A 288,358-nucleotide genomic window follows, 5' to 3' on the forward strand; every position below is an offset into this window, starting at 1 on the left:
TGCATACCTCTTGTATCATAACCTGTCTGTTTATTTCTCATATTTTATAAATATATATAGCTATCAAAAATAAACTATATGTGTCTTTTATTGGCTAACCATGTTTCCGTCCAGTATGTTAAACCTTAGGCGCACACACAGCACACAATAATGTTTTCGTTTAATATCATGCTCCTATCAGTATCGGAAAAATGATGATGGTGTTGATGGAGTGTGTTTAAACGGTGTTGAGCAGGTGGGGTTTGTGTCGTGTAACGGGACACAGGACGCGGGGGTGAGCGGCACATCTTGCGCTTGTGTGCGTCACAGAGGACGTGGTAGGATAGCTGGAGCGCGCGCGCCCGCCCGCCCGAAGAGCAATAAACAGCATTTCATCGACATCGCTCGATATACGCCATGCAAATAATACGAGAAAATGAAACGGGACTGGAACGTGAGACATTTGTCGTGTATCTGACCTCCTAATGCTTCCTATAAATATATAAATAACAAGGATTGGGACGTTGCAAACACAGGCGCAAGGTAAGAAAAAATATTTTTATAAGCTAACTGTTTTGATTTTATGAAACGTTTAGATAAATGTGTATCGATGCGCTCGAATGTTTTTGTCGCGCGTCCTTGCGCAAATTCGCGTGACGGAGCGCAGTAGCATCTTTTCGGCGCGCGGCGTATGATGGAAAGGCAGCGGCATGCCGAGAAACGCAATGAGTTTAGGAAGCATTTGCATTTTGTTATTCGTCGCCTGTGTGTCTGGATGCCAAACCAACGATTATGGACGCAGCAAAAACCTTTCACGCTCCGTTCAATGCGATCACGTAAAAGGATTTAACCCAGGATGATGCATCTATTGTCACATAATGTCGACATATGTGACTGCAAATTCAGTATTAAGAAAGAGAAAAATCATTTTATTTAATGCATGGCTTATGTGCATTCAAGTTGCATGGCCTATGCTGTGCTTTATGAGAGAAAATATCAGATGGAGCCCAAATACAGCTTATATTAACATTACGCATTACATTAAAGGCAGTATAAACAGCAAATGCAATTGATTCATAGAACAGATCTGAATTCCTTCAGAGCTTCAGTGACTCCACAATCCATAGACACATGAGATGTTTGGACGTTTACATGTTGAAACCTTACAGGCCACCCCTGGGACATAAAAAGCCTTACATTTGAAATAAATAAATATATATGTTTTTTTAATCTAAATAAAATAAAATACAAGTTACATTAGTGTGTGTTCTTCTGTAGTTTTTGTAATTCCTGAACCAAACTGCTGATGTTTAAGAGATTACATATATCCTGTAGTAATCTTTCATCACTATAAATAGTTTTTCACATCAGTGAATGAAAAGGCTGCGATGACGTACATTAAACCCACTGTTTGTCAGCTGGTTACTAAGGTAACTGAACTGACAGAAAAAATGATATGTCTATAATCCCACCCATCCAACATTAGATGTCGGTTTTATAGCCCAGCCGCTTTACAGTACATGCCCCCGAGGTCTGTTACCACAGTAACTCCCAGACTTCCAAAAAAGACGCACAACAGAGACCCCGGAGTCACACAGGGAGACACATGGAGAGTCTTTGATACATGCTTAGGTGTTCAAAGGCCTGATGTATCTACTGACATCACGCAAGCTGTTACAAACCAGCAGAGACCACTTTGATGCCGTGTGAAAAAGATGAACGTTATGTAGCCAAGTAATACTTGATCAAATGCAATACACCAAGAGAGGCACAGTCATTTTACTACTGTAAAAGTGGCACCTAAAACCAGGTTAAGCGTGGTAAGCATGGTAAAATTGGTGTAATGCATGAGTAGTGCATTGGCTTGAGACAACAGTGAGATGGTAATGCACCAATGTTAAAAAACTAAATTCATTAATGTTAATAATCGGAGTAAAACATCTGTAAAATAAGAAAACCTATAGGCTGTGTTTATTGCATTTATCTACACTTGATATTGAGTTTTCATTAGTTTTAGAAAATCATTTAAAGTTGTGTTTAAAAGGACAATGCAATAAAATGTTGATAAATGCAATCTTCATCAACAGTGCCATTAAATGGGACTCATTTTATCTGAATGTAGAGACAGAATTATTATTATTCATTATTAATGATTCATTCAATTATTCATAAAGCAATGAACTTTACATTCCTGTATCTAGTGGTTTATTTACAATGAAAAAAAATGGTGGTGTACTACATGCAATGTTGTTTTGTGTCTGCAGAGAGGACAAAATGTACAACCAGAAAGCCCACCTTGTCCAACTATTTATCATCATCTGGCATTTATCATTCATAAATCCATCCTAAAGCTGTCAGACAGCGTGTCACATATTCCCTCACGCCCCTATCCTTTTTATTCAGCGGATGGGATTCGCTAAACCTGTCTATAAATAAAAGTAAAATGGTGGAATATGAAATGCTTGACATACTGTATTTGAAAGGACAGTCTGTAGGAAGTCTGTTCATTACTGGTGATTCACAAGCACCGCCTAATTTTCCTTTGGGGTTGTTGTAGATGTGCGCCCCACGGAGGATTTTTAAGCTCTTAAACACTGACAGGTGTTAATCACATCGGTCTGTGTAACATGATCCATCATCTGAAAATTAGTCATAAACCTCTGCTGAGCGAGTCAGGAAGTGACCACCGTGTCTGAATGCTGCAAGAAATCCGTGCCAGAAATATCCGGTGCGATCTTGCTTCCCACAGGAGGCCGAGTCCATCGGCTGCTTCGCAGCAAGATAAATGAGTCATTAATAGATGACCTTGATGCTGATGGCAAAAAATACCATCCTTTACAAGGCACACAGGCTCATATATACAGTATACAAACGCACACATATGGAATATGCTGACTCTATACTCTTGGAGATTAATTCTGTGTGTGACAAAGAACAATGTAAGACAACCTTGTTGCCAGTGGTGCAATGTGGTATATACTTTATATATCAATGTCAAGAACTCGTCCGGGTTTTATTTCACACAAAAAAAACAGTAAAGTATTAATAAAATATAATAGTATTTATAGGCACAGTTGGTAATTTTTGCCACTAGAGGTCGACATACAAAAGCAAAATCGCAGCTTGATGACGGTATGAAGAAGCGTGGAAGGATGGGAAGTATGGATGCATCAAAATTTCGTCCAGCGAAAATCTTTGCTGAAAACGGTGTTCTTGTTTTTTGTCCGAACGAAGAAAACAACTGAAAATATAAAGCGAAAATGTGCCACTATCCCAGCGCAACACAGTAAAGAGCGATCGTGACAGCTGTGTGTGCAAATACTTAAAGGACAAGTTCGGTATTTTACACTTCAAGCCCTGTTTTCAGATTGTTTGTGATGAAATAGAATGGTTTTGACTGAAATTTGGACATTTGATCCTGGTCCGAATTTTCGGGTGTTTGTTCTATCACCTCCCACCTCTAAAATGGCTGTATAGGTGCACTGAAACAATCCTTCCTAAAATGCATTAAAGCCGCTCTATGCAATTCGGCGTTTTTGTCAAACAGCGACCCCTAGAGTGCTGTCTTTTAGCTCAGGCCAACGAGTAAAAACCTGACCGAGTGGGACTCTTGTCCGGTTCCTAACGCAGTCAGATTCTCTTTTCCTTTTCCTACTCACTTCTGAACACGCTTTCTTAACTTTTAAATCGTTTAACCTCACGTCTCAAATTCGCGCGTGCAGTTGTTGTTATAGGCTTGATCGACTTCATGCAGCGCTGCAAGAACCGACAGCCGGATGACGCCAAAGTGCCATCTCGGATCATTCTCGCGCTACTTTGACGTCATCCGGCGGTCGGTTCTTGCAGCGCCACACAAAGTCGAACAAGCCTAACGTGTGTGACATCGTTGCCGTAAAGCAAGTCGTGATTCTCGCGAGATTTGTTGGGGCGGTTCTCTCAAGCTTGCATTGTTGGTTTTGGTAGCGGCGTCCTCCCCGAGCTTCAACAGGAGGATGATTCGCCTTACTATGACTTTGTTTACCACTGAAATAACTTTGAAGCTGTTATATTAAGGTAAAATAACTGCATAGTGTGTCTTTAAACTTTCGTTTACAAAGACGTGAAACTCACCGAGTGGTCAGGGGTGTTCACTGATATGCTCACACAAAAATCGCTGCAAAAGATGCTTTTCAACAGGTGTTTTAGCATTCGTTGTAAACTTGTGTACCTATTTTTCCAAACGCCTCACAGCCGTATATTCTTCCGTTGAGAGCTTGAATAATAGACACTCCATCCCAGTTGGTGGCAATAATCCGCCTTTGCCAATTGCAAGAATACAAACAACGTTCCAGGCGCGGAGTAACCTCACAGCCGTACCTTACAGCACATCTAATACAAGTCAATGGGGTTGGACAAAAACTACGATAAAACTTGTTGGAAAGCATCTTTTGCAGCGATTTTTGTGTGAGCATATCAGTGAACACCCCTGACCACCCCTGACGTCTTTGTAAAACGAAAGTTTAATGCATTTTAGGAAGGATTGTTTCAGTGCACCTATACAGCCATTGTAAAGGTGGGAGGTGATACAACAAACACCCGAAAATTCTCGGGGCAGCCGCATATGTCAAAATTTCAGTCAAAATTGTTCTATTTCATCATAAACAATCTGAAAACAGAGCTTTAAAGGCAGAGTCCACAATGTTTGAAAGCCAATGGTGATATTTGAAATCACCTAAACAAACACGCCCCTACCCCAATAGAATCTGGACCTTCTGTTGATAGACCCGCCCTACACATACGCAACCCGGCAAGGATGTCGGTTAGTAGACACGCTCCTTACTGCTGATTGGCTACAAGTGTGTTTTGGAAGTTGGCCCGTCTCCTTTTCCAAAGCGTTTTCCAAACATCGTGGACTCCGCCTTTAAGTGTAAAATACCAAACTTGTCCTTTAAAATGATACACATGATGCTCCACTGCCAGTGTTTGGGCTTTAATGTGATCATGTGTGCATTGACTTGAGCCAGTTTTAAAACGCAACAGGCTATCAAATATAGTTGTTAATGTTAATTAGGTCTGTCAGTAACGGATGTTTTCAGTAACTCTGTTATGTGGAAGGTGATGATGTCACTGAAGCTCATTTTAATCCGGTTGACATAAGGCTCGCTGTCATGCTGTGTCTTGCCTGTTGTTTTCATTGATTAAAATGATTGTGTAACCTTAATTAAATGTACGTTTAACACTAATGAGTTTCTGCATTACTTTACTTTTAATATTTGCACATAATAGTTTTAAATTTGATTCCGTTCCATAGAACTAAATTAATTTTTTTATTTTTGGTTTTATTTTCATCCAATTTTAGTGTGTTACTTTCAAACATGTTTGATTATTTTATCGGTTTGTAATAATTGTTTTTTTTTTTGTAATTATTGGTTTATAGTTCAAATTAGATTCATTAAATTAATTAATCTAAAAAGTCACTAATACTTATTTTTTTAAAGGTGCCATTTTATAAGACTTTTTTAAGATGTAAAATAAATCTTTGGTGTCCCCAGAGTACACATGTGAAGTCTCAAAATACCCCACAGATCATTTATTATAACATGTTAAAATTTCCACTTTGAAGGTGTGAGCAAAATATGTAGTTTTTAAAGGAGTAGTCCACTTTAAAGATGAGGTCTTTTGACTTTTTATAGCAGGAAAAAAAAAAATGGTAAGTCAATGGGCCCAATCTTTAAGGGGGTCGCACACCGGCCGCGCAGCTCAGCGTCGTGCCGCGACGAGTCGCGTCTAGGACAACTCGGAGGTATCGTAAACCAGAAGTGCACATTAAATAGCGTGAGCTTCTTCGGATGCCGTCTACTTCAAAATGCAAAATGCATATACGTTAGCAGCCAATGTTAATTGTTAAAGGAATAGTCTACTCATTTTCAATATTAAAATATGTTATTACCTTAACTAAGAATTGTTGATACATCCCTCTATCATCTGTGTGCATGCACGTAAGCGTTGGAGCACGCTGCGACGCTTCGATAGCATTTAGCTTAGCCCCATTCATTCAATGCTACCATTTAGAGATAAAGTTAGAAGTGACCAAACACATCAACGTTTTTCCTATTTAAGACGAGTAGTTATACGAGCAAGTTTGGTGATACAAAATAAAACGTAGCGCTTTTCTAAGCGGATTTAAAAGAGGAACTATATTTTATGGCGTAATAGCACTTTTGGGAGTACTTCGACTCGCCTGAAAAGTCCGCTCCCCTTTTCACTCTCATAATGGAGTCGAAGTACTCCCAAAAGTGCTATTACGCCATAAAATATAGTTCCTCTTTTAAATCCGCTTAGAAAAGCGCAGATTAAGGGGCGGTATTATTGTAATAAGATTCGCTTTCTACATCACAACAGGAGTGAAATCTGAATTAGCTAATTTTTCACATGCTTGCAGAGAATGGTTTACCAAAGCAAAGTTTTTGGGTTGTTCTTTTTCATGTTTTCTAGGTTGATAGAAGCACAATATAGCACTTAAATATGGAAAAAGTCAGATTTTCATGATATGTCATTTAAGTCATTTTCAGCCTATAGTGCATCCAGAATGAATCGAATTTCGGCTCAAAATTTACATTTTGGTGCACCACTAATGGGAAGTGTAGTCCTTCCTTTCACTGCTGACTGGAAATCAATCTGATGGGACTCACAAATCATGTTAATGGATGATGTAATTAAATAAATGTTTTAAAATCATTATAAGTAAACAGATTGGCTTGATAGAAACAACAATGAAGTGGCGTGCTATACGCTATACTACTTCTGCATGTGGCGCTGCAGAGATCAATCGATCCATGGCATCTCGCGAGAGCGACTCAATAGTACTGGTTTTGGATCACAATGATGTCATACGCTCATTAGTCTGCGCACTGCTGCATGAAGTCGAACACGTCTATGATTTCTAAAAATTTACACTAATCAACATTTGAAGTGGATCAAAAAAGTTCATCAAAGTTGTCCTAAGACAAGAATGGGTATCTTTTATAAAAGGTTTCTATCCACTTCAAAAAAGTTGATTAGATTCATACTGGACACTGTGAAATTATTCATGCTGGAAATGTATGCACGTGTATGAGATGTGAACCGTTCTGTGCCTTTCTGTTTTTCAGATCTCAGGGAAAAATTGAGTGTTAATCGCCAGATACCCCGACAAACCCAAGCAGGATGCCAGAGCAGAGCAACGATTACCGGGTGGTGGTGTTTGGAGCAGGGGGCGTGGGCAAAAGCTCCCTGGTTCTGCGCTTCGTAAAGGGCACTTTCAGGGACACCTACATCCCGACCGTGGAGGACACCTACCGGCAGGTGATCAGCTGCGACAAGAGCGTATGCACTCTGGAGATCACCGACACCACCGGCAGCCACCAGTTCCCCGCTATGCAGCGTCTGTCCATTTCCAAGGGTCACGCCTTCATCCTGGTCTACTCCATCACCAGCAGGCAGTCGTTGGAGGAGCTCAAGCCCATCTACCAGCAGGTGTTGGCCATCAAAGGCAACGTGGAGAACATCCCCATCATGCTGGTGGGCAACAAGAGCGACGAGAGTCAGCGAGAGGTGGACACCAAGGAGGGCGAAGCTCAGGCGAACATCTGGAAGTGCGCGTTCATGGAAACGTCAGCCAAGACCAACACCAACGTCAAGGAGCTTTTTCAGGAGCTGCTGAACCTGGACAAGAAGCGCGACATGAGCCTGAACATGCGCTCCAGCAAGCAGAGACGCGCCGACAAGCTGAAGGCCAAGTGCAGCGTGATGTAGGAGGCCGAACTCCGCGTCACCCGATGTGCGACAGACTCCTCGAATATTTGTACATAAGTCCCTCACCTTAACTCTTCACTCCTCTCAGTCTTAATCAGGTATCCTTTAGTGCGCATCCGAACCCCTCGACCGTCTCCTTTACGTATGTTTTGGCTCCTGTAGTGACTCTATGTACAAGACTATACGAGCTGACACATGAAGCAGGGAGGATGGATGTCCCACGAGTATCACACACACACACACACACTCTCTCTACTGCATATTATTGACTTCAAGACAGACCAAATCATCAATGAGGCCATTTTTACGTAAGGCTGTGTCTTTAATGGGACAGTGTCGAAATGCAGATGTCTTGAACTGCTCATCCAAAGATGGGAAAGGCCCGAACGCAGCGGCGACACTATCTGCTCTTCCAAATTACATACTATAGCGGCACAAAAACCTATTATGAATTAGAAAATAATTCGGGACGGAGGACATTCTTAGTTAACCGGCTTGCCAGTGATTAACCTGGAGTTAAGTGCATAATGCATGTCTGACGATATAAAACTACCTTCATATTAAATGTGATTATGATCTTTTCATCCAGAACAGAGCTATATCTTATTAAAGCACAGTGAATAAGTCCTAAATGTGATTATTTATAAAGGTCATTATTTTTTTGTGACGGGGGCGGGGCTTGGGGGAAAGGGCCGTGTGTCGCTGTTTTGTTTTACTGTTTTTCAAGTGTTGATGGCACTGGAAAACCTTAATATATGCATTTCATCATCTAACCGAGAAACATGTATCCTGTATGTGAAATCTATGTGTATGATCAGCACTAATGAAATCCCCTGTACAGACCCTGTTTTTCTGTCGGTGTCTATATTTCCTCTGATGATTTAATGCCATTTGCTTTAGCAATACATGATATAAAAGCACTTTTAGAGAACCTTGAGCACATTCGAAACACAGAGCGTGAACCTTTACGACAGCACTCTGCGTTTACAACTTTACTGCAGATAACAGTGTTTATTCAATAATAAATATTATGTGAGGGACCAGAAAAATAAAGAAGCACAAATGTAATGTAAAACAACGACTGGCTTGTTTTTTATGTGTGCCTTTAGATGTAGGCGAGCACGAGGACTCGTACCGTAAGGTTTTTGGTTATTTTTACAAACTTATAAATATGCTCATATTAAATGAATAGTTTACCTAAATAGGAAAATGTGACTTCCTTTTTTCACATGAACGTCAACAGTCAACTAAAGGTCTACTTCTGTTGGTCATTATAATGATGGAAATGGATGGTCATTGATGAAGAGGAATGTATCTGAAGACAGGACATCTGGTGTAACATCTGTTCAGTGGGTCATCTCTAAAGAGATCAAAGAGAAAGAAACTCAATTAAAGTGCACCTATTTCATTGATAAAAACAGCGTTATTTGGTATAATACAATGTGTTTGTGTGGTTTATGGTAAAAAAAACACATTATTTTCCGCATACCGTACATTTTTGTAGCTCCAGATTTCACTCTCTACTTCAAACGCACGATTTGAAAAGCTCTGTGTCCCAAATTGGATGCCTGAATACATCTGATGTCAGCTGGAAATGTGACGCTCCTTACCATGTTTGAAAGATGTGGTTACTAACAGGAGTTAACTTACGGGCTGTGAGTCTAAGCGGGAGGAATTATGATAATGTCGGTCTTTACTACATCACCAATCCAAGGAAGTAAACTGTTGCCTACAATCTGTGTGTTTGTTGTAGTCCAAGAAAAGAGATTTACGTTGGAGACGACAACTCGCATCATCGTTTATTTTGGGGTTTCTACCTTTTGCATATCGTTAACATGTACTAATACACACTTACACACCAAAGGAAAATTATAGTTGTGAATCGGACCATTGGGGCTCTTTGAAGGATAGTTGTGTGTGCATTGTGGTGTACAAATAACAAGGTCATATGAGACACAGCCATCTTTTAACCGTATACATCCTGGGAACTATATTCTCAGAAGGCGAAGCACTGCTACTTGGGCCGACAGATTAGTGCAACTCTGGCCCTGTCCCAAATGGCACACTCCGGACTTTTGGTCCGCCTCAGAGTCCACACTTTGATGACATCATAGAGTGCAGACTTTAGGGACCCTTGATGCGAGTCCACGTGGGTGCACAGGAGTCGTGTTTTGGGACAGACTCAAGCGTCACCCCGGAAATAGGAAGAGAAGTTGCCCGTCAGTGTGAACTCCTCCCTTCCGTCGCCAGATTGGTCTGATTGCTCCTTTGCAAGGACTTCTAGGTATAATTGTATATACTGTATATATACACTCACGTAAAGGATTGTTAGGAACACATGTTCAATTTCTCATTAATGCAATTATCTAATCAACCAATCACATGGCAGTTGCTTCAATGCATTTGGGGTGTGGTCCTGGTCAAGACAATCTCCTGAACTCCAAACTGAATGTCAGAATGGGAAAGAAAGGTGATTTAAGAAATTTTGAGTGTGGCATGGTTGTTGGTGCCAGACGGGCCGGTCTGAGTATTTCACAATCTGCTCAGGATTTCCACACAAAACCATTTCTTGCCACTCATCTCCACTACAAATAGGAAAAAGAGGCTACAATTTGCACAAGCTCACCAAAATTGGACAGTTGAAGACTGGAAAAAATGTTGGCTGGTCTGATGAGTCTCGATTTCTGTTGAGACATTCAGATGGTAGAGCCAGAATTTGGTGTAAACAGAACGAGAACATGGACCCATCATGCCTTGTTACCACTGTGCAAGCTGGTGGTGGTGGTGTAATGGTGTGGGGGATGTTTTCTTGGCACACTTTAGGCCCCTTAGTGCCAATTGGTCATCATTTAAATGCCACGGCCTACCTGAGCATTGTTTCTGACCATGTCCATATCTTTATGACCACCATGTACTCATCCTCTGATGGCTACTTCCAGCAGGATAATGCACCATGTCACAAAGCTCGAATCATTTTAAATTGGTTTCTTGAACATGACAATAAGTTCACTGTACTAAAATGGCCCCCACAGTCACCAGATCTCAACCCAATAGAGCATGTGGTGGAATGGGAGCTTTGTGTCCTGGATGTGCATCCCATAAATCTCCATCAACTGCAAGATGCTATCCTATCAATATGGGCCAACATTTCTAAAGAATGCTTTCAGCACCTTGTTGAATCAATGCCATGTAGAATTAAGGCAGTTCTGAAGGCGAAAGGGGGTCAAACACAGTAATAGTATGGTGTTCCTAATAATCCTTTAGGTGAGTGTACTATAATCCTGTTTGTCAAGGTAAAAATGTCCGTGTACTGCCCTCTGATGGTGAAGAGAGGAATGAAGCACATTTGAAGTAGAAATTAATGACTAATGAATGATCCAAAAAGGGTAACTGAACAAGTCATCTTGTGTATTTATAAGTCTTGACATTTAATGATTTAATGAATTAATGCACCATAGTTCAAATAAAGCAGAATAAAGGTTGTTTCCTGTACTGTTTTAATGTTCCTGTTTGTCAAAATGCCTGAATAAACAATTTACTCACTCAATTTTTAAATTGTGCTATTTTAAGGAGGATGACAGAAAACCATTGAAAAAAACTTGTTGTCTATGACCTTTAATATGATCCGGTGGAAATTTGTGTCATATTTCAAATAGGCTATAGTTTTTAAAGGATCACTCCAAGATTTAATGGTTAATTCCAGTTTAGATCTAATTTTTGATAATTAAATACAGTGCTTTTATTTCTTTTTCAAATTCAAAGTTTATTGCCTGTGAACGTTTTCTCTTTTGTATTATTGCTTTTCTATAAATAATAATGTAGCCTACCTTCTGAGTCATTGAAATAAATGTTGTTATGAATATAAAAACATAGTGAAGTATTCACTAGTTTCCTGTGCAACCCTGCCATTATTGATTTATGGTTTGTGTAGTTACATCATGATTTGCATAATAATATGATATTTTAAACCTTGTTTTACATAACAAATTTCTTAATGAAACAATGATCTTTATGTTCTTTATGATCAACAATCTATCAGTTCAACATTTTAGGGAAGTTTTCAAAGTGGTGTTAAACAAGTTCAGATTGTGGAAAAAAATGATTCATTCAATTTACTCAATCTTTTTTAAGGTAAGTGGTTGCAATCAATTTATTTAAGCTACATTTAAACAAAAAAGGCCAAACAAAACAAAAAACTTTTGTTTAAATCTAGCTTAAATAAATTGATTGCAACCACTTACCTTAAAAAAATTGTAAATTGAATGAATCATTTTTTTCAGTGTAAATAAATGAACAGACTAATGCATATGATTGTTTATGCATATGATATTGTGTATACAGTATAGGCTAAGAGAACTACAAATGATATCACACTTGTTTACTAGGGACAGTTTAGGTCAAAGATGTCATGGGAAGCCCCGTCCTCAATGGTCCCGCCAGTCTGTGAACAAAGTGCAGTTACTTTGCAAGTATTACTTGTAGATTTGCCATTAAATGATAAATATTACATTGATGTCTACTAGTGTGGTATTATTGTATTCACCTGTTTACCAAACAGCTATTGTACACATGTGATGATATATGTGATGATATAATCATAGTTTGTAGGTTAGGTTTCAGAAACATCTTTAAAAGTAATCAGCGATCTTGGTAATTAAAGTATATGATTTGCGAGCACACATTTGTTTGCTTACCGTGCAAAGCTCTGTCCTTTAGAAATTTGAGTAAAGGTCAGGACCTTTCAACCTTTATTACACTCACACCAAGTGGTCATTTCCAAGGAACAGAGACTCCTTTATTTCCGTGCATAAGTTTTCACATAAAAAATAAATTAACATAGATGATAAAATAATATCATGTATACTATTCAAATGTTTCAATAATGGTAAACTTATCAAAAGTATATGAATAATTGTAGCTATAGGAATTATGTTGCGATTAAAGGCATAAAAAAAGAAAACATTTATGTAATCATCTTCAATAGAGTACAATAAAAAAAATAGATATTTTGTACCATTTTTTATTTTATGAAGGTCGTACCCTGGGATGAATTTTTTTTTTTTTTGAATGGGGCTGTTTTTAACACAATGGTAGGATTGAATATATTTTTGTATCACATCCTTCCTGTAAACCCAACTAAAAAATCTAGAAGCATTTTGAGAAAACTTGTTTAATTCTCTCTCCCGTGAGATCCGAAAACCGCAGTCCTGTAGTTGCTATGTTTGTTTTTCCACAGTAAGAGAGTCAGTTCAGCAGAATGGACTGAAGCACAAGAGCTCAAGGTGCAGCACATGAACCCCATGGGCTCTACAAGCTGGAATTCAAACTATACATCTGTGAATGCAATTATCAGCAAACAGCACTTACTATAACAAACACTCAACTGTGCAGAAAACCTGTGTGATGTAAGAGGTTTTACTTTATAACTATTAGAGGGAAATTTTTTGTTAATTGGTCAGAATCAAGCACAGTATAATTGTTATAATCTATAATATTGACCTAAATAAAAGTGTACAGGAAGTACCTCATAAAGTTGGTTGCATGGGAAAATAGCCAAAGTGTGCAGAGCTGTAATGTAGGCAAAGGACATTTGATTTTTGATTTGTTTAACACTGTTGGTCATTACATAGTTTCAACCACAGGCCGCCCACAGTCAGTTTGCCATCTGTCTGATGCATATTGCACACCAAACTGGAAAAGACTTTCTCAGTCTAGTAGGTTTATGCTAAGGGCACACAGGTTATTATTGTACTGTGCTTTCTGTATATTTGATCAGGGAATGTTTTTTCATTTACATTTAGGCTACACATCTGCAAGATACTTTTTTCCCAAAGTGACTCACTGGTGAAAACTAAAACTGCTGTAAAACATAATTATATAAAGTAGTAAACAATGATTTATTTTTATTACTTTCTAATTATAGCAAACCCCAACTTAGTTGTGTTTGGTGTGTGCGTGGCTTTAATCTCAGTTTGGACTGCGGTGAAAGGTGTGATGTGTGAAGAGTCAGACTGCAGATGACGTCAGAGACGCTGTATAAAAGCAGCAGAGACTGAAGACACACACAGACACATTCAGATCCTCAGACATTAAACATGCTGTGGACTCTGTTGTTCAGCTGTGGCTTCTGCTTGCACACTCTTCTGGTTTCTGCTCAAGGAATATCCAGAGGTGAGTCCATATGAGATGCATTCACTTTCATTATTCACACATTAAGAGTTTATACAACGTCAGCTTTTACTTTTTCATGACTTTTCCTGTCACAAATAACTTTGAGCATAAAATGAGAAAATATTATTAAAACATTGTGTTGTCCTTAACTTAACACATCTCTGTGTTATTTTTGTTTTAACACATCTTGTGAGGTCCCTTTTATTTATTTAAACATGAAATGACAAATAATGTGTTAAAAAGGATAACACAAAACAATTAACACATCCTTTCTTACAGTTTAGCATTTATATTACAAACTTTACACATTTGAATATTGTGACTACACTGTAAAAAGTAAAGTTTTTAAAGTTTTTTTTAAAAAATTAAGTTTTTGTATTACTTCAATTGAAAACGCCTAAACGGTTTTTCACCTTAAATTTTATACTTAAAGTGAGAAAATTTAAGTTTATACATTTTTTACCAATTGAAGTTTTTTAAGTAAAGCAGCTTTCACTTTTTACAGTGTAAAATTGTGTGCAAATTAGATTATGCTATAAAAAAATTGTCATGACTTTTGTAACATGTTTTTCCAGGTCTAAAAATCACACATTAACATAACTTTAATAAATTATATAATTATAATTTATTTATAGCTTTATCTCTGGATTTAAAGCTAGGATATGCATATATACTTACACTGTAAAAAATTCCTGTAGAAATTACAGTATTACTGGGTATTACTGGGAACTAGCTGCCAGTAACTTACTGTAGATTTTACATTTATGTTATTTACACTGAAAAAAATGATTAATTGAATTTAATCAATTTTTTTAAGGTAAGTGGTTGCAATCAATTTATTTAAGCTACATTTAAACAAAAGTTTTATATTTTATTTTACGTTACTAATCTTTTTTGTTTAAATGTAGCTTAAATAAATTGATTGCAACCACTTACCTTAAAAAATTGATTAAATTCAATGAATCATTTTTTTTAGTGTACTGGCAACAGTTTGTTCAATGTTAAATGAGCATTAAACATTTTCAGTCTTTATCTTCTACAGTAAGTTACTGGCCACCAGCTGCATATTTACAGCTAATTTTTTACAGTGAGGGCTGTTGAAAGCTTTATTCTGATTGGTTGATAAATGTTCCACAAGTATGCATTATTTTACAATAAACGCAAACCTGACCTGCAAATGTCTTAAAATAACCACCAGAGCAATGTCTGCACTGTAAAAATTCTTTGCTGCCTTAAATTTTTGTTGAATCAACACAGATTTACCAGTCATGTCAACTCATCTGTAGTTATAACAACTCAGCTCTAGTCAACATAAAAAAATTAAAATTTAAGGCAGCAAACAATTTTTTACAGTGTGGTAACAGTGGCATAAGCAGAATAATTGACTTTGAATTTTTATTTTAAAATAATATATTTGAAAATATAATCTGCTTTGCATCATGCTGCATTACTTGGGTGTGCATTATTTACGAATAATTCAATGGTCCATCGTCAATTATTCCTTACATAAAACATTGTGTACTACTTCAAATTAAGTTACTATTCATTAAGTACTAAGTATTATGCTGTATTGCAATGTTTTTGATCTTCTTAGATGACCCTTTAATAGTCTGTAAAACCCTTTTTTGCTGTAAAGAACAGGAAGACTCTTCAGATGTTTAAGGTTCTTTATGGAACCATTCAGCAGAAAATAGTTCTTCGATGGCATCGCAAAGCACCTTTTTTTAGATTCTAGAAGAATATTATTGGTTCTCCAAAAACATTTAAATTGAAGCTTTCATACCTTTAATAGTGTGTAGAATGTTTTTCACTACAAAGAAAATGTTGTAAAACAGAAAGGTTGTATGGATGTTAAAGGGCTATACTGCAAAACAGATTTCAAACTTCTATTTTCAGAGCAATTGCAGGATAAAGATCAACATATTTAGTGGCCCACCAGGCAAGATTAATAACTGATAAGTTGAATTTATGCCTGGTATGCGTATGGAAAACATTGATATCGCTAATGGATTGAGCACATTTCCTTTCTGTTTATTCAAGCCCCCCTCCAGGGAGAGAGACCTCTGACAGAAGCCCCATTAGCTTTATGTTCTGGATTGTTCTTTTGCTTAAATGTAATACAATCATTAACAAAAACTTACTCAACATTAATTCAAAGGAAATAAAAAGTCTAGGGTCCATTTAAGTGTTGCTGATCCAGTGCTCTGTGGTTAAAAAAACAAGCTCATAAATCACACCAGAAACAGTTTACCCCCTCTGCTGTCATAAAAGCATGTGTACCCAAGAGATGAAGCTGAATGAAATATTATATCTTGATGTTGTTTTCATGTTTAAATACAGGAATTAAGTATTAGTTGTAGTCTGGGTAGAACCTCATGCACAATCACTCAGTATTTATAATGAACTCAGACTTCATAAATATAAATAAAGTGCCTGTTGCATGACTGTAACACAGATCATAAATGTCAGGTGCTGAAAATGATCCAGAGGAACTGCTGGGAAAAACATTATAGTTTGAGCTTCATACACATTTATAATGGAATTTCCCTGTTGTTCTTGCTTATGTAGTTTACTGTTAATGCACTCTTAAAGGGATAGTTCACCCCAAAATAAAAAAATCTGTCATGTTGTATCAAGCCTCTTATTTTTCTGTGAAACAGAGAGGTTTAGTAGAATCTCCAGTTTGCTTATTTTCATACAATAAAAGCAAAAGCATGCTTTCATAGTCATTGTATGAAAAATCACATTTCCGAAATCTGCTAAAGTTCACAGTTCTTATTTACCAAATGATGAATACATGATGCAACATTTCTATATATGTGCTTTACATATAGATCAAGATTACGAAATGCTCCTTTTAACTAAATTCTTCTTTACAACAGATGGGGAGATTATCAAACAGATTAAAAGCACAAACCAAGAGCTTTCTGAAATCAAAGAGTTACTAAAGCAACAGGTAATGCAACACACCGAATAATAAATGCTATAAACATTTTCTGTGGTATTGAAACATTTGAAACATTGAATAACCCTCTTAAAAAGAAAGGTACAAAAGCTTTCACAGTACCCTGGGACAGTACGGTACTAATATGTACCATTTAGGTGCCAATATGTACCTTTGAGGTACTAACATAAATTGTGACTGGGACAGTAACCTTTTAAAAAGTCCATTTAGTTACAGACGTGTTTACATTTGGTACCAATATGTACCTTTGGGGTATTAACATAAATTGTCACTGGGACCGTAACCTTTTAAAAAGTCCATTTAGTTACAGACGTGTTTACATTTGGTATCAATATGTACCTTTGACGTATTAACATAAATTGTCACGGGGACCGTAACCTTTTAAAAGGTCCATTTAGGTACAAACATGTATACATTTGGTACCAATATGTACCTTTGAGGTATTAACATAAATTGTGACTGGGAGAGTAACCTTTTAAAAAGTCCATTTAGTTACAGACGTGTATACATTTGGTACCAATATGTACCTTTGAGGTATTAACATAAATTGTGACTGGGACAGTAACCTTTTAAAAAGTCAATTTAGTTACAGACGTGTTTACATTTGGTACCAATATGTACCTTTGAGGTGTTGGGACTGTAACCTTTTAAAAAGTCCATTTAGTTATACATTTGGTACTAATATGTACATTTGGTACCAATATGTACCTTTGAGGTACTAACATAAATTGTCACTAGGACAGTAACCTTTTAAAAAGTCAATTTAGTTACAGACATGTTTACATTTGGTACCAATATGTACCTTTGAGGTACTAACATAAATTGTCACTGGGACTGTAACCTTTTAAAAAGTCCATTTAGTTATACATTTGGTACTAATATGTACATTTGGTACCAATATGTACCTTTGAGGTACTAACATAAATTGTCACTGGGACCGTAACCTTTTAAAAGCTCCATTTAGGTACAAACATGTATACATTTGGTACCAATATGTACCTTTGAGGTATTAACATAAATTATCACTTGGACTGTAACCTTTTAAAAAGTCCATTTAGTTACAGACGTGTTTACATTTGGTACCAATATGTACCTTTGAGGTATTAACATAAATTGTCACTTGGACCGTAACCTTTTAAAAAGTCCATTTAGTTACAGACGTGTTTACATTTGGTACCAATATGTACCTTTGAGGTACTAACATAAATTGTCACTGGGACCGTAACCTTTTAAAAAGTCCATTTAGTTATACATTTGGTACTAATATGTACATTTGGTACCAATATGTACCTTTGAGGTACTAACATAAATTGTCACTGGGACTGTAACCTTTTAAAAAGTCCATTTAGTTATACATTTGGTACTAATATGTACATTTGGTACCAATATGTACCTTTGAGGTACTAACATAAATTGTCACTGGGACCGTAACCTTTTAAAAAGTCCATTTAGTTATACATTTGGTACTAATATGTACATTTGGTACCAATATGTACCTTTGAGGTACTAACATAAATTGTCACTGGGACTGTAACCTTTTAAAAAGTCCATTTAGTTATACATTTGGTACTAATATGTACATTTGGTACCAATATGTACCTTTGAGGTACTAACATAAATTGTCACTGGGACTGTAACCTTTTAAAAAGTCCATTTAGTTATACATTTGGTACTAATATGTACATTTGGTACCAATATGTACCTTTGAGGTACTAACATAAATTGTCACTGGGACCGTAACCTTTTAAAAGCTCCATTTAGGTACAAACATGTATACATTTGGTACCAATATGTACCTTTGAGGTATTAACATAAATTGTCACTTGGACCGTAACCTTTTAAAAAGTCCATTTAGTTACAGACGTGTTTACATTTGGTACCAATATGTACCTTTGAGGTATTAACATAAATTGTCACTGGGACCGTAACCTTTTAAAAAGTCCATTTAGTTACAGACGTGTTTACATTTGGTACCAATATGTACCTTTGAGGTACTAACATAAATTGTCACTGGGACCGTAACCTTTTAAAAAGTCCATTTAGTTATACATTTGGTACTAATATGTACATTTGGTACCAATATGTACCTTTGAGGTACTAACATAAATTGTCACTTGGACCGTAACCTTTTAAAAAGTCCATTTAGTTATACATTTGGTACTAATATGTACATTTGGTACCAATATGTACCTTTGAGGTACTAACATAAATTGTCACTGGGACTGTAACCTTTTAAAAAGTCCATTTAGTTATACATTTGGTACTAATATGTACATTTGGTACCAATATGTACCTTTGAGGTACTAACATAAATTGTCACTGGGACCGTAACCTTTTAAAAGCTCCATTTAGGTACAAACATGTATACGTTTGGTACCAATATGTACCTTTGAGGTATTAACATAAATTGTCACTTGGACCGTAACCTTTTAAAAAGTCCATTTAGTTACAGACGTGTTTACATTTGGTACCAATATGTACCTTTGAGGTACTAACATAAATTGTCACTGGGACCGTAACCTTTTAAAAAGTCCATTTAGTTATACATTTGGTACTAATATGTACATTTGGTACCAATATGTACCTTTGAGGTACTAACATAAATTGTCACTGGGACCGTAACCTTTTAAAAAGTCCATTTAGTTATACATTTGGTACTAATATGTACATTTGGTACCAATATGTACCTTTGAGGTATTAACATAAATTGTCACTTGGACCGTAACCTTTTAAAAAGTCCATTTAGTTACAGACGTGTTTACATTTGGTACCAATATGTACCTTTGAGGTATTAACATAAATTGTCACTTGGACCGTAACCTTTTAAAAAGTCCATTTAGTTACAGACGTGTTTACATTTGGTACCAATATGTACCTTTGAGGTACTAACATAAATTGTCACTGGGACCGTAACCTTTTAAAAAGTCCATTTAGTTACAGACGTGTTTACATTTGGTACCAACATGTACCTTTGAGGTACTAACATAAATTGTGACTGGGACCGTAACCTTTTAAAAAGTCCATTTAGTTACAGACGTGTTTACATTTGGTACCAATATGTACCTTTGAGGTACTAACATAAATTGTGACTGGGACCATAACCTTTTAAAAAGTCAATTTAGTTACAGACGTGTTTACATTTGGTACCAATATGTACCTTTGAGGTACTAACATAAATTGTGACTGGGACCATAACCTTTTAAAAAGTCAATTTAGTTACAGACGTGTTTACATTTGGTACCAATATGTACCTTTGAGGTACTAACATAAATTGTCACTGGGACCGTAACCTTTTAAAAAGTCCATTTAGTTACAGACGTGTTTACATTTGGTACCAATATGTACCTTTGAGGTACTAACATAAATTGTCACTGGGACCGTAACCTTTTAAAAAGTCTATTTAGTTACAGACGTGTTTACATTTGGTACCAACATGTACCTTTGAGGTACTAACATAAATTGTGACTGGGACCGTAACCTTTTAAAAAGTCCATTTAGTTACAGACGTGTTTACATTTGGTACCAATATGTACCTTTGAGGTACTAACATAAATTGTGACTGGGACCATAACCTTTTAAAAAGTCAATTTAGTTACAGACGTGTTTACATTTGGTACCAATATGTACCTTTGAGGTACTAACATAAATTGTCACTGGGACCGTAACCTTTTAAAAAGTCCATTTAGTTACAGACGTGTTTACATTTGGTACCAATATGTACCTTTGAGGTACTAACATAAATTGTGACTGGGACCGTAACCTTTTAAAAAGTCCATTTAGTTACAGACGTGTTTACATTTGGTACCAATATGTACCTTTGAGGTACTAACATAAATTGTGACTGGGACCGTAACCTTTTAAAAAGTCCATTTAGTTACAGACGTGTTTACATTTGGTACCAACATGTACCTTTGAGGTACTAACATAAATTGTCACTGGGACCGTAACCTTTTAAAAAGTCCATTTAGTTACAGACGTGTTTACATTTGGTACCAATATGTACCTTTGAGGTACTAACATAAATTGTCACTGGGACCGTAACCTTTTAAAAAGTCCATTTAGTTACAGACGTGTTTACATTTGGTACCAACATGTACCTTTGAGGTACTAACATAAATTGTCACTGGGACCGTAACCTTTTAAAAAGTCCATTTAGTTACAGACGTGTTTACATTTGGTACCAATATGTACCTTTGAGGTACTAACATAAATTGTGACTGGGACCGTAACCTTTTAAAAAGTCCATTTAGTTACAGACGTGTTTACATTTGGTACCAACATGTACCTTTGAGGTACTAACATAAATTGTCACTGGGACCGTAACCTTTTAAAAAGTCCATTTAGTTACAGACGTGTTTACATTTGGTACCAATATGTACCTTTGAGGTACTAACATAAATTGTCACTGGGACCGTAACCTTTTAAAAAGTCCATTTAGTTACAGACGTGTTTACATTTGGTACCAATATGTACATTTGAGGTATTAACATAAATTGTCACTGGGACAGTAATCTTTTAAAAGGTCCATTTAGGTACAGACACATATACATTTGGTGCCAATATGTACCTTTGATATACTAATATAAATTGTCACTGGGACAGTAATCTTTTAAAAGGTCCATTTAGTTACAGACATCTATACATTTGGTACCAATGTGTACCTTTGAGGTACTAATATAAGTTACCACTGGGGCAGTACCCTTTAAAAGGCCAATTTAGGTACAGCCATGTATACATTTGGTGCCAAATCTACCTCTGATATACTAATATAAGTTGTCACTGGGACAGTACCCTTTAAAACAGTGGTGACAAACCCTGTTCCTGGAGATCTACCGTGTGTCTCAATCAGCTCCCTTGTTCAGTAGTCAGGGCACTGATCAGGGAGTCAGCCATTTTAAGGGCTGTCTCAATCGCAAAATCCGTTCAGTGCACTGGAACGGTCGTTCCCTAAAAATTCCCACAATGCAACGCAAAAACCAGTGAGCATCGATGTTCCCTATGTTCCCTAACCGGAAATCACGTGACCTTTTCTGAAGCTCGCCAACCGAACATCACGTGATCCAACTCAATAAACTTTATGAAATGTTACAGAACTTTTATAAAGACAAATGTTTGTTTTAATTGTAAATATAAACACACATTGCTACACAGTAAGGGACCACAATCTACTCAATATTTAAAATAATAATATTTATTTAAAATTGTAAATATATTTATTACATGAAAAATGTAATTATATGCCTCCAATTTTATGCACAGATATGTAAGAGAATAATGACAGCATTTTTCACAACGTACTGTTTTTAAAATTAAGTCTGAGAGATGTTGGTTTTGCCGGTTGTTAATGAGTAACAGCTGTGAGTGATTACAATGCGCTTAAGCAGCCACGTGACAGAAAAATAAGTGAACATTGTCCCAATGTGAAGTGAGCTAGGGTCCTTACCAGTGCCCGAACCTGTGTACACGATATACTGATTCACGACCTCGGGAGCTAGGGAACGAATTGAGGCTATGTTTACACGTGGGCGGTTATTTTCATAAACGGACATTTCAACCTCTCCATTTAGTTACAGACGTGTTTACATTTGGTACCAATATGTACCTTTGAGGTACTAACATAAATTGTCACTGGGACCGTAACCTTTTAAAAAGTCCATTTAGTTATACATTTGGTACTAATATGTACATTTGGTACCAATATGTACCTTTGAGGTACTAACATAAATTGTCACTGGGACCGTAACCTTTTAAAAAGTCCATTTAGTTATACATTTGGTACTAATATGTACATTTGGTACCAATATGTACCTTTGAGGTACTAACATAAATTGTCACTGGGACTGTAACCTTTTAAAAAGTCCATTTAGTTATACATTTGGTACTAATATGTACATTTGGTACCAATATGTACCTTTGGTACCAATATGTACCTTTGAGGTACTAACATAAATTGTCACTGGGACCGTAACCTTTTAAAAGGTCCATTTAGGTACAAACATGTATACATTTGGTACCAATATGTACCTTTGAGGTACTAACACAAATTGTAACTGGGACCGTAACCTTTTAAAAAGTCCATTTAGTTACAGACGTGTTTACATTTGGTACCAATATGTACCTTTGGTACCAATATGTACCTTTGAGGTACTAACATAAATTGTCACTGGGACCGTAACCTTTTAAAAGCTCCATTTAGGTACAAACATGTATACATTTGGTACCAATATGTACCTTTGAGGTACTAACATAAATTGTCACTGGGACCGTAACCTTTTAAAAAGTCCATTTAGTTATACATTTGGTACTAATATGTACATTTGGTACCAATATGTACCTTTGAGGTACTAACATAAATTGTCACTGGGACCGTAACCTTTTAAAAAGTCCATTTAGTTATACATTTGGTACTAATATGTACATTTGGTACCAATATGTACCTTTGAGGTACTAACATAAATTGTCACTGGGACCGTAACCTTTTAAAAAGTCCATTTAGTTATACATTTGGTACTAATATGTACATTTGGTACCAATATGTACCTTTGAGGTACTAACATAAATTGTCACTGGGACCGTAACCTTTTAAAAAGTCCATTTAGTTATACATTTGGTACTAATATGTACATTTGGTACCAATATGTACCTTTGAGGTACTAACATAAATTGTCACTTGGACCGTAACCTTTTAAAAAGTCCATTTAGTTACAGACGTGTTTACATTTGGTACCAATATGTACATTTGAGGTACTAACACAAATTGTCACTTGGACCGTAACCTTTTTAAAAGTTCATTTAGTTACAGACGTGTTTACATTTGGTACCAACATGTACCTTTGAGGTACTAACATAAATTGTGACTGGGACCGTAACCTTTTAAAAAGTCAATTTAGTTACAGACGTGTTTACATTTGGTACCAATATGTACCTTTGAGGTACTAACATAAATTGTGACTGGGACCATAACCTTTTAAATAGTCAATTTAGTTACAGACGTGTTTACATTTTGTACCAATATGTACCTTTGAGGTACTAACATAAATTGTGACTGGGACCATAACCTTTTAAAAAGTCAATTTAGTTACAGACGTGTTTACATTTGGTACCAATATGTACCTTTGAGGTACTAACATAAATTGTAACTGGGAACGTAACCTTTTAAAAAGTCCATTTAGTTACAGACGTGTTTACATTTGGTACCAATATGTACCTTTGAGGTACTAACATAAATTGTAACTGGGACAGTAACCTTTTAAAAAGTCCATTTAGTTACAGACATGTTTACATTTGGTACCAATATGTACCTTTGAGGTACTAACACCAATTGTAACTGGGACCGTAACCTTTTAAAAAGTCCATTTAGTTACAGACGTGTTTACATTTGGTACCAACATGTACCTTTGAGGTACTAACATAAATTGTCACTGGGACCGTAACCTTTTAAAAAGTCCATTTAGTTACAGACGTGTTTACATTTGGTACCAATATGTACCTTTGAGGTACTAACATAAATTGTCACTGGGACCATAACCTTTTAAATAGTCAATTTAGTTACAGACGTGTTTACATTTTGTACCAATATGTACCTTTGAGGTACTAACATAAATTGTGACTGGGACCATAACCTTTTAAAAAGTCAATTTAGTTACAGACGTGTTTACATTTGGTACCAATATGTACCTTTGAGGTACTAACATAAATTGTCACTGGGACCGTAACCTTTTAAAAAGTCCATTTAGTTACAGACGTGTTTACATTTGGTACCAATATGTACCTTTGAGGTACTAACATAAATTGTCACTGGGACCGTAACCTTTTAAAAAGTCCATTTAGTTACAGACGTGTTTACATTTGGTACCAATATGTACCTTTGAGGTACTAACATAAATTGTGACTGGGACCGTAACCTTTTAAAAAGTCCATTTAGTTACAGACGTGTTTACATTTGGTACCAACATGTACCTTTGAGGTACTAACATAAATTGTCACTGGGACCGTAACCTTTTAAAAAGTCCATTTAGTTACAGACGTGTTTACATTTGGTACCAATATGTACCTTTGATATACTAATATAAATTGTCACTGGGACAGTAATCTTTTAAAAGGTCCATTTAGTTACAGACATCTATACATTTGGTACCAATGTGTACCTTTGAGGTACTAATATAAGTTACCACTGGGGCAGTACCCTTTAAAAGGCCAATTTAGGTACAGCCATGTATACATTTGGTGCCAAATCTACCTCTGATATACTAATATAAGTTGTCACTGGGACAGTACCCTTTAAAACAGTGGTGACAAACCCTGTTCCTGGAGATCTACCGTGTGTCTCAATCAGCTCCCTTGTTCAGTAGTCAGGGCACTGATCAGGGAGTCAGCCATTTTAAGGGCTGTCTCAATCGCAAAATCCGTTCAGTGCACTGGAACGGTCGCTCCCTAAAAATTCCCACAATGCAACGCAAAAACCAGTGAGCATCGATGTTCCCTATGTTCCCTAACCGGAAATCACGTGACCTTTTCTGAAGCTCGCCAACCGAACATCACGTGATCCAACTCAATAAACTTTATGAAATGTTACAGAACTTTTATAAAGACAAATGTTTGTTTTAATTGTAAATATAAACACACATTGCTACACAGTAAGGGACCACAATCTACTCAATATTTAAAATAATAATATTTATTTAAAATTGTAAATATATTTATTACATGAAAAATGTAATTATATGCCTCCAATTTTATGCACAGATATGTAAGAGAATAATGACAGCATTTTTCACAACGTACTGTTTTTAAAATTAAGTCTGAGAGATGTTGGTTTTGCCGGTTGTTAATGAGTAACAGCTGTGAGTGATTACAATGCGCTTAAGCAGCCACGTGACAGAAAAATAAGTGAACATTGTCCCAATGTGAAGTGAGCTAGGGTCCTTACCAGTGCCCGAACCTGTGTACACGATATACTGATTCACGACCTCGGGAGCTAGGGAACGAATTGAGGCTATGTTTACACGTGGGCGGTTATTTTCATAAACGGACATTTCAACCTCTCCATTTAGTTACAGACGTGTTTACATTTGGTACCAATATGTACCTTTGAGGTACTAACATAAATTGTCACTGGGACCGTAACCTTTTAAAAAGTCCATTTAGTTATACATTTGGTACTAATATGTACATTTGGTACCAATATGTACCTTTGAGGTACTAACATAAATTGTCACTGGGACCGTAACCTTTTAAAAAGTCCATTTAGTTATACATTTGGTACTAATATGTACATTTGGTACCAATATGTACCTTTGAGGTACTAACATAAATTGTCACTGGGACTGTAACCTTTTAAAAAGTCCATTTAGTTATACATTTGGTACTAATATGTACATTTGGTACCAATATGTACCTTTGGTACCAATATGTACCTTTGAGGTACTAACATAAATTGTCACTGGGACCGTAACCTTTTAAAAGCTCCATTTAGGTACAAACATGTATACATTTGGTACCAATATGTACCTTTGAGGTATTAACATAAATTGTCACTTGGACCGTAACCTTTTAAAAAGTCCATTTAGTTACAGACGTGTTTACATTTGGTACCAATATGTACCTTTGGTACCAATATGTACCTTTGAGGTACTAACATAAATTGTCACTGGGACCGTAACCTTTTAAAAAGTCCATTTAGTTATACATTTGGTACTAATATGTACATTTGGTACCAATATGTACCTTTGAGGTACTAACATAAATTGTCACTGGGACCGTAACCTTTTAAAAAGTCCATTTAGTTATACATTTGGTACTAATATGTACATTTGGTACCAATATGTACCTTTGAGGTACTAACATAAATTGTCACTGGGACCGTAACCTTTTAAAAAGTCCATTTAGTTATACATTTGGTACTAATATGTACATTTGGTACCAATATGTACCTTTGAGGTACTAACATAAATTGTCACTGGGACCGTAACCTTTTAAAAAGTCCATTTAGTTATACATTTGGTACTAATATGTACATTTGGTACCAATATGTACCTTTGAGGTACTAACATAAATTGTCACTGGGACCGTAACCTTTTAAAAAGTCCATTTAGTTATACATTTGGTACTAATATGTACATTTGGTACCAATATGTACCTTTGAGGTATTAACATAAATTGTCACTTGGACCGTAACCTTTTAAAAAGTCCATTTAGTTACAGACGTGTTTACATTTGGTACCAATATGTACCTTTGAGGTACTAACATAAATTGTGACTGGGACCGTAACCTTTTAAAAAGTCCATTTAGTTACAGACGTGTTTACATTTGGTACCAACATGTACCTTTGAGGTACTAACATAAATTGTCACTGGGACCGTAACCTTTTAAAAAGTCCATTTAGTTACAGACGTGTTTACATTTGGTACCAATATGTACCTTTGATATACTAATATAAATTGTCACTGGGACAGTAATCTTTTAAAAGGTCCATTTAGTTACAGACATCTATACATTTGGTACCAATGTGTACCTTTGAGGTACTAATATAAGTTACCACTGGGGCAGTACCCTTTAAAAGGCCAATTTAGGTACAGCCATGTATACATTTGGTGCCAAATCTACCTCTGATATACTAATATAAGTTGTCACTGGGACAGTACCCTTTAAAACAGTGGTGACAAACCCTGTTCCTGGAGATCTACCGTGTGTCTCAATCAGCTCCCTTGTTCAGTAGTCAGGGCACTGATCAGGGAGTCAGCCATTTTAAGGGCTGTCTCAATCGCAAAATCCGTTCAGTGCACTGGAACGGTCGCTCCCTAAAAATTCCCACAATGCAACGCAAAAACCAGTGAGCATCGATGTTCCCTATGTTCCCTAACCGGAAATCACGTGACCTTTTCTGAAGCTCGCCAACCGAACATCACGTGATCCAACTCAATAAACTTTATGAAATGTTACAGAACTTTTATAAAGACAAATGTTTGTTTTAATTGTAAATATAAACACACATTGCTACACAGTAAGGGACCACAATCTACTCAATATTTAAAATAATAATATTTATTTAAAATTGTAAATATATTTATTACATGAAAAATGTAATTATATGCCTCCAATTTTATGCACAGATATGTAAGAGAATAATGACAGCATTTTTCACAACGTACTGTTTTTAAAATTAAGTCTGAGAGATGTTGGTTTTGCCGGTTGTTAATGAGTAACAGCTGTGAGTGATTACAATGCGCTTAAGCAGCCACGTGACAGAAAAATAAGTGAACATTGTCCCAATGTGAAGTGAGCTAGGGTCCTTACCAGTGCCCGAACCTGTGTACACGATATACTGATTCACGACCTCGGGAGCTAGGGAACGAATTGAGGCTATGTTTACACGTGGGCGGTTATTTTCATAAACGGACATTTCAACCTCTCCGGCCTCAAAAACAATACCGTGCACACATGTCAGTTTACAGAAAAGTGTTCACCCACACGTACCTGCGCATATATGCCGCCAAGAGACGCTCAAGCCCACGTACGCCAATCACCGGCAGCGCTGGTGGTGACGCGAACTGGTTCTTCATGTTGGAGGGAGGAGTTGTTGCAGTAGGTGATCGATGACGTCAAAGTACCGCGAGAGCGAGTTGAGGAATCATACGTAGAGGTCTAATTTCGAATCTCTCTCGCGGTACTTTGACATCATCCATTTGTCGGTTCTTGCAGCGCCGCATGAAGTCAAACACGCGCAAGATTGCTGACCTCCGAGCACTCATCTCTGCTCCTCGACATAATGGAGCAGCTGTATTTGCAAATACAAGCACACGAAACGAGTTTGCACGAACATAAATGTGATCTTGGAAGCATTCAGAGTAGCAGTCACATGTAAACATGGGTCGCACTTTTGACGTAGGTGCGAGCTCTGGCGCATACTCTGTGACGTTGCCTGCTTAAACATCCGTTTGTCTCACTTTACATGCAACCGTGCAACCGAAGATTTTGAAGATCTCCACTCTGGCCGGAGTTTTTAGAAACAATCGGTTTCAGAGGCGAGTTCTCCGTTTGCGTGTAAACGAGGGGCACAAACGAAGGTAAATCTCTCAGTTTTTAAAAATAACCATGTACGTGTAAACAGAGCCTGAGACACACGGCTACTGTCCTGCAGAGTTCAGCTTCAACCCCAATCAAACACACCTGAACCTGGCAATCAAGCATTTCAGGGCTACCTAAAAATTTGAGTCAGGTGTGTTGAAGCTGGTTTGAAACTAAAATATGCAGGAGGGTAGATTTCCAAGAACAGGGTAGGTCACCCCTGCTTTAAAAGGCCCATTTAAGTACAGACCTGAGACAAGAGACATACAAAGATATAGGCTACATTTTTGAAAGGGTACTGCCCCAGTGACAGCATTTGTACCTTTTTTGTACCATATTTCTATTGTACATGTTAAAAATCAAAGCATTAATGGCCTAAAAACATGATATTAGTCCAGATACTACTAAAAATTTGTTTACAAATGGCTGACAACATCTAGGCCTGATTTCGCTTAGCTAATTTAAGATGTCTTTTATAAAAATGCTTAAGAAAAAGACATTACTGGTGTGTATCTTGAGACAAATCAATGGCACTGGCATATTTTAACATCAGTCAGTGCAAGTTATTTTCAGTTGAGACAGCATAAACATGGGTTTTAGTCTACGACTAGCCTTAAGCCATTTCTGTGAAATCGGGGGTTAATGTTTTAAAATAAATTTAAGGTTGAAATATTTATAGCAAGCATGGAGGAGAGCCGTAGTCTTTTATCATTTTATCTTCTTTAAAAACTATTAAACTCTAATTCTTCCTATAGATACAAGAAATAGTTTTTCTGAAGAACACTGGTATGGAGGGTGAAGCCTGTGGTGAGGAATTCTATGCTTAACCTCATATCATATTCATAAAGAAGACTTTATCATCTTATTTGGGAATTTTTTGTCATGTTCCCCTGCAGGTATGCGGCCGGTAGAACCACAGAATGCATGCAATCCCAACCCCTGTCACCCTGGTGTTGAATGCATTATAACACCCGGTGGATTTAGGTGCGGCACGTGTCCAGATGGCATGACTGGAACTGGATCTAAATGTACAGATGTTGATGAGGTGAGACGGCTGCATGCGCGTCATTAGCGTTTATATGGGATTTGAACTGTTGGAAATTCAACATTACACATATTCCTTATTAGTAAACACTATTTCAAATTTGTAACATCTGTCTCTATGGTTGAATTGTTGTTGTGTGTAGTGTGCTGTAACACCGTGTCACATGGGTGTGAGATGCATAAACACATCGCCTGGTTTCCGCTGTGGCCCATGTCCTGCTGGTTACATGGGACCCCAGGTACAGGGGGTAGGGCTCGCCTATGCATCTGCCAACAAACAGGTATTGTTTTTGTATGCAAATCTTTCAATGCCCACAGACAATGGATAAAATTGTTAAAATGGTTATTCATATGTGCAGGTCTGCTCTGACATTAATGAGTGTGAGAACTCAAATGGAGGTTGTGTGGAGAACTCCAACTGCATCAACACACCCGTGAGTAACCCATTATGGTATACACAGTATTGTGCAAAAGTCTTAGGCCACCACCATCAGCTTTTGGTTTTAGTAAAGATGTAATGGTCATGGGCTGCGCCCAAAACTGCCTACTTCCATACTATATAGTAGGCGAAAAGCAGTAGGCGAGGCTAGTAGTATGTCTGAATTCATAGTATTCGAAAAAGGGTAGGCGAATTGTACCCGGACGACCTACTACTTCTGGCAAGATCCCGAAGTGTTAATTTGATGGAGACTCTGCTATCCCATCATCCCCCAGAAGAGGAGAAGAAGAAGGGGTAGGGACGTTGTTTTATTAAAAATGCCCGAAAGCTGTAACTCGGCACTATTCAAATGCAATACATCATTCGTCATTCCAGTTAATGACTAACTTATTGTTATGACGACGTATGTCACATGATGAATCAACATGGTGGATGTAGTACATCAGAATTCATTCATGTTATCCATATTTGAAGAGTTTGGTTCCAAAACGCAATAAATCCATTTTGACAAATTTCAGTAAAAACGTATTTTCTATACCAAGAAAGTGACAAGATGAAAACCACTATTTTCTGTTACAAACTTTCACATAGCATCTTTAGGTTATAAAAACATTAAAAAATCAAATCCATAACTTGATTTTCAAAGATTTATTATAAAAACGAATTATTTTTTCCACAAAATGTGTCAAAATGCTAGAAATCTATTCAATCAAATGTGCATTCATCTTTGCCATTTTATATTAATTTAGTTGAAAAGTTGTACACACTGATTAAAAAATAAGCATTAATGGCATTAATAAAAACACTTACTTTGTCATATTAAGAACACTGTCATTGATGCGGTTAACTTGACGTCGTCGCTTAGCATTTTTCACAGCGATCACCTGTAAAATGTTTTGGTTCTGCTCGATTTTCGTTGACTTTGAGTAAAATAATGTAAAGTTATTCATAAGATCCTCTGGGGTCAATGTGTTAGCATGATGCTGTCGGGAGAACAAGCACCCGTCTCCCGAGTGCCTCTCGCGAAAATTTTTAGATGTTGATGGCTTACGTTTCTTTCCCGTCACAGAAAAACATCACAGGTTTATCAAGGCAATTAAAGTATTATTTTATTTTGTTTGTTGATCACCAAGTACAAAGTAGATGAGGAGAACTAGGACTCTGTGTACTCAGCGAGCCGCCATTGTTTGTTTACATTGCGTGAATGGTGCGCTGTAATATCTGGAGCGGATTTATTGCGTTCTGTAAAAAAGAAGGAGTGGCGTTTATCGCATTTTGGGAAAAAAGAGAGAAAAGATGACAGAATAACACGGTGGATATTGGATTTTGCGTAAAATTAAGAATTTACTTTTAACTACTGACCTGAAAAAATATTGATTTTTCAAAAATGCCGTTTATCGGGTTTTGGAACCAAACTCTTCATTTATACTATATAGTACATATTGTTTTAACAGGCGATGAGTAGGCACTTCATCTAATTCAGTACCTACTATCATAGTATGCAATTTCGGACACAGCCCAAGACTTTTGCACTATATTCTTCTTATACATGCTCATATATACATACATATAGAATAGATAGATAGACAGACAAACTGATAGATATAATCATACAAATTCTAACTTGTAAAACAATGTGTGTTTACATCAGGGCTCTTTCCGCTGTGGTCGCTGTAAACCTGGTTTTATTGGGGATCAGGTAAGTGGCTGTAAACCAGAGCGTGCTTGTGGCAACGGACAGGCAAACCCCTGCCACGCCAGCGCAGAATGCGTCGTTCACCGCGATGGACAGATCGAATGTGTGGTAGGTCGATAAGAATCAGCTGATTTACACATGCAAACTACTACAGTATATGGGTTTGATTAATACAGCTGAGCTGCTCTGTTTCAGTGTGGAGTTGGATGGGCTGGGAATGGATACTTGTGTGGAGCAGACACTGATATCGATGGCTTTCCCGATGAAAAGTTAAACTGTGCAGAGAGAAACTGTGCAAAGGTATAAGGAAATAAACATCTTAATCATCAAAAATGTAGCAAACATCATAGAACAAACCTTAATGACGTTTAAAAAATGGTTTTGTAGGACAACTGTCTCACCGTTCCAAACTCTGGTCAAGAGGACGCAGACAGAGACAACATTGGTGATGCATGTGATGATGATGCAGATGGAGATGGGTTCCTGAACACAGAGGTCTGCACAGGATCTGTTCATTTATTAATTTTGCTACTAAATTTTGGTGAAAAATGTTTAAAAATATTAACAATCCCAGAAAACAGTAGCAGTCATTTCACCGTCTAGGGTAACTTTATATAGTTCAGCTATAAGTAACCCACTTCATTCCAGCTATTGAGTAACCTACAGTATTCATGTATTTTTTAGCTATGGTTAGACGTATAAAATTATCTCTGACAGCCCAAACTTTACCCTGTTTTAGCCTAGACGCCTTGGCTGTGTTTGGATGCTATTATACGTCTTTAAACACAAGGTTGCTTGCTGGGATACCTTCATGGTAAAATGAAATCTGTGTTCACCACTTCACATACTGCTGTTTTCTCTGGTAGGACAATTGTGTCCTCGTCCCCAATGTGAATCAGAAGAATATTGACCAGGATGATTACGGAGACGCTTGCGATAACTGCCGTCTGGTCAAAAACAACGACCAGAAGGACACTGACGGTGATGGGGATGGTGATGAATGTGATGATGATATTGATGGGGATGGTAAGATTTTAATATTCCTCTATTGAATATTATTATGTGTTTTGCACTGATTCAGAGAACTTGGGTTTGCTTCCCAGGAATCAAAAACGATAAGGACAACTGCAAAAAGGTACCAAACCGTGACCAGAAAGATCGAGATGGTGATAATGTTGGTGATGCTTGCGACAGTTGTCCTTATATCCGGAACCCTGATCAGGTCAGAATAACACTCTACACTCTTTAAATGAAGTTCTCCTACTACATGCATCATAATAATTGTTCTCTGGGTCACAGATGGATGTGGACAATGATTTGATCGGCGATCCTTGTGACACCAACAAAGACAGGTACTTATCACAAATCTTCAGCTGATGACTGTCACATTTCTGATTAAAATGTCTGAACGCATGTTGGGTTTCTGTCCTTAGTGATGGAGATGGTCATCAGGATTCTCGAGACAACTGTCCAGCGGTTATCAACAGTTCCCAGCTGGACACAGACAAGGACGGAATAGGGGATGAATGTGATGAGGATGATGACAACGATGGCATTCCTGACCTTCTTCCACCTGGTCCAGACAACTGCCGTCTGGTCCCGAACCCTCTACAGGAGGACTTTGATGGTCAGGATTTTATACTTAGAAACCTTTCTTAACACAAACAGATGGCACTGTTGTTGACCAGCATGTGTGGTGTTTTAGAGGTTGATCTCTGACATAAAATGCTGATGTCTCAATTATTAATTATTTGAACCAACAACACTTTCCTGGTGAAGATGGACTTATATACCAGCTTTGATCTTCAGCTTTGTCATCTGTCTAATCCCAATTGTCTGGATATTTTTTTGCCTATTCATTGGCAGGTGACGGAATTGGCAATGTTTGTGAGAACGACTTTGACAATGACACATATAGCGATGTCATTGACGTTTGCCCTGAGAATGCCGAGGTCACTCTCACTGACTTTAGAACTTATCAGACTGTGGTTCTGGATCCAGAAGGCGATGCACAAATTGATCCAAACTGGGTTGTGCTCAATCAGGTCAGCCTTTCTAAAAGAGTATGTTTGGTTTCCCTCAAAGTCTACATAACCTGAAGCAATATGTATCATTTTCAACAGGGAAGAGAGATTGTTCAGACCATGAACAGTGACCCTGGGCTGGCTGTGGGTAAGATACTACATCACAGGTAAACATTGTGCTAACCAGAGAAGATTTCAAGCTCATTGCTTTCTGGTTATTCTCAAAGGCTACACCGCATTCAATGGCGTGGACTTTGAAGGGACATTTCATGTGAATACTGAGACGGATGATGACTATGCAGGCTTCATCTTTGGCTATCAGGACAGCTCCAGTTTCTATGTGGTGATGTGGAAGCAGGTGGAACAGATCTATTGGCAAGCCAATCCTTTCCGGGCCGTGGCTGAGCCTGGAATCCAGTTGAAGGTGTGATCTGCATTTGTTTATTGCTCCCTTAAATCCCACTAAAGGTTTAAAATATGGTAGCAGGTTTCTAGCTGGTCCAGACTGGTCATTATTTGGTCTGAGATGCAGCAATAAACCATACAGCTACAGGTGTTAGTTGACCGTACTATCCAATATATGTGTTTAAACAGGTTTTTTCTACAAGGTCCCAAAACACAACTACCGGCTTATGCTGTTCTTTAGCAGACAATGCAATGTCAGTGTCTTTACTTTGTTGGTAGGCCGTAAAATCTAATACGGGTCCCGGAGAGAACCTCCGCAACTCACTCTGGCACACAGGAGACTCAACCGACCAGGTGAAACTTTTGTGGAAAGATGCCAGAAATGTTGGCTGGAAGGATAAGACCTCCTACCGTTGGTTTCTGCAGCACAGACCCCAGGAAGGCTACATAAGGTATAACCAAAATGACATTGTTGCATCCACAAATCACTCTTTTGTTCCTTAGAAGAGTATTGTCAAGTAATTGCTCTCTGTGTCATGCAGAGTTCGGTTCTATGAAGGCACACAGATGGTGGCAGACACGGGAATTATCATTGACACAACCATGAGGGGTGGTAGACTGGGAGTTTTCTGCTTCTCACAGGAGAACATCATCTGGGCCAACCTGCGCTACAGATGCAATGGTCAGTTCTTCTGATGAATCCACCAATACCATATACTATGCATGATTTATTTGATAGCAAATATCTAAGGTTAATCCTGTTATATAAATATTCGTTATACAATTCAATCAATGGTTAAAGTCAAAGGTCTTTTATTACTCCAGTTGCTTCTTAGTGATCCAGGATACAGCTATAGTTGTAAGTTGGCACAAGGATTAGCATCTGACTGGCACTGGAACAGCAGACCTCAGAGAAAAGACAGACAAACAGACTTACAGCAGTATAACAGTTGACACTGTGATGTAACAATTACATCTGTTTTCATGGGAAGTGCCCCCAGTTAAAGGATTTGAATCGTACAACCAAAGGACTGAGTGTATGCAATTCTAAGGAGTTGGGTCTTTAATATAGATGAAATGACAGTGTGTCTGCCTCCCGGACAATGCTGGAAAAACTATTCCAAAGTTTGGGTGCTAGAAAGGAAAATGAACGCGCTTGATTTTGAAATTCTAGGTTTTATCAGCTGGCCAGACTTTTGTGATTGTGGTGAATGTGAAGGACCATAATGTAATATAAGTTTGCCCAGGTAATGCAGAGCTAAATCATTCATTAGCAACATTTTAAAGTTATTACAATGTTTAATAGGTAACTAATCCAGGTTGACAGAAACGGGCTAATGTGGTTGTACTTTTTTTTCTTGTGAGATCTCTGGTTGCTGCATTTTGGACAAGCTGAAGTGTCTGTATTAAACCTGCAGGACAGCCACCCATTAGGGAATTGCAATGATCTAGTCTAGATGTCATGAAAGCATTAATTAACTTTGCATTATACCACGGGTTTGTTGAATGCTGCATTCTGATTGGCTGAGAAATGTTCTATGGGTGTTGATTATTTTTCTGTAAACCGCACACCTAACTTTTCAAATGTCTTAAAAATAGGCACCAGAGCAATGTTTGTGGTAACCGTGGTATAAGCGGAATAATTGACTCCGGTCCTTTGAATTATTTGAAAATAATGCACCTGCGGTTTTTGATATCAGCTTTGAATTCTTTAATTTTGCTGAGATGTTGTGTTTCAACAGGCCTTGAAGAAATATACAGCTAAGTATCATCAACATAGCAGTGAAAACTAACTCTATGCATCTTGATTTTAGCTCCAAGAGATAGCAAGCACAGAATAAAAAGCAGAGGTCCAAACACTGAGCCCTGTGGCACTCCGTACTGTACTCATGATCAGTTTGACACCTCTTTACAGTTACAAATTAGATTTGGTCAGATAAATACGATGTAAACCATGCCAATGCATTGCCGCTATTGCCAGCATAATTTTCAATCGTATTCAGGAGAATGCTGTGGTCAGTGTTTTCAACTCAGTTCACTCAGTCATTTGTCAGATTATAAAAGTAAAATTGGCTGCTAACAGCATTTTTATGTGAACATTAACAAAAAATCTTCAACATAAGTCTGATCTTGATCACAGCTGACTACAAGCAATGTTCAATGAACAATATTCAATTAATATTAACTCAGTTTCCTGTTGTTTTTGTTTTACAGATACCATTCCTGAGGACTTTGAAGCATTCCGATCCCAGCAAATCCAGCTTTTTTAAACTCAGACTTAACAATTTTATAGTTATATAAACTTTTTTATACCAGATAAATGAAAAGTTGTATATTTCTGTTATTTTTATCATTACGTTTTTTCATCCTTTTTTATAATCTGATTGAAGTGTCATTCCAAGAGTGCCTACATTTACTTGGATTTACTGGGACTTTACTGTTTATAGCACTCAGCTGTATTTTCACACACTCGTACCACAGCTTGTCTGACCAGAAATTGAAAACCCATGCTGGAGGTGAAGTAGAAAGTAATGGAATATTACATTTGCTTCATTTGGCTGAAATACTAGCAAATTGTTTGGCAAAATGATAAGCTTGATGCACAGGCTTCTTTGGTTTCCTTTTTGGCTTATAATCAGAACAACATTGTTGCTAATGTGATCAGAATTTTTTCCTGTTTCCCCAAACAGACTCACAAACACCCTAATTTAAATATATTTATGTATTTTAAAAACACGTACAGAAATACAGGTTACAAAATATAAATGATATAACAAGAAGGCTCTGATATATGCAGCTGAGACATCATGCACATCCATATTTAGCATATTTTCTGATGAAAGAAAAAGGACCAGCAAAACGACAAAGACGAAATCAGCTCCTTCTACAATACGTTACCACAGAAGAGACACAGAAAGAGATGACCACATCAGCACAGCGACTACAAAACGGGGTATCTTTATAGAACCAACCCAATAAAAGCTCTAGACAACCACAAATTATATGTCCTAATATACCATTAATTCCAATAAAGAGCGAGCATTGCTTGTGCTCTCGACATAAAAATCGTACGCGTATTCTGTATTCTAACGCTTTCACAAAACGTTTATTTTCACATCCTCTTTTAATGCTTATTAAACCTGCTTTAAGTGAAATGAAGGTTGACAAAAGAAATAAAATATATATATTCTTTACAGAAAGAAATCGATGTAGATGGCACTTAGTTTACGCTTACACTATACGTTATGGGGAATGGCTGTTATTTTTGTTAGGCTATGCCCTATGGGTCACTATCATTATGTTTATTAAGAAATACATCCCAGTTAAACAACTACATCCTTATTAGTCTTAATGGTGAGGGGTGAGGACATGGTAACCATGGTAACTAACTGCTCAACAGTTCTATTAAGGCTTAAAGGGAAAGTTACGCTAAAGGGGTTTGCTTTAATACAAATAATTTGGACATGAATTAACAATTCCAACATACACATAAGTGCCGTATTAAAACCGTTCCAGTAAAACGTCCCAACCAGTTTGGCTGCATGCTGCTATGTTAGCAAGATGCTAAGCATCTATAACAGAGTATTTGACCAAGAAACACATGCGATCTGCCCAACTCCTAATGTTTAACATGGTAAAGCAACAAACAGACTGAGCCCTTTTTTCAGTTTGCATTGGGAAGTCGCACATACACTTCCGAAATTGTTTTCCCTCTGAATTATCAGTGCAATGCAGAAAACAGTTCACAAAGGATACCTTCACGATACATCGGGGCAAAATGCATGTACAGCGTTGAACAGTCGGCATTCTCAGAAGGTTAAACAGTCCAAGTTTCATGAGCAAAGATTTTTTTAAGAGATGCACATAGGTCAGTTTGAAAGCTGCCGTATCTTGGAGATTTCTGACAGGATTTCAGATGGAAACTAGATGTAAGCAGAAAAATGACCCAACTGAAGATATCAAACATGCTACAATCGTGATGAACAGAACAAAATGCTACCATGACCAAAAAACAACAACAAATCAATCCGAAATAAACAGTAGTGCTTTGGTCAAGCAAGCAGGTCATTTGGTGTAATGCGCTCATCATAACATGGAGCCCCATAAATACATTCTGTTTCTAAACATGATCAGAGACGCGGATATCAGTGAGAAAACAGTAAAATGACACCACTAGCATTAAATAATACATGCACCGTGTCTTGGGGGTCTATATTGTTTCATCTGCAGTGAATCTTTTTACTGGAATCAGCCAAGCTAATGAAGACCTCATACCAAAAAGCTAACAAAGACCTTGTTCAAAAGGTATTTTCTCATTTTGACATGCAGTCATCATATTCCAGCGATATGCTTTATGTACACTATATTCAAGATGAATGGTTGAGAAACACATAAACAACTGAAGAAAGACTATAAGATTATGAAAAATATAAACTAAAGTGAGTCTGTTAGTTACAGTATATCCACAATCTGACCAGTGCCTAATGTCTTGGCCCAAACTTTGTACACAAATTGTATTCAACGAAATCTTACAGATTGTTTGTTGGTTAATGCCTTTAGTTTGCATAGATTCACAAATTTGACTTCGCAATTTTTTGCAGCAATATTTCGAAGAACCCAGATTAACCTTTATGATCCCAAATCTATCTTTGATTAAACCTAATCAAAATGACTAAAATTTGATCAAGTAACATTGTGATTAATTTTAGAAAAGGGCTAAACATTGCCAGGCTATTCATCTCCAGTGGCACCATTTTTTAAAGATACACTTAAATACAGTACAGTCAGGTTCATAATCTGAGACCACCTCAAATTCTTTTCTATTTTAATAAAACATTTTTTGTTAAAGAGTATACAAATTTAAATCAGAAGTTAATGGGAAAATTAACATTTGATATGTCACCCTTAATGACAGCAAAGGGATAGTTTGCCCCCAAAAATGTTTGATAATTCGGTCATCATTTACTTACACTGCAAAACTTAGTATTTTTGTCTTTTTTTATTAGAAATATAAAAAAATTCTTAAATCAAGATGTATTTTCTTAATGAGCAAAATGACCCAAGAAAACAAGTCCAGTTTTTAGAGAGAAAAAATTAAGGGAATTTGTCCTTGAAACAAGCAAAAATATCTGCCAATGGGGTGAAATATTTTTTGCTTGAATTAAGTGTTTAAGAAAAAGAAATCTTATTTCAAGATTTTTTTTCTCAACCCATTGGCAGATATTTTCGCCTGTTTCAAGCACAAACTCGCCTAAATTTTATATTTTTTGTTTAAAAACCAAACTTAATCTCCCGCGTCACCCCGCTGATCAAGAAAAAAAGTATCATAATTTAAGAATTTTTAGATATTTCTACTAAAAAAATACTAAGTAAGAAAGTCATTTTTTTTTGCAGTGTACACTAGTATTTTTGTCTGGTTTTCAGTACAAATATCCAAAAATTAAAAAATTAAAATATAAAGATGTATTTTCTTGATTAGCAAAATGACCCGAGAAAACATGTCTAGCTCCCAGACAAAATCATAAAATTTAAGTGAGTTTGTGCTCTATTTAAGTGAACAGGCAAAAAATCTGCCAACCATTTTCTTAAACACCTTAAAGAAAAATTTTATAAACATTTTCTTACCTCATTGGCAGATTGTTTTTGCTTGTTTTAAGCACAAATTCACTTAAATTGAATATTTGTTTGTCCAAAAACTACACCCACCCTCCCAGGTCATTTTGCTTATCAAGAAAATAAATTGTGATTTAGGAGTTTTTAGATATTTGTACTGAAAACAAGAAAAAAAAAACACTAAGTAAGAAAGTCATTTTCTGCAAAGTACCCTCTACACTGCAAAAAATGATTTTCAAGAAACAATCTCCCAGCACTTTTGTCTTGCTCTCAGCAAAAATATCTAAAAAATCCCAAATGAAGATGCCCCCTCTTGATGGGCAAAACGACCCATGAAAACAAGTCCCGCTTTTAGACCAAAAATATCAAATGTAAGTGACCTTGTGCACAAAACAAGCAAAAAATCTGCCAATGGGGTAAGCCAATTTTTCTTGAATTTTTCTTGAATTTAGTGTTTAGGAAAAATGTTCAAGATTTTTTTGCTTACCCCATTGGCAGATTCTTTTGCTTGTTTTATGCACAAAATCACTTAAATTTCATATTTTTAGTCTAAAAACTAGACTTATTTTCTTGGGACGTTTTGCTCAGCAAGACAAAGCATCCCAATCTAAGACTCTTTTCATACTTTCACTGAAAACCAGACAAAAACACCAAGAAAATGTTTTCCCGAAAACCACTTCTTGCAGTGTAGTTGATCAAACCTGCAATTTTGTTGTTCTGCCGAACACAACAGAAGATATTTTGAAAAATGTTTGTAATCAAAAAGTTTTGGAGCACCATTGAATTTTTATAGTACAGTAGAAAATGTATAGGAGTCAAAAAAACATTAAAAAAATAAATAAAATTGGGGTGAACTATCCCTTTAAGCAGGCATAGACTCCACAAGTTTGTGATAAACCTGATAATGTTTATCTCATACTGTTCCAAAAATCATCTTGTGTGCTTCAATGGTAGCAAGGAAATCTGACCTTTTGTTACAATGGTCGTTCATTTTCATGTGATCTCAGACTTTTGCACCAGACTGTACACCATAATGCTGAATTACAAATGAGTGATTCCTTAATACCTTTCGTATAGCACACAAAAAAATAAAATATAATTTGATCAATGTGCAACAGGGCTCGAACATACCCTTAAAAAAATAATAAACACAAAACTTCCCATAACAGCACAGAGAATAAGGAGCATTACTCTCCCCAAGCCATTAGATTGACATTATCTTCACAACAGAATCTCAAGTTGACGTTTGGCAGTACAAATACAAACCATACAGAATACCGAACAAAATGGCATAGTCAAAACAAGAATACCACAGCCGAACTAGAAACAGACACGAGAGAAAATCGTTTCCGAGACGTTAGAAAAACACATTGACGGTTAAAAACAGCATTTTGTTTTTATATAAGGCAAAATCAGGTCCTCTCACAGTGAAGTGTTTAGCAGGTTACTGCAGCAGCTCTTGGGTCACATTTACCGACCACCTGTGAAGCGAACAATACAGCGATAACAGCGAACAAAACTTCAACATATGCGAAAGATACAAGATGTCCCACGTACACAAAACCTCCAGAGACTGCTGTCGTTCTCTATGGAATCACTGGCGAATATTAGAATATACAAACAAGAATAATAACAGATCATCGTGTTTGAATGTTATAAAATGCTAGCAAAATGAAATATTATGGAAGCCATTTTGTTAAAGCAAATTTTAACTCTTCCACTACATGTTGAGCAACCTCCCTTAAACCCTTGATACACAATCTGGGGGAGTAGTGCTCCTTAACATTACATAAACATGAATAAAAATAATCATAATACAAAATATGAATAAATATGTCGACTTAACACATACACAACTCATTATTAAAGGACATATGGCATAATTATGTAAACATTAAAAACAGATATTTTGGCGTATCACAAATTTATACCAAAGACGATTTTACTGAAAACAAACATTAACAAATAAAACAACACTTAAATGTTATGACCCATCAAATAAAAGCTATGTTCCTCCAAAAATAGACAAAATAATTAACAAACACTAGACAACGAAATGCAAAACAAAACGATGACTACAAAAAGAGAGTGGATGGTGGACAGTATTGCGCATTGGAAACTATCCAGTGTGGATACAGCAATTCCACCTCCACTCACCCCCCAAACCCCCACCATCAGCCTCCGGTCACGAGCGCTTCGCCAGCATGCCGTCGTGTGGGTGGTTGGGGGGACGGCCACTGACCAGATGGTGAACAGAGAGGCCATGCAGCTGAATGTCTTGCTTAAAATGGCATTCAAAGATTCACAGTCGATCCATGCGGAACGTGTCCTCAGTGGCCGGGTCGGCGAGAACCATGTCCGGGTCGTTGAGCATATGCAGTCCGTCCAGTGTCAGGGGGTCTATCTTCAACTCATCCAATGGGAACTGTGAGTCTGCGTCAAAGCTGACATCACCAACGCTGGCCAATGAGCTGCTGAGTTCCTTGGAGAGACTTGGCGGAGACTCTCCCGTCACTAAAGTGAAACACAGCAATTTGTGCGAGTTAGCAAATTAGTTGACTTGATACGGCAACTACTAAATGGGATGACATTTACATTTATGCATTTGGCAAACACTTTCATCTAAAGCCCCTAAAAGGGCATAAGTGCAAAAGTAATATAGACTCACCTAAAGAATTATTAGGAACACCTGTTCAATTTCTCATTAATCTCGCAATTATCTAATCAAACAATCACATGGCAGTTGCTTCAATGCATTTAGAGGTGTGGTCCTGCTCAAGACAATCTCCTGAACTCCAAACTGATTGTCAGAATGGGAAAGAAAGGAGATTTAAGCAATTTTGAGCGTGGCATGGTTGTTGGTGCCAGACGGGCCGTTCTGAGTATTTCACAATCTGCTCAGTTACTGGGATTTTCACGCACAACCATTTCTAGGATTTACAAAGAATGGTGTGAAAAGGGAAAAACATCCAGTATGCGGCAGTCCTGTGGGCGAAAATGCCATGTTGATGCTAGAGGTCAGAGGAGAATGAGCCGACTGATTCAAGCAGAAGGTTACAAACGAGGTATGCAGCAAAGCATTTGTGAAGCCACAACACGCACAACCTTGAAGTGGATGCGCTACAACAGCAGAAGACCCCACCAGGTACCACTCATCTCACTACAAATAGGAAAAAGAGGCTACAATTTGTACAAGCTCACCAAAATTGGACAGTTGAAGGCTGGAAAAATGCTACCTAGTTTGATGAGTCTCGATTTCTGTTGAGACATTCAGATGATAGAGTCAGAATTTGGCGTAAACAGAATGAGAACATGGATCCATCATGCATTGTTACCACTGTGCAGGCTGGTGGTGGTGGTTTAAGGGTGTGGGGGATGTTTTCTTGGCACACTTTAGGCCCCTTAGTGCCAATTGGGCATCGTTTAAATGCCACGGCCTACCTGAGCATTGTTTCTGACCATGTCCATCCCTTTATGACCACCATGTACTCATCCTCTGATGGCTACTTCCAGCAGGATAATACACCATGTCATAAACATCGAATTATTTCAAGTTGGTTTCTTGAACATGACAATGAGTTCACTGTACTGAAATGGCCCCCTCAGTCACCAGATCTCAACCCAACAGAACATCTTTGGGATGTGGTGGAACGGGAGCTTCGTGCCCTGGATGTGCGTCCCACAAATCTCCATCAACTGCAAGATGCTATCCTATCAATATGGGCCAACATTTCTAAAGAATGCTTCCAGCATCTTGTTGAATCAATGCCATGTAAAAGTAAGGCAGTTCTGAAGGCAAAAGAGTGTCAAACACTGTATTAGTATGGTGTTCCTAATAATCCTTTAGGGGAGTGTACATGTTTATAAGTATGTGTGTTCCCTGCTAAACAAACCCATAACCTTTGCATCAGTGATTGATTGGTGTGTTGAGGCATTTCTCTTTTTTCTCAAGTTGTATTAGGTCAGACAATCAAAGTATTTTCTGATCAAGTACGCAGTCTAATCCACATAAACACAACAGCAACATATTTGTATGTAGAGACAGTCAAATAACATGATGGTTTTGTACCTCTCGGAAAGTTCTTGTTGAACTGGAATGCATGATACCTGTGAGGATGATGTTGGGAATGTTGCCATGGCTACTGTAGCTCAGCTGCTGTGAGTCCGACTGACTGCTGTGGGTTCCAGTTAAGCCCATCATGGCTGCCTGCGTGTAGTTCAGTGTCGAACAGTGACTGGAGCTGCCTGGATTTTCCATCATATTCATATTGAACTGCTCCAACTGCAACACCAATATTACAAAGTTAAACACACACGCGTTTGTACAGCTATCTTTGTGAGGACATTCATACGACATTCATAATGCAATCCCTACCCCCTTACTCTAATCCCAAACAGTGCCTAACCCTTATCCTAACCCCAACCCTAACCCCAGCAGTACTTATCTTTATTGTAGTTTTTTAAGCAATGTGAAAGGTTTAAAGAGACAATTTTGTTAAGATGTTAATGTGATGATTTTAACAAACAGATATTCTTATTGTACACAATAAGGAAAGGTAAATGGTGTACATTTATGTCTTAACATAGAATAGAGTAAAACATACATTTTTATTTAACTACTAAAACTGAAATGAAGCCAGGATTTCCCTACACACTACCTTTACAAAGTGGTTCAAATGTCTGTAGCCTACCTGGTTAGAGAGGGCAGTGGTCTGCCTGGATGACAGCTGCTGATCATAGAACGAATCTCCAAAGATGCTGCCAACACCAGGCATGTGTTGTGAGGACACAACCAGACCCACCATGAGACAATAAAGAACATTTACGAAATCATAAATAAGAGAAATGATCCTGATAACACACTTTGACATTACACTGGTTCATTTAAAGGAATAGTCTACTCATTTTCAATATTAAAATATGTTATTACCTTAACTAAGAATTGTTGATACATCCCTCTATCATCTTAGTGCGTGCACGTAAGCGCTGGAGCGCGCTGCTACACTTCGATAGCATTTAGCTTAGCCTCATTCATTCAATGGTACCATTTAGAGATAAAGTTAGAAGTGACCAAACACATCAACGTTTTTCCTATTTAAGACGAGTAGTTATACGAGCAAGTTTGGTGGTACAAAATAAAACGTAGCGCTTTTCTAAGCGGATTTAAAAGAGTAACTATATTTTATGGCGTAATAGCACTTTTGGGAGTACTTCGACTCGCCTGAAAAGTCCGCTCCCCTTCTCACTCTCATAATGGGAGAGGGAGGGTGTTACTGCGCCGAGTCGAAGTACTCCCAAAAGTGCTATTACGCCATAAAATATAGTTCCTCTTTTAAATCCGCTTAGAAAAGCGCTACGTTTTATTTTGTACCAGCAAACTTGCTCGTATAACTACTCGTCTTAAATAGGAAAAACGTTGATGTGTTTGGTCACTTCTAACTTTATCTCTAAATGGTATCATTGAATGAATGGGGCTAAGCTAAATGCTATCACGCTTACGTGCACGCACACAGATGATAGAGGGATGTATCAACAATTCTTAGTTAAGGTAATAACATATTTTAATATTGAAAATGAGTAGACTATTCCTTTGACAAATAAATTTTTGCAAAGTGACACACACTAGTCGAGAACATGACATTTCTGAGCGAAATTATCACACCTGCATATACAAAAATCCAGGGCCTCGTTTATCAAGCGTGCGTACGAACAGAAGTGTGCGTAAAGTGTGCGTAGGAACAGTTTTACGCAAAGTGTGGAATTTATCAAATTGTACTTATACGTAGAAATGTGTGTAAATGTACGTACACCTCGGAGTATGCATACGCAGAACATCTAGTGGTAGAATAGCGATACTACACAGGACCGTCGTTAAAAGAACACTTTGTCTATTTATTATCCACCCCCAGGTGTTAAAAATGATTACTGTTAATAAAGTAACTGCAAATCAGTGTTGAAGTTAATTAATTAAATTAGTGTCTAACCCTATATAAGAAAGCTCCGTCAATGCTTGACACAGTGCAATGGCTTATCTTGCGTTATTGGAAGACTTGGCAAATCATCCATTCGGCCGGGAGCACGTTTTTAAAGACGGCGCCAATGATGCTGGTGATATGCGGCTGTCCAAGGTGGAAAGTTCTGTCATTGTCTGTCCTCCTACAGTTGCACTGATTTCGCGTCGGTGTGCTGTGACGCATTTTTGGGGCTGATAATTTAATGCCAAACCACTTTTTTATTTCTGGAAGTGTTCTCTCCTCATACCCAACGGAATTAAACTTACTGGTAACACATTTCTTTTGTTAGTCATTCCTCCTGCACTACGTGAACCAAACAGGATGTGTTATTAGGATTTATTACACGGCTCTCTGGAATGCTTGATTCTGATTGGTCAGCTGAGACATTTGCAGGTTCGTTCTTTTCAAATAATAACTGCTCCAAAGTAATAACGCATAGCCGGTACTACTTGTATGTTTAAAATCCCTCCCTCGAGACAAACACTGGACAACCACAATTAACAATGGAAAATTTCAACATTAATTTTACGGAAAAAACAAAACATTTAAACAGTGGATAGATTTGGACAATTCAAATGGCTCCCGAAAAAACGAAAATTGAACTACGAAGAACAAACAACGACAAGACACAGAGAGCTTACTGAGACTGAACTTGACAAAATAGAGCATGACAGCTACGAAGTCAACACACAAAAAAATACAGAATCGGCAATAAAACTTCTTAAAGACTGGCTAAAAGAGAAAAAAATGGAGACAGACAAGTATGAAGCAGAGGATGTTAATAAGGTATTACGACCATTTTATGCATCTGTGCAAAGTTTCGCGGAAGGATAAAAATGTTAATTTAAAACAAATATGCCAATAAAATGTTTCAAATTCATATTCATGTCCAGTTTTTTCCTTATGTGGCAAGTAGCCGTGTAATAAGCGGCTCCGCTTCGCGTCGGGTCCTGATCACACTGTCGGGGCTTATTTCGCGATAACTACCGGCTGCCTCTACATTATCCCTTTCTTAACCTCATCCACCAGTAACTCAATTTCTGTGTCTGTAAAGTTCCTCTTTTACGCTCTCTTTGCCATTATTGCGATGAGGGAAAAAGCACAACCGCGTGACTTATAACAGGAGGTGTTGTCACCATATCTGGTTCATTAGAGGCGTTTCGGAATGCAAATGACCATGAGCGTGCACGAGCATGGTGCTTAAGAACAAGTGGGATTTATCATCAATGACTGATGTGCGTACGAACCCCGTGCGCACGTTTGATAAATCACGATGATTTTGTACTTACGCACATACTAAATTTCATTCGTAGGTAAAAATATAGAACATATTCTACGCAATGTTCATAAATGAGGCCCCTGCAACTTATCATAACAACAAAAAAGCCAACAAATAAGAACAATTTAGAAAACAATGACTAAATGATTAATATATTCATTTTTGTATTAACAGAAATAAATTAAATCTAATGTTCATTTATATACTTACTCATTTAATTGTTGTAAAATCAATTGTTTATAATATTTGAATAGCTCAGATGCAAAACCCTCTAAGTGCGTCTGACAAGTTTTCTGGTAAATGAGTTTTTTTTTCAGGCTCTTATGTTTAGGTCAAGTAATTTCACTTTAATGGCAATGTAACTGTGCGTTTACACCAGACGCGGTAGGACGCCAAAAAGTTAGATGTTTAAATGTTTTGAGTTTACTCACTTAATTCGTGCTTGAAATTCTAATCATTCAAGACATTCACGCAGAAATTCGCATCATGGGAGGGGCTTCTGCGACTCCGGTCACTTCCTGTAATCACGCTCCTGATTGGTTAACGTGGTGTGAATATCAACCAATGTTCTGATTTTTCAACCCGCGCGTTTCCCGCGGCAACGCTCAATTCGTGCATTCTGCGCCGCAGGATGCCTTTTTGGAGTCTTTGCATTGACTTAACATGTAAATCACTTGCGCTTGCCGCCTCTTCCGGGTCTGGTGTGAATGCACAGTTAAGGTTATTAGTCAGTATTTAAATGCCTTATTTTCCACAAATATCACTTTAGACATTTCTTTGATTTTGACTGTCTTTCGCTGCAAAACCCTCTAAGTACATGCAAAAATCTCTTCACTGCCCTTTCTGAATAAAGGTAATAAGATAAACAAATTCTGTCAATATCCTAATATTTTCGATAAACCTCTTTTAACCAAGTAAAAACCTCTTGCACGTGTGCCATCATTCATCCAATTCTTCCTCCATGCACTTCAAGGACTTTTCTGAAAAGTCATTGTGGCAGATTCTGCCAACAAAGCACATTTACATTTGGGCATTTAGCAGATGCTTTTGTCCAAAGCGACTTAGGAAGAAAGATTAGGAAACAATAAAAGCGATGTGTCATAGGGAGGCAATAGTACAAAAGGTTCTTATAAGAAGATACAACTTTTTTCATTGTTTCTAAACAATACCTGTTTGAGAGAAAAGAAAGTGTTAGTTTAGGTCTTAAAGATACAATGTCCCCAAGTGACAGACTCTCACAGTTTGGTTTAGGGAGAAATAGAGGTCACTGGCCGGCACACTGAATCCTTTACAAGAACCAGAGTCCCGCCCGACCAGTGGGCTTAACAAATCGATACCCACAGAGCGTCATCAAAAACCGGTTGAGTAAGGTGAGACTGAGACAGAGATGAGACTGTGTCAGCCAACTCCCTGATGCCTGTCTGGGCTTCATACTACTCCCTTACTTGACACTGGGAGTGCCTCATATGTCTTGAAAAGTGAAACCTGTGGCTCTTTGATCGCCCCCTGGTGGCTGGCTCCAGTACAAGTCATAAACCCCACCCTCTTCATTCAAACGAATGGGACTCTGCTCTAACCAAAAAATTATTTACACTTCCAATCAAAATTTCCGAAAGATGGTTTTGGTCTTTTTAAGTAGTTGTTATTACGCTGATATATGTTCAATTGTTCATTTTGGTGTTTAGTTTCATTTTAGCTAGTAATTTAATGTTATAGAAATGGGGTGTGTTGTTATGATTGGCATGGTTGAATTGGGCGCCCGAGCATTTGGGTGGAAGTTTGATACCACGGCTCCACGGACGATTCCTTCTGCCCATGCCTTGGCTCCAAACTGACGTTTTTACGTAACATGGCGGCGACCATGGCCGGACATTTTTAGCTTCAATTCAATACAATGGAAGGACGTGACTTCGCGTCGTCAATCTTTTTTCATAGTCTATGCTCGACAGCCTCAGGAGGAGAGCCGAGCAAGAAATAACATTATGCAATACTTAAATACTTTATAGTCGTGCGTAAGCTCTACGCCGTATGTTATCCGTAGCCTGTGCGTAGCTCTGCGTAGCCTGACGTTCACCTCGCAAATTTTTTAACAGCGCGTCAGTTCTACGCGGACCGCAAGCGCTGTGATTGGTGCACCAGAACCCCTCCCGTCAGGTAAAAAAAACTGCGTCATAGGTATTTCCATTTGCGAAGGTGAAAACAAAGATGAGCCAAGCTGAGGAGCGATTTAACTCAAACTGCAACAAAAGTCGCTGTTTATTTAATTCCATCATTGCTGGTCTTCTCAAATCATGCACAACAAGTTGCTGTTTCTTCTTTGTTTGTGGGTTAACTTGCCAAGCTTCTTGTTCTTTGACGATCGTGATGCTACTGTGGTTACACGCGTGGATATTGCCTACCAGCGGTTTGCGTATGTGTTTCACGTCAACAACGATGCAAAAGTATTAATGAAAACCGACGTGGAACCTATGCCATCGTGGCTACGCTGTAGGACCTGCGCACAACTATAAAGAGCCCTTTAGCCTTAATCTTTACTCTGTGTTTGGGAATTAACAGCCAGATATTGGGTTTATTCATCTTGTTTTAGAGTTATGGCCTCGTTTACTGGACTTTTTTAAACAAAAAAATGGCCTGATTAAGCAGATTTGAAGAGAAAGTATTTGATGAACATATAGTATGCGCCGAGCACTTTCTGTCAATATCATTAGTCCCTTTCACACATAAAGTCTTTACTGGTAATTTACTGGTAAATTGCAGTTAAGAGATCATGTGTGAACAGAACCTTTCCAGTAAATCAGTGCTCCCAATTTACCAGTAAGACAGGTTGTAAGATTACCAGTAATTTACCGGTAAGCGCTATGTGTGAACGAAAATTATAGGATTACCGGCATTTAGAACGGACGACGTCAGACCGTGCTGACAGCTTCGGGCCAATCATAGCGTTTTAATACAAATAACGCGTTTACCCCCGCACTGTTTACGGACGTTTCCACACACATGCTGCTTGAAAGTTGAGCACACCTGAAGTTTACGTCCAAATTTCTTCACCAAAGTTGTTTAAAACAGCTTACCGCCGAATTGCCGACGTCCTTAGCACGCCCTCTGTGAAGCCTAACGTGCAAACAGTAGTTAAAAACGCATTTTCGGTTTGACGTCGTCTCATTCAATGTTGTTTGGTCATGAGCAACTTCGCGACTGTTTACCACAGACGTGAAAACAGCAAAATACGGACCGTGAATATGAATACAAAACACTGAGCTCGCCACGTGCTACAGGTACTTCCGCTTTCTCAACGAATTTACCGGTATTTTGATACTGATGTCGTGATGTGTGAATGATGTCTACTGGTAAAATAACGGAACGCCACTGCGTGTGTGAACAGCACATTTTTGTATTTACTGGTAAATTCATTCTGGTAAATTCATGGTAATTTGCCAGAATTACTGTGTGAAAGAGGCTAGTATCTCATTTTTGACGGAGGTGGCTTTTAGAGACTTTTGCATCTGAGCTTTTCATTTACTTTCTGCATTTAATATATTTTCTGTAATTAAAAAAATATATTTTTTGTTTGTCCCTATGTTCTCTCATTTAGTTAAAAACATAATATGATGAAAAAATGCCACGTTGTGGTATCTAATTTGAAATTAGCATATGAAGTAAAACTACAAAAAGGTGGAAAATGTCAATTTCACTAGCTCTGTTAATGGTTTGAAAAGATTTATGTATTTTTTATTGACTTTCAGATATTTAAAATCTTACAGGATTAAAGTCAGCAGATACCTAAAAATGACATTTAAAATTTGTTCAATTAAAATGAGAATTTAATAGAAAAATGTTTTTGGAAAAAATTACTTTTATTTCTTTTGTCATCTACCTGCAATTCTGGAATAAACCATATAGCAAGAGTTTTTTTCATAAAGTTTCGCATTAAATAATATGTTAGACAACAGTAGACAATAAGGTGGCAATAAACACACGAAACAACACACAATATAAATCAGCGAATGAAACAGTAGTAATGTAAGTCTTACTTGTGGTGAGCCTCCGGGTGAGAAGCCCTGATTGGACACTGGAGATGTGGGTGATTGATTGGCTGAAGAGCCGGTCTGACTGCGGTACTGTTGAGTGAACTAACAGAGTTATGTAACAGATCTCATTCAGGTCAAAGAGACATATCTTCAACAGTGCCTGATATCAGCATTTAAAAAATGAACTATTGCAGAAACATGACATTCTTGCATGTATACGAGTAGATGAATGAAAATTACAAGGCTTACAAAACAAGAGATGAACAAAATATTTTCATGTGTGCATAAGTAAAACTTACAGAGTTGGCGGTTCCGCTCGTGACCGTCTGTGATTGGCTGTCGAGAGAGTTTTGGGTGGTGTTGGGTGTGGAGCTTACAGTGAGAGGTGGGAGTCGTATGAGACGGATGTTTTGCGGGAGCGTGTGTGGCTGTTTCTGCAGATCGTTCAGTAAACTCAAGAGTGAGTATTGAGATAACTGCTGCTCTAATGTCAGGCTGTCCATCGCCATCGGCTACGAATACAAAAGAGTGAAGGAATGGCACTTTTAATATCCATCAAACGCCTAATTTGCTAAACAAATATAATAAGCTTGAGGCTGGCTTACCTGTGCGATGGGTATTTGAGATGACACCGCAGGTTGGAGTGTGGGAGTGGGTTGCTGCTGTTGGTTGATATTGGGCGAGGGTCCAGTGTGCTGGGCGGGAGGGTTGGGAGGAACGTGACTGGCTGCGCTGATGCCCAAATGTGTCAGGTTGGTTGTCAGGTTATTGGTAGTGCTGGGACTGGATGTGGGGAAGGTAATGGGATCATCTGGATCCAGCGGGGTGGGAAGAGGGGGTGGAAACTGGATGTTTGTCAGATCGGGTAAAGAGCCACCTGTGCTGTGAGCCGCTGGCATCAGAGAGCTGTTCATTTCTTGATCAGGAGATGGAAATATGCTGAAAATATTCAAAAGATGACAAATGTTATAAAAAAATAAAGATTCATCAAAGCAACTTTTCGGCATATCTAACTACTCACTTAATTCCAGGAACATCATGTGACTCTGAGTGTAGAGATCCTTTTGGCTCATCTTTCTCCATCTCTGTTTCGGGGTCTTCTGTGTCTGGAGGGGTGAGCAACAGCACTGGAGGGACAGAGAGAGATTAACAGAGAGATGAATGCTGTTGCTGTAGCAAAAGTGGTAAAGCATGAAGCTAGCGATGCCAAAAGTCAGGAGGTCAATACCCACTGTTTGCACAGATAAAAGCTCAAATCTGACAATTGCATACATTTAAATCATTTTTGAAATGTCAAATGAAAAACAAGCACCTTAAGACCTCCAGTCTGTGAAAACCTATAAAATCACCATGCGTAATGTAAATAATATATCTTAATATCTTTAATATTGACAGAGAACGGTCATGTCAAAGATTGAAATTAATGTGAAATCAATGATTGAAATCAAAATATGATGCTCCTAATCTCATTATAGGGGCGGCACAGTGGCTCAGTGGGTAGCTCAAGTGTGGAGTTTGGATGTTTTCCCAGTGTGTGTAGATTAACAGGTTTTTGCGATGAATATGGTAAATGGACTGCATTTATAGACCAATGGCCATGCAAAGCGCTTTACAATTTGCCTCACATTCGCCCATTCACTCACACATTCATACACCGACGGCGGTGTCAGCCATGCAAGGCGCCATCCAGCTCGTCGGGAGCAGCTGGGGTTAGGTGTCTTGCTCAAGGGCACCTCGACACTTGGTCAGGTGGAGCCGGAGAACCACCGACTTTCCGATTTGCAGAAAACCTACATGAACCTATATGAACCACTGAGCCACTTAATGCTTGAATGGCATTAGGAATAAATAAATACGTCTCATTATTACAAAGGGTATAAATCTGGTGCTTGCCTATGCAACATTGACCTCAAGAATGCTACTGTGTTGTGAGCAATTGCCAGGTCATTGCTACTTTACGCCGTTTCTAAGGCTATGTTTACATTAATGCGTTTATCCTTTAAAACGCGTTACTTTTGCTACGTTTACGCCTTTCATCTACACTACATCACCGTTTTCGACCCACATAAACGGATTCGTTCGCAAACGTTGCAGACCCTGTTTTAGTTTGAGAACTCAGACGTTGCTCTAAGTGTAAATAAACGTAGACAGAGTCTTATGTAAACGAACAGCTGATGTTAACGTGACAGTGCATCATTTTCAAAGTAAAAATTTATTTAGTCAGGTAAATGGAGGTATGCAACGGAGGTTTTGCCAAAAATAGTAAACATCTACCAACCAGCTATTATAAACCCTATATCGGATTGTTTTAACATGTATCCTTATAGATAATGCCTGTTTTATATTTATGTTTGAGTATTGTTGGGTTTGAATATTGTAATGTGTTTATGTTTTGTTTAAATTAAGTTAGCTTATTACGAAAGATAGACTGTAATTTTAAACGCCATATAGGGTGTTGTAAAGGCCAATATGAAGTGAGAATTGTAATGCATCAGACATTATTTTCGAGTTTAATTTAAGTTTTGTTTTCTACTTTAAAATGAATTTCGTTTCAGATAATTTGTCTCTTAATTTTAATCGATGTTTTGTTGATACGTTTTGTGAATATAAATTAATAAAAACAATAAACTCAACGTCATTAATATTTAATGCTCGTTTAGCCGCTTGCGCTTTTAGCTATTTCTGTGTTGCTTGCGGAGGACACGCACGGACCTCGCACACTTTTAAAAATTAATCCAATAAGCATTTCTGTAGGCTAAAGCAATACTTCACCTCTTACTATGTTTGATTGAAGTTTGCATTTGCTGAAATTTATTTTTGCTTCAAGTTCGTTTAGTTCTGTTCACTTGAATGCTTTCTTTTTAAATCATAAAGACCTTTCTGTTTAGTTATAAAATCAAAATTAACCTATTAATCATATTAATATGTTGTAGGGGGGGAGCTAGAACAATATAAGACTTTCCCAAACACATTTTTATAAGTCCAAAAATAGTGTCTGTTGTAGTTGCCAGCAGAGGACCCAGGTATGAATTTTGTCAATATCGCACACCCCTAGGCTGCATAAATGCGCAAAGGTAAGTTATTATTAGAGTAATAAGTTATTTAACACTTTATGCGCATGCCCAGTTACGTGATTGGTCATGTTTCATGCGTTTATGGTGGTGTATAGTGTGGATGAAGATTCTTTTTAAAATGCCAGTATAAACGAGGATCGTTTTCATTTTAAAATGCCGTTTTAAAACACAAATGCTCTAATTTATACAGTGCGTTGTGAATGTGTTAGCATTTAGCCTAGCCCCATTCATTTCTTAGGATCCAAACAGGGATGAATTTAGAAGCCACCAAACACTTCCATGTTTTCCATATTTAAAGACTGTTACATGAGTAGTTACACGAGTAAGTATGGTGGCATTTTTTAAAGCAGATAGGTTGTTTGCGGCACTTCGACCTCGGCGCGCATTAACATCATCACTCCTGACTATTCCCCCTCTCACTCATTTTTTATCTACTTAAAAAATCGCCACGTTTTATTTTGTGCCACCATACCTACTCGTGTACTTACTCATGTAACAGTCTTTAAATAGAGAAAACATGCAAGTGTTTGCTGACTTATAAATTCATGCCTGTTTGGATCCTAAGGAATGAATGGGGCTAGGCTAAATGCTAACACATTCACAATGCGCTATACAACGATTAAGTGCACAAATTGAATAAAGATAGGTATGTAAAATGAATCTAAGTTAAGGTAAGAACATAGTAAAATATTGAAAAACAGTGGTGTTTTCTTTTAAATTCGTATTTATTCTTGACTAACCATGCATAAGAATTATTACACTCAGTCCAAATCCCCAGATTTAATATTAGTTCAGTGTGTTTTGTTAGAAAGAAATGCTTGTATGCATCAATAATCAAAATCTTTCTTATGTGTTAAAGAAACACATTTATTCATGCAAGATGTTGTGTGACTTCTTTAAAAAAAATTAAGCAAATCTGTTGAGTTCTTTGTTATAGTTTTTCTTTCTTTTCAATTTGTTTCCCTGCTGTTCTACATCTCTTAAATAATATATTTGGCAGTAGACCTTGTTTTCTAAGTACAGATGTAACAAACTAAAACCTTTTCAGAAAACACATCTCAATGTTATTATTAGGAAGTATTCTGATGAGTGTAATGCCCTTCGCAATGGCAAAAATGTACAGCTATAATACAACATGTTTTAGTGAACATTTTGTTTAAAGCTACATTTAAGCAGAGACAATGAATGGGTTTTTATGGAGGTGCTGACAGGGCCCCCTCACAAAGTTGCTTAGGGCCCCCAGAAGGCCAGAATCGACTCTGCTTACAGGAGAATGTAGGATGTAGCAAAGGAGATGCACTGGATTTTGTTGCAATGCGCATGCGTCGAACGTCAAAATAAGGCAATGCTTTGCAAGGCTGTGCATTCGATCGTGGGGGTATGATCATGTACCCTTAAAAAAAAAACACACTACTCTCCCGGCTTTGTACATTCTTAAATGACAAACCACCCAAATTCTTACATGTTTTAACTCCTTTTGACTGCAGTTCCTGAGATCCACCGACAAAAGTGTCCTGTGGAGTCACAGCACTCTGGTGTAGAGCTGAGTCAGAGTTTGTCCTGCAGGACAACCAGAAAATATTGCAACAGAAATGAAGGCAACATTCATGAGAAAATTATGTTCATTGATTATAGTCTATAAGGAACATCATTTCACCTCCTCCAGCTTGTGTCAGGGGGTGGAGACAGATATACTGAGCCATATGGGCAGCTGTCAATGTAACTAGGAATTAAGAAAAATTTGTCACATGAAAGTCAACATTAACAAAACGTCGACAAATCAACCAAGTTAAAGCTGTGTCGGGTAAAGGTGAAGGATATCTGACGTCCATGCTTGTCCACAGAGAGAGGCCTGCGATGCGGAGAAGCGATGCGATTTCTGTCGCGGTACACGCGGTCCACCAGGCCGTGATGTCGGGTTGTCCGACTGGTGTCCAGAACTGTCGTCTGAAAAATAATCTGATATGTTTAAGAGATATTTTTGCTCGTAACCCAGTCACAATTGTATTGCAGCCTTGCTAGGCAAATAAAAGCATACTATAGCTTCACGCAGAAGATGGACTGGCAGCATGAAAGCTTTATGCAATGGGATCCGACCTAAACATCATTAAGTGTCTTAAATGAAGAGCAATGATAACAGAGGAATGGCTCTTGAGCAAATGCACATTTTTAATGACTTCATGAACACCATGATTTGCTGGATACAGGGGACTTTATTGAATAATAAAATTATGACATTTTGGAATAGACTCTATTTCAGTTTATAATCCATAACAATTATTACTACGATCCTCTGCCTGTATTTTCTTATTTTTTCAGTTGCTTGGGATGTTTAGGAAGGAAACCTTTGACCAGTAGGTGTGTAGCCCTCAGTAGAGGACTTCACGGGTCACGGGTTAGATCCGAAAAACCAGAGATCCGACCTGAGACCCAAACGGGTCTAAAAGTTTCACGCGGCATCGGCTCTTGGGTAATTTTTAAACGGACCCGAACTATCTAATTTTCATTGAGACAGACCTGTCAATCAATTTTGCATGCGCATTTAAGTGGTCATCATCAAATAAAGTAAAATAAATGGAGGCAAATTGAATGCGACACTACTGGGTTTCTTTCTGTCTGACTAGTGTGTGCAGGGATGCAGACTGCCCACAAGTCGGTGCCATTTACATTTGGGTCCCTTTGGGTAAAAAAAAATTGCCACTGGTTTGGGTCGGACTCGGGTCTAATTTTCTCGGGGTTGTCTCGGGTTGGGCCTTTTAAAACAGTGGTTCTCAAACTTTTTCAGCGTGCGGCCCCCTTTGTGTACGGCGCATTCCTTTGCGGGCCCCCCAAAGAAAATTTATGACAAAAAACTCAAAAACTAAAACTCAACTTTTAATTAAACAAAACATATTGAATGATACAAAGTACTGCTGTTGGTTTGTAGCCTTATTTTTTAGGTTTAATTCCACAGAATTCATGATAAATTAATTTATTTTATAAAATGTTATAAAGCTGGGGCCCCCCTGGCACCATCTTGCGGCCCCCAGTTTGAGAACCACTGTTTTAAAAAAAACTTATGCATGTTGGGTTCAAGTAAAAAGCGATTCAGGTCTTTTTGGGTCGGGTATATTAGATTGGACCCGAAAAGACATCTAGCCCCCAGACAATAGCAACACCTTAGAGGAGGGGCCAAATCTAAATGTTGGGTTTACAAACAGTAACTGAAAATCTAACATAGTGCACCTTTAATAAAAAGATATTAAGCAACAGATGCAAGTCACATTATTTCACTTTTATCAGAAGTTAACTTTCAACAAAGAGAGGCACATTTTAAATGATTTCACTAGTTTGTTCAAATAATATAGGATGTTGCTTTTTGGATTCCAATGGTGTCAAGCACAAATAAAACATGCTTCCTTGGGAATGTTGTTTTAAATGTATTCATAGATGTAGTAGACAATAGTAAAAATAACAATCAAAAGCCATTTCCATAATAACTTCATCTCGCAGATAGTGACTTCATTTTGGAGGGAAACAATAGCATTACCAGTAACTTTTAAACTATTACAATGTGGCAAAATAGGTAAATTATTCTTACATTTATGTTCAAATATCTCATTCTCTTAGTTCATCCAGGAAATGTCTTCTTTGCTATGTAAATAATCAAGATATTTTAATAATATTTAGGTTCCTGAACATGAATAGAGGATAATTCTGAAAATCTGTTATAACCTTTTCAAGGGGACATTTCACGAGACTTTTTTAAGATGTAAAATAAATCGTTGGTGTCCCCAGAGTACATATGTGAAGTTCTAGCTCAAAATACTCCATAGATAATTTATTATAGTATGTTAAAATTGCCACTTTGTAGCTAAAGGCCTGACATAATGAAATGTTATGTCTTTATTACCTTAAGCCCTGAATACACTGCAGGATTTTTGCCCTCCTATATCACACTGTGCAACATGGATCGTTTAAACTCGGGTACGACAAACATGTAGACTGTACGATGGTGACACAGAAGCTTCGGTGGCTGCATCACACGTTAGCACAACGTCATTAGCATGCGCTTGTGGTAAACAAATACCAGTACACAGGTCGTAGCAGCAAACACACTGTGCGGTAATCATGCTGAATTTATGACACTGTCAGAAAACGTAGGCTATCTTTGGACGCAAGACCGGGAAAACGTCCGTCTTTAAACCTCCACCACTCTACGACATAGAACCACCAATAAAGAGCCAGGATCACAGAAATCGTGATGATTGTTTCACAACGGCAATCTTTCGTCTGGGACAGCCAATAATCGTGCAGTGTGTTCCGGGCTTTAGAATGAGCTGTTTTAATCTACATACACCATGGGTCCCATTGGAAGTCGGCATCATGTTTCTATAGTAGCCATAAATGGACAAACTCTTCTATAGACGGTTTCAGCAGTAACAACATAAACAAACTTTCAGTATCTCCGCTAAGAATCAATAACAATAGAGTACTTTAGAGTAGTGTATTTCTGATAACAAGCTAAATAAACAACACGTAGATTACCTTAGTTCAAATCATAGCTAAAACTACACTGAGCTACAGTTACTGTGTAAAACGTGTACTATAAAATGTATACTATGTATCTACATATCGGCTGCCAAACCTCCCTTTACATAGCGGTGATCCATGATCGCCATCTCCTATCGTCTTTAGGAAATCAAAACATTTGTTATTTTCGACGAGGTATTTGTTCCAGAGTTCAGTTTATCCACTAGCCCGTTCATTAATGGTCCCATTCTTTCTGTGTTTTTGAAGCTTAGATTGTGTTTATAGTGGGCAATATAACATGTGTTTATGTTTCACGTATAAAAAGACGCGCTTTTTTCACGCAATTTACTTATTTCTAAATTGCTGTTTTCGCGGTCCTAAAAACGGGCTGATGTCTTCCTTGTTCTATGAAGTCCCTCCTTCAGAAATACGTATCGAGTACTGAATGTGTAGTTTGTTTAGTGTGTTGTGATTCGACAGCAGTTTAGCTTAGCAGAGCCGTCTGAGCCAAAGCTGGTGATTGACGTATTCCTGCGTATTCTGTTAAAAAAATATATATCGCCTGGCAGTGAACTTTGAGCTTTACTTTGAGAAAAATTAGATCAGGAAGAACATGACCTTTAAACAGAGACTGGAAGTAAAATTTCACCCAGACACGTAACGGCAACAACACACATGCATCTGATGAAACCGTTTATAGAACGCATTTTATCACGATGTCACCAACAATGACATGTTTGTCCTGTGGTGGCTACCGTAGCTTCTGTATGTGTTTCGCAAGGGAGGGGTGAGCGGTAAACTGAACCGTTGGTTGCAATTCACAATCTCACTGCTAGATGCCACTAAAATCTACACACATCACCTTTAAAGTGCACCTATTTCATTGCTAATAACAACATTATTTTGTGTATTTTATATAATACAATGTGTTCACATGGTTTATGGTTAAAAAACACATTATTTTCCACATACCAAACATTGTTGTAGCTCCAGATTTCACTATCTTCCTGAAACGCACGGATTTGAAAATCTCTGTGTCCCTGATTGGCCAGCTAATCTGTACGTTGTGATTGGCCTGAATACCTCTGACATCAGCCGGAAATGTGACGCTCCTTACCGTGTTTGAAAGATTCAGTCACAATGCAATGCTAACAGGAGTTAACTTACAGGCTGTGAGTCTGAAGCAGGAGGAATTTAATAATGTCGGTTTTTAATAAATCGCAAATCCCAGGAAGTAAACTGTTGCCTACAATCCGTGATTGTTGTAGTTCAAGAAAAGAGATTTACATTGGAGATGATAACTCGCGCCATGGTTTACTTTGGGGTTTGTACCTTTTGCATATCGTTAACATGTACTAATACACACTTACACACCAAAGGAAATGTAAAAACGTGAATCCTAAAATAAGTGTTCTTTAAAGAAATTCTTCATAATAGCTGCAAAGTTCAAAAGTAACTGCATTAGAAGAGTGATGCATCTAAGAGTTATCCAGTTATGTGTTTATGAAATCATGATCTAGATCAGGGAAATTCATCCATAAGGTGACTAAACAAAAAATCGTCTTATGAAGATCTAAGGTCTCACCTGAAAAGGGAGGTCAGTGTTGCTATTTCCAATCTGATTGACATTGGGCAGTGACCCTCCATAGCACTGAGCTCGATTCTGGCTTAGTTGCAAATACTGGGTCTTCTGCAACTGCAGCTGTGCAAAATAACAGTGTGTGAAAAGCAGCAGTGAATGATGTAATGAACCCATGAATGAAACCTAAAGCAGATACTGAACACTTCATCAGGCGAGGTATGAGAAAAGCCACCGGTGAACAGCAGAACATAAGCGTCAGCTTTTTATAAACCTGTCACATAAGACTTCAGTTCAATACAAAAAGACACGGCGAAAATCTGTTTTTTTTTTTCATTTAGGGAAACGTTGACAGGAAAACTGGGGCAAGTTGTCACACTATTTACGCCAGTGAGTATTTATCAAGGGAATTACTTTTTTGCTCAATTCTGCATTTTATACAATACAAGGAAGTATTTCTAGTTATTTTTAACAATTTAAAATATAAAAATATTAAAAGTGGCAAGTAACACTCATAAATAGCCTAAGAAGTAAAGAACTGTAAAATATACATATAATGGGAAACAACAACCTGACATTTCAGATTTTTTATAAACAGATTTTATCTTTTTGTTTAGCTAAAATATACATTGGCGATACAGTTTGCCCCTGCCTAAATATCTGTCAGTATGATTATGTCATTTATCCAAAAACTACAGACATAATGATACTTCATTTTGTATCACTTAAAGTATATCCTATATATAAAATTCACTTATATAGTATTTTATTTTTATTATAATTTGAAAAGATTACTGACAAGGTGTTTGAAGCCAACATAGAAAGCCACTTCAACAAAAAAGAAACATTTGTGTAAATAGAGTATAGTCCATGTGACAACTAACCCCGGTCTCTCGTACAGTATATAACATTTCCCAATTTCAAAAGCACTCTGATCATGATCAATACACATCAATGGGACAAGAAAAAAACATGAATGGATTTAGTAGCCTATATGATAGGCCAGAACAAACTCGCAGTCTTAAGTGCAGATGTGCATGACATCTGTAACGAGCATCGTTACAGCTGCGCAGCCTCAGCATCAGCACCACATTCATCTGATCGTTTAACCGCACGGACATCCTAATCCGCCGATTTATCACGACTCTCGCTCGACAAAGGCGATTCATTCATATTTCAGGTTATATCCCACATAGCAGCTGTGCTTTAGTTCGTCATTACGCGTTTGTCCGTGACACACTTACCCGCGCAGCTCGCGTGATGCTTAGGTCCTTCATGACCTCCTCAAACGCCGCGGTCTCCTCCGCCTGCTTCTGGTTGTGCAGGGCGATCTTCTCGCTGAATTTGCGCGGATTGTTTGAGGTCGCCATCTTCCGTTCTTCTCCAAAACACAGAGCGTTGCGTGAGACGCGTTGCGCGCTGCGGCGGCGCGTCATCACGGCCAGAGTTCTGGGCATTGGAGTCCAGGGACGGTCAGGTGATGAAGCATCTCATTGGGGAAGCACACAAACACACCCACCATCATCTTTTTTTTAATGAGTACATACAGTAGAGATATCATTTTTAATAGTGTATTTATGGTAATATTTATTGTTTATTCTGATCGATGTGGCATCAGTCAAATATTCTTTAGGATTTTAGGGCCACAACCTTGCATGTTTTCTAAATTAGGTTTATATTTAAGATTTATTTTATATTTTTGTTGGGCTCCAGTATATATGAAAATGATTGAAATATCGCAAATGGCCATATTGCAATGGTTTGCAATAACATAAATATTTTAATACTTTAAAAAGCTGCATAGACAAATCTTTAAGGTGACGCAGAGAGACTGAGAGAGATACTTGCTTTATCCTATGTTATTTATATATAAATTTGATTTTACAATTTTAAAGCATTATCTTATCATATACTGCATTTTCTTCAATATCGTGCCACCCTAATTTTTTGTATACACTTTATAAAATACTAGGTTGTTTTATATATTTATATATAAATTTGATTTTACAATTTTAAAGCAATTTTAAAGGATTATCTTATCATATACTGCATTTTCTTCAATATCGTGCCGCCCTAATTTTTTATATACACTTTAAAAGGTTGTTTTATATATTTATATATAAATTTGATTTTACAATTTTAAAGCAATTTTAAAGCATTATCTTATCATATACTGCATTTTCTTCAATATCGTGCAGCCCTCATTTTTTTGTATACACTTTAAAATAGGTTGTTTTATCCCATGTTTGGATATAGACGGTTTCACCAGTAACAACATAAACAAGCGGCTGTCGCGGTCCGCACGTGACTTCCGGTAAGCTCCGCTAATAATAAATAACAACAAAGTACAAAAAAACCCCCACATAGATTACCTAGGAAACCAAAACATTTGTTATTTTCGACGAGGCATTTGATCAAGAGATCAGTTTAGCGAGTCAGACCATTAAAAAAATGAAACCGGAAGTAAAGTTGGGATCCAGACGTGTATCACGTGCGTCCGATGAAACCGTCTATAGACCATTTCAAAAGATGCAAACAACACCGGTCCAGAAGCACCCCCCGCCCCAATTTTTTAACACAAGATAAACGTTGGGATAAAATACAACCAACAGAACATATAGAACTGAGTCAAAAAGTTAAACAAACATCTTAAAGATAATGAAATATTTGTGAAATAAAAAAAACAGTCACAAACTGAAACAGGAAGTGTTTCTAGACCAGTGTTGTTTACATCATTTGAAATGGTCCATATACAGTATGGACAAACCTTACCATTTTGACCCAACCTATGCTGGGTTGTTTCAAACCATGGTTGGGTCAAAAATTAACATTTTCTATATTATTTTAACAGCAGATGCATTTGTTCATATTTTACGGGTTAAAAATAACCCAGCATTTTAAAGTTAATATTTTACTTATAACCTTTATATAAAACTACGTCAGATAGGGGTGGTTTCCCGGACAGGGCTTATCCAAATCCAAGAATAAAATGCATATTTGAGCTACTTTAATTTATAAACACCTTCTCCTGTTTAATTTTAACATGTATCAGTGAAAAATATACAACATAACACTGAACAAAATAATAAACGCAACACTCCTGTCTTTCTACACAAAAGGCCTATTTCTCTTAAATATTGTTCATAAATCTGTCTTAATCTGTGTTAGTGAGCACTTCTCCTTTGCTGAGATAATCCATCCACCTCACAGGTGTGACATATCGAGAAGCTGATTAGACAGCATGATTATTACACAGGTGTGCCTTAGGCTGGCTACAATAAAAGGCCACTCGAAAATGTGCAGTTGTACTGTATTGGGGTCTGAAAACCAGTCAGTATCTGGTGTGACCACAATTTGCCTCAAGTCTAATCTCCTTCATATAGAGTTGATCAAGTTGTTGATTGTGGCCTGTGAAATGATGGTCCACTCCTCTTCAATGGCTGTGCGAAGTTGCTGGATATTGGCAGGAACTGGAACACGCTGTCGTATACACCGATCCAGAGCATCCTAAACATGCTCAATATATATGACAAGTCCGGTGAGTACGTTGGCCATGCAAGAGCTGGGATGTTTTTAGCTTTCAGGAATTGTGTACAGATCCTTGCAACATGGGGCCGTGAATTATCACGCAGAGACATGAGGTGATATTTGTGGATGAATTTCACAACAATGGGCCACAGGATCTCGTCCCGATATCTCTGTGCATTCAAAATGCCATCAATAAAATTCACCTGTGCTCTATGTTCATAACATAGGCTTGTCCATACAATAAACCATGGGAGAATCACCAAAACGCTCACCCACACGAAGTCTGCCATCTGCCCTGTACAGTGAAAATTAAGATTCATCCGTGAAGAAAACACCTCTCCAAAGTGCCAGACACCATCAAATGTGAGCATTTACCCACTCAAGTCGGTTACGACAACGAACTGCAGTCAGGTCAAGACTCCGATGAGGACGACGAGCATACAGATGAGCACCGAGACGGTTTCTGAAATTTTGTGCAAAAAATATTTAGTTATGTAAACTGTGGTCTGCATTTGTGAGGCCGGTTGCCAAATTCTCTGAAATGCTTTTGAAGACGGTTTATGGTAGAGAAATGAACATTCAATTCACAGCAACAGCTCTGGGGGACATTCCTGCAGTCAGCATGCCAATTGCATGCTCCCTCAAAACTTACGACATCTGTGCCATTGTGTTATGTAATAAAATCGCGCATGTAGAGTGGCCTTTTACTGTGGCCAGCCTAAGGCACACCTATGCAATAATCATGTTGCCTAATCAGCATCTTGATTTGCCACACCTGTGAGGTGGATTAAATATCTAGGCAAAGAAGTGCTGCTCACTAACACAAATTTGTGAACAATATTTGAGAGAAATAGGCCTTTTGTGTACATAGAAAAAGTCTTAAAACTTTGAGTTCGGCAAAAACAAAAGTGTTGCGTTTATAATTCTGTTCAGTGTATACACAACTAAACTGGACCTTTAAATCAAACCTTTTGTAAGAAATCGATTAACACATAAATTGTAGACAGGGACGAATCAATAAACATTTAGTGAACTTTTATTTAGACGACACTGTAAAGGACACAACATAACAGATGAAGCAAGATGCAAAACACATGAACATATTTATATGTGGAAGACAAAAAGCACAAAGGCGTATTTGCAAAAAGTGCTATGAAGATTACATTCAGAACTTTCAAAAACAAATACCACTAAATTCAGAACTGTATTAATACTTCAAGTTTATATGAACATCTGTGTGACAAAAACTGAAATGGATTTGAAATTACTCTACAAGCTAAACATTAACTAAGTTTTAAACTTCCAAAAATATTTGTGAAATAAATAAAAAATGCTTTGATTTTGAAAGAATCAGTCTGCACTTAAAGTGATTTCAACAGGTGAATTAAGGCTGACATGTGAAATGAATTTTGTAGGAAGCGATTACAGGCCAAATTTGACCCAGCTAAATAACTCAACAATCCTTTCCAGATGTCACCCATCTTTACATTTCAAAGTTTCCCTGAGCTGACATTGACAGTCATTCACTGGTGTAATTATACACTAATTGTAACATTTTAAGTAATATAATAAAAAATATACAAAATGTTATTTTGTTGGAAAGCAAAATCACCATTAAGGGATTCAACAGCTCAGTATTTATGGCATGTTATTATCTCAAAAAATGTACTGAGGCCATTCCATAAATGTAAAGATACATATAGAAGTTATTTGTTTTCATGATTTCTGCGTGATAAAACCGCGCACTTTACTAACATAGTCTGTGTAGCTGTGTTGGCAGTGCCCCAAGTTCCTTTCCTAAATTGTTTCTCTTCTATTGTCCAGTCAAATTAAAGGCAAAATGCCCCAAACATGACATTGTAAGAATATATCCATTTATTCCCACTTTGTTGCCATGACACCATAATAAGAGTAATATAATTTTGGGTATAACTTTACACACAAGGTTAATACTGTAAGTGATTTTATCACACAAACATTATGGTAACGCATATAATGCTTGTTTTAATGGCTATGTTTTATTACTTTAGTATTTAATATTTTCTTAAATGACCCGCTGAGCCTTAATTTAACTATTTTCTGTGGTAATTAACAACATGCCAAAAAAGCTTTTAATCACAACTAACTTTATATTTCTTAACATTCCTTCATATGAAATTAATAGTAATAGTAAAAAAATCTACAACAAATGCATTTAAACATAGGATGTCACAAAACAAAAATGGATATCATGGATGGTCACATTCACTAACTATTTGCTAACATGAACAAACAATGAACAATATATTTTTGACATTTAGGGTTGGGGTTGTCGTTTAAAACAAATACAATTGTTCATTCGTGTATGTTCATAATGTTAACAGATGCATTTATAAATGCTTAGTTTGATAAATGCTGTAAAAGTATTGTTCATTGTTACTTTGTGTAAACTAATTTACTCAAATAATATTAACAAAACATCCTTATTATAAAGTGTTACAAAAAATTCACTTTAGGAAGTTTCTTACTTCAATGTGTTTTAAACATTCATATTCTGAAAAAAAAAACATGCCAATGAAGAAACTGGGAATGTTCGTTTTCATTATCAGTTAAGACCATCAGCCCATCCATCTGCTCCATATGCAGACTATATAGACATACATAACAAATTATACATTCAAAAAACAACGCACCTTTTTTATATATCAGTCACTGAATTACTGATTAAAGTGCATAATGAAATGTGCTTGCTTAGTTGAAAAAACACCTGTAAAGGTTGGACACATTTTCATCCAATTAATATTGTGTGTCAAAATGTAAATTCAGGCCTTTGTAGTGATACAAATATCCCTGAAGTGTTCAGAATGAAAACGTACACAGCTTTTCTTTAATGGTTCCTACACACGCAGAAAAAATACACAAGTTGTCACTGGGGCGGTACCCTTTCAAAAAGTACACCCTTGAGTGCATATTAGTACCTCAGAAGTACATATTGATGCCAAATGTATACAATGTACTGTCCCAGGCAATTTATCATTGAAGAAAATACAAAACCATTCACATATCAAAAATTGATAACCCAAAACTACCCATCTCTATGTGATGATACATAATTCTATGAAAAATCATTTCAGCTGCCGTGGTGTTTTGACTACAGATGAAATATGAGGTGCAACATATGATATTGATCACTGATAAAATCTGTCAAGTCTATTAAAGAGACATTGGACACCGTACACATCATGAGCATAAGGAATATGTAGGCAAACTGTTTGTAAAGCTATTATCACAAAGTGGGACACTTCACGTTTTGAACAAGCAGCTTGTGTCATTATATTATGCCCCCTGTTTTATAGCTAGCTAGCTGATTTTTTTTGTTTGTTTATATGCCGAAAAATGAATTTAGGTACCTAATATTATAAAGGTGATAATAAAAGTTTATAAGATGATTTGGTTGAATAGTTTGTGCAAATATTGCCTGCCGGTTAATGCTCTTGTGTCTGTTAGTCGCATCAATGTAAACATGCCCTAAATCATTCACACATGACAAAAACATTTAGGAAGATCATTCTTCATGAAAACTGAATCCTTATGTACATTATCCTAATGGGGGATTTGTGCATGTACCCATTGGATTTGTCTAAACAACAGAATACAAAAAGAGCCATAACTAAATCTACTGAAGTGTGAAGTAAGATAACCTAGACCAGTGGTTTTTAAACTGGGGTCCTGGGAAGGTTTGAAGGGGTCCCCAGAAAGAGACTAAGCAAAAAAAGTAGAGATATACTATATAGCCAATTATTTGGAAACAATATTGCGTCTTTATAATATCAAAATTACTGTATCTTAGACAAAAAATTGATATATATTTTAATATGGGGGTCCCTCGTATAAGGTTCATCATATTTGGGGGTCCTTGCCATCATAAAGTTTGAAAACTCCTGATCTAGACAGTTAATGCTTTGTGTCATTAAATCGTACTGATAAAAACAGACCTTAAATCATTCATGGTGCATATTTAAAAGCACATATGACCTGTTTTCATCCTTCCAATCAATTCAGGCTTTATGCCCAGCTGCACCACCTGCCGAACTCCAGCCAGCTCCTTGTTTCCTGTCTGCCACCACCGGACAAACTGATCAATCCAGGCGTGCCCGACCTCAGTAGTCACAAATAATGGCAGACAACAAACAAGGAGCTGGCCGAAGCCCAGGAAGCAGTGCAGCTGGGCACAAAGCCTACTGTTTGGGTACAACCTTTCTTAGCCTAGATGCAAAGATAAAGTAATCTGTGCTTTGTATTTAACAAACTCTTAACGTTGGGTGGTGGTTTGAGGAAGTATGATGGGTGTGCTAGCTATTCCTGCAAAAGATTCTGGAAAATGAAGATCCCGTTCCCACTCATCCGACTCCGTGTTATAAACCTGTACAATGCTTGTGACGTTATTAAGATGCCAGTTGTATCCTCCGACTATATAAATCTTTTTATCGAGTAAGCAGCAGCCTGCCTCTGACTGACCGGCACGCATCGGGCTGACTGTCGTCCATTGATCCGTCTCTGGAACGTAATACTCTACAGCTAGAACATCGAAACAGCGGTCAACGTGGTCCATTCTTCCACCGAGGGCATAAATGCGGTTATTTACACTGATCATGGCGTGCAGGACTCGCGGCTCATTCATGGGGCACTTGAAGTCCCACTGATCAGATGCTGGATCGTAACAATGTAGAGTCTTCTTATCCTCAACGGATACTCCGTAACCTCCGGAGACGTAAAGTTTATCCCCACACGTAGCGCCGGCGTGACCCCAGATCCTCCTTTTTAGGGAATCCACATACGTCCATTCATTTTTCCTGGTGCAGTAGCACTCTACAGAGGACAAGCTGCCAGATCTGTTGCGCCCCCCTGTGGCATAAAGCCGCCCTTGCAGCACGTTAAGCTGAAACTGAATGCGACTCTCCTGCATGGGCTGGATTCGCAGCCACTGGTTCAGATGGGGGTCGTAGCGGAAACAAATGTCGACCGCACCCTCTCCACTGCGGTACTGCAATTGCTGCCCGCCTACTACGTACACAAAATTATCCAGAACCGATACGCAGGCATGGCTGCACCCCATCTCCATTTCCGTTATCTCTTTGAACTGCCGTGCCGCGACGTCGGGTAGATAGTAAACTTTGCTGCTGACCGAGCGGTCGTTGTCGGTGTACGGCGTTCCACCGAAGGTGATTAGCGACGTGACATCGGACCGAATGGTAGTTCGGGGCGACTGCATTTCGTGCTGTCGAAACGGAAGGATCTGGTAATTGAAGGCCTCCAAGAGAAACTGTCGACAATGCACGTCCTCCACCATGATGCCGACCGTTTGGACGCTGTCCACCAGCTCAGAGGACCGCATTAGCGGAAAGCGCACGTGGCAGAGCACTTCGCGGGCTATGGCTCGCCGGGACTCGTCGTGCTGGAGCCAGCGGATAGCCGCATGGAACAAGTCGATCTCGCTGCAGTTCTTCAACTTGTTGCTCTGAAGGAAGAAAACCAGTCGCTCCATGGGAATGTGAAGGAAGTCTTCTTCCTGGGCGATCTGCAGGAAGTGACGAAACGTAAACGTGTCCACGGACTGCTTGAGGGAGGAGAGGCTGAAAGTGGTGGCCATCTGACCGATGTTCAGACAAGTCTCGACGCTCATTGCCGATTTGAGGAACTCCTCACAAAGCTCCACAACAGGCTCCATCTGTAGGAACACGGCTGCTCCGAGAACATCCTGAATGCAGTCCAGGTCCAGCGTGACCTCGGAGCTGTAGGCAAAATCAATAATGTGCTTCAGGCCTCTGGGTGACAGACCTATTAGCTCTATGGTGTCCTGGTTTGACTCCTTCATTCCTCCAGTGAACATGGCTCTGTGTGGATTAAGAAGATTGAGAAAGATCAAACAACTTTATGCTTCATGTCATGTCATTCCCAACCGGAGAAGTTTAGAAAATCCAAAACTGCAATAGCAGCCTACAGGACTGGGTTCGTGCTGCTCAAGATACTAAGTTTATTAATACTTCTCCACATGGGTGATGGAAGCAAACAAAAAAATGTAAATGGTCCAAAGCATTTACTGGAGTAGATGCTATTTTCTTGTATTCTGGTGCCTTTTAATTAAACACTTAAAGGGACAATAAGTAGGATTTACCCCCATCTAGTGGTGAATTGTATTTTGCATTCAAACGAATAGTGCTCTTTAGTAACTATGGTAGCAGTTATGTTCTCACTGATCTCCTTGTCCGTTGCAGCTAGTTCACGTGTACTGAATGAAAACGCGTTGTGGAAACGTGTTGGTAGGCTAGTGCTTTTTGTCCTTCTCTGCTATTATAGTTTATCAAATGGCAGAACGACATGGAAGCTTCCTTGGATTCACCCGTTCAATGTAATCAAAGAGAAGAAATTACAAGCTTACAAAGAAAAGTCAGATCACTGGCAGAGATCATTTGACACCAACGAGGACATGTTTATGAATACAGACATTGATTTTGAGTAATAAAACACTTAAAACCCTACTTACTGTCCTTTTAAAGCTTTGCTTACTTTGTTGTGTCGCAAGAGTACAGTTGATGAAAGTAGTGAAATAACGAAATGGAGTTTAATTTATATGGAAGTCAAGGATGTAGCTAAAACACGGAATGGAGTTTAATTTATTAGGGAATTCTTCTAGTGGAATGGGTTTGGCTGACGGCGCTCTGACAAGTGAAGAAACGTATGCCCTAAATTAGAGAAAAAGTGAGTGGGTCCATTATCATTGGTCTTAAAAAGTGGGTGGGTCTTGCTGCTTTATAGTAAAAAAAAGTCACTTGTAGTAATAAACCTACCTCATTGTTTGTCTAAACAAAACTGCCCAATGCTTTGCTGTCTTGATTGTTTGTATTTGTCATTCTGCAAATTAATGTGCATGTGCGCAAGTGTGGAGTGTTTCCTTACAAAGTAACCCTGCCATCTACTGGCCTGACACACATAATACTGCATTGTTAATCGTCTTGGCAAATCCATGTTTTCTTTTTGACAGAGTTGTCATGTGTATGTGAGATTTAAAAAAAAAAAAACGAAGGAAAAACGTTTCCATTTTTACTACATCGTTGTCATAAGATTGTAGGCAACAGTTTACTTCCTCGGCCTGTTGATGTGGACACAACGGTTATTATCATAATTCTGCCCGCTTCTGACTCACAACCAGTAAGTAGTCTACACTGTAAAAAATGTCTGTAGAAATTACAGTATTAATGGGTATTACTGGCAACTAGCTGCCAGTAACTTACTGTAGATTTTACATTTATGTTATTTACTGGCAACATTTTGTTTAAAGTTAAATGAACATGAAACATTTTTTGACTTTATCTTCTACAGTAAGTTACTGCCAACCAGCTGCAAAATTACAGCAAATTTTTTAGAGTGTATGTTTTCATATTTAAAGAATTTACTACTGACTAAACCATCATTCAAACACGAGTTTTGTGCAGTGCCGAGTAGCGCTTGTTGTTTGTTATTTCTACAATCACAAATACAGACATGGTTTTGATGTTTTAGTAATTCTTACTAATCTGTTACATTCTGCTCAAGCCGCACTGGTAAAGTTGATCGATCAACTCGGTCATCTGCATTTTCTGGATCAGATTCAGCTTGTATTGATAAGGTTATAAAGACGATATTAACTCCTGATAGTATTGCATTTGAAGCTAATCTTCAAAACATAGTAAGGAGTAGGGCTGTAACGATTAATTGTGCAAATGCGTGTTATCTCAATAAATGAATTTGAATGAATTACGGTGAAATGCCGCCACATCCAAAAGCCAGAGGGCGCTCTCGTGCAGAAACTCTAATTGTGCCATAGAAGAGGTAGCATTACAAACGCTATTCCAGGAAATGTCTAGAAGAATATTTATATCGCTGTTCTTCAGATTGTTTAAGGTATTTTCATGATAATAAAGAATATTTTGAATGATTCTGTTTGATGAGTGTTGCTTTTTATATGCGCGTAATAAATTACTCAGCCTTGCGATTCAGAATCGATTTTAGACAGGCATTTTTAATGGGACACACGATTTATCGTTACAGCCCGAGTAATCACATTTTCGGCTGACGACGTACTGGTTAGCTGGCCAATCGGAGGACAAAATCAATGCTTTTCAGGAAGGCAGGGCATAAAGGAGCAACAATAAGGAACGGTGTGTGGAAAATAATGTGCTTTTTGAACCATAAACCACGCGAACACATTGTATTATACTAAATACCAAAAAAACTTTGTTCTTAGCAATGAAATAGGTGCTCTTTAACCGAAATGAAACTTGCACTAAAATCCTCATTCAGAGAAGGGACATGTGACCTGGTTTGAGATGAGAACTGCGCATTGTGTAGATGATATCCGTTGTGGATGTTAGCTTGTTGGCTAGTCGCTTATTTCTTGTGTTGTAAGCATGTTTACTTTTCTTTAAAACACTAATATAGTGCAACCAACGATACAATATTTTAAGACAACAAATAATCTCCAGTTTGTATAGATCATTGAGTATGTCTCATGTATTTTCTCTGTCATGTTTTTTCAGGACATGAACATTGACTTGACATGTGATTGACTTGATAACAAGCTATTTACGTGATTAGTGTTTTAAAGAAAAGAGAGCATGGGCAAAACATAAAAAATTAATGATTAGCCAACAGGCTAATAACAAATTTTATATACACATTGCGCTGCTTTTATCTCAATATTAGGTCATAAGTCCCTTCTCATTTTAACAATCCATGATTTCTGAGGCTCTTTTTCCTGTGGATATTTGTAAAACAATGTATTTTCTGTATTTTGAAGGCCCAATGACCAGCATCCCGGTACAAAACAATAGGTTTAAAGCACACGCTTTGGACATCCATCCCTCACGGCCTCGGTTTGGAATCAACATGGCAGCATGAAGAATAAGTTGTTATTGTTCTGCAAGTGATGTTTTTTCTAAGCCACATTTATAAAACCTACTTAAATGTCCTAATTTAAAGGTATTTTAGAGGATTTTCTTTTTCCGGGTGGATCATCAAGACTATTGGTCCTCCTAGTTGTCAATCAGGAGTGTTGCGCAATTGCATTTTTTTAAAAAGTGGAGAAGTCGGTTCTTTTCTAAAATTCGAGAAAATCCTAAGCGAAACATTTAACAAAGGCCTAATCCTGGTTTAATCTAAACCCTGTCTGTGAAACTGGGCCTTCATTTTTCTTTGCAAAACAAAAACAAAACTATAATTTAAATAATGCAACAATAATTTTCCCATTAAATTGGTGTTACCAATGTTAAAAACTGGTAATAGTTAAAAGTTTAACATTATTTTTGATATTAATTAACAAAATTTCTTATATTATTGGCTCTCTAAGATGAATTACTTTAGTGTTTTCTGATAAAACACGTGTTAGATAAAAGTGTCTACCAAATACCTAATAAATGTAAACATGGGTTTTTTTGAGAATGAAAAACTACTAACCTGATATGTCCTGTAAACGTAAATATGTTTCATTAAAACAGTGTCAACACATGAAAGACCACTGTGCCTGTTAAGCAATTTCATTTATTAAGTCAGAACAAAGGAAATGTCCAAATAATATCTTAATTATGCCTTTATAGTAAATGCCCTCACAATGCAAATAATTTAATGTCTCACCTGAAGTAGTCACTGCAGGACGCCAAAACAGCTTTGTGAACCTCGAAGCGCTCGTTCTCAATGGCCAGAACCACATCCAGTAATTGACCTTGAGCGCGTAATGCAGACAGCCCCCTCAGGAGAGTGTTACTGTGGCCGGGGGCCGAAAAAGTACAACGGAGTGTGCTATTCTTGTTGTTAGCCATGCTGAAAGAAGAGAGAAGCAACTTTATCCTTCACCACTGCCCGCTTATTATCTCTGCTCACATAGTTATTTGAACTTCAGATGTAGCTTGATGTATCCAGACACACCAGCAGCTGCTCTCGGTTTTTAAACTGGTGCATCAACATGATCTCTGTAATGGCGCATACTTTTCAATTATTCATCAGAATGGATAAAGAACCTATTTGGACACAGAACCCATTAGCATTACAAATACCAAACAACAAACAGTTGGTGTCCAAATACTGACAAACTCAACTGGTGCTTGTGATGATAGTAAAACTAAATACTTTTAATTAATGCACTAAGTTAACTGTTGTTTTACTTTTGAATTACTTGAATGAATTTCTTTGACTTATAACCAGATATTATTATTATTATTATTATATTAAATATTTAAAGGTGCAGTGTGTACATTTTAAAAGGATCCTTTTACATCAATGCAATATAATAAACTAACACTATATTATCAGTGGTGTATAAAGACCTTACAAAATGAACTGTATTGTTTTTATTACCTTAAAATGAGCTGTTACACCGCGGGTCTCCTTACATGGAGGCCACCATTTTGGGCCATCATGTTTCTACAATAGCCCTAAATGGACAAACTGTTCTACAGAGAGCATTTGTCACTACGTTGGCTCAGACGATGACATGTTTGTCCTGTGATGGCTACCGTATCTTCTCTATGTGCTTTGAAAGGGAGGGGTGCAATTCGTAAGCTCACCACTACTACTGCTAAAATCTACACACTGCACCTTTATACTAGTAGTCAACCAATACGAGTTTGCCGTTGCCGATACCTATATTGATAAAACAATGTGGACTAAAGTTATTACAGTAAATGAGAAAAAAAAACAGATAATTCTTAGAACAAAATAAAAATGTGTTATGCAGAATATTATAATTATACCCTTTTAAAGTAGTAAAAAAATTGACAACAAAATGCAGATCTGACACCATACAGTACTGTCTTAAATAAGACTTTGCTGCATGTTGAATGTTGTTTTGTTTAACACAACATAACATCATGTTACAAAGTGTACGATTGGGTCTTTTTATTACAAACAACAAATTTAAGGAACAGAAAGATTTATTGGCTGATTAAAAAGATTAAATTGGCCGATGCAAATATCGTCCGAAACATCGGCCACTGTAATATATCAGTCTATCAGTAATTTGAACCTCTGCCTTTCTTCTTTCAAAATATGTCTGTACTTTTAGAAATGTGATTGAGCTGTTAAGCTATTAAAGAAGACTTTTTTTATTGTATTTTTTAACATTACTTTTATTCAAGGGATTCCTGACCAGGATTAAGGCCTTACAAAATAAAAACACAACAAAACAAATACACTGTATTATTTATTTTGTTGTGTTTTGTATAGTGTGCTCTGGATTGAATCCAGGGAACAAACATGTTGATAAAAGATAAAATGTATCCGCTTGTTAAGTCTGACGTCATGCGCCACTTCCAGGTCCATCCGATCTCAAATGCCATAGGAAAATAACAAAACAAAAAAAATCACGCTAATATACACTCGTATCATAATGCAAAACTGCCAAAAATGACCAATCCTAATTTTTATCTACATCATAAAATCTGAGATGACCAGACATGGACTTTTTACGAATTATTAATATATTCTGTGATTCTGTGAGCCTGGAGACTGCAGTGTACACTGTGAGTTTATTCATTTTTCAGGTAAACATGTAATATGAATAAATAGCGCTGCTCATAAACTTCTGTTTAAGTAATACCCTCTTTTGAAATTAATAAGGCTTGGACCCGGAAACAGTATTCCTTATATCATTACTTAACAAGCGGATACATTGTAATGCACTGCAAGTCACTTCAGATAAAAGTGTCTGCCAAATGCGTAAATGTAAACACAGAACAAAACTAAGATAGATATAAAAGGACTATTAATACATTTACACAATCCAATCTATGAATGTCAATTATGCTCTTCCTCCATATAATTTTTAACCACATCTTAAACTCCCAAAATACCAATTGAAAAATACTGTAGTATACACTATAGAAAGCTGAAGTACAATTCCAGTAACACCATAATAAATATTAATGTACACTACAGTATGCACCAGAGTTTATTATTTCCCTATAGTCAATACTACAGATTAGAATAGTGCTTATTAACAAAGTGTAGTACTTACTGATATATACTATAGTATACTTCGTCGATTACAGCAAATATGACATGCTACAGTATTTTTTCATGTGGGGTGCAACAAAATGATTTAAGAAAAATACTTTAAGCGGCGGTTTAGTCCATGACTAAATGCTTGTTTGAGCTGTTTTAACTGAAAACAGCTTATATTATAAATCAGTGCCATTGCCTTGTCTCAAGATGCACACCAGTAATGTTTTTTATTTTTGTAAGGTAAAACTAAAAAAAAACTATGGCCCAGTCCAGGTTTAATCTAACCCTGTCCGGGAAACTGCCCTTAATAATAATACTGGTATTTTAAAACACTGCTAACAAGACACGTTCCTCTATTCTCCTCATGTCACCGAATACAACCAATATTTAAATGACATTAAGAGTTAGTAAGTTATTTATGTTCCTTATGGACATTGAAGTTTGCATGAGTATTGAAAGCCTCTGTGTATCTGATGCATCATGCAATACAATGATGAGGCTGTTGTCATGAGTGTGTACCTGCATTGAGCTCGATTCACAATGAACTGCACAGCATCCGACTCCGCCATACTCAGCGAGGATGAGGAAGATCATCATGTGCACAAGCCCAAACCACCGCTGCTGCTCATGCTTAATATATTACTAAATAATAAAACAAGACACGTCATATTAAAGGACAGTAAACAAACACAAACAAAGTTCATAGGGTGCTATGATGACAACAAATGAAATAAAGGAAAAAGCAATGAATTATTTTACCTCTTTTAATATTGCACGGCCTGTACCGAAGAACACGAGCCAGGTGCTGACTGCTGAGAGATCACCTGCGCGCTCCGCTCTCACGCTCCGGACCTGCGCGACCCCGCAAAGGCTGCGCGCTCACGAACACGCCACTCCCGCAAAACTCGTCATTACATCTATGACGCCGTTTTCTATTTAAAATAAAATACATGTAATATCATTTAATATTAGTTTATCTGCGATTAAGCGGTTCGGAGCAACCCTGACTGTTATATCTGACATATTTCCTCTAATTAAATCTGAGCAAAGAACGCGCGCGCGCAGCTCCGTGTTGACCGTGAGGGGCGTGGTCTTCACGTCATCACATGACGTGTAATTCACGCGTCCATCCGAGAATCACACGAGGAAAGCTACAATCGGTATTTAAAGGGACGCTTGCTGGATATACATTAAGATATTATAATATTGTTAAATTTCCAATGTTATATATATTCCGTTGAGTATTGATTTTAAATAGACATATTGCTGTGTAAAATGTCTACGTTTGAGTCTCTCGGGTTGTGTGATTGGTTGATCCAGCAATGTAAGCAGATGGGCATGAGTCGACCAACACCAGTACAGGAAAAATGCATCCCTGCCATACTGGATGGTAAAGATTCCAATTTTGTTTCATAACAGCATTCCCCATGCGAAACAAATACCTCGTGCTGCGTCAAAGTGTCAAGTTGTACGTTCGTATGTTTTGGGTGGTCGTAGTAAACAATAAAGCTTCATCTTGGTTGTGTTTCACGCAGGTCGGGATTGCATGGGATGTGCCAAAACTGGCAGTGGGAAAACGGCAGCTTTCGTTCTCCCGGTGCTGCAAAAGCTGTCTGAGGATCCTTATGGTGTTTTCTGCTTGGTCTTAACCCCTACCAGGTTTACCTCTTTACTCTGACAACTTTTTATACAAATCTGTTAATTTTGTTATATTGTAATCTTTAATGTCAGATAATTCACAAGAAAATTAATGAGGATTTTTGTCTTTCTGTCTGTCTAGAGAGCTTGCTTACCAGATAGCAGAACAGTTTAAAGCATTAGGAAAGCCACTGGGTTTGAAAGATTGTATCATTGTGGGTGGAATGGGTAAGTTAAGACAAAACAAAACCTCTTCTAGCATATTTAATAAACAAATCCATCACTGTATGAGTGACCCCTATGCAGGGATTTCCACTTTTATGGAAAACCTGGAAAGACGTGTCACGTGGACTTTGACATTGTGGTTTTCAAGACTCGGAAGTTTCTAAAGATGAAAATCCAAATAAAGTCATAGATGTTTGTATAGTAAATAAACATCATTTTTCAAAGTTATGTTCAATTCTAAGATATCTATGTTTTTTGAAATTGAGCTTTGTGTGTTCAATTTTTTTGTTGTTATATAAAACATAACCCAGTTAACTGAAATGACTAGAAAAATTAAAATAAAATATATAAATTGATGCTTTTTCTTTCTTAAGACATGGTGACCCAAGGTTTGGAGTTGTCAAGAAAGCCCCACATTGTTGTTGCGACACCAGGACGTCTTGCTGATCACATCAGAAGCTCTGACACCGTCAGCTTAAACAGAATTCAGTTTCTGGTAATATGCTGAACTTTAAAGAAACTAAAAATGATTGTTTTATCTTTAAATGTCTTAAAGCAGTTTTTCCTGTCTTTCTTGGCAGATCATGGATGAAGCCGACCGTCTTTTGGAGCAGGGCTGCACAGATTTCACTAAAGATTTAGAGGTCATTCTCAGTGTTGTTCCAGCGAAACGGCAGACGCTGCTTTTCAGTGCCACACTTACAGATACACTGCAGCAGCTACAGAGCATTGCCTTGAACAGACCTTTCTTTTGGGAGCACAAATCTGAGTAAGTCACCGCTCAAGTCTAGACTAGAAGATGATAAGATAATACTTTATTATCCCCAACAAAACAAGTGAAAGACAATTCGATTGATCTGTTTTCTAAATATTTTCATCTGTACATGTGAAATTAAAGCTTTTTTTCTGGCAGGGTGCGAACAGTAGAAGAGTTGGATCAGAGATACATCCTCACACCTGAGAAAGTCAAGGATGCTTACCTGGTCCATCTCATCCAGAAGTTCCAGGATGAACATGATGATTGGTCTGTTATAATATTCACCAACACATGCAAGTAAGTTTCTCAGTTTCGGGGCCTTAAAACTATTTGTCAGAGCTAAAATTTAAGATGACATTGTAATATTTGTATTTTACAGGAACTGTCAGATACTCACAATGATGCTGCGTGAATTCAATTTCCCAACCATCTCTCTGCACTCAATGATGAAGCAGGTAGGTGACATGATGTTATATAGTTGTAATTGATTGTTGCTCTTTGTAAAATGTCTGGCTTTTGGTTGATTGTGTGTTTTGTTTTTCAGAGACAACGATTTGCCAACCTTGCAAAGTTCAAGTCCAACGTCTTCAAAATCCTTATAGCAACAGATGTTGCATCCAGGTGCAGAGAAAACTGATTTCTCCGATATCATCACTCTAACAAAAGTTTCAGAAACAACCAATCATAAACCCTACCTTTCTGTGTTGGGTTTCAGTTTGAGCATTTGTGAGAAAGAGTCCAAGATAACCTTTCCTTAGATTATAAAGCATATAATCAATCCCCTCATGAGCTTATTTAATATATGTGTGTTATTGACCTCCTAGGTTAAATACAGTTTTATTACAAAAGTTTAAAACAAAAAGCAAATAATATAACCTAAGGTTAATAATAATTTATTCCTCTCTAATATATTGTTTGGTGTTTTTTTGTTTATCTGAAGGGGTTTGGATATTCCTATGGTACAAGTTGTTATCAATCACAACACACCAGGTTTGCCAAAAACTTACATCCACAGAGTGGGACGAACTGCTCGAGCTGGTGAGTTTAGTGCAGACTTACAAGTTTTTTGTCGATATTAATGCTTAGTATCTGTCAAGATTGGTGCTTAGTTAAAATAACTACTAGTCAGCATTTGAAGTGGATCAAAAATGTTAAAGGGACACAAGGCAGCATTTTTATGTTAATAAATCATCTTCGTAAGTCGGTATATGGTTAAATGACTCATTACATGACGAATGAAGACTCTCTCACCCGCCCCTACCGTCTGTAGGAAGAATACCCCACTTGCAAGTTCGCTGTATCCGACCCGGTGTCCTTCAGTCTCGTAAAGTCTCAGATATAGAAAGCATTTACTCCCAGACACGAGGGGGAGCTAGTAGAGAAATAATACTCAGACTTGCCTTGTGTGCCTTTAATCGAAGTTGTCAAAAGACAAGAATGGGTATTGTTCAAAATTTTAACACCACTTTTATGAAAGGTTTTGATTCACTTCAAATGTTGACTAGTGTAGTTCAGTTAAATATTTTTTGTTTGTGATTTAGGCCGAAATGGTGTTTCCATCACACTGGTCACTCAGTATGACATCCACCTTGTCAGTGCCATTGAGGAACAGATCCGTAAGTTTACCACTAAAACCTTTTAAATCTGAATTAAAAAGTAATTTAGATGGTTTTACAGTTGTTGACACTAAAAAATTTAAAATGGTGCCCAATGGAAAAACTCTACGCTCTGCTGATTAACTTACTGTTAATGCCCAATAAAGGTACTGTATTGTAATGTTTTACTGTAAGTATAACTTTTTGCATCATTTTTGTGTTTAGAGGTGAAACTAAAGGAATTTCCTGTTCAAGAAAAAGAGGTGTTGAAGATCCTCACGCAAGTCAATGTGACCAGACGACAGTGTGAAATTGTGAGCCTCTAGATTCTGAGAGTTCATTTAATTTCATTTTATACAGAACACACATAATATTTTATTTTGTTGTAGAAACTGGAGTCAACCGATTTTGATGAGAAAAAGAAGATAAACAAGCGGAAACAGATGATTTTAGAGGGAAAAGTAAGATTTCTTAAGTACTACTTTTCACTGTCAAAAAAGCTGTATGTACAAAATTACATTGTGTGCATGGTTTAGTTTTCTTTCTGAACAATAATTGTTTAAAAATTAATCACAGGATCCAGATTTGGAAGAAAAAAGAAGAAACGAACTAGACAAGATCAGGAAAAATAAGAAATTAAAAGGAAAAAATCTGAAGAAAAGGGAGCGGGGAGAACAGAGCAACAAGACAGAAGTGGACTCTTAATATTGCTTGTTTAATATTGTAAATTGAGTTGTGTGTGTGTATGTGTATATATACATATATTGTCTATTTCCATAACCAATTGTGTAAAATATTGCAATATTTTAAAATAAATACAATTTATGGATATGTTGCATCTGTGCCAAAATAACATAAGTCTCAAAAATATTCAAATAAATATTTTGATAACATGCAAACAGCGCCAGTATTTTTTCCAGACTTTTATTCTGGTAAGTTCCGGTCTCACCCGGAAGTACAGCAGCAGTCATTTCGACCGCATTATGTTATACGGATGATTCGCAACAAACCTTTGTGATTTCAAACCTCAACTGATTTGATCAACAGATTTCAAAGAGATTAACCAGTCGTGTAGCTGACATGGTAAGTAAATGTTGATTATCCTGATGCCTAATCAGAAAATAAACGAAGCCGTGGTGCAATGCATTACTGAACCGGTGTAACGTTAGTTTGGCGCTCACTTCTATGCGCAGTGAGTTAGGGGTATATGTTTCTGATATATAATGTTCGTGTTTAAACGAATCCACCTGTTAATGTAAAAATACAATCTATCTTAAAGCCGATACCCCCAAAAAATCGCTGATTTGTTGGACATTGACCGATATATCACGTAACTTTCATTTCCCATGTGATTCTCTGTCGAGAGTACACCGACATCATCAAATGCAAAATCCCAAGTTTTGGGCGATTTAACCTCTTTGGCTTTTACCGTCCTTTTGAACCCCCCAAAAATGTCATAAGTTACCCAAACTAAAATAGATACAGTTCATAAAGCATTTGCTCTAACGTTAAACACACACGTTTGGTCTCTTTTGAAAGCAGACACTTTGAAGTTTATTGTGAAGACAGAATTATTGTTTTGTGATGCTAAAATAAGTAGTTATGATGGTGATTTGATAATTTTGTTTAATCTTTTCCCAGCTCCCGTTATCGTTACTAAAGACAGCACAGAACCACCCGATGGTGAGTATTCAGAACCACCTGAATTGTTTCGTGTGTGCTAACAGACTTTTAATTTATTACCATGGCAGCACACGGCATCCACATACCATCGTGGAAAAACAGCAACAGTATGGTTCACAAGTTGCTGTTGCCATAGCAATAGACACAATTACATTCAATTTGACACACACAAATATTATTAATAAATGGATGAAAGGTAATTTTGTACCACGGTTGGAGCTAATTTTGGATGTACTTTCACACACAAACCAATTGTAGGAAATTGAAATGCAAATGGAGATAATTAATGACATATTTTATTTACTTCTGGAACAAAGGATACTAAAAAATGTGTTGTGTCACATGATGCAAAATGCCAAAACCATAAAACCCGTTACAGGGTTCCCACGGTTTCTTAAAAGTTTGTGAATCTGGGGGAAATAATTCAAGGCCCTTGAAAATATACAGGTCATTGAAAGTGCTTGAATCTATTTTATGCAAGAAGTTTTCTGGAAAAAAAATATTATTCCCTGTGTAGTGTAGGATAATATCATAAAATTTCTAGCCTTTTAAGCACACGTGAAGATTAAATGCTTATATCTTCTGTATGCGAATTTTGATTTCATACCAAAATGCTTTTTTGCATAGTTGTGTTTGACACATGAAACGTCTCGGGTTACGTATGTAACTGTTGTTCCCTGAGAAGGGAACAAGATGCTGCGTCTCCCTTGCCATACTTCCTGCGTCCCTGTAACGCCATCTTTGGCAATATTTCAGATAGCCATATACTTCCTGGCTCCCGCGTCACCCTGTCTTTATCGTTAAGCCTCAACATTTAACAGGTAACACGATGTAACCTTGCTTTAACTTGAAATGTGTCCCCACATTTAGTCCTTGAATTTGGGAACCCTTCAGTTAACGCAAAAAATTTAAGGAATTGTCAATGGTGCAGTGTGTAAATTTTAGCGGCATCTAGTGGTGAGGTTGCGAATTGCAATCAACAGCTTAGTCCACTGCTCACCCCTCGCTTTTAAGACGCATAGAGAAGCTACGGTAGCTGCCACCGGACAAACATGTCATCGTAGGAGATAACTTGGTAAAAAAAATTGTCTGTTAAGGGCTTCTGTAGAAAAATGGCGATACAAAATGGCGACTTCCATGTAAGGGGACCCTCGTGTATGTAGATAAAAAGGTCTCGTTCTAAGGTAATAAACACATAACAGTTCATTATAAAAAGGTCTTTATACACCCCATATAATATAGTTTTGTATATTATTTTGCATTTCTGTCAAGAGATCCTTCAAAAAATTACACACTGCATCTTTAAGTCGGCCTACATTTGTTTCCAGCTGGTGGAGTTGAAGAATGGTGAGACGTACAACGGTCATCTGGTCAGCTGTGACAACTGGATGAACATCAATTTGAGAGAAGTTATTTGTACCTCACGGGTAAGTAAAATACAACCCATAGAAAGGCCAAGTCAGCGTTTATTAAATGTTTCAGACATTGTTGGAGAAACAGAATAGAGAGAAGATAAGATTTGTGGTAAAATCTAAATTATGTCATTGACCTGTTTTTTCAGGATGGGGATAAATTTTGGAGGATGCCGGAATGTTACATCAGAGGTAGCACCATTAAATACTTACGAATCCCTGATGAGATCATAGACATGGTGAAAGAGGAAGTAACGTCAAAGGGTCGTGGCCGAGGTGGAATGCAGCAGAACAAACCACAAGGAAAGGGCAGAGGAGGTGGACCTGGAAGAGGAGGCCCAGCAGGAAGAGGTAAGATGTATTTACATTTTTTTTTTTTTTTTACTACATTCCACTACACCATGTTCTGTTGAAAATCAAACATTTTCAGTTGAGGTCAGAGTTTATGAAATACACACAAAATATTGACCTTCTCTGCTGTTTTTTAGGTGTCTTTGGAGGTCGTGGCAGAGGTGCGCCAGGCACAGGTCGTGGACAACAACAAGACAAAAAACCTGGAAAACCACAGGGTGACAAACACTAGCTGAAGAACAGAGCCTGATGGGTTAGAGTTTTACTGGTTTTGATTTGAGAGCACCTCTTTGGGTCTCATTTACACCTCAAGGTTGTTTTTTCTCTGTAAAGAGCCTCATTGAAAGTTTCGGTCCATGCATCAAGCTGACAGATTAGTGTTTTCAAATGTTTTGCACTAAGTTTATTTTTTAAGACCTTGGATGAAACAACACTTGGTCATGTAAAGTATCTGATGTATGAACAGGCGTTTGTGTCATTTACTTTCTCAGTTTGATAGTCAACCGAAATGAGTTTAATTTAAAAGGGATCTTTGTGAAGATTTTAATTTGGACAAATCCTAATGTAAAGATGCTCTTCCATTTTCTCCGAACTGTTTTTATTTTCTGTTCACGCACATTTTGGTTCACGTTTGCTCTGTTTTAATTTTTTGTGCTTTACACTGCAACTATGGTGTAACTTGTGTATAATGCACTTGTGAATAAAACATTTTTTGTTAAAAATGGCAAATGTTGTTAATGTGTTTGAAGACTCAATTGCAGCCAAATAAATAAAAAGTAAACTATTATTAGCATATATTGAACATTAATGTATTTTTTTTATGATAGTATACCTTTTTCTTGATAGTCACATTTTCGCAGAACTACAATCTTATCGGTATCTGCAAGCATTAATAATTAAATTATGTAAATTACTTTAAGACAGAGCGCAGCGCGTCATAACCTGAAAACCAAGCCCACCGGGGAAAACAATCCATCCGTCTCCATTGACCCTGCACTGCGAGAGGCCGCCTCCTTGTCATTTCTGGCTTATAACAAAAAACAGAATAATGCCTAAAAGCTGACATTGTTAGCTGATGTACAGCTAACAAGCCAAAAAAAAAACAGAAATACGTTTTTATAAGCTGTCTACCCAAAAAAGGAGCGTTTAAAGACAAATTTTCAATGTACTCCTATTAATAGAACTGCGCCCACTAGGGGGAAACGTAGTCGGCGATCCACTTTTATCTCCTTAAAGGCTGGGTTTTACGGTTTGACAGCTTATAAAAACTTATTTCTGGGTTTTTTTGCTTGTTACCTGTACATCTTGTCACACAGCAGCTTTTAGGCATTATTCTGTTTTTGTTATAAGCCAGAAATGACAAGGAGGCGGCCTCCCGCAACACAAAGTCAACGGAGACGGTTGGATTGTTTCCCCCCCGGTGGGCGTGGTTTTCAAATTTGCATAATTAATTTACGTTAAACATCATTTGTCCTCTCCAAGTCCTTGCCAATCAGCGATCTTACCTTGCGGCTCACACGGTTGTGGCTAGAAGGGATACAGCTAGGGCCAAAATCTCGTAAAATCTCGCGTGATGAGCCCTGTTTTCATCCTAATCCTACCTTTAAACCCAGCATTTCATGGGATTCATTCCGTATCTGTATTTAATCTAGCCAGAACCGCTGTTTTCAACCTACTCCTACTACCCAATTCTAACACTAAACCCAACATCTCGCGAGATTTGGCGGCAGCTGCAGCCATGGCAACAACTGAATCAGCCTTCATCCGAGCACAGATTCCCAGAGGAGCTGCTGCTATTTTTAGGTTCACATACATAAACTAAATGTTTAACTTTTAGTTCCCTCTAGCGGTTGTTTTGCAACGCAAGTCATTGTATGTTCCTCATTTTAAAACAGCCAAAGCAGCAGTTCACAATGAAGCAAGAGCACATTCTGAGGTAAACAGCACAAACCTTTATTTTTATAACTTCAGTCATTTTCACAACATAGACAGTTGATTTGGTAAATTTCACAACTGGACACTTTGACACCAAACCCCTTATTGTAAATACAGTACATTTACTACTGCATATTAGTGTTTTTTCCTCATACATTACACTCTGATATCTGATAAAGGAACATTAAAAAATTATAATTATAATAAAAACACAATGGTAAGCATTAATCAGCACACATACAAATAAAAACAATTATACATAAAAATGCAGGAAATGTAGAACAAATTTGAGATCTTTTCATGATAAATTGATGTGATGGTGGACAGGTTACAGTACAGGATGACCTGTGATGATGATAAAGATTTAAGCCCATATCTTTTAAACATCTGATATTTACATTAATTAAATAACAGGTGATGTTCAACTAATGCATTCAGTATTTGAAAAATTAGGTTTTGGATATCAGTAAACCTGCTCCACATCAGATGTGATATTCAGTCTATCAGCCTCCTTTGGTTCACAATCAAACCAGTATTTAAACCACTTCATCACATTTCTTTCACATCATGAAATGCTATCAGAGTGATGTTGACTAATCTGTAACATATGAAAGGTATTTTCTTCAATATTGCTCTGTAATAAACTGACACATTCATTCACAAGCAGGCATACACGACAGCAGGAAAAGTACATCCTTCATATCCATTTTCTTCACATATCTTAAGTTTTTTTGAAGCCCAGGATCGATACAACACGGTCCACACGTAAAACCAAAGACTCAAACGTATTTACAATAAATTTTCACGAAAGGAAGACGGAATCGCAAAGGAAAGATGCAGGAATATCTGGGAGGATCTTACACATGTAAACGTTTATACTCGAGGGCTGATGAATATTTTTTTGCGTTATAGTTGCAGGCCTGTTGCCACATAAAATCTTACACAAGGACACGCCAATCTATAGAGTCATTATGGGAAATGCTAGTCAAATCTTAGTAACTTTTGCTAAATGTTGAGATATAATATAAGTACTGTCGATATTAATGCCTCTGTCGCTACATTTAAGGAAGCAACAGCACGGTCACAAATTAAACTCAGATTTTGACTAGAAATACACTTGACTAGACCTAACAATGCGGTTAGAAAGGAATCCTACCACTATTTGCCTAAATGGCTTTATTTCCTTCCATGCAATTTACATTAAGGAATGTTTGTGTATGATATTCTGGGTTTCAGTCTCCTGACTGAAATAACATGAGGCAAGGCAGTGAACAATTAATACATCACAGATACAAATAAGCAAGAAAGGTTTTGTGACAAGCACTGCAAAGTGAAAACAGCGTTATCTGACTTTTACTCTAACTTTATATTTTTGTGAACTGGTCATTAAAAAAAATTATAATAAACATTTTAGATATGCATTTCTAACCGTATCATTTAAATACTGCACTGTATTTATTATGTACATAATCTGAATAAATATACAGAAATCTCTCCTGTTCCTCTTTTAAATTTGTTCATAAATAATCCAAGGAGAGGGAATAAAAGAAACCTGAAATGACGGCTCTAACAGAGATTATGTATGTGCAGACACAAACGTTAAAAACTGAAAAAGAAATGCTATGAGGAACTAAAACCTGACTTTCTCTTATGCTGCGTTTACACCAACCGTGTTTGAGGCGTCAAAATCACATCTACCATGCGTAGTTTGCCGCTTGAACAGTTTGAGTGTACTCGCTTCATTCGCGCGTAAAGGCCGCGCGTGAAATTCTAGTCATCGAGACATTCATGCGGAAATTCGCATCATGGGAGGGGCTTCTGCGACTCCGCTCGCTTTCTGTAATCACGTCACTACTAAAGCAAGCTCCTGATTGGTTGCCGCAGAAACGCTCAATTCGTGCGAACTAGACACGCGCATGATGCGGAATTGGGTCTACCGCGCTAAATGCCTTATTCGCGCCGCGAGACCTCCAGACGCATGTCAACGCGTCTTTACATTGACTTAACATTGAAATCACTTGCGCTTGACGCCTCTACCGCGGCTGGTGTAAACGCAGCATTAGGCAAAAACATAACGTGGCCCGGACAGCAGACGACCCTGGGCCGGATCTGGTGCGAATCTGCCCCGGAGTCATCTGCTGCCTGGAGGTCTTTTTCCTAAAATTTAAACTTTAGCCTAATTATAAGGTTTATAAAAATTAACATTAAAATTTTAAGCCTAAGTAAAACCCCTCGAAGGGTACTATGGCTTTCCTTATCTTTAAATTTCTTGAACTGCATGTGGAATTATTAAACCTTATCAAAGCTTGAAATGTGAAAATTCATTAATGGGGGTGGAGCTAAGGGGCAGTCTTAAAAGGAGCTCGAACAAACATGAAGGGAGAAAGAGGGTTTTATGTTCCTTGTTATTATTATTTTTTTAAATACCTAAACTTGTTTGTTTGTGTTGGTGCAAGGCAGTGCAGATAAAGCTGGGTTTCATTTCAGCAGGCGCAGTCCTGGTGCGGAGCGGCGGGTTGCTCTGTGAGCTGGGGTCCCTGTTTGGCTCCCGTCACTGCAGGATCGCCAGCATCCAGGCTCTCGGACATCTTCTCACAGATTATGTCTACCAGCCTCTCGAAGGTTTGTTTGACGTTGATGTTGTCCTTGGCACTGGCTTCAAAATACTCAAAACCTAAAGATCAAAAATAAACAAATTCATACTAAGGCTCTGATCCACATCAAAGACACATTTTTAAAGATGCATTCTTTGCAATTTTCATGTCAACATATATAACTATGTTGTTAAACTCTACCAACATAGTTGGTAGTTGTACTAGTAGGCCTACTTAGGGTAGATATATAAGAGAAATCCCTACCGAGGTGCTCGGAGAGCTGTCTGCCCCTCTCAGAGGCAACGACCCTCTCATCCTCCATATCACACTTGTTGCCCACTAGTAGTACCTGGGCATTATCCCACGAGTATGTCTTAATCTGTGTGGACCTGTGAAAGATCAGCGAATTTCATTTTTATATCATATTATGAAAAGTCCTTTAAAGCCGGATCTAATGCATGTTTTGTTGCCTCACCAGTCCTGCACTGCAGCGAAAGAGTCTTCATTGGTGATGTCGTACATGAGGATGAAGCCCATGGCTCCACGGTAGTAGGCAGTGGTGATGGTTCTGTATCGCTCCTGTCCTGCTGTGTCCTGTTGAAGAAGTGCAAGTAAGACATGAGATGAACTAAACCAACAGATTTAAGTAAAAAACCTAACTTGACTGAAAATACACAAACATTCAACATACATTTTTTACAGGCATCAGCTAAAACCGCATTTTAGAGTAAAAACATTTATGAGAAATATCAAATATGGAAGAAATTCATAGAAAAATAAAATTATGCAATACTACTATGACACATTTTTTTATTCATATTAGATTCTTTGAAATTGCCACCTTTGCATATATTTTAAGTCTGTGCACAGCATTTATTCAACTATATTCATGAGGTAATCCATGGGACGCTTTTTGACCACAACTTTATTGTGCTTTAAATAAAGTATAAAGTTACCAGTATTAACAAAGTAGCAAGTTTTCACTGACTTATTTCAGCGTGAAGGACATAATTGATAACAAATATGAAAAGGAAATACATAAAACATATACACATACAGTATGTATATAAGAATACGTAAAATATGACAACTATAGACATAATGTCAGAGAAAAAGAAGTGTCTTAGTAAAGATAACCAAAAGGATAAAAAAGGGAGAAAAACAAAAATACAAACCAATGAACCTGCAGTCTTGAGTTGATTTCAATTGCATCTTAGAGGGACGGATTAACGCACGGGCATATAGGGCACGTGCCCAGGGCAATGGACCACCACGAGGCCTGGCACATTTAGGCTACTACATGTAAATGTTTCATAAAATGTTTATTTTATTTAATAAAATGGCACTTAATAATGTGCAGTAAACAACAACTAAATTTTTAACAAATAAATTATGCTAATGCATTCCAGGACTGTTGAGAGTGAGTAAAAAACAAGATTAGGCAGTCATGCGTAAAAGAGGTTATACAGTGGTTTTCAATTTTGTCCCAGGGTACCCACTGCTCTGCATATTTTGTATGTGACTGACCAGCTAAGTTAAACCAACTTTTTTTATACTATTCCTGTCATCCTGTACTTGGCACCTTAAAAAATGTGCTGTTAATGATGTCAGATGAGATTCTCTGAGAGTATACCCTAATATGCCATGTTTAAATGCTGTTTTCTAACAACTGAAAAGTTAAAGGCGCTCTAAGAGAATCTGTGCGACGCCCCTTTTTGTTGATGTTTGAACTGTTTTCAAACAAACGGAGTGTAGCTAACTCCTCCCCCAGCCCCTCCCTTCCGTGCTTTCATGAACGCGCCCAACCCCCACTCCCAAATCCTTCTTGTTCCTTCTTGTCGTTTATTGGCTGGAACACTTTGTTATGTTTTGTGTTGGTAGGTTTGGCCACTATGTTTTTTTTTTGCCGTTTGTGGAGCCTGGGCTGTCTACAGAGAATGCATTTATTTACAGTTTGATCAGCATCAGGCAGCAAGCAGATAGTGAGGAGATGTTTGCTGTATGTAACAAAAAAATGTTTATGGCCTAAAACGCGTGAATTCACTTAGAGCACTTTTTAATGAAGTAAATGTATTTAATCTATATGGTGTATTCCCAGCTAACAATTTTTGCGTTTCCAAAAAATGCCCAAAAGATAACCAAAAGCTAATGTTAGGGGAATGTTCGGTGTTTGCTGTGTTTATAGTTCACATATTTGCTGCATGCTTGTAAGCTACATTTCCTTCTAAATCTTATTAAAAGCATTTTGTAAACACAATTTTTGTTTTATAAAGAAATTCATGCATTCATATGTTTGCCAACAAAACTGGTTTTAAGCAATTAGGGATTAACATTCGGATTAAAAGGTTTCATGAGATTACAGAAGAGACATAAACTGAGGCTTTGTCCACACGAAGCCGGTGCATTCTCTATCCGATCATTTCTTTTTCTTTTTCTAAAAAAATAATCCGTAAACACGACGTCGTCTCAAGAAATATCTGCGCACACATGAAACCACTGAAACCGACTGAAAGCGGTGTAGTATATATGCCGGACCAGTATGGGGCGCTGTAATTCTGCCACAGATATACACTATACACGGAGAAGAAGACTTGGGGGCATGCGCATAACCAACGTATGGTGTTGTCCATTATCGCTTGTTGCTCACCACAATTGCATAGAAGCAATAGATTTTGCTGTAATAAAGCTAGTAGGCTTAGTAGCTTCTGTAGCATGAACACAACCACCGTACGTAGTCCGCCGTTATTGTTGTTGCTGTTACGTGTGACGCTTCCGACACGTGATGTGATGACGTTTTCGCTTCACAAAATATACGGATTGGCTGTACACATGAAGCCGCAAGGGTGTCGATTTCAGATTTATCCACTTTAGGACCCGGTTTCAAAAAATTGCGGTTTCAGTCTTCCAAAACGTCGGATTCGTGTGGATGAAACGCCAATGCGATAAAAAATGTATACGTATACAGTGATACACGTCTCTATGTGGACAGCCGCTCAGTCAAGTGTGTGGTAGTGTAATGTTAGATCATTTAAAAATACAAAAACACAGACTGATTTGCCTACACCGTGATATGAGTATTCAGATAGTAGTTGAGTAAATGAGTAGTTAGTAGATGTTAGTATGTCTTTAGGTAGTTCTCGTTCAGTGACATTGCACTTTCTTTTCACACAACCAGGAAACAAGATTTAGCCATGGTTTCAGTTTTTGGCTCCTCTTACCATGAAATGTAATATGAGAGCCTTCAGAATATTAATGGTTTTGTGTAGGGGACTGATCTCTGCATCACTGGAAAAGCGAAATGAGTCTGTTAATAATGAATATACTCAATTTAACTACAGTATTGCACCGTAGACCAAACCAGAGCTTGTCTATGGGTTGACTTGTCTGTGTGTATACTATAGTGATATTAACAGCCAGTAAAGCTTGAAACCACTCATGAAATCTTCAAACCCATCTTCAGAGATATTTTTAAAAATGTAATCCCCATTTATTTTCTGAGATAAACATTAGGACAGTTAAACTATGAGTTTGTCCAGTCGTCATGCATCAGTGCTGATTATATCAGAATAACATCACAGATCGATAGACTAGATTCCTCATTGGCACTCAGTGTAACTAACCTCTCATTCCTATACAGACTTTATGAGGTCATATTGGCTTTCTACCGCACGGCGTCTACTGACAGACCTATTAATATACCAAAAGATCTAGAATAGAGACTGGAAGCCTATTTTTGGCTTTGAAGTCTGATAGCACACAAAACACATGAGCATCTTTTCAGTAATACGCTGCAGTGTTGTGATCTCCATGACTGTCTCTGAATCATTTAAACTTGGTACAGAGCTTAATAGTAAAAATGAACAAATAAAGTATGCAACTTTCTGTATGTATCTTACAACAAAATGTGCAATGCAGACGGACAATACCATATCCCACAATGCAATGCGCTTGAAAATACTTTCATTTCCAGTGTAAAGAATGGACTGGCAAGCATATCAACTGTAAGTTTCAATATCCATTTCTTACAATTATTTTATTGACCTGCCAAATACAAAAATGGATTTAAAAATAAATTATGATAAATGATAAGTGAACAGTGTTTGCTGAATCGTGCATGAGGTTTCACAGTTAGATTATGTGATAACTAAATCGGAAAGATTTATTGTTGCATTATTCATTTACATTCTATTGTTTAAAGGAATATTCCATTTTCTTAAAAGAAAAATCCAGATAATTTACTCACCACCATGTCATCCAAAATGTTGATGTCTTTCTTTGTTCAGTCGAGAACAAATGATGTTTTTTGAGGAAAACATTGCAGGATTTTTCTCATTTTAATGGACTTTAATAGACACCAACAATTAATACTTAACTCAACATGTAACAGTTTTTTTCAACGGAGTTTCAAAGGACTATAAACAATCCCAAACGAGGCATAAGGGTCTTATCTAGCAAAATGATTTTTATTTCTGACAAGAAAAATAACAAATATACAATTTTAAAGCACAACTTATCGTCTAGATCCGGTCGTGATGCGCAAGCGTGACCCCACGCAAAACGTCAAGAGGTCACAGAAGACGAACTCGAAACTCCGCCCCAGTGTTTACAAGTGTGTTGAAACAGGACCCTTCCTACATTGTTGTATGTCAACTGATACTAATTAATGTCTTTGTGTCAGTTTATTGTTTAAAATGGTCCGCAAATGTGTGTTTTATATATGTAACACGTGACCTCCCTACGTCACTACGCATTTACGTTAGGTCGCGCTTTAAAAGTGGATATTTTTACATTTTCTTGTCAAAAATGACAATCGTTTCGCTAGATAAGACCCTTATGCCTCGTTTGGGATTGTTTATAGTCCTTTGAAACTCCGTTGAAAAAAACTGTTACGTGTTGAGTTTTGGTGTCTATTAAAGTCCATTAAAATGAGAAAAATCCTGCAATGTTTTCCTCAAAAAACATCATTTCTTCTCGACTGAACAAAGAAAGACATCAACATTTTGGATGACATGGTGGTGAGTAAATTATCTGGATTTTTCTTTTAAGGAAACGGACTAATCCTTTAACATCACAAGGGTATACAGTATATTCTGCAGAACATTTATTAAGAAGTAAACTGCAAACTATTGTCTCTAAACCTTAATAAAGAAATAAATGAATGATTTTCTCTTGTGTATGTGTGGATCTAGTTGAGTCTGTGGGGTGGTGGGGGAGGATCATTTTACACCAGAGGAAAATTTGACACATTGAGGGGGAGGGGTCCTGATAAGAGTTTGGCCTTTTCTGATTGGTTACTCAGGCTATGCATCATAAAACCTACATAACCATACTGACTGCTGACTCTCGCTGTAGACCACAACAGTCCTTAATATTATTATTTTAGATGAGGGGAACATCCATGCATTATGGATGTGACAAAAAAGGACATATGTTTTTGGGAAACAACATGTAGGAATTTTGTAAATTAAAAGGCACAAACCAGAACCAATAATACCCAACAAATAGACAAAAGATGGCTCTTTAATGAACATTATATATTTTTAATTTTAATTTGTGTGTATGTGCATTTATGAGGAAGAAACAACGTTATGGACGTGACAATTCTGAAATACTGTATACACTTATTTAACTATGTAAAATAATTAAAAACTGTATTTAAAAAGAGACTTTGCATGGGTATTTAAACCACCAAATATTGACATCTGAGATTTCAGTTTGGTTAAAAACTATGACTTTTATTATATTGTTCAAGCTATATAGTCTTAAGACATAACATACTTTCACTTTTGTAAGTGTATGGTGCTGAGGTGCACTTAATGATGTTTTTACACTGCTGTGCATGCTATTATTGCCAATTACACCCTGAACAGTAGGTATTATTGCATGTCTAGTTTAATATGACGCCTGTCATTTATTATATTAACTGACTAAACATCTCATAGTCAATGTAAAATGTAATGTAAAAATGTAAAAAAAAACATACCATTTTATTATATTAATATAATATGAATTATTTACTAGATCAATAATTAATTTATGAGGACAATACAATTTGCAATAATAATATATTCTGTTCTATAGCCTATATTAACAATTCTCCAATTTTATATGGTTGTTTTTCTTTTCATGTAAAGCTGCTTTAAAGCAATGCACCATTGTAAAGAAGTGTTATATAAATAAAACAAACTTGAAATTATATATTTCTATATTACATTTGCTGCAAGAAAGATATTATTTACTTTGGGAAAATGAAAAAGAAATGTCTAATTCAGAGTTTTATGCATTTAATTATTGGCTGGCACAAAACAATGGAGCAATAAAATTCAAGAGACATTTAGAAACCCCTAATAAACAAAAAAACATTTATTCATTACTTTTGTTTTTCTATTGAAACTGTGTAGTATGCCACTTGATGTCTAATGTGAAATCTGGATCCTGAGGTAAACTCTATGAGAACAAATATGTTGACCACTGTTTCTGAGATGGGCTTTGTTAGTTTGAAATGTTATGATTTAGTATAGACACCAGTATAAACTCGATGGTTCACTATAGAGCTACAAATGAAAGGCAATCAACTTTACAATAATAAAACAGCTAGAATCAATAAAGCGGTCTTGGTTTCTAGGCTCAATATATACGATTTATGTAATTAAATATCCAATAACTACTTTAAGTGTGATATATTTCATGCAGTTGTGTACTTACATTTCCCAAAAGTTGTCAAGGATTTGTAAATCCAAATTAGTCACTTGTTATCAATGAATTAATATTCATGCTATTCTCGGTTTCCACTTGTAGAAATGATTGCAACATGTGTGGACAAATGTGGAAGTGGTGGTTTTACAGCATCTAGCACACAGTTGTTGTGGCTTGCAACTAATTCATGATGGCATAAAATAATGTGACCAAACGTCCAGGTAATAAAAACTTAATTCACTACCTCATCTATGAGCATGATTAGTGAATTTATACATCTCTGGATGGTGAAAACAAAATTTCCCATCATTCCACTCTCCTTCATAACGTCATTAAGCTTTGCCTTTGTTATTGTTTTGAAAATGCGACCCTAGTGCTGAAACCTAATCTATAAATTGTATACATTGGTCTCTTTCTATCTCTGGCCACAAATCCATAAATTGTCAGACAGGTTATATTGTAGGGCAAGACCCGATCAAAAACCCTCATTACTGATGGGAAATGATATCTCACCCAGATCTGCAGTTTTATCCTCTTGTCATTCCTGTAGATTGTCTTCACCTTAAAGTCGATGCCCACTGTGCTTACAAATGCTGGCGTGAAAGAGTCATCTGCGTAACGAAACAGAAAGCTTGTCTTTCCGACGCTGCTATTCCCGATGATCAGGATTTTGAACATGTAATCAAAGTTCTGATCAGAAGACTCCTTTTGTCCATAACGGTTATCTGTAGCTGAAGCCATCTAGAGGATATAGAGAAAATGTGGATATTGATTAAAACGTAAAAATACCAATTGTATTTTTATATATAAATTTGCTTATTTATTTGGCATTTTAAGATCAATTATAACCAAAGGTGACTGCTCAATTAAATAAAATTATTCATCTACATATGCTGCTTCAAACCAAACCCTCTCAAGGCATTTCGTGGTATAGCCATTAATGTGATTTATTTATTTGTGTTATTGGACACGATTTTCCACAGCTTTTTTCGTAAGGGGTCTTTTTCTTATTAATTATAATTATTCTATCCCCAAGCGACAATGGTAATAAACTAGGAAAAATTTAGACATCAATTCATAAAATGACACTAAAAAGAAAGTTGTGTTTTGGACATGAAAAAGGAGAAAATCTAGCCTGGGTGCCAGCCGATCTTAGCCCCGCCCACAAGAATTTGAAAACGGGAAGATCGGTCTGGGGTTTCTCCGTTGAGGAGCTACTATGCTAAGACAAATGCTGGTCGAACCAATCAAATTGTCAGGGCGGGCTTTATACGATGATGGACAGATAATCAACAGTAACGTAATGAACCACGTCACCAAAGAGCGCGTGTGTTGAATGGCTGCCGCTGTAGAGTTCAGATGTGTGGATTCTGACATTGAGTCTGTTCTAAAAGATATCGACAGAGCATTGATTTTAAAAGAGAAACAGAGAAACGCGAGCAGGACATTTGTTGATGTTTTTGCCGTCCTTCCTATTCGGCAAAAGTTGGTCGCAACTGAAATGGCTAACGTTATCACGGCGATGCAACTCAGCGTGCACGATGAGATGGATATAATTAGCGGTCGTTGCCAGCTTCTTTTCGGAAGCCCGGAATCATGGTTGCTGAATAAGTGGAGGGACATGCTAGGCTCCAATATTTTCAAGCCAACGTAATGGGTCTTGTCGTGGATGAAGTTCACCTAACGTACAAATGGTAAGAGATAGTCTTACTCTATGACCTAGTAAATACTTCATGTTGTGATATAAACGAAATGTTGTAAACATAATAGGTGTTGATGTACATTCGCTAACTCAGTATAATCACAATGTTGTGTCATTGTAGCATTGTAGCGTTGTGTCAATAACTAGCAGTTCGGTCAGGCTGCAAATACGTAATTTCAACATACATCACACACTCCGTTGCTCTGATTGGTCGTAGGTCTATCCAATTGAGTGCAGAGGCATTTTTCGGTTGAGACACGCCTCATAATTATAGCTCAATGGAGCGGTATCAGACTCAAATTCTGACTAGAATTGAGTATGGCAACGTCAGGCTAGAGAAAATCGTGTCCATGAACATGAATAAATAAATAAAATATTTCAAGACTATTCCACGAAATGCCTTGAGAGCCCATATTCATTTCTTTCCTTTGTTAACCAATGGAAGACATTTAGAAAATAAAATATACTACTGTATATATTTTTTGTTACAAAGACATACATTAACATAATTAAAATATCATAAAAATGGTCTTTATTCCAAGTCTTTTGAACCTATTAAATAGATTTGTCAGGAAAGTCTTTATTTACTGAAAACTGTGAGCTGGAGAAATTTTTTTTGACAGTGTACTTTTCTCATGACTTCAGGAAAGATCTACTGTTAATGTCGAGATTTTAGGGTCGCCGTGATTTCACCAAGTAAGATGTGATCCTGGATCAAAATTTTTTGTTTATCCTGGATCAATGTTTTAATCAAAGATACCCCAACCTACCCTTAACTCAAACCCTAACCATTTTTAAACCCTCAAATTAGTGTGAAATAATAGTTTGAGGAGTATTTCTTAAAAGCCCCTAACCCAATCCTAAACCTAAACCTAACATATACACTAATCCTAATCCTGCAATCTGATTGGTTAATGAAAATGTTAATCCAGGACCAACAATGGTGTTAATCCAGGATCACATCCTACTTGGTGAAATCACGTTCACCATTTCTTAGTGGCTTATAACACAAAGGCAACAATATGACTTCATGAGATATATAGCATGGTAATATAATCGCGCTTTTCCATTGCATAGTACCCCACGGTTTAGTTTAGTTTAGTTTGGGTTGGGTCAGCTCACCTCACTTTGGCGTGGTTAGCTTTTCCATCGAGTTTAGTATCACTTCGTAGTGGGAGGGATTATAGGCGAGTTGTTACATTTGCGCTGCCTACTGCTGTGAGTGTGACATCATACAAGTGAGAGTTTGTTGTACATTCCCATACATTTATTTATTTCTCAGTCCGCCACAAAATTAAAATTGGCCACCACAAATAGATGTTTGCACATCGCGTTTATCACTACCTCTGTCTCACATGACCGTTTCTGTTCAAACACCCATGGTGTTAGCCGATGGCGCTCCGCTGAGCCTCATTGAAGTTGCATATAAGCATTTAATGCGGACGTGCTCGTCGCGAATGTTCCGCCACAAACTGCAAGTCTGGAAAAAACTGGTATGGTGTTCCTGATTCTCAACATGTGGATGTTTTTTATCGCTAAAACGGAGTTTGGGAACTTATAGCAGAGCACAGATGACAACATGTTTGCTCGAGAAAGCGAGCGCTGTAGTGACGATTCTCTCAGACCAATCAGTGATCTACAGTGTTTTCGCATCACGTTTGGTATCAGCTCGGGTCGCTTGGAACCCCAACCGAGGTGGTACGAAAAAAGTATCGGGTACCACGTACCGCACCTAATGGAAAAGCTCCCAAAAGTAAGCTGACCAGACCCAAACTAAACCAAACCGTGGGGTACTATGCAATGGAAAAGCGCCATCTGTGTCACATTATGTGACCTAAGAGACAATGAGTAACAGAAATGAGAATAAACTTTAATTATAAATAAAACAACAGGATGATGGGCAATAATCACATAAAACATTGACGATAACGGAAAACAGTGATATATATGGGGTTGATGAGGAGGATGGCTGGCAGGTGAGAATGATTACTGGCAATGAATTGTCTAACTGTAAATAGCAAATCATAATAATGTCCACAAGAAGTTTACACAAACTGCTGTTGGAATCACTGAAATGATCGGTAACTGTAGAGTTTTTTTTCAAGAAGGTAATGAACCGTACAGGATGTTAAAGGTGAGCTGAAAAGGAAGTTAAGTATGCAGGACAACTGTAACATGAGCTTACATACCATGCTATACAGATCACAATGACTTGGCAAAGCAGAGAAACCAATTCAGATCAAGCAAATAGCAATAATGGGATTTTACAGATGTTTGATGATGTCCGTTTTTTTATAAAAGAAGGAAAATAGGCTGAAACACTCTGAGCGTTTCACATTGACACGGACAGATGTTAGATCTTTATCTGGCTGTCTCAAGCTGTTTTAACAATGACGTTGGCTTTATATGATCTCAGAGTGACCGTTCCAGTCTCACAATGTTTTACACAATTAAGTAAAGGGAGAAAAACGATTTAAAAAGTGCTATGATGAAAATTTTGCCATTATTTATTCATGTCATTGCAGAACTAAACCGATCTCTTTCTTGGAATACAAAATGTGTTATGTTCAGTATGTTCATATTCTTCTTCCACAAAATCTACACTCATGGTCACCATTTACTTTCAGTGTATGTAAAAGCATTTTATTAGCATTTTGAGTAAACTGTATGTCACATTAGGTCCTGCAGTAAATAGTATGCATACTGTGTACAGTATGGGAATTTTCTATATGCATGAAATACCCAGGGTACATTTGCCAAAATGAGTGAGGTACAATAGACTACAATGCAATGGATTTCTCACAATCCAATGAGCTCTACTTGACCATCCATTTCCATTGCAAATATCAGACAGTAGCTGCATTTCAATTTAGGGCTGCACGATAAATCGCATGCGATACCACGCGCATCACGTCAGTAATGCCGGTTCCTTGATTAGTATTAAATCACTAACAGCTGCTTTCGGATGGTGCGACATTAAAGCAACACTATGTCGTTTTTTACCTTTAAATAATGTCTCTGAAATTATTTCAGTGATAGAACAACTTTTAACTGGACAAATTGTACTGTTGCTGCAACCTGAGCAGCCTCCTAGCTGCTACAAGCACACTCTGAAAGTGGCGGTGGAGGGTAGAGCACACAGCCCCGCCCCTCCCCCTGCCTGCAGAAGAGTGTCTGATACCAGGCACTGTTGCGCTTTTCAACCACATGGGGGAGCTGTAAGTCATTTTTACATGAAAACTACATAGTGTTGCTTTAACTGCACAGAGCCGTAGTTCCCTGACAAGCTGGGCCATATCGCATACATATTGCAGGCAAAACGTTCGCGTTAATTAATGCGAAATTGCCCCGATTGTCAGTGAACTACGGCTCTGTGTAGTTAAAGCTGCTCCATCTGAAAACAGCTGATGGCGATTTAATACTAATCAAGGAACCGGCATTACTGACGTGATGCGCGTGACAAACACATGCGATTTATCGTGCAGCCCTATTTCTATTGAAGATAGACTTTTTTTCTAAATTATTTTCTAAATGTCGACAAAAACCTTCCATTTTCGATTAGCCTGAAAAATCAGAGCGTAACAAAATTTTTGCGATATATGGGAGTTCAATTCACTATTTTAAGTGCAGTTTGAATGGTAATGGAAACGCAGCTACTATTTTTTCTTTACAAGTTACACAAAAGTTACATTAAAAATACAACCATTTTATTGCAGATTTCGATTCAATTGAATTTAACACACTAGAAACTGCCTGAATCATTTATCATTGCATGATGTGTCTTGTTTTACGTATAGTATACAGTACTTAAAGGGTCACGAAAAGCTAAACAACATTTTCTGAGATGTTAACAGTTGTGGTTTTGTTGCACATCATCGAAGACAACGTTAGCATCCGTTAATTTTAACAATAGGAGAAACCTATATCATTTTAAAGGAATAGTCTACTCATTTTCAATATTATTACCTTAACTAAGAAGAGTTGATACATCCCTCTATCATCTTAGTGCGTGCACGTAAGCGCTGGAGCGCGTGGCGACACTTTGATAGCATTTAGCTTAGCCCCATTCATTCAATGGTACCACTCAGAGATAAAGTTAGAAGTGACCAAACACATCAACGTTTTTCCTATTTAAGACGAGTAGTTATACGAAAAAATTTGGTGGTACAAAATAAAACTTATCGCTTTTCTAAGCGGATTTAAAAGAGGAACTATATTGTATGGCGGAACAGCACTTTTGGGAGTACTTCGACTTGGCGCAGTAACACACTCCCTCTCCCATTATGGGAGGGAGAAGGGGAGCGGATTTTTCAGGTGAGTTGAAGTACTCCCAAAAGTGCTAAGAAAAAAACAATCAGACGCCATCTTTATGCTAAACTAAGCTAACATACGTTGTGGAGAAAGTCAGACTTCATGTTACAATAATAGAGGAAAGTACAACCCCAAAACAGAAAAAGTTGGGACACAGTAGAAATTGTGAGTAAAAAAGGAATGGACTAATTTACAAATCTCATAAACTTATATTTTATTCACAGTAGAATATAGAAAACATATCAAATGTTGAAAGTAAGATATTTTGAAATGTCATGCCAAATATTGGCTCATTTTGGATTTCATGAGAGCTACACATTCCAAAAAAAGTTGGGACAGGTAGCAATAAGAGCCCAGAAAATTTAAATGTACATATAAGGAACAGTTGAAAGACCAATTTGCAACTTATTAGGTCAATTGGCAACATGATTGGGTATAGAAAGAGCCTCTCAGAGTGGCAGTGTCTCTCAGAGGTCAAGATGGGCAGAGAATCACCAATTCCCCCAACGCTGCAGCGAAAAATAGTTTTCTGAGTTTCTCCGATAAAAATTGCAATGAGATTGAAGTTATCATCATCTGCAGTGCATAATATCATTCAAAGATTCAGAGAATCTGGAACAATCTCTGTGCGTAAGGGTCAAGACCGGAAAACCATACCGGATGCCCGTGATCTTCAGGCTCTTAGACAGCACTGCATCACATAAAGGAATGCTACTGTAATGGAAATCACAACATGGACTCAGGAATACTTCCAGAAAACATTGTCAGTCAACACAATCCACCGTGTCATTCGCTGTTGCCAGCTAAAACTCTGTAGGTCAAAAAAGAAGCCATATCTAAACATGATCCAGAAGCGCAGGCGTTTTCCCTGGGCAACGCTCATTTAAAATGGACTTTGGCAAAGTGGAAAACTGTTCTGTGGTCCAACGAATTAAAATTTGAAGTTCTTTTTGAAAAACTGGGATGCCATTTCATACGGACTAAAGAGGACAAGGACAACCCAAGTTGTTATTAGCGCTCAGTTCAGAAGCCTGCATCTCTGATGGTTTGGGGTTGCATGAGTGCGTGTGTCATGGGCAGCTTACACATCTGGAAAGGCACCATCAATGCTGAAAGGTTTATCCAAGTTCTAGATACATATGATCCCATTCAGACGTCGTCTCTTTCAGGGAAGACCTTGCATTTTCCAACATGACAATGCCAGACCACATACTGCATCAATTACAACATCAAGACTGCGTAGAAGAAGGATCTGAGTACTGAAATGGCCAGCCTGCAGTCCAGATCTTTCACCCATAGAAAACATTTGGTGCATCATAAAGAGGAAGATGCAACAAAGAAGACCTAAGACAGTTGAGCAACTAGAAGTCTGTATTAGACAAGAATGGGACAACATTCCTATTCCTAAACATTGGTCCTCTTCCAGCTGTTCCTTGTATGTACATTCAACTTCTATGGCCTCCCATTGCCACCCGTCCCAACCCCCCCTGGAATGCGCAGCTCCCATCAAATCCAAAATGAGCCAACACTTGGCATGACATTTCAAAATATCTCACTTTCAACATTTGATATGTTATCTATATACTACTGTGAATAAAATATAAGTTTATGAGATTTGTAAATTATTCCATTCCTTTTTTACTCACAATTTCTACTGTGTCCCAACTTTTTCTGTTTTGGGGTTGTAATCTATATGATATGGAAGAGGGTGATTTCGCAAGCGTGATGCTCTAATCCAGTGGTTCCCAAACTTTTTCAGCGTGCAGCCCCCCTTGTGTACGGTGCATTCCTTTGCGCCCCCCCCCAAAGAAAATTTGTGACAAAAAACTGTTCTAAAACTCAACATTTTAAATAATAAAATAAAAAAATAACATTAAATTATACAAAAAAGTAGTGCTTTTGGTTAGTAGCCTTATTTTTTTAGGTTTAATTACACAGAATTCCTATTAAATTAATGTATTTCATAAAATGTCGTAAAACTGGAGCCCCCCTGGCACCATCTCGCAGCCCCCCCAGGGGGCCCCCAGTTTGAAAACCACTGCTCTAATCCGCTGTTCATTGCACCTTTATGAGCCACAATACAGCAAAGAGCTGAGGCAGATGGAGGAACAGAAGCCCGAGGAGTAGGCCGGAGCCTGGGCTTCGGCTGCGTAGAGGAGCCCGGGGAAGACGACACAATCGTCGGCCTCTGCTGCATAGAGAAGCCCGGACTGGCTAGAGCTTGGACGGACTAGTAGTGCCTGTACTCTCGCTGTGTGCTTTTTGAATAACATTTCTGCATCAGATCAGGATATGAACGTTTATGTTTAGTGGTTCCGGGCACTTTGCACGTGTTTATTTCAAAGACGTGTTTCGGCTTAAGAGCACAAGCACTGAGTCAGCGCGTCTGTGGAGATATTGTGCGGTGGATGCGTTTGTGTGCAGGATGCAGGGATAAACGGACGTCTGACTAAAGTGAGTGTTTCTATTTTCTTTGTTATACTAACGTGGCATTTATGTACACAATAGCATATCTGAGCGGTGTTCCGATTAATGGGAGTGGCTTGCAGAGCTGTGCATTGTGGTGCATAGAGACAGAGCGCAGCACGTCATAACCTGAAAACCACGCCCACCGGGGGGGAAAACAGTCGACCTCAAAAAACGAGCGTTTAAAGACACAAAAGTGGAAAACAGGCAACTTTTCATAGTACTGCTATTGGTAGAACTGCGTCCACTAGGGGGAAACGTAGTCGGCGATCCACTTTTTTCTCCTTAAAGGCTGGGTTTTACTGCTCGACAACTTATAAAAACGTATTTCTGGGTTCTTTGGCTTGTTAGCTGTACATATTTTCACACAGCAGCTTTTAGGCATTATTCTGTTTTTTGTTATAAGCCAGAAATGACAAGGAGGTGCCCTCTCGCTATACAAAGTCAGTGGAGACGGTTGGATTGTTTCCCCCCCCCCGGTGGGCGTGTTTTTCAAATTTGCATAACTGCGCTCTGTCTCTATAGTGGGAGTTGTAGTTTTTTATACAAATGCGCCCTAAAGTCACGTTCTGTCTTTTCTCGGTCAACTAGGCACAAAATTCTACATTTATGTTACATTTCGACTACAAATATGACCCACTTTCAATAAAGATTATTGTTTCTATTGATGAAATGGCCCTTTAAGTAAAACTTCACTGAAATTATAAAATGAGTTATGCGTCAATGGATGAATAAACTAAACACTACAAAATAAATAATGAATGAAGTAATGCTTAAATGCAGTGAAGTGAGTTATTATTAATGTGTCTCTAGGCAACAATTACTTCAATTACATGTTAGTATGGTATAATATTGCACATTCTTACGTACTCAAAAGTATACACTTTGCCAAAACAAAACAGTACCATACTCTTACGGCATAGTACAAGTAAGTGAATGGGGACACAGAAAGAGTCTCTCTCACACACAAAAAAAGGGATTCTTAAAATTATCTTAGAATTTTTTCAAGGTAACCTACATTACGGATTTAACGCAAAAACAGCAACTAGAGATGCTATTCAGTTTCAAGGAAACCTGATCTTTAGATACATTTGAGTGCTTTGAATAGTTTTAGAGAAAGCAGCACATAAATTTTCTGCTAAATACAGCACAAACATTCAAATAACCCTTCGTTCGCTTCAACTAAACCCTCATTTCAATCAAAATAACACCTAGACCAGCACACAAGCAGAATGAAACACTTCTCCTCGGGAGACCCTGGAAATGATCTGCGACTCAGCGCACGTCTGGTGTGTCGGAAAGATTCGCAGAACACCAAAGCATCCTGAAGGCAGCATCTCTCCTGATAACACAGGGCCAGAGCTGACTAAAAATAGAGACGAACTTTTAGACCAGCTGCTCTCTCAGTCCAACAAAAACAGGAGCGCCCTGGAGGGGACTGAGCGCAGATCATAACATTGAAGAAAAGGGGTTTGGGCAGCAATGAGACCCAATGAAAAGCTCGGGCTGTGCTTTTCACATCCTTTACACTCCAATCCTCAATAATGCAAAGGTCCGGGTAATCCACACTGACAGCACTGGGCACTGTGTGCTTACTGCTGCTTTGTCCAACAACTGTCATGGTGATTTGTTTCAAAATTCCAATATTAAATAGCCCACTAGCTCGATTTCATGCAGAAATCAAATAAAGCAACCACAAGAGCTAAAATGTGTTATTGCGGCTTTACAGTGGGGGAAAAGAAGAGAGATGGTCCAAAATAAGCATATCGGTAGTTTTGATAAATGAAACATGAAAATTGTACAGACTAAAAAAATGAAAGAGGATATCTCCCAGGCTAAGATAATAAAATGGGATTATAACTGCACATCTAAGATCATGATGTGAGATGTGCTGTCATGTTTATTATTTAATAGATTTCATCAATAAAGCGTGTAATATAGCATATACTATATATATTTTAAAGATTTATAAAGCAGTAAGCGATCAGAGCATCCTTACATAATAGGAAACAGCACACATGTACACCCAACACCGCTGCGGAAGATATTTTCACCTGATTCACCATCACGAGATGATGCTCAGAAATACGATCGCGGTTTCTTTTATTTATATATATCTATAATGATAAAGGGAAACACCTGATATGATATGTGAAATGCCAATTCCAATGCTATGTAGCAGATAGGGAGCAAAAATAGAAGCACAGGATGCGCGAGATTCATGTCAAATGAAGGTTATTCTTATTACCATCAGCTCGTTTTCTCATCTTGTTTAGTAAAAACGCGCGCGTGCGGCACATTTAAGGTTTTTAACGCAAATACTAAAAACGTTTATTAGTGATGCGGTCTTACCGTAAAAGCCGTTTCAAGCGTCACTTACGCCAATACTGCGCCTCTTCCAACACCTGCAGACACATTGACGTCACTTGAAAGACGTGTGACGCAGAGGGCGGGATCGCCTCAGCTTTGATTGGCGTCTCGTAGAACTAATAGGCGTGTTAGGTCACACGCGGCGCTGCGCAGATCGAACGAATTAATATGGTAACATATCGCGAGAGCAGAGAATTTGAACGGTGTGCTCTCGCGGTACTGTGATGACATAGGGGGATTGTCTGCGCAGCGCCGCATGAAGTCGAATACGCCTGTTTCTAAAGCAATCCCTCCCACAGGACGTAAAATATTCAAGACGCTTTAAAATCGGCATCATTCATTATTTAACAGCCGGGCTTCGGTCCCTCCATAATTAATCAATTAAAACGGTTGTAGAAAATGAGCAGCTGACACAAGGATTTGTTTACATGTTCAGTGAAGGTCAGTGGCTTTTGTCCAACGCTGATATGTAACCAATGTTTGTCCCTTCATACTGTATGAATTCACTGTAGTTTCTGCCCAAATACTATAACTGTTATTACTACTTGCCTATATTAGTATTTACTAGGAAAATAATCATAATGCAATGTTATAGTTTTCTTTTAAACGAAGTAGCTTTCGGTATGTTTTCTTTTGATACACATAACAATGTCAATAGATCCCTGCTGAAAAAACAATAAAACCATTAAAATTCTAATGGTTTTATTGGGAAATTTATTGGTTCTAATGGAATATGGCCCAAAACACACTACCGTGTAGTGGTTTTAATGGTAAAAGCTAATGGTTCCTATTGGTACTTTAATGGAAACCAATAGAATTTTCTGTAATGGTTTTATTGTTTTGTTTTGTTTCAGCAGGGATGTCTGTGAAAACCCAGCTAAAGTTATTTTTTCATATTTATCTTATAAGAGTTGAGGATTTCACTGACAGGATCACATTTCTGTAAACCAAAGACTGAAAAAATAAGCATATAAGCAAAATAATATGCAAACAGAACAGAGGCAAGCAATTAACCTATTAAAAATGTAACAAAGCTAAATTTTTGCCTTATTACTAAAAATTGACAAAACTTTAAGGTAATATTTATTAAAGGCAGGTTATCTGATTTGATTCAGAAACATTTTTAGTTATACTGGTTAAAAGTCTCCTCACATCCTGATAGCAATCACTATGTTAAGTTGTTTAAATGCACTTTTATAAATTTATGTCATCTGTGAAAGGTGTAGGAACAAAACATGTTCAACAAATCATTGAACTCGGACCGAACGTGATAATTGTACGCATGCAATTTTTGAGGAACATGTTTACGCAGACACCATACGTCATCAGCGCGTTCACGTGCGCTTACCTCCCATCTGTAAACAGAGGGAGAATGGCAAACTTTCCTGCTGAATTGAATTTTTAAAACGCCAAAAACTGTCTGGATCTGCGAAGAGCAAAAACCCAAATTAACATTGGTAACTTTACTGCTTTACCACGAGATGCAAACAGGCAAAGGGTCTGAAAGGGTCGTTGCACTGTTTATTTTGGTATGCGATATTATTGTATTTATGGATTCAGAGGTTCTACTTTGACGAAACATTGTGTTGCTTATGAAATTTGTGGTTGTTTACGGTAGTGATGGGAAAAATGAAGCTTTTCAAAGCTTCGAATCAATTGAACCAATTGCTTCGAAAATTGATTCAGTTTTTCGAAGCAGTTCGAAACACCACACAGGCTGGTGACCCCTGCTGGTCAAAATAGTGTAAAAGCAGATATGTCCAAACATTTTACACTTTTTTTTAACAAAATAATAGCATGATTTGTATTAAAATATGTTTATAAAATTATTTAACTTAAGTAAGACATATAGTCTATTATGTATTTTTAGTTTTATTTAGGCAAACAAATCATTAAAACTAACTACCCTTTTAATTATGCACATTTTTGTCATTAAATCTGTCTATAAACAAAAAGTAGACAAAATGGCAGTGTTATTAGTCAGAAGGATAAATGTTTTATGAACTTTCATAATAAAACTGATCCGAGTTCACCTAAACATATTAGACACTGGTCATGTGATCAACTCCCCCTAGTGGTGAACCATCGGATTTTCGAAACGTTTCGAAACAGTTATGACGTAATAAAAGCTCGTTTGCTAAAATCACGTGACTTGGGCCAGTTTGAAACAAGCTCCGAACCCCTGATTCGAAACAAAAGATTCGTAAATGTTTCGAAGCCTCATGAAGCAGTGCTTCGAAAACGACCATCACTAGTTTACGGATTAGCGTAATGATATAGTTACTACATCTACACAACCGAAAGTGTGCTTTAACTAATTCCGATTTAAAACAGTTGTTTATGTCCGTTGTTTTGGTAATGTTATTTACTTTGTACTGCAAAGTTTTCTCACTGGTGAATGAGACATGAGGTGTGGAACGTGGATGTCTGGTCTGAGTGTGTTCATCTGCAGTGTTGCCAACTATTTTTAATGGAAAGTAGCTAAAGTTTGGGCGGAAAGTCGCTAAATGTTCAATAGATTACGTCGTCACGTCACAGCACCAGAAAAAGTCGCTAGATTTGTCGTTTTTTTTTAAATAAGTCAGTAAAGGGGTCTGAAAAGTCGCTGAATCTAGTGACAAAGTCGCCAAGTTGGCAACACTGTTCATGTGTTTTGAAAGAGGCGTGACTTTGGATGGCGATTTGAATGGAGGGTGGGATCGTGATTTCAGTGCTAGCAGGCTACTGTTAGCATTTTTCAAAATCAGATACCCTGCCTTTAAAATGTGTTACCACATAAAAAAACTGTATTCATAAAATTGTTTAATGAGCTCTGTTTTCTTGCGTCTGCCCCAGCAAATAATCTGTTTATGTTTTACCTTTTATTGACATCTATTATTTACATAAGCACATTTACATAAACACAGATTCATTCAACACAACAATAATGCTTTTAATATAATTTATTGTACATTTAGAGCAACCTGAATTAAAAATCGTGTATTTTTTGGCTCTAACAACGAAGAACAAAAAGAGGGCACAAACACACAATGTGATAAACCACCTTTATCTGAAGCACATGCGGCCTCAACCTGTAAACAAACTGAACAAATACTTTTGAGACTGTCAGTAATATTACATACAGAGAATTCAGCACATTATTACAGAAAAGAGTTATTATCATACAACAGAACTTAGACACTTTAAATGTTTCACAGTCTTTACTGTACTGTAAGAGCACTGAAGCTAAAGGGATGTGTTTTAAGGCTGTATACGCTTGCGTTTCTACCCTGTCTGATCTCTGAGATGAGTGTGGCCAAGGCTAAACATCAAAGCTGAAATAAATGTAAATGCAGATTTCACCTCCTCTCTCAGTGCAGATGACTTTTGCTGTTATAAGGGAATGTAGAAAATATTACAGATACGTTTTTTTAAAGGTGAAGTGTGTAACAGTCTGCTATTGGTAAAGCAGAAAGGTAGTCCTTCTTTAAACTTACTCGTAAACCTATAGGGGGTTCAGTTTTGGCAGGTTAGCTTGTCCATGTTGTCCTGTGCCCGTTACACCACCATCTGCTGTCTGTGAAAAAATATTTCTCCATTGATTGCCTTTTTAAAGTAGCTGTGTATTTTGACCTGTTTGTAAGCATATATACATTGCAAATATTTCCTTATAGTATATCTTTTGCAAAGCTTTAATTATTTTTGGTTTTTGAGGGATTAAGGGAGTACATGGCTCAGGGGATTGGCAAAAGAACTGAGTGCCCATAAGAAAAGATGTCCGATTTTAAGTAATATCCTGAACAAGAGATAATTGAAATGCTTATGGATTGTCTTTTGTTAAAATATTTGACCTGCTTTTGCTCCAAAAATCTAGCAGTGCTAATCTAGGGTTAATAAAAAAATCTGTCTATAGATCTGTGAAAGTACACACTTCACCTTTGCAACTTTGACTCTACACATCCAGATGCTTTTATTCATGGAATATTTTGAAGAATAAATATCTGAAAATGCTGACTTAAGGTTTTATTCAAAGCTTTTCCTTTGTCAAGCTCATAGTGTGCTGATCTGGGGTTAACATAAATAAATCCATCTGTGAATCTGTGACATTTAATATTAGATCCACTTCAGCTTTCGTTAGCACCTGGTGGAGGCAGCCAGACTGGGTTTGTAGAGGCTTTCTCCAATTTACAATCTCACTGAACATGGATACGTCAGGGAAAATCAGCATAAAATACTGATTCAGTAAGTGCAAGTGTGGGGGGGGATTAGATTTTGCCAACAGAAGGCTTGACACTCTTAAAAATAAAGGTGATAAAAAGGGTTTTTTGTAGTGCACTTAAAAACATTAAGGTGCTTTATGATGCCATAGAAGAATATTTTTGGCTGAATGGTTCCATAAAGAACCTTTAACATCCAGATTATAAAACGATATAAAAAAGAAATAAAGAACCTTTGATTGAATGGTTCTGTAAAGGAACAGTATGTACGATTGTGGCCAAAACTGGTACTGCAATCACAAAACTTGTGGCTAAAACTGGTACTGCAATCACACAACTGGTGGCCAATACACACAATTACAAAATAAACATCAGTTGAGGGCTGCAACTCCACTTTTTAAATGACAATATCTTGGCCAGATCACTGTTGTGAGTGATATAAGTATTTGAAATGAAAATGATTTCTTAATGTCTAGTGACATATCAGGACCATTTTATGATTAAATTATATAAATTTCTTACATACTGTTACTTTAAGGAACCAAAAACTGTTCCTCTATTTCCCAATCCTGGTCCTTGAGTACCCCCTCCCAGAAAGTTTTAGATGTCTCCTTATTTAAAACAACTTATTATCGAATGATGTAAACCATTTTAAGATACAATCAACACAGCAGGTACAATTTGTGTCCTTTTTAGGCATTTTAGGAATTTTAAGGGGTTTTAAAGCACCTTTATTTTTATGAGTGTGATGCCTTCCGAGAACCATTTTTGGTTTTCTCAATGAACCTTTCAGTCATTTCTTTCATATCTTTTTATAGTCTTTTATTCACTACAAAGAACCCTTTGTGCAACAGAAAGCTTCTGTGGATATTATCTGAGCCTGACAACAAACATTTTAGGGCGCACTCACACTATGCCCAAGCACATTTGACCCCCAAAGCCTGGTTCGCTTCAGCGCTTTGGTTTGGTTAATTGCACCCTGGCCTGCTTGCAAAGGTGGGCTCGGGCGTGGTTTGAGAAGGTGATTCGTCAATTGCGCGAAAACCTTCTGATTTGCACTGAAGGGGTAAAGGGACACTCCACTTTTTTTTTGGAAATAGGAATTTTCCAGCTCCCCTAGAGTTAAACATTTGATTTTTACCATTTTGGAATCCATTCAGCTGATCTCTGGGTCTGACGTACCACTTTTAGCATAGCTTAGCATAATCCATTGAATCTGATTAGACAATTAGCTTCGCGCTAAAAATAACCAGAGTTTCGATAGTTTTCCTTGACTCTTCTTTACATCGTGTACTAAGACCGACAGAAAAATAAAAGTTGTGATTTTCTAGGCAGATATGGCTAAGAACTATACTCTCATTCTGGCGTAATAATCAAGGACTTTGCTGCCTTAACATGGCTGCTGGAGGCCCATGATATTACGCAGCAGCCGAAAATAGTCCCCTTGGTAACTTTCAATAGCAGGGGAATATACAGGCACCTAGCCATATCTGCCTAGAAAATCACACAGGGGTGCGTTTCCCGAAAGCATCGTTAGCCAACTACGGTTGCAAGTTCCATCGTTTCAGCATAGTTCACCAACGCAGGTTTTTCACGAAACTATCGTTCCAGCGGACATTCGCAAACTACATCGCTAAGTTGTGTCGTTGGAATGACAGCTCTTCACCTGTCGTTAGAAGCATAGTTCCTTGTTATTATCATATGTAGAAAAACATGTAGTACAGTCTATATCCATCATTCTAAATATATACAAATTTTATTTTACGTCTTTAAGTTTGTAAACAGAATTAAAGTGCTGCATTTGAAAACTGCGCAGTCATACAAGCTTTAAGACCCTGGGGAATCCCTGGGAGGAGTGACATAAGAGGGAACTAACGCATGAATTGAATATCTTGAAAATAAACAACAGATAACTAAATCACGATAACAAAATCAGTCTTCCGATGCAATATACAGTATGTTATTTACAGCAATAATATGACATTAAATCGATTTGCACAGATGAATTAGTACTTCACCTCCCACGTGACATCATCAACTATGTTGTTAAACCAACATGGTTCAAACGACGAATGTGCGACAAATTTACTATGCTTTCGGGAAACAGTCGTGACAAGGTAGTTCGTTTCTCCAACTATACATCGTACTATGTTGGTTCAGCAGCGAGTTACATCGTTGTTCGAGAAACGCACCCCAGATCGATAGATCGACTAAGCAATATTATGGCAGGCATGTTGTGAGGCATGGTGTCATTGCGTCCCAAACGACAAGCCACAAATTTAACATTACGAGAGCGCTTTACTTCCGTAAAAATCACATTCTATGTCAAAGCGTGCTTGGGCTCGTATCGAAAAAATTAGTGTGAGTGCAAGCCTGTGGGAGAGTGGGCAAGGTAACCTTGGCAAATGTGAGTGCACCCTTAGGAACCTTTATTTTTAGGAGTGTATGAAGATCATTTGAGTTCATTCATTGGTCAGGAATGAAGTTCAAATCAATCCTGTTTGTCTACATAGTGCTAATCTGTCAAGAGGTATAAAGGTATTTCAGTATAAAGACATTTAAAGGGATTCTCCATATGGTGGGCTTATATTTGACAGTAAGTTTTTGGATATTTTATTAAACATTTTTCCTGTTCAATTGGTTTATAAACAGGTTAGTGACTGCCCTATGGAGTCTTGCTACATAATATCATTCTTATCCTGAGGTTGTTAGCGTCACAATCTTATCGCTGATGCATTAAATAGTTGTAACGACTGTCCTGTTCCATTCAACTCGGTTTATCTCAGTGGCAAAAGCATAAAAAAATCAAAAGCATTAAGTTAAAAGTTTCGAGATAATAAATATCCTAGAGTCTGATAAAGTTCACATCACGAGAATGTCAGCATTCCTCTGCAGGATAAGGGAAGACACCATGTTTCTCCTTGGAAACATTCATCTATGTTCCTCCTCAATCCTTCACAAGAGTTTGCGTTTTTAAAACCGGTTGGATAAAGTTGAGTCCAATTATTTAAAAAGTACTGACACACCTGCCAGCTTCTACTAAACCTCAAACTTCACGAGTGTAAGCATCATGACCGAGCAGCTCTGGTAGAAGATGGCCGTGTTAAGTTTCCAACTGCAGGATGGACACGCTGGTCATTTCTTGGTCCAGGTCTAACATAGGAGTTATAACCGTAAAGCTCTCGGATGTTGCTAAATGCTCGACGTTCATAGTCCTTGATGCTTTTTTATTGACGTTCTCTTCATTCGTTTCTAACTCTCCATCCTCTTCTTCAAGAGTCAAATCAAACTGAAACTTTTCTGCGGCTGAGCCCCCGCCACCAACTACAGCCCGCATGTCCTGCTCTTCAGGGGTGGGCGAAGGGCTGCGTGGTATCATGCTCTGGTACCATTCACGATTGTCCTCTAACGTATCTAGAATGTCCTGAGCGTCTGGATGGACTAGATCGGCCCACGTCTCCCACAAAGGGTGGACGATGTAATCGATGAATCCCACCTTTAGATTTACAGAGACAGTAGTTAAACACACAGCAAATGTTTGTGTTATGGACACATGATTATAACGTCACAGCATACCTGAGTTTTTTCTACAGATGCTGTGTGTTTGTCACACATGGGACTGATTTCGATACCCTTGTCCCGCTCGCGGTCACCCTGACTGAAGAGCTCTACCATGATACGATCTGTCCACTGTCGGTAGAGCTCCAGGGGTTTGGTAGGGTTGCTGAGGTCGGCACAGTGAACCATGTTTTGGAGCACCTGCAGAGGACAACATCTGAAGATTGCCATTTTGTATCTAAAAACAGCTATGAAACCAATTGGATGAAAGTAGCACACTTCCATAGTGTACTTAAAGTGCCCTACCTTTGCACACTATACTTAATATACTAAAAATACATCCCCAGTACTTCTTAAGATGTTCTCAAGATTATCTAAGTGTACTTCACTGTGCTATTTTGAGACACTATGAATATGAACTAAAATGCACTTATCTCTGTATTAAAATGTATTTAGTTAACACTTGTATTAAAATTGAACTCAACTTTCATACAAAGTGGTATCTAAATAAATTTTTTTAAATACATTTTTAGCACATTTTAGTTCATATTTATGGTGTCTCAAAATAGCACAGTGAAGTACACTTAGATGATCTTAAGAACATCTTAAGAAGTACTAAAGATGAATATTTAGTATATTAAGTAAAAAAGTAGTGTGCGAAAATAAAGCACTTTAAGTACACTATGGAAGTGTACTACTTTTTCACTTGGGTATCTATTTAAGTTGTTGTCTAATAGAATAGTCAGTAGGATTAACTTAACTACACTTTTATGCATGAAAATAGTGTTTTCTATTCTGATGGCAATTTTTAAGCTTTTAATATAAATTTAATTGAATCAAACAAGTTAATTTTCAATGTAGTTGTGCACATCCCCAATACTGTATTATATTTTGTTTTGGTATTTAGATTTTTTTATATTACACATAAAACATTTGCATAAAAAACATTTTCCTGAAGAATGTTAATGTTAAACTGCAATACCACGCTTATCCACTAAAAAAAAAAAAAAAAAAAAAAACTATTGATTACCCAATTTATGAAAAAAAAAACTGAAGCCAAAACGTTATTTACTAATTTTAAACTCTGTGTATGTTTTGATAATCATCCTGAATCTGACCTCTAACAAAATTCCTTCACAAAAATGCAATTATTACACCTTTTTGCTAAAACATTTGTATTTTTAAAGAAAAATACTTGTTTTTCCTGTTTTTTTGTTTATTGTTTGTTTGAAAGCAGAGGGTCTGTTCTTTCATTTGATATATTTGTATGTTTACATGTTTTAGAAGAAAATTTTCCTGGAAGGCATTTTGTGAAACTTTTGTGAAAATCACAAAAAAATGCTGGCGGGCACATTTTAAAAAATGGCTGGCGGGGAATGAGTTAAATGGCACATATTATGTCCATTCTTACTAGATGTAATATACGTCTCAGGTGTGCCTAGAATGTATCTGTGAAGTTTTTAGCTCAAAATACCACACAGATCATTTATTATAACATGTCCAAAATGCCCCTATTTGGGTGGGAACAAAAACGTGCAGATTTTTTGCGTGTGTACCTTTAAATGCAAATGAGCTACTTCATCCGCACTTTCTTAGAAACAGACAGTGAGCGCTTTAAATCTGATTCCTGTGTGAATACAGTCTGAGAGAATATTATTATTAGCACTACACTGTGCTAACAAACACATTTAGAAAAGCTTTTGGGTTAAGCAGTCAGTCAGTGGCCGTGGCTTTGTTTGTGTGACATCACATTTACAAGACTATCAAAACAGCATGTATAATGACACTGCTTTGGTTTAATGCTTCGCTCTGCTTTGGGGATTAAAAACATGAGACAGTGGATTTTTCCACTGTGTTCACGCACTGCCAACACACATTTATGGCCAAACCAACGCAATTTCACAAGAATTCGAATATATTTTATGATTTGGCTAATTCGTATAAATTCATACGACCACATTCGTAAGTTTTTGTACGATTTGCCTTGACACCTGAGACGTTGGGGTTAGGGGTTTGGTTTCTTTATTGTTTTTTTAATGAGAATCATACGTTTTTGCACAATTCACTCCGTATGAATTCATACAAATTTGCCAACTTGTAAAACATGTACGAATTCTCGTGAGAGTAGGCTGGCCAAACACAGATTTTACATAAAATGTGCCATTTAAGTTGTGATTTGCATTTTTCCTTAAAGGACAAGTTCGGTATTTTAGACTTAAAGCCCTGTTTTCAGATAGTTTATGATGAAATAGAACGGTTTTGACTGAAATTTGGACATATGATGCTGGCCCGAGAATCCTCGGTTTCCGTTGTATCACCCACAGGGTGTATAGGTGCACTGGAACAATCCCTCCCAAAATGCATTAAACTTTCGTTTACAAAGACTTGAAACTCACCGAGTGGTCAGGGGTGTTCGGTGATGTGCTCATACAGGAATTGTTGCAGGAGATGCTTTCCAACAGCTGTTTTAGCATTCGTTGTAAACTTGTGGACCTATTTTCCAAACGCCTCACACCCGTATATTCTTCCGCTGAGAGCTTGAATAATAGACACTCCAGCCCAGTTGGTGGCGATAATCCGCCTTTGCCAATTGCAAGAATACAAACAAAGTTCCCGGTGCGGAGTAATACCGTACCTCACAGCACATCTAATACAAGTCAATGGAGTCGGACAAAAACTACGATAAAACCTGTTCGAATGCGTCTTTTGCAGCGATTTTTGTGTGAGCATATCAGTGAACACCCCCGACCACTCGGTGAGTTTCACGTCTTTGTAAAATGAAAGATTAATGCATTTTAGGAAGGATTGTTCCAGTGCATCTATATAGCCATTATAGAGGTGGGAGGTGATACAATAAACACCCGAAAATTCTCGGGCCAGCATCATATGTCCAAATTTCAGTCAAAACCGTTCTATTTCATCATAAACAATCTGAAAACAGGGCTTTAAGTGTAAAATACCAAACTTGTCCTTTAATACCAACAATTTTGTTATTATAGCTTTTCTTGTTAAGGTCTGGCTACAATCTTAAAGACGTCACTGTTTTAGTTTTATAGGTTTGTGGTGCACTTGGTGATTTTGCTATAATTTCTCTGCCTTTGATGTTTTAATGATGTTGGTATAATTTCTTTATGTTTATCTTATCTTTATTTCTCTCCTTTTAAGGACCATTTCAATATAAGATAAAAAGGCATGACTAGTTCAATATGATGCCTGTTATATTAATTGACTACAGGTTTGATAGTCCAAGCATATACCATTTTATTAGATTAAAATCTATTTATGAGGACAATAAAACTTGCAATAATACTACATCTTTCATAAAAAGTTACAATGCAATGTTAATAATAAATATGCCCTCACTTAATAGCACTATTCAATTAATGTTTACAATCATACAGACAACTTTTACATTTAGTATGGCTAATATATGTCACCCTGGACCACAAAACCAGTCGTAAGTCACACGGGTATATTTGTAGCAATAGCCAACAACACATTGTATGAGTCGAAATTAGCATTTTTTAATGCCAAAGATCAGTATTAAGTAAAGATATGTTCAAAATTTCATAATGTAAATATACAGGGCTCCAGACTGCCACCAATTTTACATCCAGTCGCACATGTGCGACCAGTAAATTACTTTCTGCATCTGTCATTGAAGTATTATTAGTAATACAGTGGAAATTAGTAGAAATGTGAATATTTGTTTAGCATGCTGATTTAAAGTGTGTGCCCCTACATTTTCTGGTTGCGCCCCTAAAATGTTCAGTTGGGGGCCACTATGCTACTAGTGAAAAAAGTAAGTCTGGAGCCATGATATATCAAAATTGTATTTTTTTTGAGTGGATGCAGTTGCTATGAACTTCTATAATATCATATATTCTGTATATTTTCTATACCTTTAAATATTTGCATGTATTTTGTTACAATGTAATATTCTATAGAAAGCACTACATAAATTTTTAAAAATGAATTGCAGTACCTGTATTCGATCGGAGTAGTTGTCCAGCAGCAAAACTCCTAAACTGGTGACTTTTTTGGTTTCTACCATTGTCTTGAGGTCAGCAAGGAAATTCATGTGTTTGGACATGTCAGTGGCTAATACCTGGGGAAATATAATATCAGGTGCATGATTGTGGATTAGCATTATGATCCATGCATATTTTATGTTATGCATGTGGACTATAAGTGAAGATGCATTAAACAATGGAGACATGTGACAAAAAATCTCCTTTCCAGATCTTTTCAGATGAATAATGCATAGTCTCCATGTGTGACTCACCATATCTATAGTCATCTGCCGCATGGACTGACGTTGTTTCTTGCTGAGGTTGCAGAAGATGTCACAGTTCTCCTCCTGTAGAAGCTTGAAGCCCACAGCCAAATGATGATTCTCCAACACAGAGGCATCATTATACATCAGAGCCAGTTCAGAGTCTGAAAGAAACAGAGGAAAAACACTCTTTGGTCCTGCTGGATGTTGAAATGTGTTTGGTGTTTGTGTATTAGTGTTCAGAAGAGGACAAAGGGCGCAAAAGCCCAGATTCATACTTGTGTTAATAAGGAACTGGTTGGACAGGCCTGGATGATCCACATCGTGAATCGCACTGGCAAACAAAGCAGACATGATCTCAAGATCTGTGAACACGTCCTGAAAGTAAACACAGATAAACCGTGGTAACATCAACCCCATAATTCCCATGGTCAGTACTGTATATATGTGTCAAAAGCATCCATGCAGACCTCTAGTGCAGGTGTGGAGAGAAGAACATGCGTGGACTGTACAACATCTGCAGCGTGGATGTTGTTATGGTAGGCTACGTCTGCGTGATAGTGGTCTTCTAAAGTCATGAGGAAGGTCAGGAAGGTGTCTGATGGGATTTTGAAGGTTTTGAGCAAATCTCGCTCCTGAGAATGAAAATTACGAATACTGATATCATGTGGTGAATCTTTAGATATTGCAGTTAAAGTCAGCATTGAAACTGAAAGTAAAACTATATATAGTAATATATATTGGGTATAACCACAGCAAAGCAGTGACACCATTACCTGAAAAATCGTGTACATTATGACTGTCAGCGGCCGATTCCCGGAAAATTCTGCTATCTTAAAGATATCTATACCCCATCGATCTATATCTTCAATCTCCTGCAGATACAAATATTGAGGTTTCACACAAAAGAAAAGACCTACTACTCCTATATAAATAATTTAGCATTACATACAAAGTTGATCAAACAATCTGTTGGCTATTTAATGTTGAGTATATACATCCCAGTTTCGTTGTTTGTTTTGATTCCTGTTTCGTGATATTATCACGAATTTCCGCGTTTTATCGTGATCGTATAACGTATAATCGTATAATTCCTTTTTTCGTGTGATTATCACGTATTGGTTACTCAACTGTTTTGTCCAATTTTCTTACCATTGTCGCTTTGGTGTAGGGTTAGATTTACGTAAAATGACATCCCTACCCAAACCCAACTCTAACCCTACAGGCGACCTATAAAAAATCATAAAAAATAGTATAAACCAATATATAAAGTGACATTCTAATGCAAGCACTAAATCTAACCCTAAACCGAATCGACAATAGTTTAAAAATAGAAAAAAGCAGCTGAGTAACCAATACGTGATAATCACACAAAACCAGGAATTCGTTATACGATTACGAGAAAACGCGGAAATTCATGATGATATCACGAAAAAAAGAATTTAAAAAAATTACGTGACTATATCACAAAGCCTCGTGAGACTGGCTAGGTATATAATAGTGAATGGGCACCTTAGCCAGGAGATTCTCATTTGGTGTGGTGACACCAAATCTTGGGATGCATGTTGGTGGGAGACTTGGACTGGGGCTCAGTTTTCTCACTCCACTTATCTGAGACATTGGACGACGTTTCTTGTCTTCTTTACATGTTGCTGGCACAATCTCCACATCATGTTGTTTCTCTGCAACACAAAAACAGACCATATGTGAAATGTGCAGTAAAAATAACAAAAAATCTGGCCCCCCAAACTTAAACATCAAGCTACGACTATGCATCAGCTGTACCATAACCTTTGTTTCTTAAAGGATTAGTCCATTTTCTTAAAAAAAATCCAGATAATTTACTCACCACCATGCCCTCCAAAACGTTGAAGTCTTTGTTTGTTCAGTAGAGAAGAAATTGTGTTTTTTGGTGAAAACATTCCAGGATTTTTCTCATTTAATGGACTTTAATGGACCCCAACACTTAACAGTTTTAATGCAGTTTAAAATTGCAGTTTAAAGGACTCTAAACAATCTCAAACGAGGCATAAGGGTCTTATCTAGCGAAATGATTGTCATTTTTGACAATAAAAATATGTACTTTTAAACCACAACTTCTCCTCTTCCTCTGGTCCTATGACACACCAGCGCAACCTCACGCAATTGCGTAATGCTGTGGAAAGGTCACGTGTTACATATATGAAACTCACATTTGCGGATCATTTTAAACAATAAACTGACACAAAGACATTCATTAGTATTATTCCACATACAACAACGTCAGAACAGTCCTCTTTCTCCACACTTGTAAACACCGGGGCATAGTTTTGCATACGTCATCCGTGACCTCTTGATGTGATGACGTATTACGTGAGGTCACGCCGGCGCATCACAGGACCGGAGGAAGACGAGTTGTTGTTGTTTAAAAGTGCATATTTTTTATTTTTCTTGCCAAAAATGACAATCGTTTCACTAGATAAGACCCTTATGCCTGGACTGAGATCACTTAGAGTCCTTTGAAACTGCAATTTTAAACTGCATTAAAACTTAAGTATTGGGGTCCATTAAAGTCCATTAAAATGAGAAAAATCCTGGAATGTTTTCCTTAAAAAAACATAATTTCTTCTCGAGTGAACAAAGAAAGACATCAACATTTTGGATGACATGGTGGTGAGTAAATTATCTGGATTTTTTTAAAGAAAATGGACTAATCCTTTAAAGCTCAAATCCATGCCAATGCATGTGCAAAGACTGGCAATTATCTCACAACATTGTACAGAGTCCCTCCTCCAGAGAATCATTGCCGATTGATGATTGGTTCTTTTTACTTGAATGCGGGACTTCAGTTGCTGTGGCCATTGAGCGTTGCATTTCGCATTCATAGCAGTCCCGCATCTTGTTAAAGGGGCTGAATGTAACTTATTACTTAAAAAAATCTTTAAGATAGAGTTTTCATTTGTATATTTATGAGGCAACCATAATGTAATAGAAAGAATGACACCTTGAGTGTCCTCCACGGTTGTCTCTATCAGCCTGTAGGCTCTTTTCTGTGTGGAAAAGTCAGGTCCGAATTGGCACGAAATTCAAAATGTGACGTCATGCGCGTGCTCGTCTACCTGGGCGTTCCATATAGACGCGTACGGCAGTCATTAGTAAACAGCGGCAATCGCTAGCATGTTTCAAATGGACTCTGTAGACGGAAAGAAGCGACCAACTTCCAGCACAATCCAGACACTCACGGAAACTCCTCGTAAGTTTAAAAAAAATCCTTATCTAGTGTGGCCAAAATAGAGCGTGACCGGCGTCGGGGAAAAGACAAGAGTAAACATCGGATTGGTATTTGATTCTTGGAGGGAGCTCCGGTCAGCCCTGGGTATAAAAACAGACCTTGAGCAGGTTTCCTTTTTACTGCAAAGGTAAGACATAGTTACAGGGCATCTGTAATATATTATGTTATTGTTTTTGTGGTGTAATGCTAACGATAGCATTTATTTTGTGGTGTAATGCTAACGATAGCATTTATTTTGTGGTGTAATGCTACCGATAGCATGTAGCACAGGACCATTTCAAAAGTTACTTTCTTATATGAATTATCTTTATTCAGAGCACGAGTGCATTAAGATTGTGAGTGTCGGGAGTGTGTTTTATAGTGTCGTGTTACAAAACTTTTAGAAGTAGACTTCTGTTGAAAATATAAAGTAGCACTGCAACATTTTGCTAAAATATGGTTTGTCAAACAATAACCTTACAGTACTGTAACTTTTCTTACATTTGTAAACATGCTGGTGAATCTCAATGAGCTGTCTGTGGTTGCTATGGCAACTCTGGTTGTTGTGGTCGTGCTCGTACGAGTGTGCCCAGCGAGAACGAGCATGAGACTGGCTGCAGTTTCTATAACGGCCACTGGTGTCAGTAACGGTTAGAAATTTCTCAACTTACGGAGAGCACCTTTAAAGTCACAATGAAATTGAAATTATATACTATTATTTTTTGGGAATATTGTGGTTCCTAATACAAATGACTTATCTGTGAGCTTCATTATTTTTTAAAAATTCATGTTCCCTCATAATCTTTAATCGAAAACACTAATCTCCTCCCCTCTTCAAAACGACCCCTCTTTACATCCGGTCACAAGCTATGGCTCCTGGTCTGGGAAAACATCGCAACGATTAGCAAATAGCAACATGACCAAGCTTCAAATTATCCAATCAGTTCTCAATTAACCAATTTAAGTCCCGTCCTACCATTTTTAACTTTCAGAAGCAGTTTCACTCGGATGTACGACAACCCCTACTTCCGTTTCATGGCGACTTTAAAATCTTTTTATTTTTGACTACATTCACATTGACAGGAAGGCATAGTTTGGCGAAAAATAACGCTATTTTGTTGCATTTTTTCTTAAAATTTTGAAAAAATTTTTTGAATGAAGTAGTCTCTATCATCTCTGAATAATATTACAAGTTACTTAAGGAATTATTTTCTTTGGCTTGTCAATTTGAATCAAACTGAAATTCCCAATACTCAAATTTTAATATTATAATCATTATTATTACTTTACTTATTCATTTAGCTGACGCTTTTATCCAAAGCGACTTACAATTGCTATATTGTGGATTCGAACCCAGATCTCTCACACCAAAGGGGTGTGTCTTATCCACTGCGCCATCACCACCCGTTAATAAGTTATTAAAGGAATAGTCTACTCATTTTCAATATTAAAATATGTTATTACCTTAACTAAGAATTGAAGTACTCCCAAAAGTGCTATTACGCCATAAAATATAGTTCGTCTTTTAAATCCGCTTAGAAAAGCGCTACGTTTCATTTTGTACCACCAAACTTGCTCGTATAACTACTCGTCTTAAATAGGAAAAACGTTGATGTGTTTGGTCACTTTTAACTTTATCTCTAAATGGTACCCATTGAATGAATGGGGCTAAGCTAAATGCTATCGAAGCGTCGCAGCGCGCTCCAGCGCTTACGTGCACGCACACAGATGATAGAGGGATGTATCAACAATTCTTAGTTAAGGTAATAACATATTTTAATATTGAAAATGATTAGACTATTCCTTTAAGTTTACAATTGTAAATTGTGTTAAGGAGACTTTTGTGTACTTGCTAACTGATTTTTGACAAAAAAATGGTATTGTATTGTGAAGAAAATGTACAAATACAATGTCTATTTATTGTTTGTGTTATTTTGTGGTAGTCACATCTAATTCTCTTTATGGCAAATCTTGCTTTCAAATACCGTAACGTCTTTATTACATAAAATCACTCACGTAAAAATGTGCTTGCTATGAACTCCGACACCTGGTTTCCAGATCGGCTGGTCTCGGATAGCTGGGTAAGCTCTCTGTTGAGCATTCTTTTAAACTACAAACAATAAAACACAAACATAGTAAGAAACATTTCAGTCTTATAGTTTATATTATTTGAGAGAATGCAGTACATTAAGAGCTATAGCAAATGGTTTGAACCGTGAATTATAAATGATTTAGCACAATATATTAGGGTTGGGCCGATACCACTTTTTTATAATATCTGTCGATACCGATCCAATACCATCTGTATCGTCCTTTTAATCAATAAAGCTGCAAATAACACATTTGTTAGCCATAAAAGTAAATGTAAATGGAAGTGTGAAGTAAACCATAACTTAAGTATGAAAAACATAAAAAACTCTAACCCTAAGGTCAGGCAACAATTGTTTAAAGCAACACTATGTAGTTTCCATGTAAAAATAACTTACAGCTCCCCCATGTGGTTGAAAAGCGCAACATTGCCTGGTATCAGACACTCTTCTGTAGGCAGGGGGAGGGGCGGGACTGTGTGCTCTACCCTCCACCGCCACTTTCAGAGTGTGCTTGTAGCAGCTAGGAGGCTGCTCAGGTTGCAGCAACGGTACAATTTGTCAGTTTAAAAGTTGTTCTATCACTGAAATAATTTTAGAGACATTATTTAAAGGTAAAAAAACTACATAGTGTTGCTTTAAAAATCCGGATTTTTTTTTTATAAACCTAGAGTTAAAGTGACATCCAAACCCAAACCCACGCGAAAATGGTTTAAAAATAGGAAAAACAATTTAGTAACCAATATGTGAAACTGACACGGAAAAGAAAGTCTGTGGTACGGGCACGGAAAAATGCGGAGATCCGTGACAATGACACGGATAAATGAGCAAAATATTCCGTGGGGACTTTGTGAGATCATGTTGGATTTTCGCTAATATTGGACTAATATCGATACAGAATATTGGATCGGCCCACCCCTACAATATACAATAACAATGTTAACAATGTTAGCATAACAACGTTACTGGGTTACTATGGTAACTGAGGCTGTGACAGAAACAATGTGTGAAGAGACAAATCCTTAATGCACGGTTTATACAATCCTGCATCCGCAAAATAATATATAACTCTGATAAATACTGTCAAAAATTTGATTATTGCATTTCCAAACATACAAATGTACTGTAATTTGTACAAATCTACAATAAGCTATAATATGTAGGCTATAGAATAAGCGTATTGTAACAGGATTTGCTACAGGCTAAATTTCAACTGTAGACCCTGGGCAGCGGTCACAGTCTTACCTTTGCAAAGCCATGTAATGTAATTGTATTACACTAGTAATGTCATTTGTATTCTTAACTACCTGCTCTGGCTTACAATGCCTTTGTTTTTCTATATTTTGATTTGGTTAGCTTTTGCCAAGATCACAAATTATCACAAGACAATACATTTTGCTGAGTGTCTGTGTTCGAATTATTTGGTTTTGTACCCTCTAGGAGAAACAAATGGGTGTTGTCTGTAATTTCCAAATGTGATTTATCACATAAAGATGTTGACACAAACACACATGTGAGCAAGCTGATGCCAGACAAATACAGATGAATGGAAAAGAATTGTAATTTAGGGATTTATTACTGTTTTTTAAAAACTATCCATTGCATTCAACATCAAATACTTAAAGATGCTCGCAAAGTTTTTTAATACAACAGTTTCATTTATTTTTCGTATGCACTACGAGTCAAATGTTGGGACACACCTGTTTATTCTTTATTATTACTGTTTATACACAATAGCAGTCACATTGATATTAACTAAATAACACAAATGGTTCCCATGTATTTTTCTTCCACTAACTGGACCAACTCATTTATTTATTAAAAGATCAATTAAAATGATAATAATTGAAGTACATTTTTAGCAATATGTAAGCATAATTTATATAGATATATGTGACCATGGCTGTGAACACCTAGCTAAAGTATTTTTTGTAATTTACTATTTTGAATATGAATATGTAAAGAACTTTCTGTGGAAATATAACCTTGATATCTTAAATATTGAATGAGTAAGATCAAAGATTGAAATCAACGGTAAATTCATAATTAAAATCAAACTTTGGTGCTCCTAATCTCATCATTAGATTTTAAGTCCGTTAAGTCCTAAAGGTAGAGTTTCTCTACAGTACTGAGTTGTTGTTGTCTTCTTTATGTATGGTTTTGGGGTGTGGAGCATACACAAAAGCCAATGCACATTGGATAAGTATTGACATGTTATCATGCAAATGAATGTTATTTATGTCTATGAACCCTGTCGCCCTCTCACCTTATTGGATGCCATTTCACTGACTGAGTTACGTGTCTGCAGGGTCTCCAGCTGGTCCAAACACCAATCCAGCTCTTCAAGAGTCTCGACAGCGAGTTTCTGATACGCTTCATCTGCCACAACAAAACCGATCTCAGAACAGCAATATTTTACAATACAAATTATTTCGACTGGTCGAGACAGTCAATCAGATTTGTATGAACCCTCACAATATTTTTCACAGGACTCACAACGAAAAGATAAAACATGTTTTTTACTATTTTGAAACTATTTAGTATTTTTATGTTTCAAAAGTAGTTACATATTGTTACGTGTTATAAACAGTTGTGTTACATATTTATTGTTTGAAATTTAATATTTTTGGTTACACTTACTTTGACGGTGTCACTGATACAGTGTAATTATACATTTGAGTACTAAGTAATAATGATTAACAATGTGTAGGCTTAAAGCCAATTTATACTTTTGCGTCGGGGTTACGCCGTAGGGTACGCCAGACGCTACGCACGTAGGCAACGCCGTCATGAGCATTTATACTTCTGCGTTTGTGTTGCTCTGCAGTTAACCGCCGAAATGCGTAGGAGGAAACACAATGCATTCACGCCGACCAATCACAGATCTTGCGGTCCGCGTCGTTTCGACGTGTAGTTACATTTTTAAGGAGGTGCACGTCAGGTACTGCGAAGGCTACGGCGACAGGGTTCGCGTCTATGCGTATGTTACGGCGTACCTATAACGCGCACCTAACGCAAAAGTATAAATTGGCCTTTAGGGTTAGGATAAGGGTTTGGTCTAGCCTAAGGTAAGTTGCATGTAATTATGCATAAATTACTTGTATTACTATGGCAATTAGGTCTAGCATATGTAACAAAGTAACTCAGTCTCACGAAATTACGTACCTATAGTCACGTGAATTTCTTTTTCATGATACTGTCACGAATTTTCGTGTTTTTTCATGACCGTATCATGAATTTCTGTTTACATGTCATTGTCACATATTGGTTACTCAACTGCTTTTTTCAATTTTTAAACCATTGTCACTTCGGTTTAAGGTTAGATTTGGTGTTTGCGTTAAGATGTCACTTTAAGTATTGGTTTATATTATTTTTTCTGATTTATTTTTTATATTTTCTGATTTTTAAACCATTGTCGCCTGGCGTTAGGGTTTGAGTTGGGTTTGGGTAAGGATGTCATTTTATTTAAATCTAACACTAAACCTGGTGAGAAAATAGGACAAAACAGTTGAGTAACCAATACGTGACAAAGACACATAAACAGAAATTCGTGACAAAAATGTGGAAATTCGTGACATTATCACGTAAAAGAATAAAAAATTTACGTGACTAGGTATGTCATTTCGAGAGACTGGACTGAACAAAGACAGTAAAATAAAGTGTTACCACGTTTTCTTAGCAAAAAACTATAAATAATCAGTGTTCAAATTGAGGTGGTCCGGGGTGGTCCCTGACCTCCTATCAGCAAATAAGGGGGTCCCTTGGTTTTTATTAAGTATAAAATAAATTTAAAATTCTCGTGCTGTGTTACCACAAAGTGATACTGTCCAGCAGGCACGTGCACACATAGACATACAAGGGGGCTTGAGCACCTGCCCTTTTTATTCCTGGAGAGAAAGTGCCCTTTTTTTCTGGGGTGTTTAAAAAAAAGATCTTTATTCATATAACAATGTCTGTCTGTTTCTTGTGTTTTTTACTTGTTGCTTATTTAATTTAACATGAATTTATTCAGGAATCATTTAAATGAGATTTAAACTCTTATAAAAAGAAATTTGTGGCACACAAACGGTTAACAGATGAGTCCCGCCTCCAAAATTTACATCGCTAATATGATTGGCTTTACCTTTCCTTAGTCCCGCCTCTCTAACTTACTTCGCTTTATGATTGGCTTGTCTACACTCGTGCTGCATCATTCGCGCTTCAAGCGCCAAATCTCAGCCTGAACGAGACGCGATCATGTGCATGATTATGCAGGCAGCTACCGGTAAGTGTGTGAGGAAGAAAGCATTCTTATATTAACAGTTTTATGCACAAAATATGGGACACGTTGTTACACATAACGATTCAGGGACATTGTTTTTCACGGCAATCCCATATTAACCTGAAGAGTTGCAAACTTGTATCCGTATAGTGTATGTAGTTTAAACAGACTGCTCATAAAATAATAAAGCACAAACAATAAAATAATTGCTAACTGCAGTAGTAAGCTTTTTTGTTTGCGTTTTTTGTAATGTCTGTTAAAGAGTAACTAAACCCCTGTTCAGAGCCTGACTCCACCCACTGGCAATATTTGAAAAATGCAAGAAAAGTGGGCAGATCCCAACAGAGATAGAGGGGACGAACTAAGCTTGTACCAAGTGTGTGGTGAGATCGTAACAAGGGCGTGGTAAGCTTGAACCTGCTTACGTCACAAGTCATTTTTTGGACCCAACATCCAATAGGAAAATTCAACTGCAGTAGCCACCGTTCCACCTGAAGAGGGCAGCACTCAGACGTTTTTACACCATATATTGTAGTATTGAAACACTTTATATCCAAATGTCAAAAAACTTACTAAAATCAATGAACAGCACTAATAAAGCATCATTTTTACAGATCATTAACTTAAAAAAGTTGGTTTTAGTTACTCTTTAAATAAGTATGTGTTATACTGGAGTGATGTAGTAGATTGGGAAGAAATCTGATGGTTCAGTATTTTAATTGCCCAGTCTGAATTTTCACTGACATCACAAAAAAGTAAAATATAAAATACAAATAAAATAGGCCTAATCTATATTTGTTGTTTCTGACATGTGTAACCCTAATAAATATGAAACCTAAGATTAAAGGTGCCATAGGATGTGTTGTCATAATATGTTAAATTGTTCTTTGACAATTACATAGAAGGTATGTTGCTTTATTAAGTGCAAAAATTATCCAGAAACGTTTTTACATGTCTATTTACAACCCTAGAATTTGTCATTTTAATTAAATGGTCTATTTTTGCCCTATTTGAAAGGGTCATGAATAATAATGTTGAGCTCTGCTCTGAGGCGCATGCCAGAAGCTCACATTAGTAAACAGACCTTATATTTTGAGCCCTTATCAGACAAAATATTTTGAGTAACTAACAACTAATCAGCTAAACGCTAGCATATGATATAGCATTTATTGGCATGTAGCGCTAACTCAGCAGTCACAACTTTGTTTTTAGCATTTTAACAAATTTGTAATTAATGTGTAATTTAATGTTTTCAAAACATGCACATTGTGTAATGGCTTCCTTTGCTGCTCTATAAACCTAGACTACTAAGAAGACCATTGTGTCTGTGTGAACAACTGATTATTTTGTAGACATCTTTTGAAAATTAAACAATTGCGTGAGTTTGAGGAAGATAAAATTAATTTACTTTTTTAATAATTTTTTAAAAAAGGAAGTCAGAATTGTGTTAATATACTTTTTGTTTTTTAAAAAAGAAAAAATATACATAATTATGAAAGGTGCCCTTTATTTCACTTGAGCCCCTGCCCCTCAAAATGTCTGTGCACGTCCCTGCTGTCCAGGGGTGCGTTTCCCAAAAACATTGTTAGCCAACGAACATCGTAAGTTCCATCGTTACTAACATCGTTCAACGATTTGGTGTTTCCCGAAACCATCGTTCAAACGAACATTCGCAAACTGCATCGCTAACTTGTGTCGTTGGAACGACAGCTCTTCACCTGTCGTTAGAAGCATCGTTCCTTGTTATTATCATATGTAGACTTACGTTGATCATGCTTTTGAACAAAATAAGCAAAAAACATGTAGTACAGTCTATATCCATCATTCTAAATATATTAAAATTTTATTTTACGTCTTTAAATTTGTAAACAGAATGAAAGCGCTGCATTTGAAGACTGCGCAAGTGCGCAGAACTACGAGCTTTAAGACCCTGGGGAATCTGGGAGGAATGACGTAAGAGGAACTTGCGCATGAATTGAATATCTTGAAAATAAACAACAGATAACTAAATCACTTCCGATGCAATATATGTTATTTACAGCAATAATCTGCCGTTAAATCGATTTGCACAGATTAATTAGTACACGTGACATCATCAACTATGTTGTTAAACCAACATGGTTCAAACGACGAATGTGCGACAAAGTTACTATGCTTTCAGGAAACAATCGTGACAAGGTAGTTCGTTTCTCCAATGATGCATGGTACTATGGTCGTTCAGCAACGAGTTACGTCGTTGTTTGGGAAACGCCCAAACAATACCCCTGTATTTGGCCTAATTTCGCAATAAACTAATCCAAAAGATTTCTGTCTGAAATAAATGTAAAACTCTTAAGTGCGCCTCACGCTGTTTTGTGGATGAAAAAACAGTTAGGGGACCCCCCCCCCATAATTGTGACATAATTCGAACATTGCAAATAATGTTTTGTTTTTTTATTTGCAATAATACAATAGTAGTTACACAGCTATAAATCTCAATGCAGGCTACAAGTCATATGCATTTTCATGAAAAAAAAAGTTTATTAAGGAATGTACAATATAATGTACGACAAACCGAACTGGTCTTGAACTCTTTCACCCTGGCCATCCTTATTGGTTATTATGTTAGAATAAACTTGTTGCGTTATCTCAATACTGTAGTCCGATCTTTGTGTCTTTAAAAAGCTCAGCTCATGTTTTTGCTCACCTGATAGGTTTGTCTTACAGACAGCTGGAGGATTCGTGACTGGTGGTCTCCTAACATAATAAAAAATGACATCCATAAAGATTAAAATATTTCCTTCTGGTAATGTTGTTAATCCTTCCGTTTAATTCATTCACTGTCTGCCTGAAAATAGTTGGCAATGGACTCACTTGTTGCCTCGGTCCTGCCCGTGAGTCAAAGCTGCAACATTTCCTCTTACAGTACGCAGACTGGCAAGAACCTAAAGTGCACACAAAAACACACAAAAATCATGTAAGGTGAAATCAGAAAAAACAAAGCCGCCTTTATGTAGCAACTAAAAACAAGTACAACCATAATGCTTCTGCAAAATAATAATGGCTCTAAATATTTATGCAGTGCTATAAATTCATAATCGCCTCAAAATGTATATATAAAATATATAAAATAGTTTGCCTTGGTGAACATTACTGTTAAAACTGTGTTTTTGTTGTACGTATTTCTGCTGGCTGCCCTGACCATTGCTTGTTATATCGCCTGTGTATATTATCTGATCACTGCCTAGCTGTTGTATTGTTTATTAGTATCCCTGCCAGTTGTTATTAAAGCTGCAGATGGATCCTAACGCTAGGAGACTTTGTTACAGAAATTTTGCTTAAAATTTTTACAAGATGTTTTTGTTATTTACATGTAAAATTAACAGCCGACTGACCTGAGCAAACGGCGTTACGATCATGTCCTCCCCATGACTGCAAGAGAAGAGCCAAACAATCATAAATGATAACATGAAAAAAATCTGTTATGACACTCGTACAACACTGAGATCCACTTGCAAATAACTAATTCAAATGTGAACCGTTTCAGTATCAGGAGCACAGTGCAAAGAGATTAACAATAACAATAAATCACACTGCTCACATTAAATGCAAATAAGTCAAATAATCACAGAATGATTCTAACATTATTTGACTTTAAGATATGATGATAGCTTACAGCTCGCTGGCCGTTGAGGAGTTTCTGGACATCTTGGGCGAGAGGTCAAAATCCGAGTCGGATCGGTAGAGGAACGACTCGCGCCGTTGGCTGTTCGCTTGGAGGACCAGGCCAGAGCTTGGACTGATGGTGGGGTCCAGTGGACTTCGCCCGATCGACAACCCATTTTCCACATCGAAGCTGCGGGAGAAAGACTTTGATGTTAGGACTTTGATGGAAGATTCATGACGAAACAAAACACTTTGTTATGAGGAACACTAAAAGTTGTTTTTATTCATGTAAGTAAATGTAAAAATGTAAACATGTCTGTCTGTGCAGATCCATCAGCGGTGGAAAGACTCATTTAAAAGTTGTGAATGAAACTGTTTGTGCCTGCGTGAATCAAGCCCACGTGCTGTAAACACTTTACTGTATGCTGAAAAGGTTGACAGACCTTCAGTGAAAGCATTCATCTGCTGTAAAAGTAAAGGTTTGCCAGGACTGGTTTATTTATATCTGTGGAAAAGGTTCCCCACCATGGACTGAGGGTCTATTTTCAATCTCTCTTTCTTAAAACTGAAATCTTGCTTCTCTCTACTGAAATATCAACACATTCACAGTAAGTGAGATATCAAATGAGAGAAAAAAAATCTCCCTTAAAGAGGAACCAAAGATACCAAAACTACCAGTGTTGGGGAAGTTACTTTAAAGAGCACCTATTGTCCAATTCACGATTTTACATTTCCTTTGGTGTGTAAGTATGTATTAGTACATGTTAACGATATACAAAAGGTACAAATCTCAAAATAAACAATGATGTGAGTTATCATCTCCAACGTAAATCTCTTTTCTTGGACTACAACGAACACACGGATTGTAGGCAACAGTTTACTTCCTCGGCCGGTTGACGTGTACATGGCAGTCATTATCATAATCCCTCCCGCTTCTGACTCACAGCCTGTAAGTAGTCTTTATTTTTATATGTAAAGAATGTATACTGACTAAACCATGATTTACAAATGCAGACATGGTTTTAATGTTTTAGTAATCCTTACCTTACCAATCTGTTATGTTGTTAGCCACAATTCTCTGTGATGTTTCGGTCTGTTGTTTTCAGTGTTGGGAAGTAGTTAACTACAAGTAGCGACACTACTAACTTTGAATGTGTCGAGTGTATGGTGTAGCCAGCCCTGATGCGCACCTCCCCAAAAATGTGACAACGCATCAATTCTACATGTACCAAAAGCACTGCTAGAACCCCTCCCTTAAGTCAAAATAAACAGCACATTTTCTCATATGCATTTTCGCTTGCAATGCTATAAACAGGAGTGACAAAGTTAAAGGGACATTCCACCTTTTTGAAAATATACTCATTTTCCAGCTCCCCTAGAGTTAAACATTTAATTTTTACCATTTTGGAATCCATTCAGCTGATCTCCGGGTCTGGCGCTAGAACTTTCAGCATAGCTTAGCATAATGCATTGAATCTGATTAGTCCATTAGCATCGCGCTCAAAAATAACTAAAGAGTTTCGATATTTTTCCCATTTAAAACCTGACTCACCTGCAGTCACATCGTGCACTAAGACCAACAGAAAATCAAAAGCTGGGATCTTCTAGGCAGATATGGCTATGAACTATACTCTCATTCTGGCGTAATAATCAAAGACTTTGCTGCCGTAACATGACTGCAGGAGGTGCGATGATATTATGCATTGCCTTTGAAAGATACTAAGGGGACTATTTTCGGGCACACCGTAATATCATTGCATATTACAGCAGCCAAAAATCATAAGTCATGAGTCAAGTTTTAAATAGGACAAATATCGAAACTCTTTGGTTATTTTTTAGCGTGATGCTAATGGTCTAATCAGATTCAATGGATTATGCTAAGCTATGCTAAATGTGTTAGCGCCAGACCAGGAGATCAGCTGAATGGATTCCAAAACGGTAAAAATCAAATGTTTAACTCTAACAACTCAAGCTGTAAGAAAAGTTGCCATCTATTTGCGGCCCCCTTGCCCACCTAATCTCTCAAGAGAAATCGTATATATTACGAGTTGGCTAATTTGTATCTTTTCATATGAAGTTAATTGTGCAAAATCGTACGATTCTCATTAAACCAACAACAACGAAACCGAACCCCTAACCCCAACCAAGGTTATTATAGTTTTGCTTTTTTAAATTAGTTTTTATTTTAGTATCGTTTTCAATTTTGCTTTAAATTTAAGTTTAGTTTTAGTTAGTTACATGAATGTTTTTTTTTGTTTTAGTTTAGTTTTTATTTTGTAAACACATTTCTATTTAGTTTTTATTTTATTTAGTTTCAGTTATAGTTTTAGTAATTATAGTTTAGCATGTTTTGCCTCCAGCTAGAGTGGTGACATCACAGTGATGTAGGCGATTAAGGGGTCTATTATAAAGCCTGTTCAGATTTTCCGCCACCGGATGAGAGCTTATTAATTACGAAAACGAATACTTATTTTTGATAATTATTATTTTATTTCAGTTAGTTTTTCAATAGCTGTTGCTCGTTTAGTTTAGTTTTTCATTTATTATGAATTTTTAATTTTATTTCAGTTAACGAAAATGTTTTTTAGCTGATAGTTTTAGTCTTAGTTTCAGTTTTCGTTTACGAAAATAACCTTGACCCCAACGTCACAGGGGTCAATGCAATCGTACCAACATTTATGAATGTGGTATATGAATTAATACGAATTAGCCAACTCGTAAAATATGTACGAATTGTCGTGAGATAGCATCGACATTGCTGATGTTCAGGGCCGGTTTTTGCTATGGGCAATGTGGGCGAACGCCCAGGGCGCAATCTATGTGAGGGCGCACGAGCGCCCTAAAAAAAAAAAAAACTATATCAAAACCGCTCATTTCCATGTCAAGTTAGTGCTGAGAAACACAGTTGTGTGCGTGTCAGAAGAGGCACCGGTGAGGGGGGCGGGGAATCAACTTGCGACTGCAAGTCCCTCGCTCGCCTTAAGGGGGGCGAGCGAGGGATTGACTGATCCCAGGTCAGAGGCCACACAACACAAACTGCTGCGTCTGCTTCCAAGTAAATTGTATTTATCATTCCTAAAATTAACATAGACCCATATACCTACGAACATGTAATTAATTGGGTTATGTGAAAAAAAATCTGTAGAGTCATCTACGTGACTCACGTTACGTGACTCCGGTTGATTGACGGGCGAACAGACGTTGTTGTTGGCAAAATGTAATGCAAAGTTAATTATGTCGAGTCTTCATCTTCATCATCATGGATCAAATTAAAAGACCAAAGCAGCCATTTCAGTTGCCCGGTTCAGGAAAAGAAGATGAGGAGAAACGGGCAAAAGATAATGGTATGCCGATTTCTATGAGTGACGACGTGAGTGACAGTAGGAAATAGGCTATTTATATTAGCCTCACCCTCTTGCTAATATGTTGCTATACTATTAGCCACAGAATACGACTGTATTTGGTTTTAGTTTTGCTGAACTAGCAACTATTAGAATTGAGGCATCATGCCATGCAACTAAATTCACTCTATAGGCATGTATGAGTGGGTGTTTATACTGTATTGCATGTTTTTCTCTGTTCTTGCTACCTTTTTGTATTTAAGATTATATATAACAAAATAATGTATGTTGGTGGCGGGGTTTGGGGGTAATTCTTTTTTTTCTGGGGGCGGCCAAGGGATGGTTCGCCCAGGGCGTAAATCTAGCCAGGACCGCCACTGCTGATGTTTCTCCAACAATGTACACAACAAGCTGCTTCTTCTTCAGCTTTTGCCTTGAAATTGTTTGTACACCAGTGACATGCTCGCAGTGGTCTTCATGTCGACACGGACAACAACGCAGAAGTATAAATGAAAACTGACACATAGCCTTCAGCGAAGAGGGTACTGCGCATGTCTGACGCAGAAATATAAATCCTTATCACCTTAACCCCTTATCACCCCTAATCTGACAACAGCCTAGCATTATCATTTACAACATTTACATTATGCTTAGAAAACATATTTATTGATTTTTGTAATAAACTATATATTTTTTTAACTTTGATGTATCGTTTTGTTTTATTATTTTACTATTTTTTAAACAATAAAATAAAAATTTTATGAATATGTTTAATAAAGGTATGAATATAACAATCCAGTAGGAATATAATAAATTTTTCTGCTGTTGATACTGTACATGTATTTTGTAATAATATCATACTGTATATACTATATATTTCATAAGTCTCCTTTTTAAATGTGCCTGTATTTTGTGTTTACTGTAAAGCTACAATAAAAAATCCGAATTAAATGATCACTTTTGTATCTCTAAAACAAATAAATAAAACATTGAATCAAAAAACCCACACCGAACAATAAAACCAAAACAAAGTCAGGTTTATGATGAGAAGTGAGACTATCAACACATCTTTTTGATTTGCATTCACGTGCACCAATAGATAATGTGTTGAGGATGTAAGAGGGTCATATTTGATGTCATGCTGACTTCACAGCAGGTCATTCTGTATTATCAGATGCATTGTATCATGCAATAAAGTGAATGTTTTCCTTTTTGTTCTTGGTGTGAACGGGCCTTTACACAACTGAAGATTTCCTGCACAGATGTTATCATTAAAAAAAAAAGTGCATTTCAAAGAAAGGGCATACCCGACCCCTGTTCCTCTCTTTATGCAGTGGGATAAAAAACAGGTTATATTTTTCCTGGTGGCTCCTATGTAGCCTTGTCTCTTCATAGACAGGGGACCAAAAGAATGTGCCACAGGAAAAAACAACACGCAAGACAAGACGTTTGGCAGAAACCCGACAGAAAACCAAAAACAACAGCCTTTATTCTTTCTTTCTCGTAACTTATGCATCTGTGCAGCAGGATTTCCACAGAGTGTTGAAGAGCAAAGTACAAATGTTGATTGACAAAACAGCGCAGAGTTTGTATGATATGTGGCAACAGTGAACTCACCAGCGTACGTGCCTTTGGTCAAATAACTGTCTCTCTCGCGGGTAGACTGCCATTCTCCAGACTTTTAATAAGGATCCTGGACGACACATTTACTGCCAACCTTACTATATTAAATACGCCCTGACCATAATGATGTAATACTGGTTTACATTTACTAATTTACCTTGACATTTCAATTAAAGACCTTTTTTTAGTTGGATAAATGCAGGGACTAGCATTTATACTCTCTCTCTCTCTCTCTCTCTCACACACACACACACACACACACACACACAAATATATATATATATATATATATACAGTGCTTCCGCTCTTTGCCAATGCACAAGTCCCAACACGCACGTCAAGTGATCTGACAGATTTGTTGAATACCACGGTGAAGCATGTCAGAGAAATTCAGGAACAGACATGCTGCTCAACAGAGAAGACATTGAAAATGAAAGATGATGTTTAGATTTTTAAAACTGTATTTTTGCATTTATTGCACTTTTTCATGACAGTTAAACACAAGTATACTATAACTCATTTAAATGTATAATTTTCCTACTAAACAATACGGTTAAAACCAGCCTAAGTTGGTTGGCTGATTTAAGCTGGTCTTACAGTCTGGTGTTAGCTATATTAATGCTGGTGTCAAGTTGGTTTTAGAGAGGTTTTGGACACGTTTTTAGCTGGCCAAGCTGGTGAGTGGCTTGAAGACCAGCTGACCCACCAGTTTGACTTTAACTCTTTCCCCGCCATTGAGAAGTTATCTAATCAATTGATATAATAAATATTTATATTTGATATACATTTTATGTAAATATACAAATGTTTATACACATGCAAATATTTCTTAAATATACACATGCATGTGTGTGCATTTATATATTCATAATTATACAACAGTTCTTTCTGGTTCTCGGATCTGATTGGCTAAGAGCTATACGATATTGTACTGATAACGGCACTGTAACCGCTTCACCTTTCGTATTATTCCGCCACCTAGTGAATGGAGGTCCTAAGCAGGCTCATCTCTGAATGGAAAAACACAGACGCGCTGTTTGAATCACTCTCCGTGCGTCTCATTAGTTTACTAGCTCATAAATCAGTCTGTGAATCCCAAATCGGAAGTTATTATTCCTTCAAAGATCAGCGCTCTTGTATGTTACGTTAAAGTTAATGGGAGAAATGTCTTGTCACATCGTGTGGACGATTAACACTTGGAAAGAGGAATATAAACACTCGTTTTTTTCTGGAGCTATATCTTTTATCAGAACGCGAAAACACCGTGGAACTGCAGGTAAGCCCCGCAGCTTTTAAATGTGTACATTGATCATTTACTTTATCGTGACGTGACTATTAAAACATGTTATGAGATATCGCCACTGGTATATTTATAAGCAGCATGCAAAAACATCTCTCTGACACTTATAAAAAAAGTTTTATATAGTACTGACAAGAACAAAGTTTAATAATAATAATCGAGTGCTCGTATCGCGTTAAGAATAAATGCGAAAGCAATAGTAACGTTACACAAGTATAGTTTTATTAACTTTTACCTCGCGCCAAAACAATAACAAACACAAAAGACACTAAATATGAATAAAAAAACAAGTACAAGTTTGATCAAGACACCAAATACTGCTGATTTGATCTCATTTTGACGATCATAAACAAACAAGGCCAACATGAGAGCCAGGGAATCCCTTTCAGAGATGTAGCCCAGAGAGGGCGGTGGTCAGCGGGGCGAGTGAACACTGAAGTCCGCTCATGCTTTGGTTCTCATTCGTACCGAATCTCACTAAGCAAACGTTCAAACAGGCGCTATCTTTACTAATCGACTGCAGATTTAAATATAATACAGATACATTCTCGACTGAACTAATCTTAAAACTACACTTTGTGACCAAGAAACGGTAATATAAAGAAACGGCTTTTCCGTCCATTGAGTTATTATGACATTCAAAGCAGCCGAAAGTGTTTCCTGTCATTCTGGCCGCTCTCAAATCCGTGGCGGAAGAAGTAGTTCTTTAAAGAGGCTTTTAAAATAACTCCGTTGTTGTTTTCTAGTTTACGTTTTTCAAACGTGTGCCGTCGAACTGTTGTATAAAAGCAATATCGCTCTCGGAGTCGTGTGATATAGCTCTATATCATCACAGCTGTGATTGCCTCCGGCACGAGGCCGTGGCCTAATCACAGCCGTGATGATATAGAGCTATATCACACTCCTACTCGAGCGATATTGCTTAAATATACATATAGTTATATATTTTTAGAAGAAAATTTTCCTGGAAAGGATTTTGTGAAACTTTTGTGAAAATCTCAAAAAAAGGTTGCGGGAATGAATTAACCAGTTTTGCCAGGTTGGGAGGACCATCTTAGCCCTTATTTGTTGTTGGGGCCATTTTTTTTGTCTTAATTTGGCCACAACCTTTTCTGTGTTTAAGCAAATGGAATGATGACAAATCTTATATTTACACATATTAAAAAAAAAAAATGCTTTGAAATTTTGCAAAAACTCAAAAATATACCGTGTCCAAATTCACTACCCTTTTGTGTTGTTAATTTAGGCCACTAAATTAAACTGTATTTTTAGTTTATTTGTTTTGCATAAATCTGCCAATCAACCTCAGCACCGACACAAACCACCAAATGTTTACAAAAATTCCATGACTTTCAAAACACACACAAAATGACTGATTTTCAATATAAAAAGTGATTGTTTAACCTTTTTCACATTTATTGTTTGTGGCTTTTTTTGCCCCATTATAACATTTTTTGATTGCGGAGCCATGGCACCATATTCTTGATTCTTTGTGGTTTTTCCTTTTTGTGTTTTTCCCCCAAATCAGTGACATCACTTATGAACTTGGCAATTAAACAGTTAAAATCATGGAGTTTTTGTAAACATTTGGTAGTTTTGATCAGTACTGATTTTGATTAACAGATTTATGTAAAAAAAATGAAAAAATATTAATCTGATACATTTTTACAGCCGTTTAATTTAGTGGCCTTTTTGGACACTAAAAACACAAAAGGGGGGTGAATTTAAACAATGCACAAGGGTTAAACCAGCTTCTTCAATCTTAAACAAGCTGGCCAAGCTTCCAGCCTGGGGTGCGTTTCCCAAAAGCATCGTTAGCCAACGAACATCATAAGTTCCATCTTTACTAACATCATTCAACGATTTGGTGTTTCCCGAAACCATCGTTCAAACGAACACTCGCAAACTCTATCGCTAACTTGTGTCGTTTGAACGACAGCTCTTCACATATTATCATATGTAGACTTACGTTGATCATGCTTTTGAACAAAATAAGCAAAAAACATGTAGTAGTCTATATCCATCATTCTAAATATATTACAATTTTATTTTACGTCTTTAAATTTGTAAACAGAATGAAAGCGCTGCATTTGAAAACTGGGCATGTGCGCAGACTACGAGCTTTGGGACCCTGGGGAATCCCTGGGAGGAGTGACGTAAGAGGGAACTTGCACGTGAATTAAATATCTTGAAAATAAACAACAGATAACTAAATCACCATAACAAAATCCGATATTCCGATGCAATATATGTTATTTACAGCAATAATCTGACATTAAATCGATTTGAACAGATGAATTAGTACTTCACCTCCCACATGACATCATCAACTATGTTGTTAAACCAACATGGTTCAAACGACGAATGTGCGACAAAGTTACTATGCTTTCGGGAAACAGTTGTGACAAGGTAGTTCGTTTCTCCAACGATGCATCGTACTATGTTGGTTCAGCACGTCGTTGTTTGGGAAACGCACCCCTGATTAAGCTGGTTTAATGCCTTCTAGTCTAAGACCAGCTTATTGTCCAGCTAAAAACCCCTCTAAAACCAGCCTGCTACACCAGCTTCACTAGTTCGCCTGCGCATTTAGTCTAAATGATTAATAGTAAACAAACGTGGCTTGCTGTCCTTTGTTATGGTTACAATGCAAAACATCATACTGTAATTCTTTCAGAAATTTAATTTGTTCATCACTGAAAAAGATTGTTCCAAGAACACTGGAGTGGTACACTTTCAAAAAGTACACCTTTGTGCCTAAAAAGTTCATATTAGTAGGCTACATCAGTGGTTTTCAAACTGGGGGCCGCGAGATGGTGCCAGGGGGCCCCAGTTTTATGACATTTTATGACATTATTTTATCATAAATTCTGTGTGGTTTAACCTAAAAAAATAATGCTACTAACAAAAAGCACTACTTTTTTGTATAATTTAATGTTTTTTTTTTAATTAAAATTGAGTTTTAGAACCTTTTTTTGTCACAAATTTTCTTTGGGGGGCCGTGAAGGAATGCACTGTACACAAGTGGGGCCACACACTGAAAAAGTTTGGGAACAACTGGGCTACATCAAAGGTACCAAATCTATACATTTCGGTACCTATAGGGTACATATTAGGACCTTTTTAAATGTTACTGTCCCAGTGACAGCTTTTGTATTGTTTTTTCTGAGAGTTAAAGATAAATAAAATCTTGATATATTAATACACCCAAGATGTCATCTTCATCATTTGCTTAATATTTGCATTTGTAGCCAAATTCAGTCACAACATTTTTTTATCAGATAATCTGATCAGTTTTGTTTATTTAAACAAGTATGATTTAAAATAAGTTTTATGGAAACTGAAAAGCGCATTTGGTCCTTCAGTAACCCTCACTGAAAATTCTGTGGCAGTGTCATGGTACAGTAATGTTATCAGATGATTATACTTTGACGTAGAATACCGACGAGTAACACCCACCAAGATAAAGAGATAGATGAGCTTAGTTAGGGTAAATGTTAGTACACACAGTATTTACTCAAGCCATAAAGCAAACCGCTTGTACAAATACTGTATTCGTAAGTTAAATGAAGCAATGTGCGTGAAGAGTCTCCAGTTATCCAGGTCATCATACACCGTTCAGATACTCTAGTCAACGTGTTCTTGTTTGCATTTCGACACACATCCAAGTGGCGTCATCAGCTGTGAATATTAATCCGGTTGAGAAACGTGCAGCTAATTACAGTCAGAGTTGTGTGACATTTTGAACTGAGAATTTCCCTTCACATCAAATCAAATGCGAAGCTTGCTGGAGGGGAGGTGTCAGGTTAAAATGATTAAAAAATCATTCCAAAAATAAAAATACATATTAATTTAGGTTTTAAAACATCACTTTGTAGGGGTGGGCGATATGACCAAAATTATATTTCATTTTATATCACGATAACGATATGTATCATGGTAGAGTTTTTTTATCTTTTTATGTTATTCAAATATGTAATGCCATATAATTTTCATAATTCTCACAAAAAAAAACTTATACAAGCATAAAAAAAGAAGATATAAACAAACAAAATTCAAGCTCATTTAAGATAAACAGTCAGTAATGAAAGAATGATAATAAATAATTATGTATATCTTATTAAAGGTAGAAAAGTGTTTTAGTCAAGAGCAGTGAAAGGTTTTCACAAAAACATGAGTGACAAACAGGAGCAAAATTAGGTAACTTCCCCTTTAAGACCAAAGTCCGGATCCAATATACTGTTACACATGTGTTTTCTCATTTAGCTGTTTACTTTCTCTTAATAATGGTAATGTTTATAAGGATACTTTCAAAGACGGAAATGTTGACACATATATGTATTTAAGATAGCCTGGGAAAACCCAGACAACTTCTGGCAAATTTAGATTTGCTCTGCAGGTCAGTCTGGCAAAGAGCCCATTCAAGCCCATTTCTAATCAGTCAATGAGAAACATTGGGGCGGTCTTTACACGATGACGACAGCGCAGCGATGGTGAAGCAGATTTTGTACATTACAAAGATAGATGCCGCCGTGGAACAACACTCCTTCGAAACAGCTATACATCTGTTTTAAGCGATTTACAATTTTCCGTTTTCGTTAAAACCCGAGCAAAAAACAACACTCAAAGCCTTGATATCTAAAGAAGATGTAATCGCTGTCTTACTGACTGGATTCGGCAAAAGTCTGATATACCAGCTTGCCCCTTTGGTGGCTTAGAGGAATATTCCATTTTCTTAAAAGATAAATCCAAATAATTTACTCACCACCATGTCATTCAAAATGTTGATGTCTTTCTTTGTTCAGTCGAGAAGAAGTTATGTTTTTTTGAGGAGAACATTGCGGGATTTTTCTCATTTTGGTGGACTTTGATGGACACCAACAATTAACACTTAACACGTAGCAGTTTTTTTCAACGGAGTTTCAAGGGACTATAAACGATCCCAAACGAGGCATAAGTGTCTTATCTAGCGAAACGATTTTTATTTTGACAATAAAAATAACATATATACACTTTTAAAGCACAACTTCTCTTCTAGATCCGGTCCAGCACGACCTAACGTAAATGCGTAGTGACGTAGGGAGGTCACGTGTTACATATAAAACACACATTTGCGGACCATTATAAACAATAAACTGACACAAAGACATTAATTAGTATCAGTTGACATACAACAACGTCGGAACGGTCCTCTTTCAACACACTTGTAAACACTGGGGCGGAGTTTCGCGTTCGTCTTCTGTGACCTCTTGACGTCATGACGTATTCACTGGGGTCACGCTGATGCTTTTAGGACAGGATCTAGACGAGAAGTTGTGCTTTAAAAGTGTATATTTGTTATTTTTCTTGTCAAAAATGACAATCGTTTGGCTAGATAAGACCCTTATGCCTCGCTTGGGACCGTTTATAGTCCCTTGAAACTCCGTTACGTGTTGAGTTAAGCGTTAACTGCTGGTGTCTATCAAAGTCCATCAAAATGAGAAAAATCCTGCAATGTTTTCCCCAAAAAACACAACTTCCTCTCGACCGAACAAAGAAAGACACCAACATTTTGGATGACATGGTGGTGAGTAAATCATCTGGATTTTTCTTTTAAGAAAATGGAATATTCCTTTAAGGAATGGGTCTAAGCGAGAGCCCTCTGGTAGTGGTTATTTATCGCTCTGATTGGTTTTAGGTCTATCCAATTGCGCCCAGAGGCATTTAAGCAACGTCCGTTGGTGACGCCCCTTTGGAAATGATTTGTCTATGAAGCTTTGCCAGACCATAACTCAGTTACTACTGAGAATGGTCTGGTTTTAACCAGGCTATATTTAAGGCAAAACAAGCGGCAAAAATCCTTACGAGCTTAATAAGCAGCGGATGCTATCTCAATAGAGATAGTCCGAAATCTCTACCGATTGACAAATTTCTACCGGTTTATCATATTTATGGCCCACCCCTCTTCTGAAACGACATTGTGGTCTTGTTGCTAGTTCACTATTAAAGGTCGTGTTCATTGTTTGTGCTCTGGCTAACATAAAGCTGTGGACTCAGAAAAGACACAACCAATAACACCGGGTGCTCATGTTATGAGAGGAGAACGAGGATGGTGGGATCGATAAGCTCTTGGTGTGAAGGGCGCGATGAGAGGTCTGCGGTAATGGGGACAGTTCTTCTCCCACAATGCACTTGTGCCACGTCTCATCAGATCAGCAGCTGTAGTCCAGAGCTCAGACTCGAGACCTCTGCTGGCTCTTATTAAGGCTCTGTCTTTATTTGGAACATTGCTTCGATCATGACAGGACAGGACGCATCGGTTACCGAGCACAGGCAATTAGCCTGCACAGTGGCCAGTCATAAAGGCTCAATGCATGATGGGATGCATGAAGCGGTTCTGGAGGGACGGATTAAAGGTGCAGATGTGGCTTAAATCAAAACGTTTCAATAAATGAGTAAATCGAGCTCGGCCGCTGCCACTTCCTGCCTAAATTAGTCGATAATGAGCTCAGGAGGACTAAGACATACCAGTTAGCATGTTTACCTCAGCAGAGCTATGAAACTATTTAAAGTCATTTGATTCGAACACGTATGACTTTGGTTTCTGTTCTTTAGTGGAAGCACACCATGACCATTGGCCAAAGTACTGTGAAGTACACTACAGTGTCACCAAAGATGTACTAATAAAGTGTCATAAAAGTACTCTATACGAAATGCATGCTAATTATAAGTCATATGACACAAATCTTGCTATTCAGGAAAATTGTTAACTTTTTTGTGTAAACTGTCATACAGAAATGTATTAATGGCAACAATATATCAGCTTTACAAGACAGATCGACCACGAGCCCTGAGGCTGTTATAAGACAGTACAGTATATACTTCAACAGAAGCCACAAACTGTATAAATAACTATATTGTTAACAATCTGGCCACCATGATGATTTATATAGTATTATAAAAGACATATTTTAAAAACCTTTTAAGGCGGGATGCGGCAGACGACAGTCGCGACTGGTGAGTGTCAAGTTCATTTTGAATAAGAGACATACGGAAAGCATAGGTGGTCCGGACGTGGCCCCAATAATCCTGCTGTGTAACAAACGGCCATGAATCAGTTTCTGCCTTAACAAGCAACATGCGTCAAACAGCAATGAGTTCTAGTTTAGAAATGTGTCTTTTAAATGTCAATCTGAACAAACACGGACGTCTGAATGAAAGTAGCAACTGCCCCCAAGCTGGTGATCCGGGCGTCGAAGAAATTTAAGAAAGCACAATTTTGAATGGCTTCAAACCTTATTGGGTACTGTAATGCTTTACAAAATTTTGCTTATTTTGGCTTTCATTTTCTTGCCTAAATGACCGTTCTCATTACAAAAATATTCCAAAGAAAAGTGAAAGATTTATTAAGGATTTTGGCATTATTTGGCAATACAGAACGGATACGATATGTTTCATAAGCATTAGGTATGTTTAATTTAAAAGGGACATTTCACAAGACTTTTTTTAAAGGGGACAGAGAATGAAAAACCATTTTTACCTTGTCTTTGTTGAATAATGGTAGGCTACCCGCATTCACGAACAAACAAAAAGTGCTAGACATGCTAAACATCTCAGTCTCATAGAAATTCCTCTTTTAGAAATGGCAGCCAGAAAACGGCCCAATCTGAAAAACTGATGCTTATGACATCACAGGCATCTCACTGCCCCTCAACTTTAAAATAATTGGCTACATTCTTTGAGTGGCAGCCAAGTCAGCCAATCAGTAATGAGATTACAATTTAAGCCAGTAGGGGGAGCCAAATCGGTGCAAAACCACTTGTTTAAAATCCCCCACCCTAATAGAGCTATCTGAGAGAGGTTTTTAGGTAGCTTCTAAGGCATTACAGACCCAAACAAAAAAATTTGTCTACACGTCACATCACAGAACAAGAATAAATACCACATTCAATCATTCTATGTCACCTTTAACACATAAAATAAATCTCTGGTGTCCCCAGAGTACGTATGTACCGTTTTTGGTGTATCCTTTTAAATGCAAATGAGCTGATCTCTGCACTTAATTATAGTGCCATGGTTGGATATTGCAGATTAAGGTGCGCTATTATCCCCTTCTGACATCACAAGGGGAGCCAAATTTTAATTAGCTATTTTTTCACATGCTTGCCGAGAATGGTTTACCAAAACTAAGTTACTGCTTTGATCTTTTTCACATTTTCTAGGTTGATAGAAGCACTGGGGACCCAATTATAGCACTTATGGAACATGGAAAAAGTCAGATTTTCATAATATGTCCGCTTTAGGCAGGATAGGCAGAAATTATCTAAAAATCTTTTTTAAAAATGTGTTTAAACTGTCTTCACATATCAACACACAACTAAAAAGCAAGTACTCTGAAAAAGAGAGTATAAAACTTGAGTGTCTGTAGACCTTTCACCACTGTTTTAAACACAGCTCATTATTTCCATTCCGGACGAAGCAAATGATTGGCTTGCGCGACTATCACCCTCTCTTACGACCTTGGCACCACCCCTGTTGCTACGGGATCTGCCCACACCTGACTGATTTAAAAGTGCATGAGGCACGAAATCTAGGAAGAGCAAAAGTACGGCAGAGAAAGAGCATTCAGAACTCACAGTACCTGCATATCTAGTCAGCGAAAGGCAAACAAGGCAAAATAAAAGGAATAGACGAAGAAATCAAACGAGAGTAAATATCGCGTGGCTTTTCCCCGAGTTGACGATGCGGTAGCGGTATTGTCTCCGGAGTGTAGTCCTCATCAGAGTCAACAATGCTTTCATCACGGAAACTCTTAAATGTAAAACACTGTATATGTTATGAATCTTCCACAAAATTCATCTTCATCACAGTGTAACTGATGGTAATAAAAAAAACTTGCTATATGCTAGCTTAATAGTGAGTACTAAAGCCATCCTATCTGTTTATATTCATAGTGATAAAGTTAGGTGTATTATTACATGTGATTGTAACATGATGTTACTACATGCACTCCTACTCTCCGCTCGTCTGGTAAATGCTTCTCCCTGCAGAGCCGGTCAGCGTCACGCGTTCATGTGTTTTGGGGGCGTGGCTTTAGAAGAAACCCAGAAGGGAGGGGTTTTGAGTGAATGGAAAAATGAGCTGCGTCCAAAACAGTCGCGAGAGGTCCACAGACACTCGATTTTTGTGCTCTCATTTTCGGAGTACTTACATTTTAGTTATGTATTGATATATAAAGACAGTTTAAACAAATTTGGAAAAAAGTGTTTTAGACTGTTTTTAGAGCTAAACCTGCCTAGTGGGGTTTTATAGATATAAATTTGTGTATATATTTATAAAGTTTTTCTAGTTTTCTTACTATTAACTTATTTTTTAAAGCTCCCGTTCTTTCTGTGTTTTTGAAGCTTTGATTGTGTTTACAGTTCGCAATATAAAATGTGTTCATGTTTCACGTGTTAAAAAACTGTATTTTTCACACAATTGACTTATCTGTATAGCGCTGTTTTTACTGTCCTCAAAACGATCTGATGTCTTCCTTGTTCTATGAAGTCCCTCCTTCAGAAATACGTATCGAGTTCTGATTGTGTAGTTTGTTTAGTGTGCTGTGATTCGACAGCAGTTTAGCTTAGCAGTAGCCTGGGTGCCAGCCGATCTTAGCCCCGCCCACAAGATTTTGAGAACGGGAAGATCGGTCTGGCGTTTCTGCGTTGAGGAGCTACTATGCTAGACCCAAAGCTGGTCAAACCAATCAAATTGTCAGGGCGGGCTTTATACGATGATGGACAGATAATCAACAGTAACGTAATGAACTACGTCACCAAAGAGCGCGTGTGTTGAATCTGTTTACAACGAAATGGCTGCCGCTGTAGAATTCAGATGTGTGGATTCTGACATTGAATCTGTTGTAAAAGATATCGACAGAGCATTGATTTAAAAAGAGGAACAGAGAAACGCGAGCAAGGCATTTGTTGGATGTTTTTGTCGTCCTTTCTACGCGATTCGGCAAAAGTTGGTCGCAACTGAAATGGGTAACGTTATGATGGCGATGCAACTCGGCATGCACGACGAGATGGATATAATTAGCGATCGTTGCCAGCTTCTTTTCGGAAGCCCGGAATCGTGGTTGCTGAATAAGTGGAGGGACATGCTAGGCTCCAATATTTTCAAGCCAACGTAACGTTAATGGGTATCGTCGTGGATGAAGTTCAACTAACGTACAAATGGTAAGAGATAGTCTTACTGTATGACTTAGTAAATACTTAATGTTGTGATATAAACGAAATGTTGTAAACATAGTAGGTGTTGATGTACATTCGCTAACTCAGACTTAGTATCACAATGTTAATGTCATTGTAGCGAAATAACTAGCAGTTCGGTCAGGCTGCAAAGACGTAATTTCAACATATGTCACACACTCCGTTGCTCTGATTGGTCGTGGGTCTATCCAATTGAGTGCAGAGGCATTTTTCGGTTGAGACACGCCTCATAATTATAGCTCAATGGAGCGGTATCAGACTCAAATTCTGACTAGAATTGAGTATGACAACATAAGTCTAGCTAGCAGAGCCGTTTGAGCCAAAGTTGGCGACTGACGTGTTCCTGTGTTGGTGGAGTTTAGTCAAACACTTTTGGTTTTACGTCATTCAACCGGGAAGTAGAGAGCTGTACTCAAAACCGTCCGTTCACTGTAGGCTCGGAAAGAGGAATTCGATTAAAGAAAATATATCGCCTGGCAGTGAACTTTGAGCTTTATCATTTTACAGGTATTCTTTGTGCTATTATATCAACATTACACACTAACTAGGGTTTAAAAATGGGATCAGGAAAAACATGACCTTTAAGTTGAACCAACCATGACTGTCCAAATCATTTGTATACACTTTCAATCAATTTATATTTAAAAATATATGTGACCCTGCTTGTGAAATCCCAGCTAAAGTCATTTTTTGTTATACTACATGTAAAGAACATTACGTGAAAATATATTTGCATTCTTAATATTGAGTATTGAAATCAAGGCGTGAAATCAAACTTTGATTATAAGACTATAGCCTGGATTTCACAGACAGGGTCACAAATATACACTCAATGTTTCATAGTATATAAGTTATTCACTGCCTCCTTTATATTAAAGACAGTCATTCCAAAAACACGATTTTAAAGACATGATAAAACATTGTCATAACTGGTTTCCAAGCTGGCTGACCGTTTGATCCCTGCCTCTGTAATCCTTATGGAAAAATTTACAGGAAATTGTTTCAAAACCAAGGCAGCTAAAACAGCAGGTTGAGCCTCTGTAATGTAGATTTGAGAATCATTCCTTATGCACCCACTAAACACACGCAGCTCTTTCCGGTTGACTAACAGACATCTGTGTTGCTCTGCACGCGGCTGAAAGTGAGGCGAGTTTGCTCTGAGATAAGGGGCAGTGGTGGTTGATGTGCTTGAGATAAGACTTGAGCCTTTCATATCTACAGTACATATCAGCACAGTATCTCTTTGAATCCCAGAGTTCATGTCTAGACCTCTCAGGTTACAAACAGTCACAGCAAGGCCCCTCACAGTACATCAATCATAACATGTTAAAAGTGCAATAAAGGACCATGGTACAGTATGGTATCTGATGGTAATACCATTATATCTATGATACTGTATCAGATACTAAGATACTTACATTGGGTAGTCCAATGTATGTCAAAGAATAACACGAAATAACCCCCCCAAAAACTGAACACCTTTCTGTTTCTAAAACAGTTTTACGGCTTAGGAAGTCTATACTGTATATAGCATTTAAGTTACATAACTTTTCACGTTTGTATGACCTGCATTTGCAGCTCCTGATTCCTTCTTGGATTTTACAGAAAGATCATCAAGAAAAATGAATGTCCAGGGACATAAGGGTGAGCAAATGATTGCTTTGACACAAGACATCTTATTGTACCAAAATATGCTCTTTAGAAAAAAAGGTACGAAAGCTGTCACCAGGACAGTACCCTTAAAAAAAGGTCCTAATATGTACCATTAACCACAGATATGTATACATTTGATACTGATATGCACTCTTTAGGTATAAAGGTGTACTTTTTGAAATATGTGCCACCCAAGTAACAGCTTTCGTACCTTTTGAAAGTGTACAAAAAGTACCATGCTATTACCATCATTACCACATGGAGCAAATACCATGTTTTTAAGAAGTAATGCATATTGTATATGTTGATATATTACTGTCCACGTACAGTACATTATTTACTAACCCCCATGTCATCCAAGATGTTTATGTATTCAGTCGAGAAGAGGAAAACATTCCAGGATGTTTATTGGACCTTAATTGTTTACAGTTTCAATGCAGTTTAAATTTGCAGTTTCAACACAGATTCAAAGCGCTCTAAACAATTCCAACCGAGGCATAAGGGTCTTATCAAGCAAAACGACGGCCATTTTCGGAGTTGTCAATATCTCACATAATTATCAGGACATAAATAAGCCTAGAGGTTGTAAATAGTGTAAACATGCACAATTTGCAAACTATTATGATAAATAGCAATAATCATGTATAGTGACATTATAACGAACAACGTTATGAAATAATGCAACATACACAATTAACTTTGTCATGGCATTTTGTAATGTTTACTTGTGATTTAGCTGCAATAATGTAAAAACGTTATAAGGTAGCAAACGCGGTACTTTATTATTATATGCACTCTACACTTGGAATAAACTTCTTATTATCCTATTACCATCATCTGTAGTTTAGTAGACTATGCAGTAGCCTAATATTTGTATGAAATTGTGAAACATTACCTGGTCATTATCTTCGGAGTACTAGAGTGGGAAATTACGACAGTTGCAAGTATTTTCCAGCGACTCTAGGGGTCGCTGTTTGACAAAAACACAGTAAATGCATAGAGCGGCTTTAAACCACAACTTCTCGTGTTGCACTAGCCTTGTGACGCCCCAACGCGACCTTACGTTGCGTAAGTTACATATTACGTAATCACGTCAAAAGGTCACACATTACATATGTGAAACGCACACTTGCGGACCAATTTAAACAATAAACTGACACAAAGACATTAATTAGTATTAATCCACATACAATAACTTCTGAACGGTCTTCTTTCTCCACACTTGTAAACACTGAAGCGGTAGTTTTGCATACGTCATGCATGGCCTTTTTCGACGTGATTACGTATAATTGTGGAAAGTAAGGTCACGCTGGCAAGTCACATGGCTATTGCAAGACAAGAAGTTGTGGTTAAAGTCCTTTGAAGCTGGATTGAAACTGTAAACTGTTGAGGTCCAATAAAGTCCACTATATGGAGAAAAATCGTGGAATTTAAAAAAGTATTTTCTTCTTGACTGAACAAAGAAAGACATAAACATCTTGGATGCCATAAAATAAAACAAAATTAAAGATGGCCTATACAATCTAAAACAACCCATTGATCTGTTGCTGATGTATACCAGCAGCGGTGTAACATTTACACATTTGGCCGACGCTTCAATCCAAAGCAAATGACACACGGTGCATTAAATTTACACATTTTATCAACATTTTTGTTGGGATCGAACCCACAACCTTAAGCAATGTTCTACAAATTGAGCTACAGGATCAAACACAAAGTTTAAAGAGTTTAAAGATTCACGATTTTACATTTCCTTTGGTGTGTATGTGTGTATTAGTACAATATGCAAAAGGTACAAACTCCAAAGTAACAATGACGTGAGTTATCATCTCCATTGTAAATCTCTTTTCTTGGACTACAACAAACACACGGATTGTAGGCAACAGTTTACTTCCTGGGATTGGTGATGTAGACAAGACCGACATTATCATAATTCCTCCCGCTTTGACTCACAGCCTGTAAGTTAACTCCTGTTAGCAACCAAATCTTTCAAACATGGTAAGGAGCGTCACAGACCAATCACAACGTACAGATTAGCTGGCCAATCAGGGACACAGCGCTTTTCCAATCCGTCCGTTTCAGGAAGACAGTGAAATCTGGAGCTACAGTATGTGGAAAATAATGTGTTTTTATAACCATAAACCACGCAAACACTATTAAATCAAATACACAAAATAACATTGTTTTTAAGCAATGAAATGGGTGCTCTTTAATAAAGTCACATCGCATTAACAAAGTGTATAAATTCTGTCAATTGAGAGTTGCTTCTGTAACATGGCAGAATTTTTCAGACAGGTTTCCCAAACTTTACCTCTTACCCCGCCTCCTATTAATGTAGCCCCACCCTAAACCCACACCATTGGTTAAATAAGAAATTGACATGTCAGACAATTCAAGCAAACAAACTTCTTCATGTTTTGATAGCTCCTCAAAGCCACACTATTTACACTCATTAGGAAGTCAGTCAACGAATGTTAATAGTTAAAATGTTAAAAACAAATTAACCCTTTAAGTGTCAAACACTACTTTCCATACATCACTGATTCGAGACACAACAGAAGCATAAGAAAAGCAAACTCATTTACCGCCTGCGTTTCTGCACAATGTCAATCGGACAGTTGACGGCACACGGCGAGCCGTAGAGATTTCCATTCCGAACTTTGAAAGTGCGGTCGGTCGAAGGAAGAAAGAAGCAGCCGCTCGGCAAACTCATATTTTCCAGTAGTGCCCCAGAAATCAGCTCTCCCTCACGTGGAGTTTGAGACACATGCCTCCAACCGCTGGCTTGCGCTCACAGAAGAGCATTGAACACATCGAGGTACACTGACATGACTGAGCTTCTCCAGATGCCTTGAAGCTGAAGGTCTCGTTCAGCTGTCATTCTTCAACTTAAAATCACAGAAATATTCAGCATGAAGGTCTCGGTTGACTCGTAAAACTCTTTTTGCTGTTACGTGCATTGGCGAGAACGGGACACCTCCAAAGTCACCAAACTACTCTCTCTCTTATTCACTCTGTCTCTCTCTCTCTCTCACTCACTCTCTCACTCGCTCTCTCTCTCTCTCTGACAGCTGAACTGATATACAAGAGTTTAAAGCAGCATGTGCGTGTGTGTGTGCGCATGTGTTTATGTGTGTTGGAGGGACTGGCAGCTGAACAGTGAGGTCACAGCCCATATAAGGGGCGGGGCAAGCGAATGACTATCTTCAGCATTAACTCTTTACTGCAGGCTTCCCTCACTTAACTCTATAATAGTTAATTTGCACTGTCTTTATTACACTTACTGTATCAATTTAAGAAAGTCAATGCATAAGTAACATAAACTATTGTGACATTTATTTTTTTGTAAGAAAGATAGCGCAAGCACACGTTAATGAAACACATTTTGATGGGTTAAAAATTATTGATATAAATGTTAAAACTTTTTCGTGTTCTGGATGTCAAACCTTTTGTCCATAGTTAATGTGATATACTGCACTTGTGGTCACTTTGTTACAGGACACCTTTGTGAACCTGAAGGGAACTGACCGCACACAGCTAGTAATATCACAATGAAAGCAGTTGGTTGAAAGCCAATGCAAAAATGTCTCAGAAAAGTGATGTAACTTCTGAGAACAGGTCTAGCATGATTTGTTAGCAGATGCCACATGCTTTGATATGCTGTTATATAATGCAACGACATTTAGATGTTATAAGTATAATATTTTTTTAATAATATTATATTATATTATCATTTCAAACCTTAGGAGCCCCTAAGAGGACATGGAGCAAAAATTAAATAAAGATTAGTTTCGCGTGTACACGTCAAACTATCATGTGTGCACGTGAAACTATCACGTATTCACATGAAACTTTCACGTGCAGACGCGATAGTTTGCCGTGTGCTCGCAAAAGTTTCACGTGAACTTTTTTAAAAATTCTGCACATGAAGGTTTCACGTGAGCACATGAAACTAAACTTTAGATTTTTTATGTCACCTAAGGGGCTCGGTAGAAACATAACAAACCTAAAACTTAAAACCTAAGGGGACATGGAGAAAGTTTAATTTCACCTGCGCACATGAAACTATCGCGTGCGCACGAGAAACTATCGCATTTAGTTTCGCGTTCGCATGTGAAACTAAACTTTTAAAAAAATCTGCACATGAAAGTTTCACGTGAGCACATGAAACTAAACTTTAGACTTTTTTATGTCATCTTAGGGGCTCGGTAGAAACCTAACAAACCTAAAACTTAAAACCTAAGGGGACATGGAGAAAAAATAAAATAAAGTTTAATTTCCAGTGCGCACGAGAAACTATCGCGTGCGCACAAGAAACTATCGCGTGCGAACATTAAACTATCACGTGCACACGTGAAACTATCACGTGCACACGTGAAACTATCGCGTTTAGTTTCGCGCTCGCACGTGAAACTAAACTTTTAAAAAATATCTGCACATGAAGGTTTCGCGTGAGCACGTGAAAGTTTCACGTGAGCACATGAAACTAAACTTTAGATTTTTTATGTCATCTTAGGGGCTCGGTAGAAACATAACAAACCTAAAACTTAAAACCTAAGGGGACATGGAGAAAAAATAAAATAAAGTTAAATTCCGCGTGCGCACATGAAACTATCGCGTGCGAACGTTAAACTATCGCGTGCACACGTGAAACTATCGCGTTTAGTTTCGCGTTCGCACGTGAAACTAAACTTTAAAAAAAATCTGCACATGAAGGTTCGCGTGAACACATGAAAGTTTCACGTGAGCACATGAAACTAAACTTTAGATTTTTTTATGTAACCTTAGGGGCTCGGTAGAAACCTAACAAACCTAAAACTTAAAACCTCCTTGCTGTATGGTTTCATAAAGAACTTTTAACATCCAAAAAACATCCTTTTTGTTTCAAACAAAGGTCATTTGTAGTGTAACCAAGACTATAAAAAGGCAAGAAAGAAATTATTCTTTGTGGAACCAAAAAGCGTTCTTTTTTTGGCATCGCTGCCATTTTGTACCTTTTGTAGCACCTTTGATTTTATAAATGCGTGTGCTTGTGCATTCTTTCTTGAAATGTCACTTTATTATTTCATTATCAAATTCTATGGCATTCAAACTTTTTTAAATGTCGCATTTATTTCATATGAGGGAAGTCAGGGAAATTCATGGTTGAATCTGATCTGTGTTCAAATCAGGGTAAATATTTGTTCAGTCAGTGGTTTTGGGGGACATGAGAGGGAAGGTCTATCACAGAGGGACTTATACACAAACCGCCAAATGTAAATAAATACATGCCTGGAGATACACAACACATCCTACAGTATATCCACACATGTTTTCACCAAATTATTCAATTTAAAATTATGATGTAAAATATTTAAACTTGACTCTGTTGGCTATGGTGAATGCTACGCTGTTATGTGTTGGTATGTGGTTGCATAGGTGTTGTGTGTAGGGTGTTTTGCATGATTGCCAGTCTATGATTAGGTTGCCAGTCTGTTTCAACAGTATGTGGTTGCTATGGCAATGTGTTATAATTGTAAGATGATTGTAAGAGTGTTTTTAACTCTTTCCCCGACATTGACGAGTTAACTCTTCCCTGCCAATGAAGAGTATTTCTGGATTTCCGCAATATCTCTATTATCCACCAGACGCTCTTCCGAAACGTATAAAACCCGGAAGTATTGCCCTAGGGCAGGGCTATTCAAATCTTACCCTGGAGGGCCGAGCACTACAGAGGCCCTGTCCCAAATGGCGCACTTCATGTGGACTTTCGGTCCCGTGGCCTTAAATTGCGCGTTCTCGCTTAGTCTACGAGTCCGTAGGGTGTCCCATCTGTCATTTTTATGCTTTGAAGTGTGCTCATCAGCGCCTCCTCTGCCCCCTTGATGCAGTCTTCGGCGAAGCCCGCACTGCAGCAGGCTTCGCACACTTAACCAACCCAGAAGTCCTTGCGAAAGAGCATTCAGACCAATCAGACGATGGAAGGGAGGAGTTCACACTGACAGACAACTTCTCTACCTATTTCCGGTGTGATGCTCGAGTCTGTCCCAAAATACGACTCTGGTGCACCCACGTGGACTCGCATCAAGGGTCCCTAAAGTCTGGACTACCTGATGTCATCAAAGTGTGGACTCTGAGGAGGACCACAAGTCCGGAGTGTGCCATTTGGGACAGGGCCAGAGTTTAGCTCCAACCCTAATCAAACGTACCCACCTGTAATTGTTTAGTGATCATGAAGACCTTGATTAGTTTGCTCAGGTGTGTTTGATCAGGATTGGAGCTAAACTCTGCAGTGCCCGGCCCTCCAGGGTCGTCTGTATGTCCGTGTAAGTTTTGAGGATCTGAATCTTCACAAAAATGGAATTATCTCAGGTTTTTGCTCAAAATTTTGTGTTTTTAAAGAAACCTACCCATATTTGAGAGGTGATAAAAAGAGAACTAATGAAGGTAGGACGAAAGTTGTTTTAGGATCTGTTCTTTCATTTAATATATCGTATGTTTATATATTTAAAGAAAAAAAATTCTGGAAGCCATTCAACTTTTGTGAAAATCATGAAAAAAACTGTTGCTGGCTGGCAAATTAAAAAAATAAGAAAAACGCAGGGGGGGAAGAGTTAAGCACATCGCTATGTAGTTTTGTGGAAGTTTTAAATGGTTGCCCCAAGCCCTGATATTCATGTGGAGACCGTATGGCCATTGCTTCTTATCCAATCATTTCATTGTACTGTAAATTTACAGAAATCTGCTATGTAAAAAAATGCATGTGATAAGTTTACACAACTTAAAGTTAGAATTGTTTAACTTAATTTGCTAAGTTAAAGTAACACAAAAGTATAATTTGATAAAATGTGCATTTTCTTTAGTATATAGATTCCCTATTTAAAAGAATAACATCACATATTTTCCCACCAATTCACATGAGTTTAGGCATTATATAGCACTTGTGGTACAGGTTAAGGTTTGTGTTTCAGAAGTTTAATACTGTACCGTTTGGGTACATTTTTACACCACTGTAAAAATTATATTAAAAGTGTAGCGGAGGATTTTTTTTCGAATTTTAGAAAATAACCGCCTTCTACACTTTTTTAAACAATGCAATTGCGCAACACTTCTGATTGACAACTAGGAGGACCAATAGTGTTGATGATCCACCCGGAAAAAGAGAATCCTCCGCAATACCTTTAAATTAACATATATTTTATGTTACTTTAATTTAACAAATGAAGTTAAACAATTTTAGCTTGTTTTTATGTTATGTCAACTTGTCACAAGTCAAAACTTTTGAATTAACTTCATGCTGCTTTTTTTACATTTTCATATGCTTTTACATAACATCCATTTTACATATGGATTTACATTACATGCATGCTTTTGCAAACTTCATGAATGATGCATATGCAGAATGTTGGCTTAATTTATATATCAAACTTCACGTGGCCTTAATTTGCTCAAACTAAGTCTGTTGCTAAATACACACCAACAAACCTACACATGAACTACGGGAATAGATAAGGATGTGATGCAGCAGGAATTATGATGGATCAAATCTATTAAGTCTAAACACTGTACTGTATGAATAAACATTACTTTGTATGAATAAACCAAAGACACAGAGCTATGTACACACACACACATACACACATACAAAAGTTTATCTTTCCACATGTAATAAATTCCCTGGTGTCCCTTTCTCTTCAGAGAGAGAGAGAGAGAGAGAGAGAGAGAGAGAGAGAGAGAGAGAGAGAGAGAGAGCACAGTGTATTTATTTATCTTTAATGACTAATGGCGTCTTTCTCTAACACCTTTTTATAAAAGTCCAGACAGTTTGTAAAGCCTGCACAATTTTCAATTGCACGCCTTCTTTCATTTGGTGAATAAAGCGCTCTGAATGAATTGCGTAATCATTATGTTGTCTGCAAGATAAAACTTATTACAGTATAAATTAAACAAACACAGTTCACCATTTTATCCAGAGGAGGGCAGCCACACACAAATAACTGTTGTGAACATTACATCCAACAGTATAACACAATGACAAATAACTTTTCTACTTCAATCTCTATTCTCCTAAATCAATGATGTTTTTCTTAATTTTATTTAATTGAATTTTTCTAAATATTTTTCAGTCTTAAATGTTTGATTCCTTTTATTTTTCGCCTCAATTTCAGTGTATATATTGTATATATTTTCTATATTTTTACCAGATGTATACCAGATCTTCATTTGTTTTCACTGCAGGTGTATATGAGGAGTTTGGTTCCAAAACGCAATAAATCCATTTTGACTAATTTGGGTAAAAAATTGTTTTCTATACCAAGAAAGTGACAAGATGAAAACCACAATTTTTTGTTGAAAACTTTTACATAGCATCTTTAGGTTATAATTACATTAATAAAAAACTAAAAATATATTAAAGGGATACTTCAGCGATTTAGCATTCAGCTTTGTATCTGTAGAAACCCGGCAGTATTACTGAATGACCATGTTTCCCTCCCTCATTTCCCCCTGAGAGGAGAGATATCTGCATTTTGGTTCTGCAAAAAAGTCCTCCGATGATGTAATATGATGATTTTTGCATCATCGGAGGACTTTTTTGCAGAACCAAAATGCAGATATCTCTCCTCTCAGGGGGAAATGAGGGAGGGAAACATGGTCATTCAGTAATACTGCCAGGTTTCTACAGATACAAAGCTGAATGCTAAATCGGTGAAGTATCCCTTTAAGTCAAATCCGTTATTTGATTTTCAAAGATTTATTATAAAAACTGATTGTTTTGTCCACAACAATAAAAAAAGTGCTATACATCTATTGAATCAATATATAAATGTGCATTTATCTTTGCCACATTATATTCATTTAGTTGACTAGTGCTGATTAAAAAATAAACATTAATGGCATTAATCAAAACACTTTGTCATATTAAGAACACTGTCATTGCTGCTGTCATCCTCGCTGAACTTTTTTGACAGCGATCAGCTGTAAAATGTTTTGGTCCTGCTCGATTTTCATTGACTTCGGGTAAAATAATGTAAAGATCCCCTGGGGTCAATGTGTTAGCATGACAGAAGCTTGATGAAAACAAGCAACAGCTGACATTTTTCCATCATCCGAGTGCCTCTCACGTAAATTATTCGATTTTGATGGCTTACATTTCCTCCCCAGAACACACAGAAGTGGTGTGCACATCACATAAACCCAAATTTGGGCCAGGTGCAGGACAACTGGATATGCAATCAATAAATACAAAATGAAGTCTGCACACTGAAAAATACTGCTCCATACAAAAATGTATTTAATTAATTAATTAAAAAAAAAATTGTATGGAGCAGTATTTTTCAGTGTGCGGACTTCATTTTGTATTTATTGATTACATTTCCTCCCCGCCATAGAAAACCACCCCAGGTTTATCCATGCCATCAAAAGTATTATTTTGTTTTTGTTTGTTTGTTGATCACGAAGTACAAAATAGATGAGAAAAACTAGGATTTTGTGTGTATTCAACTCGCCACCATTATTGTTTACAATGCGTGGAATGGGGCGCTGTGATTTGTTGAGCGGATTTATTGCATTCTGTAGAAAAGGAGGAGTGGCGTTTATCGCGTTTTGGGAAAAAAGGGGGAGAAAAGATGACAGAATAACACGGCGGATATCAAATTTTGAGTAAAAATAAGTATTTACTTTTAAATACTGACCTGATACAATACTGATTTTGGTGCTAACTCATTTTTTTTCGTGTTTTGGAAGGAAATTTTTCATATGCATATGAGGCCACATTTACACTGATGTTTGAAGTGACTTAATTAATTTCTCTCATGTGGCACAGATCGGATAAGACCCACGAAAATATAAGCAGGATAAATTCAGATATTCTCAGATCAGTTTTATGCCTCATTCATATGTATAAATAAATTAGACATGAATCGGATACATGCATTTGCGTCCGCAATGTATCTGGACAGATTGGATATTCCCATGTCAAGACGTGTCGTACGTCATTGAAAAAACCTGACGTCAACTCAGGTAGACATCAACCGCAATCCCTAACAGGGCAACAGAGGACAACGGCTCCATGGACGCTCTCCTTAGTGGAGTACCTTGAATTGTTTTGCCAAGTGTTTAGTGTAAATGTTGATATCAGATAAGAGCTGCTTTTAAATGATGATGTAAGCGGGTCATCAAAAAAAAAAAAAAAAAAAAAAAAATATATATATATATATATATATATATATATATATATATATATATATATATATATTAGTCAACAAATCGGAATTGGGCATCAAGATCTACACTGTAAATCCAGCCTAACTGTGTATGTGACAAATAAAAATCTTGAATCTCACCAATAAAACAATAAACAGTGCAGGCTGCATGATCATGAATAATGCTGGTGTATAAGTGACACAAAGGTTCAAATGGAGTGAGAAGAAGAATAAACAGTAGCATTACATCTGTTTTAAGAGTTATAATGTTTTTATAGGATATACTGACAGATATTACTGAAATGTGTCCTAACAAATCCCACCTGACTCTTTTACATCACCTGTAGAGAGCTTTCTGTTAGCATTCCCATTTATCTCAATGGCACTTCATCGCTAGCACTTAATTCACCAAATAGGACAACTTGGCCATATTCACTCACCTTTGCACTCAGTTTTGGCTACATGTTTGTTTCTTAATAGTCATACTGTATGAGCCCTAATACAAAATAATGTAGTGGCGAGCAAAAGGGGGTACGCTCGCTGCCTGCTGGTCTTGGGAATTAAACCGGCAAACTTCGTGTTACAACCACTAGGCCAAGACTGCCCCATCCTACAAATGGAGACTGTATCAGAGAAGTCTTGATCTTGTGGTCTTGGTCTTAAGACGTCTTGAAATCATATACAGTAAACAATGGGTCTCATTCACTAATAATTGCGTACGTTTTTCGTATTTATACGCACACTTGAATTTCTAACGAAAACTTTTCGCCTAATTCACAACGCGTGCATACGCACATGAGTTTGTTCATATACTTGTGCTTACGTTAGTGAATTTGGAGTGTTCTACATGAGCGGGCGTGTGCACAAGGTTGGTAATTTGCATAAAACACACCCAAAGCAGCTCCATATAAGGGTTTTCCGCAGCGTTGGTCCACAGAAAACTTTAGAGCAGTTTGTCATAGAAGCAAAAGAGCACGAAAAGAAATCCATGATCATATTTATTATCTGTAAAGTTCAGTTTTGCTTTAAATTTTTTATTTGGGAGGTTTTGTTGTTGGTGGAGGAAGCCAGTGCTGTCCACCGACCGGAGTAACATTAAAGAAGTATTGGATGTGTTAACAAATATGACATTTATTTAATATGACAGAGACGCGCATCTGTATCTAAGGCTACGTTTACACGGAAACAATCTGAAAAGAAAATTCAAAAGTGGCGTTGCGTTATCACTTTTTATTCCGCGTTTATACGAGCGTTTTGAGTTGAAATCTGCATGCATATGGTGACGCAAAAGTCTGTGATATTCTATGTAGTATGCACTCCAGGCGGCTAGGTGGAAATGTGAAGCACTGATACACAACAACACCAAGTCCGCACGCCTGCGTACAACCTTATTCTTTGTCCTCCCAGGTCTCTTCCAAAGCCGTCTGGTTTGCCTCCGACGAATGGCACATCAACAATTTGGTAATTAATGCACCTTCTCTGATCAGTAATACTAGCTGTGAATATCTCGTACAACTGCTGGAAAGGCTCTTGTATATTTATCAGAGCTGCTATGACAACTTGAAGGTCCGACGTATGGAAATAATCCGACATGTTCGTTGTTATTAACTGTAGGGTGGCCGTGCGTGCCAGTTTCGCCGAACACGTCCCGGCCAGGATTTCGGGTGCATTCTCCGGAAGTCGCGTTGGTCGACCGCATACGTCATCAAGGTTTAATATTTTGGGTTCTTTTTCAGAAAAGCAACCGTTAAATTTCAATGTAAGAATGAAACTACAATTATTGTATGTCTTAAAAGAAATAAATCTTAATTTTCTACTGTATTTTAACTGAAATGTGAGAACCTCGATGACGTACAACGCGACTTCCGGAAGACACACCCGAAAAATCCTGGCCGGGACGTGTCCTGCGAAACTGGTACGAATGGCCACCCCAGTGAACTGGCGCATGCCTGTGACGTAAACACTTAACTCTTTCGCTGCCAGCGTTTTTAAAAAAAAGTTGCCAGCCAGCGCCAGCGTTTTTCATGATTTTCACAAAGGTTTAATGCCTTCCAGAAAATGTTCTTCTTTAAATATATAAACATACAATATATCAAATGAAAGAACATACCCTCTGCTTTCATACAAAAAAAAACTTTTCATCCTACCTTTAGTAGTTCTTTTGTAATCAGCTTTTGAATATGGGTAGGTTTCTGCCAAAACACCACATTTTGAGCAAAAAGCAGAGATAATTCCATTTTTGTGACAGACTTTTCATAGAGATCCCATTCAGAGCGATCTTTAAAACAGACACGGACATGCAGCAGCTTGCCATAGGGCAATACTTCCGGTTTTAAAAAGTTGCGGAAGGGCGCCACCTGGTGGTTAATAGCGGTATTGCGGAAAGACGGAAAATCTCGTCATTGGCGGGGAAGCGTTTTCTCTTAATTGACGAGATATCTCGTCAATGGCGGGGAAAGAGTTAAGCGACGAGAGCCAGCGTAAGCAGACTTTTGCATTTTTACCCTTTAGACGGGTACTGTGAATCTACCGGGAACGGTAGATCATTTTTAAGATTTCCACTCTGGAAGGTGGTTTCACTTTTTTTGCGTTTTTAAACGCCGTGTAAACGAAGGCACATCCGATAAAATATTTTTACGTTTTCACCCTCGAGCGTTCTCGTGTAAACAGGCCCTTAAATAAAACAGACAGGAGATCAAGTGATTGACGTTTAGACTTCTTATTACATTTACATTTACTGTCAGTAAGCAGACACTTTCATTTACAGATTTAAAAAGTGAGGAAGGAAAGCGTGAAGATTTGTCATTACGTGCATCTTCTATATATCTGTGTTATATATTTTATATATTTTTTCCTTGTTCATGATTATTTTTGCGTAAAGGTGGTCTATGTTGTTGTACGTTTTTTTGCAAACATTTAAAAGAAATTTTTGTATGAAAGTTTTTGTTGAATCATAATTTGTTAGTCAAAATTTGTGCGTACGCGTGCTTAGTGAATGAAACCCAATGTCTTGTTCTGAAACTGGGTCTGGATTTGGTTCATGAGGGGTGTGTAGTCTTGGTTTGGTTATGGGTCTGGAATTGACATTAAACATGCTGTGGTTAAAACACAGCATTGATGTTTAAAGGCTTTCTATGAAATGGTTTAGCATAATTGTAACCGTCAGAGAAGTTTCCGCGAACACACGCCAAGCTCACGTGCACGACCGTGATGTCTGCACATCTGGATGAGATTTCTCAAAGGAGTTTAGTCAGCAAAGTCTGTCAATAATCGTTCCTAATAATAGAAAAGCGGTCTGCTGTGTTTTTTCTTTTTGGCATTAACCGACCAAAGTCACACGATATTAACTTCCAACAGTCCCGTTTTCATCGTTTCAAACATACGCAAGTTAACGCTATAAATATAAAAATAGAAATGTGTTTATTTTTATGTTTAGACAGACCATGTGACTTAGATTTGCATTTGTAGACCCGGTTTCATAACAGATCCCTACGAAACCACAAATAAAAATAACAATAACAACAATGTTACTGCATTGTCGCCAAATGCTGCATTTTATAATAACATATGAAGACATCAACATTACCATTAAAGTCCAACCCAGAATGTCTACACAGCTGTTATGGGACTGTGTATCATCTGGGAACTGTGCCAATATATATGAACTGAATTGAACCTACGGCGGCAGCAGCCGACCCTTGACTGATCTAAACTAAGCAATCGAAATATCAAAAATCCACGTATACAATTCATTCATAGCAAGCAAACAAGCATTTTAAATGTGCTTTTTAACCTAACGTACCCGATGCAGGAGTGGCGTCTCCAAATCGAGCCCGAGTTAAAAAACGAACTCCTCCTGAAGTTACGATTGTCCTTGTGCATCATTTCAAAATGAAACAAAACTTTGGCTTTTCACCAAAGAAACATCTTCAACGAGTGACGGTCTATTCCAAAGCTCAATGGACGTGTACAGGTAAAAGTTGCAGTCAGGTGAAGACCTCAGGGGCCTGACGGAAAGTCTAACATCTCAGTCCGATTTTATGCATCTCCAGACGCGAGGTTTACTCCAGCATGACCGATGCCTTATTATCAAATAAACTTTTTCACCAGAAACTCTTCTGTGAACATTAAAAAATAGAAAACAACAGAGCATCAACCACATTATTACGCTCCCTGGAGAAGCTATTTGGGGCTATGAGGTCCCGTTTAGTTTCCATATTAGTTTCTTTGGCTGAATGTTAGATGGGCGGGAGGAGAAAGCGGAAAAAAGAAAGAGGAGGTACAACTCATTGAGCCTGGAGGGTGGTGTACGGTCACACGCTGCAGTAATGCATACCTACATCTGCGTGTCTGTGTGTTGTGAATAGCCTGCGATGGGTTGCTGTCTGCCAATGGCATCAGAACAGCATGTGAAAGCACACAGCATGAAAGCATAACAACACACTTTCGCAGCGGGTGATGCTCTGACATGCATATGTTGTCGTCTGCACGCTCGATTCGGTGCACTTTTGTCTGATCCGAAATGAATCCGGTCGGGTCATTTTCTCAACACCTGGACGTATTCGATATGCCACAGCGATGTATAATCAAACATAGAGTCGTTCCTGTAGGAACATGTTTGGTTGAACCCGTGCCATCTAACAGGCAGGCCTAAAGCTGTCTGCTTCTCTTATCAAGAAGTTTTCGATTTCCCGAGAGCTTTCTCACAGAGACCGGAATGTACTGGTTGTTTTGAAGGGTTGTTTTATATCAAGCTAACATTTTTATTTATTTATTTATTCACAAAATATACAGTTTTACTCTCTGTTATTAAAAGGAAGGGTTAGTCTGTTTTTTATTATTATACTGAATGTTTGTAACAAAGCAAATCTGGGGCACCATTGATTTCCATACTATTATTTTTCCAGATCTGCTTTTTCCCTTTTTGTATTCAACCACAACACGAGGGCGAGTAAGTGATAACAGCATTTTGGTTTTTGGATGAACTATCCCTTTAACCAAGCGAGTCTCCATTCAGAATCATCTGAATGGTGTTTATCGTACTGTAGAGCAACCCTTGTAGTAAGCGAGCGGCGCATATGTTAGTGAATCTTACTTTCATGTAAACATTTCTGTTGCCCCAACGCACTGAAAAAAGTTCACTTACTCTTCCTGGACTCTGACGTCAAGTTATTTTCCACTCACGGGTCATGACCGTCTTAAGAAATGTTTGAAAACTTTAAGATTAGGGATGCCTGTGTTTTCTTTCTTGTGTGGAGATGTAGTTATGTAAACAGATCTCGACGTCATACAAAGCTTGATTTTAAAATCTGCTTCAAATCCACTATATCCCGGCCTCAGGCCATTTAGAAATACCGGTTTTGTTGTTAGAATCCATTAAGTGTCTGATAAAAATTCATTTACAAGAAAGCATGTCAGATGCACTTTTCTTCATATTCTGTCATTTCCTCTCTAGACATCATTTAGAGGAGATGAGAGTTTATACAGTCTGAGTAATAAACAGCTTATTTGTTCACAAGATGATAAATGTACTCAAAGGTGGCTTTACAGTATTTTATTTTCAGTCTTTGTGAGAAAGATCTTGAGAAGATATGAAAAGTAGGCCTCCTAGCACAGGAGTCGTGTTTCTACAGGAATAACTGTAAAGTATTTCTCATGATTCATCGTTGTGTTATCATATCTTGATAGTTGTGGTTAAATAAAGATCATCAGACATGTTGCCAAATTATTCTTAATTCTGACATGTCACAGCATCAACCCAAGAGAAAGAAAGATCACAGATGGTGATTCTCACGAAATTAGACTTATGAGGTGTCATGAAACATTTTGATTAAAAAAGTAAATGCAAAGTAAGAGTAACAAACATCTCTTCATGTACTATTTTGCACATGATTTCAAATGACATCATACTTTTTTTCCACATTTAATGGGAAATTTTTAATTACCGCAAAGTGTCCATGACTGGATTTGGGTTCTTTGACATGGAAATATTTATATTTAAAAAATAAAAAGCTTCAGTGCATATTATACTATAAACATTTACAGTAAAGAAATATGTGATATTTGGTGATCATTGGTAAATGTAGAGATAATAATAAGGAATATAAATGTGTCCAAGACCAATTTTCTCATCCTCCGCAACAATTTTCAATCATTGTTTTAGCCCTCAAGGAACTAACATTTAAAACAAATAGTTGGAAGGGACATAATTGACTGTGACACTCAAGATGGCTACCAGGTAAGCAGTTCTTATTTTTTCTCTCCAGATAAAAGTTGAAATTTTGTTTGTCATACCCAAACAACTTTTTAGTTCTCATTACCGAAACATGAGTTTGTAAATTCGTATATTTAATGTAATAACATGTTGCGGTAATGATAAATTTTGATAATGATAATCTAAAAATGTAAATAATTCTATAGGAAATATTTTTTAAATCCTCTAAAATCAATGGTTATAGTAAGTTCAGACCTTAATCTCATATGTGCAAAAAAAATTGGCTTCAAGGGCTTTTTAAAAAATCTGATTCTGGCACCTTCTAAGTCTGGATTTCGTGAGAATCACCCAGATGAGAATCTCTTCAATATTTCAGTTGTTTCCCAGAGACAGCAGTGATATCAAATTGAAACTTTCATCTGAAGGTCTGAGCAGATACAGCCCTACTGAAAAATCAAGCTAAACCCAGCTTGGTTTTAGCTGGTAATGCTGTGTAGCAAGCTTGTCTAGCTGTGTTTTGGTCACTTTTTAAGCTGGTTTAGCTGGACTTAGCTGGTCAGGCTGAAAGACCAGCTGACACACCAGCTTGACCAGCTTAGACCAGCTACTGCCACCTCAAAGCAGCTAAAACCAGCTACCAGCTTATGCTGGTCTTTGCTGGATTTTTCACTAAGGAGTAAAGCCCAATTTATACTTCTGCGTCAAGTGTACGGCGTATTCTACAGTTTGGTTTGGGTCAGGTCGGGTCAGCTCACCTCACCTCACTTTGGCTTGGTTAGCTTTTCCATTGAGTTTAGTAACACTTCGGAGTAGGGATGCAGCGATTAACCGGTTTCACTATTAACCGCGCTTTAAAATGTCACGGTTAAGTAACCGTAAAGCCTCCGCTACACCGCGTGTTTTTGTTGCACGCACGCACACACAAACCTGATCCACGAACCACCAAGAGGCGCGTGCGGCATGCGACATGCTCGTTAGCGCACACAAAGCTCCGCGTTCAAAAGAATATGTGCGCGTGACACGTCTCTTGGTTGTTCGTGCATCTGGTGTGTGTGTGTGACAGATGCACGTGTGTGTGTGTGTGTGTGTGTGTGTGTGTGTGACTGCACGGGTGCGTGAAAGAGCCACACTCCACTCGGTCTGTGCAGCATTGAAAGCCTCCTCCTCGCGGATCAAATCCGGGCGGGGCTCCTGGTGGTCTGACTGCATTTAATAACATTGAATTATTTTAACGCGTTAATGATTTATGAACTAATAGCATGAGTTAACACGTTAATGCTGCCAGTCCAAAATGACTCGCAGAACCCAGTCCAGGATGACCCTGTGTTATTATTCGTTTTGAGAGTCTCTTATCATTTTAACTAATACTTCAAACAAATCAAAATAATATACATTTAGTTTTATAATATATTTATAATATATTATAATATATATTCAGTCCAAATATAAAATTACATTTATTCAAAGATCATTAAAATGAATAGCCTGCAGGTTTCAAAAGGCACCTATACTGTTTAAGTCAAAGCCTGCTAGGTTATTATTATTATCATTTGTCCAAGAATTACAGAAACAAACTGAAAATACAAAAGAATTTAGCAATTGTTAAAAAATGTATTCATGTGATTTTTTACATTAATGTTGTAAAATAAATGAGTCCATAATAACCGTACAACCGTGATTATTTATCAGACTATAACCGTACCATCAAAATCTATAATCGTTGCATCCCTACTTCGGAGTGGGAGGGATTATAGGCGTGTCGTTATATTTGCGCTGCCTACTGCTGTGACATCATACAAGTGAGAGCGTCGTTATACATTCCCATACATTCATTTATTTCTCAGTCCGCCACAAAATTAAAATTGCCCACCACATGCGTTTATCACTACCTCTGTCTCACGTGACAGTTTCTATGCAAACACCCGACCCGTGGCGTCAGTCGACGCGCTCCGCTGAGCCTCATTTAAGTTGGATTTAAGCATATATGCGGACGTGCACGTCGCGAATGTGCCGCAACAAACTGCAAGTCTGGAAAAAACTGCTATCGTGTCCCTGATTCTCAACCTGTGGATGTTTTTCATCGCTAAAAGGGAGTTTGGGAACTTATAGCAGAGCACAGATGACAACATGTTTACTCAAGACAGCATGCAGCTAGCATGAAGGTAAAGCTAATCTTTTACATTATAGCGATGACGCTGGTAGTGGCGATTCTCTCAGACCAATCAGTGATCTACAGTGTTTTCGCCTCACATTTTAGTATCAGCTCGGGTCGCTTGGAACCCCAACCGAGGTGGCACTAAAAAAAGTATCGGGTACTACACACTGCACCAAGTGGAAAAGCTCCCAAAAGTAAGCTGATTCAACCCAAACCAAACCGTGGGGTACTATGCAATGGAAAAGCACCAATAGTTGCATACCCTACAAGACGCGCACCTCCCCAAAAATGTAACAACTTGTCAATTCTATGCGGACCAGTGGCGCTGTTATTGGTCTGTCAGATGTCAAAAACATCTGCGATATATTACCATTGCATTTCCTCATATGATTTTCTAATATAGTAAATAAAGCAAAGATGGACCAAGATGAGGAGCGATATTTCACAATTCACAAAAGTTGTCGTATTTGCTGCCATCTCTGCTGATGCTTCTCTTACAACGTATACATTCCCGTTACCACTGCCTACTAGCGGTCTGCATGTCGATGCGGACAACAACGTAGAAATATAAATGAAAACTGACACGTAGCCTACGGCATGGAGGTTACGACGTAGGTCCAATGGAGAAGTATAAATCAGGCTTAAAGGTAGGGTTGCCAACTGTCCCGTATTAGCCGGGATATCCTGTCTTTTGGGCTCAATCGATTTGTCATGTACGGGACCTCCCACGTCCCATTTTTGACCTAACCAGTGACATGGCACCACAAAATGGCGACTTCAATGGGATCCGCTGTGTATTTGGATAAAACGGCTCATTCTAAGGTAATTAAAACATAACGGTTTATTATGTAAGGTCTTTATACACCACTGAAAACATAGTTATGTTAAGGGCTCATTATACATTGCTGAATGCAATAATCTGACTGCTCAGCTCCACTAAAATTACTTATCACTGTAATAGAGAAAAAAAGAGATCAAAGAAATCCCAAAAGAAGGGGATATGTTGTCTTGACAAAGAAGTCTTAAAAATGTCCTGACCTGGAGTTAGTAACAGGGATGAGACATCACCTGAGGCCCATCTGAGATCTAAACCTGAACCCAACAATAGCTTCCTTTTATATTTACCATGTGGTTGTCTTCCTCAGAACTCAATGTTTTGATGCATTATCACTGAAACCCTGCTTAACCTTTAGTCCGGAGGACTGCGCGTGATGTGCAGAGGTGCATGATGTGGATCCAAACAAGGCCCAGTTTTTGTCAGGGAAAGGTTAAATGCTTAAATAAAGCCAAACACTGTTCACACCGAAGCGATTCAGAGTAGATCTGAATATCAGAAGCTTTATAAGAAGTTTAATAACCATGATCAGCTTGTACTTGCAGCGTAAGCAGATGTAGTTCCACCAAGCCTGCAAATATATGTCATGAACTCAATGAAATGGAAATGGGAGAGAGGCCAAAGCATAGTTGCCCGACTGCCATATTCACATGTTAAACACAAGTTGGCTTATTATTGTTAATAAGCACAATGGATCTTTTCCACTGGAAATCTGCAATGCCACGGTGCCAGCAGCAGGTCATCAATGATGCCACAGTGGAGTTCATGGACATTACAGCGTTTTTCGCCCCTCTGAGGTTGTTTGTGAAAGCACAAATGAAAATAATTTTTAGCTGTTTTTAAGGGAACGACAAGACGTTACGGGTGCACTTAACGGATAAACCTAAACTCCTCATTATAATCATCTTCATCATCATCATCATCTTCATAACAGATGGTCTTATATAAATAACATTTCGACACCACCATCTGTACACAACTCTCTGCCATCACGATATCTTAACATAACAGCTCTCAATTCGGCAAAATTTACATAACCTCCTGAACTTTTTGTACAAACTTTTGCACAAATATTTTATTATAAGTAATGCCTCAATTCATACAGCATGCTGTGTAGAAGTTTGACATTTGCTGTTTTGAATTGGATTTCAGATTTCTGATTGCAGACAGATAAAAAATAATGAATAGGAGGGAACCGGGCCATTTTTAAGGACCAGAATTGACATCAGAGCCCCAGAGACTTGGAGCTACTGTACAGGTTCTTTTGACTTTGTCAGTAACCGCCCAGAACACAATAGCATAAAGCCGTTTGTTTAAAACAACTCAGGTTTTGGCATTATGGCAGCAGATTTTGCGCAGGTATGCATTAAATTTTCTTTAAAAAACATAGATTGGGGTACACCCAAGGGGCAACCTTTTGATCTCTCTTGTAAAACCATCACGGAAATTACTGGCTCCAAAAGGGAGTAAATCCAATAGACCCCTCCAGGTCTGGTCTGGTCAGCTAATTTCGCCCTTTATGATAATTGTGAGGGGGGTGAAGCTCAAAAGCCTCTAAAAGAAGCACTTGTTAACTACAGAAGAGTCAAGTTTTAAATAGGAAAAAAAATCGAAACTTTTTGGATTTACACTTTAAAAAATATTGGGTTGTTTTTAACCCAGGGCCAGGCTTTTGCACAATTCAGAATTGAATTGAAAATGACTCCTAAATTCCAATTCAATTCTTGAATTTGAATTGAATTTGAATTGACGTCAAAAACAGGATCTAGAATTACAATTCGAATTTGAATTAAAGGAAGCAGAATTGCAATTCAATAGAAATTCAAAGAAATTCATATACATATTATACAGTAAGTAGCTTTCCGTATATGTCAGATATGATTGCATTACATAATCTATAAATTATATTAGTTTGAACTACTTGTACAGATTACATTAACAGAAAATGTTTTCCCCCAGCAATTAATGTTCAAAACTCTAGTCACATAACAAATAATTAAGTTAGATTTTTTTTGTAATTGTAATTTTGTGGAACACGATTGAACATGACTTCATTTCCCAGAATGTTTTACTTCAACCAAGTATTTAAAATGGTTTCCAAACAATTTTCCAAAGTAACTTTCCTAACACTGAATGTATGTGAGTTTTGTTTGTGTCACGATCGGGAACACAAGTAAGGACACAAACGCAGGGTTCACACGAAAGGGTAACATTTAATATAAATAACATGAAATGAAACACGAGGAACAACACGGGCAGGTAAGAACAATGACTGGAACACTGGAAACAAACATGACATCGGCGACAATCATCCGGCACGTGCACATACAACAGGCAGGGGTATATATACAAACAGACTAACGATACACAGGTGTGATGAGGCAGGTAATTAATTAACAAGAGTCCAGGTGACGACAATCGGAATAGACACAAAACATAACACGGATTTCACCGTGACATTACCCTCCCCTTAATGAGTGGCTACCAGACACTCAAAACAAAACAAACTGGAAGTCTGGTAGGGTGGATCCAGGGGAGGGATGGAGGGCTTGGAGGCCACGACGGAGCCGGCGGAAACCAGGGCGAAACCGGCAGGGCAGGAAGCCGGGGCATGGCCGGGAGAACCGGAGTGGCCATCCCAGGTACCGACTCTGAAGACTCCACCCTCCTGGGAACCGACGGGGATCTGGTCGTCCTGGGAGTCGACTCCCACCATCCCGGGGAAAGGGGCTCCTCCACGGTGGCGACCACCCCGGGGAAAAATCGAGCGTGGCGTCCGTTCTCGAGCCCCAAATCGAGCATAGTGGTGGACCTCCCAGGAACCGACCCAGACGAATCACCGGAACCGATACGATCCCCAGAACCCGGCTCATGTTTCCCAGCAACCACCCCGGGGAATGAATCGGGCGTGGTGATGGCTAACTCGAGCCCGGTCTGGAGTTCTGGGTGTTCCCTCCTTGAACCCGCTGCGTCCTTCACTGGCCGGATGATTCTGTCAAGACCGGGAACGGGAGCAAGGACACAAACGCAGGGTTCACACGAAAGGGTAACATTTAATATAAATAACATGAAATGAAACACGAGGAACAACACGGGCAGGTAAGAACAATGACTGGAACACTGGAAACAAACATGACATCAGCGACAATCATCCGGCAAGTGCACATACAACAGGGGTATATATACAAACAGACTAACGATACACAGGTGTGATGAGGCAGGTAATTAATTAACAAGAATCCAGGTTAGGCAACAAAACATGACACGGATTTCACCGTGACAGTTTGTGGAATTTCTTTGAATTGCCATGAATTTAATTCCACTTCCTGTCATTCCAATTCCAACGTCCTGTAGGGCGGAGTCAATTCAATTCAAATTCCAATTCATGAATTGAATGGAGGCCAATTCTGAATTGTGCACAAGCCTGCCCAGGGCTGGCTAACTAATGGACTATTTTAACCAGAAATGTATTCTGTCCAATAGTTACCCAGCCCTGGGTTAAAAACAACCCAATATGTTTTAGAGTGTATGCTAATGGTCTAATGAGATTGAATGGATTGTGCTAAGCTATGCTAAAAGTGGTACCGCCAGACCCGGAGATCAGCTGAATGGATTCCAAAACTGTAAAAATCAAATATTTACCTCTAGGGGAGCTAGAACATGAGCATATTTTCAAAAAAGTGGAGTGTACGTTTAAAGCTTTGGGTCACAGACAATAATTTAGTGTCCTGCTAGAATGAAACAAATGTGTTTCCAGTTACACCCAAACAGAAAATGTTAATCTTAAACACATTCTTTAATCCCTGACCAGCATTCAAGTCTAAAATTAAACATGTGTGCAAAAGCGAGTCACAAACACTCAAAGACACCTGTTTATATTTACATATTTGTACTTTTCTTCACTCTCTTTCTCGTGCTCTTACAATGGTTTATCATCCCTAGTAGGAAAAATAAGCCGATAATTTGTTTTTGAGAACAGGTGGACGATGTCATGAAGAACTGTGGCCGGCCCATTTGTTTAGTACCATTAAGCCATCTGCTATCATCGTGAGCCACGCTGCGTTTGTCCCATCCCCCTCTGATAAATCTGGATTTTGTCCCAGTGTGCAACTGATGATATGCTGACCCTTACCGCGCAAATGCGGTAAAAGCTTTTAGCATCATTTCAATTAGCAGATATCAGAAGCACATCTCCAGCCTTGCTAACACTACTGCATTCATCATCTGCATCATTATAAATCATGTCTGACCTGCGTCCGATCGGCCAACCTACTGTGAAGAAAATGACATAGGAGGGTACAGACCCTGATGAAAACAGCCTCAATGATTGGTAATAAGTGTCTAATCAGAAATTTACCCCCTAGTGGAAAAAAAAGAAAAAACCCTCTGCTGATGAGACAATAATGTATGCATAGCAGCATTAATATATTTATTTGTACTATGATGTCTTTTCATGTTCTAGTAGTAAAGTAACAATCTTCGAAAACATAAGGCCATGCCGAAAGAGGAATTCCTTAAAGGTAGAGTCTATGATTTGGGAAAACTAACTTTAACCTAATAGCATTGATGGCATATCAAAAGCCACGCCTCCTTCAAAACACACAAAATTAAAACTTTATAGTAGGTTCAGAAGGAAAGTAAGGTACTTGCTGTTTGCCTGCCATTCTCAAATCATACCATTCGAGTAAAAGTAAAAAAGTATGCAATAAAAAGAATACTGAATTAGTGAGTTACTAGTTACTCTGCTATATATTTACACTCACCTACAGGATTATTATGAACCCCATACAGTGTTTGACACTCTTTCGTCTTCAGAACTGCTTTAATTCTACTTGGCATTGATTCAACAAGGTGCTGAAAGCATTCTTAAGAAATGTTGGCCCATATTGATAGGATAGCATCTTGCAGTTGATGGAGATTTGTGGGATGCACATCCAGAGCACGAAGCTCCCGTTCCACCACATCCCAAAGATGCTCTATTGGGTTGAGATCTGGTGACTGTGGGGGCCATTTTAGTACAGTGAACTCACTGTAATGTTTAAAAAATTAAAATGAGAAATCAAATTTAAATTACTAAACATAAATTCATAAAGAAGGAAAACAAATTTGTTAAATTTTGGTAATAGTTGGTACTATTAAATTGATAAATGGTTCATTGCTTCTATAATTAATCTACAGTAAAAATAATTGTTTTGAAGTGAAATGGCATCTGATTAAGGAAACCAAATAAATATGTACGGTACAATGCAATAATCCCTAATAATAAATAAACATAGATAATGTTAAAAAACTAATAATAATAATAATCTAAACTATTACATGAAATGCAGAAGGCATTTCGCAGTGGGACGAGTCCTAACTAAATACGGAAAAGAATATTTCATTATGCACAAATTATAAAAACATTTAAATAATTTTAAACAAATAATTGTTTAATGACTAAATTGTATAATATTTAGTCATTAAACAATAATGAAAAATATTATAAAAAATATTAGTGCACATCGGCTGAAGATCATTAACCTAAACAAGCTTCTGCTACAAATTCAAGTCATTCTATAGGTGACATTTCAGCACTTGACAAACGGATAGCGACTCGTAAGTAGCACTTAAAACCCAGCTGCGAGCGATCGTTTAACGTGCATCTTTGGGAAACGCACGTAAATGAACAACGAATGTTCGTTAAGTAGCTTGTAGAAAGAGCTCTTAAGAGCTAAGTTCAATCGTTATCGGGAAACCCGGCCCTGGACCACACCCCTAAATGCATTGAAGCAACTGCCATGTGATTGGTTGACTAGATAATTGCATTAATGAGAAATTGAACAGGTGTTCCCAGGGGCGAATTTTTCATCTAAATGTTGGGGGGGACAATAAACATACAATTTTTCAAGAACAATTTTTGAAGGGGACACCAATAATACAGGCAAAATTGTACTTGCAAGGAAATGTGTACAGATAGAAAACGTTTCTCTTTCTCTATGAACGGACTGCAGAGTGGAAAGAGTAATAAAATATTCTACTTAAGTAAAAGTAAAGTTACTGGTCTAAAAATCTACTCAAGTAAAACTAAAAAGTAAGTCATTTTAATTTTACTCAGAGTTAAAGTTACTTTTTTACAGCGGGGAGAGGTGGAGGGTTGAAAAAACAAGACAATATAAATCTCAAACTAGTTGTTTTTTATTGTAGGAAGATCTTTACAATTAAAGTGCAATAACAAAAAGTCAATCAAATAAAAAGCTTTTTTATATAACTAAGAAACATTTATGGAATTTTTTTATGATTTTTACAGGTGAGTTATGCACTTTTGAAGCAAAAATAATATGAGGTCAGCAGCAGCTAGTAAATACAATCACTATAGTAAGGTTGTAATTGATGTATTGGTGGTGACATACATTATTTTATTTATTATTTTTTCTATACCTAGTTTAAATGAGCATATAATGAGATGAGTGCCATATACTTTTATCCTTTACACGTTTATTGTATTCTAGCTTCCCAGACCTGTGTACCTGAAGTCTTTCAATCTCTCTCTCTCCCGCTCTCTCTCTCTCTTTGCAATGTCTAATGACCTGCGCATTCTCGAGGACGTTCTTAAGTTGTGTTTTACTTAACGCGAAGCTGCTAGACCTCGGAAGATAATGCGCATGTATTAAAAACGCGTCATGCAAATTAGCGGTAAAAAAACGGTGAAATTCCGTTTTCAAGAGCATGAATCCTGCCTGAATGAAACAATCGCTTTGCGTCAATGGCCAGGGGTTTCTTTCATAAGAATTGAATTGAGGGTCTGCATTAGTCCGCGCCTGTCTCGTCCCTCTCCATGGCTCTTTTTGCGCGTTCCCTGCCCATCAATCAATCATCCGTGGCGCGTCTTTATCACCTTGCTTTTTAATTTTTTTTACTCAGTACGGATATGATTTAAAATGTAGCAAAGGTCAATACTTTAAACAAAACATACTCAAGAAAAAGTAAAAGTACAGATTTTAAAAACTACTCAAAAAAGTAAAAGTACACAAAAAAACTACTCAATTACAGTAACGTGAGTAAATGTAATTTGTTACTTTCCACCCCTGCATGAATGCATAAAAATGTTTGTTTATCTGCTTCTGTTCTCATAAAACAAAATATGTTCATGTTTATATGTCCAAATAGTCCAGTTTAAAAACATATGAGGATAAACTGATAAGTGATGGGAAACGTTGTTTTGTAGGTATATAGCATAACACGTTGGCTCCGTACACTTCTCTACCACCGGACTGTGTGTCGGTGGTGAGGTAAAAGGGGCGCTGGCAGTGGACCAAACGACTGTGAGGCAAGGGAGTGGGGAATCCAAATGTTTAAAATAGTGCTGGGCAAAGATTAATCGCATACAAAATAAAAGGGATTTTTTGCATAATATATGTGCGTGTACTGTGTCTAATTATTGTGTATATTTAACCACACACACATTCATATATTCATTTCAGAATTGTTTTACTTATATATATATTTTTTTCATTTATTTTTAACATAGAATATATAAAAATAAATAAATATATATATAAACATTTAAATGTTTCTTAAATACATACATGAATTTGTGTGTATTTATTTATACATAATAATTACACACAGCACATACTCATATATTATGCAAAAAATCACTTTTATTTTGTATGCAATAAATCACGGTTAATCTTTGCCCAGCAGTAGTTTAAAACTTTTTTTGTTGTTGCTCCGTTTGCATTTGTATTGTTTTACTTCTTTCACAACTATTTTAAGTATAGACCGTTTCAGCAGTAACAACATAAACAAGCGGCTGCACGTAACTTCCGGTAAACTCCGCTAATAATAAATAACAACAAAGTCCTTTAAACGTAGTTTATTTATATAACAAGCAAAAAAACAACACATAGATTACCTTGGAAACCAAAACATTTGTTATTTTCGATTAGGCATTTGTTCAAAAGATCAGTTTAGCAACTAGTCAGACCTTAAAAAAAACGAAACCGGAAGTAAGGTTAGGATCCAGACGTGTATCACGTGCGTCCGATGAAACCGTCTATTAGAAATCATTAAATTATTTTCAATACACATATTTGAATGATATTTTAGGGGGGACAACCCTCAGATTGGGGGGCGATTTCCGCTATGGGTGTTCCTAATAATCCTTTAGGCAAGCATTTTTATGAAATTAACTCTAGTCTTAATGTTGATGTTTACAGCTTATCTTAAATATCAGTAAACCGACAAAGTTTTGCATTCACTTTGCATATTAAAATTATCTAAACTCAGATAAATGGTGTGAGGACATCGACAGTGTACATTTATATAAAATACAATGATTTTAGACAAAACTCATGTTTTCGCATGTTGTGAATCTCATGTCACGTTTGTGTTGTGAGAAGCACTTACATCATACAGTACAGGATTCAGCCAATCAGATGTCAATCATCAATGGATTTTCTTCATTCTGTGCTTTAAGTGTATACAGTATTTCTGGAGGTTGCACACGTTTCACTGTGTCTGATGACAAACAGGTTGCGCGTATAAAATGGCGGGTAAACGTTTTGCTTGTAGTAAAAATATATAGTAAATTCATATCCATGTCATCCAACACTCTTTATGTTCTGTTGTGTGTTTCTTGATATGAGTGATAACGTAACAGACCATTCAGTTTTGTGGAGATTACACAAAGAAGAATAGATGGATTTGTATAATAACAAAACCTTCCTGCACACACACTGCCGTCTCATTTTCTGCTAGAAACACATTAAGAAGTGCATTTTCTAGATTAGGGGGGCTTTAAGTAAATGTAACAAAGTTAATGTAGTGCGTTCCTTATTACCTCTACCATTCAGACTGAATGCAATGACTGAATTAACATTTTATGGTCCTATGCCTTCCACAGACTATAAAATACATTTATATCTCTTAACACAGTGATTGTTATCAGGATATGAGACTTTAGACCAAGTAATGTTTTTGAAGAGAATTATCCGTCACACCTTTAATGTCATAGGTTGATTTTATCCATATATAAATAGACCACATGACATCGATTTTTACATTTTAGACCCAATCTTTCACATGCTCCAGAAAGTAATTTATGTCTGATTATGTTTCATTCATTCATACATTGCATCAACATGGATCACCAGGCATCTCTGCCCTGGGCTTCCACGTCCTTTATGTGTCATTAAGCAGTACAATTATGTGACTATTGTTATTGTTTAATCATTGATCATTCATGCACTGTGTACAAACTTTAGCTTTAAACACTGAACCAATAGGGTGAATTAAGTGTAATTGGAACATGAGGTCAAACGGGACAGTATGACTATACAGAGTTGATTTTCTCGCCTGATGATTGAAAATAAAACCTTTTTGTGACACCACATAATCAAAATTGCATGCACACGTTGGTGTGACATCACATATGTGGGCGGGGCAAGCATCAAACAGAAAGTTGACCCTGGAACACATTCATTACACTGGTCAGTAAAGCCTGATTTATAGTCGTGTGTAAGCTCTACGCCATAGGTTATCCGTAGCCTGTGCTTAGCTCTGCGTAGCCTGACGTGCACCTCGCAAATTTTTTAACAGCGCGTCAGTTCTAAACGGACCGTAAGCGCTGTGATTGGTCCACCAGAACCCCTCCCGTCAGTTAAAAAAAACTGCTTCATGGGTATTTCCGTTTGCGACGGTGAAAACAAAGATAAGCCAATTTAAGGAGTAATTTAACTCAAACTGCAACAAAAGTCGCTGTTCATTTACTTCCATCATTGCTTGTCTTCTCAAATCATACACAACAAGTTGCTGTTTCTTCTTCGTTTGTGGATTAACCTGCTAAGCTTCTTCTTCTTTGACGGTCGCGCTGCTACTGTGGTTACACGCATGGATACTGCCTACCAGCGGTCTCCACGATTGTGTGCTCGTCGACGCAGACGACGACGCAAAAGTATAAATGAAAAACCGACGCGGAACCTACGCCGTCGCGGCTATGCCGTAGGACCCACGCACAACTATAACGAGCCCTTAAAGGCGGAGTCCACGATGTTTGAAAGCCAATGTTGATATTTGAAATCACCTAAACAAACACGCCCCTACCCCAATAGAATCTGGACCTTCTGTTGATAGACCCGCCTCACACATACGCAACCCGGCAAGGATGTCGGTTAGTAGACACGCTCCTTACTGCTGATTGGCTATAAGTGTGTTTTAGTAGTCGGCCCGTCTCCTTTTCCAAAGCGTTTTGCAAACATCGTGGACTCCGCCTTTAACTGAGGTGCCAAATCAGTATTACTATAATCTAGCATAGGTTATTATTTTATGCACTTTATATTATTACAGTTGTAGACTATTTGAAAGGGACAGCTCACCCTAAGGAACATTTTGTCATTACTTACTCATCCGCATGTCAAGCAAACTCATGATTTTTTCCACAATCATGTGAAACATTCTTGTTTTGTATTTTACCCAGGACAACATGGAGTGAGAAAAATGATCATATTTTGAATTTGAGTGAATTATTTTCTCTAACATTACACATGCAGTCCAATGATAATGTTATGTAAGATTTTGATATGAATCACAAATCCATGAGTAACAGTTGCTGGTGGTATTATTGTGGAAAATAATCACAATCAGCATAACAAACACACCTGAGCTCCGCAGCTCAAAGAGACATCTGTGTTTGTGTGTTTGTTTGTGTGTGTGTGCGCGCGCGTGTTTCTATAAACTTGCAGAATGCTGTTGAAAATCACCGTAACCGGATTTCTGCATGTCTGAGATATACACAACAGATGGCAGATTGAGCTGAAACATGGAGAGTTTATACTCATTAGACACGACACATATACACATATTATAATTCGGAGAAAAAAGACCTGAATACCTAAAATCCATCTTTCTGATGATCACTGGCAGTCATAAAGGACCTTGGAGAAACACAGCAGCAGTACAGAGCATGAAAATAACATGCAGAAAAACTGAACGTGTGTTGCAGAAATCAACACTTGAAGTACATTGTAGCATCTATAAGGAAGGACAGCCTTCATGCTTTCAATATAGAACTAGGCACTGCTATACAGACACCGCTACTTCTCAAACATTATAAACAACAACATGAACAACACTTGCACTTTTTTTGCTACCTCAAAGTGCAAAATAATTGAATAATTTATTTTAAAAACCTGGAAGAAACGGTACAGTTTAAGCCTCAACTTGCAGCACTGACACACTCCCCACATTCTTTCTCAAAAAGAAATTTAACTGTCGTAAAGCTGATCTCGTAGTAAATACCTCTCTTCTCACATGCATTTTTTCAGAGTCTCTAAAAATGTCAGTTGTTAAAGTGATATTCCAGCCACATATCAAATTACCCCATGATTTACTCATCCTCAACCAATCCGAGCTACATATGTCAATCATCTTTCAGACGAGCAGATTTGTAGTTAATTTAGTAAATGTCCTTGCTCTTCCAAGCATATAATGGTAGCAAATCGGGATCAGGGAACAACTATAGACTTTAATCCCCGAAAAGTGCATCTATGCTACACAGAAGTAATCCACACGGCTCCAAGGGGTTAATAAAGGTCTTCTGCAGATAATTGATCCTACTGTGTAAAAAAAAATATCCATATTTCAAACTTTATAAAATGTAATAACTAGCTTTCGGTAACGACGCCATCTTGAAATCACACATTTTCTGTGAGAGTTTTCAGCGCAGCGAGCATTAGTTGACGGGTACAATGCGCAGTGAATCACGTTCAAGATGCCGTTGTTACCGGAAGCTAGTTATTATAGTTTAAAATATGGATTTTTTTCTTACAATATTGCATCAGTTACACATAAAAGACCTTTAATAACCCATTGCAGCCTTGTGGATTACTTTTGTGAAGCATAAATGCAGTTTTTTGGGCTTCAAAGTCTCGAAATTGTTCCCTCATCCCTGTTTTCTCCCAATATAAGCTTGGAAATGTATCTTGGATTGCTTGAGGGTGAGTAAATCTTGATATTTGGCTGGAATATCGCTTTAAGTCTCCTCTAAAAAGGAGCAAGACAAAACCACTTAGCAACTACAGACCATCTCAAATCTTCCTTTTATAGGCAAGAAGGTTGTTTTCAATCAACTAAACAAATTCTTAGACTCAAAAGGCTACCTGGACAATTTTCAATCTGGTTCCGTCAGCATCACAGCACAGAGACAGTGCTCATAAAGATAATAAGTTTGACTGTAGATCACATCATATTCTTACAAAGACTGGAAAAAATGGGTAGGGCTCTCTGGAATGGTCCTCAAATGGTTTAAGTCATACCTAAAAGGAAGGGGTTACTTATATATACCTATAAATCTGATTGGACTGTACATGTGGAGTCCCACATGGTTCGATCCTTGCACCGCTTCTGTTTAATCTGTATATGCTCCCACTTAAGCCTAGCCTGGTCAAAACCAGACCATTCTCAGTAGTAACTGAGTTATGGTCTGGCAAAGCTTTAAAGACAAATAATTTCCAAAGGGGCGTCACCAACAGACATCTCTCAAATGCCTCTGTGTCCAATTGGATAGAACTAAAACCAATTACAGCGATGAAGGAGATGACATATGCAGAGCTATATCAGACTTTCGCAGGATCCAGTCGGTAAGACAGCAATAACATCTTTTTTTAGATATGAAGTTTTTGAGTGTTGTTCTTTGCTCTGGTTTTAACGAAAAGGAAAAGTTTAAATCGCTTAAAACAGACAGGATAGCTGATTCGAATGAGTGATGTTCCATGCCGGCATCCATCTTTGAATGTACAAAATCTGCTTCACCGTCTCTGCGCTGTCGTCATCGTGTAAAGCTCGCACCAACGTTTCTGATTGGTGCCGCGATTTCTCGGCATTAGAAATTTGCTTGAATGGCCTCTTTGCCAGACTACTTGCAGAGTAAATATAAATATAAATAATAACTTTGAATGCATTAAAAAACTGAACTTGTGGGACCGCACCGCATGCAACACGCTGGCCAGAAGTGATGTATTTCATTGTTTGCAACTTAATGTGTCCAAAACAGAATGTATGTTTTTTCCTAAGTCAAATAGTATTAATAAAGAGTCGGATCTCTATAATTTTAGGTTTACTAGAGACTATATGTCATTTTAGGCAGCAAAGATGTATATGCATTCGATGATCATCTCCCATATGACATTTTGTTTAAGAACTTGGTCCCAGGCAAGTTCAATGACTCTAAAACCACTAGAGTCCTTCCTTGTATAAACATACACTTACATATTTGATAAGAAATCTGTATATTTTCATAATTGTTTAATCCTTAAAACATATTATTTGTTGAGTTGGGATAATCACTCAAAAAAACAAATGGTGCTAAATAGCACTAAAGGTTCATTGGTTCGTAATCACAGGGGAACCATTTTTAGTGACATATAGCACCTATGTAGTACCTGTAGCACCATATAGTGCTTTTTAGAACCATATCTGGTGCTATAGTGGTGCTATATCACCCCCGGATGGTTCTTCATAGGTGCTTTATTATTTAACTTTTTTTTAGAGTGTATGATTAAGTTTGCAAAAGTTTGCCTTATGAATAAGATCATTCATGGTTTATCTGCTCCCCCTCTTAGCAATTTAGTTATTAGAACATCTGCCCATCGTCCTACATGAGGTGTGTTAAGAGGTGACCGCATTATTCCTTTGAGACAGGGTCATTTTAGTCAGTCAGCCTTTTCTGTTAAAGCTGCACGACAATGGAATACAATTCCAATGAATATAAGAGACTGTAAGTATTATGATTCATTTAACATTCAGTTAAAGAAATGGCTAACTAGAATTCTAGAACATAAAAATTTGGGAGATGTTTGCTAGCGGCACCGCTATTAATATGCTTTTATTTTAATCTGCCTTTTAGGGTGACTTATACCATTCTGTCCATGGACAACAGATGAAAAATAGCCTTTGGCTAATTCTGGTGCATTTACAGAAATGTTTTATTAATGTGCCTGATAACTAAATAAATAAAAGTAAAGAAAAAATTTGTGTTTTTTGTTTGTTTATTGTTTCTTTCATTTGCATTAATTAATTAATTAATTTATTTCACTATAATGAATATTAGACTGAAGGCTCTGGAATGAGTTTCTCTCCTGTGTTGACAGGTGACACGGATTTATGACTAAACTAAAATTTCATTACGACTATCAATGGGGGGTGAAGTCTGAATGTCGTGTACAGTGGAAAGACGACTTTAGCCAAATAATGAAAAAGAACCAAATTGCTTACCACATTTATGCAGATAACACAAAGATCTATACTTAGCCCCAATGACTACAGCTCCATTGACTCACTATGCCAGTGCATTGATGACATTAACAGTTGGATGTGTCAAAACTTCCAAGTCATTGTATTTGGACACAAAGATGAAACTCTCAAGGTTTTGCTGGTTTTAGCTGTTGTGTTCAGTATTGTAGCCAAAGGTTAGTGGTGTTAATACTGTTGAAATCCTTCAATCTAACTATGAGCTTTAGTAATTGTGAGAGTTGCCTCAGTAAACACCAGTAGTGATTGGCCAATCCTCAGCTCAACATCTGGCATGATGGCTTAGCTAAACATTGTTCTGTTTGCTCTAAACTGCACACAGAATGAGTTCTGCACCTTTTACACAAGCCTGAACGTTAATTGTTTTTAATGCAAACAAACCCTATAGTCACCCTACAGGTAAGAACACACCAAACCAACGCTAATAAATTAACGCAGACTGTGAGGTCAGCTCACATTGCCCACGTGCTGGATTTCTGGGTCCAAAGTGCCCTGACACAGCAAACGGATGGCCGTCAAGTTACACGCCTGTTCTGCACCTGCGTGAGATAACCTCCCGTACCAGGAGGTGGCAGTAGTTGGTGTTCATAAATTAAAACGAGATAACCTAAAGAGCTAGTGAAAACACAAAGCAGCGTTCGCTTACCAGTTGCACACAAATCTTGTTAAGCACAAGATTAAAGCTTGCTTGCTTCGTTACATCTGTTTTTCATCTTGTGCACTGGTTGGCTATGCTGAACAACCAATCAGAATGGTCCGTGATGGTACGTAAGTTAAACGACACTCAAAACCTGCTCAACCGCCGCCCATCGGCTTATGGTATAGTACATAGCTTAAAGGGATTTTTTTAAGTGATTTCATTGCTAAAACGTTATTTTGTGTATTTGGTATTATACAATGTGTTTGCGTGGTTTATGGTTAAAAACACATTATTTTCCACATACCGTACATTTTTGCAGCTCCAGACGGATTTTGTACAAAACTTAATGATTTGAAAAGCTCTGTGTCACTGATTGGCCAGCTAATCTGTACTTTGTGATTGGTCTGAATACCTCTGACGTCAGCCGGAAATATGACGCTCTTTACCATGTTTGAAAGATTCACTCACAATTATGGCTGCACGATTCGCGCTAAAATGTGAATCACGATTTTTTTCCATGGGAATTGAGATCCCGATTCTCTGAAACGATTCTCATATTTTTAACAACAAAAAAACTTTACTGCACTCAAGTAACAAAAATGTGCTACACCAGACTTTTAGTTATAATAAAGTGTCTTCAAAGTCTCTTTTCCTTATTTTAGAAGATAAGTAACTTAAAATGTGTTTATTGTGTAATTGTACAAAAAAAGAACAGCTGCTACTTATTTTAATCAAACTGGTCAACCTTAAAACTTTAGAAACGTTTCTCAATCTGAAGGCTGCAGCCTTCCGGAGGTCGCATTTCTAAGCTGCATATGTCACGGTCTTCAAGACAGTCTTATTTCAGAATATTAACAATTATAAAGTTGATTATTATTCTTAGTTAATCATAAATTGTTGTAATACGTTTATGACTTGCGAATGTAATGCTCAGTTAAGTTAAACCAGGCTCGATGATGTATGCAGCCTGCATATGCGACCTACAGAGGCTGCAGACTTCCGATTGAAAAACGGCCAGAGGTAATTTATTTCCTTGCCTTTTTTCGGAACCAATATTGTTGTATCGTCACTCTCTCCATCGCCATCAGGATTTTCTGCAATGGAGCACGTTTTACGTTTAATCAAGTAAATCGATGTGTTTAGGTTTACCGCTTTGTTCCACGCCGCAAATGAGGAGAAGGGAGGAAAGAAACGATCAGGTCTGATTGGTAAATGAATAGGTTTGATTTTACACTGCGTAAGTGTAAGCAAATTTAACTTACATAACATCTGGATTGTTGTAATGTAAATACCTGAACGCAGTATCTGAATACAGGGAAATACTGTACATGCAAGAGAATCACGATCATTTACAAAGAGGATCGCGTGTATGTGTGAATCGAGATCGTGGTTCTTTTTTCGATTAATCGTGCAGCCCTAGTCACAATGCAATGCTAACATGAGTTAACTTACAGCCGGGAGGAATTATGATAAAGTCGGTCTTTACAACATCACCAATCCCAGAAAGTAAACTGTTGCCTACAATCTGTGTGTTTGTTGTAGTCCAAGAAAAGAGATTTACGCTGGAGACAATAACTCATGTCATCATTTACTTTGGGGTTTGTACCTTTTGTGTGCACGCTTACCAAATCTATATCCCTAATTTAACAGGAAGATCACACCGGTGCGATTGGGACTATTTGCCTGAGGCATCGTAAGACCTCAATATATTGTCAGGTGCCGCAGGTATTAATTTTGTGGTGTCGACTACTGGCACCTGCAGACTTGTATTTATTAGCAAAAAAATCAATACTTTTCTACTAAAGAATAAAGTCATCTACATCTTTGATGGGTTAAATTAACAGCAGATTTTCATTTTTGAGTGAACTATCCCTTTAAGAACTCTTACTGTACTCTATAACCTTTAGAATAATTATGGGATTGCAATCTGATTTCTTATGAAAGTACTGGGATGGCAGGTGCTCCTATATGAGAGTCTGAGAGCTACAAAATATCAGTTCAGTCACCACGATGCAATTATGGACCTTAAAAATAGAGTCACATATGTCCAGACGCCAATATGGCTTCAGGCGTCATTTTTAAGATCTGAGATCAAAGCTTTGAAGAAATCCACAGGGTACAGAGAATCGTCAGGTGGACACAAGCAGAAGAGATACAGTATTGCTGGCGTGCGTAACTGTTTGTGGTAAAAGGCTGGGGTTATGGACAGAATTAATGCTCTAATAATATTGCCGTGTTTTCGGGTCAAGTGAACTGGCCTCAGTGACCAGACGGTGCTTAGAGATTTGGTCGTGACATGTGTTGGTCATCACTTTCCTCGTGGTCTGTGGAGACGGGGAGAGGCGTGTGGCAAAGGCGGCCTGACCTAACTCTCCTCTGAAAAGAGAAATGGGTTTCATTTCACAGATGAAGCACCATGTGGCGGGCAGAGGGCGAGATCGGAGGGCGTAAGCCGTGCTGCCGGAGACAGCTGGCAAACGCTCGGTCAGTGTCCCCGGAAACATCCGTTACGAATTAGAAAAGCCTTTAAAACAATTCATGGCCATAATTTGGATTCGCGTAACGTATTTTCAGCAATGGAAATATCTGGCCACTTGACAAAATTGAGCAATCATTTTAAAAACCCTTCACCTTATTCAAATTAGATCTGGGTTATTCTTTGATAAATATGACAGGAGGAGAGTTCAGGTGCTCAAGCGTCTGTAAGTGTGTACTGTATGCACACCAAAGTGTAATTTAACATCACTGACATCTCCGAATCCGTCTTAATGTCCCCTCTCACATTCATTCTGAGAAATAAAAGGTCAAAACTGAAAAGTTGCACGGCAGAGCTGTCAGCACAAAACATTAATTCAGATCAAATAGCATGACGCAGGGAAATTATCCTAATTCGTTCAGATTCTTTGACTAAAGGCTTCATAACAGTTTAATCTGACTTTTATTTAGGTGTCCTGTAGAGGCATTTTGCTACAGTTACATAAATTGCTATTTTAAGATAGCAAAATTTAATAGTCAATCTCAAATACCACATGTAATGTAGGGCCCTATAATTTCCGCGATCACAGAATCGCGGACGGAATCGCGGAAGTAGCTAATTAACACGGAATCTAGTATTAACACGGAATTTTGCAAAATTTTACATATTTTGAATAAAATTATGTTTTTGTGTGGGAGACGAACGTATGTCTGGGGGAAATGCATTTAAAATATAATCATCTGCATCATGGCGCCGCTCTCTGTCTCTCTTTCACTCGCACATGCAAAGAGCTGCGTGCTCATGCTGTCCTAAGTCAGATCACTATCCTGTGTATGTTTGTAAAGTTATATGCATTTCAAGCGATTGTGTATAAAATATGGATTGCGTTCCGCTAGATTGATGTGTTTAAGGCACTTCTGAAGGCACCACTGCTTTGACACCTTGTTGTAGCCCCCTGCAACAACACTAAACAATGCATTGAATTGTGTGTGTGCGCGAGCGCATGTGTGTGTGTAAATGCATCTTTTATAGTCATTAAGTAATCCTGTTATCCAGTTTTTCCCCAAATCATTTACATTTAATCATTAACATTAAAGGCACACTCTTTTTATGACTAAAATAACAGTAAAGGGTAAAAAATTTAATTGCCAAAAATTAAAACGGATAAAACGGAATTTGCAAAAATTAAAACGGAGAAAACGGAATTTGGGAAAAAATAAAACGGAATTTGGAAAAAAATAAAAAGGATTTTATAGGGCCCTAATGTCACACATTTCAGAGAAAGAAAAAAACACACACAAGGTGAGTCTGGATTTCCAAATGGTCAAATGGTTTGGGCTCAGTTACAGTTTAAAGTTGTGTAGGCCTACTTAAAGTCCCTATGAAATCAAAACTGACTATTCTTATCTTTTAATGCAATATTGTAGCGTTTATTATAAACAGTTTATCTGTGTGGGTCATTACTGTTGAATAAATTCATTTGCCATCATAAAATGTCATCAAAATCTGAAAATGTACTTCCGCCCCCTTGTGGTGAACTTTCTCTGATGATGTCAGCTTGGGCAGGGCATCCATTAATCCCGCCCCCTCCAACTATTATGGTGCGTCCGAATTTGCCTACTTACTTACTATATAATAGGCGAAAACAGCAGCCGATAGGGTTGTGCCGATAGACGATAGTATCGTGTATCGAAGATTGTCTTACATATCGTAATAGCGGATTTTCATGACAATAGCTGTTGATGGTTATTATTATTATCATCATATTTTCACATTAACATCGGTATGCATGCTTTTCCTCGCATAAGAGGGTTTGTGGGCTTCACTTTGCGCGAGAAAGCTTGTAATGCACACAGATTACTTATCACACGCACGTGGATTCAATGTGCGCATTGAATTCCTGAATGCGCGGACCATGGACTCCTCCTAGCACCTGAACTTGTAATACGCGCAGCTCTGACATTTTCTTGCCCTAGAGAGGTTGTTAGGCGCGCAGAGGGTTAAAACCAGCGAGTTTGTTGTTCCCACTCACTGGCACACAGGAAATTCTACAGTGCCTGGACTTAATGACGCGCTCGGATTAATGGCATCAGTTTTAAGAAGGTTGCGGTCATGACAGTGTTGCCCTTGCTTCTTTTTTGTATACCAATTAAGTGACTTGTCATAAATAAGTAAAAATGAACAAATAAATAAATGAGTAAACTACTGCCCCACCCCCCGATACTATCGTCTATCATCGATCTTACAGGCTGACGATTGTATTTTCGCACTTATAATATTCTAAAAACAGTAGGCGAAAACTACTTCTGGCAAGATTTTGGAGTGTGCATTTCGTGGACACTTTACTATCCCATGAGCCCCAAGTAGAGGACTGATAGCAGTAACGCGGGTCTATCCTTGTGGTTAAATTGCGCTTGTTTACATCATCCACGTTAACAAGTCACTTATTGTTATGATGCCGTATGTCATGTAATGTCTGAATTTCATTCAAATTACCCATACTATACTGAATGCACTGTTTTAACAGTCAATACTTCATCTCCGCTACTTCAGTCAGCTCCTTCATCTAATTCAGTACATACTGTCATCGTATGCGATTACTGATGAAAGGGTTAATCTGCTGCGAGTTCCATTTCTGAATAAAAGCCTACTTTTCTAGATCCAGTCGATCCATAATGCAAAACACATTTTCCACGTGTGATATTCTGTTTAACTTGGAAATACTTGATTGCGGCTTCCTGTTCATGGGGACTTTACGGTTATAGGTTTGCTTATAACCCTAACCCTTTTATATGCAAAATTAATAATCATTTAAAATATTTATTAACAAATTTATGCTTAAAAACACAAGGCAATGTCATAGCAAACCGTGCCTATACAACGTGTAAATAATTAGCTAAAACTCCTCGGACACAAAGACACAGAAACATAAGAAACAGCCAGGACTTTTCTTACAGGGTCTGGAAAATACAATGCAGTCAGACAGATAATGACAGATATTCAGTCAATGACAGAAAAGTGCATTTCTGCAGTAACACAGCCAGCAGACAATGTCGCCAATAATAAAGTCTATTGATAGCATATTTAAGACTGCAAATGATGCATCTTCAGTGATTCCCATACTAAGTTTCATCCAGAACATAATATTCTCAGTACTATTCTATTAGAAAATGGCGCTCTATGATATCCAATCCTGTTTTCAAAAGAACAACATGGTCTCGCTAAAAACTCTTGTAAAAGGACACAATGGCCCTCTTTTAGTGGGGCAGACGACATTGAAAGCTCTTTCCCTGTGCTCTCAAAAAGCTCGGTAGTCTTTCAGATGCTCCGTGGGTCTGTACATTTCCGTTAGGGGTGACGTAGTTATTATATCTAAATTCATATCAAGTCAAAATGTATAGTGTGTGCTTTAAGCATTATTCTGTGTTGCATGCACTGGAAAAATGCAGCATTTTTATCAAATCAACATTTTTTATGTTGCTTTAACTTAACAAATTAAGTTAAACAATTTTAACTTGTTTTATAAGTTATGTCAACTAATCACAGGTTGAATTGACTTCCAAACCAAGTTGTTTTGACTTCATGCAGCATTTTTTTACAGTGTGGGTGACTTGCTGAAGCACATGTTGCGCTGCGTCCCAAACCGCCTACTTCCTATATAGTAGGCGAAGTAGTGCTTTTACATGCTATATAGTATGGAAGTAGGCGATTTGGGACCCAGCTTTGGTCTTATCTGAATGAGTGAGTGGATATAATTTTTACTTTTTTCTCCAACGCAGTCTGTACCATGCCCCGGAGGGTAAAACTCCAGCATGTTTTCTGACACGAAAATGGAGGGTCTTGAAAGCAAAATATATGTCATACAGCGTTTGACTGATTGTAATGTATTTTCCTACCAAACTCCAAAAAAAATAATAATAATATTACTTGTGCTTGAGGACACATTGCATTAGAAGTAGTGGTTTATTAAATCGGAATTCAGTGAGGAATATTGGGGGCAATGTAAGTGGAAAAGAAATGGACTCTGGCTTAATATGATTCCACACACTATCATTAAAATATCATATGCACTTTGGTGATAAAAATGACCTATCATTTGTCTGGAAAGAGAAATGAAGCACCCAAATGGAGAAAAATGGCGATAATAAGATCATTTTAAAACATGAATAATGATAAATTGAACACTTAAAATGCTGAATCACTTTCAACCCAGCGCTGGGTCAAAAATGAATAAACCTACCCTATGCAGTCCGGTCAAATATAAACATTTTTTGGGCTAATTTGATTCAACGGTTAAGTTTGTCAATTTTTTATAAAAATAACCCAGCATTTTTATAGGCTAGTAAAGTAAGAGTCAAGAATGCCAACCCAGAAGGTGATTAACTGTAGAGTCTGCATGCCACACAATTTCCACTACAGTTTAATTTCCATAAACATACCAATATTGGAGAAACAAATTTATAATTAATCAGACTGAACTTCTTATGAGAATGCAATGCGTTCTGGGATTGCTTCCTCACATACACGCATTACAATTTGGCAATAAGGGTGCTGATACCTTTTTGAGGCTCCAGGATTGTGCCTTTGTAGGAAACTTACTGTGCTTTTGAACGGAGCATGTGTCTCGTAATATGATTTGATGGCTAGACTACCTGTGCATCAAAGCAATAAAATATGTTTTGAACACATCCTCAACATAAGCCAGCTGACACCACCTTAACGTCATTTAAATGTGTAAATGACAGCTGTTTCCACAGATGTCCGGAAAAAAGAAGTGTGAATGCTGGATCCAACACATCCACACTACAGGATGGAGAAACTCATGACGTAAGAAGCACAGAAAAAGCCACAGGGATAAATATCCTTATAAGTACCGTATGGTTGCTCTTTAAATAGGTTTACATCTTAATTAAGTTTTGTCAAACACGCCTAAAATGGTGTACGGACATAACTAATATCATTGACCTATGTATAAAAATGCCTTTATGTACATTATGTATATTTCCCCTCATGATCTGTTGTATGCACCTGTTGTATTTGTTAGATTTTTCATCTTCTAGTTGAAAGTTTATAGCAACCAGAACGAATTGATTTGGGAAAGTCTGGAATCAATTTTAAAGTTTCCTTCTCAAACCCTCCAGCACCAACAGCAATACAAATGGTCTCAGATCAGATTAAGACCAAGCCCCACACACCATCTTCAGGAAAGCCATATTGATTCCAAACTTTCTAAAATTGACAAACAGGCAACATGATATCCCATAAAATCGGATGCAGTGCAAAATGTTATAAAGTTGTAAATATATTCATAGCGTTTGAACTACTTTTCATGAATTCATCACCGAGGTGCTGTGACAGAACACATCTGCTCATTTTCACAGTTTGCCATTGATGCTCTCAGCCCTGTAATTGGTGCACGCAGCTCCATTTTTCATTTCCTTTTTTACTCGACAAGACTAAATACTTTTAAAAAATCTGTTCACTGAACCAAACCAACACTGACTACTTATGCTATTACAAATGGGGAAATACACAGAATCCCTGCTGCATCAAACAAATAATAAAAAGACAAATTAACTTAAATGATCCCAGAGGACGCTACATGCCGGATGAGAGGTCATAAAATAATGCAATAATATTTTCCTGGGTGTTGCTTTGTGATGTCTAATGCAGGAAGACTGTGATAGATTATTTGATTTCCAATTCTATACAATAATTGCACAAGAGGCTGGTATTGGATATGGGGAAAATTCGATGGCACACAGGAATGTAATTCATACAGAGATGCACAATAGCATTAGTAACCGTAAAAGTAAAAGTTTAAATAAATAAAAACAACTACAAGAGCTGTGAGTCACTTTAGTACACCTACCTCCGACTATATGTGATTCAGCTTTATTCAAACCTCAATGGCAAACAATCAGTGCTTGCGGGCCATACGCTGCCTTACCATCAGCTATTTTTATATAACATCTCACGGCCATCTCATTGTGCACAACTTGCACTTGTGTTTTAAGAAAGCGCTTGTGTGGGTGACTGGTGAAGAAAGATACAGGGCTTTACATTAAATGCACTGTTTGTGTGTTGCTTAAAAACTTGTACAGTGGATGTATGGCCATTCTGGCTTCATTTAGGATGTTTTTCAGATAAAATTCATATAATATATTTTGACACAAATAAAGAAATAATCTACCTTAACCTTGCCTTTGTAAAAAAAAATTATTTGTCCCGAAATTGTTTCAGTTAAATGTCAGAATATACAGTAGTTGTACTTGTCTTAATCCACTGTATCATATTTAATTGTGATGTTAAAAAAGACTATTATAAAATATTATAAACTTAGTTTGAATGCTGGAAATCTTTAAACATATCCCAATTTTCGACACTTTAAATTAGCAATTTATGCATTTGGTAGATCCAAAGCAGCTTAATGCGTTACATTTTTATCAGTATGTGCATTATCTGGAGGATTCGTACCCACAACCTTATGGGCTTTAAAACACAATGCACATGCAGCACACCTAACGTGCAACTATATCATGCGAGAGAAAACTATCATTTTTGCAGTTGTACAACTAGCCCAGGATCCCACGTTTGCATCAATATCTGATACCAATTTAAAGTAAGATGTACCGCTTATGAAAAGACGATGGCCAGGACATGCGTGGCTTCCTAAGACCCGGTCGGTTTTTCTCCGTGGCTCTGTTACAGCACAGGTATCTCTCGTTGTCGGAGTGGTACCGGTGTTGGATCCGGATGTGGGTTCGGGGTTGCCTCCACAGATGCTTGGGCGGTTTGGCCAAACCTGCTCCCTCTCTGCTCAATGCCGAGCACTCCATCATAAAACTCGAGCTTTGTCTTTTCTGTCCAATGTCAATGAGGTAAACTTTACAGTCAGGTATCCTCTGTCCACCGTTTACTGGTGCTGAAACCAGTGCGCTCAACTTCACATACTGAAGAATCAAAACTGCTCGATTAAAGTTATACAGAGCAGATGAAAACCGAGAGATTTCTGAAAAATAAGCAGTAATGTCGAGCAAAATAAAGACGAAACGTGCAGGGCAGCGTCGCGTCTTGTATCCTGTTGAAGTAAAGCGCGCGCTCTATAAAGATCCAGGCGAACGACGTGATGACGTGACGTCACCAGGCACTTCACTCCCCTATCTTATACGCTTCAAACATTAAACAAAGGTTTGAAATTAAATATTTGCATATACCAATGTAGCTCATGTAGCTCATCTGGTTTATCTCGTCCAGCATTGAGTTAGCAAAACAAAGTCTTGGGTTCAAGCCCTTAAAGGGATAGTGCACCCAAAAATGAAAATTCTGTCATCATCTACTCACTCTTATGTTGTTACAAACCTGTATTAATTTCTTTGTTCTGATGAACACAAAGGAAGATATTTTGAAGAATGTTTGAAAACAAACCAATCATGAGCCCCATTGACTTCAATAGTAGCCTAGTAAAAATGATACTATGGAAGTGAATAGGGCTCATGATTGGTTTGGTTTGAAGTATTCCTCAAAATATCTTTCTTTGTGGTCATCAAAACCAAGAAATTTACATAAATAATTTAGGTTGCAACTTTGTATTTATATACTTGATGGTCATGGACATTTAAAGTTACAACATTTTAATTTGACCATATATTATCCAACCTTATTTATATATAATTTATAACCTTATTGGTTATTTTCTAAGATAATTTAAACCAACAGTTGGGTTTGTCCAAATTTTACCCAACAATGGATTGAAAATAACCCCATTTTCTTTATAGTGTAGGCAACAGAGACATACTTATCAAACAATGTAAAGTATATTAAAGGGGAAATATCATGAAAATCAGATTTTTTTTCATGTTTAAGTGTTATAATTGGGTCCCCAGTGCATTTATTAACCTAGAAAATGTGTAAAATATCAACCCAGTAACTTAGTTTTGGTAAACCATACTCTGCAAGCATGTGAAAAAATATCTCATTGAAATTTGGCTCCCCCTGTGATGTCAGAAGGGGATAATACTGCACCTTAATCTGCACTATCCAACCACAGCACTGCCATTTAGTGCAGAGATCAGCTCATTTGCATTTTAAATGACACACCCAAAACAGGACATTTTTGCACACAACTACAAAATGGCAATTATGACATGTTATAATAAATTATCTGATATTTTGAGCTAAAACTTCACATACGTATTCTGAAGGCACCAAAGATTTATTTTACATCTTGAAAAAGTGTTGCCGTTAAATGTTGTACCATGCGCTACAAATTTATGCTATATATTTACTTATTTAGTTATTTTATAATCACTGAACTTTGTCTTTTGGTTGTTTTACATTTTTTGTTGCAATGTATGCCTCTATCCGTGTGTGCAACAGCCCCCGTAGGCCTAGCTCTATTTTTCACCAAGGTGATGAACGGATATGCAAACTTGTTAACTATTAATAAGTGTTAATGCTTATTGTTTTCATGCTCACCTAAATAAAACAGGACATGTAGGGGGTTCATAATGTTTGTGTTAAATTAAATGGCTGCAGGCGATCATTCTGTTTTTCTTTTCATATGATCTCATTTCGAGTCATTGTGCCCTTTTACCGTCTCAGTTAACACAGCACGTTGAAAGAAAAGCACCAGGGAGCCGCTCCCACCCTCTGCTCAAATCTCTATGACCTTTCCATCACTTGCTTTCCCAGGTCGGTTTAACTGAGTTCACTGGATTCTGATCCTTGTACCGTACCATTACAGAAGACAGTTAGCACCGGTTACATCGGTTACTGACTCAGCGTGTTTCAGTGCACGCTCAGTGGACATACACACGTGACCGAATCAATCTGTCGCTAATGCTGCATGTGCTTTAATCAACAGAGTAAGCTCTGAACACATCAGTTCTGATGTCGTATTCTAAAACTACTTGACAGGTATCGCAGTACTTACTTGATTTCCTTATGGATCTCAATACTGGCTAGGGCTGATTTGTACAAAGCTTCCAGGTCCAGTAACTTCTTGGCATCCAGGGAAGACTGTCTGTGGGCCAAAGGCGGAAGCAGGATTGTCCCGGAAAACCTGCGGCGCACAGCATTGCTGGGCAGAGGATCATTTATGTTGGCGAGGGATAACCTTCTTGTCTAAATGAAGAATTTGATAGTCATTGGTCAACCAAGCAAAATTTATGTTGTCAAACAAAAACAAATAATTTACAAGATGATAATTTAATATGATAGTAATTATCCTTTTTTAACTGTGCTTATTATGAACCTAAAGGTGAAATATCAATTTCTATCATAAACTCAGAAATATATACTGTGCAAAACATTGCAAAAAAAAAAAAATGAAGGAGTCCCAAACAATCTGGCATTGGTCAGATAAATCGATAACTACATCCCAAACCCACGCCATTTGTTAATGTCATGTTGAGGTGTGGGGCTATAGACCATTTTGCAAGATGTAAACAACACTGGTCCAGAAACACTTATTTTCTCAGTTTGAAACGGTTTTCTTTATTTTACATATATCTTAAAGATGTTTGTTTAACTTTTTGATTCAGTTCTGTATGTTGTATTTCATCCCAACGTTTATGTAGTGAAACAGGAAGTGCTTTTGGACCAGTGTTGTTTACATTTTGCAAAATGGTCTATTCAGGATCCTCAAACAAACAGCAATGTTTTGATAGCACCACACCACGGAGTTTGTGTTTATACACTCACCTAAAGGATTATTAGGAACACCATACTTATACTGTGTTTGACCCCCTTTCGCCTTCAGAACTGCGTTAATTCTACATGGCATTGATTCAACAAGGTGCTGAAAGCATTATTTAGAAATGTTGGCCCATATTGAAAGGATAGCATCTTGCAGTTGATGGAGATTTGTGGGATGCACATCCAGGACACGAAGCTCCCGTTCCACCACATCCCAAAGATGCTCTATTGGGTTGAGATCTGGTGACTGTGGGGGCCATTTTAGTACAGTGAACTCATTGTCATGTTCAAGAAACCAATTTGAAATGATTCGAGCTTTGTGACATTATCCTGCTGGAAGTAGCCATCAGAGGATGGGTACATGGTGGTCATAAAGGGATGGACATGGTCAGAAACAATGCTCAGGTAGGCCATGGCATTTAAACAATGCCCAGTAGGCACTAAGTGGCCTAAAGTTTGCCAAGAAAACATCCCCCTCACCATTACACCATCAGCACCAGCCTGCACAGTGGAAACAAGGCATGATGGATCCATGTTCTCATTCTGTTTACGCCAAATTCTGAATCAACCATCTGAATGTCTCAACAGAAATTGAGACTCATCAGACCAGGCAACATTTTTCCAGTCTTCAACTGTCCAATTTTGGTGAGCTTGTGCAAATTGTAGCACCTGTTTCCTCGTTGTAGTGGAGATGAGTGGTACATGTTGGGGTCTTCTGCTGTTGTAGCCCATCCGCCTCAATGTTGTGCGTGTTGTGGCTTCACAAATGCTTTGCTGCATACTTCGGTTGTAACGAGTGGTTATTTCAGTCAAAGTTGCTCTTCTATTAGCTTGAATCAGTCGGCTCATTCTTCTCTGACCTCTAGCATCAACAAGGCATTTTCGCCCACAGGACTGCCGCATACTGGATGTTTTTCCCTTTACACATCATTCTTTGTAAACCCTAAAAATGGTTGTGCGTGAAAATCCCAGTAACTGAGTAGATTGTGAAATACTGTCTGGCACCAACAACCATGCCACGCTCAAAATTGCTTAAATCACCTTTCTTTCCCATTCTGACATTCAGTTTGGAGTTCAGAGGATTGTCTTGACCAGGACCACACCCCAAATGCATTGAAGCAACTGCCATGTGATTGGTTGATTATATAATTGCATTAATGAGAAATTGAACAGGTGTTTCTAATAATCCTTTAGGTGAGTGTATTTTACAGAAAATCTACTAATAGTTGTATTTGGGATATGTGAATAGGAAGTCACGTTTCCAAGTAAAACAAACAAGAAAATTTGTTTTGATTTCATATTGACTTAAACAATTGTTACATCTGTCACACTTAACAGTAATAGTTTTATCAAGCCAAAAACATACCGCATATTCCATCTCTACAGCTCACGGTTTCATTACTTCAGAACCACATCTTGATGCTTTTTCATTCTCTATGAGAAACCTGTCACAAAATAACCAAAAAATACATGTGTTTCACATCCCTTACAAAAATTAGCCATGTTTTTTGTGAAAAAATTGTAGTAACCATGTTTTTTGGTGAACTGATTACAATTAGCAAAACCATGTCTTTTAACTTCATGTTAAGGGATGAAGTGATATCATATAGACCTACATCAAAGATATGCAACTACTGCCATTGTATTGCTATACAGTTGCTAAGATGTTATGGTTGGTTGTTGCTTTGTCATTGCAAGGGTGTTCTTCGTGGTTGCTTCTGGCCTACAAGTTAAAAAACCCACACCCAAGTCTCGATGACTCGCTCTCATTCTTTATCTGTCATTTATCCTCCAGGCAAAAATCATTCACTTGATTTGTTCATTTGCTCAACAAGCCACAGATTTCAAGGTATCATTCATCAGTCTGTAGCACAAATGGCGTAGGAAAAATTACGCATCGAAAAGTAACATGCAGGGTTAGGGGTTCCTGATGAGCAATTATATGAGCAACATGAAAAGGGATTTACCCTTTTTGGTTACACTTTATAATAAGGGTACGTGAATCAAAATGAACTTATTTTTACTGAATTAATGCATGAACTAATCATTAACTAATAAAGAGTCATCATTCAGTACAACATGACATGTTTTATAGATAATGTATTAATTAACAACGATTTCATGTGTTGAGTCATGTTAATGATGACTCTTAATTAGTATATGATTAGTACATGACTGAACTCAGCATTACTTCATATTTACATACAAGTAAGAATTAATTTAGGTATTAGTTCATTATGATTCATAAACCCTTATTATAAAGTGTTAGCGTCTTTTCTAATGCTTTGTGTGTTTGGTTGACCGTGTATGACTGAGGTGCGAGACCATTACAAAAGTGTGAAAAACACTTCAGCTCACTTCTGACGAGTAAACAACACAACATCTCGGAGTCTCACGTGGTGGACAACGAGACGAAGATCAAGGAGCCATCGATTAGCGAGTTTAGGCGAAGAGTACAAACAAAGCGTGATATCGATCCAATAGTCTCTTCCCTAATGCTCGGGTCGAGCTTTCCGCTACAATCGGTTTTATTCCTGTGAATCTGTCACACTGTTGATAAACAGTAAGAAGCCACAGTGGTGACTAATATGAAGAGCAGAACGCCGCAGGGCATTAAAACACAAACTGTGTGGTTAGTGTGCTAATTGCCTCAAGCAAGCTGTGAATCTGTCGTAGCTACAATGACTCAGAACTACAGGAAAACTCCGAAATCAAGACTGTTTAACATGTCTCATGGCAATTTGTACATACTTCACTATTTTGTACGACCAAAATTGGTGACACTGGGATTAGAGGCGGGGTTGGGGATGAGCTATCATTATTAGTTTTTTTTTAAATAATTATTCGCTTTTATATTCAATTAAATTTTTTATATAGCGCTTTTTACAATTGTTTGAATTGTTTCAAAGCAGCTTTACATTAATAGATGCAGGAGAAAACATGGAAAAATTGTAAACATAAGCAGCAGAATACAGCGGTTAAGATTAACCCAACATGATCTCACAAAGTTCTGTGGTATAGTCACGGAATATTTTGCTCATTTATCCGTGTCATTGTCACGGATCTCCGCATTTTTCTGTGTCTGTACCACAAACGTTCTTTTTCGTGTCAGTTTTACGTATTCATTCATTCATTTATTCATTCATTTTTTATTTATAATGGGACCATGCACAATTTTTAACATAAAATTTTCATCTCATGTATTGTACCGGATTTAGCCGAGGGCTAATTTTCATCCGTAGTCCCCCAGGCAGGTCAACACTAACTTCGCTTTTGATGCGAAAGATGATAGTCCAAATGCGGAACGACGAAAAGGAACCAGACAATCACTCATAAGTGATAGTCTGGTAGATCTCACCGAGGTTTCACAGCGAAGATGAAAAAAGTCACGTAATACAGAAGGAGCCAGACCATTGAGGATTTTATGAACCATACACAAACTTGAATAAAGTCTAAAATTATCAAAATTTAAAAAATTATGTTTCTCTGTGATCCTACAGGAATGAAAATTATTAGTTTTTTTATCTACAATTTTTAATTTCTGTTTATATAAGGACTTCAAAGGTTTAATAACAGTTTCTCCGGCTTGACCCCAACATGTCATACAGTAGGACATATGAGAAAAAAATTGTAGCATGCATAAGAGCCTTAGCTACAGTACATCAAAAGACAGACATTGTCTAATTTGTCTAAAATTTGCCATATTGTGTTTAATAGTCCTCACCACTTTCTTTATATGTTTTTTTAAAATTGAGATTCGAGTCCAGTATAATATCAAGATAATTGAACTCATTTACTATTTCTATCTTTTCACCATTGATAGATATTTTTTGAGAAAAAAATTCCTTTTGTTTTACTGATATTTAAGCCAAGACATGACTGTTCCAGCCACTGTGTAATCCTTTCAATAGCAACTTTGAACTTCTCAGCTGCTAATTCTACTGTTTTTGCGTGTGTAAAAATAACAGTGTCATCAGCATACATTTGTACTTGTATCCCTTCACACTGTTGAGGGAGATCAATAGTAAGGGACCAAGTACTGATCCTTGGGGTACACCCATTGTATAATGCAAATTACAGGACTGAACCCCTTTAATTTTTACACATTGTTCTCTATTTGATAAGTATGAGGATATCCATGCTAAAGCTTCAGGTGAAAATTGAAATGTAGACAATTTAGAAAGGAGAACCGCATGATTAACGGTATCGAAGGCTTTACGTAAATCTAAAAATATAGCTCCAACAAATCCTCCTTTGTCAATTTTAGATTTTATTTGCTCTATTAAATGTAAAGTAGCTGTTTCAGTAGAATGGTTTACTCTGAAGCCAAATTGCATACAATGTAAGCCAGACTCAATGGTGTAAAGATAGGATGTCATCTGTTCAAATACGATCTTCTCTGCAACCTTTGAGAGTACTGGCAATATGCTTATGGGTCTGTAATTACTAACTTAGTAATGATCTCCAGATTTAAAAATAGGAGTTACAATGGCTTTTTTCCACGCAGTAGGAAAAACACTACCTTCAAATGACAAATTGAGTATTAGAGCGTAAAAGCGGTAGTTTCACGTGCGCACATAATAGTTTCACGTGAGCACGCGATAGTTTCATGTGAGCATGCGAAAGTTTCACGTGAGCACGCAAAAGTTTCATGTGAGCACGCGAAAGTTTCAAGTGAGCATGCAATAGTTTCATGTGCGCACGCAAAAGTTTCACGTGAGTACCCAATAGTTTCCTGTGCGCACGCAAAACTAAACTTTATTTAATTTTTGCTCCATGTCCCCTTAGGGGCTCCGTAATAAGTGAAACTGACACGGAAAAGAAAGTCCTTGGTACGGCCACGGAAAAATGACAATGACACGGATAAATGAGCAAAATATTCCGTGACTATAACATGGAACATCATGAGATCAGGTTGGATTAACCGTACTAGCAAGCGTAGTAATAATGTAACGTATATAAGAGGGTGCTAAGTTAAGCTAACGTCAGCAGACGCCCAAGGGGTTGAAAAAAAAGTACATTTTATATGATTAACTTTGTACCAATTCATACAAAACGTAAAAACAGTGGTGCACATATCGGAGTGCTGCCTACTACACCATCGGATCTGACTAGCTGTTGTAAGTTAATGTATTAAAGGGGCCCTTCCACATAAAACCGTTTTACTTGTATTTTTTATATGTGTTAGGTCCATATGTGTTTGCGTTGTGTCATGAATGTGAAAATTTACTTCTACCTCCTCTGTCAGAAATCAGGCCAGTTAGAAAAGCTGATCAGTGTGACGTGGAATTGATCGAGGTCATTACTATTCATGAGCTCTCCAACTTGAGACCGTGCCCACATAATACGTCTAGTTCAGTGAGTTTTCCTAATTTACAGCAAGGATGGCTGAACGTTCGGGAATTCGGGCCATTCGGGCCATTGTTTTTATCAAGAGAAATCATTCCTATCAAACGAGGAAAGCATAACATTTGCTCTGGGTTTGGATGTTCAGAAAAACGCTGGATTAAAGAGAGACTGCGATTAAAAAGTAATCCTACTCCATCAATATTGGATCCAGACAGAATGGCGCAGCTTATGTGAGTAAAACACTTTAGTACTATGTGTCACTATCAGTGACGGCCGGTGACTTCTCTTCCGAGGGACGCAAATTCATGCAACACACGCGTCGAAAGGGTTTATGATAAAAGACACACACGTCACGTGTGTGTGTGTGAGTAAAACACTTTAGTACTGTGTATCACTATCAGGCCGAGACTTGTCTTACGAGGGACGCGAATTCACACAAATTCACGCGAATTCATGCTGCACACGCGTCAAAAGGGTTTATGATAAAAGACACACGTGTGTGTATGTGTGTGTGTGTGTGTGTGTGTGTAAGTGTGTGTGTGTATGTGTCGAAAGACACTGTGTCTTAAGACACTCACTTAAAGGATAATTCCGGTATTTAACACTTTGAGTCTCATTTCTGGTTTGTTTTGGATGAACTACAGTGATGGACACAGAAATTTTGACAATGGGTCGTGTCTTGAGTTTTTGACTCGTTTAGAAGCGTCTCTTGACTGCTTCAGAATGGAAGTCAATGGCCATGCACAAACATTTTATTAAAACAACACTTAATGTTCAATTTTAAAACTGTGCTACTCACCGAGTGGTTCGTGGTGTTCGTTGATGATTAAAAACAAGTTGTGTAGCGAAATACAGTTTCTGTCGTGTTTTATTTGGCATTTTGTAAAATTCCATTGACTTCTCTTGGAAGACTGTTTGCTCGCTGATATATCACTCCGCCGCCGGGAAACAGAAAAGGGTCTGTTTGTTTTTACATGTGGTTGTAGTTTTTCGCTCGGTTTCTCTCAGAAGAAATTTTTCCCATATTTGTAGGTAGGGCTGGACCAGAATATTCGAATATTTGTTCCGTGGGTTGACATTCGATTTTCAGTTTTGAGATTCGAATATATATATATAAATATTTTACAGCGTTAATGCAGAGCTTTTGCCAAGCAGGAAGTGCGCTTCAGGCTCCCGCTCTATAGGTGGCGCAGACAGACCAACATCCATAGCCAACAGCCACCAAACGGCACCAGTGTGGAAGAGATCGCCTTGAACGTAAAGCGCGCTTCCTGCTTTGGCATTTACGCTAATAGTGTTGTAAATAACGTTCAGTTTCTTGCAAAAACTGATTGATTTGCTTCACAAGATGTCAATATGTCACACGGAGTTATGGGGAATTACTGTTGTATTGGATATATATGCTTTAGCTCTTAAAGTGTTGACTTGCATGACGGAGCACTGGGGTTTCTGCAAAATATCTTCTTTATTGTTCTGCCGATGAAAAAAACATATTGGATGGTGTAACTGTTATAAATAAACTTGATTTTGAAAGTATGCTACTGTTTTATTACAGTTTGTTGGACTACGTTCATTCATGCTTCAGACTCAAATATAGAGCGGAAGTATATACGCGGTTGTGAGGTATCTGAAAAAATAGTTCCACTATAGCAAATAACACGGATTGAAATCATACATTGCGCCAATATATTTGTTTTTAATCATCAACGAACACCACGAACCACTCGGTGAGTAGTACAGTTTTGAAAATGAACGTTAAGTGTTGTTTTAATGACATGTTTGTGCATGGCCATTGACTTCCATTCTGAAGCAGTCAAGAGACGCTTCTAAATGAGTCGAAAAGTCAAGACTCGACCCATTGTCAAAATTTCTGTGTCCATCACTGTAGTTCATCCAAAACAAACCAGAAATGAGACTCAAAATGTTAAATACCGGAATTATCCTTTAAAGGTTTATTTAGCCTACTGCAGCAAAGCTGGCTCTGATTGGATTGTAGGTCTGCTGTAAAGCAAGTTTTTGTAGTTTTCACTCGAACTACAGGACCGCGACCCGACGGTTGAAAACCTCTTAAGTGCGGTTTTGGCCGATAGAGGGCTGCAAAGCGAATGTGAAAGTGCCGTTCACCCCGTTTCGAGTGGATGAACGACTGAAACTTTTTTGGAAACGTTATTTTAAGGTAAAAAACCTCTTGTTGCTTTAACAGTAAACTGATTACACATGAGATTAAATAAGTATTGAAAGTTAGTTTGACTACAAAAAAACTGTTAGCAGTGGGCGTCCCGCCCATCAAAACGGATCATTTCTCGAGCCAGCCTTAAAACCAGGGTACAAAATGCCCTATTACTTATTGCTTTTGATGTTTTTGGATGTAAAAACGACGCGAACGTCATGAGTAGACCTCAGACAACAGTATAAAACCATAAAAACGACAAAGGAAGGGCACCTTTAAGTAACAATGAATACATGTGTTATGTTGTAGTTAATGATGACAAGTACATAACTCAGCATTACTTCGTATTTACATAAGTAAGAATTGATCGCACTTTCTGCGACCCAAGTTCAATTCCTGGCTTGTGTTATTTGCCGATCCCATATCTCTTCTCCATGTACTTTCCTGTCCTCTCCTAAAACTCACTGTTAAATAAAGACAAAAACTGGTTTAAAAAAATATTTTTAAAAAACAGTGGCGGCTGGTGCCTCCCTCATCAGGGGGCAACAAAAAAAAATTTATTCAGAGTGTGGTTCGTTTTGTTAAAATATAAGAATAAGAATTCCAGTGAGATTCAGGTTGTGATATTAAAACATTGGGTTATTTTGAACATTTTGACATTGATTTATCTGTCACGGCCAAAGATTGAATTTAATACTTATTGTGTTAGTATGAATAATGTTTTCAATGTATATATAGGCTGTTTATATTGAGGGCTCGCATTTACTGTTGGCCCCCTCATAGCAGCCTGCACCCTCAGCACACGCATACGACCAACTACTGCTGACCATCTGCCCAAAAAAACATCACAGATAGAGATGTAAAATAGTGACACGTTTCAACAGGTGATATAATGAATATGCAAAAGTAATCCAAATGGGCCAATCTAGCGGGAGTGATGCCCTTAGGGCACCAGCAGGGTTTTTCTTCATTAAATGCCAACAGCAAAGCTGCAGTTTGTATCACGACAGTATGAATCACATCACGAATATAATACGGCCGAACAGTGGAGTTCAATCAGCTGTAAGATCCAGTAAAATATTCATGCAGACCGAATGAGACCCTTAATTAAAGGAATCGTTCACAGTAAAATAAACATCTTGTCATTTATTCACCCATGTGTGCTTTCAATCTCTTATGCTGTTTTTTACATGGAGCACAGAAGGTGAGTTTTTAAAAAATCTTTACAAAGCACTCCATGATGAAATGCTCATAGTGAACACATGCCAGATATTGATATTAAATAGAAAGTCTGTGACAGATTTGTGTAAAGAGTTCTTCTTTATTTACTTCTGGGGCTTTTTGCAGATTTGTAGATTTTGTTTGTTTCAAAAGTGCTGAACAAAATGTTCAAGGAAAGCAGAAGAGTTCAAGATTTCTCCAGAAACAGTGGATGGGATTATAGTGAGATAAACAATTGGTGTAATATAAAATATTTTTATTTGTTGTTTTTGAACATTTTCTTTTCTTTACGCTAGATAGTTATAGGTATTTAAAGTGTTCATTATCTGCATCTGCATATACCACAGGGCTGATGAATGCTTTAATCTAAATGGTTTAAAATGGGTATGCATTCTTTTTCGATAAACTCAGACCTGACCTGTCAATTGTCTAAGCAATGTCTGTGGTAATATCCGTATTATTAGTGGAATAATTGACTCTGGTCCTTTGAATTATTGGAAAATAACGGCACTGTAAAAAGTAAAAAGTTGGATCAACTTTAAAAAAATACTTTAGTTGGTAAAAATGTAAGCATATTCAACTGAAAAAAATTACTTTAGTTTTACTTTAGGTGAAAAACAGCATTTTTTTAAACACTGGTACATACTTAATACAAACACAACAAAATCAAGTTGCGTTAACTAATAGTAAAGAGCCCAGTCTCCTAAAGATGCGTATAAATAGCACGAAGTGTAAAACTCGTGCAATACATACGCCAAATTCCACTTTGGCGTGCATGATATGCAAGTCTTTCCCATTCACTTAAACGGTGCATCTTTTTTTGTCGTTTTATTTATTGGTTTCTCAATTTTTTTGCAATTTTTTTTACCATTTTCGCTTGGGTTTAGGGTTAGAACAACTTTTTGTTATATAAAAATGACATCCTAACCCAAACCCCAACTCTAACCCCAACTCCAAGGGAGCATGGCTTAAATATGGACAAAAACATGGAGAAACCTGTATATTAAATAACCTCAGTAAGCAAATCTAAAATCTAACCATAAACCCAAGCGAAAATGGTTTAAAAAAACTGAAAAAAATTGAGAAACCAATAAATAAAACGACAAAAAAAGATGCACCGTTTAAGTGAATGGGAAGGACTTGCGTATCATATGCACGCCAAAGTGGAATTTGGCGTATGTATTGCACGAGTTTTACACTTCGTGCTATTTATAAGCATCCTCAGGAGACTGGGTAGAATAGTACTAGTATTGCACAGTTAGTTTAACTTACTTTTCTTGATACATATATTTTTTATGGTTTGTTGTTGTTTCCATAAACATTGATTTATACTTCATCTTTCTGTGAGATGAGTGCACGAAACGTTTATTCAATCAACGCGCCCATCCTGTTTCGTTTTGGGCAGCTGTAAAGCACAATATACGTCAGTATGCAGTCTATGCACAAGCACCACTCTTCTGAACAATGTTAACTACAAAAACTTTTCTAAATTTCGAAGAAAAATGAACATTAAACACTAACAAGTATTTTTTTTTTGTTAAAAATATATAAAATAATGTTTAAATAAAAATTTTACTCTCCAAATGCAGTCCCATGCAAATCATGCTGGTAACTATGAGTCCACTGCCTAGTAAGGGGCCAATCACACCGCCAGCCGCAGCATGAACTTTTGAAGGAGCGCTGAGAGCGGAGAAGCGCCCAACATCATTCTTGTCTTTCCATAGTCCAATCGAATGAGGGGAGAGGCGGGCCTTACGTTGTGGTGAGGGAAGTTTACAGTTGCTTTGAAGAACCGGACTCCACTCGCTCACTCTCTCCTGCGTGTTTGTGCACCTCTCACCCTCAAACAAGGTCAGAGCAAGCGTCCTCTTTTTAAAGTTTCTGCTAATATGACAGTTAACAGCAAAAGAGTGCTCACGCTTTAATATTTGATTGACAAGACAGCTGACTCTGTGTTTGCTTAGCAATATGAAAAGCTGCATCGCACTGCTCCTTTTTAAAAAAAAACGTCTTGCGTTTCCAAGTGTTTAAAGCGCTTTTGGTGTGATTAGCCCCTAAGTTATGTTTACTAAAATCATTCATGTAGTTTCAACACAAAATTATTAAGTTTCCTTCTTACAAATTTAAGTGGATTGTACATGATAAAATGAAGTTGAATTTACTCAATAATGTTTTAATTTAGAATGACTCAAATTATTTTAACTCATATTTTCATTAAAAAAACAAAAATTCAAAATTTGAATACAGATAACTCATTATATTTTTGTTAAATCTACTAAGGCACAGAAACACTTTTTACAGTGTAATTCAATGACCCGGTGTCAATTATTTCTCTTTTGCACAACACTATAGACGGTTTCAGCAGTAACAACATAAACAAACGGCTTTCGTGGAACAAACGTAACTTCCGGTAAACTCCGCTAAGAATAACAACAAAGTCCTTTAAGAGTAGTTTATTTCTGATAACAAGCAAAATAAACAAAAAGTACCTTAGTTCATATTTCATAAAGCGTATAAAAACGACACTAAACGAACATTGCTATGTAAAATGTGTACTATATAATGTATACAATATTAACTACAAACTGACTGCCAAACATTCCTTCACATAGTGGTGATTCATGATCGCCGTCTCCCCTCGTCTTTAGGAAACCAAAACATTTGTTTTTTTTTCAACAAGGTATTTGTTCCAGGGTTCATTTTAGTCTCTAGTCAGACCATTGAACAAACAGAAACCGAAAAGTTCCGACAAGACGCGTGTTTTAGGATGCAAACATAATCTTTTTTTTCATTGAATGTGTTATCACTGCCTGTCGTGGTGCTAAAAGCGTATAATCATAGGAGGAACCATTTTTAGTGCTATTTAGTACTTTAGAGTATATAAATAATGTCATATTCTCTCATATAAAACATATGTGACCCTTTCTGTAAAATTCAAGCTAAAGTTTCATAATCTAATAATTAAAATTTTTCATAATTTAAACATTTCATATTTATATATGGGCCATTCTACCGAATTGGTGCAAATTGACACTTCAAAACTTCTTGAAAAAAGGGTGTTTTTTCCTTCAAGCTTTGTAGTCATAAACATAGTAGAACATCTAAGGAACACTAATCTACTGATTGGACACTTTAGTTTCCTAGCATGTTTTTATAAATTTTTCGAAATGTTTTCTGTCTCCCAAAATTTGTCACTACCGAAACACAACAGAATTTGATATAAAAATTAGGTTTTTAATAGCCTATTCTGATTTTCTTTACATTAACCTTCTAAATATATTTTTTACATTTTTTTAAAGACAGTGTCATGGTTATATTGATTAGAAATATTATTTTAACAAAACTATAAAAGTGGTTCATCAAATTAAATGCATTTTGAAAGCAATATTTCTCTGTAAATGCCATACATGCACTGATACAGTTTTCAAATTTAAGGATTCATTAGTTTAAATTTTTATCTAACTAAATAAAATTATGTCATCTTTTCTGATAACAAAACCTATTTTATTTTTTCAGAACATTATTTGTTTCGGTCGTGACATCAAATGTTCGGTAGTGACGACCATATTGGATTGTCCATATTTTGTGTAAAAAAAGTAATTAGTTAGTCAAAAATGGTTGGCATTATGCAGTCAAAACATACAGCACAAAGAATATCTAACGCAACACCACATAAAAGGACTTTGCACTGAAATTACGCTGAAGAGATAGCGGATAGTTCAGACCTTGAAGGGATGCAAGATGCTGTGTTGATTTTCACATCTCTTGAGAAAAAGATGACAATGTATGTCCATATAAAACTTCAGGCCCACAGTATAAACTACAGAATTTGGTGTGTGTGCACCCATGTCCATCTGTAATGTTGGTGTACACATGTGTGCCTGTTTTTCCATTACACATTCTAACTTCTCTAAACCTCCTTAACTGATTCTCTTGTTGCTGAGTTTGACTTTTTGGAGTTTGAAGTAAACTTAATTATTTATTTGATTTGAGGTAGGTTGAATACATTTTCATATAAAAGAACTAGTGATAGACCGATATATCAGCCGATTTTTGCGAGTTTTATGTGTATTGGCATTGGCTGATTTGTGGCTGCTGTGTTCACAGAGTTTTTCCGGCATTATTTACAGACAGAAATATAGTTTTTTAAGTTCAATAAATGTTACTTGTTTAAATTGAGACTTATAAAAATTACACGAAGATGCCAAATGTTACAAGTAAACTAAGTGAGCAAAATAAGTATCGTCTCAAGTAAATAGGCTCTCTCAGTTTGTCCGCTTTACTTTCATCTTTCCGTCTATGCATGTTGGTGATTCCTCTCTCTCTGTAGCTATCTCTACAAATGAACCAAAGATATTTACATTTACATTATTAGTGTGAGCCTGCCCTGTCTACACTTAACAATAACATGTCAATTTACAATGATACTGATAAGTGCTATCTGTTATGTCATTTATATAAAACACTCAGTCAAAGTCCCGCTAAATTAGCGCAGAAAGTTTTCCTAGAGACCAGAGGTAGAATCATATAGCCTTCATTTATATCAATAATGAGTCAAACTACTACTGTATGAATTAATTAAATTAATCTGGCCTAGTTCATTTTATCTTAATCAAATCACGTACAACATTACAGAAATATGACTAACAAATTATTTGTACTGAAAAATAATATATGTGCACTTGAAAGTTTCTATTTATTTATTAAAATAAAGAAATAAGTGTCATTTTGTCACTACCGAAACAATCACGTCACAACCGAAATGTCAACAAATGTTTCGGTTGTGACTGTTTCGGTAGTGACGATTTAAGCTAACTTTGATCCTACTGCTAAGATGCTAATCAGTACGTAGTTAGCTAGCACAGTTCTCAACATTGAAACATGAGTAAAACCTAAATGACCAGTAGAAAAAATCAAAAAAACTAAATTAATCATTGAAAACCAGTGATCGGTAGTGACATTCATAAATGTCACACACTGATTTCCAAACTTTTGATCACATTTACTTCAAAACCATGGGACTGATCTAATCACCATGTCACCACAAGGGAGAGAGACACAGACAAAGTTTTTGGTTCAAAATGGAGGGAAGTGGCTTTAAGCATTATTATATTATTGACCAAACTATGCAATGTTTCGGTAGTGACGTGAAAATGCGGGACAGTGTTTTTTTTACATGATTTTACATGATTTTTACTGAAAATATCCAATAAATATATTTTTGGTTTTAATTAACAAAAGTATTCAAAATGATACTTCTTAAAACAATGATAAAAAAAATTACAAAAATTATTTCATATTTTTTTTCCTATGGTGAAATTCAGACCTTGGGGTTTGGGACAACCACCTCTCAATTGAAAGCACCATATAAACGATGATATTTTATATATAAAGCCTGCCGCTACCTCAAATATTACTTTGGGTTTTGATTGCTATTTGCTTATATTTTTTTATTATCAAACATTTTCCTACATTAATGCTTTTTAAATTAGTTTTTTGGTTCCGGGACAGCAATTTGCACGAATTCGGTAGAATGGCCCATATAGTTGACTATAAAAATTTAAAAATTTCACCTAAGAAAGGATGTGTTCATTTTTTACATATTTGATGTTATGCTTTAACACATTATTTGTCATTTAAAGACATTATCTGTAATTTTTTGTTGATGTTGTGTTAAAATAAAACAAAAGTTGTGTTAAGTAACACAAAATGTGTTGTTCCAATAATAACACAGAGAAACTTAATATTTTAAGTGGATCCAACTTTTTACAGTGTATGTTTATTCAGGGTCAGAACAGAACAAGCTAGGGATTGACAAACAATAAAAATAAATTCAAATTAATTGATACATTTATCTTATGAACATTCTTGTGGAAATTAGCTATTTGATATTTACAATTCTAATTGCAGGTAAATTAATGGGTCATATTGTCTCAAGTACAGTTCAAATGAATCATCAATAAATGATTTTCAAATTGTTTCTGATGAAATGTGATTAAGGATGATTCATTCTGACAGCAGTCCTTTAATAACTGAATGTGTAGTTATGACTAATCTCTATAGCAAATATCTGACATATTAAAACCTGCTCTTCAGTTCCCTTACACTTTGTTTTAATCGAATCTCCTCTGATTCTCACCTCTGTGATTATTCAGCGACAGATCCTCTTTATTTACACCTCCACAAATACAGTAGTGTGATCTTCCTAAAGTGTTAATTTAACTGTGTTCAGTATGAATGTGTTAGTCTATAGTGTATTTATATTGCATTTATAGGAAACTGCATTTATTATGACTGTAGTATTTTTATGAGGTTTGTAATCGGCTGTCTCAAAATAAGCCAAGTCGACACAAATATCTCAATTCGTATAGGCCTACGGTATGTGCATGACTTCGAGAGTATGAAAAGATGAAACAAAGTGATTTATTAATGCAAACAGCAACATTTGGTTGTTTTAATATGTATATCACATCACAAGTGTTTGCTATTAATTTTAGCTCTGTTTCTCTGCCGTGGGCATTTGTTTGTGTGGTGGAGAGAAGCCGCAGCACGTTGATAAGCTGTGAATATGACCCATAGCTCAAAGCTCATGAATATTTGAGGCAATAAGATCATTTCTTATTATACACCATTCTCAGCTGGTTACTGTTCTCTTATATAAATTACCCACAAATGAAAATCAAATATCCATCCATCATTCAATCATATTATTTAAATGGAAATCAAAGCAGGATTTAAAAGGATGACTGAAATTTCATCACACAAGGCTCTATGACTATGACTAAAACTATATGCATGCTTTGAGAGTGAGCAAATAATAAAGCACGATGATTTTTTTTTAACACTATTCACGTTACAATAAGGTTGTATTTGTTAATATTAATTATTACAAACCTAATTGGAATGGTTAATTTTGATTGGCCAGTCATTGGCTCAGTTGCAACTTGCAACTTATAACACACGGTAACCTGAATGCTGCAAATACTTTTAACAGGTACAATAATATTATACGACAATGAATATTACATGAAAATAATATTACACAAATAAGAGCAGCGGGTTAGTATTGCAAAATAAGCCCCTTTAGTGTTATACCTGATCCCACTGTCTGGCTTATTTTTACGATAATATCCCGCTGCCTCTAAATGATCTCTTACTTAAAGGAAGACACCACCGTTTTTCAATATTTTACTATGTTCTAACCTTAACTTAGATGAGTTAATACATGCATATCTTTTTTCAATGCATGCACTTAATCTTTGTACAGCGCATCGTGAATGTGTTAGCATTTAGCCTAGCTCCATTCATTCCTTAGGATCCAACCAGGGATGAATTTATAAGCCACCAAACACTTCCATGTTTTCCCTATTTAAAGACTGTTACATGAGTAGTTACACGAGTAAGTATGGTGGCAAAAAATAAAACTTTTGTTTGGAGCCATAGGAATGAATGGGGCTAGGCTAAATGCTAACACATTCAAGAAGCGCTGTACAAAGATTAAAAGTGCACGTATTGAAAAAAAGGGTATCTATTAATTATCTAAGTGAATGTAAAACATAGTAAAATATTGAAAAAAACGGTGGTGTTTTCCTTTAAAGGAGCGGTAAATTCATACAGTAGGCGTTTACTTCCAAGTCTTCAATGCGGCCGCCCATCAAAACCAGTAATAGCCTATTACTTATTGCTTTGAACTGCTTTTTGAATCTAAAAACCATGCAAACGTCATAAATAGACCTCAGACAACAGTATACTATAAAACAATAAAACCGCCCAATTCATTGCACCTTTAATGCATTAACTAACATGAACAAACAATGATCAAAACGTCTAGCATTTATTCATTTTAATTCATGTTAATTTACTAAAACTTTTTTTTAAATCATCAAAAGTTGTAACAGTTAGTTAATGCATAATGAACTACTATGGACATTTGTGTTTGGCATTAACTGCAAAGATTAATAAATGCTGAACACAAGCCCCTGGTTTCACAGAGAACGCTTAGACTAAAACACATGTTTGAGGTGTTTCAACTGAAAATAACTTGCACTGACAGATCTTAAAATATACCTGTGCCATTGATTTGTCTCAAGATACACACCAGTAAAATCTTTTTCTAAAGTATGTTTATTAAAGATGCATCTTAATTTAACTAAAGCATTGTTTTGTCTTTTGTCTGTGAAACTAGGCCTATACCTGTATTGCTCATTGTTAGTTCATGTCATATTAACAAATACAATCTTATTAGTGTTAGCAACTATTTATTTTTTTGGTGGGGAGTGCCAATTATTCATGTAAGTACAGATAAGGGAAGGGATTGGAATGTGACCCAAGCTCTGACGTTATTTTATTAATGATTATTAACTGTTAGGTGAGTCAAAGTGTACGATATATAATCTATACTGTGCTTTACTCTTAGAAAAGCCCCAATTTTGCAAGCTCTTAATCATTAAACCTTAATTCCTTAACAGCATACTTGTGTCTTATCAAATCTCAAGTGTTATAAAACAGCTTCATGTAGACTGACGCAGGCTAATGAATGTCTTGTGTGATAAAAGCGTTGGACCTTAACAAAGTTGAATAAGATATCGGTTTCAACGACAGGCCTAATGTACAGTACAGATCAGTTTTTTTGTTAATATGATTTAAGTTTATCTGAATGGCAATGCAATTGGAGATGCATTTGAAACAGAGCAGGTGGCTTTTCAGCACCATCACATGAGAGACAATCAGATGGCAAAATGCAGTCACTGAAATATGACTGATGACAAACATATCATCACAGCTCAGATCTGACAAATCGTATCATTTCTGTGTGGAACACAGAGAAAAAAAAACATTTTATAAGTTTTGTGATAGATCGGTTTAAATCATTTTCGATAAATCTTAGTCCCAAATTAACATTTAATGGACAAGAACATCTAAATGAGTTTCATTCATTTCGTTCATTATATTCACCCTGTCTAAGAAACTAAAATGTCTCTAATGTCACATTATGTAATAATTTCTTAGTTAGCCATTCAAATCCAATCCGAGGTCATCTGAACTGTTAAAAACAAATCAAGGTTTCAATCCCATATAAAGAACACAAAAAAGTGCAAAAAAGTGCAAAAGTGCAAAAAATTGCAGAACAACAGAAAAAAAAATAATATATATATATATATATATATATATATATATATATATATATATATATATATATATATATTTAAGAGAGCTCAACATCTCTGGAAAGTATCACTGCGATATTTCTTTTGTGTTCCCATCAACATGTGTTTCGGAATGACTAGAGGGTGAGAAATTGATGACAGAATTTGCATTTTTGCGAGAGCAATTCCTGTAATAATAGTCTTGATCCATTGCATCGTACCTCAGGCTGCTTTTCTGATGGGAGCATTTTGTTTCGTTGGATAAAAGTGTGTGCCAAAGGCAAATCAATCAACCATGACATTGTGCTGGGGCACAACAGAAAGTGAAGGATTTCACTTGAACACAGAAATAAACAGAAATGTACTATGCACTCAAAAACAGAAAATCAGACCACAAACCAAACCAAAATCTTTAGTTTAAAAGTGCCAAAGAATGCACTGAAATAATCTGCTAAATTGTTCTCTAATATTTACATAGTTGTAACATTATTAAGTGCAAAAATTATCCTGAAATGTCCATTTACAACCCTAATGCTGGGTTTACACCAACCGTGGTAGAGGCGTGAAGCGCGAGTGATTTCAATGGAAAGTCAATGTGAAGACGCGTTGACGCGCGTCTGGAGGTCCCGCGGCGTGGAAGAGGCGTTTGGTGTGGCGTGGAAGACTCGTTTCCGCCTCATTCGCACATCTAGCTCGCGCGAAAGGCGCGAATTGAGCGTTGTGTGCGGTACGAGCGAATGGTGCTTTTTGTGCATTTTGCATTCACGCGAATTTGCGGCTAACGGCCGTGTTGAAAAAATGTGAACTTTGGCGGAATTTCACGCCGCGATAACCAATCAGGAGCCTGCTTGCTGCTGTGGTGGCAGCCCCGCCCGGAGTCACTCATTCAACAACGCTTGATTTTAGCCGTTTCTCAATACCAAGTACACCAAACTCGGACTTGTGTCCTTCGTAGTTCGAACTTGCAAGTTCAGACTCGGAAGAACGAACTCCTGACGCGAAATGCATTATGGGAAACTTCGCTGTCATAAGTCCACACAAGTCTCCTCTGGCCCTGTCCCAAATCGCGCACTTCATGTGGACTTTCGGTCTTGTGGCCTTAAATTGCGCGTTCTCGCTTAGTCTACGAGTCCGTAGAGTGTCCCATCTGTCATTTTTACGCTTTAAAGTGTGCTCATCAGCGCCTCCTTTGCCCCCTTGATGCGGTCTTCAGCGAAGCCCGCACTGCAGCAGGCTTCGCGCACTTTGCCAACCCAGAAGTCCTTGCGAAAGGGCAATCAGACCAATCAGGCGACGGAAGGGAGGAGTTCACACTGATGGACAACTTCTCTACCTATTTCCGGTGTGATGCTCGAGTCTGTCCCAAAATACAACTCCGGTGCACCCACGTGGACTCGCATCAAGGGTCCCTATAGTCTGGACTACGTGATGTCATCAAAGTGTGGACTCTGAGGAGGACCACAAGTCCGGAGTGTGCCATTTGGGACAGGGCCCATGATGCATCCTCGATAAAATGGGCGGATCAAGAACACATCCGGGGATTTTATGTGAACTTGGGCTTGATGCGAACTTTGAATTGGAACAGTACTTGGGCCGCGACTGATGACGTTTTACAAGTCCACAAGAAGGCAAGTACAGACAAGAACGCATATTGAGAAACGGCTATTGTCTGTGAGGAGTCACCCGGATCTATACGACACAATTTCTTATTTTTATAGAGGAGAAAGGAATAAAAAGGACCTCGCTTGGAAGAGTGTCAGTGAGAACATTGGGCAACCTGGTAAGTTGTAATACACATTTCACTTTTAAGTCACGTGACATTTATCAACCCGCGCCGTTTATTTCCCCCCTATAGTAGGGTGACTAAATACAAACTGGTAACTCTCTTGACAAATGCACAATCAACATCAGTCATCTTGCAAACAGACAACCGCATAGCACTTGCCCCTCCCACAAGAAGCGGAGTTTGCATTCAAACTGTTCAAGCGGCAAACTAGGCGCGGTAGATGCGATTTTGACGCCTGAAACACGGTTGGTGTAAACTCAGCATAAGATTTTTTTACATATGGACCTGCAAAACGTAATTGTAATGTCAATAGTAGAACTTCAGCGTAGCGGCCGGTGACTTTTTTTTTGAGGGCGCTCGATGCGAAGTTCGTCACAACATGTATGTAGCCCATCATGTGTGTGGTTCCTTTTTTCAAAATATGTGTTCTGTGCATCGAGAGATCCTTTGTGCATCACGTGTCTTGTCAAAATAAGTGCCTGCTGCAAACGCGTCTAGAGGGTTTGTGATAAAAAGGGACGATCGAGTTTGCCAGAAACTCGAATAATTTCATGTTTAATCAGAGTTTACTGTTAAGGGAGTGTCTTGCGTGTATTTTGTGAATGTGAGCTTCTCTTTTATCATAAACCTTTTACGCGTGTGCACATGGCCGCGGGAAGTGGGGGTGCTGCGGGTGCTGCAGCACCCCCTGTTGGCGAGAGGGAGAATTTTTTTTAAGTAAAAATATTTTTGCACAATTTATATATTACTTATGAATATATTAGGAAATTATTATATTATTATTATTATTATTATTATTATTATATTATTTTTGACACACAGGTTGTTACGTGTATTTTGGATTTTAATTTCATTACTGTCTGTGCCTACCCATCTCCGTGGCCTCATCTGAGCGCACTTTCTCCGCCTTGCGTCTTTTGAGGACATGGCTCCACCCTATATCACGCAATTACGTGACTATGGGTACGCAGCACCATGACCCAGAAAAGACTCACACACCTTTCGCTGATGCATTCCCACACATAAATTCTGAACTCCCTGGGCATTCGTCCCCTAGCTCACAAGAGACTTTGGACTCTATTATACAACCGGCACAATGCGCGACGCGAGTGTCTTTTGCTAAAGTAGGAGAGCGCGTTGATAAAATGCGCATACAGTATTAACGGGATGACAACCTGGGTTTGCTTATTATCACATACATTGAGGCGCAGCAGCACAAAAACGCCTTTTAATATGAAAAATTAAAGGATTAAAATGTAAAAGATTATTATTGAGTCATTGGACATAAATGATGACCGATTAGAAGGAGTAAAGAGCTGCTTCATCTGTAGCTAAGTAAATAAATGTATTGCTTTAAACAAATGCATCTATTTTTAAATGTTTTTTAAATGCTACCCCACGGATTTATTGTATATAATGACTCTGTACCTGTGGATATGGTGATATGAGAACGTTTGTAAATTCTTTATCTCTTGTTTGTAACAAAAAAAGTATTTTTAGAGTACAAACCTTATATAAAACCTAATATATTCTAAAAATGTAATTATACACCATATATTTCTTTATAAAATAGTCTACAATATCAGAACTCAACCCATTATTATTTTTGTTCAAATTATGAATTATTTATAAGTTTAAAAAATAAATAGTACTATTTAGTAAAAAAATGATCTATGTAAAAATATACTGTATGTTACTGTGAGAATATTTTACCACTGTTAATCGACGTGTGATCCTATCTTAAAAACGAAAGTAAAATGTTCATCCGCATGGCAAGCGCGGAGCTACAGCTTGCCCGCCCAATCAGAAAAAAAAATACTACTCTGTATAGTTAGACATGGATACTACTTTATGTGGTGTATTTGATCTATAGCATGTTATGTTAAAACAGTAAAATTATAAGTAAGCCTGATAACTATTTAAAAACTATTATAAAGCAGTTGAATGTTGCGTTACAGTATGGTTCTAATGAGGGCGCACTCATCCAAACCAAACCAAACCATGCCCCAGCGCGATTGTCACCCCTCCCTACTCCCCCAGGTGCACGCACTCACACTGTACTTTTTATCGATCCGAGTCCGGGCGCGCTTTCGTCATTAAAATGCGATTGTTTTGAAAAAAGCAGGAAGTAAAGCTCTCTCTTAACACTGGAACCCACCGTAATGATAAGTCTGTGTTTTTTATTCGGAGTCGTTTGGTGCGCGATTACAGACAGCCTTCTCACATGTCATCATATTGCTTAGTTGATCTGTCACGTACGCAGCTCGGACATTCACGTAACCCCGCTGCGCGCATCAAAAGGTTTTTACGGAGACAGATGAAGGTGAGTGGTCGCGCAGCTGACGTCTTCACCTATTGAATCGCGATCAGGCGCGAATGCGCTCACACCACAGCCTTCCGCGCCTGAGCCCAAGTGAACCGCGCTCCGGCCCACCTCTGCAACCCGGCCGTGGCGCGATTAACCAATCCGCGCCCGGGCGCGGAACAGAGCGATCACACTTGTCAAACAAACCAGGCTTTGGGGGTCAAACGCGCCCGAGCGCGGTTTGGTTTGGATAGTGTGAGTGCGCCCTCAGAGAAAAATATTCCCGAGCAGCTTTCAGCCATGATCACTTTGAGAAGCAAGTGGAAAACGTATTTTGAATAACAACATGTTATAAATATGTGCTGCACGCTTTCCTCTCAATAACATAAACACACAACATGACAGCGGGGTAAAAAATAGAAAGAAAGCATCTCTGATTACAGTGATGTTGTTTGATATAGCAGCCTACCAGCTCTGTAACTCAGCACTATAAGTCACGCCACGTTTATTGATACACTTTATACAATATAGCCTATTGCTTTTAAGCAATAAATAGCCTATCATAACTTTCTATAAGCCTACTGTGTAATTGAGACATTAATTTAAGAAATGCATTAAAAGCAGAAAGACGTAGGCTGCGGAAATAGTTGGTTCACTTAATCCACACCACACCCGAAGTTCTTGGTTTGCCTCTTATTTATTAAATCGAGGCAATTGTTTGATTAAACATTGATTAATATTAAGATACAATTTATACAAAACGAAATTCACTTTAAAGAAAGTCTTTCTAAAAAAAAAAAACTATGCGCTCGCAAAATCGCTAGCCCGACGTCCCGGGGCTATGGCGAATTCCTGTCGGGCTACAAAAATGTATCTGCGCCCTGTCCGTCGGGCAGAGGAAAAAATATTGTAATGTGTTTGCATTCTCTCAGATTTAGTAAGGTAATAATATTGTATGTAATTCGGCGTCATCTTGTCATTACTATCCTCCTTATCAAGTGAAACTGCCAGAAAATGAAGTGAAAGCATAATTAAACCCACTATTATTTCGTGTTCACGTCTGATATGCGCGCTCCTTGTCTCCGCTCTTCACGAGTAGGCTACCCGCATGCTCTTGTGCTCATCAAAAAGTGAATTAAATGTTTATTTATTTGTCATTTCGTTTAACCCCAGAGTCTAACATTATTCTAGCAATTCCCTTTTTCTTTCTTTCTTTATTTAGTAAGTTAACTTAAATATGTGAGAACGGAAATATATTTTTAGTTATTTGCATGAAGAGAATATGATGTTAGAAGCTTAATTTTAAGCATTTAGTAGCCTAATTTATTTGTAATAAACACTTTAAGTATGACATCCTAACCCAAACCCCAACTCTAACCCCAACTCCAAGCGACCATGGCTTAAATATGGATAAAAACATGGAGAAACCTGTATATTAAATAACCTCATTAAGCAAATCTAAAATCTAACCCTAAACCCAAGCGAAAATGGTTTAAAAAAAAAAACAGAAAAAAATTGAGAAACCAATAAATAAAACGACAAAAAAGATGCACCGTTTAAGTGAATGGGAAGGACTTGCGTATAATATGCACGCCAAAGTGGAATTTGGCGTATGTATTGCACGAGTTTTACACCTCGTGCTATTTATACGCATTTTCAGTATGTTAATATATGAATATCTGAAGTTGTAACGAAAGTAATTCCCCCTGGGATTATTAAAAGTATTTCTGCTTCTGATTAATAGCGCATATATTCATCTGAGAACTGATGATGTCTGTGTGTTTCAGACCCTGGCTGTGTGCACTGAAGTGTATATGACAATAAAGTAGTGAAACTCAATGTATTTATTTTTTAAAAATGTATTTTAAATAGGCCTATAGGCTCATAGGTTTTTTGTTAAAAAAAATCACAGCACCCCCTGTTCAAAATGACTTCCAGCGGCCCTGCGTGTGCAGCAGGCACTTATTTTGACAAAACACGTGATGCACATGGTTCACATGATGATATTTTGAAAACACGAGCAACACACATGACACTCCGAACAGATATTTTGAATCAGCGCCCCTCGGATGAGCAGTCACTGACGTAAACGCTAGCATATAGCATTAACTAGCATATAGCATTAACTAGCATAAAGCGCTAACTCAGCATTCACAACTTTGTTTTCAGCAGATAAATTATCAGCATAGTGATGGCCTCATAGCTAACGGACATACTGTAACACAGTGTCAGGGTTTTTAAAAAGCAAAAATAAATCATTATTATTATTATTATTATTTTGTTTATATCATGATAACATTTTTAATTGTTGTTTATAAATCAATTGTATTAAAGCAACACCGAAGAGTTTTTTTACCTCAAAATAACGTTTCCAAAAAAGTTTCAGTCGTTCATCCACTCGAAACAGGGTGAACGGCACTTTCACATTGGCTTTGCAGCCCTCTATCGGCCAAAACCGCACTCAATGAGTTTCCAACCGTCGGGTCGCGGTCCTGTAGTTCGAGTGAAAACTACAAAAACTTGCTTTACGGCAGACCTACAATCCAATCAGAGCCAGCTTTGTTGCGGTAGGCTAAATTATTTACGACAGTGGTAATGGACAATTCCACTTCCAACCTGTAGGGGGAGCAAAAAGCAAAAACTCTTTAGTGTTGCTTTAATGAGATATAAATGTATTAATTTTTGTTACTTTAAAAAATATTTAGCCTAATTAATAAGATTTATGTATTTTAATGTAAAATTTCCATGAAAAATTTCCATCATTTGGTCAGTTATATAAAACCATTATAAATAAAATGTATGTTATAGTATGCTATTACTAAATTCAATTTGTTTTAAAATTTAAATGAATAAGAAACTTCCACTTTGACTTTAATTCGGTCAGATGTTGATGTTTTATTGAAAATGTTTGGTTACAATTATGGTGAACAGTGTTTACTTCGGTTGGGCTACCTTTGATTTCTAGTTTATTTTGCTGTTGTAATGTATAACATATTGATAAATATATTTTTAAGTATTAACAATACTTTAAGTTCATCATGCCTTCTACTAATCACCATTTCTAGTAAGTCAGCACTGATAAACTTTTGGCCATTAATGGCGGGGTGCCTGATCTCTGAAAGCCAATGTTGACATTTGAAATAGTTTAAACAAACACGGCCCTACCCCATTAGAACCTGGACCTTCTTTTGATAGACACATACGCAACCCAGGCAATGATTTCGGTTAGTAGACACGCCCCTTACTGCTGATTCGCTACAAGTGTGTTTTAGTACTCAGCGGACTCCCTTTTCCAAAGTGTTTTTTGAAAATCACCCCGCCTTTAATTAGCAGTTAATATAACAAAAAGGCAATAAAATAGCTGTAAAGTTCGACTGACAATAAAAGCTTACATACGTCATTCATGACGTATCTGAGACATCAAGATTCTTTAAGTGCATGTGTACCATGGGTGGGTTCATGTGCCAATGACCGTTAAATATGTAGCCCCATCTGTGTGCACACAACCACTTTGAACAACACCTTAGCAACCAATCTGAACACAAACTATGTAATTACAAAGACTGGGAGCTAAACACTGTTAATAATGTCAAGATTTTTAAAGAAAAAATGTAAAAATGCAACAGTAAAAACATGTTAATTGGTTGAATCTTAAAACTTTAACATGTACAGGTCAAAACTGAAATAATTAAACAAATACGAGTACAATAGGTTGTAGGAATGGAAACACTCAATAATCAAAACTGAAAATGAAATATTTTCATGATGTTATTGTTTTGTGTGATTAGTCACATATCATGTATATCTGGCCATAAACAAAACATGACAGATTTAAAATCATATCATTCTGGGTGTTTCGAGTATTAACTGGAACGCACCTGCCAGTACATGAAAAGCTGATAAACTTCTTTGTTATTAGCACACACTTCATTTCATTGGATAATGTTTATGACTCAGATTTCCCTGCACTTTGTGCCAGTTTATTATAATATAAAGGTTAAACGGTCAAACTCTTCGGTGTGTTTTGATCTCTCTTGTATAAGGAATAGTCGCCTGTAATTAAACTGCTTTTATAAAAACAAGTCATCAAGTGATCACCTTCAGTAAAAACATATGACATCAGCTTTCTTTGGATTAACTTATTACTATATTGCTGTATTTTATTATATCCTACACTGTAAAACATTGTGTAGAAATTACAGTATTACTGGCAGCTAGTTGCCAGTAACTTATTTTACATTGATGTTATTTACGGTTTGTTCAAAGTTAAATGAACATGAAACATTTTCAGTCTTTATCTTCTACAGTAAGTTACTGGAAACCAGCTGCATAATTACAGCTATTTTTTACAGTGTTACTCCAGTATCAACGTGATCTCATAAGAATCTGTGTGTGTTTTACGTATAATATCGATGTGTTGACAGGACTAATACATTAATAAGTTACGCATGTGGCGTTTTCTCCTATGAAACAATAATTACACCAAAACACAACATAAGTTAACAAAAGAAGTTAATTTGATTCACTAGCCAGAACCCACATTTTAAAATGAAGGCAGCTCTGGGAAACGCATTCGGACAGTCTTCATAAGGAATTCTGTTTGAATTATAAACAGAGAGAGCTTTTTTGACAACTAACTGAAAACTACAAAACTAATGTCTCACTAGAAATGCAATTAAAAGTGCAAGTGTAAAATATAACTTTATTTACAAGAAATTTGTGCTCCAGCCGCTTTCTTGGCCATTATACTTTTTTGAAACTCGACCCGGCTCGACCAATCACATTTCTGTGCACACAGATGCATAGAATTGTGGGACAAAACAATAAAGATATCTCAGGAGACAGTAAGTAAACCAAACACTGAATTCAGACGGGCCTTGATGCCTTCCTTGGAGCTTTGGGATGCAGTCACAAAGGCAGTGATATCAAATGCTCATTGGCTCTTGCGTGCTATATCATAGATTTGTGACATTGCTGTCTTTCAGTCGATGTATGTTTGAAATATAAAATGCTTGCCTTCGAAGAGAGAAGCCGGATTAACATTATCGTGGATTAATAACTTTAATACTTCTCTGTTCTTCATAAACTCCAGAGAGGACTGCGGCTGCAGCACATTGTCATTTTAACCCTTGTGCATCCTTGAGGACATTTTTTGGCTTTTTCAGTTTTTTTTTTTTTTTGTATAACTTTGCCTGTGTTAATGCTAACTGCATAAAATTTGCCACAGGTGTGTATTTTTATTGGAATTTTATTATTTCACCTTCATTTCCTTAAAAAAATCTATTTTCTACTAGGTACACAAAATACTTCCTCTCAGGACCTTTTGGACAAAAATGTCCCCATTGAAACCCATTAAAACTGCAATTTTTAATCCCGGTGCCATTCAACTATACAATTATGCAATCTTTGTTAACAGGCTTTCATTCTGTTGGCAAGGCTTCAAAATTTAAATTTTTACTATTTTTTACCAGATGGTGCCATTTTTTCAGGTTTGGCATATAAAGCAAATTATCGCTTTATTGTTGTTTTCTGCTGTTTTTGGCTTATGCATATTATAGAGCCAATTAGATATATTATGAAGCTATAATTGTGTGGGTGTGTTGGTATGGATGTCAGAGTGTGTTTGTATGTGTGTACTGAATGTGTGTGTGTGTGTGTGTGTGTGTGTGTACCTGGTAATTATCACAATGTGGGGACCAATTGTCCCCACAAAGATAGGAATACCAGTATTTTTTTGACCTTGTGGGGACATTTTGAGGTCCCCAGGAGAAAACAAGCTTATAAATCAAACAGAATGATGTTTCTTGAAAATGTGAAGTAGTAGAAGGGTTTCTGTGATGGTTGGGGTTAGAGAATGGGGTAGGTAAGGGGAATAGAATATACAGTTTGTATGGTATAAAATGCATTACGTCTATTCTGTGTAATTAATAGCATTTAAAGGGTTAAAATTCTGAAAATTAATGAATGTTTGGTCATTGTGATAAGAGCTGATGCTGGTTAAAAAATGGCATCAGTGAAAGTGAATAATATTTTTATGACACTTTTTTGACATGGACATTTTTGTCCTTTATGGACCTGAGAGGTAGTTTTTTTTTTTATCTGATACTGCATAAAAATATGAATGCATACAAATTAGTGTTGTTGTTAATCATTGATATATCCAAGGGTCTAATAATCAAAGAAAAAAAATCTGCTTAGCATTTAGTAAATTGAAAATAATATTTTTTTTTCTTTTTTTCATAAAAAACAGCAGTGGCATTATGTAAACCAAACAGCATTTAAAGGGTTAAAATTCGGAAAATTAATGAATGTTTGGTCATTGTGATTAGAGCTGACAGAAAAAAATGGCATCAGTGAAAGTGGAAAAAAATATAAATCTATAATATTTTTGAGACACTTTTTGGACATGGACATTTTTGTCCCCTATGGTATTTTTTATGAAAATTTGCAATAAATTATTGTGCTTACACTTCTCTGTCTGTTATGCTTTTAATTTTTAACAGTTTTTAATAAACTGTTTTGTGTAGGACTGTATTATCACCTTAAAATATATTTTAAATGCCATTGTTACAAAAAAATGTCTTACACATTTCTGTCCACTACATTGCATAATTTTAAAAGATTAATAATATTAATACATAATATTTTAAATTTGTAGGTATAAAAGGTTTAGGGTTAGATTTGGGTTAGGGGGGTAACATTATCGATAAAATGATTAAAGGGAAATTAAACAGCAATCTTTATGATATGAAAGATTTGTAAATGTTTCACGTTTTGTAGCTGTAAAAACATAATAATGCTACGATTAAATCTTGCAAATATGTCTACATTGTACACTTTAGCATATATTTAAATGTACAAAAATATGTTTTGTGTTTTTGAAAGCTGCATATTATTACTGCATATTAACAGTAAGACCAGGCTGCCAGTAAACATGACGTTTTTTATGCAGTGCACTTGACTATAACATACTAAATTTCCAAAGATGTTTCTGATCTTATAATTTCACCTCAGTTGTTAGCATCCCTTTCTTAACATGTTGTAACAATGTAAGCATTGTTTGAAATGCTCATTGTGGGAAAATGGCTACTGTTTCACTTTCTCTTTTAAATTGTAGATCATATACAGCATACAGCAAGTTGCAAATAGTAATCCTTCCTGCCAAACGGTTCTAAATCAGGGGTTCTCAAACTTTTTGCGACCAGGGACCCCTTACAGGGTAGAAACCATTCAAAGGAACTCTTAAAATACTAACAGTTACTAAGCATATTTTAATGTTAAAACATATTTTACATTGAAAAAATGTCAGTGGTCGCAATCAATTTTTTAAGCTACATTTAAAAAAAATTGAAAAAAAAAACTTTTGTTTAAATGTAGCTTAAATAAATTGATTGTGACCACTTACCTTAAAAAATTGAGTAAATTGAATGAATTTACTAAAAAGAAATTCAGTGTACAATTGTTTCATAGTGTTTTTAGGAGGCTTTTTTGTTTATATTACATTTGAACTCAATAGTTCAGTACAGAAAAAGTCACATGATTCTTGGTTGTAAATACCCTTCTTAATAATTATAAAACACAATTATATAATTTATAACAAATATTTCACGCCCCTGGCTAACCATTTGAGAACCCCTGCTAAAAACAACTCAAAAATTTACTTTAATAGAAATGTATTCTTTGAATACTATAGTTTAATGAGACTGAAACCACACAAATGTTATACACTGTAAAAAACTAGAAGATGGATTAACTTTTAAGTTAAAAATTAAGTTTCAACTTCCATGTTTAAGTGAAAACACTTTAAATGAAGGTGTTTTAGGTGTTACCAATTAAAGTAATTTTTTAAGTTTATCCAACTTTTCACTTTTTACAGCATAGAGGACTAAACTAGACAATAACAATTACTATTGAATAACATAAACTACAATGAAGATTCAAAAACTGAGGAAAAAAGTGGTATTTGATCTTAGACAATATTTATCTAATAACACTTTTACACATGACACCTTACTGTGTCAACTACTCTTGATAATTTCAAATTAATAATCTTTCATTTAACCGGTTATATATTTTACCAAAACACTTGAAAATGATGTTTATATACTAAACATTTCTGGGAATGTCTATAAACGCAGCAGTGAAAAAGCAAAAAGGTCTTACATGTGTCAGTAGGAGGGGAGTGTCAAGCAGGTGTGACTGATACGTAGCTCAGCTCAAATACTTCAGCTTTTATTTGAGGTGGAAGATTTTAGACTTCAAACTCTGAACCGCACGCTGATTTCTCAGCAAATGACGACTATGCAGTCACATGATGGCTGGAAATGTCTTGATGTAAACAATGAGAGCATGCTGTCCAACACAGTTCAAGGGTAGCTGGCATGTCAGGCAGTGAGACATGTCTAAAACTCATTTAAATAGCATGTTAAGAATGATTAGGTTAAAAGCAGTTAAACTATAAACATAGAAACTACATGAAATATATTTTAAGAATTCACATGAGTTAAAAAAGCTAAAATTAGCAAAAAAGTGATTAAAAACTGTGAGCAGTAATAGCATTTAAAATACAAACTTTCACCTTCTTCAGTCAAAAGCAGTCAAAAAAGTTTGGATGCTCATCCTTTATTACCATTTCTTTTAAAACACAATTGGAATCTATTGAAATATACAGTACACTGGACACTTAAGCTTTATGCAAAAAAAAATGTTATAACAGTGGTCTCACAACATGGTGCCCACACGGAGTCTGTGAGTTGCCCAATGCCCACCAAAGCACATACTATCAATAGCATCAATTTTAATATTAATAATGTATTACACATTTTTTAATTAACTTGGCTTCTTTTATGTATGTTAACATTTTAAACCATGATGAAACATATCAACAAGTAAAATAAAATAAAATCAACAAGTAAAACAAAAACATTTTTAGTAGACTATTTAAAAAATGTAGCCATTCAGATTGTTTTATATATTGTGGTAGCCTTTGCTCACAAAAAGGTTTGAGACCCCTGGTATATAGCATAGTGTCATATTTGTCTATTTAAATCTTTCTAGCATGAAAAATAAAGACCACAAGAAATTCTGTCAAGTGTGGATGGATGTATTTCTATAAATTTTAACTGCTGGTTTTATTGCATCATTTAGGCTTATTTACTGGATCATTATATTTTAAAAAATCATTATATTGCTTGTGAACTATTTGATTGCCATCTAGAGGTTAAGATGAAAATGGCATGCTTCAGTGACACTATCTTATAAATATTTACTGTGTAAATCATCATTGCACCTAGTACACTGTATTGAGGCAAATGAGACATCATTCGATACTAAACCACTTTCAAAATTTGAATCTTGGCTGTGACATTTTGGGACAAAAATAAGGTGATCATAGGTCCTTAATACATTGGGTATTGCACATCATGTCTTAAGTCTATAAAAGTGCTTTAAATTTGTGCTTGAAAAAATTTTGAACAATTTTTTAACTATATACAAAACTTAATAAAAATGTAAATCATACAGAATGATCAAGTACCGTTAAATAGATGATGTGTATGTAATGACTGCTCCTCTAGTGGCACCAAATGGAACTGCAGCCCCTTTGTTTCAACCTAATAGCAGTAAAGGACAGCAAACTTTGTCCAAAAAATCTATTCCTGCCAATAAATAATCATTGTTGTAAACAGTAAATCTAAATTTTGTCGAAATCCCAGCTAAATCTGTTTTGTATTATTACACATTCCCTGCACCTGGAATCACCTAATTCAATAATATATAGTATGCAAAAATTAGTGACTAGTAGCCTATGTCCAAAATTTCTGTATGCATGAAGATGAAAAAATCCCTGATGGCCTACTGCTTCCACTTAGATTTCTTTGTGTTCTTACAGACACATTTCTGTCACATTGGGTCCCAGGATCTGAGGAAAAAACAAATAAAAAAATATAATAAAAAACTTTACTTAAAACTGTAAGCCTCTTTTTTTTAGTGTAAGGTAGCTACCCAGTCTCACGGAATTTCGTGATATAGTCACGCAACTCTTTGATTCTTTTTTCGTGATCGTATCACAAATTCCTGTTTATGTGTAATTGTCACGTATTGGTTACTCAACTGCTTTTTCCTATTTTCAAACCATTGTCGCTTCGGTTTAGGGTTAGATTTGGTGTTTGCGTTAGGATGTCACTTTAAGTAATGATTTATAAAAAAAAAAAAATCGGAATAATTTTTTATATTTTCTGATTTTTAAACCATTGTCGCCTGGCGTTGGGGTTAGAGTTGGTTTTGGGTAAGGATGTCATTTTATGTAAATCTAACCCTAAACCGAAGCAACAATGGCAAGAAAATAGGACAAAACAATTACTTGACAATTACTCGTAAACAGAAATTTGTAATACGATCACAAAAAAATTCGGAAATTTGTGAATATATCACGAAAAAATAATCAAAATGTTACATGACTATATCACAAAATTCCGTGAAATTGGACTAAAGTAATACATGCATTAACATGTATTGTACAACATCTAAGTAAATAATTTTCATGGGTGTTGTTAATAAGTTAAAAGTTGGACAAAGAATACATTTTTACTTTAGGTAAAACATTTCAGTTGAAAAAACTTTATTTTTTAAGCATTATTAATTGAAGTAAACTAATTGAAGTTTTGATCCAACTTTTCACTTTTTACAGTGAAGGTGACTGAACATATGACACATGATAATGAAAATGTGGTTAATGTTATATGTCTGGAATGCACTGTACATACTAGTATACCACAATATGTACTGTTTCAGTGGTCAAGAAATAGGTACTTAATTCAGCATGTAGGCCTACTGTCAGAGGGCATGATTTTGAATGCAGGGATGATGCTCCCTTGAAAGCCTTTCAAGTTTCCTTAGGAAGTAACTTCATAAAAAATGCTATCTGATAACTCATCGCCTGACTGTCAGGCAGCAAGGTAGCTGTCTTTGGGTTTGGACACTGAAAATGTTTAGAAAAATTTTGCAGTACTGTTTGGTGGCACAGAAACGACATCCTTCACCTTTGAGATAATCTATGTGTCTTCTTTATTTTGAACGGTAGCGGGCAAAGGGGGCATCCTCAGTTATTCCACCCTGACAAAAGAAAAGAGATTCATTAAAAGTTTATTTCATAAATAGTCCCATAACCCTTATTCAGTCCACCGCCATGTTGAGTCCAAACCAAGGCTGTGAGGGATGGGCGTCCAGAGCGTGCGCTTTAAACCTATTGTTTTGTGTCAGGATGTTGGTCATTCAGCCATTAAAACACAGAAAATACATCATTTTACAAATTTCCACATTACAAAGAACCTTAGAAGTCATGGATTGTTAAAATGAGAAGAGACATATGACCTAATTTGAGATGAGTATAGCGCATTGTGTACATAATATCTGTTTTGGATATTAGCCTGTTAGCTAATTGCTAATTTCTCATGTTGAAAACATGTTTACTTTTCTTTAAAACACTAATATAGTGCAACAATACTATATTTTATAACAATAACTACACTCTTAGAAAGGATGTGTTAATTTTTTACACATCTTTGTGCGTCAAGCTTTTCATAGAGATCCCATTCAGAGCGATCTTTAAAACAGACACGGACATGCAGCTGCTTGCCATAGGGCATTACTTCCGGGTTTAAAAAGTTGCGGAAGGGCGCCACCTGGTGGATAATAGAAAATCTCGTCATTGGCGGGGAAGTGTTTTCTCTTAATTGACGAGATATCTCGTCAATGGCGGTGAAAGAGTTAATGTTAAGTCAATGTGAAGATGCGTTGACGCTGCTGTGGCGGCAGCCCCGCCCGGAGTCACTCATTCAGCATGAAGGCTTGATATTGTCCATGAGCAGTCACCCAGAGCTATATGACACAAGTTCTTATTTCTATAGAGACAGGAATTAAAAGGACCTCGATTAGAAGAGTGTCAGTGAGGACATTGGGCAACCTGGTAAGTTGTAATACACATTTCACTTTTGAGTCACGTGACGTTTTTTGACATATAGTAAGGTTACCAAATACAAACCGGTAACTCTCTCGATAAATGCACGATCAACATCAGCCATCCTGCAAACAGACAACCGCATAGCACTTGCCCCTCCCACAAGAAGCGGATTTCGCCTCTGACCCGCGTCAAATGCTTGCTTTTTCTGCACGGCTAATTCGCTCTAGACGCGCGAATGCATTCAAACTGTTAAAGCTGCAAACTAGGTGCGGTAGACGCGATTTTGACCCCTGAAACGCGGTTGGTGTAAACGCAGCATAAGAGTGTAAGTATACATTTTCAGTTTGTATATATCATAAAAGTTTGTCTCATGTATTTTCTCTGTTATGTTTTTTCAAGACATAAACATTGACTTTATCTTTGACTTTTTTGACGTGATAGTTCGTTGTGTATTGTTAGAGGTAAAACCCTATAGCCTGGTCCAACCATTCATTTCATTTGTACAGAGAGTCTGGCCACGCTCCATTGCAAAGCGTTACTTCCGTTAAGGAGGGTCCACTGTTGAAGTTTAAAAGTATTGGATCTGCCCAGAGTCTCTCATGTGTGGTCGTGACGTATATCATGCGCCGAAACCGGCCGGAAACAAGTCAGAATGATCATGACTTATAATGATCAGAACAAAACTTAGCAAACATTGTTCTTGTTCCGGCTTTAACTTCTGTATATTCTGCAGTTTTGCAACAACGGACCGAATAGCTTTTCTTACGTCTTTCTCCACTGCAATTACTGAACTACAACTCAAACTGACGCACAACCTCAACATCGTCGTTCTTAGCCACCCCCCTTTGTTTGCAGATTGGACCTGCAGATTTTTGCCAGAGAAAACGAAACTCTACACAGCAGTCCCAGACGTTGTACTGAAGCGAAATGAAAATTAAGCGGAAGCACGTAGGAGGGCGGAGCCAGGTTAGTAAAACCCCATATGAACCCCCAAAGTTGTGTACAAATGTTATTTAGTTAGAAATGAACCCTGCTTCTGTTAATTCCAGTCAATGTGCTTAAAAAACGTACAAGAGAAAAGTTTTAAACGTATTCATGCCTTGTGTTTTTTGTAATCTGTACAAATTGGAGATATGTGCTTAGTTATAGGACTACATTTAAAGAAAAGTAAGCATGTTTACAACATAAGAAATTAATGATTAGCCAACAGGCTAATAACAAAACAGATTTTATGAACACACTGCGCAGCTCTTATCTCGGTTTGGAATCAACATGGCGGCAGACTGAATAAAGTGTATTCAGTAGCTGGATTATTGTATTGACAATGTAATATGGTTTTGATGTAATATGGTATAGAAGCATACGAGACCCACCATCGGTAAATCATCAAGCCTTTCAAACTGTGGTCTCCTGGCTTGAACCACCTTCACTATCACAATTACAAGAATCATGGCCAACGTACTGAAGAAAATACACAGCACTGCAATGAGCCCAGGATTTCCAACCACAAATTTCTCCCCTTTACCTTCCAGAGCTACAAAAGACAATTTATTACTGTATATCAGTGTATAAAACAGCACATATGCAGATTTAAATGGCAAGGAATCTATCTACAACAGATTCCAGGACAGCTGTAGAAACTTTAATTTATTTTTATCTTCCGAATGATCAAACCTATGATGGAGGTTGCATTGTTTTGTCCTGTAGGACGTGATGTTCCCGTTGATGGTTCTTGAACAGTAGAATTGTTGGGCTGCTGTGTAGATTGTGAGGTGGTTTGTGTGCTCTTGGTAAGTGGCAATTGTGTTGTTTGATTAATAGTGTTGCTATTAAATTCTTCTAGTGTTGTCTGAGATGGAGATGTTTGTTCAGAGACGGTCTTGTTTGTGGATGATTGGTCAGTTGTGGGCTGATCTGTCAAACGGTCAGTGGTTGACCAAACTGTCGATGTTAAACGGTTAACAGTTGACTGGGATCCCAGATGTTTAGTAGTTGACTGATCGCTTGGATTGACAGTAGTTGACTGATCTTTCAGATGTTCAGTGGTTAACTGGGCTGTCGAATGGTCAGTGGTTAACTGGGCTGCCGACTGAACAGTGGTTAACTGGGCCGTCGACTGAACTGTGGTTAACTGGGCTGTTGAATGGTCAGTGGTTAACTGGGCTGTCGACTGAACAGTGGTTGACTGATGTGTCGTATGGTCAGTTGTTAATGGGGCTGTTGTAGTGCTTGGGTTCTGTATCTCTGTAGTTTGTTTGGAGGTACTCAGTGTAGTTGAGGAGGCATCTGGAGCGACTTGAAAACTACCTGTAAACAGAAATGTTATGTTCAGAGGTTGCTCTTTTAGAAGATTTTCCCCGTACACACTGTAGCTAAAATCAGTCTCTCTTTTCTGTATGCATAGTCTAGAAAATCACGGGGAATGCGGTACAAGCAGATAATTGTGTTGCCAGATCTTGGAAAGAAAAAAACAGCAAACAAGAAGAAACTTTGAATAAATAAAATAAATTAAAATGCGTTAGAAATGAAAAATGAGACAGTGATAAAATGGCCCACACCTGCCCACAAGTAGGCCTATAGCTCTAAACTTGATTGTTTATGAGCCAAGCCCAAAAAACTGTTATAACACATTGACATGGCACAATGTCAGAGTGCACTCTGCAAAGCTTTACAAATATATACAAACATATACAACACATATACAATGCCTCTGTAGACAGTGGTTTCATTAAAATTGCTGAAGAAAATAATTGCTGTCATTTGGTCAAAAAGCGAATGCTAAATGCACTTGATGCTGCTATGTAATCTCTTTGTCAATTATCGCAGTTTCGGGAGTAAAGGGCGATTTATAGTCGTGCGTAGGTTCTACGGCATAGCTATCCGTAGCCTGTGCATAGCTCTGCGTAGCCTGACGCGCACCTCGCAAAATTTTTAACAGCGCGTCAATTCTACACGGACCGCAAACGCTGTGATTGGTCCACCAGAACCCCTCCCGTCAGGTAAAAAAAAGTCATAGGTATTTCCGTTTGAGATGTTGAAAACAAAGATGAGCCAATTAGAGGAGTGATTGAACTCAAACTGCAACAAAAGTCGCTGTTTATTTACATCCATCATTGCTGGTCTTCTCAAATTATACACAACAAGTTGCTGTTTCTTCTTCGTTTGTGGCTTAACTTGCAAAGCTTCTTCTTCTTCTTTGGCATTTGCGCTGCTACTTTGGTTACACGCGTGGTTCATGCCTACCAGCGGCCTGTGCGAGTGTTTGCAAGTCGACGCGAACGACGACGCAAAAGTATAAATGAAAACTGACGCGGAACCTACACCGTCGCGGCTACGCCGTAGGACCTACGCACGACTATAACGAGCCCTTAAGTCTTGATTTGTACACATGGATCCTCCATTTAGGGGATTCACTCCTGCATTTAAATGTCGTTGTCACCAGTGTTGGGGAAAGTTACTTTTAAAAGTAATGCATTACAATTTAAGTTACTCCCCAAAAAAGTAACTAATTGCGTTACTTAGTTACTTTTCATGGAAAGTAATGCTTACGTTACTTTTAAGTTACTTTTGCGTTACTTTTTCTTACTTTGCTTGATCTCTTTCACGCCTTGCAGGTGTTTTTATGATCGCAAAAATGTCTAGCTCTGGCCTACCATCTCCGTTTCCGACTCAAACTGTTCCCGCAGTTTAATTAGTACATTATTTTATTTTTAAATCAAATTAATTAAACTGAAAAGTAACTTGAATTACTTTTTTAAAAAAGTAACTCTAATATTAATGTGTACATTTAAAAAGTAATGCGTTACTTTACTTGTTACTTCTGAAAAGTAATATTATTATGTTTTGCACGTTACTTGTAATGCGTTACCCCCAACACTGGTTGTCACTTCTGAAACTTGAGGACTAGAGTGAAGTGTGTATGTGGCTTTTGAGTTCTAAAAAAAGATTTACTTTGTCTTAGATGTTTCTTAAATTGCTTCAAAGGGACATTTCACAAGACTTTTTTAGGATTTCAAATAAATCTTGGTGTCCCCAGATACATATGTGAAGTTTTAGCTTAAAATACCATACAGAAAATGTATTATAGCATGTTAAAATTGTCAAATTGTAGGTGCGAGCAAAAATTTGCCGTTTTGGGTATCCTTTTAAATGCAAATGAGCTGATCTCTGCACTAAATGGCAGTGGTGTGGTTGGATAGGGCAGATTAAGAGGTGGTATTACAATTATAAGATCCCCTTCTGACATCACAAGGGGAGCCCAATGTCAATGAGCTATTTTTTTTACATGCTTGCAGAGAACAGTTGACCAAGTATAAGCTCGGTTGATCTTTTTCAAATTTTCTAGGTTGATAGAAGCACCAGGGGCTCATTTATGGCACAAAAAAGATATGTCCCCTTTAAAATAAATAATTTTAATTTATTAATAAATATTTTTTTATATTATTAAAAATTTTATTATAAACAGTAAAAGAGTTACAATTATATTATAATTATACTTTATTGTGTCTTTACTGTGTAATCCAGTAAATTCAGACATCAGCACAATATATGATTTGCATTTATGATTAGAACTAAATTCGAGCATTAAAAGCAGCAATCCGTAAAACTTTCAGTAACAAAAATCAGTTATTGGATATCTAAAAAAAAATCAGTGTTGAAAACTGCTTCTTTAACTTGCCCTAATTCACAATGGTATGCTTATAATAATGATTTATAATTTGAGCAGATGGGTCGGTTTCCCGGGAAAAGTTTGAAAACCGTCATTCGTCTTTGGTAATGACATTACGTCTGTAAACAAAAAAGAGGAAGCGGCCGCTTCATCGCGTGTGCTCCAGATGGGAGTTTGTAGCTTGTTTAGAAAACAGTTTTTAAATGAGTTTCTAAATGGCGGCGTTTAATCTAAAAAAATTCAAAAGACGATCATCTGGGGAACGACATCTAAATATACGAAGGGGCAAACAACAAGAACTTTGCAAACAAACACAAGACATACTAGACTAAACTAACAATAAACTTGTTATTAAACATCGACTGAAGACTACTTTATAATTTTACAACATACAACAAGACTTTACATTAAAGGTGTAGCGGAGGATTTTCTCGAATCTTAGAAAAGAACCGCCTTCTCCACTTTTAAAAAAAATGCAATTGCGCAACACTCCTGATTGACAAATTGGAGGACCAATAGTCTTGATGATCCACCCGGAAAAAGAAAATCCTCCGCAATACCTTTAAACTTGGAATATCCAAACGAACCAGCACAGGACAGCAAACACAAGGGAATTAAATAAGAGGGCAACCAAGAGGGGAACAGGTGATAATGAAGAAACGATATTGAGGTGATTAACAAGAAGACGAGGGGGCGGAGTCAGGAGATGACACAGAGAACAGCACATGGCCAAAGTCAAACAAACAACAATGACCTTGTGCTACATAAAATACTTTAGCAGAGAAAGCTTTCTCTGAACCGGAAAGGCATCTGTTAAAACACATGTGTTGTCATTTAGGGTGAGTGCACACCAAAGCTTTTACGCCGGCGGCTGGTGTATGTTTTTAATTGATTCCAATGGAAGCGTGCCGTTTTTCAGTGCTGAGAGTTAAAAAATATTTAACTTTGGGTAAAAAGCTCAGCTCGTCAATGCCAGTTTTCACGTGGCTGGCAGTCGGCTGAAATAAAGCTGCCAGGCGGCATCCAACGGGCGTTTCAGCCGCGTAAAAAGCTTTGGTGTGCATGGCCCCTTAGGGGCTGATAACACAAAACGCATTTATGGCAGTTGCAGGTGCCTTTTTTGAATGATTTTCTATGGGTAGTAAGTGTTATGCGCTGTTTATGCCCGCCGAACACCTTGCGGTTCTTGCGGCCAACGTTTGGTGTGATTAATCCATTAGTCAGAACAAACGCGGCAGATATATTACTTCACTTCAGTGTTTCCCACAGGCTTGGTGGCACATTCGCCAGGAGGATGGGTGAAAATAGATAACTAATATGGGTTTAGATCGGTCGTTTTCGAATGCAGGTGTACTAGGATGTACTTCTGTCATGTGGATGTATAATGACAGATCCCCTCTGATGCGGCGATCACAGACATCTGATTCATTTACACAGAGTAGTGGGGTGAAGCACAACGCACACACTTCGCAAATAACTGCAATTTTATATTTCAATCAGAGATGGCGATATAGAGGCCGAAGTTACAGACTGCAGCTTTAATCAGGATTTTTTAAATCAGAAAAACATTTAAACATAAATTTAGTGTGGTGAAACTTCTTTATAGCTATTGTTCCTTCACATGACTTATGTGGACATATGAAAGTACAGTTAAAATACTGTATGCTGGTTTATATTCTTACAATAGTTGATCAACTTTACTATCAAATACTCTTTAGAACACATAATGATGAAGATTATTCAATTCAAAAGCATTGCAGGTTGTATTAATTCAGTATTATTTTCCTGAATATGAAATAATGAACATGTGTATTTCAAGTTAAATCAATAGCATTGTGAAATTAAAAAAAGACATTCTCTTACCTTCTGGTACAGAAATGAGTAAGACAAATACTAGACAGGAAATCATTTTAGTCGAGTTGTTGTGAGTCAAAAAGTAAAATATGACAGGACTAAACAACAGTGAAACTCTCAGCAGACACAGAGTATATCCTGAGGAGCAGGATGTGGAGGTGAGGCAGTAGGCGTGGTTTCTGCAGTATGACTGAATAAATAACTGCTCGATTGTTTATAATTGTTTGCAATAAGTTTCCTTCAAGTTCACAATAGCTAACAGTGCTGTTTAATATTTGCATTAGGTAGATTCCCTTATTTGAGAACCAGAAATCTACCATCAACTTTGAAACTTTTTATTCACATTTTATTCAAAAATATTAACGTTTTATTTAATTAATTATTCTATATTTTCTTTCTATATTTCTACTTTATATGGTTCTGTGTGCAACATCACACGTAATACGGTACATGTCGAACATCACGTGACCAAACCAGAAAACTGGGTTGATCGCATTCGATTGCCGAGATGTACTATCGTAGCTTGTTATTGTTATTTGTAGTATTTTTATTTGTGTTATGTTCTTTTTATTGTAATATCTGAATGTATGTGAGAAGAAAATGCATTTGTCAAAAGCAAAGATTTGTCAAAACGTCTTAAATGCCTTGCAGAATGCCTCCGTAATCACACCTGCAATGATCTGGGGTCTCATCGATAAAACTTTGCGTATAATAAAAGTCTATACACACAAAAGACATCAAGAAATATTAAGACTTATAAAACAAAGCAATGTTCCCTTTATAAATCACATATCACCTGCAAGTGTGCGTACATGAATCATACTAAGATCCCACCCTGCAAGCCCATTCTCCCATCAAGTTTGTTTTTTATTGATCACAACCTATGCGTGTGAACTCGTGTACGCTTCATAAATGACACTTGTGTTAAGGGCGATTTATAGTCGTGCGTAGGTCCCACGGCGCAGCAGCGACGGCGCAGGTTCCGCGTCGGTTTTCATTTATACTTGTGCGTCGCCGTCCGCGTCGACGTGCAAACACACGCGAAACCGCTGGTTGGCAGTAATCACGCGTGTAACCACAGTAGCAGCAGAAGTCGTCACAGAAGAAGAAGCTAAGCAAGTAAACCCACAAACGAAGAAGAAATAGCAACTTGTTGTGTATAATTTGAGAAGACCAGCAATGATGGAAGTAAATAAACAGCGACTTATGTTTCAGTTTGAGTTAAATCACTCCTCAACTTGGCTCATCTTTGTTTTCACCGTCTCAAACGGAAATACCTATGACGCAGTTTTTTTACCTGACGGGAGGGGTTCTGGTGGACCAATCACAGCGCTTACGGTTCGCGTAGAGCCGACGCGCTGTTAGAAATTTTGTGAGGTGCGCGTCAGGCTACGCAGAGCTACGCACAGGCTACGGATAGCCTACGCCGTAGCTACGCCGTAGGACCTACGCACGACTATAAATCGCCCCTTAGACACTGCAGTGTTTCCTCTAGGATTTTTTTCAGCTGTGGCGGCAGGGGGCGCCCATAATGATTATAAATGTACATTATTTTTTTTTTAAGGAGAATATAGGCTACAGTAAACTAACATGTATTTTTTTATCATTTTCATGCTGTCATTTACTTTTCCTTATATTTATAGCATATTGCTTTTCTATGTTTGATCTAAAATGTATTTTCTTAAAAAACGTTACATAGCTACGTACGTAGTTCGGATATTTCATTGTAGTTTTAATGTAGTGTGCATTGCAAGTTGTGCTCGTGTTTAGCGTTACAGAGCTGTTGCAAACTCACGCACAGTCCTGTTTGATAATCCGCACCGCTGTGATTGACCGAACATCCATCAGCAGCAATTTTATTTCACACCCGGACCATTTGACATAAAGACGCCGAGCCGGTCACACCGCAAATCGCGCAGTTGAATAGAAACCTTTAACGGTCTTCAGACAGATCTTAAACACAAAGCACGGGGCCATTTAAAAACGAGTCAAATTTTGATCTTGGATGTTAGACCCGCATTTTACTCTTGTCTATTGAGTCCCGACCTGCATCTACAACGCAAATGACGCGCGAAAAGCCTATTATTACACCCGTTACATCAAATATTATGCGGTTCACCCGGGAGTACCCCGACCGTGCTGTTTCGTCTGAAAACAGATAAAACAGTCTCACCGTCTGCCTCAAGTTTCTATTACCAACGTTCTTTTCTTCCACGGGAATAATGTAAGTTTCCTTACAAACAGATTCGACTATTAATGTCTTGCAGTCGCATATAAGTAGTATTCAGTATTTAGCCTTTTGTTTTTGGACAAATATAATATCATTTAATGTGAAACTTTGTGAGTGTCGATCTAAAGCACAGAAGATTGACTGACAGCTGAGCGGACAGCTGAGCGGTCAGCAGCGCGCTACTGCGCTTATAGCCTATATTCTGAATAAATAATGACCAGATAAGTTGATAATATGAGTACAGTGATTCCAAATGAATGTCAAAAAAACTCGTAATATGTTAAATCGAAAGTTTAATAATGTCTTTTCTCGCAGCCCAGCGCTGCGTCCGTGTATATGCGCCGGTGAACATCAAATGCGTGATGACCTTGCACCTTAAATTACCCTAAATTTATAGTAATAAAGATAAAAGTAAAACAATATTCGAAACTTCAAATTATGTATTTTTATTTGTGTAAACTCACAATAAGGAGAAAACTTTGTGCTTATTTAAAATCATTAAAAACATGACGTGCTTTCTGCTGCTTTGGTTGTAGAGCGCGTCACAAAAAAAAACAGAAACTCAAATACTTTTTTATTCGTTTTGTCAATTTAATTATTATTTAAGTGTAACATATTTCGTATAGGCTTATTTATTTTATTATTATTTCTCAAAATAGAGACGTAGCCTAATCATCCTCTGTTGATTTAAATCTATTTGTTCATTAAACTAAACCCATGGAAGAAATGATGATACTTTAGGAGATTTATTTATAAATGAGTTAACAACGCGAATCCAGAAAGGAATTTATTTCTAAGACAGCCAGTCTGGCAGAGCGGACATTTCTGTAGCTTTTTTGCGAGCTGCCGCCGTGGGTTTTGTCTAGAAGGGATACAGCAAATGCCGAAAAGTTAAGGATTAGATTTGGAGGTAGGATTATTAGGATGAAAACAGCGGCTCTGGCTAAATGAGATACAAATACATCCTACAATCGTGTGAAATTTTGTGTTTAGAGTTGGGTTTGGTTGAAGGATTAGGATAAAACAGTGGTCATCCAGCGAGATTTCGTTTGCTGTATCCCTTCTATCCACAACCGCAGGCGTGGCAGTGATGTTTTAGGCATGGCGGGCCGCCACGGTAGAATGTATATAGCGGAAACACTGACACTGACAAACAGATATGATGAAAAGTAGGGTCTGCCCTTTGATGTTTTTAAACCCCTGACACAATGTTTTTAACATCACTGCTTTCACTAATTTGATAATTGACATTTTTTGTTTAGATTAGAGCTGCACGGATGACGTATTTTTGTAGGCCAACCCAGAACTTAGCTTAGATCATGAGTGGTGGTATTACTGGTGTGTTTTATTCCATATTATAAAACGGGCAGTTCTGGTCCTTCATTCTGATTGGTTGAAACACGTTCTAATGCTGCGTTTACACCAGCCGCGGTAGAGGCGGCAAAAACGTGCTATTCGCGCGTAATTACATTGTAACTGTTAATTAACTGCGCGTAAAATAATTAACTGTTGACGTAATAACGGTCATAACATTACGTAATAACTGTTTCGAAACGTTTTTAAAATCCGACAATTCACCACTAGGGTCATTTCGTCACAAATGACCAGTGTAGGTGAACTCGGGTCAGTTTTATTATAAAAGTTCATTAAACATTCCTCCTTCTGACTAATAACACTACCATTTTTTCTACTTTTTGTTTATAGACAGATTTAATGACAATTGGTTCAATTGATTCGAAGTTTTGAAAAGCTTCGTTTCTCCCATCACTAAGGTCAAGATTGCTTAACGCGGCACGGAAATCTGCCGAAGTTCAGATTTTTCAACTTGTGCATTTATCGCGGCAACACTTAATTCCGCACCATGCTTTCCGCGCGTTCCGCGCCGCAGGTGCCTAATCGCGTCTTTGCATTGACTTAACATGTAAATCACCCGCCGCCTCTACTGCAGCTGGTGTAAACGCAGCATAACCCATGATAAAATACCCCGGTAACCCCACGGTTCTGGCACATTACTTAGTATCACTGCACCACTGTTGCTACATACCGATTTATGAAAATAAAGACCACAGTCTAATTATATTTTTAGTTTTTCTACAATTTAACAATTATTGCGATATCCAGACAAATGTCAATAAACATTGTTGAGTCATCTCGTCAATAAAGAGAAAACGCTTTCCTGAGGAGTTCTCAAATTCATATTTCCGCTATTATCCACTAGGTGTCGATCTTATCCAACTTAAACACTGACGCATTCACTCAACACTAAAAACACTGTGCAAGTTTTGATCATGGCTCTGAATCCAATCTCTTACAAAAGCTCTTCACAAAAATTTTATTATCTCCGCTTTTAGCTAAACATTTGAGAGGTCATAGAACGCGTCGTGCCTCACAACGCCTCTTAGCTGTTATAAAACGCACTGGTAACCCACTGCTTCTTGGGGCTTATTGAAAAATAGGCACCTGAGCAATGTTTGTGGTAACCGTGGTATAAGCAGAATAATTGACTCTGGTCCTTTGAATTATTTGTAAATAATAATGCACACTCCGCTTCTCATTGTGTCACATTACCATCTTGGGTGTGCATTATTTTCTTATAATTCAACAACCTGACGTCAATTATTCCTTAAGAATAAAACTGTCACAAGCTGCCATCAGAGGACACGAAGAGTGAAGATCCAATTGCATCTTTATTAAAGCCCCACTGTGTAGGATCTACTCCCATCTAGCGGTAACATTCTATATGACAACCAACTGAATATTACTTTCTAGCCCCCCCATTCGGAACGCGTTTTAACTAGTACGGTGGCCCTGTCATGCCAAGGTTAACATGGCTTCCAGTAGCTACAAAGCAAAAGCAATGAAAAAAATTAACAATTTGCAATGTACTTTGCCTGTGATCCATCAAAGCACACAGATTTATGTTAAACATGTAAAAAGTCTGATTGTCATGATATGTCCGCTTAAAATCACATACAAAAAGCAACCATATACGTAGCTAAGACACTCCTTTTTCATCCACGCGAGAGAGGCGGAGAGATGGCGTGTGGCTGTTCGCACACATTAAACCACATGCGTGTTTACACTAACTGCATAACCATGCTATAGTTAGCCAAGGAACTATAAAACTTCAAGTTTACAACATAGACTGTATAGATTTAAACGAATATGCTGAATTACCTGTGGAGAAGATAGAAAGTAGCAACTTCAGTGTCAATTGAGCCCCATCTTGGAAAACTAACTCCAATATTGACTTTGGTCTTGATGTTTTTCCTGTCGCGTTGTTGTTTAAAATCCCCGTTTCGCTTCCTTGGCGACTTGTTTTAATGTCCTCGAGAATATGTCTTCAACAGGCTTTCAAATCAAAGCATTAGATCGCAGGTTTATCACGGCGTGTGCCTGTTGTAAAATCCGAAGGATTCAGTCTACGCAGGTCGCAGGCTGCATACGTCATCAAGCCTGGTTTATTTAAATTAACTAAGCATTACATTCGCAAGTCATAAGCATATTACATCAAGTTACAATTAACTAAGAATAATTGTTAGCTTTATAATTGTTAATATTCTGAAATAAGACTGTCTTGATGACGTATACCGCCTACACATGCAACCTCGGGAGGCTTCAGCTAGTGGCCAGCGTGAAAGCGCGAAAGGCGGAGCTTGAATTTCAGGAATGTCCCTCGTCGGCGAATGTATTTCAAAGATGGAGGCACAACATGGATTCAGCCAGAGAGCGCTACGGCGGTATGTATTTTAAATAGCAGATTCTACACTTACGAGAATACTTTGATTAGTGGGGTGGAAGTAATTACACATGAATGAGCACATACTTTTGAAAGAAAACATGGGTTTTTGCTAAGAATTAACTAAAAAAAGTACACAGTGGAGCTTTAAAGGGTAATTCACAATTGTAAGTCTATAAAACAGGCAGAGGTCAAAACATGTGAAGTCAATCCAAAAACATAGGCAGATAAACATCAGGGAAAAACCACGGACAGGAACAAGAACTGGCTAGACTGCATCCGAAACCGGAATACTTCATAGGGAGTGTAACGGAATTCTGTTTAAAATATAAACAGAGAGACTTTTGTGATATCTTTTTCCATATTTGAAACTACAATACTAATTTCTCGCTAGAAATGCAATAAAAATGTGTAAAAAGTGAAAATATAACTTAATTTACACAAGATTTGTGATCCAGCTGGTTGGTCGCCATTTTATTTTTTTTAACTCAACCAATCACATTCCCCACACACGCACGCATAGAATTGTGGGACGATGACGAGTCAGCAAGTAAAGCAAACATTGGATTCGGATGTGCCTTGATGCCTTACTGCCTTGTAACAATGACAGGGTTTAAAGGCGGAGTGCACAATGTTTGAAAGCCAATGTTGATATTTGTAATCACCTAAACAAACACGCCCCTACCCCAATAGAATCTGGACCTTCTTTTAAAAGACCCGCACCACATACACAACCTTGGCAAGGATGTCGGTTTAGTAGACACGCCCCTTACTGCTAATTAGCTACAAGTGTGTTTTGGTAGGCGACCCGTCTCCTTTTCCAAAGCGTTTTTCAAACATTGTGCACTCCGCCTATAAATAGGCTGGGCTAATAAGGGTAATGAGACAGGTGTAATTTAAACAATCAGAGGTAACGAGTCCATGCACAGGGCTATGAGAGATGTACTGTAGTGAAGTGTGGTATTGAATGTCTAAGAGATAGTGCACTTTATGAGGACACTCCATCTGATGGCTGTGACAAAAACATGAAAATATTTTGAGCTTGTGTTAGCTGACATTTTTTTTTAAGTTAATCTAACTTTTCATTTTTTTAAATTACACAATAATTTACACAGACACCACAAGGTGGTACACTTTCTTCTTAAATAAACAAGCTTGACTGACTGAGTCTAGTGATGGTCAACCCGGATCTTTTTAAGGATTCGGGTTATTCAGAGTTTATTATTCTGGGTTGTGCGAGTCACTTGGTCAAAATCTCCCAATCGCTAAAGAAACTTGTTCCTAGTCTTGTGTTTCCACTTACTAATGCCAAGCAGCTCAGATCACGCATGCAGCTACGAGTCTACGACTCCTCTGCTCTCAGGAAAGGGCTCCTCCTGTGACCTGAGGAACTCGTAAAAAACATGCATGTCCGTGGTAACATTATCAATAAAATAATTTTAAAGGTTCGGTGTGCTTAGTTTAATTTCATAACAACAAATATATCAACACCGCGTTTAAAAGATGGCAGGCTTTGTTGACTTGGAACTGAGAGGAACATGTCCTGTTTCAGATTGACATGAAGGTCCACGATGTAGGCTTCGGTTAATGCAACCACACAGTCACTGATCCGCGCAAGAACATGATCTTGTAAGATATAAACATTTGAAATATATCAGTCTGTGTGTAATGAATGAATGAATGTAATATAAAAGTTTTACTTTTTAAATTGAATTAGTAAAATAAATCAACTTTATGATATTCTAATTATGTGACCAGCACCTGTATTTGTGATGGGGCGACAATTAAAAAACTTGCCTAGGGGATAAACTGCCTGGACCAGCCCTAATTCTCGCTTTAAGCAATGTACTTTTTGTTCATCGAAGCAGCAGGTTATTAGACTTGTACTGTATGTTGATGTAAAGTGAAAGATAGACTCACTAGAATATATGGGTGATTCTCACGAAAACTTGGTTTTAAAAATGTCAAAGCATGAAAATGTAAAAATTGCTTAAATTTACTTTTTTTCCTACCAGACATTGAAAAACAAAGTCTGGAGTAAATGGGAACATTAATTTAAAAACTTTTACTGATCATTTAACACTTTTTGTAACATAATTTAAAAAATTTGTCCTAAAAAATCTCATTACCGCAACAGTCAGAAAACATCATCACTGACATATTTTCAAAATGACATGACAAACCTGAAAGAACATAATTTGGAGATTCTGCACATGCATTTAAAATCAAAGTATTATGCTTCTATTAATTAAATTAACATTTAATAAGCATCTGTTGCGGTAATGATAATCAAAATGTCGTGTAAGCATTCTGACAAGACAATATTTCAAATTAACTGTAAAAAAATGATCTTACCTGGTAGCCATCTTGAAGTAACTGGTCCATGTGCTTGGTCACTCAAAATCAAACTTTATTGAAATTCTGTATGTGTGCTTAAACTGTTCTCAAAAAGTGTTGCGGAGGATGAGAACATCAGGCATGGACACATCATTTTACTAATTTTTCTTCATTATTATTATACATGAATATTCAGTAAATATTTTTCTGTCATCTAAAGTAGTCTAGCAAAACATCCATTTTATTTTTTTTCTTAATATTTTTGTGTTAATTTGATTAAATTACAACATAACGCATGTTCAAACACAGCCGGACACATTGCGGTAATGAGAATTTCAGCAGAAAATGAGATAAAATTTACAATTATAAATTCTTATGTTGAAATCACACATTGTTCAATGTATCACACACTATTGTTTTAATTCTGATGCTTTTTAATGTTAACATAACACACAATTTTAAAGCTAAAATCATTAGTGCCGTGGTGTTTCAATGGTTTCGTGAGAATCACCCATATAGGCCCTGATGAAAGCAGGACTTTTTAAACATTTCCAACAAACCTCCCAGACTTTTATTGCTGTAGGGAAGGAGGATGTCGTGTCCCATAAAAAAAACATCTTTTTTGGTGGGGGCAGAAGGCATCAGGCTTTGTGGGCCATGGAGCCGGTCAGTCATGGACGCCTATAGCCCAACATAGACACCCCGTCCAGAGCCTGTCCACAACATAGCCAACATGACCTTACAAAGTTCAGTGGTATAGTCTAGTCACATACCACTGAACTTTTTGAGATCATGTTGGTTGTGGACAGATCATGTTGGTTTAATTGCTATCTCTTAATTGTTATTGATTTTCTTCACATTAATGTTTTTCATTATTTATGTTATATTTAACTGAAGTTTTGCTTTTAAAATTTGGATTTTCAGAATCACTTTTTCAGATTTTTGTGATGGGCGACAATTAAAGACTTGCTTGGGGCATCAACAGATTTGCCGGCCCTGATGCTCTCTCTTTAAACAATGTACTTTTTGTTCATCAAAACACCAGGTGTAGGTTATTAAACCTGTACCGTTTTTCTATTGTAAAACGTATTTGTCTTGGATGACAGGTATTATAGCACATTCATACACAAAGTGAAAATGAAAGAGAAACTCACTGGTATACATACAGACTCTGATGAAAGCTGCCTTATACTGTACCACAGGTCTACCACGAGTAGTTTTCCATTCTTCCTACTCTATATTTAATGTGAATACGTGTTTTAATATCAGATTTTTTGTTGAACCTGCTGAATTCATAAGACAAACTCAAGACATGGGAGGATCACAGTCAAAAGAAAATGCAGCATCACAAACTTACCCAGGTAGGTTTATTGCATCAGTTAGCAGAATATATTTTACAGATTTTGTAGCAAATTGCTTTGTTTATAATGTATAATATGCATTAACTGTGTGTTTGCTGAACATGTATTTGTTATATTGCACAATTCAACAATGATTTAAAAGATATTAACATGGTATTTTAATTAACAAAAATGTGTGTGCATGTGTGTTTATGTATGTCCCCCTATGAAAAATAAGTATACTTCTTTTTAAGTAATTTTTTTAATTGTCTACACCGGTGGTTTCCAATCTTGGTCCTCGAGGACCCCCTTCCAAAAAGTTTTAGATGTCTCCTTATTTAAAACACCTGATTCAACTTATCAGCCTCCTTGCAAAATGGTAAACATGTCTCCCTAACAAGCAGATGAGTTAAATCATGTGTGTTAAATAAAGAGACATCTAAAACTTTTTGGGAGGGGGTCCTAGAGGACCAGAATTGGAAAGCACTGGTCTACAATCATTGAAACTGTAGGCAAGACATGGAGAAACCCAATAGTTGTTTACCGGTTTTCTTTGAAAAGGGGCTTTTGTATTGGGTTAAGGCACATTATAGCAAGTTCAAACATGCTTTTACCAGATTATAAAGAACGATAGACTTGATATATTAATACATTCTCAGATGAGAGCTGATTTCATACCACACCCACACGCTCAATAATACAGAACACATAAACAGCACGTTTCTAACACTTGTATTTAAATTCCTTTGTTTGTGCTATACAAAGTTTAGTGTGGTATTAATAATAACAGAGGAAGATTACAAACAGGAGATTCAATGTTATTTACCAGGTAAGTCTGCCAACTGAAGTTAGCTGAATATATATTACAAATTGTGGAAATATTTTTAATCATAACCCGTACAATATTATGAAATAAAATCCCTTTCAATGTGGATACTTACAGTAGATAATCCTTTGGAATATAAAAACATTCTGTGAATATAAGTGCATTTGTTTAAAAAAGAATAATAAATAATTAAAAAAAATAACATTTTGATAACAACTGACCTGTAGTAATTCAGGACAATGGGAAACTATTTAAACATTCACAATAAAAGAGAGGTGAGTTTGTTGTAATTTTTGTTTTTCCATTATCACTGATTAAAAACAGGTTGACATTACGTCAGTTTGGCTACTGGGACAAATTAACCTTTTAAATGTGAAAAAAGAAACTTTCGGTTTTAATTATGTATCATAAAAAACTTGAACGTTTTTTTGCCAAGAACATGTCTCTGCAAAACAGGTTATTAGTGCCCTTATTTAGCAATAAATTTTTTTCTGTAGAGACATGTTTCACCATTGCTTCACTCTATTATACCTTTAAGGAAAGTCTCTTATAGGGTGTTTTTACACCTAGTTCGTTTGAGCCCTCCAAACGCTCTCAGACCAGTTTATGAACAAACCAAGTATCTCAGTCCCCCCTTAGAAGGGTTCTTTTGTGGTTCGATTTCTTTTTGACATGTATCAAAATCAACTGCTGAACAGTGAGCTGGGTTCTGAGTTCTTTGTTGGGATGTGAACCAAAAAAGAACTGGATCCTCTTTTGAGTCCACTATATTGTGAACACCGAAAGGACTGAGGTCACATCTGGCTATAGTTCATTTCACTTTAAGTGAACTGGGTTTGGTTCTTTTAAAATAAACTATATGTGAAAACACTATTTGTAACACCTCTGTGCAGCATTTCCTTTACACAAGAAGCCATACTTATATGGGAAAACAGATATCTTAAGAAACAACCTATTTTTGTACATAAACCTGGTATACCACTTTGTATCTAAAAACTCAATTTGCCCTAAAACTCTTTTTCAGATTGCTCCAGCTACTACATATATATGCAAAGGCTGGCAAGAAATTTACAACACTTTGCAGAGTACCTACTTTTACAATTGACGATTGGCTCTTTTACTGGAAGGCTAGGTTTATTTGCCATCCAATTTTTTTATGTGACATTGCTGACACTGTAAAAAGTTGGATCAAAGATATATTTTATTTACATTTAATTGTTACTGATTACCTCAAAGTAACTTGTTTGGGTTCACAGTGTACACTGTAAAAAGAGAAAAGTTGGTACAATTTGTAACACCTAAAAATATTATGTTTTTTAACCTACGTATATGTTTAAGTGAAAAATACTTTAAGTGAACAATGTGAGCTGCAAAAAACGGAATTTAGTTTGCTCATCAATTTAAAAAGCAATGTGTCCCTGATTGGCCAGCTAATCTGTATGTTGTTATCTGTACGGCCTGAATACATCTGAATTCAGCCGGAAATGTGACGCTCTTTACCATGTTTGAAAGATTCGGTCACAATGCAATGCTAACAGGACTTAATTTAGAGTCCGAAGCAGGAGGAATTATTATAATTGTCCGTGCACCAATGTAAATAGTTATGTTAATTACTGAAAAATTACTATTATTATGTTATCATCAAAATAAACATGGTTCACACTTCAACACCCAATGTTCAAATATATGCCCTCGGTCATAAATTACATGAGCTGTGTGATTGCACTAAAGTCAAAATACATACAAGTAATTTAATTGTTTAAACTATTTTTGTCCCCTAGAATTGAAGAAACCATGGAGAGAATTCAATTGGGGGTAAGTTTATTAGATTACTGTACAGAAGTATCAAAGCTTTTCTAGGCTATGTGGAGCAAAAAGATATTTATTGTAAAAGCACTGTAAATTATGACCTGAGTTTGAGATAAAGCGAACAGGTCAGTATAATTAAGCCTTAACAGCAACAGCGAATCATCATCATCATCATAATAATAATGTTGATTATTATTTATTATTATTATTATTATTATTAGTATGCCTAGCAGTAGTAGTAGTAGTAGTTTAATTATTATAAGGCAGCTGAGTGAGCCAACCAAATGTCAGCTTACAACTACTGTAGTGATTGTCATGGACTGCCGCAAGGATAATGTATTTTTGTAGGCCAAGACAAAATTTATCAGGAGACTGGTTCGTTCGACAAAGACAAAAAACCCACTGATTTTTCCCAGACTTTTGGATTATCGCAAAAACAATAAGCTTTGTGTTTACCAAACTTAAAGACACCTACACATTTTTATAGATATAAAATAATCTTTACAGATGAACACAACTTTTATGAATGTGTTTACTAGAAATGAAAAGCTAACCCTAGGAAACAAGCTCACTACAACACTACAGCCACTCATCTTCAACGTCATCACCAACAAGCTTCTGACAACTTAATGACGAAAAATTCAAAACATTTAAAACCATGTTTCCTGATAAGGATAAACTGTTTTGGGGAATTGTGCCCATGTTGCGTTGTTTATAAAATCTTCATCATGATGATGTAAAGTCCCCGACAAAGTTTGTAGTCCCAGGTAGCAACTTGTTAGCAAACAACCTTTTTAAAGATATGTCAAAGCTATTAAAGTCACGAGTGAGTGTATTAATGGCGTGTTTTATGCCAAAAAAAAAAAAAAAAAAGTAATTAGGGCGGTTGGAACCATAAGTGGTTAAATGGTAACTTGTTTCTCAGTTTTGCCTACAAATATACGTCATCCCTCCTGCAATCTATTACATGAGAAAATTGACATTAGCGAAAATTTGCATTCTCACGCATTTACATAATTTACTTGCCACAGGGAGAAAGAGGAGTTGCAAAAACGCTTGGAAAACTTTTCTATGAATCATCCAGAAGTATCAAACGTCAGGATTCTGGTAGCGGGACAAATCGGAGCAGGAAAGTCCAGCTTTATTAATTCAATCAATAGCGCCTTTCAAGGAGAGATTGATTGCGAAGCGCTTGCTGATGCCACTGCTGGTACAAGTTGCAGTTTCACACAAAGAGTAGGTATTATTTGGTATTAACCCATGATTTACTCACCCTCAAGCAATCCGAGATACACATGTTTACCATCTTTCATACAAACACATTTTTAGTTATTTTTGTATTTTAGAACATTTTAGATGTCTTTATATTAAACACCTGATTGAGTTCATCAGCTTGTTAGTGTGTTCATTAAGGAAACCTTTCAAACATTCTGGAAGGGGGAGCCCGAGGACTAGAGTTGAGAACCACTGGTCTAGATCAGTCGTTATCAAACTTTTTCTGTGCACCCCCATTTTAGAATATACGATGCATCCATTCATGCCTCCCCTAATGCAAAGATAAGTTTCTTTATTAAAGTTTCAATATTGTATGCATTTAAGCAGATTTTAAAGTATTTATGCTTTCTTGGTTTTCAGTTCCAAACATTTCACATCAGTCATAAAAGTGGAAAGTTGCCTTTTGTCTTCGGTGACATTATGGGTCTAGAAGCTAACTCACTCAATGGATTACAAGTGGATGATGTCATCAAGACCATATCTGGCCACGTAAAGGAGAGCTATAAAGTAATAAAACACTACATTCATTTGACAATCATTTTAAGAAACGATTTAATGTTTGCAAAACTCCTGTTGGACCATACCAGGCGTGTTTACATTAACATAGTGTCTATTTGAGTGCACACTACAGAGTGTATAAAGTGACATTGAAGCAGTGTTGAAGAAACAGAATCACTAAAGAAAAGATTAACAAGAAGAGAAATAAAGAGAATAGAGCATCAGAGATACAACTGACTGACTGTCGTACAGCCTTAGATGAACATCAACTGTAAATAACAGATAAAAACATTAAATACCGTAATTCCTCATATAAAGACCGGGGCCTTTATTTACTTAAACTGCCGAAGGTAACAGGCTTTTATTTGAAGCAGGCTTTTATTAGAGACACCCCTTTATTTCAAATTCCATCTGTTAGATAAATAATTGTTTTAAATTTTCCGTTAAATTAATAGCGATAGAGTTCTAGTGGATAGAGATCATTCATTTTTTAACAATGTATTTTCAAGGTTGTTGAAAAGTCCATCACTAGCACTAAATGAGACCCATCCAATGTAGCTGCCTACTGCCATCTATTGGCAGCTGTGCATTATGATGAACTTGAATGCATTTGGGAGATAACACCGCGCTCACATTATCCAAATCATGCCCCAGCGCGATCGTCCCCCTCCCTACTCTATGCACGCATTCATACTGTACTTTTATCAATCTGAGCCCGGGTGCGCTTTCATCATTAGAATGCATTTGTATTGAGCAAAGGAGGAGGTAAAGCACTCTCTTAACACTGGAACCCATCGTAATCGTAAGTCTGTATTTTTTATTTTTTTATTGCGTGTGCAACGTAGATATTCACTAGCCCTGCTGCGCGCATTAAAAGGTTTTAACGAAGGCAGATGAAGGTGAGTGCTCACACAGTTGGCGTCTCTCCTTTTGAAACGCGCTCTGGCGCGAATACGCTCACACTGCGCGTAAGCTAAGCTTTGTTTATACTCGCGCTTTGGTCCGCAACGCAAACCTCCGTGGATCGCGCGCGCGGCTCACCAAACGGACGAGGCGTTTATAGTTGACGCGCTAAACTCTCACTCATTTTCCCCCAGCCTTTATTTTTCCGCGATGACCACGCCCCCGGCCACTATCAGAGGCCCGGCGTTTATTTGAATAACGGCTTTTATTTGAGGAATTACGGTACTCCATATACACCATTAAAACCTAAAATTATTTTGTTATGTCCACAAAAGCTCATATTGAGAATTAACAGTGGTTTAGCTGTAGTTCATATTTTTTGAAAAATAATACTATAAAGTCACAATTACAGTGATCAGTGTTTCCTTTAGTTGGGTTCTTAATTTTTTTAGTTTTAATGGTTGTTTTCTGGCTGTATATAAATGTGTTATGCCACATTTGCTTTGGCAATGAAAACCTTTTGCTAGGTCAGTACCTTGTTTGTAATAAGTAAATTGGATTTTTGTAATCGCACATACTTTGTTCACGCAGGTCGCTTATGCGCGTACAAAAGCATGTAGTATGTAGGCCAGCATTGCATTGTGCATGTGTCGCATGACTGTGTTCACGTATGAGTCAAATCATTAAAGTTTTGCAAGGCTCCGCGTTCGACTGTGTGTGTACGCTCACGTACATGTAAAAAAACGAACTATACTCCAGGCTTAAGACTGCGTAACTCTAAGGCAGTTGAATTTCAGTTTCTGCTGCTCTTTTTCTGTTCTTGTTCATATTTACTTTAGTGATTCTGTTTAGAAACATCAGGTGTTTATCACTAATGCTCTTCATTAAAACACTGCTTCAATGTCACTTCACACACTGTGTGGTGCACATATAGACACTGACCATTGTAATAAACTTGACAACCGTTGTTGTAGCTTGCTGTTTTTACTGTAACTACTGTAATGGTAAGGTCTAAAAGTGATTTTAACATGTTGATCCTATTTTACTATCCTAGTTTAAAGAAGGGAAGGCACTTACTTCCGAGGATGAAGGTTACCAGGAAAAGCCTTCAGTCTCTGATCAGGCCTTCTGTCTGGTTTACGTGATAGCTGCAGATACAGTCCAACTGGCAGAAAACAGTCTGTTCAATAAGTTGAAGTTAATTCGCCAGAGAATCAGTGATCAAGGTAAAACTGCACTCATAAAAGGATACTTTCCAAATATCGGGATTGCCGAATGATTTGCTCACCCTTAGGTAGTCTGAGATACACGTTCCCATCATCTTTTGGATGAGCGCATTTGGAGTTATTTTGGTGAATGTCCTGCTCTTCCAAGCTTGTGGTGGTAAGAAGCAGGGGTTATGGAACAGCTTCTGACTTTGAGGCCCAAAGAGGTGCCTTCATCATCCTGCGCAGGGGTGGTCCACACGGCTCCAATGGGTTAATAAAGATCTTCTGCAGGTAATCAATGAGATTGTGAAAGAAAAATATCCATATTTCCAATTTTCTAAACTTTAGTGACTAGCTTCTGTTAACGGCGCCATCTTGGACTCACACAAGAGTTTTAGCCTAGTGAATGTTGGTTGCCATAATTACATCACGCAGTGACCCGCGAGTCCAAGATGTGTCGTTACTGGAAGCTAGTTATTATAGTTAATAAAGTTTAAAATATTAATTCTTTGCATTGATTACCCGCAAAAGACTCATTGGAGCCGTGTGGATTACTTATGTAAAGGATGAATGCACTTTTTTGGAGCTTCAAAGTCAGAAGTACCCTGATCCATGTTTTCTCCCATTATAAAGCTTGGAAGAGCAATGACATTTACTAAAATAACTCTTAATGTGCTCTTCTAAAAGATGATGGACATGTGTGTCTCGGATTGCTTGAGGATGAGTGGATCATGGGGTAATTTTGAAATTTAGAATGTAAAGTCTAGAGGATGCAACCTGTGAAACAAGACACAGCTAATGTTTTACTTTAACTATTGGCAGCATTCCCAAATGGGCATGTGTGTGCGTGTGCTCCTGTAAGTCAGTTCAGAGTTGGCAGGTCTTCAATGAAAGTCAAATAAGTCTTATCTTTACGGAGTGGAACTGAAGTAACAGCTTCATGCAAAGCATTCTGGGAACCAAAATATGAAGGAAAAAACAGAAAAAGGTGGATGAGGATTTCTGGTTCTCAGAGTGCTTTGCATAAAGCTGTTATTTTATAGTTTTATTCTGTAAAGACTTGTTAATGTTGAACAAACTGTTACCAGTAAATAACATACATTTAATTATACTGCAAGTTACGGTCAAACAGCTGCATACAGTGACTACAACAAGATTATTACAGTATTGGCCATAACAAATTAAGAGTAATTTTATTAAGTTAGTCCAAAGGGTAATGCTTTAGATTACGATTGGTGCTTTGTTACCCCCTTATTATAAACACTCTAAAAAAATTGGTGCTAAATAGCACTAAAAGCTCATAATCATAGGATAACCATTTTTTGTGCTATATAGCACATTTAAAGCACCAATGAAGAACCATCCGGGGGTGACATAGCACCATCATAGCACCAGATATGGTTCTATATAGCACAATATGGTTTTACACAGGTGCTATAGTACTTAAAATTGTTTCCCTATTATTACGAGCCAGTGAATCACTTTTAGTGCACTGTTTGTTTTTAGAGTGTATAGTTATAGGATAAATACAATAAATATACACAATCATTTTGTTTATATTTATTATTAGTCTTCTTTTCCACCGAGGACCCCCATGTTGAGTTAATGGAGTCTCACAAGTTTAGCTGTTCTGCATTACATATTAAAAACATAAATGAAAGTCTTGCGTAAAAAAAAATTATTCTACATCTTGGCAGAAATTGAGTTTTCTAAGCCAATTGCTATGGTTAACCTTAGGCTATGTGCTGTAGCTAACTCCTCAGTGCAGTGTAGTTATTAATCTTTTTTTACTTAGTAATGATCGCGGTATGATTATTATTAGTAATTTGTTATATTTATATTTTATTTTATTTGCTGACATGGCTTGTAGACACCAAAACAATATACATTTACCAGGTAAGTAGCAAATATAAATAAATTCAAAATAAAATCATAAAAAAAATCAAATCCATTATTTCTCCATTTTCCCCAAAGATTGATGCCTAGTACAGTAAATCACATATCATGTAGCCTAATCTTAAAATAGGTACCCTGGACTTTTTACATTTTCTTACCCCTTTTAATTTATTACCCCAAACGTAACATATTTTTTTCAGTGTAATCAGTGTTAGTGGACCTAATTGTCCATGTGCACCACCATGTAGTGGAATGAAGCTAAGGGCCCTATTTTAAAGATCTAAGTGCATTGTCTAAAGCACACAGCGCAACGTGTAAATGGGCGTGTCCGAATCCACTTTTGCTTATTTAACGACGGGAAAAATGGTTTGTGCGCCGAGCGCATGGTCGAAAAGGGTTGGTCCTATTTTTTTCATGAGTAATGGGAGTATTTTGGGCGTAATGTGCAATAAACCAATGAGATTCTCAGCTCTCATCCACTTTAAAAGCCTGTTGCGCTGGCGCTATGTCTAATCCCTATTTAGATGACGGATTTTGTAAACTGAAAAACTAAGCGGAAGAAGAAGATCCCCAGTTTAAGATTAATGTTAAATAATTGTGTTGTTTTTCATTTGTATTGAAATTGTTATTTTTTATTAAAACCTTTAAATCCTGTTTTCTTTTAGTCATGGAAGTAAAAAAGCAGACTTTTAATTGCTTTAAATGTATGGTTATCCAATATCATCAAAAAATTTTTTACAAGTATGTAAGAAAAGGTTTGTACTATAGAAATACTTTATTTGTAACAAACAGGAGATAAAGAATTTACAAACGGCTCTCCGCGCGTTTCAGCACTTGGACAGCGTCATGAGTTTTTTTTAAGCATTACTTAAAAAATGTTTTTCATCTCACCATATCCGCAGGTACAGAGTCATCATATACAATAAATCCGTGGGGTAGCATTTAAAAAAAACATTTAAAAACAGATGCATTTGTTTAAAGCTAAATATTTATTTAGGCCTAACGTTACTTACCAGGCTGCAGGTAAAGCAGCTCTTTGCGCCTTCTAACGTCTCATACTCGGTCCTCATTTATGTCCAAGAGACTCAATAATAATCTTTTACATTCAATCCTTTAATCTTTCATATTTAAAAAACGTTTTTGTGTTGCTGCGCATTCATGTGTGTGATAAGCAAACCCACGTTGTCATCCCGTTTATAGGCAAATATTACTAATGCGCTCTTTAAATAACAAAAACCATATTGCGCCATTGACTTTAGACTTTAGACTAGGTTTTTGTTGGTCAATGGCAAAGTCTATAAAATAGCAACGCGTCAACAATGCGCCTGAACACACCTCGTTTTCAGACCAGAACGCCCATGGGTGCAAAAGGGGGCGCAAATGCATTTGCTATTTAAACAATGGGGTGCTAAATGTGAAAATTATAATTGCGCAGGGTGGAAACTAGCAAAAGACACTTGCGTCGCGCATTGTGCTGCATTGCCCCGGGTGTAAGATAGAGCCCTAAGTGTGTTTAACAGGGAATGGGGGATAGCTCCACGACAACCATGAAGTTTATAATCTACCGTATTTTTAAATACAGCAAGTCCACAATCGCAAGATGCTTCTAAAATTTGTATTCTCTTTCTTTCCAACAAAGGAATCATTTTTAATCTTTGTTATAGGCCATTTACATTCTCTTTGTGTAATCATTGTAGGAATTCCTCAAGTGATTGTCATGACTAAAGTGGATGAAGCATGTCCACGGGTGAAGAATGATCTAAAGAAGATCTACTATAGCAAGAAGATCGAAGAGAAGGTAAGTCACACCAAATGTTTATGTGTATTTTACCTGCTAGTGCTGCTGTTCACAATATCATAATTAAAGGTTTTCATCCACCTTTTGATCCTGTTCAGGTGCAGTTCTGCAGCAACAAAGTGGGTGTGCCAATAACCAGCATCTTTCCAGTGAAGAACTACCATAATGAGATCAACACGAACGATGAGGTTGATGTTCTGATTTTAAAGGCACTGGATCAGATTGTGCGTTCTGCTGAAAAAAGAATTCAGAAAGGCCCTTACTCACTTTAATAAAATTCATAAAGAATGCATGCAAATGATATAAGATACAGCATTAAAGTGTATCAGTCCTGCTCCTCTGAAGATGTCATTACAGGGAAATAATGCTTTTACAAGCCTTTGACTGTTTTTACTACATTAAATAATGATTATAATGATAAAATGTAGGAAAACTATGATATACTGGTTCTACCATTTCCAATATCCCACTATTTGAGTTTTAGTTATGCTTATGCCATGTACATTCATAACTGCACAAGATATTCATTTAATAAAGTGTTTCAAGGGGGGTTCGAAAAGACTTTTGTGAGCTTTTTTGAAGACTGAGATTATTGTTAAAAAGCTGGCATAGCTTCGTGAATTGTTTTGTGTTTTTTTTTCTTTGAAGTTCAATGCATTAATTATAATGGTTTATTATCATCAGACACACCCTTAAAGGAAAACTTAATATTTTACTATCTACTTACCTCAACTTAGATGAATGAATACATCTTTTTCAATGCATGCACTTACATGAGTAGTTACACGAGTAAGTATGGTGGCACAAAATAAAATGTGGTGATCTTTTTAAGCAGATAATAAATGAGAACTATATTATATGGAGGAAGCAGCACTTGGACCTCGGCGCGCAGTAACATCATCACTCCTGACTCCTCCTCCTCTCGCTCAAACTTCTGTAAATATGCGAGCTAAGTGCTCTTCCACCATGCAATCAATGTTCCCTCTAAGCTGCGCGCGCACGCGCGCAACCGCGCAGGCCAGTCAAAGTGGTCGCGCAATAGATTTGTCAGACCGCGCACATTTTTCAGACCGCACATAAACATTGATGCATTTGCTGTTGTAAAAGAATTAAGGCTATGTCCACACGAAGCCGGTGCATTCCCTATCCGATATTTTTTTTTCCTTGCTCTAAAAAATAATCCGTAAACACGAAACCACTGAAACCGACTGAAAGCGGTGTAGTATATATGCCGGACCAGTATGGGGCGCTGTAATTCTGAAACAGATATACACTATACACGGAGAAGAAGACTTTGAGCATGCGCACAAACAGCGTATGGTGGTGTCCATTATCGCTTGTTGGTCACCACAATTGCATAGAAGCAATAGATTTTGCTGTAATAAAGCTAGTAGGCTTTAGTAGCTTCTGTAGCACGAACACAACCACGTAGTCCGCCGTTAATGTTGTTGCTGTTACGTGTGACGCTTCCGACACGTGATGTGATGACGTTTTCGCTTCACAAAATATACGGATTGGCTGTACAGATGAAACCGCAAGGGTGTTTCAGATTTATCCACTTTAGGACCCGGTTTCAAAAAATAGCGGATTCAGTCTCCCAAAACGCCGGATCCGTGTGGATGAAACGCCAATACGATAACAAATTTATACGTATGCAGTGATACGCGTCTCCGTGTGGACAGCCCCTAAGAGAGAGAGAGAAAACGAGTGTTCTAGAAGGAGAAGAAACTTTCAACCAATCGCTGATCGTGCTACGGTGACAGACGATTTTATGAGCCAATGGTAGCAGCGCATTCAGCTCACACAGGTGCCAGCACGAGCACAGAGCGAGTCAGATGAGCAGCTGCACGGGGCGATCTCAAGAAACTAAAATATTTATTAAGAGGAAAAAGTGATCCAAAACAGTGATTTAAAACAAATTATTGGATTCCTGAAGTGATGCGATAACTTGGAAAAGCTGTCGCTAGAGTGAGGAGAGAGCAAAATAGAGAATTAGAACGGAGGCAGATGCAGAATCACAAAGCATCAAAACACTGCGAATGAACTTCTTCTTTTAAATAAGAAGTTAAAATTTATGCTTTGGTGAGTTATATTCTAAATATTAACTTGACATTATGGCATAAGTGTTGCAAATTTGGCAGCAAACTATGAGTTTTATTAGTTTGTTTACATTGGCCGTTGGTATATAACGAACAAGCCGAAGCTAACTTATTTACATTTGAAAGTTAACAGTAAAGTAACGTAAATGTGATTAAAAAATAACATTTTAGTGTCAATATGTTTAATTAGTGTTGAGACCCTGAGTTATGTTGTTATTTGAAATGTTTACATGATGCTTATTGATAAATCTGTTGAATTGAAGATAAATTACTGTTCTGCCTTGTGTTTTTACAAGGCTGGGTTTTTTTGTGAGAATTGCGGACATCTGTGAAGTTCTCCTGCTCCATCTTGGACACGTGAGACAATTAAGTATATACTGAAGGTGTATACAAAAAGGCGAGCCAACCAGAACTGTGCTTTGAACTCATCAGAACTGGTAGGAGGATATTTTTTTCTTTTTGTTTCGGACAACTACTAGGACGTGAATTCGCTGAAACTTCATTTTCCGTATTTTCTTGGATTTTCTTCAAAGGACACTGACTTTGAACTGAACTATTTAAACTATTTAAAGGAACAAACGGTGCTTTGAACCGGATCAATTGATTCATGAATTCAACCCAACTGAGTCATTTAAGTGAATCAAGAATTTGGATTACAAACAAAATGAAACAGTGTTACACTTTTACAAGTATTTTATTTATTTATTTATTTATTTATTTATTTGCACTGTAGTATATGAGAACTGATTTTCAGCTTGAGTTGAACGGTTCAATCTGCTAAACCCAGCTACCTGGTAAATTCAAGGAGAGTGTTAATTACATGTATTGGGATTTATACACAGGCCCACATTGAACATTATACGTATGTATACACTAAACCCTGTTACACGCTACACTCTCATCTCTATAAAACTCATATAGTTAACGCAGGCTCGTGGTCATTTACGGCAGGTCGTGTGGTTGCGAATTGCTCACAGTACTAAAATTTGCGCTCAGAAAAAAAAGAATTTGCTCAGTGCTGAAAAAAATTAGAGGGAACATTGTTCCCCACTCAGTGAGGGCCTTTCTCAGATGTTCTGCCAGGTTGTGTCCGGTGTGGCTCTCGGGCATGTCCCTTGTTTGTAAAACATACGTTACGAGCTCCCATTCCTCGTTGATGAAGTGGGCCGTGATGGTGACATATGCTTCAGTTGTGCGCGAGGTCCAGCCGTCACACGTCAGGGCAACTCTCTCCGCGCTGGCCAGGGAGGCTTTGACGCGTGCCTTTGTCTGAGCGTACAGCCGGGGAATGCAAACCTTGGTGAGGTGTTTGCGGGTTGGAATAGGATAGCGAGGCTCCATCGCATTCACCATGCGCCTAAAGCCGCCGTTTTCCACCACCGAATATGGTCTTAAATCCTGACAAATAAAGAAGGCAATGGACTCTGTAATTTTCTGCGACCTTGGTGAAGCAGATGGAAACTTGTGTGAACAACCGCCATCGATGTTCAGTATGGTTTGTTTTGGGTCACGCGACCGCAGCTTCTTGGGGTCCTCTGATAGCGTTACTTTGTCCGGGTGGTGACGTTTTAGGTGGACTCGTAGGTTGGTGGTATTTCCAGAGTATTTCACGTTTGTGTGACACAGCTTGCAAACCGCGAGGCTTTTGTCCAAGTCGTCGTTTTCCTTCCTTCTTTCTTTTGAATCCAAAGTGATCCCACACATCTGCTTTTAAGCATGAAGGTGCTGGGTTTATACCTGCCGCCATTTTCTCGAATCTCCTCGCTCTGACTCCGTAAACAGGATGACGTCTGTGTAAAGTTAGTACGGGTGACAGACAGCATTACTAGCGGCTGGCTGACCAAATCGCTCTTCCTGCAACACGAACGGGAGTAAACACGGGGGATTTGAATGGGACTTGTGTATCGATACGCGCAGCTTAAAAATCGATACGTTCTTGGGAAAAATTATATCGATTTATATCGCCGAATCGATAAAATCGCCCAGCCCTAGCTATCACCATCACCCGTGAGAGAATATCTCCAGGTATCGAACATTGTGGATTATATGAACTCTCTTGACTCCGATTGTTTCTCGGAACTGCTGGTGTGCTTCGTATTCAGGCAGTACACCAACTACTTCCGGGTTGCGTCAGCTACATCTGCATCCGCAGTGTATTATCTCCAGTTTTTGAACATTGGATTTTACATCTTCCATCTCCGCTTTTCATCCACCTTAAGTAGTGCGTGTTTCATACCCTCTGTCGCGTGTGGTGATTGTGCTGGTGTCATCGACTGTGAGCGTGGGTGGCTCTCTCTCTCTTCAAGATCTGAACTGGACTACTTTCCTGTAGTGCCGACTCACTCTCTCCTACTGTTGTGTGTGCTTCACACCGGCAGTAGTTATTACATCCAGAGTGAGTCGAGGGTGATTGCTGTGTGTGTGGACTTTGCTCTGCACCTCTTCCTTTTTCTAAATAAATATTGTGAACTTGCTATTGACTCCGAACCCTTCATTGTGACAAATTGTCCCCACAAAGATAGGAATACCAGTGTGTTTGCGACCTTGTGGGGACATTTTGATGTCCCCATGAGGAAACAAGCTCATATATCAAACAGAATGATGTTTCTTGAAAATGTGAAGTAGCAACAGGGGTTTCTGTGATGGTTAGGGTTAGGGAATGGGGTAGGTAAGGGGAATAGAATATACAGTTTGTACAGTATAAAATGCATTACGTCTATGGAATAGGGCTGGGCGATTCGTCCCCATAAAAAATATTTTTTATAAAAAACTCGATTTACGATTCGAATCGATTTTTCCCCGCCCCCATTTAAAACAAAATAATTGCAAACTGTATATATTTTTAAAATATATATTTATTATATTTAATTAAAATGCATCAACAAAAAATTGGAGGAAGGGTTAGGAAAGAAGATTTGGCAAATGCAAAATGTATATCAGTGTTTCCCACAGATCTGAAATTTACTTGTGGTGGTAGCTGGTGAAAAGGGCAATCATTATAATTCACCAACAAAAAATGGTCTACTATACATGTGACACAGAACTAATAATGTGTGACACAACACAATACTTTGAATTATTGAACATTAATATTAATTTCACATTATATTTCATTAATCTAACCACCCCAAACTTTCTTTGCCATAAATAAAGCTGACACTGTTTGTCAAAGCACCACAAAACACTTTGCGGCAGTTTCCCGGACAGGGATTAGACTAGTCCTAGACTAAAATAAATGTAAGAGCTGTCCAAACTGCAAACAACTTGCACTGACATATCTTAAAATACATCAGTGCCCTTTGTTTTGCCTCAAAATGCACACAAGTAATGTTTTTAGTAAGGTATGTTTGTTAAAACTAGTTATATTTCCTAATTAAACTAAGGCCTAGTGCTGGCTTAAACTAATCCCTGTCTGGGAAACCACCCCTTTATGTTTTTGCACTGATATATGAAGCAATTTGATGACTCCTTTTATCAAACTCAATTTAATTCAATACTATGTACAGTATATTAATAGACAGTGCAGGTTTACAGATTATACATGTGACTGATGTTATAATGGTAATAATTTCTATTAGATAGGCACTTTTACTGCTCCTGCTTTATATTTCTCTTTTGCCGATTAAAAAAGCTTAATCCACTCATTATTTCAGATTTAAAAGTCAACTTGCTGTCCCGATGACAGGCTTTACATTACAGCTTTGCGTTTTTTATATCCTGAATCAGCTTGAGCTTTGCTCGTTCAGTGCAATGGGCTTGATATTAGCACTGCTTTTTGCTACAATCTCTGTGCAAACTTTTTAGATTTTAGAAAAGATATGGTCTATTAATAGTAAGATTATAAAAAAATGGGATAAAGAAAATGCAGCGCGTGGTCGCAACAAGAGCCAGTTGTTATCACCATAGAAACCGGAGGCACGCTGAAACTGCACTCGAGCTTTAGCGTGGTAGCGCTCACGGCCGTTCTCTGATCGACTCTGGTTTTACACACAATATTAATTATTGGGACCCAAAGTAATAAACTAGGACCGACCCGGACCGGACCATTTCAAATATAAACCCGGAACCGTACGGGTCCCGCGTCCTCAGTGAAGAAATGCCTCTAATGGTAAAACTCTGCTCAAGTTCAGAAACATGAAAGGATACAATGTGACACTAAGCTTGCTTCGTGTCGCACCCAATTCATTGAGAAACAAAGAGCACGTGAACGGACACTCAACGGGAGAGACGTGTTTGCACGCAAAATGAAGCAAACTTGGATGCTATAAACACATATGCACATAAGCATATGCGACCATTTGCATTTTGGTCGCAGTGTAGTTCCCTGGCTGCTCAGTTACCTCAGTATGTGCTGCAGTTGATGCAGTTTGCCGCGCTGGATGATGAGTTTATGATGCGCCGGATGATGAGTTTATGACGTGTGCATCTTCACGGGCTCTCTCAACAAAACACGGGTCATCCAGTCGAGTTCAGAAAATTCGGAAATTCGTAAAGTGATTTTTTTCCTGGGCGGGTCGCAATTTATCTAGGCGGAATGCCCAGTAGAGCCTATGGGAAACACTGTATTTACTGCGCTATACTGCAGAGGGGGAGAAAAAAATCTAAAAAAAAATCTATTTTTTTAAATATGAATCGATTTGACCTACCAACTCGATTTTAAAATCAAATCGATTTTTACTTTGATACCATACTTCACAGTCACATACCTTCAGCGCCAGCTCAAGTCAGACAAAATTTCTAACCGGCATGCACTGCTTAAGTTAGTCAGTGATTGGTCTACACAGTGCCTCATGAAGTAGAACACACCGCATGTCTCGCTGCAGCCTGTGTTGGACATCCAACCCTGCCAACATCCAAGTGTGACAATGTCCAATAAACATCCACATATTTAAGCATGCTTCCAAAACAGTTCAACACTTCAACAGTTGCACAATATAAATGTTAATGTATAAAATACATAAATGTTAATTTATTAAAAAATAAAAACATCACAGTCTTTAATCATATTTTCATTGTGTCTTTGCTGCGTTTGTGTTGTTTGGGACGCTCTGTTGCAGCCACACTTGATTCTGAGGAACTACTTTGTTTGGCGGAAGAGTAAGATTTGTACACTCTAAAAAATCCTGGGTTATTTTTTCTACCCAAATGTGGGGTTAAGCCATTTGGGTAATTTTTTTGGGTTATTTTCGCAGTCTTGGGTAGTTTTTTGGGTAGTTTTATGTAACCCCACCACTGGGTTATTTTCTGGGTAATTTTCACTGAGAGTGGAATCAATACACCCCCTCCCCCTCCCGGACTCAACAACCCAGCTCATTGGGTCAAATCAACTCGGCGCAGATTCAGGTGCAGCACCGGCTGACTGAATTTGAGGTGGATGCAACGCAGACTGATATTTGGAGAAATAAGGTTCGTATCAACATATTTATTCATATAACATATATTTTTAAACCTATTTATACACGTATCATAATACCGAGGGCTATATAAAGACGTAAGTGCCATTACATTCAGTTTTACATGGCATTAAATACGCCGCCAGCTTCGTTCGTTTAGGTTGGCTTGTTTGATAACGTTATGCCCGTTGGATAGTAAATACGTTTTCTACTGTTTTTGTTTAATGTTTTAAACGTCCCATTTGGACAAAGCCTTAAGTTTCTTCTTAACTAACGTTATATGATGACATTTACGTTACTTCAAAGCCCAGTTAACTGTTAACTTAAAACGAGATTAATGTAAGTTAAAGTAAATGCATTCTTTGCATTTTCAGATTATTAAAATGAGATTTTTGACAATTACAGCCCGTAACAAATCTCTGGTAATTAATTTCTGAAAACCATTTTTTGTACACGAACAGTTAAAGCAGCCTATCCCCCGCTGTACAGCAGTGCTGCTGGGTCAAAATAACCCCATTCATGGATCATCTGTCGCGGGGATTTTGGATCGTCAGAAGGAGAAATACAGCAGGACTTTACAAGCAGACATTCTTCAGCGGTTCTTTTCTGGTGAAATAAAGGTCTGTATTTGTCGTTGTATCATTTAATCGATACCTATTGGCAAAAGTGTTGTCCAAACGAGGGGATTTCATTACGTTTAGTCAACAACATCAGTCGAGTGCTTGAAATAACTTTTTGTGAGCAGATGCGCGTTTTTACCACAGAACGGGGTAACGTTGGACAATGTATTTAATATGGTAATAATGGCGATTAACATTGGACTATAATTATACTTTATTATTTTGAGTATAGACCGTTTCATCGGACGCACGCGTGTCGCGGGTAACGTTACGCGTCTGGTCATTACTTCCGGTTTAATGGTCTGACTAGTGCCTCAGATGAATTCTGGAACAAATTACCTTGTCAAAAATAACAAATGTTTTGGTTTCCTAAAGGCAGGGGGAGACAGCGATTATGACCATGTGAAGGGAGGTTTGATAGCCGATTTGTAACAATGTATACATTATAGTACATATTTTACTTAGCAACGTTAGCTCAGTGTAGTTTTTTATACGCTTTAGCTATGAAATAAGAACTGAGGTAATTTACTTGTTGTTTATTTTGCTTGTTTGCTTGGTGTCAGAAATTAACTACTCTAAAAAGACTTTGTTGTTATTTATTCTTAGCGGAGTTTACCGGAAGTTGTTTATAAATGACAGGATTCAACTAACTTTAAAATTTCCATTAAAGCTGTGATTAACCAAGTTAATCACACTCTGTGCATTCAAATCTGCGTCCGTGCTTATCCAGCGAAAGCAGTTTACGTGTAACGTATGAAACAAACATTCAGATATATGTTATTCCGGAAGTACTGGAATACATCTTTATAGTTCAGATATAAACACCGCTGTCTACGAAAACGATCAAAAGAGATTAAATCGTCTTTTCGACAGTGACAATGCTTCAAATATAGTTTCTCTTAAGTGCAACATTAATGCCAGCAGGATGTGACAAGTAAATTAAAGGTGGGGTGCATGATCTCTGAAAGCCAATGTTGACATTTGAAATCACCTAAACAAATGAATAAGTATGAATGGTCTATTACAGGGGTGGCGAACGTCGGTCCTGGAGAGCCGCAGACCTGCAGAGTTTAGCTCCAGCTCTAATCAAACACACCTGAACAGGTAATCAAGGTCTAAAGAGTTACTAGAAACCTTCAGACGGGTGAGGTTTAGGCTCTGTTTACACGTACATGGTTATTTTTAAAAACTGAGAGATTTACCTTCGTTTGTGCCCCTCGTTTACACGCAAACGGAGAACTCGCCTCTGAAACCGATGGTTTCTAAAAACTCTGGCCAGAGTGGAGATCTTGAAAATCTTCGGTTGCATGTAAAGTGAGACAAACGGATGTTTAAGCAGGCACCTACGTCAAAAGTGCGACCTATGTTTACATGTGACTGCTACTCTGAACGCTTCCAAGATCACATTTATGTTCGTGCAAACTCGTTTTGTGTGTTTGTATTTGCAAATACAGCTGCTCCATTATGTCGAGGAGCAGAGACGAGGTCTCTTTCTCGGAGGTCAGAAATTTTATGCGTGTTTGACTTCATGCGGAGTTGCAAGAACCGACAGACGAATGATGTCAAAGTACCGCGAGAGCGATTTGAAATTAGACCTCTACATTTGATTCCTCAACTCGCTCTCGCGGTACTTTGACGTCATCGATCACCTACTGCAACAACTCCTTGCTCCAACATGAAGAACCAGTTTGCGTCACCACCAGCGTGCCGGTGATTGGCTTATGTGGGCTTGAGCTTCTCTTGACGGCATATATGCACGCGTACGTGTAAATAAACACTTTTCTGAAAACTGACACGTGTGCACTATATTATTTTTGAAACCGGAGAGGTTGAAATGTCAGTTTGAAAATAGCTGCCCACGTGTAAACATAGCCTTAATCAGGGTTGGAGCTAAAAACTGCAGGGCTGTGGCTCTCCAGGACCGATGTTCGCCACCCCTGGTCTATTATCTATATTGATAGAAAAAAATGCATCACTTACAGCTAAAAGTTTGTGTTTTTCTGTTTTAGGTGGTCTGAGTTTCCATGAGTTTCCTAGGCTAACTACCCCAGGCATGGTATGTTAATATACTGTCCTTATCATATGGTAACAAGAGTTTTATTTAGTCTTTTTTTAGAAGTTGTTTTTTTTGTTATTTTTGCATTTAGATTGCACAAGACTTTTACACATTACACCAGGATGCAGCTCCAAAACTCTTCGAGATATGGCTCCCTTGATATACCGATAGGATCTTGCATTTTTCTAAACCAGAAGCAAGCTTCCATGTTCAGTTGAGGAGATGACACAAGGTAAAGTTTCTCAACTATTTTGATATTATGGGCCAGATTTACTAATAGCAATTTAATAAAGACACCCACTGATAAATTAATGAAGAAAATTTTTGACAATAATTGCTGTTGGGAGATTTGGCACTTTCTCCACTCATCTTCATTTATTTGAAATGCCAGACAGTTAACCAACATTATCTGAACATATTGCTTTTCAATTTCTGCTGCTACAGATGCAAAGGGATATCTTGCATTAAAGCTGCTCCCTGTTTTGCTTCCACCTCCACCCTTCAAAACTGCCAGAAAAAGTCCGGCCCAGCATTGATGATGGCAAAAAAAGCTTTCATCGACATTCAGCCTGTAAGTACAAATCAAGAAATTTACTTTATTACTTTATTTACCAGGTATTCAAATAAACTACCATTCAAAAGTTTGGGACATTATGTAATAGTGGCTGTCTTAAAGTGGGCAAGATCAAGGTGTAATAACTCCCAAACCCATCACCCATACCCACACCCTGACACCCCCCAAGTTTCACCTTAACTCATCTGCATTGTGTGTCCTTTAGGTTGGAACAAATATGATGGAGTACCTCCAGCAGGCTGAAGCATCAGGACTTTACCCTTATTTCCTGTCACTTGAAAATGGACACATGAGTCCCAGGCATTCGTCATCCTTGGAGGAGAAACTTTGGACAAGGCACTTAGATTGGGGTAGTAGAAGCACTACATTCTTGCAAGTAAATGACAAGAGGTTTTTTTAAATAGACTGGGTTTCAGGTACAAGAGTTATCATTTTAGGTTTTTTATAGACTTAAAGGTGCTCTAAGCGAATCTGTGTGACGTTACTTTTTGTTGATGTTTGAACTGTTTTGAAACAAACGGAGCGTAGCTAACTCCTTCCCTCCCTTCCATGCTTTCATGAACGCGCCCAACCCTCACCCCCAAATGCTTCTTGTCGTTAATTGGCTGGAACACTTTGTTATCGTTTCTGGTGCTAGGTTTGGCCACTTTATTTTTATTGCAGTTTGTGGAGCCTAGGCTGTCTACAGAGATCACGTTTTTTACAGTTTGCTCAGCGGACAGGCAGCAAGCAGATAGTGAGGAGATGTTTGCTGTATGTAACAAAAAATGTTTTATGGTCTAAAACGAGTGAATTCGCTTAGAGCACCTTTAAGGAAGAGTATTACTTGATGAATATTAATGACATGTTTATGAAATGTTACACTGGCAAAATGCTGTATTTCATAGTTTTTTTTGTGTGTGTTTATAATGTAGACTAAAACAATACTGCTTTGTAACAAACAGTTGTTCTTAAAGGTATTTAATGAATTTCATGATTTTTTTTAAAAATGTTAAAACATATAGAGGCGGTTTCACAGACAAGGATAAGACTAGTCCTAGACTAAAGTAAATGTAAGAGCTGTCCAAACTGAAAACTACTTGCACTGACATATCTTAAAATACACCAGTGCCCTTTGTTTTCCCTCAAAATGCACACAAGTAATGTTTTTATTAAGATATGTTTGTTAAAACTTGTTATATTTCCTAATTAATAACTAAGGACTAGTCCTGGCTTAAGCCAATCCCTGTCCGGGAAACCACCCCTTACACTTTTGCAATTAGAGGCAAGTGAAGAAATTGTTTAAAAATGGAATTTTATTATTTATTGTATTTATAGTTTTGTATGATCTCCTGAATTTTTGATTGAGCTATTGTGTAGAAAGTGTACGTTACACACATTGTATTTGTTACATTACACAAAGTGTAATATGCTAAAAAATATTAATGAAAAATAAAGTTAATACAATGTTGACCTGTTTGTTTATCTTGTGGTTTTTAATTTTAAATGATCATTTTAAAAGGAATAAAAATAACCCTATATACATTTTTAACCCATTTATGAAGTCAAATTAAGCCATCATTTTAGTAAAAAATAACCCAAGTTTTGGGTAGAAAAAACAACCCATTGGCTGGGTTAAAATTATTAACCCAACTTCTTGGGTTAATTTAACCCCATATGGGTTCTGTCCTATATTCACCCAGCAGTTAGGTTAAAAACAACCCAATTTGGGTTGTTTTTAACCCATTGTTTTTTAGAGTGTAGTAATATATTTACAACTTATTTGCTGTGTTTTATTTTATAAAACCGTGATATGCATGAAGTTACCGTTTTATAAAAGCAATAAGCCCCGCAAAGCAGTGTTACAGTGCATTTTATAACAGCTAAGGGGGTTTATTGGTTTTCGCATCGTGCCTAACAACGCCCCTTAGCTGTTATTAAATGCACTGGTAACCCAATGTTTTGGGGGCTTATTGCTTTAATCCATCTGGAGAAAGGCAGGCTCTATCACTTCCCCACGAAATAAATCGCGGTGGGACTCTACCCGGGACCATGCTGGACCAATGTTGCTTATGAACTTCATGTTCTTTCCTGCTCCTGTAATTAAAAAAAAAAAATTGTGTGTTTGTGGGGCATGCAGCTACAGAGGAAGCTGAAGATGTTTTAAGTGCTTAGAGCATTTAGCATTTCCTTGCATACTACAGCCTGCTCTACGATGTGGATATGTGCATGGACCACAGGGCAGGACCCTATTTAAATCTTTAAACATCCCTAACACATTTAAAGATCAATCCCACAAAGATAGACATTTAAAAATTAGCTCACCCTGAATTAGTTTGCACTTAGTGCCCTTAAAATCCTAAAGTCGCTCTGAGGTGCTTGGCATTACATTTGCTAGTTTCGTAACTCATAGGCAGTGTTGGGTAAGTTACTTAAAAAAAGTAATCCACTACAAATTACTAATTACTACTTTAAAATTGTAATTTGATTACATTACTTTTTGCATGTAGTAATCAGTAATCTAATTACTAATTACTTTACTTTTAAGTTACTTTGACAACATCAAATGTAAAAAAGCTACAAAGTGAAACTGTCAGAAACAAGGACGGATGAACCCAAACGCAGGCGATGACGGGGGTGAACAGAAAACACTTTATTATAACACAGACAAAACAAGAGCCCACGTGGAGGCAGAACAAACACGGAATACTGACAGATGACTTAAACTAGACTGGACTATGATTCTAACACTAGACAGAATCACACAGTAACAGTACAAAATGAACGAGCACAGGACTAAGAACACAATGGCATTAAATATGAAAAACTAAACAGGATAAGGAGAAAACAAGTGAGGGTAATGAACTAATGATTAAACTATTAACAGGGAGAAGAAGGGGGCGGAGACAAGAGACAACACTGTAAGCCCATACAGGTTGATTAAACCTAAAAAATTTATGGAAACTCGTTGCCCTAAAAAAGTTGATTTTGCCTGGTTGAAATATCAATTAATTTTAAGTTTAATGTACTTAAAAATTCAGTAACATTTATATAAAACATTTAGTTCATTGAACTAATAGTTTTTAATGCAATACTGTCAATATCGAAGGTACATTACACTTGAAATGATTTGTTCTTTCAACCAGGCAAAATTAACTTTTTTAGGGCAACGAGTTTCCATAAATTTTTTAGGTTCAATCAACCTGTATGGGCTTACTGCTTAATAGCAGGTATCACAAACATTTAATTTAAACATCACAAACATTTAATTTAAACTGAGCTATTCCTGTAAATAAAATATATTTCAAAGAAGGACAAAGAACAACAATGATTTATTTAAACTAACAATTTATTGGAATTCACTTAGCAAAATCGTTCAAAGAATGACAAAACAAAGACTTAATATCTTAATACCTGAACTTAATACCACTTTTACATTGTTAAAACAGGGTTTTAAAACATTTCCAAATTTTAAACAAGCACAGTATTATTATACTGTATTAACATGAAACATGAACATTTGCCTTATAAAACTTAGTTTAAAGAACATCTGGGAAAGATTCAATGATTCAGAAAGAGGAAATTCTCTTTTACTGTACCTCTTTACATGGCAAGCTGATTTGAAACAGCCAGAATCCTGCCTTTCAGCTCCTTCTTACCCAAACCAAGCAGAACTTGTTGAATGAAAAGGAAGGTATTGGCCATGCACTTTGGGTAGTTTAGGTGCAGTGCATAAGTTAAGCCAAACAAAAGACACATGGCCTGGGGTATGTTTTCTAAATTGTCTATCACAACATTCCCCTCCAAGATGATTCCCACCGAGGATGGGTGGAGGTGGAAGGAAAGAGGTCGCATGGCCACATCTTCGTTTTCTCGACTGAGGAGTCCAACTGGCACATCTTGGTATGAGTCTGCATCATCTGAAGCCTGAGCAAGAATATGGACATTACTAAAATAAATTTTAACAGAGTACAATTTTCCAGATTTTTAACTGAATGGTTTTTGGGATTTTTTTGTTTTGTTTTATGCAAGCTTAATTGTTCAGTAATATTGAAATATTAGACTTATATGTTTGCTCTTGTAAACAAATCATTTGACATGCACTACTAATTACAAATATGTAAAGGTATGAGATTATTTTAGAATTTCAAAGTTGTCAAACATGAATTCTAATTTCTCCTAAATGAATTAAAATAAAAAACTCCTCTTCACTTCTTATTTAATCTGTCATTTAACTAAAATATGACATTGTTTTTGCTGATTTATTTTTTGTTCTTGCTGACATAAATGCACATTAAGAAAAAATAATACAATAACACTACGTGTTATTAAGTATTATTAATACTTACAAAACATGCTTTGAAGAACTCAGTTGGGTCATCACCAAGAAGTACTGGAAGCCCTCTAATGGCAACACATCGCATGTCAGTGAGGTCAGAGGTCTGAGGTGTGGTGGTTGCGGAGAAGACATTGCATCATTAATCAACATGAAAGGATTGCATTTATCATAATTTTGTCTTTGTTACTGAAGTCTTAATTTTAACATAACAGGCTGCTTTTCAAAATTCAGCAAACAACGGCATCAATTTAGATATTCAAACCTTGGCATCTTGCAGAAGATTGCTCAAAATCTGCCCGGCGAGACCTCTCTTTGACCTGAAGATCTGAATCAGCTGTGGACAGTGACGATCAAGAGAGCCATAGAATTCTTGTTTAAGGTTCTTCCCAACAACCCGGTTGAATTCTTCATACACCTGAAAAAAAAGAAAAGATAAAAAAATTAGTTAATACCAGAGAACTGTCAAAATTAAACAACTGTCAAGTTGTAAATATCACGTTTAGCAATACTCATTTCATTAATAAGTCATGCAAACATAGGCATTTCACTTTACCTGTCTTTCTCTAAACAGTGCAGGCCAACGCTGAAAAATTTGGCTAACAGGTGGCTTGTTAATCACAACATCCTGTCTTCTTAAAGAGAGAGTCATGTCCATCCTTTGATTGATAAAGACAGCATCAGGGTTTTTTTTCTTCATTACATTGACCCATTGCTCTCTGAACATTTCAAGACTGGAGGCATCCTGCCCACTTGGAAGGTTTGGTAGGTAGTTGACCTCCCCTGTTTTTTGATGTTCTTATTTGGTGGATCACTGCTAGTAGAGAATCTTCCTCTCTTCCCTGCATTAGCCATGACGTCTGTGTGTCCAAGGCTTCTCATTTTTGATCGGTAATTTCCCATTTTGTCTTTCAAACTGTTTGTCCACCCACAGTATCCAGAAGGAGATCCGGGTTCTTGAAGACAGGGGTGAGAATTCACCAATGCCTTTGCAACATCCCTTAGATTATCAGCAGTTGGGTATGCTTTGAAGGAGTAAATGGTCTCTGCAAGCTTCTGAAGAATGTCATGTTTCAATTCCTTTGTCATTTTTAGGTGCGTTCCATCCTTCAAGTAGATTAAATTTGCTTGACGCAGCCTATATTCAACATCAACAGAGAATTTTGGAGTCAAAAAGATATCAGGCCATGGCATTCTCATTTCCTGGGGTGATTCGGTCAGTACTGTATCTGCAGTACTTGGAGTATCACTCGAAATATCACTTGATTCCTGCATTTCACCTGATGACAGTGACACCAATTCAATCACAGGAATGATCTTCACAGTCGGCTTCTGAGGGAGCTCTGACAATTCACTCAGATTGCAAAGTTCATTATCAAAATCGGGATCTCGAAACTGCAAGGTAAAGTTATAGTTCAGTCTCAGAGTGTTTTGGAGACAACTAATCAAATCTTCAACTGAGTCTGGTTTTGAAGTCAGTGTGACTTTTCTGATATCAGCTTCTGTAAGAATAACTCGCAAAGTCATGGTTTCTTGTAAAGCCATCTGCAAGGAAAGCACAAAGATGTTAATTTAGCAAAGAATAAAACGCTTCAATGTCACCATTAGTTTACCATGTACATTATAGGCTGACAGTGGAACAATATCATTCAGCTCTTCAAGCTGAAGCATGCAAAAAGAAGGCACATCTGGGCAGCAAAGCTCATAAGAACGAAGGTGCTCAAAATACCATGATGTCATGATTTTGCACACAAAATGTACCTCTGTGTTTACTGCCACAATGTGAGTAATTTGCTTGAAATCAGGTAGCCCTGAACATGATCCAGCTGAAAGTATCATGCCTGCCTTATAATCAATTCCATTAATGCAGACCGATGGTGCAACAAGAAGTGCTTGGGTTTGAGGGATTTTTTGATGAAGAGCTCTCTGAATATTCTCTGGGAAAGTGGCAACTAACACTTGTGTAACCTTTGTCATTTCCACACCCAGCCTAAAAAAAGAACTGCAGTCTAGCTGATAGCTAAGAGCCCTCTGGTGTTTCAGTGCAAGTGTCATGGCAACATTCTTGAAGTTCTGGGCTTCACATATAACCTTTTTGAAGAACTTGTGTTTTGCTTCAAAACGCATTGTCCAGACTTCAGTAAGTGGACCATGAACCCTAATCAGTTCAGCGTAGTCTTCGATGTAGTGGTGTTTTGGTCGTAGTATATAGTCAGGGAAGGTTGACTGCAAAAGGTCCCTATGCTCTGCCACCTTGTACTCAAGTATATATAATGACTCTTCAGTAAAGTGAGGAGCCACAATCAATGCAACAATGTCCTTAAGGAGCATGAGTACTTCCCATGTGTTGTCACCCTCAGGAATTTTATGGCCAATCAGCAAAGGAAGAAGCTTAATTAGACACCAATTCTCATGGCCATTTCCCCCTATTGTTCCCTTGGTTGAGAAGCCCTTCGAAATCAGCTGAGGCTGATCAGTTTTGTCAGCAAATGTGTAAGGAAATGATCTGATAGCTTCATTCAACACATCTAGTGTGATGTATTTCTTTGCCATCAGGTCTTTGAGGCAAAGAGACAACTCCATTGGGACTACTCCTTCAAAGACATCGTGCAATATGTCAGGGGGATAACCACCAATGACATGAAAATGCTCCAAACGTGCAGTGAGTAGGCACTGTCCTCTCACACCTGTGTTTCTACATGAATTGGGATTGCGCAATGATTCTTGCACCTGGCTGTTGTGTGTATCTCTCTCTCTGAGTTGAAATGCACCAGATCTTACCTCTTGGTGTTGTGTGTCAGTCCTTGATGCCATGCAAAATCTACAAAATTTGTCCACAATGAAGCTTTCATAAAATCCTGCAAGAGAATGGGCACCAAGGTTATCTGCTGACACGTAAAGCACTGTTCCTTTAACACTTTTACCAAGATGCTCAATGTAAACCCCATGTTGTTCAAGAGTGGCTAAATCACAAAGAAGTGGGTACAGAACTCTTTCATAACCACACTTTTTAACTGTTTCAGTGTTGCACAAGAGAGCAAGCTGAATTGAGTTTAGTGTGGATAAGAAAAATTAGAGGGAACATTGTTCCCCACTCAGTGAGGGCCTTTCTCAGATGTTCTGCCAGGTTGTGTCCGGTGTGGCTCTCGGGCATGTCCCTTGTTTGTAAAACATACGTTACGAGCTCCCATTCCTCGTTGATGAAGTGGGCCGTGATGGTGACATATGCTTCAGTTGTGCGCGAGGTCCAGCCGTCACACGTCAGGGCAACTCTCTCCGCGCTGGCCAGGGAGGCTTTGACGCGTGCCTTTGTCTGAGCGTACAGCCGGGGAATGCAAACCTTGGTGAGGTGTTTGCGGGTTGGAATAGGATAGCGAGGCTCCATCGCATTCACCATGCGCCTAAAGCCGCCGTTTTCCACCACCGAATATGGTCTTAAATCCTGACAAATAAAGAAGGCAATGGACTCTGTAATTTTCTGCGACCTTGGTGAAGCAGATGGAAACTTGTGTGAACAACCGCCATCGATGTTCAGTATGGTTTGTTTTGGGTCACGCGACCGCAGCTTCTTGGGGTCCTCTGATAGCGTTACTTTGTCCGGGTGGTGACGTTTTAGGTGGACTCGTAGGTTGGTGGTATTTCCAGAGTATTTCACGTTTGTGTGACACAGCTTGCAAACCGCGAGGCTTTTGTCCAAGTCGTCGTTTTCCTTCCTTCTTTCTTTTGAATCCAAAGTGATCCCACACATCTGCTTTTAAGCATGAAGGTGCTGGGTTTATACCTGCCGCCATTTTCTCGAATCTCCTCGCTCTGACTCCGTAAACAGGATGACGTCTGTGTAAAGTTAGTACGGGTGACAGACAGCATTACTAGCGGCTGGCTGACCAAATCGCTCTTCCTGCAACACGAACGGGAGTAAACACGGGGGATTTGAATGGGACTTGTGTATCGATACGCGCAGCTTAAAAATCGATACGTTCTTGGGAAAAATTATATCGATTTATATCGCCGAATCGATAAAATCGCCCAGCCCTAGCTATCACCATCACCCGTGAGAGAATATCTCCAGGTATCGAACATTGTGGATTATATGAACTCTCTTGACTCCGATTGTTTCTCGGAACTGCTGGTGTGCTTCGTATTCAGGCAGTACACCAACTACTTCCGGGTTGCGTCAGCTACATCTGCATCCGCAGTGTATTATCTCCAGTTTTTGAACATTGGATTTTACATCTTCCATCTCCGCTTTTCATCCACCTTAAGTAGTGCGTGTTTCATACCCTCTGTCGCGTGTGGTGATTGTGCTGGTGTCATCGACTGTGAGCGTGGGTGGCTCTCTCTCTCTTCAAGATCTGAACTGGACTACTTTCCTGTAGTGCCGACTCACTCTCTCCTACTGTTGTGTGTGCTTCACACCGGCAGTAGTTATTACATCCAGAGTGAGTCGAGGGTGATTGCTGTGTGTGTGGACTTTGCTCTGCACCTCTTCCTTTTTCTAAATAAATATTGTGAACTTGCTATTGACTCCGAACCCTTCATTGTGACAAATTGTCCCCACAAAGATAGGAATACCAGTGTGTTTGCGACCTTGTGGGGACATTTTGATGTCCCCATGAGGAAACAAGCTCATATATCAAACAGAATGATGTTTCTTGAAAATGTGAAGTAGCAACAGGGGTTTCTGTGATGGTTAGGGTTAGGGAATGGGGTAGGTAAGGGGAATAGAATATACAGTTTGTACAGTATAAAATGCATTACGTCTATGGAATAGGGCTGGGCGATTCGTCCCCATAAAAAAATCTGAGATTTTTTTATAAAAAACTCGATTTACGATTCGAATCGATTTTTCCCCGCCCCCATTTAAAACAAAATAATTGCAAACTGTATATATTTTTAAAATATATATTTATTATATTTAATTAAAATGCATCAACAAAAAATTGGAGGAAGGGTTAGGAAAGAAGATTTGGCAAATGCAAAATGTATATCAGTGTTTCCCACAGATCTGAAATTTACTTGTGGTGGTAGCTGGTGAAAAGGGCAATCATTATAATTCACCAACAAAAAATGGTCTACTATACATGTGACACAGAACTAATAATGTGTGACACAACACAATACTTTGAATTATTGAACATTAATATTAATTTCACATTATATTTCATTAATCTAACCACCCCAAACTTTCTTTGCCATAAATAAAGCTGACACTGTTTGTCAAAGCACCACAAAACACTTTGCGGCAGTTTCCCAGACAGGGATTAGACTAGTCCTAGACTAAAATAAATGTAAGAGCTGTCCAGACTGCAAACAATGTGCACTGACATATCTTAAAATACATCAGTGCCCTTTGTTTTGCCTCAAAATGCACACAAGTAATGTTTTTAGTAAGGTATGTTTGTTAAAACTAGTTATTTATATTTCCTAATTAAACTAAGGCCTAGTCCTGGATTGAACTGGTCCCTGTCCGGGAAACCACCCCATTATGTTTTTGCACTGATATATGAAGCAATTTGATGACTCCTTTTATCAAACTCAATTTAATTCAATACTATGTACAGTATATTAATAGACAGTGCAGGTTTACAGATTATACATGTGACTGATGTTATAATGGTAATAATTTCTATTAGATAGGCACTTTTACTGCTCCTGCTTTATATTTCTCTTTTGCCGATTAAAAAAGCTTAATCCACTCATTATTTCAGATTTAAAAGTCAACTTGCTGTCCCGATGACAGGCTTTACATTACAGCTTTGCGTTTTTTATATCCTGAATCAGCTTGAGCTTTGCTCGTTCAGTGCAATGGGCTTGATATTAGCACTGCTTTTTGCTACAATCTCTGTGCAAACTTTTTAGATTTTAGAAAAGATATGGTCTATTAATAGTAAGATTATAAAAAAATGGGATAAAGAAAATGCAGCGCGTGGTCGCAACAAGAGCCAGTTGTTATCACCATAGAAACCGGAGGCACGCTGAAACTGCACTCGAGCTTTAGCGCGGTAGCGCTCATGGCCGTTCTCCGATTGACTCTGGTTTTACACACAATATTAATCATACTTGGGACCCAAAGTAATAAACTAGGACCGACCCGGACCAAACTGACCATTTCAAATATAAACCCGGAACCGTACGGGTGCTCTCAGTGAAGAAAGGCCTCTAATGGTAAAACTCTGCTCAAGTTCAGAAACATGAAAGGATACAATGTGACACTAAGCTTGCTTCGTGTCGCACCCAATTCATTGAGAAACAAAGAGCACGTGAACGGACACTCAACGGGAGAGACGTGTTTGCACGCAAAATGAAGCAAACTTGGATGCTATAAACACATATGCACATAAGCATATGCGACCATTTGCATTTTGGTCGCAGTGTAGTTCCCTGGCTGCTCAGTTACCTCAGTATGTGCTGCAGTTGATGCAGTTTGCCGCGCTGGATGATGAGTTTATGATGCGCCGGATGATGAGTTTATGACGTGTGCATCTTCACGGGCTCTCTCAACAAAACACGGGTCATCCAGTCGAGTTCAGAAAATTCGGAAATTCGTAAAGTGATTTTTTTCCTGGGCGGGTCGCAATTTATCTAGGCGGAATGCCCAGTAGAGCCTATGGGAAACACTGTATTTACTGCGCTATACTGCAGAGGGGGAGAAAAAAATCTAAAAAAAAATCTATTTTTTTAAATATGAATCGATTTGACCTACCAACTCGATTTTAAAATCAAATCGATTTTTACTTTGATACCATACTTCACAGTCACATACCTTCAGCGCCAGCTCAAGTCAGACAAAATTTCTAACCGGCATGCACTGCTTAAGTTAGTCAGTGATTGGTCTACACAGTGCCTCATGAAGTAGAACACACCGCATGTCTCGCTGCAGCCTGTGTTGGACATCCAACCCTGCCAACATCCAAGTGTGACAATGTCCAATAAACATCCACATATTTAAGCATGCTTCCAAAACAGTTCAACACTTCAACAGTTGCACAATATAAATGTTAATGTATAAAATACATAAATGTTAATTTATTAAAAAATAAAAACATCACAGTCTTTAATCATATTTTCATTGTGTCTTTGCTGCGTTTGTGTTGTTTGGGACGCTCTGTTGCAGCCACACTTGATTCTGAGGAACTACTTTGTTTGGCGGAAGAGTAAGATTTGTACACTCTAAAAAATCCTGGGTTATTTTTTCTACCCAAATGTGGGGTTAAGCCATTTGGGTAATTTTTTTGGGTTATTTTCGCAGTCTTGGGTAGTTTTTTGGGTAGTTTTATGTAACCCCACCACTGGGTTATTTTCTGGGTAATTTTCACTGAGAGTGGAATCAATACACCCCCTCCCCCTCCCGGACTCAACAACCCAGCTCATTGGGTCAAATCAACTCGGCGCAGATTCAGGTGCAGCACCGGCTGACTGAATTTGAGGTGGATGCAACGCAGACTGATATTTGGAGAAATAAGGTTCGTATCAACATATTTATTCATATAACATATATTTTTAAACCTATTTATACACGTATCATAATACCGAGGGCTATATAAAGACGTAAGTGCCATTACATTCAGTTTTACATGGCATTAAATACGCCGCCAGCTTCGTTCGTTTAGGTTGGCTTGTTTGATAACGTTATGCCCGTTGGATAGTAAATACGTTTTCTACTGTTTTTGTTTAATGTTTTAAACGTCCCATTTGGACAAAGCCTTAAGTTTCTTCTTAACTAACGTTATATGATGACATTTACGTTACTTCAAAGCCCAGTTAACTGTTAACTTAAAACGAGATTAATGTAAGTTAAAGTAAATGCATTCTTTGCATTTTCAGATTATTAAAATGAGATTTTTGACAATTACAGCCCGTAACAAATCTCTGGTAATTAATTTCTGAAAACCATTTTTTGTACACGAACAGTTAAAGCAGCCTATCCCCCGCTGTACAGCAGTGCTGCTGGGTGGGTCAAAACAACCCCATTCATGGATCATCTGTCGCGGGGATTTTGGATCGTCAGAAGGAGAAATACAGCAGGACTTTACAAGCAGACATTCTTCAGCGGTTCTTTTCTGGTGAAATAAAGGTCTGTATTTGTCGTTGTATCATTTAATCGATACCTATTGGCAAAAGTGTTGTCCAAACGAGGGGATTTCATTACGTTTAGTCAACAACATCAGTCGAGTGCTTGAAATAACTTTTTGTGAGCAGATGCGCGTTTTTACCACAGAACGGGGTAACGTTGGACAATGTATTTAATATGGTAATAATGGCGATTAACATTGGACTATAATTATACTTTATTATTTTGAGTATAGACCGTTTCATCGGACGCACGCGTGTCGCGGGTAACGTTACGCGTCTGGTCATTACTTCCGGTTTAATGGTCTGACTAGTGCCTCAGATGAATTCTGGAACAAATTACCTTGTCAAAAATAACAAATGTTTTGGTTTCCTAAAGGCAGGGGGAGACAGCGATTATGACCATGTGAAGGGAGGTTTGATAGCCGATTTGTAACAATGTATACATTATAGTACATATTTTACTTAGCAACGTTAGCTCAGTGTAGTTTTTTATACGCTTTAGCTATGAAATAAGAACTGAGGTAATTTACTTGTTGTTTATTTTGCTTGTTTGCTTGGTGTCAGAAATTAACTACTCTAAAAAGACTTTGTTGTTATTTATTCTTAGCGGAGTTTACCGGAAGTTGTTTATAAATGACAGGATTCAACTAACTTTAAAATTTCCATTAAAGCTGTGATTAACCAAGTTAATCACACTCTGTGACATTCAAATCTGCGTCCATGCTTATCCAGCGAAAGCAGTTTACGTGTAACGTATGAAACAAACATTCAGATATATGTTATTCCGGAAGTACTGGAATAAATCTTTATAGTTCAGATATAAACACTGCTGTCTACGAAAACGATCAAAAGAGATTAAATCGTCTTTTCGACAGTGACAATGCTTCAAATATAGTTTCTCTTAAGTGCAACATTAATGCCAGCAGGTGGTGACAAGTAAATTAAAGGTGGGGTGCATGATCTCTGAAAGCCAATGTTGACATTTGAAATCACCTAAACAAATGAATAAGTATGAATGGTCTATTACAGGGGTGGCGAACGTCGGTCCTGGAGAGCCGCAGACCTGCAGAGTTTAGCTCCAGCTCTAATCAAACACACCTGAACAGGTAATCAAGGTCTAAAGAGTTACTAGAAACCTTCAGACGGGTGAGGTTTAGGCTCTGTTTACACGTACATGGTTATTTTTAAAAACTGAGAGATTTACCTTCGTTTGTGCCCCTCGTTTACACGCAAACGGAGAACTCGCCTCTGAAACCGATGGTTTCTAAAAACTCTGGCCAGAGTGGAGATCTTGAAAATCTTCGGTTGCATGTAAAGTGAGACAAACGGATGTTTAAGCAGGCACCTACGTCAAAAGTGCGACCTATGTTTACATGTGACTGCTACTCTGAACGCTTCCAAGATCACATTTATGTTCGTGCAAACTCGTTTTGTGTGTTTGTATTTGCAAATACAGCTGCTCCATTATGTCGAGGAGCAGAGACGAGGTCTCTTTCTCGGAGGTCAGAAATTTTATGCGTGTTTGACTTCATGCGGAGTTGCAAGAACCGACAGACGAATGATGTCAAAGTACCGCGAGAGCGATTTGAAATTAGACCTCTACATTTGATTCCTCAACTCGCTCTCGCGGTACTTTGACGTCATCGATCACCTACTGCAACAACTCCTTGCTCCAACATGAAGAACCAGTTTGCGTCACCACCAGCGTGCCGGTGATTGGCTTATGTGGGCTTGAGCTTCTCTTGACGGCATATATGCACGCGTACGTGTAAATAAACACTTTTCTGAAAACTGACACGTGTGCACTATATTATTTTTGAAACCGGAGAGGTTGAAATGTCAGTTTGAAAATAGCTGCCCACGTGTAAACATAGCCTTAATCAGGGTTGGAGCTAAAAACTGCAGGGCTGTGGCTCTCCAGGACCGATGTTCGCCACCCCTGGTCTATTATCTATATTGATAGAAAAAAATGCATCACTTACAGCTAAAAGTTTGTGTTTTTCTGTTTTAGGTGGTCTGAGTTTCCATGAGTTTCCTAGGCTAACTACCCCAGGCATGGTATGTTAATATACTGTCCTTATCATATGGTAACAAGAGTTTTATTTAGTCTTTTTTTAGAAGTTGTTTTTTTTGTTATTTTTGCATTTAGATTGCACAAGACTTTTACACATTACACCAGGATGCAGCTCCAAAACTCTTCGAGATATGGCTCCCTTGATATACCGATAGGATCTTGCATTTTTCTAAACCAGAAGCAAGCTTCCATGTTCAGTTGAGGAGATGACACAAGGTAAAGTTTCTCAACTATTTTGATATTATGGGCCAGATTTACTAATAGCAATTTAATAAAGACACCCACTGATAAATTAATGAAGAAAATTTTTGACAATAATTGCTGTTGGGAGATTTGGCACTTTCTCCACTCATCTTCATTTATTTGAAATGCCAGACAGTTAACCAACATTATCTGAACATATTGCTTTTCAATTTCTGCTGCTACAGATGCAAAGGGATATCTTGCATTAAAGCTGCTCCCTGTTTTGCTTCCACCTCCACCCTTCAAAACTGCCAGAAAAAGTCCGGCCCAGCATTGATGATGGCAAAAAAAGCTTTCATCGACATTCAGCCTGTAAGTACAAATCAAGAAATTTACTTTATTACTTTATTTACCAGGTATTCAAATAAACTACCATTCAAAAGTTTGGGACATTATGTAATAGTGGCTGTCTTAAAGTGGGCAAGATCAAGGTGTAATAACTCCCAAACCCATCACCCATACCCACACCCTGACACCCCCCAAGTTTCACCTTAACTCATCTGCATTGTGTGTCCTTTAGGTTGGAACAAATATGATGGAGTACCTCCAGCAGGCTGAAGCATCAGGACTTTACCCTTATTTCCTGTCACTTAAAAATGGACACATGAGTCCCAGGCATTCGTCATCCTTGGAGGAGAAACTTTGGACAAGGCACTTTGATTGGGGTAGTAGAAGCACTACATTCTTGCAAGTAAATGACAAGAGGTTTTTTTAAATAGACTGGGTTTCAGGTACAAGAGTTATCATTTTAGGTTTTTTATAGACTTAAAGGTGCTCTAAGCGAATCTGTGTGACGTTACTTTTTTGTTGATGTTTGAACTGTTTTGAAACAAACGAAGCGTAGCTAACTCCTTCCCTCCCTTCCGTGCTTTCATGAACGCGCCCAACCCTCACCCCCAAATGCTTCTTGTCGTTAATTGGCTGGAACACTTTGTTATCCTTTCTGGTAGTAGGTTTGGCCACTTTATTTTTATTGCAGTTTGTGGAGCCTAGGCTGTCTACAGAGATCACGTTTTTTACAGTTTGATCAGCGGACAGGCAGCAAGCAGATAGTGAGGAGATGTTTGCTGTATGTAACAAAAAATGTTTTATGGTCTAAAACGAGTGAATTCGCTTAGAGCACCTTTAAGGAAGAGTATTACTTGATGAATATTAATGACATGTTTATGAAATGTTACACTGGCAAAATGCTGTATTTCATAGTTTTTTTGTGTGTGTTCATAATGTAGACCAAAACAATACTGCTTTGTAACAAACAGTTGTTCTTAAAGGTATTTAATGAATTTCATGATTTTTTTTAAAAATGTTAAAACATATAGAGGCGGTTTCACAGACAAGGATAAGACTAGTCCTAGACTAAAGTAAATGTAAGAGCTGTCCAAACTGAAAACTACTTGCACTGACATATCTTAAAATACACCAGTGCCCTTTGTTTTCCCTCAAAATGCACACAAGTAATGTTTTTATTAAGATATGTTTGTTAAAACTTGTTATATTTCCTAATTAATAACTAAGGACTAGTCCTGACTTAAGCCAATCCCTGTCCGGGAAACCACCCCTTACACTTTTGCAATTAGAGGCAAGTGAAGAAATTGTTTAAAAATGGAATTTTATTATTTATTGTATTTATAGTTTTGTATGATCTCCTGAATTTTTGATTGAGCTATTGTGTAGAAAGTGTACGTTACACACATTGTATTTGTTACATTACACAAAGTGTAATATGCTAAAAAATATTAATGAAAAATAAAGTTAATACAATGTTGACCTGTTTGTTTATCTTGTGGTTTTTAATTTTAAATGATCATTTTAAAAGGAATAAAAATAACCCTATATACATTTTTAACCCATTTATGAAGTCAAATTAAGCCATCATTTTAGTAAAAAATAACCCAAGTTTTGGGTAGAAAAAACAACCCATTGGCTGGGTTAAAATTATTAACCCAACTTCTTGGGTTAATTTAACCCCATATGGGTTCTGTCCTATATTCACCCAGCAGTTAGGTTAAAAACAACCCAATTTGGGTTGTTTTTAACCCATTGTTTTTTAGAGTGTAGTAATATATTTACAACTTATTTGCTGTGTTTTATTTTATAAAACCGTGATATGCATGAAGTTACCGTTTTATAAAAGCAATAAGCCCCGCAAAGCAGTGTTACAGTGCATTTTATAACAGCTAAGGGGGTTTATTGGTTTTCGCATCGTGCCTAACAACGCCCCTTAGCTGTTATTAAATGCACTGGTAACCCAATGTTTTGGGGGCTTATTGCTTTAATCCATCTGGAGAAAGGCAGGCTCTATCACTTCCCCACGAAATAAATCGCGGTGGGACTCTACCCGGGACCATGCTGGACCAATGTTGCTTATGAACTTCATGTTCTTTCCTGCTCCTGTAATTAAAAAAAAAAAATTGTGTGTTTGTGGGGCATGCAGCTACAGAGGAAGCTGAAGATGTTTTAAGTGCTTAGAGCATTTAGCATTTCCTTGCATACTACAGCCTGCTCTACGATGTGGATATGTGCATGGACCACAGGGCAGGACCCTATTTAAATCTTTAAACATCCCTAACACATTTAAAGATCAATCCCACAAAGATAGACATTTAAAAATTAGCTCACCCTGAATTAGTTTGCACTTAGTGCCCTTAAAATCCTAAAGTCGCTCTGAGGTGCTTGGCATTACATTTGCTAGTTTCGTAACTCATAGGCAGTGTTGGGTAAGTTACTTAAAAAAAGTAATCCACTACAAATTACTAATTACTACTTTAAAATTGTAATTTGATTACATTACTTTTTGCATGTAGTAATCAGTAATCTAATTACTAATTACTTTACTTTTAAGTTACTTTGACAACATCAAATGTAAAAAAGCTACAAAGTGAAACTGTCAGAAACAAGGACGGATGAACCCAAACGCAGGCGATGACGGGGGTGAACAGAAAACACTTTATTATAACACAGACAAAACAAGAGCCCACGTGGAGGCAGAACAAACACGGAATACTGACAGATGACTTAAACTAGACTGGACTATGATTCTAACACTAGACAGAATCACACAGTAACAGTACAAAATGAACGAGCACAGGACTAAGAACACAATGGCATTAAATATGAAAAACTAAACAGGATAAGGAGAAAACAAGTGAGGGTAATGAACTAATGATTAAACTATTAACAGGGAGAAGAAGGGGGCGGAGACAAGAGACAACACTGTAAGCCCATACAGGTTGATTAAACCTAAAAAATTTATGGAAACTCGTTGCCCTAAAAAAGTTGATTTTGCCTGGTTGAAATATCAATTAATTTTAAGTTTAATGTACTTAAAAATTCAGTAACATTTATATAAAACATTTAGTTCATTGAACTAATAGTTTTTAATGCAATACTGTCAATATCGAAGGTACATTACACTTGAAATGATTTGTTCTTTCAACCAGGCAAAATTAACTTTTTTAGGGCAACGAGTTTCCATAAATTTTTTAGGTTCAATCAACCTGTATGGGCTTACTGCTTAATAGCAGGTATCACAAACATTTAATTTAAACATCACAAACATTTAATTTAAACTGAGCTATTCCTGTAAATAAAATATATTTCAAAGAAGGACAAAGAACAACAATGATTTATTTAAACTAACAATTTATTGGAATTCACTTAGCAAAATCGTTCAAAGAATGACAAAACAAAGACTTAATATCTTAATACCTGAACTTAATACCACTTTTACATTGTTAAAACAGGGTTTTAAAACATTTCCAAATTTTAAACAAGCACAGTATTATTATACTGTATTAACATGAAACATGAACATTTGCCTTATAAAACTTAGTTTAAAGAACATCTGGGAAAGATTCAATGATTCAGAAAGAGGAAATTCTCTTTTACTGTACCTCTTTACATGGCAAGCTGATTTGAAACAGCCAGAATCCTGCCTTTCAGCTCCTTCTTACCCAAACCAAGCAGAACTTGTTGAATGAAAAGGAAGGTATTGGCCATGCACTTTGGGTAGTTTAGGTGCAGTGCATAAGTTAAGCCAAACAAAAGACACATGGCCTGGGGTATGTTTTCTAAATTGTCTATCACAACATTCCCCTCCAAGATGATTCCCACCGAGGATGGGTGGAGGTGGAAGGAAAGAGGTCGCATGGCCACATCTTCGTTTTCTCGACTGAGGAGTCCAACTGGCACATCTTGGTATGAGTCTGCATCATCTGAAGCCTGAGCAAGAATATGGACATTACTAAAATAAATTTTAACAGAGTACAATTTTCCAGATTTTTAACTGAATGGTTTTTGGGATTTTTTTGTTTTGTTTTATGCAAGCTTAATTGTTCAGTAATATTGAAATATTAGACTTATATGTTTGCTCTTGTAAACAAATCATTTGACATGCACTACTAATTACAAATATGTAAAGGTATGAGATTATTTTAGAATTTCAAAGTTGTCAAACATGAATTCTAATTTCTCCTAAATGAATTAAAATAAAAAACTCCTCTTCACTTCTTATTTAATCTGTCATTTAACTAAAATATGACATTGTTTTTGCTGATTTATTTTTTGTTCTTGCTGACATAAATGCACATTAAGAAAAAATAATACAATAACACTACGTGTTATTAAGTATTATTAATACTTACAAAACATGCTTTGAAGAACTCAGTTGGGTCATCACCAAGAAGTACTGGAAGCCCTCTAATGGCAACACATCGCATGTCAGTGAGGTCAGAGGTCTGAGGTGTGGTGGTTGCGGAGAAGACATTGCATCATTAATCAACATGAAAGGATTGCATTTATCATAATTTTGTCTTTGTTACTGAAGTCTTAATTTTAACATAACAGGCTGCTTTTCAAAATTCAGCAAACAACGGCATCAATTTAGATATTCAAACCTTGGCATCTTGCAGAAGATTGCTCAAAATCTGCCCGGCGAGACCTCTCTTTGACCTGAAGATCTGAATCAGCTGTGGACAGTGACGATCAAGAGAGCCATAGAATTCTTGTTTAAGGTTCTTCCCAACAACCCGGTTGAATTCTTCATACACCTGAAAAAAAAGAAAAGATAAAAAAATTAGTTAATACCAGAGAACTGTCAAAATTAAACAACTGTCAAGTTGTAAATATCACGTTTAGCAATACTCATTTCATTAATAAGTCATGCAAACATAGGCATTTCACTTTACCTGTCTTTCTCTAAACAGTGCAGGCCAACGCTGAAAAATTTGGCTAACAGGTGGCTTGTTAATCACAACATCCTGTCTTCTTAAAGAGAGAGTCATGTCCATCCTTTGATTGATAAAGACAGCATCAGGGTTTTTTTTCTTCATTACATTGACCCATTGCTCTCTGAACATTTCAAGACTGGAGGCATCCTGCCCACTTGGAAGGTTTGGTAGGTAGTTGACCTCCCCTGTTTTTTGATGTTCTTATTTGGTGGATCACTGCTAGTAGAGAATCTTCCTCTCTTCCCTGCATTAGCCATGACGTCTGTGTGTCCAAGGCTTCTCATTTTTGATCGGTAATTTCCCATTTTGTCTTTCAAACTGTTTGTCCACCCACAGTATCCAGAAGGAGATCCGGGTTCTTGAAGACAGGGGTGAGAATTCACCAATGCCTTTGCAACATCCCTTAGATTATCAGCAGTTGGGTATGCTTTGAAGGAGTAAATGGTCTCTGCAAGCTTCTGAAGAATGTCATGTTTCAATTCCTTTGTCATTTTTAGGTGCGTTCCATCCTTCAAGTAGATTAAATTTGCTTGACGCAGCCTATATTCAACATCAACAGAGAATTTTGGAGTCAAAAAGATATCAGGCCATGGCATTCTCTTTTCCTGGGGTGATTCGGTCAGTACTGTATCTGCAGTACTTGGAGTATCACTCGAAATATCACTTGAGTCCTGCATTTCACCTGATGACAGTGACACCAATTCAATCACAGGAATGATCTTCACAGTCGGCTTCTGAGGGAGCTCTGACAATTCACTCAGATTGCAAAGTTCATTATCAAAATCGGGATCTCGAAACTGCAAGGTAAAGTTATAGTTCAGTCTCAGAGTGTTTTGGAGACAACTAATCAAATCTTCAACTGAGTCTGGTTTTGAAGTCAGTGTGACTTTTCTGATATCAGCTTCTGTAAGAATAACTCGCAAAGTCATGGTTTCTTGTAAAGCCATCTGCAAGGAAAGCACAAAGATGTTAATTTAGCAAAGAATAAAACGCTTCAATGTCACCATTAGTTTACCATGTACATTATAGGCTGACAGTGGAACAATATCATTCAGCTCTTCAAGCTGAAGCATGCAAAAAGAAGGCACATCTGGGCAGCAAAGCTCATAAGAACGAAGGTGCTCAAAATACCATGATGTCATGATTTTGCACACAAAATGTACCTCTGTGTTTACTGCCACAATGTGAGTAATTTGCTTGAAATCAGGTAGCCCTGAACATGATCCAGCTGAAAGTATCATGCCTGCCTTATAATCAATTCCATTAATGCAGACCGATGGTGCAACAAGAAGTGCTTGGGTTTGAGGGATTTTTTGATGAAGAGCTCTCTGAATATTCTCTGGGAAAGTGGCAACTAACACTTGTGTAACCTTTGTCATTTCCACACCCAGCCTAAAAAAAGAACTGCAGTCTAGCTGATAGCTAAGAGCCCTCTGGTGTTTCAGTGCAAGTGTCATGGCAACATTCTTGAAGTTCTGGGCTTCACATATAACCTTTTTGAAGAACTTGTGTTTTGC

The 288,358-nt window shown here is 37.4% G+C and overlaps 13 protein-coding genes and 3 long non-coding RNA genes across 31 annotated transcripts in view; 8 read left to right on the plus strand and 8 right to left on the minus strand.

Annotated features, from left to right (window-relative positions):
- Nucleotides 1-259: 259 nt before the first annotated feature.
- diras1a (DIRAS family, GTP-binding RAS-like 1a) lies at nt 260-8,830 on the plus strand. The gene is made up of 2 exons (XM_055183663.2): nt 260-522; nt 7,110-8,830. The coding sequence occupies exon 2, from the start codon at nt 7,165-7,167 to the stop codon at nt 7,750-7,752; it is 588 nt and encodes a 195-aa protein (XP_055039638.1). The 5' UTR covers nt 260-522; nt 7,110-7,164; the 3' UTR covers nt 7,753-8,830.
- A 4,940-nt stretch (nt 8,831-13,770) lies between these two features.
- On the plus strand, nt 13,771-36,975 carry comp (cartilage oligomeric matrix protein). Its single transcript, XM_055183613.2, has 19 exons — nt 13,771-13,923; nt 16,806-16,879; nt 29,711-29,762; nt 29,852-30,000; nt 30,143-30,280; nt 30,359-30,433; nt 32,090-32,242; nt 32,330-32,434; nt 32,522-32,629; nt 33,001-33,160; nt 33,238-33,356; nt 33,434-33,486; nt 33,568-33,761; nt 34,001-34,179; nt 34,258-34,306; nt 34,386-34,582; nt 34,843-35,015; nt 35,106-35,245; nt 36,778-36,975. The coding sequence occupies exons 1-19, from the start codon at nt 13,848-13,850 to the stop codon at nt 36,831-36,833; spliced, it is 2,250 nt and encodes a 749-aa protein (XP_055039588.2). The 5' UTR covers nt 13,771-13,847; the 3' UTR covers nt 36,834-36,975.
- A 3,932-nt stretch (nt 36,976-40,907) lies between these two features.
- Nucleotides 40,908-63,120, minus strand: crtc1b (CREB regulated transcription coactivator 1b). Of its 6 annotated transcripts, none has more exons than XM_073875821.1 (12): nt 61,907-63,106; nt 60,669-60,785; nt 56,391-56,530; nt 56,229-56,288; nt 56,034-56,131; nt 52,519-52,624; nt 52,103-52,436; nt 51,797-52,009; nt 51,501-51,599; nt 44,868-44,954; nt 44,284-44,458; nt 40,908-42,690 (listed from the first exon to the last, which is right to left on the minus strand). In XM_073875821.1, the coding sequence occupies exons 1-12, from the start codon at nt 62,117-62,119 to the stop codon at nt 42,479-42,481; spliced, it is 1,854 nt and encodes a 617-aa protein (XP_073731922.1). In that variant the 5' UTR covers nt 62,120-63,106; the 3' UTR covers nt 40,908-42,478. The 6 variants fall into 6 exon arrangements, with proteins under 6 accessions (XP_073731922.1, XP_073731924.1, XP_073731923.1 ...); XM_073875823.1 differs by having other exon boundaries at nt 51,501-51,587; nt 61,907-63,103; XM_073875822.1 differs by having other exon boundaries at nt 56,391-56,518; nt 61,907-63,101.
- A 5,212-nt stretch (nt 63,121-68,332) lies between these two features.
- Nucleotides 68,333-77,261, minus strand: klhl26 (kelch-like family member 26). Of its 2 annotated transcripts, XM_055183626.2 has the most exons (4): nt 76,962-77,259; nt 76,722-76,844; nt 73,839-74,024; nt 68,333-70,063 (listed from the first exon to the last, which is right to left on the minus strand). In XM_055183626.2, the coding sequence occupies exons 2-4, from the start codon at nt 76,769-76,771 to the stop codon at nt 68,482-68,484; spliced, it is 1,818 nt and encodes a 605-aa protein (XP_055039601.2). In that variant the 5' UTR covers nt 76,772-76,844; nt 76,962-77,259; the 3' UTR covers nt 68,333-68,481. The 2 variants fall into 2 exon arrangements, with proteins under 2 accessions (XP_055039601.2, XP_055039602.2); XM_055183627.2 differs by lacking the exon at nt 73,839-74,024 and having other exon boundaries at nt 76,962-77,261.
- A 62-nt stretch (nt 77,262-77,323) lies between these two features.
- On the plus strand, nt 77,324-81,316 carry ddx49 (DEAD (Asp-Glu-Ala-Asp) box polypeptide 49). Its single transcript, XM_055183645.2, has 13 exons — nt 77,324-77,592; nt 77,738-77,861; nt 77,983-78,068; nt 78,440-78,561; nt 78,647-78,834; nt 78,979-79,119; nt 79,202-79,277; nt 79,367-79,443; nt 79,763-79,860; nt 80,364-80,438; nt 80,643-80,731; nt 80,807-80,878; nt 80,994-81,316. Exons 1-13 carry the CDS (start codon nt 77,478-77,480, stop codon nt 81,120-81,122), a joined length of 1,392 nt encoding a protein of 463 aa, XP_055039620.2. The 5' UTR covers nt 77,324-77,477; the 3' UTR covers nt 81,123-81,316.
- Nucleotides 81,317-81,358: 42 nt separating this feature from the next.
- lsm4 (LSM4 homolog, U6 small nuclear RNA and mRNA degradation associated) lies at nt 81,359-84,585 on the plus strand. Its single transcript, XM_055183668.2, has 5 exons — nt 81,359-81,500; nt 82,059-82,100; nt 83,429-83,527; nt 83,662-83,863; nt 84,001-84,585. The coding sequence occupies exons 1-5, from the start codon at nt 81,498-81,500 to the stop codon at nt 84,093-84,095; spliced, it is 441 nt and encodes a 146-aa protein (XP_055039643.1). The 5' UTR covers nt 81,359-81,497; the 3' UTR covers nt 84,096-84,585.
- A 1,207-nt stretch (nt 84,586-85,792) lies between these two features.
- On the minus strand, nt 85,793-106,054 carry rab3ab (RAB3A, member RAS oncogene family, b). Its single transcript, XM_055183661.2, has 5 exons — nt 105,920-106,054; nt 95,602-95,829; nt 88,868-88,986; nt 88,657-88,781; nt 85,793-88,472 (listed from the first exon to the last, which is right to left on the minus strand). Exons 2-5 carry the CDS (start codon nt 95,827-95,829, stop codon nt 88,282-88,284), a joined length of 663 nt encoding a protein of 220 aa, XP_055039636.1. The 5' UTR covers nt 105,920-106,054; the 3' UTR covers nt 85,793-88,281.
- LOC129427296 (uncharacterized) lies at nt 88,281-170,005 on the plus strand. 3 transcript variants are annotated; one of them, XR_012373138.1, is made up of 4 exons: nt 88,281-88,420; nt 88,871-89,003; nt 149,312-149,350; nt 169,897-170,005. It is a non-coding gene; the product is annotated as an uncharacterized lncRNA (long non-coding RNA). The 3 variants fall into 3 exon arrangements; XR_012373139.1 differs by lacking the exon at nt 149,312-149,350 and having other exon boundaries at nt 169,897-170,003; XR_012373140.1 differs by lacking the exons at nt 149,312-149,350; nt 169,897-170,005 and adding an exon at nt 89,095-89,750.
- Nucleotides 110,220-226,024, minus strand: pde4cb (phosphodiesterase 4C, cAMP-specific b). 8 transcript variants are annotated; one of them, XM_073875832.1, is made up of 17 exons: nt 225,989-226,018; nt 197,215-197,293; nt 195,085-195,275; nt 131,221-131,400; nt 130,940-130,976; nt 130,419-130,489; nt 130,252-130,301; nt 125,571-125,683; nt 123,234-123,327; nt 119,480-119,649; nt 118,744-118,842; nt 118,438-118,602; nt 118,246-118,345; nt 117,977-118,131; nt 117,677-117,799; nt 113,710-113,892; nt 110,220-113,629 (listed from the first exon to the last, which is right to left on the minus strand). In XM_073875832.1, the coding sequence occupies exons 2-17, from the start codon at nt 197,224-197,226 to the stop codon at nt 113,237-113,239; spliced, it is 2,136 nt and encodes a 711-aa protein (XP_073731933.1). In that variant the 5' UTR covers nt 197,227-197,293; nt 225,989-226,018; the 3' UTR covers nt 110,220-113,236. The 8 variants fall into 8 exon arrangements, with proteins under 8 accessions (XP_073731933.1, XP_073731931.1, XP_055039591.2 ...); XM_073875830.1 differs by having other exon boundaries at nt 117,977-118,345; nt 225,989-226,024; XM_055183616.2 differs by lacking the exons at nt 195,085-195,275; nt 197,215-197,293; nt 225,989-226,018 and adding an exon at nt 192,783-193,313.
- Nucleotides 226,025-226,437: 413 nt separating this feature from the next.
- On the minus strand, nt 226,438-236,469 carry cist1 (colon, intestine and stomach enriched 1). The gene is made up of 5 exons (XM_055183651.2): nt 236,317-236,469; nt 231,459-232,091; nt 231,158-231,318; nt 228,865-228,937; nt 226,438-227,744 (listed from the first exon to the last, which is right to left on the minus strand). The coding sequence occupies exons 1-4, from the start codon at nt 236,360-236,362 to the stop codon at nt 228,890-228,892; spliced, it is 888 nt and encodes a 295-aa protein (XP_055039626.2). The 5' UTR covers nt 236,363-236,469; the 3' UTR covers nt 226,438-227,744; nt 228,865-228,889.
- A 9,290-nt stretch (nt 236,470-245,759) lies between these two features.
- Nucleotides 245,760-256,725, plus strand: LOC129427266 (interferon-induced protein 44-like). Its single transcript, XM_073875836.1, has 7 exons — nt 245,760-245,974; nt 248,561-248,594; nt 249,620-249,824; nt 250,224-250,370; nt 252,319-252,490; nt 256,066-256,166; nt 256,265-256,725. The coding sequence occupies exons 1-7, from the start codon at nt 245,788-245,790 to the stop codon at nt 256,436-256,438; spliced, it is 1,020 nt and encodes a 339-aa protein (XP_073731937.1). The 5' UTR covers nt 245,760-245,787; the 3' UTR covers nt 256,439-256,725.
- A 7,144-nt stretch (nt 256,726-263,869) lies between these two features.
- On the plus strand, nt 263,870-268,360 carry LOC129445079 (uncharacterized). The gene is made up of 5 exons (XR_012373141.1): nt 263,870-264,278; nt 266,288-266,334; nt 266,426-266,566; nt 266,779-266,905; nt 267,114-268,360. It is a non-coding gene; the product is annotated as an uncharacterized lncRNA (long non-coding RNA).
- Nucleotides 268,361-270,490: 2,130 nt separating this feature from the next.
- Nucleotides 270,491-271,909, minus strand: LOC141369574 (uncharacterized). The gene is made up of 4 exons (XM_073876472.1): nt 271,780-271,909; nt 271,489-271,641; nt 271,237-271,329; nt 270,491-270,814 (listed from the first exon to the last, which is right to left on the minus strand). The coding sequence occupies exons 1-4, from the start codon at nt 271,879-271,881 to the stop codon at nt 270,491-270,493; spliced, it is 672 nt and encodes a 223-aa protein (XP_073732573.1). The 5' UTR covers nt 271,882-271,909.
- A 6,974-nt stretch (nt 271,910-278,883) lies between these two features.
- On the plus strand, nt 278,884-283,380 carry LOC141369444 (uncharacterized). The gene is made up of 5 exons (XR_012373142.1): nt 278,884-279,297; nt 281,308-281,354; nt 281,446-281,586; nt 281,799-281,925; nt 282,134-283,380. It is a non-coding gene; the product is annotated as an uncharacterized lncRNA (long non-coding RNA).
- Nucleotides 283,381-285,510: 2,130 nt separating this feature from the next.
- On the minus strand, nt 285,511-286,929 carry LOC141369575 (uncharacterized). The gene is made up of 4 exons (XM_073876473.1): nt 286,800-286,929; nt 286,509-286,661; nt 286,257-286,349; nt 285,511-285,834 (listed from the first exon to the last, which is right to left on the minus strand). Exons 1-4 carry the CDS (start codon nt 286,899-286,901, stop codon nt 285,511-285,513), a joined length of 672 nt encoding a protein of 223 aa, XP_073732574.1. The 5' UTR covers nt 286,902-286,929.
- Nucleotides 286,930-286,942: 13 nt separating this feature from the next.
- Nucleotides 286,943-288,358, minus strand: part of LOC141369576 (uncharacterized) — a 3,615-nt gene continuing 2,199 nt past the window's right edge. The window contains exon 3 of the mRNA XM_073876474.1: nt 286,943-287,788. Coding sequence (XP_073732575.1) covers nt 286,943-287,788 — 846 coding nt within the window. The remainder of the gene's footprint in view (nt 287,789-288,358) is intronic.

Source organism: Misgurnus anguillicaudatus, chromosome 14, assembly GCF_027580225.2.
Source record: "Misgurnus anguillicaudatus chromosome 14, ASM2758022v2, whole genome shotgun sequence".
NCBI classification, from domain to species: domain Eukaryota; kingdom Metazoa; phylum Chordata; class Actinopteri; order Cypriniformes; family Cobitidae; genus Misgurnus; species Misgurnus anguillicaudatus.

Coding starts and splice junctions, on each gene's coding strand:
- rab3ab (XM_055183661.2), bottom strand. CDS start 95,829: ATGGCTTCAGCTACAGATAACCGTTATGGACAAAAGGAGTCTTCTGAT. Junction 88,987..95,601: donor GGATAAAACTGCAGATCTGG/GTGAGATATCAT, acceptor CTTCTTCAACAG/GACACAGCAGGACAGGAGCG. Junction 88,473..88,656: donor ACAGCTCTCCGAGCACCTCG/GTAGGGATTTCT, acceptor TTTGATCTTTAG/GTTTTGAGTATTTTGAAGCC.
- ddx49 (XM_055183645.2), top strand. CDS start 77,478: ATGTCTACGTTTGAGTCTCTCGGGTTGTGTGATTGGTTGATCCAGCAA. Junction 79,278..79,366: donor TGCACTCAATGATGAAGCAG/GTAGGTGACATG, acceptor TTTGTTTTTCAG/AGACAACGATTTGCCAACCT. Junction 79,861..80,363: donor GGGACGAACTGCTCGAGCTG/GTGAGTTTAGTG, acceptor TTTGTGATTTAG/GCCGAAATGGTGTTTCCATC.
- crtc1b (XM_073875821.1), bottom strand. CDS start 62,119: ATGCCCAGAACTCTGGCCGTGATGACGCGCCGCCGCAGCGCGCAACGC. Junction 56,531..60,668: donor ACACTGACCTCCCTTTTCAG/GTGAGACCTTAG, acceptor TAAACATATCAG/ATTATTTTTCAGACGACAGT. Junction 52,437..52,518: donor CATGATGTTCCTGGAATTAA/GTGAGTAGTTAG, acceptor GAATATTTTCAG/CATATTTCCATCTCCTGATC.
- lsm4 (XM_055183668.2), top strand. Junction 83,528..83,661: donor AAGTTATTTGTACCTCACGG/GTAAGTAAAATA, acceptor CTGTTTTTTCAG/GATGGGGATAAATTTTGGAG. Junction 83,864..84,000: donor AGGAGGCCCAGCAGGAAGAG/GTAAGATGTATT, acceptor GCTGTTTTTTAG/GTGTCTTTGGAGGTCGTGGC.
- diras1a (XM_055183663.2), top strand. CDS start 7,165: ATGCCAGAGCAGAGCAACGATTACCGGGTGGTGGTGTTTGGAGCAGGG.
- LOC141369575 (XM_073876473.1), bottom strand. CDS start 286,901: ATGGACATGACTCTCTCTTTAAGAAGACAGGATGTTGTGATTAACAAG. Junction 286,350..286,508: donor ATCTTCTGCAAGATGCCAAG/GTTTGAATATCT, acceptor ACCACACCTCAG/ACCTCTGACCTCACTGACAT. Junction 285,835..286,256: donor AGTTCTTCAAAGCATGTTTT/GTAAGTATTAAT, acceptor ATTCTTGCTCAG/GCTTCAGATGATGCAGACTC.
- cist1 (XM_055183651.2), bottom strand. CDS start 236,362: ATGATTTCCTGTCTAGTATTTGTCTTACTCATTTCTGTACCAGAAG. Junction 231,319..231,458: donor CAATGCAACCTCCATCATAG/GTTTGATCATTC, acceptor TGTCTTTTGTAG/CTCTGGAAGGTAAAGGGGAG. Junction 228,938..231,157: donor GGCTTGATGATTTACCGATG/GTGGGTCTCGTA, acceptor TTCTTTTGTCAG/GGTGGAATAACTGAGGATGC.
- pde4cb (XM_073875828.1), bottom strand. CDS start 192,991: ATGATGGAGTGCTCGGCATTGAGCAGAGAGGGAGCAGGTTTGGCCAAA. Junction 131,401..192,782: donor CCATCGTCTTTTCATAAGCG/GTACATCTTACT, acceptor TTTCTCCCGCAG/CTTCGATGTGGAAAATGGGT. Junction 118,346..118,437: donor TCTCCACACCTGCACTAGAG/GTCTGCATGGAT, acceptor GTTTACTTTCAG/GACGTGTTCACAGATCTTGA.
- LOC141369574 (XM_073876472.1), bottom strand. CDS start 271,881: ATGGACATGACTCTCTCTTTAAGAAGACAGGATGTTGTGATTAACAAG. Junction 271,330..271,488: donor ATCTTCTGCAAGATGCCAAG/GTTTGAATATCT, acceptor ACCACACCTCAG/ACCTCTGACCTCACTGACAT. Junction 270,815..271,236: donor AGTTCTTCAAAGCATGTTTT/GTAAGTATTAAT, acceptor ATTCTTGCTCAG/GCTTCAGATGATGCAGACTC.
- klhl26 (XM_055183626.2), bottom strand. CDS start 76,771: ATGGCGGAGTCGGATGCTGTGCAGTTCATTGTGAATCGAGCTCAATGC. Junction 74,025..76,721: donor GTGAATCGAGCTCAATGCAG/GTACACACTCAT, acceptor CTCTTCTTTCAG/CATGGCTAACAACAAGAATA. Junction 70,064..73,838: donor TCCTGCAGTGACTACTTCAG/GTGAGACATTAA, acceptor TAATCCACACAG/AGCCATGTTCACTGGAGGAA.
- comp (XM_055183613.2), top strand. CDS start 13,848: ATGCTGTGGACTCTGTTGTTCAGCTGTGGCTTCTGCTTGCACACTCTT. Junction 30,001..30,142: donor AATGTACAGATGTTGATGAG/GTGAGACGGCTG, acceptor TGTTGTGTGTAG/TGTGCTGTAACACCGTGTCA. Junction 32,243..32,329: donor ATGGACAGATCGAATGTGTG/GTAGGTCGATAA, acceptor GCTCTGTTTCAG/TGTGGAGTTGGATGGGCTGG.
- LOC129427266 (XM_073875836.1), top strand. CDS start 245,788: ATGAAAGCTGCCTTATACTGTACCACAGGTCTACCACGAGTAGTTTTC. Junction 248,595..249,619: donor TGGAGAGAATTCAATTGGGG/GTAAGTTTATTA, acceptor TACTTGCCACAG/GGAGAAAGAGGAGTTGCAAA. Junction 256,167..256,264: donor GCAAGAAGATCGAAGAGAAG/GTAAGTCACACC, acceptor GATCCTGTTCAG/GTGCAGTTCTGCAGCAACAA.